This window comes from Ricinus communis, chromosome 6 (genome assembly GCF_019578655.1).
Source record: "Ricinus communis isolate WT05 ecotype wild-type chromosome 6, ASM1957865v1, whole genome shotgun sequence".
NCBI lineage: Eukaryota > Viridiplantae > Streptophyta > Magnoliopsida > Malpighiales > Euphorbiaceae > Ricinus > Ricinus communis.
In genome coordinates this window covers 24,035,140-24,262,237 of record NC_063261.1, presented here as the reverse complement: position 1 = coordinate 24,262,237, position 227,098 = coordinate 24,035,140, and the positions used below count along the sequence as shown (strand labels likewise).

Below are 227,098 nucleotides of genomic sequence, written 5' to 3'. Positions count from 1 at the left end.
TTAGATTAATTTTTTTATTTTATAGAAAGCGAAGGGTAAAATTGAGTCAAATTGAAGTATGGGTATATAAATATTTTATCCCTAATTGGTTTAGAAAGCAATAAAATTTGACCTACAAAATTAGACAATCAAGATTAAAAAAATCTCTTGGCAATATCTCACAAAATAATGAATTAGAGAGTAGCTAAAACTGATAATAATGAAAACATCTCTAAAAACAACAGCTTTGTTGATGCCAATTACTATTTTCTCTTCTTATGCTTCTACCTTCAAAATTCCATCCTTTTTCTCGTGAGTACTTAGAAACAGAAACTATCTTATTTCATCTTTCTATTTACCGATCAAAATTAACTTTTCAATTAAAATTTAGGCTTCTTGTATATTCTAATAGTAGAAGTTGGGTTTTATGCTTGAATGCGGGAAAAAGGAAAGGAGGTAACAGTGTTGATGATGATAGTGATGATTCTTTTTAAAATTTATTTAGTTGTGTAAAGATTTTGAAGAGCAACTTATGAATTTCGATTGATTCTTTCTATAGAAATGATCTTATCCTTTTTTATTTTTTTTTGAAATTCAAAGCAATGATCATTAATAAGAATTCTCAGCAAGAATTACAAACGATAAGTAGGCATGATGGTCATACATCTGCTCTTTAGGTGCTGGCAAAGAATAAATATTTCTAGCAACACTATGAACTGGACAGGAATGATTATTAATAAGAATTTTTAGCAAAAATTACAAATAATAAGTCGGCAAGAGGATCATAGATCCATTCTTTAGGGGCTGGAAAAGAAAACAAGTATCTCTAGCAACACTATGAGGTGCATCATTCACGTACCTATGAATGAAACGATCCTTTTACTTATTTGACTAAGAAAGATAGTAAAACTTTTTATTTTATAGGTAAAATTAACTCAATGCTACCATATTTATACGTTATATTTAATTTTAATTAATATTTTAAATTGATAAAAAATATATTTAATTTTTAAATTGCTATTTTATAAAATTAAGTAGGAGAACTAAAATTAAAAATTTAAATTTTTAAAATTAATATATTTTATGTTTAATTATTATATAATACGAGTTTATCACATTAAAGCGATTCTAGTGATAATCAAACAAAACGACACTTTATTATCAAATAAAAAGGATAAAAAAGATGATAGCTACATATCTCAATTTAATATAAATTTAAATTTAAGTATATTTTATTAAATTTATAAAATGGGACCCATCGTTAATAACACGAGCGTGAAGAGGAATAGAGAATACGTGAATTCCATGCAGGCCGTTCTCATCTGTGTCAATTGTACCATTTTAAATATATTTACATAAAATTCAACTTTATTATTATTTACATTTTTGATATGGGCGCCTCTTGGTTTGGGCACAGAAATCAAGGCAATAGAAAGTGTGGTGGCTTAATCCCATGGCGAGTTAGTCACGTGTTTAGGTCATGCACAAACAAACAAACAACCAACCAAACGTTATAAACAAGGTAGACAAGCAAAACCCTTAGGGTCTAATGTATGTGCATCCTATAGTTTACTTGGTTTCCCACTTAGCACCCTCAACATTTTTTTTAACCATTTAGATGCTTTAACTATAGCTTAATATACTTAGAAATATTCAAAACACTCATTTTTAGTTCTAGGACATTCTCGAATAGATCAATCTTTCAAATTGTTGTTGAATTCATAGGTAGGCAATAGATCAAAATATCCAAACTTAATTTTTGCTTTTGAATAGATGATATAATAATTTCTCGTGAATTATTTTCAATTTAGTAAGAGTGCTTGATACACATATGCGTACATAGCTAAAATATAAATAAGTATAAAATAAATCAGCTAAGTAATTGACCTGTAATTAAATAAAGAACTCATGTTATATTTTTTTTCTTACAATAACTCTTAACTATTGAACTCTGCTAAATCTATTTTGTTTAACCTAATTAATTTTTAAAAATTTATAACTCAACCATGTTACTACCTTTAGTTTTCTTCACCCTTATTTTTTTTCTTTTAGCATAATAGTATTCTAATATGTCATGTTTCTCTCAAAATTAGCATCACTCGCTTATAACAGCAGATTCTCACCCTATCTTAACAATTAAGTGTTAAGTGTATAAGAAAGATTAGATGAAGTGTTTAAATGTCTAAAACAAGAGTTCAGGGCATCAAATGGCAAAAAGTATTAAGTTCAAGGAGATACACATGCATTGGGCAGAAAACCTTAAATTTGGCAAGTATTCACATAAGTAAATCATTTTATTTATGGTGAGTAATGACTAAAATGTCCCTCACTCTTGATTTATGATTAATTGAAGGTTTAATAACAAAATCTCATGTCATGCGTTTCTATTACTATTTTTTTTTAACATTTACTTAAATTTAAAGAGAAAGATAGTTGAAATAATATGTTACTTGACATCTATGGCATTTTAAACAGGGTAAGTTATTGTTTTTGGAAACTAGTCAAACTATAACTTACAATGTGTTGGCATAATTCTTCCCATATTTCTTGATCTTCTATTAATTATTTTCTTCATTGGTTTAGTTTAGTGCCCAAGTGCAGTGTTTTCCTAAATTAATTTATAGAAAATGAATTTATCTTTTCTCTTTAAGGGAATAAATGTATCTATCTTAATGACTACTAAAGTAACCATAAAAGGCAACAAGAATTGATTTAAATACCCTGTCATACATGGTAATTAATATTATAAATTTCATGTAACAATAGTGACAAGAATAAATGTGTATGTATATACTAAGAGTCTGTTTATAAAAAGATTATAATTTAATTAAAATCTTGAATTTGTGTCTTTTATATATATATATATTAAAATAATATTTTATTATTTGTAAAAATTATAAAATCTAATTTAAATTACCTAAACTATTATTATTAAATAAAAATAAATATACATCCATATTTGTTATGTTATTTTACATTTAAGAGGAAAGGAAGTGGGTACATGTATAGTTGTATAAAATGATGATCTATAAAAAATGTATAGTGATATATATATATATGATAATAATAAAAATTTAGGAATAACTTGAAATGTTAAGAAAGTTGATTTGTACATTACTTTAAAGATAATGACCATAACTAAATTAAACTCTTGGAAGTAAAAAATATTTATATATAAAAGGTTTTGATTCTAATAATTTATATTGTAGATATAAAATGACAGATAAATTCATATTTATTCATGTGTGTTTCTTTATTAAGAAATAGTTTTCTTTTTTAAGTTCCTTTCACTACTCATTAACCCAATAAAATTAAAAATATTATCCATTCTAACCGTATTAATGCATAGGTGAGGTAGTTAATCAAAGGTGGTTATTTGTGAGAATTAAAGGTCTTAAAACACGTATTTTTTAATTATTATTATTATTTATTGTTTTATAAAAATATTAAATAAAAGCAATTACTTGATAAAAGTTGTGAGGGGAGTGCTCAATTTATAAACACTAAAGGAACAGTGGCAAAGCAGGTGCATAAATTTTAGTAATAAAAGTAATATATAAATAATGAACCTGGTCTCATTTTTCTCTCTCTACACTCTCTCCCTTTCACATTCTCTTTCCTCCCCTCTTTACCGTAAGACTGACTGAGTTTTTCCGGCATTGACTCGTTTAAGGAAGTTTGAGCTAACTCGGTCACAGATCGGTGAGCTAAGCTGTACGTCAACATATTACTTTACCATTTATATCAATTTATTTATTTTTTTCTTAAGCTTTTGTAGCTTGTTTTAATTTATGGGTATTGACCCAAAAAGTTTCTCTTTTTCTTTGGGCTGAAAAGAAAGGTTGGTTACATTTCTTATCAGCTGCATATCGAAGAAAGATTCGTTTTTGTGAATCAGTAGTGGCTTTAATGGGTACCCATGATCTTGAAAATTCATAACCGAATAAAATTGAGTCAATTCATATAGATTTAGCTTATAATCTTGTTTCATAAAATTCTTGATTCTTTCCTTGTTTTGTAAGTACCAAAGAGAAAATATTGTAGCTGGCTGCTGCTTCTTGATTAGTTGTTGAGAAATATCTGGGAAATAAAGTCCATGCATTTATAACATTAGATGCTTTCTTATTTTTACCTACCTGACATTTCTTTTGGCTTTTAATTTTTTATATTTTTTGCCTTATCTATGTGATTTTGGTAGGTGGAGTTTGTTCTGAGTGAGAAATGTGTTTGGGGTTTTGTTTTTGGGCAGGACAGGTTTAAGCAATGGTAATTGTGGCAATTTCAGCATATGAGTAGAAGAAAAAAGGTTGATTTGAAAGGAAAAATTCTGCAGAATATGGATTCAAGGATCCATTTAGGAGAGGGATTTTCAGTCTCACAACAAGAGACAGAATTGCAGTATGTTGATTCTTGGATGCCAGTAACTCCTAACAAACCAATTGCAATAAGATCCAATCCGGTGCTGATTGATAGGCATGAGAGTCAATTAGGTAGCACAAATTGGCAAGAACTGGTTGGATTTCCCAGTGGATATGTGCAGGAGATGTCGAATTATAGCAGTCTGGCTCAACATTGCACCCAAATTGACCAATTCACCAGAAATGGGAGTTTTGCAGAGAAGAATAGAATGATCAATCATATTGCAGGATCCTACACACGGGCATTACTTAATGAGAATGTGAGTTGGAGTAGTAATTCATTGGCAGATCTTTTGGTGATGAACAATACAGCTCCTACTGCGTATCCAAGCAGAACTCTGCACAGAAACACAAGCATCGCAGAAAGGCCATTGATCCCAAATCTGAATACCCCAGTTAACAGCTTGAGAGAATTTAACTCGGGCGAGTTGTTTTATACCAATCAAGCCCACTGCTCAAGTTCAAACGTGCCGAGTGGCCATAACAGCTTGTTCCAAATGCCCCAGTGTCAGTGATTCTATCTTTGTCTTCTCCTTTCTTTAATGGCAAATTTATGCAAATGCTCTTTTCTCTTCTATGGCAATTTATGCAAATAATTCTGTTTCACACATGTAATCTTCTTACTGTTCATCTGTAACAAATAATCACAATAATCTGCATCCAAAAAGAATGCAGCATTACATTTAGTTCTACTTTACAGCACTGCATTACATTTCAAGGTTTAGTATTGAAATGTAAAAGCAAATTTGCAAAATGCAATCAGTCTTTTTCATTCAATAGTTTTTTGTCGCTGTTTTATTGTTTGTTGCAAGAATATATTTCTGCTAAAACTCATTAATATTATTATTTTGTTGAAAATCTTTTTCAACCAAAAAACATCATTTGAGACTTGAGTGAGGGTATTATCTTCTGCTTCTCATGAGGCAAAATCAAAAAGCAACGAGACTTATCTTAAATGTTGCAAATACCTTGAGAAAAAGAATCTACTTTTTGAATAAGTGCTTTTGCTGCCCCTTCATTGTCAAATCTTATTACTTTCTTGAAGATAATTTGGTCAAATATTATTATTACAAACTCTGAAGAAATACATTTCTCTACAGACGGTTTTCCCATACCTTATAATCCTAATTATGATCTAAATTCACCACCAAGTATAGAAGCTGATGCAGCATCAACTGTTACCAATTCATTTCAATTTGCACCAATAATAGAGCAGGCAAAGAAGTTGGAGAACCAGCTGTCTGCACTTGTAAATTTCCCACAGGGGAAAAGCTCAAGTGAAGAGAGAGACAAGCAAGACAATTATGTTGTATCATTAGGCAATGTCCCAAACCAGCACAATCCTGACAAGCTCTTTCAGAACATTGTGGACTCCGCATCTGCTGTAATTTCTACACCATTTGAGGAACCAAAAGAGTCTTGTCAGGGAAGCGACCAAGTTATTGATCTCAATAAAACACCCCAGCAGAAAACACCAAAACGAAGAAAGCACAGGCCTAAAGTGATTGTTGAAGGAAAACCAAAAAAGACACCAAAGTCTGTAACCCCAAAAACAGTTGATCCCAATGAGAAGGCAATTGAAAAGAGGAAGTATGTGCGCAAGAAGGGCCAGAAAGAATCAACAACAGAACATCCAGATTCAATTGGAGAGACTACCAACTCCACAGAGAAACCAAAGCAAAAGAGGAAGTATGTGCGCAAGAAGAGTTTGAAAGAACCACAAATCCGAAATGCAGATTATGCTGGTGAGACTACATATCCAAGTGCTGGAACTGCAGCATCATGTAGAAAAGCACTGAATTTTGAAATGGAAAACACCTACAGCGAGAGGGAGAAAAATTTAGTTGCTCAGCAGGAGATAATGAACAAGGGAAAAGAGACATACAACTTAAACACAGGTTTCCATGTTTCAGAATCACTCGAAACACACAGAACAAAGTCCGATTTACAGATGCGTCGACACAATGGGTCACTGTTAGAATTCCAGCAATCCAGAGATGTAAATAACCTTACTCCCTTTATGAATCAAATATCCAATAACCACCAGTCAAATTCACACAGAAGAGAAGGCGCGGTGCGACCAACTGCTAGAAAAGATGGGCAAATGGATAACTCAAATGGCAGTGGTAGAGATATAGATGTTGGAATGCTGCAACATATACATGCAGAAGGAACTGGCAGAACTGTCTTACCAGAAAAAACAAATTGCAAAAGCCTCGAGAAGAATGAAGAAATTGTGTATCATAGTACTGAATCAGTTACCAAGATTCCACTGTTAACTGAAGGTAGGGGATACAAGAGAGATTATCATCAAGCAGAGCTGACAATGCAAAATACTGGCAATCCACGGGGCAAATTGATTTTCCAAGAGGGAGTTCTTATAGATGACTGTCACCTAAATAGCCATAATTCCAATGCAGCATGTCCAGAAACTTGCAAGAAACAGAAAAATGATGGAATCCAGAAAAATAAAAATGGCATGCCACCTCCTGTTGCAGCTGTTAACCAATCAGGAGGGGGAAATAGCAAAACTGATTCATCTGCATCCACAGTAGAGAGGAATAGGGAACTCTTGAAATCATACTTAAAATCCAAGAGAGATGTTGTGGAGCACTACAAACACTCGGTGGCTTCTGGACAAGATTTGTCACTGCAGCACAAATGGGCTGGACAGAATTCATGCATAGAAAGAACTGGAGAGAACTGTAACATAGTCCCACCAACACCTCCCAAAATGGCCCCTCAATCTAGAGACCAACTGCAGCCCCAAATATGTCATATTGATGCATCTACAAAGCAGACAATGGCATCGACTCAATCCCTATCAGTTCCATCCAGAAAAGGGAATATGCTGCAAACACAAAAGAACATCTTGAAAGATCAGAAATCAACTGCAAAACGAAAAGGTATATTGCACGCTAGCAAATCTTTATCAAAACTGTACTATCTTAAGCGGCTCCATATATTTTAGAATATTATAACCATATTGGACAAAAAATTCTTGAAATTTGAAGCAGGGCAACCAGCCAAGCAGAAACCCATTACAATTGAAGAAATTATATACCGAATGGAGCATCTCAATCTCAATGAAGTGAAGGGAGAGCAAACTGCAATTGTTCCCTACAAAGGAGATGGCGCACTCATTCCATATGACGGGTTTGAAATTATCAAGAAACGCAAACCAAGGCCTAAAGTAGACCTTGACCCAGAGACAGAAAGGGTATGGAAACTGCTAATGTGGAAAGAAGGAGGTGAAGGCCTTGAAGGAACAGATCAGGAGAAAAAACAATGGTGGGAGGAAGAGAGGAGAGTTTTTGGTGGACGAGCTGACTCATTCATTGCAAGAATGCATCTCGTACAAGGTAAAATGAGTTATCCTAAACTTAAGAGCACTTCATTTCCAGTAAAATTAACTTAGCTAATAGCAAGCCTCTAGTGGAAACTGGATTGTCCATACAATGAGATAAATGAAGCAAAAATATAGTGTCCTCCAACTGGAATTACTGTTTGCAGATTCTAGTGTTGAAATGTGACAAATCCATTTAGGTTTCTAATGCGGAATCTAATTGGAATATATGTTCCAAAGTTTTCAGTTAGATACAGTATCATGTGCCTCAAAATTACCCCACAAAGTAAATGATAATTGGTCAACTTCTACAATGAAGCAAAAATAAAATCAAATAAAAGACTCACCTCCATATTTGAATGCAATGATTCTTTGCAGGAGATAGGCGTTTCTCAAAATGGAAGGGGTCAGTCGTTGACTCAGTGATTGGAGTTTTCCTAACTCAAAATGTTTCAGACCATCTTTCAAGGTAAACGCAAAGGTTTTGCTTAATTTCAACACTTATTGATACATAATTTAACAATCTCTTCAACTACATGCCCATCATGCAGCTCTGCCTTCATGAATCTAGCTGCAAAATTTCCTTTAAAGTCAATGAGAAACAGAACCTGTGAGAGGGATGAACCAAGAAGACTGATTCAAGAACCAGATATCTACATGCTAAACCCAAATCCCACCATCAAATGGCATGAGAAGTTGCTAACTCCTTTCTACAACCAGAGCTCTATGACACCACATGAATCAATAGAACATCGGAGAGACCAGGAGACCTCATGCACAGAAAGAACAAGCATAGTAGAGGCACATAGTTACAGCCCTGAAGAAGAAGTCTTGTCATCACAAGATTCTTTTGATTCCTCAATTGTTCAAAGCAATGGAGTCATCAGATCCTACTCAGGTTCCAACTTAGAAGCAGAAGATCCTGCAAAAGGGTGCAAACACAACGAGAATCACAATACTTCAAATGCTCAGAAATTGGAGTTTGAAGAGTTCTTCAGTCATGTCAGTGGGAGATCATTGTTTCATGAGGGATCTAGGCATAGACATAGGGAACTAGAAGATTTAGAAGATGGGCAGCAATGGACAAGATTGGACAGATTAGATAACAGTCTAAAAGGCTCTTCCACATTTAATCAGCATGACAATTCTAATAATTCACAGTTGCAAACACGAGTAGAAAGCTCACAATTGTATAGAGAAGATAGCATATCTTCTTGGCCTTCAAGCACCTCCAAAGTTGGCAAGGAAAAAGATGCAAGTTGCACAAGCATAAGGGTTTTACAAGGGGCAGAGAATGTAGCTAAACCCACAACACAACAATATGGGTCAGAAAAGTATCCAGAAACCTCAACAGCAGAATCGCATGCTTTCTTAAGCAAGCAATTAATGCATGAACAAAGTAATCCTCAACTGTACCATGGCAGTCAGTCACATGAAATGAACAAGACCTTCCAATTGGGAAGCAAATCAATTGCCGAGCCTGTGAATCTGTCTGATGCACAGGATTACAGGCAGAGCAGTTATGGGCAGCATGTCTCAAACATCCCTCAACTCGCAGCAAAAGTTTTTGATGTTGAAGAGAGAATAACTTTGATGGACAATAAACAAACAGACTCGGAAAATAATTTCATTGGGTCAAACTCAAAGGAAAATACACATTTTACTAATAAAGCAAACTTAAATAGAAATGCATCAAAAGCAAGAAAAGCAAAGGCTGAGAGTGGGCAAAAAGATGCAGTTGACTGGGATAGTTTGAGGAAGCAGGTGCTGGTAAATGGCAGAAAGAAAGAGAGAAGTGAAAGTGCAATGGACTCCTTGGACTATGAAGCAATGAGAAGTGCTCATGTCAACGAGATTTCTGATACTATTAAAGAAAGAGGGATGAACAACATGCTAGCCGAACGAATCAAGGTAAAATAATCTTATTCAATTTCAGACCATAGATATCAAGAGATCATTATCTTAAAATGGCATTATAAGCAAAGAATATCTCTTAAAAGTAAATTCTCCATAGAAGATGATAACTTGCAAAATATTGCAGGATTTCCTAAACCGACTGGTTAGAGAACATGGAAGCATTGACCTGGAATGGTTAAGAGATGTCCCCCCTGACAAAGCAAAGTAAGCCACCTGAATGTTATAGCTCCTTTATTAAAATGGTTAAAGTTACTACATCTATTTTAATAGGACTACAAATAGCATTACTTTGGTTAAAATTATAAGCAAATTTTACATCAGATCTGCCATATTTCATTTTCTGACTCCCAAAATATCATTTTGCTGCAGAGAATATCTCCTAAGTATACGGGGACTGGGATTGAAAAGCGTGGAGTGCGTGCGGCTCTTAACACTTCATCATCTTGCTTTCCCGGTAAGTTACTTGCAGACTGAGAATTAAGAGCAACTTAAAAGAGGCTGCAGAATCTTACAATCCACATGACTTATATACACTTTTATGAAGGTTGACACAAATGTTGGAAGGATAGCAGTTCGACTAGGATGGGTCCCTCTCCAACCACTGCCAGAGTCACTTCAATTACACCTTTTGGAACTGTACGTTTTTATATGCCAACTAATTAACCCTATATTTTTCCATTGACTGAAAAGCTAACGTTAATTTCCCTCCAGGTACCCAATACTCGAGTCAATCCAGAAATACCTCTGGCCAAGATTGTGCAAACTTGATCAACGAACACTGTAACCACATTATGCTTTCTTGAAGTCAGTTTGTTCAGTATTCCTGCACATAAAATGAGTGCGGAAGAAGCTACTTTCTGAGTCATTTATTAATTGTTCTGATATTTTTGTTTAATGGGATTACAGGTATGAATTACATTACCAGATGATTACATTTGGAAAGGTATATTAAAAAGTTTGTGATTTTGACTTCCACATTCCTTTCAACATTATCTGTGGTTTCATCATTTTAGAGAAACATCAATATTTCACATGCTTCAATATTTCTGCAGGTTTTCTGTACAAAGAGTAGGCCAAATTGCAATGCATGTCCAATGAGAGCAGAATGCAGACATTTTGCTAGTGCCTTTGCAAGGTGTGCCTCAATCTATATTTCTATTGCCACTGGTATTGTAGCAAAGAAGCATATATAGGTGATAAAAATAATATTCAAAATTCTGATGCATACATAAATTAAGTTTTAACAAATTTCAAACTCAAAAAATTCCCAAAGTAAAGGAGCAACATTTGGCTGCAAGAAACACATAGATGTAACAAGACTAGAGGAATGTTCTCTGATTATTGCAAGTGAGGACGAAGGAGTGAAAACATAATTGCAACCAGAATTGTTACATACGATTATAGTATGCACACATGTAGGAACTATGAAAATGTCAAATAACAGGACATCTAATTTTCTTTTAACATTGATAGCAAAAAGTTTCTAAGGTAAGATGCACATAAGATTCAGCTCCAGTTCAATTCATATGACAAGGAAAGTTTAGATATTATACAATCAGGCATGTGGTTTGCCTATTGAGAGTAGGGTTTTGCACAAAGTACCACACTATAAAAAGATTACATCATTACTTGCATTCTTAGCAACTCTCATGCACAACGTACAGAAGAGTTCTCAACTTCATATAGAAAAATAAGACTTTTTCCTCATCTCTCAGAGGTTCCAAATATAAACATACAGTATTGTAATCAATAAACTATCATGATTATGAGGAAAAGCAAGGAAGAACCATTGTGACTTCTAATATAATTGTTTGTTGTGATTTGGTCAAGTAATGAAAATATCAATCTTTTATAAAAATAAATATAAGCTGACTGTGACCTCTGTTTGATGCAGTGCAAGACTTGCTCTGCCTGGACCAGAAGATAAGAGTATAGTTACTGCAACTGTTCCCTTGACAACAGAAAGAAGCCCCGGCATAGTTATTGATCCATTGCCATTACCTCCAGCAGAGGACAATTTGCTTACAAGAAGAGGGTCTGATATTGTTAGTTGTGTGCCTATCATTGAAGAGCCAGCCACGCCAGAACAAGAACACACAGAAGTAATAGAAAGTGATATAGAGGATATATTTGATGAGGATCCTGATGAAATACCGACAATAAAACTCAACATGGAAGAGTTGACAGTGAATCTACAGAATTACATGCAAGCAAACATGGAACTCCAAGAATGTGACATGTCAAAGGCTTTAGTTGCTTTGAATCCAGAAGCTGCTTCCATCCCCACACCCAAACTGAAAAATGTCAGTCGGCTACGGACAGAACACCAAGTGTAAGTGAACATCTTGCCATAATAACTGATGACAAAGTGATTCCAAAAGAACCACTGCATACAGCTCAACAGAGTCAAGATTTTATTTTAATAGAATTACCCACCAAAATCATGCATTAACTTCACTTATTATATATCCCACAAATATCATGCTATAGTTATGGTTTGGAATTTCTTATTCGGGAAAAGGACATTGTAGTTGCTAGTTAGAAGGAGAACAATAAACTGTGAAAAAAGGAAAAAGCTTCAAACTAGAACAACATCCTAAGGCAATCAATGTACTCGTTAGAATTTTTTTAAGAATAATTTACAATAATAAAAGAAAAATCCAAAAGAAATCCTCAGTTGTGAGCTCTAACTCCCGTGTCCCTGATATGATGCAGGTATGAACTTCCAGATTCACATCCTCTTCTTAATAGGGTTAGTTTCCAATTTATCATTTAACCATGTCATTCTCTTTCTGTTACTTTTGCTTAATTATGACACAAATTTGCAGATGGACAAAAGACAACCTGATGATCCTAGTCCATACCTTCTAGCAATATGGACACCAGGTGAGCAAGACATAGAATATACTTGCTACAAAATAGAATTAGACAATGCGTATTGAGTCTGAAAAAGAGACTACAAGCTGCCATGTGGTATTTAGTAAATACTTTTCAGATCTATTGTGCAGTTTCTAGGGATTAGCAGCTTATGAACCATTCTAGAATATTAATACATGATCCTACCTTACATGCGAGATGCCCCTTGTTCCTCTTGTAGAATCGCTAAATAAAATCTGATTACTAGGTGAAACGGCAAATTCAATTCAGCCACCAGAGAGACATTGTCAGTTCCAGGGACCAGACAAATTATGCAATGAGCAGACATGCTTTTCCTGTAACAGTATCAGAGAAACTAATTCACAAACAGTCAGAGGAACACTTCTGGTGAGCAAATACAGTTCAATGGACATATAAAATAACAAAAATAACAACAGAAGCCACATTGCCTTCTCTTGTTACTTAATGAATTCACATGGATCACTTGCAGATACCTTGTAGAACAGCAATGCGAGGAAGCTTTCCACTCAATGGGACATACTTTCAAGTGAATGAGGTAAATACCATTTATGTACCATCTCTCTGGTTTTAAGTAGACCACCGCCGCACACTCAAGCACTTTCTGGCGAATGTGGGCTTCACAAATTTAAAGGCCTTCAGTTTATAGCATCACACAAGTATTTGCATTATTGGACCATGAAAGTTCATTACAACTAGAGAGAAGCCATCATTTATGCAAATTTGCTTGCCAACTGTCTTCAAGCTATATTTTGGAGTAAGATGTGGCAAGGGTATCTTATTTAATGATGTGACTGGCTTTCCCATGTTCAGAAGATGTTTAGAGCAATTGGCACCTATTGAACTCCCCCTTACTCTAAAATCCAACACTTTATAACTTCAGAAAGCCTACAGCATTTCACTATTTGGTGTAACAGTTTCACCACTTCTCGATACTGCAGTTTAGATTTCTTTTAACTTGTTTAGGGCATAAGGTGATGCCACTATTTTGAATACTTAAAGGTAAACCACCAAATAGATATTTCTATCACAAGAGTATCAAAACCTGCAATTTCGCATGTAAAAGAAAATTGCTAAAGGAGATTACAGTGCAGCTAACTGACAAGGCTATATCTCCAATATAATTATCTTATGTATGCCAGAATTCGAAGCCATGCATTTTACATATTGGTTGCTGGTTATCAAGCAATTTGCAATATGCAGGTATTTGCAGATCATGAATCTAGCCTCAATCCAATTGATGTTCCAAGAGCATGGATCTGGAATTTGCCAAGACGAATGGTGTACTTTGGAACCTCTGTATCAACAATATTTAAAGGTAAGAAAACCTCGGTTTACTAACTTTTATAATCAATATTCTATTATGTTTAAAAGGAAAAAACTAACTCACATGACAACTATCTTTACTAGGCCTTTCAACAGAAGGTATTCAGTACTGCTTTTGGAAAGGTATGCAATGCTAGTTTTAACTTTCAATGCTATCTCATAAATACAATTAATAAATTGTTCAAAGGTGCATATGCCGTAGAAATGAGAACAAGCATATTAGAATTTCTTTCAACTTACAGACTCAGTTTCTACTCGATTACCCAGAATCTACACTATTACTAAAGAATAGTATGAAGGTGCTTTAGTAAATAGAAAGTCGATGGGCTAATCTCTTCCGCTCCCTAAATGCATTAAATTTCAAGATTTATGAAATGCTATTTTCAAGTGCTGCTATTTGCAGCATGCGTAGCATTACTCATAAGATGAATTGTTGGTTCAATTCAGCTACAGTATCTTGTGCTAACATCCATTCTTGATGATCTTACAATTTTAAATCATCTCTTCCTTGAAACTTTTATTTTTATAATATTTAAAAAAATTCTCGTTTTAGAAAATTAATGTAGATGCTGCTTTTATGTATCAACATATAAATTACAAGATATCAATCCATTTTATTAAAACAAATTTGTAAGTCTCATGATTACATATCTTCTTTTGTCAGAACTGACAAGGTTACCCTCATTGTAGCAACCATCAATCTAGAATTCAATTTGACAGTATCTAATTTCTTTTCTTCAAGAAAAATTAAAGATGGGAGTCTTAACAAATGTAGGTAGAGAAGTTTGCAGTTGAATAAAAATTCAAGAGGCTAGGACAAAAAAGTAGGCCTTCCCAAAAAGTCCTGAACTTTGGACCTTTTTTTCAAATTTTATTTAATTATTTCAAGATTTTCAGTTTTAGCTAGAGACTGACATTTGTTTTATTTTAGTATTCCGGTGGCATCCTAATTTATTACAATAATCAATTTAAAGAAAAAAGATTGTTCAGTCAACCATAGCTTTGTAAATTCAACCAACACCCACTAATCCAACATTACCACACACTAACCCTACACCAACACAAGATTAGTTTCTCAATTCTCTAACATGCCTAAGCCAAGATAATCATCAACTGATATAGAACTGATGTAGTACTATAATCAAAATTAGCATTGCAAGAATTTACTATTTTTACCATAAAAGTAACCAAACTACTGAAGAAATATACGTATACTGGTACTAGTTTCACCCTTTAAGACGTTCGGTTTTGCAACAATATCTTTCTCAAGAAAATTCATATTTCTTGAAGTTTGAAACTGAAACTCAAAAAGATAAAAAAAATTGAAGAAGCAAAAATCAATCCTTCAACAAAATAAAGATTAAAAATAAGATAACAGAGACAGCAGCTCTTTTGTATACTTGAACGGCAGAGACAACACTGTAGTTGTCTGAGGTGATAGTTTGCAGGAGGGGATCAGAGAGAGAGAGTAGCCAATGAGAGGGCTAGGGGATCTTTGTCTCTGTTAGCTTTGGTGTTGTCTAACAGTCAGTGAGACACCTTAAAGCAACAGCTTGCAGTCTCTTTTGAGACCATACCAGAACAAAATTTAAGTTAACTAGCTACTGAAAACCTGAATTATTCAATGAACAAGTCGGATTCAGTTAATGAACCAAAAATATAGGGAATTTAAACTTATTAAGAGTGTTGGTGATCTCAGTTGGGTAGATAAATCAGGCAACTTAGTTACTCCTCCAAGATAGAACATAATTCTTAAGTATGACTAAGGTACTAGAGATCAAGACGGCTACTATGACAATGAATATAGAAAAAGACCTAGATCAAATAGAACTTGTGTGATGCGTGTAGACGATAGTCAGTTGCTTCGGCTGACTAGATTGTTGAGTACAATTTCAAAAATTTAGAATGCTGGTGTATTATCAAATGAAAAAAGACTGGAAGCAAGTGCTGAGTAAGAATTATGAATAAATAAGAATCTAAAGTTTAAAAGTAAATTCAGAGATGATCAGTATTAGACAGCCAAGAAATTTTGGTATTTCATGTCAATTAGCCCTGAAGAAGATACGGTTGAAGTGATTATTGATCATAAAGGTAAATAATATAGAATGAAATAGAAGTCTAAAATTATTACTTAGAAAGATATATAGAAAGAGACTGATTGAATGAGGAAGAATTGTATTAGTTTGCTATATGACAGCTAGATAACTATTAGGCTTTGGAGAAATTCTATTGGATGACAGTGTAGTGAGTAATTCTTTGTGGCAACAACAGAATGCTATGATGAATGTACATTGATAAAATCTAGAGTCAAGGCATTTGAAAAGGTTGAAGAAGCACCAGTGCAGAGAAAAAATTGTGAAAGGGATGTAAGGTGGCATGTTTTGGTTGACATTAACCTATTTGAGGAGAGTGATTAATAAATTGAGGAGTCTGAAACAGTAAGAAATTATCTGAAAATAATTTTGCTCGAGGCAATTTCAAAGTCTTACAACAATTGGTGAAACTGTACATAGGACAACTATAAGCATCAGCTAAATTACTCCATGGGCTGATGCACAATTTACTCAAAATGAAAAGGTATTTTGCAATAATAATAACAGTAACATATTCAGGATGATATTTACAATCTAAATCAACTAATTGTTTAAATTGCACATCCTATGGCTAGGTGATTACGATGGAGAATTTCCAAATCACTAACTAATCTAAAATCGACATGCATGAAAATTTTTATTAAAAACCCTAAACAAACAAAGCACTTAACAGAGAACACATAAACTATATGGGTTTTTTGTATGAAGTTAGACTTACCTCTAAAATTTATGTGTAGCACATAAGTTTATCCTTTCCAAAGAAAAGTCAAACATGCATATGTTGAAATAACCTCCAAGCTGATAGGGACCTAAAATAGTTTCTAGGATCAAAGTTTTTCTTAAAAATATGCAATTTTTGGTACATGACTAGCAGACCTTCACACAAAAGAAGACAAATGCATTACACAGCTAAACTAGCATATTAAAGAAATGGTAAAAATTTTAAAAAGGTAATCGAGTATTACCTGGTTGAACATGCTATCAATCACACATACAAGAGAGGAAATAAAATTGCTTTAAGCTGATCTCAAGCACTGCCTAAATAGGTTGAAAGAATGAATTTCAATGATGATAAGAGCAATAAGAGTTCAAGAAGATCAAAGCAGTTTTTAGCCAAATGATTGAGAGCACAACATTTAAAATTATTATTGTCAGGGTACTAGTTGAAAACTTTACTCATTTGGTGTCACTGCACATATACAAGCACTGGATCTAACACTCCACAAATAAGGGCGATGCTATGCTGGGTAGGCTGAGTCACATGTTCAGATTGACAGGTTATACACAGTTTGCATCCATGATTTTCTTGGTTACTAAAAGAAACTTTTATTTGCAGGATTTGTTTGTGTGAGAGGGTTCGACCAGCAATCAAGAGCACCCAAACCGCTTATGGCCAGATTGCACTTTCCAGCAAGTAAATTAGCAAAGACAAATAATGAAACACAATGATAAGCAGACCAGGATGCGAAGATGATTAACAGCAAAAATTCTAACCAGGATAAGAGACCTAGTGGAGAAGAGAGATAACTAACATATTGTTGTACATTCAATTATTCTTCCTCTAACAAATTTTTAGACCAGCATAAAGAAATTGTCAGGCGAAAGCATAAAGTATACCATGGCCAATGAGATGTAGTTGATAAACGCTTGTACGATGATTCTTTCAATTCATGCTCAAAACTGAGCAATTTGATGCCCAATAGCATTGGCTCAAGGATTTCAGAGTAACACTGTATCTGTGCAATAATAATTAAAGTAAGCAGCCCTAAAGCCCATATATAAATACAGAGAGTCCAACTCTGAATTAAACAAAAACATTACAAAGTCAGTACCTCAAGAAAGACACATCTTTGTTCAAGCATATAGATAACTTGTTGCACCACTTCACTTAAGTCGGACTGACTGCCAGAAACAATCAATCCCGCAAACAAGTAGTTCAAGGGCATTCAGTATAGCAGAATACTAGGATCCTATCACAAATTATAGTTGAATCTTTTTATGCATGTGAAAGAAATAGCATTGACAATGTACTCTGAGGAAAAGTAATTAGATAGGTGGGGTTTTCGATCCTAAAAGTTGTCAACCAGCAGAAACTAAAAAAAAAAAAGAACAGTGCTAAAAAAATTCACATCTAAAGGGCATTCCGCAAGGCTTCCTGCTTTACCTCGAGATATTAAAAAAGAGAGTGGAATTAAGTCGGTGTTTCTAAATGCTATAACTTGTATGAGCACAAATTCCAAAGAATTCTCAAGCACAATCCCAGAAAGTGTGTGAATTCAAAAATATAAAAAATTTAATGGCTGTTAAGCATGAAAGAAAAAATCTAAGCTGAACAATCGTTATTCTTAAACCAGTCTCATTTTTAAACCCTTGCTCAAAAAGAACAATAGACGTTGTTCAGTTCACCTGCCCACCAATTTTGTCTGTAGAACAAATAAGCAAAAATGAATTCATCAACCAGACTCTGCAACATCTACCTGCAAAAAGAGTTTCATTTAGAAAACCAGCAAAAGATCAAGAATCAAAAAAAAAATCAAGATTACTGTATAATCCAACAAAGCCAAGACCACATCATTATTTCAATTAATCTATGGCAACTTACATCAATCAACTGCAATAAATCCAGATTCTAAAAACATATTATGATTAAAAAAAATATTTAAATAAAACAACCATAAACAAAAGAAAAGAAAGGAAATCATTCTCAAACCATAAAGAAAAGACAATCTAGACTTCAGAACTCGCCAAATCCGATAAAACACTATAAAATCAAAAATCCAAAAAAGAAAAACAGAAAATGGAAGTGCACCTGGTTCCATTGATTTGAATGCAGGAACTGAGACATAAATGATTATCCTTTCTATAAATATACATCTGCGTAATTTGATATGACGAAAGAAAGAAAGAGATTTGGGATAGATTTTTGGTCGCCTGTTTTAATAAAACCTCTTCTCCTTTGTTTTAGATGATTAGGTTTACATTTGCCGCCTTTTGCACTTCCCTCTCCCTCTCTTTTTCTTTTCCATTTTCAAACTTTGCTTTTGTAATACATGGGTTCACGGGATTTTCGTGCTGCCTAGTCTTCACACAAGTATGGGATAATTACAAATACCCCCTAAGACTTCCCCTCTTATGTTACGCAACACTAATATTTAATTTTGAAATATTAAATTACATCTATCTATCCACTTATCTATCTCTTTCTCTCCATATATTTCTTTTATTTATATAAATATATATTTAATATTTTATACATAAGATTTTTATTTTTATTTTTAACATTTAAAATTTAAATTTAAGTATAAAATTTATAAATATTTCTATTAATTTATTAATTCATAAACTATATTCCTAATTAAACACTAATTCACTTTAAGAAATAATATATTAATTATATTTAAATATTATATTAACTAATAAATAATTTTCTAATTATATAATAATACTATCTTTATTATAAAAATAGCAAATTATTTATATTTTAATATTATATTAATTAAAAAATTAGTTTTATAATTAGATAATAATTCTAATTTCACAAATTAACATCTTAAATTATATTTTTAATATTAATTTAATAATAAATTAATTTTTAATTATATAATAAATTTTTAATTCTAAAAAATAATAATACCAATTATATTGATAATTTAATTTATATGATATTAAAATTTATTGTAAATAAATTTTTGAAATATTTTTATATTATTGCATTAATAAAAAATTTAAAATATTTAAAAATAGTTAGTTTGCTATTATTTTTAAAAATTTTATAAATTAACATTAAATATTAAAAAAATTATTAAATTGTATTTGTAAATTTAATTTTATAAATAAAATAATAATAAGAATAGTATGTTGCATAGATAAACAACTAATCCCAAAATATTTACCATTCAAAACAAGATATAATCTTTCTAACACACCTTATTTACATGGATTCTTATAGGCAAAAGATTTGGATAAGCTTTTAAACTTTTAGTTAAAATATAATTAAATCCTTAAATTTTGCAATAACTCAACTATAGATTTAAAATTTGAAGAAAAAATAATAATAATTTTAGAGTTAACTCTTTTTTTAACTAGTGATGATCATAGTGTTATTTTTTTAATTAAAGTGAATAATAAATTATTATTGTATATCTAGATAATATTTCTTCACCTAAAAAAAGAAAAGTTAACCGAAAAAAATAAATAAATTTTTTTATCTAAAATTAATTAGGTATCGTGTTATAACACTGCGCAATAGATAGAATTCGTTTAAAATGTATTTTTTTTTATGTTTTTTAAATTTTAAAGATGTAATTAAATTTAGGGCTGCAAATGAGTTGAACTACTTGCAAGCTACTTAAAACTCAGTACAATAAAAACTCGTTGGTCAAGATAAATGAGTCAAACTCGAATTTTATTTTCAATGTTATTTAATACACGATCTGAACTCGAGCTTAGTAATACTAGACTCATTTGAGCTCATGAGCTAGCTCATGAATTGGCTTGTTTATGAGCTCACGACTTAAATTTATTTTTTGACCTAATTATTTAGGTTTTTAAATTTAACTATATATTTTATTTTATATATTTCATTTAAAATTATAAGATTTACAATTGCGTATTTGATAAACTCAAGCTTATTTAACGAGTTTTATTCCAAGCTGCAATCAGAATCTATATACGAGTTGAGCTCGAATTTATTAAATTTGAACTTGAGCTCTAAATAAAAAAAATTACCGAACTTGAACTCGAACTAAGTCTGAATATTGAAAAACTCAGTTCCACTCGGTTTGCTTGCAAGCTATTCTAAAATTTAAGAGCTTAATTCATAGATTTATCATACTTTTTTGCTATTTTCCCCATGTGATATTTATTTTATTTATATTGAAATCACAACTTATATATCTCAACCTATCAATTTTCTTCCTTTAACAAAATCTTCTAATTTCTTTTAAATTATTATTATTTAAGTCATAAAACAGATATAGATCTGCTTCATCTTTATTTCACTTTTCATTTTTTCTTTATTTTTTTTATTGTTTTAGAGCGATAATAAATTTTATGAGAAATTATACAATTGCTAATTTAAAAGGTTCTTGTTAATTACATGCACTAATTTTACTTTGTTCTCTCATCTAACTTATTAATTACCATAGAAACCGTTCCATCTACCTCCGAATGCTGGTTAGATACACAATTGTGTTCAAGAGACAATTAGGGATTAGCCGAGCCTGAAGAAAAAAGTTACCATCCTAATTCAGACCAAAAACTTAATTTTAGGCCAATTTACTCTCCTCAGACAAGTTTATGGGCAAATTGACCATATGAAAACCATAATTTTCCGTCATTTCCAATTTCCCATGATTTTTCTTGCATCAGCACAAAAACAAAAACCCAATAAAACCAAAGCAGATTCCACCATTGCCATGGCACTCGACATGACATCCTTCGAAACCATAATCCCCTCTCGTTTTCTCTCCTTCACTATCCCTCATCCCACTCTCCCCAACCTACTCCTCCGTGTTGCCATCCTCGACTCACCCATTCAATCCACTGAGTCACCCAGAGTCGCGGCTCTTTTTGTCCCTCAAAACCGCGAATCAGACTGGGTTTTCTCCACTGAGTCCGGTCATCTCCAGCTTCTCCTCTCTTCTCCTGGAATCTCACGGCTCATATTGATCGGTAAGAATCCAGTTAATGATGCTCCTGATTCACTGTTGATTTCTTATAAGAAAAATGGAGATAGCCAGTTTGTAAATAGCCTTGTACACAGCTTAAGACCTCTTTTTGTTGGTTTCTCTCCTAAAACTTGTGTTAAAGATAGGATATTTGATGTACCCATTTTGGATTATGAAGATAATTTGATTTGTAGTGTGGTTTTAGAGAGATGCAGTGGGGTATTTGTTGGTGAAATGCTTATTCAAGATGTTGAGATAGAGACTAATAATGAATTGGATGATGATGTTTGCAGAAAACGAGAGTTTAGGAGGAGATTGAGGTTTAAAAGAATGCCAAACTTGATTCAAACAGAGATTAGAATTGTGCCTGTAACAGGTTTTATTTCGGATTCTGTTACAATTGGTGGAGAAGTGAAGTTTAGGCCTGATGTTGGAACTTTAGTGCATCCATACTTCACACCAATGGTAGCTAGTTTGTCTTTGGTTGGTTGCCACATTAATGATAGGATTCAAAATGGGTTAAAGCCTAAAGCTTTGTGTTTAGGAGTTGGGGGTGGGGCTCTCCTCAGTTTTTTGAGAACCCAGTTGGGTTTTGAAGTTTTTGGTGTGGAAATGGATGATGAGGTTTTCAGGGTAGCAAGGCAGTATTTTGGACTCGAAAACAGTGAAATCCAGGTTTTCATTGGAGATGCAATGGAGTATTTAGAGACATTCGCTAGTCGAGGAAGTTCCTCAAATTTGGTTTGCAATAAAATTGAGGAAGATTATGTGAACCATTCAATTAGTTTTGACCCAAAGTTTGATGTTATTATGGTTGATTTGGATTCCAATGATCCCACCACTGGTATTAGTGCTCCACCATTGGAGTTAATTCAGAGGCATGTGCTATCAGCTCTGCATTCTATTATTTGTGATTATGGAATTCTTATTATGAATGTGATTCCTCCAAGTAGACCTTTTTTTGATACATTAGTAAGTAAACTTCAGGAGTTTTTCCACGAGTTATTTGAAATTGATGTTGGAAATGGAGAGAATACTGTTCTTGTTGCAAAAAAGTCACCTGTTTTATCTTCTGCCAGTTGCTGCCAAAATACTTTTCTTAAGAAATTAAAGCAGATGATATTGGGAAAGTACTTAGATTCCATAAAGAAAATTGACCCTAGTGGTGAATAGAGGTTGAGGAATTATATTGTGAAGATCTTCATTCAATGGTATATATGCTTCTATGGACAATATAAGCATTCAATCTGTTTTGAAGTAATTTCTTCTCTAGATCTACTCAAAGCAAGCATTGGAGAAAGTTGTATGCATCTTATGGGGACCAGTTGCCAGGTAATGGAACAGTCCAGAGGTACCTCTCATTACTTCTTTTATTATTTATTGTTCTAAGTCTTGATAAGTCGGATCGAAGTCAATAATTGCCTCTTAGAAAGAACTCATTTGGTTTATCATGTTAACAAATAGTGTTCTGATAAAATTGCTTGGAAATTATACGTAGAGTTTTCATTCTTTATGTGAAACATTGTAAAATTTTCTTTTGAACATGTATGCAGAAGTTACTTTTACTTTCTGTAGCTTTTAGATTAATGAGCAATTGGCACTTCATGCACTTGTAATGAAGCTTATAGACTTCCAATGAATAATCTTCTTCCAAAGCTTCACTAGGTGATAGAGTTTTTCTATATCGTTGTTGAATTCGTTTTATCTGCAGGTTACAATATGCTTATGTGCAGTAAGAGAGTGTTGATTTTAACTTGGGAAAACAGCTGAAATTGCTATGAACTTCAACAGGCATTCCTTATGATCAAAATATTCTATTTCTATTAAAACTTTCATTTTTTAGCTGAATATGACCATATGATTGTCTTGCCTTGTCCCTTTTCTTCTGCCACATTATGGTGTATGACTACTTTCATTGGTAATTTACATGATTAAGCTGTGAACTTTTGTGTTATTGAAGCTAAAGAATGATTTGTTAATTGTCTCAGTTTTCCAGCATAAGCATGTATTACTTTATCTTTAATATTATTGTGTGCTTCTTAATAAGTAGGCTGTTTTGCTTGTATTTTGCGTTAAGCCTCCTTATCTTCCCTTGTAAAGAGTCTGAACCTAATTCAACTGTGCTCTGAACTTAACCAAATTTTAAATACATAAGATTAGTTCCATGGAACACCCTGGCTTAGGCCTAGGATTTCCGTTGGGAAGTGTTAGGCATAAATCCTGTTGGGAATAAAATGGCAGGGTAGGGGAAAAGAGGGGACCTTCCCATTGTTGTGTAGATCATGTGGCATATTCAGAAAAAGAAGAAACTAAGATTAGGACTGAACTTTTAATACTTATTATTATTGCAATTGCTACAAGTATCCCATTTGAAATAAGATGATAATCCAACACATGCTATTCAGCTGCAACTCACTAAATTTGAGTATTTAGGAAACTTTATTGCCTCCCTAAAATGCTATTAGCTGGTCCATAAGTGAGTCAGAACTCAATATTACAACAAGAAAATAGCTGCTTTTCTAGAAGAGGTCAAACAATAGCTAAACATCTGCCGCAAAATTTCAATCTTCATGAACATCAGATTCTTGTATTACCTGAATGAAGAAAATAAGAGAGACAAAAAGAAAACAAAAAGCTTTTTGCAACAATTTTATGTATAAAATTTTGACATTCATTGGGTTTTTTCACTGGTTGTACTCAGGATGAGTTTCTTCTGAGATCATATTTCTTGTTTCTTCACTGGTTATATTCAGAATGGGTATCCCATGGTAATGATATAGTTCTAAGTTCCTGTGCTTCAGCTCACAAGATTTGATCAATTCATTTTATCTCATTGTTTTTTCAGGTTTCCTAATTGATGAATGCGACGGACAAAGACCAGTTGTCTGTATGTGATCTTTGGTACCAGTTAAGATGTAAGAGAAAAGATTTTGAAATGTAAACTATTATTGCCAAAGTGTTTGCTTCTACCTGGTATGATCTGCTCTTTTTCAGTAACCTGGAGGAACCATCTCTTAGGGCATTCACAATAGTGCTCTTTATTTAAAAAAAAAATCATTTTTATAGTAAAGAGTATCTTAAGAAATATTCAAATATAAATATTAAAATTATATTTAAGTCCAATGGACTCCTTATATTTTACTCTTTATTTCTATAAGTATTAATGGTTTTAAGTTTTTTTCCTTTTCTTTTTAATTTTTACAAACTTGCAGTACATTTATTAAATTTAAAATAGAGAGTGAAGTTTGGCTTTCCAAATATAGAGAGCCAAACCAACTCTCTACTTTATATTTAAAGAATAAAGAGTTCATGGTAGTCTTATATTATGAGATAATTCTTTAAAATAGAGAGTTTGACATATATAAAGAGCACTGGAGATGCTCTTTGCCGCTTAGCTTTAAATTACTTTGCTTAACCTGTCATTTTGTTAAGGTTACTGTTGCATACGCTGGAGGCTGGCTGCATTGAAGAGTTTTTCTTGCATATTTCTGTATTTTTTTCCTTTCCTTCTTTCTTGCTGAAATCAAATTAAGCCCAAAACATTTGTTCAAAATAAAAAAGGCTATGAGAAAATGCTTGACACTAGATGTTGCATGCAATTCATGGTGAATCAATTCTTGCAATCTATCTTCGAGACTTTTGTATAATATGGGCTCTGTCTATTTAGACTGCTACTATAGTTTCTGCATGTCTTGTAAATGACATTAGCTGGCATATTTATACTTTATAGTTAAGTTTGTATATTATTCTGTGTTTTACTTTCTGTTTTGAACTCATTTTGGCCATGCTGTTCTTTTGGCAATGGATTATCCTTTGAGATGTCTTTGTCATCTTCAGTGACTACCACAACTGTGTCAAATTTAGTGGAACTTGGTGTTGGCACTAATTTAGCTTGTTCATTCATCTCCTTGCCCTTACCCCAAAGCACCATGTATAGTCCACACACAATTAATCCTGCTCCTAATATGCTGTCATTAGCAAGAAATTGGGATTAAAATATCAAATATGCAGCTTAATATTATTCTCTTGCTTTGAGCTTGAATTGTTTGATAAATCTTAGTAACTGTTAAGGAAAAATAAAAATGAATGAAGGATACCTTCCTATGTGCAGCTTTTCTTCTAGTAGCAAAGACTCCATAATGGCTGTGAGCAGAAGCGATAGAGGATTAAAATTAGCCACAAATACTGGGTCTCTCACATGCACACACCAAGCAATGAGGATCACAACCACTCCAGAAATCATAATCCCCTGGAGAACCAAACCCAGTAATAATTGCAATTTAATGTCAGCAGACTAGTAAAAACTCAGCTTGCTAATCTTTATGCGGCAAAAGAGTGTACCAACAGTTGCAAAAACATCAATCAAACAGGTTTGAAAAAGGATCTTAGTGTGTCTAAGGTGGGGCCAGGAGGGTCTGGTCCCTTAACGCCTTCCTTTTTCTTCTCATCGGAGTTATTTCAAAAAGACTTGCCGCGGTAAGGAAGAAGGGGAGAACAAGCACACTTGGAGAGCGCAGTACAACGAAGAATTGTATGCTGCGTTCGGGAAGGATGAATCGCACCCGAAAAGGAATCTATTGATTCGCTCCCAATCGGTTGAGTGTTGGGAATTTGTATTTAGTGGTAGCAATGTTGTTTGTAAACGAATATATTTTTTGAATATGTTCCCTAAAAACTAATGAACTGCCAATCCATATTGCAGATTGCAGGTACAAGGTTTGAGCACCACATAACTTTATCTTGCAGGTCTGCATCTGGAGTTTTCACCCACATTTCTCCACTTTGTGGCAGATGGAAATTCAACAATGTTCCACGAATTCCTTGGAAATGGCTTCTAATAGATGCTCTTTGGCTTTGTAGGTTACATTCCACAAAAGATTTTGTTTAGTTACAATTATGTAGCTGGAATAAGTTTTGGGGCATTGAGGATAGACAATTACTATATTGGGTGAATGCATATACATTGCTATTATGAGAACTGTGCAGATGATATATTGACAATGGAATTAACAGTTTGATTCTTGACAGCAATTGGGAACATGCTGAAACTGTGTCCATTGATTGTGTCAAGTTAGCAAGTTTATGTAGTTTACAAACAATATAGTAAGGTGCTGTGCCAGTCTTTACTTTCAAGGCGTCTAAATTCAGTTATTGAAAATGGCAGTGGCAGCTGCTTCTTGGATATCAGTATCATTGCTAAAACTAGAATAGTATATGCACAGCAAAGCTCAGTATATCCTGGTGAGGAACAATTGGTTCCAGAAACCTTGACAGGCATTATGGTTTGAGTTGAACAGAGAATATATTCTTAAAATAGAAAAGACATGAATGCCTATCAAATCTGATGCAATGATAATAATACTACTGAGTTGTGTGAATGATGGCACCCTGATAACTTGAAAACAATCCCAACTGAAGAATGTGAGGATGCTAGGCTTCCTCTTCTACTAATAAACTTGGGGAAGTTTATATCTTACAGCACCCATAAGTAGCAGTAAAAGAAAGGGATATCTTATTTTAGAGGAAAATGGTGGCAGGTTATGCTCTCTTTCAATAAGCAGCAGCAGCAAATGGTAAAAATGACAAGTGGAAAACATAAATAATTTTAATGCAACAAAGACTAACTTCTGAAGGAGCATTGAACATTTTCGTTTTTCATTACAAAAATTGTAAAAATCTATTTAAATTTGGAAGGGAGTAGTGAGATTTTTACATACCGAATACACAGCTATGAGAAGCATAAGATTCCATCTCAATTTCCATGCACTCCAATTCCTCTCTGTGCTTAGGGCAAAAATCACACATTGAATTGATGCCATTATGGACATTAGAGCTGCGCTTGAGTAAGGGCAGGGATATCTTTTACTCATCTTTGTCTGCAATTCGAAACAATACAAATTAGGTTTTTATGGACTCATAGGAGGCATAACAGTAGTAGTATTCTATGTATACTTATTATAATGACGAAACAAACTTAGTGTAAAGGTGAAGATTTGAACTCAAGGACTGTACCTCTCAAGAGTAGAGCAAATATATTCTTGTCACCGTACGATTTAGATTGGTTTTACAAAGATCTATTTTAATATAAAATCAAAATTATGTGATTCCATTTCTAAATTTAAATTCTTTCTAAATTCTCTGTAGAAAAACTTCTATTACTCTTTTCATATTTACGAAAATCAAGAGCAAAGGAGTGGACAATTTGAAGCAGACTTGACAAGGGAGCATATGTGTTTAAAGTGATCCAAAGTTTGGATAGTAAGGGGCCATAAGAGTGTCCTTATAAAAGCTACCTGAACTATCAACCACACTGCATAAGAGATGACACTGCCCAATGCCAAGAGGGAGCCAAGAAAATAACTTCCATTGCCATTACTTTGGCCATTTTGCTGCTGATTGTGTTTCATAAGGTTAGTATCTATTGACCAAATGTTGATCTCTAGACCCTTGTAGAAAGTGAGGATCATTGCCCCTCCTATTTCTATTAATGTACCCATCAACTTGGCCTTCCCTATTGTCGTCTTCAGCATCAATTTCTCCAACCTGAACTAGTCAAAACTGGAAATTATGTAACCAACATATGTATATTTTGTAAATGTTTGATTTAAGGAAAGACATACCTAAATGAGACAGCCAATATCAATGTCAGAGCAGGAAGGAGATTGGACATGGCACTGACATATGTTGCAGATGTTAAGGCTATGCTTTCCACATACATATTTTGGGTCACTACTCCTCTACAATTAATCAAAGTGTTATTGCCAGAACAAAAATAAAATAATGGTTAAATGATTCAATACTTTCACAGCCACATCTATATAAACTTTATTTGAAATAGAATGCACTAAATACATTGAATAACTTATGTAAATAAGAAAATCTAACCTATCCCTTAAAAAAAAATTTAATTTCTTAATCTGTATTTTATTTAGACGATAGATTCACACTACCGAATCTAATCTTATCATTTAAAATTTGAAAAAATATAATTCAAAGCCAAAATACATTACAACTTTTAAATAAAAATAATAAAAAACAATTCATATTCTTCCAACAAAATTTGAGAGTTTGGCCAAGTAATCTTACCCAAATAACCCACATAGAAATGCTTGGAAAACTACCATCCATGTAAGTTGTGGCCTCTTCTTCCTTCATGCATGTCACCAAAAATGATCAAAAGAAATGATTACAAGTTAATTGGTCTCTAGATTTGTGGAAAACCAGAAACAAAAAAAAAACAAAAAAAACAAGAAGAAGATAAAGTAAGAAACAAACCTTTCAATGATGAGAGCAAGAGGAACTAAAAAGGCAGTAGCAAAAATCCAGCGGTAGGCAACAAGGATTCTCAAATTCAATTCTTGATTTGCAGCCAATTTATACAAAATATTGACTCCAGTAAGTGCAAAATGAACCACCACCATACCTATTGCTGGCTTAAACACATCCAGAACTTCCCAACTTTTCCTCATCATCTTCTTCTACAAAATTAATTTTGAACCCTTTTTTTATTTCAAGATTTTTATTGAGAAAGACTAGAATCTAAGGTACATGAAAAGAAGAGGCACAAGACAAAGATTACTTTAGGGACTAATTTGAATTTATGCTTAATTTTTAGCAAATGTACTAATTAATTAAGAGATTTAAGCTCATTATCTTAACTAGTGTGAGACTAGTAGCTTCTTAATCCATTTTTTTATGTTTTTTTTTTTTCTGGGGCATGGCATGATCATTAGTTAAGAGTTGACAAAAACTGAAATAAACAATCTTTTATTTATAGATTACACAATCTTTAGCTTGACTTTACCTTTCAGTTGGAAATGTATATTTATGTATATTTTGTGTCATGTAAATAAAATTGGTTATAGGCATGATTCATTGATAGCAATCTTATTAGTAAGAAAATCTATTTCTCAATTTATTTATCAACAAAAATTGTACTATAGATTCTTTTCAAGATTCTGTAATGTATCTTTAATTTAGACTTGTGGAATAAAAACAATTTTTCTCTAAAAAAACAACATTGTCAATTGTGAAACCATTGGTACTATTGTATCTTTAATTTCGAATCCGATTAAAATATATATTTCAAATATGATTAAAATATATGTACGCAGTATATTCTAAATCTGTTTAAAAAATTATCTTTATTATATGAACCGTCCCAAACTTAAATAGAAATATCTGTATAATTCTAAATCTGACTAAAACCCTTTAGATTAAATAATTATTAATATATTTATAGCTATTTAAATGGATAACGAATACTCTAACCGTTTATATAAATGTTGGAGTAATTAAATGCGTATCCATTTATCGAACTCGTTTACAATAATTAAATTCTAAAATATATTTACAAAAATTAATGTAAATAAAATAATACAAAATATAAACTAATCAAATTTAAATATTTAACATTAAATATTTAATATGTTAATACAATTCAAACATAATTTTAATAAAATTTAAAAATAATATTCTAAATAATAAAAATAGAATAAATTTTAATATAATTAGGTTAGAGTCATGAGTACCGTGTGTTCAATACCCGAATCTGATACGAATAGTAAAATTAAATTCTAAATCCGTCATAAACGCATTTATTATTATTTGAATTCGTCGTATTAGAGTTCGGTCGAGTCGAGTACCCGAAAATACTCACTCAACTGCCACCCCTAGACACAACAGATTGTATGACTTTTTAATAATATTTTAGTATCTTAAATATTACATTATTAGCCATTCATGGTCAAATTTATTAACACCGTTGATAGTTTTGATTATAAAATCTTAAATAAAATCTGATAGTTGCAAAATCACTTTTGTTGATAGATGGTGAAGTTTAGAGGTTTATAGTCTTATCATATCATCCAAAACACATCAAAATTGACTAAAATTTTAAAATAGTTAAATTATAAAACTATTTTCTTTCTTTTTGATTTCTGTCTAAATTTTATAAAAATTGACATAGATAATTTTGGATGAAAGCTAATTGGGTAAAAAGTGAAATCACAAGCAATTAACACCAACTAATGAGTAATAACTAATAAATTAACAATATTTGTGAAGTAAATATAAATTATTAACAGTTTAACTCATAAACTACTAAAATGCCATAAGAAAAACTACATAACTTTTTACCTTAAAAATTAGATTAAATAGTCAAATTTTATACTTTTCTCTTTCTTTTTATTATTTTTCTATTAATTAATAATTTTAATCTGAATTACAAAAGAATCCATTCTTTTTTTTATTATTTTACTGTTTATTATTCAATAAAATTAATTTTTTTGTCTAATTTTTATTTTTACTGGAATTTATAGAATTTATTTTCATGAATGTGGCAATATTTCTCCTTATGGTGCATTATGAATTCTCTTTATGATATCAATCATTTTTCTTTTTAGGGAAGCCATTAGTCAGTGTGAGAATTTTGATTTTTGATTTTCTTGCACTCGGAGCCAAAAAGTTGATGAAAATCTGCTTAATTATAATTTTTAATTTTTGCCACTTCAATTAGAAAAAAACTTACCATTCAAACCCTTAATTCTTTTTGTAATTATATTTGGAGATAAGTATAAAAAATACCTTATGATTTTATTGTTTACAATTTTCAGAATGCAAGTGTTTTTTTTTTTTTCAGATAAAAAATGATATACGGTTATAAATTATGTTAAAGAAATATTCTTATTATTTTTCGATTTGGAAGAATTCAGCTATATTTACTCCGATCAATCATTAATATTATCATATTATCTGTGTTTGATAAGATAAATTTAGAGTTTAACAAATCAAAATATTGTTATTTGACCGTCAAATCGATTTCATCAGATCTGTAACTTCTTATCCATGATTTGATGATTAAACAACCAAATTAAAAATTGTTAAACTATAAATACATACTATTATACATGGGACAATTTAATAATTATAGCCGATCGAAGTAAAAATAGTTAATTTTTTTATAAAATAAATTTCTTTAATAGCGAAACATCTTTTTCGGTAATGAATTATTTCTTTTTGTATGAAAAAATAACACATATTAAAAAATAAAAAAATAAAAAAATACTTTTCTTATATTTATTTCTTGCATATAAGTATGATAATGTAATTCTGATAAGTGAAAAGACTCATTCAACCTATAAAAGAGATAATTGATTGAATTTGATTTTTGTTTTTACTATATTATCTTTATTAAATTTTTACTGATAAAAGAACATCTTCTAGAGTATATATTATTTATAACTCATAATAAACAAATATTTTTAGGTTAATGACCAGAAATTCCAAACCTTTCCATTGAACAATGGAGCATCATACTTTAGTGAATTTGACATCATGATGTGAATAACTCCTCTCTCCCTTGATACACCTAAAATTAAAAAAAAATAAAATAAAATGAAATACTAACTAAATGTCTAAATTTGTAAAAAGAAAATCACCTAAAATATAGAAATAAAAAGGTCAAAATTAAATAAGCAGGAATTATAAATTCAATTATCATTAATGTAAGTTAATTACCTGGTTAACTGATAGTTAATATCTTGCTTGTGTCTGCATATCATATGTGAGATCCTAATACTTGATTTCTACTGAATCAATACCTGGAAAATCTTTTTTATATACAAAAATGTTTTATCCTCAGATGAAGAACTAAATTTTACAATAAATAATTATAAGAAAAAAAAAAAGAAATATAAGTTGGAAGAGAGATGCCATGCAAGATTAATGGATTGAAATTATAATTATATTAATGAATCTAACCTGTTGTTCTTCTTCATTCTCTTCTTCAGTTGCATCACAGAAGTGATCTTAACAATTTAAGCTCTCTCTCTCTCTCTATATATATATATATATATATATATGATTTTTGTTTATTGAAAAAAAGAATTGATTTCCATGTTTTTATCTATGGACTGCAGCAATAATTTAGATTATATTTAATTTAATTTCCGGATTTCTCAAGGCAATTTCAAAAGGGAATTCCACTCTAATTGTGTCCGGTTTTGTGCTAATTTCATTGTGATTACGACAAGAAATGAAGTAATTAGTGTTCATACAATGTTGTCCTTTAAGTGCTTCACAAGCTAATTCTATTTTCTATATATGTTTTGCAAGACGGTCACATAAAAAAGGTTTGAAAAAATAAATTTATTTTTCTATTCAGGTAAGAAGTATTGGCTAATTCGAGTATTTACTAATGTAATTTATTTAATTCACTCAAAATGATCAATTGATTTTTACTAAAATAGCATATTTTTAAGTAAGTGAAAGACTTTAAAACAATGAGTTGTGTTAAGTTAATTTTTTAAATTATCGCACTCTGCCCAAGTGGTTTTTCTCGTAAAAAAGGAATTATATTATGATAGTTTTACACTATTCAATCACTTTGTCCTATGCCTCAAAATCAATGATAATGCAGATTCATAATATGAAAAAAGAATTGAAAACTTATGTTAACTTTAATTTTTCTTTTTCAGTCCATTAATTTTAGCAAATTCATAATTGCTAAAGACTTCTAATAAGTATGACTTTAAGAATTTAAATTCATAATTGCTAAAGACTTTTAATAAATATAAGAATTCAAACTCGTGATCTTTAGAACCGTGCCACTGGACAAATATCACATTAGTAAACCAATTTTTCTAAAAGCAATAATACAAAATATTTTTTTATAAAAAATCTTTTTACCGGAAGCCGTAACAGTCAACGGTGAGCAAAATCTGAATTAGGTCTTAAGAAGAGGACTAATCAATCAATTAAATCAAAATATAAGGATGATTCCTTAACCAATTACAAAACTAAAGACATTTACTTTGAAACTTCTCTCCAATTCATTTTGTATGCTTTTCTTATTGAATCTTGAATCTAATTCACCTCTCTGTGAGTTTCCATCACATTCATTGGCAAAACAGTTTTAGCTTTTTGAGTGACAGATGTGGCTGCAGTCCATTAAGCATGAAATAAGTTGCAGCAAATGTCAACACTGCCATAAATTTTTCAGGACCAACAAAACAAACAGTAACACTTTGAATTTTTCCATGATAATCGTGCAAAAAAAGTTGGTACAACATCAGTGGCGCCTTGGCGCTGACCTTATAAAGAAGATTAGTACTTTCCTTTTTTAAGGTAAGAAAAGACTCTAGGATCTGCTTGAACTTGGAACGATATGTCAGTAATGCTTTGGATAGCAAGGCATTGAGAACAAAATGAATGGCAAAACTGAAATGACACTCCTATACTGATTCTAGCTACTGCTCAACAAGAGAAAAAGAGAGAGAGAGAGAGAGAGAGAGAGAGAGTCGAGCTAGATTTATGCTGGCGACTTTAGATGAACTTTGTTGTAATGATCTACAGCTTTGGATAATGACTGTATTGAAACAGGGAACCCTGGTCCCATCTGCATATAAAGGAAAACAATTATTTCAAGATATAAAAATACATACAAATTGAACCGTATGTTTGGCTGCCATTGTTAAAAAGCTGTGAGTCATGAGATGACTAAACCATCAGAAGTTGGCCAGTTTAGAGCAAGTTATTCACCTCAAATAGGAAAGCTCTGTCTCAAGAGAAATATGACTAAACTGAACAGATTATCCTGTATCCTGTCTACATCATTTTATTCAAAAGGCAAGGTTGCAAGACCATTAGCAACTCTTTTCTTATCAACATTCTGCTTTTGTTTACATATGCACGCAGGCACGTACTTCCTAACAACTTTCTCACCCATTGACATAAATACTCCCCCTAAAAGATAAATGAAATAAAATGAACGCTAGGTAAATCTTTCTCTGTTTCCCTTACTCATCCTTCGCAACTCTAAACCACAACAAGAACTAAAAACCTTTCATTTCAAGTTCCGGAAACTTAATCTTTTTGAAATTATATTTTAGTATCTTTTTTCTTCATTTTAAGTGAAATCCACAAAAATGGCTTGTATAAGAAAAAGGACATTGGACATGGCACCTGATGATCCAAAGTAACAATTTAATATTCAAGCCTAGACAGATGTACTAATTTCAGGATAATATCCTCTAAGAAATTGTAGACATAATAAAGAGTCTGATTAAAGAACATAGAAGAATTTCAAGAGCATACCGTGCTGCATATATGGACTGTGTTCACATACCCAGCATATTTGGAAGCTGCAAGATAGAAGGGAAAGCATTTGTTAAAACCTGGGAAAGGTTTTGATGATAGGCAGGCAGAATATGTATTCTTTATTCGAAAAGGGCTTTTTAAACACAGGCATTGCCATTCAGAAAAAAGACCGTTATAATTATATATCGTCACATATGTTTAATTTCAACTGATTTTAATCAATATAGAAGTCAACTTTAACGAATAGAGATTCTGGTTTCGGAAGCTGATGCCACCTCAGGTGAACATCCTTTTATGTACAATAAAAGCTAAACTTAAGTTTGTGACAGGTCATGAATTATTCTTAATATGTTGATTTTGCTATACACCATATAGCTTTGCAAAAATGATGATCGGCCTACTATAATGGGATTTTGGGAGTCTATTTTTGGGCCTACCATTAGGCATGGCATAATCATTATCAACTTGAATGAAGCACATGAAACAATGTTCTACACATTTTGTACCTGTACTTTACTATATAGTTTTGTTACTTCCATGTCTTTGCCATTAAGTTGGTACTGCCATATGTTATACTGTATTCTTTTCTCTTAGTTTCATGCAAATGATTCTAAAGACAAGCAAGATGCATACAACTAATTGCATAGACCTAACAGATTAGATCTTTCCTTTATCCTGGTTTGTTTTCTGTTACCACTGGGCTCAAAGTCACTTGGGCAACGGAGAGATCACTGAAAGGAAGAAACCTCTTTATTTCATTTTTGTGATCATCACAATTATATGACCAGAATAATGATGAAGTACACAAGCGTGGAACTTTGAGATAGGTTTATTTGCCAAAAGAGTATAAATGTTGCAAGCATTTATATAACAGATGACACTTACTCTTCTTTAGGCCAGCAGGCTTTGCTTGTAAAATTGCGTTCATAAATGCACCGACATTCTCACGCAAAGACTCCTCCGAGAAACTGACCTGTGAATAATATTGCAACCTCCATGAAACTCACAAAATCACTTGTGGCAGGCATCCTCTCGAGATGAAACATTATATATATCTCAAGATATCATTACCTTTCCAAGTCCCACATGCACAATTGATGTTTTGTCCATTTTAAACTTAATCTGATTTAATTTTGCTTGTTTCACAGCCCTAGAAACATCTTTGACAACGGTTCCTTGCTACAGAAGATATATACAGGTGAATACAAGCACAAATTATCTGATGATAGGTGTATCAATGAGCTAAAAAATAACACACTTACTTTAGCATCTGGCATCAGTCCATGACGATTAAGAATCCTTGCTAACTGAAATATAGAACATTATTTTAGAGCAGATAGTCATCATTTTGACATAATCTGGAAACTACTATACCCTATCTATATTCAGGACCTTTACTACACGGGGAAATATTTGAGTAGTTGTGAAACACTTGTCAAAGTCAATCTTGCCATCACCTGCATGGATACATCATCTGGTGTCAAATCCAAATCTTAGAAATTATACCTCTCAAGCTGAGTGACTGAGATATTCAAAAAATTATTAAGAAGAGAAAATAAAGGACGGACTAAGGGTGGTGAGAGGTCAAATGGAGGGGAATCCTCTTCTTAGCTTGTTTGGCTAATGAATTTTATTAAGAGGGGAAGACAAAAGAACGGTAACTGCAGTAAAAAAACAAAAGATGCGATCAAGGCAATTAGGTCCTTTTATCACTTAAGGTGCAAAGCACAGAGACTTCACCAGGTGAAGTGAGGTACAGAAGTTAAAAATCTCAGAAAATATTAAATGTATACTTAGTGCGTGCATGTGTTTGTGTTACATGCATAACAGCAAAATATATATCTCTAGCATCAATAAGAAAGTTTTGAAAACATCAAGGAAAATAAATAAGTGAAGACAACTAATTGTGAAGCCAATTAGTTAAGAAACATAATAGAAATATTAGACGTTGCAAAGTAGAGAACAGGGTGTGGTTAAGTTTGCTAAACTATTTAGTAAATCAGATTCGAAATAAAATTTATAAAGAATAAACAACAGTCAGGTTGAATTAATAATTTAATATCATTCAGAGACCATCAATTTGAATCAAGTAACAAACCAACTTGAAATCCAAAATGTGATACATTGGCACAAAAGGTGCCTTGTAATCATAGTTATAAAAGGGACAAAGAGTCCTGGGATGTAAGCAAAGGCTCAGTCGCACATATGACAGAGGTAAGAGGCAAAAAAGAAAAACTTAAAGCTAATCTTCAAAAAATAAGATAACTAAGCTTATATGTAAGACTACTAATACTAGTTACATGGCATGTGCAAAAATTTAGCATCAATGTTTTTCTGAATCCAAATAAAAAAAAATGAAACTATCTATTATACAGACTTAAAAAATGATACTCCTACTCTAGACAGCAATGATGCCTAAAGTACGCAATTATAAAAACGATGACACATCAACAAACTCACTATAATCATCTTCTTCTTCTGCATTATCAATTTTCAAATAATGCAATGCTTACAGTATTCAATCAATGATCAAAGTTTTTCTAATTGCATAACAAAATATAGTTGCATGCTTACCAAATACTACCTCACTACCAAACCAACAATGGAAAAAAAATAGAGAAAAAAGCAAACAACATAAATAAAAAGAAAGAGCGCTGCTCATGTTTGAGGATCATGAGAAGATTAAAAGAAATAAAGAAAGAAAAAAAGAAAAAAAAAGGAAAGAAGAACAAGAGTAGAATACTGAGAAAAGCAAAGAGAAAAAACATAGCTTTTGTTCCAATATATGTGAGGCACACCTTTTCTGTGCCTTGTATGCGCCTTTGTGCCTAGGGGCGCACCTGAGTGAGGTCACCTGCCTCCTAGGTTTTGAGGGGCACAGGCATGCACCTCTTGTCCCTCGCACCTAAGGTGCCCCTTTGATAACTATCTTTGTAATACTAGGATGTTCATTATTGCTCTTATACAAGTACACTATACGATAATAAGAATGGAGCCTTACGTGCAATTTGATCAATAAGATCAGTACCACCAACAACATCAGCTCCTGCGGCTCTAGCTTCATCAGCATCTGCTCCTTCAGCAAAGACAGCTATCCTAAGAACCTGAAAAATGGGTGGCTATCAGATCAACCACATTAACTATGAGTTACCAAAGTCGAACAAGTATGAGTCTTAATACCTTCTTACCACCATGAGGCAGAGACAATGTACCACGCACAATCTGCAACCCACAAAATATCGATTCAGTGAATGAGAAAGAATTATCTTATACTATTAGAGAATCCAGTTAGCTTGGTGAAAAAATCTTGGTGTCTTAACAAATGTCTGGGCTCTATTTCCCCTCCAAATGTAAACCCGGCCATTAGCGCACAAGAAAACATGGGAACATGCAAAGAAAATCATAAAAGTAATGCAGCCACCAAAAAAAATCATGTTGCTTTTCAAAAACTTAAAAAAAAAAAAAAAAAAAAATTGAGAGTAAACTAAACTCACAATTCCATAGACCAAATAAAGGGGAAAAAATTATATACCAGGTCAGAACGAGATTTAGGAATGCCCAATCGAACATGAGCTTCAACAGTTTCATCAAAGGTGGTCCTGGCATTGGCCTGAACAGTAGTTACAGTTATCAGAATCATTATTTAAATGTGAAATAAACGAAATTAGAGTGAGCGAGTAAGTGACCTTGAGTTGCTTAATAGCATCAGCCAAATCAAAAAGAGGCCTTGTTTCTTTCTTGACAGGCTTAATCAATCTAGGAAAAGGCACTGATACTGTCTCCTCTTCTTCAACAACTCTCCTAAATCGAATAGCTTCAATCTTTCTGGTCTCTCCCTCTATTTCTTGATCCTGAGCCTCCTTTTTATACTCGGGTAGGGGAGCAACTCGTGTTGATGGATGTGAGGACACTGCGTCTTTCACATATCGAATATCTTCCCGTGTTAATTCTTGATTTTCATTTTCATTTGCATTTTTATTCTCTTCTTTAGGCTTCACCGGGTATGATACCGGTTGAATTGGGACAAAAGGATTTGAATCAGATGTTGAGAGATACCTACTGTGGAATAATGAAGAGAAGGGTTTTGCTTTTGGTTCGTGTGGGCAGTAGCGGCCAACTTGAGAGAGAATGAGCTTCTTCATAGCTGCTTCTACTATGAGTTTGAAGTGGGACTGCCAATAAGAGACGCAAAATTTGGGTTTTTAGGAAGGGGAAAACGGTACATATATGACCCTAATGTTTACCTCCATAGTCACATTGGACCTTAATGTTTTTTCTTTAACAAATACGACCCTAAGTTCTTTAAAATCACTTTTAAGCATAAATGGTAAATTTGCTGAGCTAAACTAAAAGGTTAAAAGAGTTTTCTTCTTCTTCTTCTAGTCTGCTTTAATGGTTATTTAGGTTGGACCCTAGGTCCCAACTTGGAGCAATTTTGGCTCCTTTTAAATTTAAAGCTAATAACCATACAACCTTCTCTAAATAAAATGATTCTTTTATTAGTAATGATAAATTTGTGACATATGAGTAAATTTTGACTGTATTAGAGAAAATATATATTAATTTTATTATAAAATAAGTTTTTTTTAAAGTTTATTAATTTTGTAATTAAACAATTATATGTAATATTTTGGCTGCATTTTGCGCATGACTGTTAAACACATTCTATTCAGTGACTGTACTGAAACACAAATGAATTTTATTAACGTCTGATGAGTATTTTAAACAAGTTTGATCTTCTAAATATTATACTCAAATTGATCATAACTTCTATGACGGAGGATAAATAAACTCTCATGAATAAAGAAAAACATTCTTGTCAAGAAAGATAAAATAAAAAAAACTTATAATTAAAAAAAAGTAAATTTAACATAAGATTCTAAAATAAACTTTTAACTAAATCAATACATCTTTATTAATGAGAAGCCTTTATTTATATATGAATATTAAAGTTTAAGTAGTCATGATATTTTATTTCATACATTTTTTATTGGTCATATATTTTTTCAAAGTTACTACTAAAAAAATATAAAAATATTATCAAAATCTATAAAACTCATACAAATAAAATAAAAAATATGATATAATTAATTATTTTAATTATAAAAAATTACTAAAGAAAATAAAAAAAAAACTAGCAAATAGTTCAAATTAACTATTATTAACTGTAAAAATAATAATAATAATAATAATAATCCGTGCATATTGTCACGGGCTTGGTCTTTTCTACCAACGAACCGTGCGACACTAGCTACTTTCTCGCGGAAACAAGTAAGCTAGTCAACCTTACTCTTCAAATTCTAGGCAAAATGCTAGCTAGGATGGCAAGAAGAACAAAAGAGAACTAGAGACAACTTGGAGAGCTTTTGTAAAGAGAGCTTTCTCACTCTTTTACTTGATTATGCTTGAATTGCTTGATTTTTACAAATGAATTCTTTAAGCTATATTTAGGCCTCCACCTCCTCAATGGACGGTGAGGATACATTCGATCTAATGGCTAAGATTAAGTATATAGAATGTTCTAGATGCTTCCAGATATTTCCAGATGATTCTAGAATATTCTAGAATCCTCCCTTGCTTTGTAGCGAACTCTGGAGGCTTTTTGGCCTTTGAACCTTCGTGCGAAAAGGAAAAATATGCGGGCTGTGACATTCTCCCCCATTCATTCTGGCGACGCCCTCGTCGCGTCCCCGCTGTATGCCTCGATTATGCCCTTGAAGTTCCTTGGTAAATCTTCGGTTTTGATGGGGAAGGAGATTTTCCATCACTAAGCCTCTCTCCTCAAACTCTGAGTGACTCTTCTTTCCATCCGCCCACTTCTTCATTCTCTTGGCGGCCTTGGTTAGAGGAGCACATGCCTTGTCGGCTTTTTCATGCCATTCCTTGTACTTCGGTAATGGCTTTAACAAACCGGCGAGCTTGTCTTGTTCCACCTTGTCTTGGTCTAACGAAGGAAAGTTAGCATTAGTGGTGGAAGCTAACTTTGCCTTGCTACTTAGCGCATCGGCCACTAAGTTTGCCTTTCCCGGCTTGTACTCCTTCGCAAAATCGGACTCCGTAAGGGATGCTTGCCATCTTACTTGCTTCGGAGTTGGCTTCTTTTGCTCGAGTACCGGTGGTTCACACGGAGCCTTGGATGGCCTAGTGTGGCTAGCATCCAACAACTCTTTTGGTTGCCTCCGCAACTCTTCGAACTCAAGGGGTGCTATGCTATAAGGGACTGCTGTAAGCGGCCTTGTACTTTCTACCAACTCCATTTTCTGATCCACCTCTCTCTTCGGTGGGAGCTCTTTCGGTAATTCCGCAGGCATTACGTTCCCGAATTCATCTAGGACCCCTGTTATCTCCTTTGGCACTTCATCTTGTGGCGAGATTGCCACTTCTTCCTTTAGCGCCGCAAAGAATGACGGCTGAGCCTTCTCTACCCGCTCAGATAGTTGCATGGCCGAGATCTTCATGGCTTTTACCTTGGCTTCTCGTTTCAATGATACCATGCAAGTATTCCCTTGCTCCAAGATACACATGGTATTGGCAAAGGGAAGTGGGAATGCATTCATTTTATCCAAGAATTCTATGCCAAGCACCATTTTATAGTCATCCATCGTAATAATGAAAAAATCCAAGAGGCCAGACCACTCACCGAGACTTACTTTGACATCTCGTGCAAATCCACATGTTGCACTCGGTGCTGAATTGACGGCCTTGAGCCACCCTTGCTCCTTCGCATACTTGATGCCAAGTCTTTCTGCCTTTTTTACCTCGAGGAAGTTGTTGTTAGCCCCGGTATCTATCAATGCTTCTACCGTACGGCTTCCAACCTTTGCTTCCACGAATAACCGGCCCTTCTTTTCGGACTTGGGCATCTCAAATTTGGTTTTGATGGCATTGAGAAGTTGCAGTGACCCCATTTTGGACTCCTCTTGCACTCATTGGTGTTCTTCCCTTTCTTCGACCAACGTAGAGAGCTTGTTCTTCGTAGGGCACTCTCTCGCCTTATGCGGTCTATCACAGAAGAAACACTTGATACGAGGCTTTTCTCCACCTTTGTCATCCTTGTTGCCATGGTTGCCTCCCTCTTTGGGCTTGTCAAACCTGTAGGAGCCTTCCTTTTTGTGGTGGCGGTCTCCCCCATTCTTTTCGTTGCCGTTCCTTTCTTGGTCAGGCTTGTGCTTGTCTTGCCTCCTGATCTCTATCAAGTATTTGGCCACGGCAATGGCGATGTTGAGATCTTGGACACCACGGCGCTCCAACTCCAACCTTGCCCAAATCTGCAATCCATCCGTGAATGCAAACAAGGCTTCTTCATCGGTATAGTTGGGAATCTCAAGGAGTGTGTCAGTGAATTCTTTGACATACTCCTTGATACTTCCCGTATGTGAGAGTCGCCGCAATTTGGCCCTTGCATCTCGAATAGCATTCTCGGGGTAGAATTGCTTCTTCAAATCTTCCTTGAATTCTCCCCACAAGTTAATGGTGCATACGTCCCCTTTTCTATGTCGCCACTCCTCCTTCTCCACCATAACATTGCGGTATCTTCTAGGAAGAGTGTGGTAGCGTCAACCTTCTTGGCTTATTCTACTAAGCTAAGTGCCTTGAAGTATTGCTCCAAACTCCATAGGAAGTTATCAATTTCCTTCGCGTTCCTCGAGCCCTTATAAGCTTTAGGCTTCGGAACATCTAACTTTGATGGAGTAAAGACTATCATAGGCACGCTTCCACTTCCCTGGATAGCTGCCTTCTTGCAGAGGATAAGCTCTTCCTCGGTTGCCACCAACCTAGCAACCATCCCATCAAGCATTTCCCTCAACGTCACAACCTCGGCAGGGAGAGTTTTCTCCACGATCTTGGCTTGTTCTTGACACTTGGATATCCCCTCGTTCAAGGCAGTTTGCATCCCCTCTTGAAGCTCTTCTCTTCCATTCTCGAGCTCCCCGATGCGTTGCTCTAAATCCCAGAACGTATCTTGTCCCTCGGCCACAGTTAGCTCTACCTTGGCTAGCCTGGCATCCATGTCAGACACAACATCCCTCGACCTTCCTCTCTCCTTCCTTGGTGGCTTGGACGCTTCCGGTTGGTCCTTCACAACCTCACTCTAGAGTTGCCTTACCTCTTCCGGAACTCTAGTAGCCTCACTTGCTCCTGATGTCTTTGCCATTTCAATGATTGTCTAACCTTGCTCTGATAGCAACTGTCACGGGCTTGGTCTTTTCTACCAACGAACCGTGTGGCACTGCTACTTTCTCGTGGAAACAAGTAAGCTAGTTAGCCTTACTCTTCAAATGCTAGGCAAAATGCTAGCTAGGATGGCAAGAAGAATAAAAGAGAGCTAGAGACAACTTGGAGAGCTTTTGTAAAAAGAGCTTTCTCACTCTTTTACTTGATTATGCTTGAATTGCTTGATTTTTACAAATGAATTCTCTAAGCTATATATAGGCCTCCACCTCCTCAATGGACAGTGAGAATACATTTGATCTAATGGCTAAGATTAAGTATCTAGAATGTTCTAGATGCTTCCAGATGTTTCCAGATGATTCTATAATGTTCTAGAATCCTCCCTTGCTTTGTAGCGAACTCTAGAGGCTTCTTGGGCCTTTGAACCTTTGTGCGAGAAAGGGAAATATGCGGACTGTGACAATATACATGTTATTTAGTGATTGGTGTAAACAAGTAATTTTATTTATTATCTTTTGATTTTTCAAGTTTGTGTTCTTTGTTTGTTTTTCTAGGCTCTAATGCTTATTGTCCACCCTTAGTTACTCCTCTGTTATTTCTCCCTTTTCCTTTTCTTCTTTTATTTCAACTCTTGAAAGAATAAATTTAACTTTTCTTATTTATGTCCTTTTAAAAGAAACTCTCAAAAAGTATTATATGATCTTATGCTGCTATCTAATTATGTAATTAATTAACAAAGTCTGCATATTGATTTATATTGTAGCGGTTTAATATTTCAATCTGCCCCTTTTTATCTTTTTTCTTTTATTTTTTCAAAATTCAACAACTTATGATGATTGTTTTATATTTTTGTTTTCAGCTGTCCATGAATAATCTCTATTTACACTTCATACATGGGCAAAAAGTACTTATTACAGCCTCAATTGATGTTGTGCAAACTTTGATTGTATATTACTGCATAAAGTTTTTTTTTTTTTTTTTTTTTGTGTGCTGTATTTTAATTTTCTATGTGTAGGCCTCCTAATTGATGTGAAGTACTTGATAGAATGGTTTTATTGTTGTTTTGATTATGAAACAAATGATGTTTATTGTTTGTACTTCAAGTGTTTGAAGAAATGCTTGAGATAAGAGCAAGGAATATAAAGAAGTGAGTTAGAAAGGTTTGAAGAATAATAGATCCCATTTGACTAATAAGATTGCCATTATGAGCTTTCAATTTTTGACTTAATAATTATATATATATATATATATATATATATATATATTTTTTTTTTTTTCTAAATGAGAGAGTTTAAAGGCTCTCTTTCAGAATAGTTTAAGGTGGTTGTGAATATTTCAAAAGCAATATGAAGATCCAATCTTGTTATGGTCATTTTGCAGATTTTACCCCTTAAGAAGTCCATTAGTAACAATTTTAAATAGCTAAAAAGTATAAATAAGTCTTTAATTTTTATCTTAAATATACTGACGAATGTTCAAAGTCTTTCATTCAAATTTTAAATATTTTTAGAATAGTTCGTACTCTAAATATAGCTCATAGATATTTAAGCCTACTAAGAGTCGATTTTTAGTAATTGAAATATAAGTTTAAAATAATTTCAATAGTTTTACTAATTTATAATTTTAGTTAAATAAAAATATTTTATCACTAAAAAAGTTTAATTTAAATTATTTTTATTTTAATTAGCTATCTTTATGTGTGATAGTTTAGATTTAAAAAATTTAATATTTTTATTTAAAATTTACTGAACGAGATCAAATTGATAATAATATTTTAAAAATATATCCTTGTCAATTCTCAAAATATTAAAGATGATCTAAGATTTTTTATCAAAGATCAAATTAATTCTTGAACTATAAAAATAAAATTTAATTACATTTCCAATTTAATCAAGATGGATCATATTTTACATTCAATTTAAGTAGAATAAGATGAAAATTTAGGTTTATCTTATAATTATATATAATTGAATTAGGAAAAATATATATTTTTCATTTTCTTATTCTACAAATTCTTTTTTATTTATTTTATGTAATTCTGCGACATTTATTTTAGGATTTAGGTTGATCAAGATAACAAATTCGGTCCGGCTAACCATCTTACCACTGTTACTCCACTTGTCCGCCACTTGTCCCCTCAAAACTTGGCAACAAGTCCACGACCTACGCGTCATATCGAAGTCAAACACCCTTTCACTACCACACGATCACGACACGTATTCCCGGCACAAAAATCACACAACTCAAAACAATACACCCAACCGCACAGCATCCACCCCAGTCCCCATTCAGTGAATCGAGTAGAATCCTGTTACATTCGCAGTGGACCCCACTAACTGCCAGAATTTCTTTCTTTATTAGAAAAATGGAAAATAAACAAAAAAGAATTCAATTCCCTCCTTTCCTTTTCTTTCTCATTCTCCATACATTGAATACTGTCTCTTCAATTTATTTAATTAATAATATAAATAAATTTGAACATATAGCTTATTCGCTCTTATGATAAGAAAAAAAGAAAAAGAATAATAATAATGTATTAACCATATAAATATAAATGTAAAGAGTGAGAGTCCTGTCCACTTCAATTTCTCCAGTGTCTTATTGTCCAATGGAGTACGGTTACTGGTCCGGTGAAACAACCGGAACTGCACAAACGGCGACGTTTAGTAGGTGGGTGCAGCAAACAGAAGAGAGTTACCAGTTACAGTTAGCTTTAGCTTTGAGGTTATCATCGCAAGCTGCTTTAGCTAATGATTCAAATTTCTTGGATTTCAAATCCAATGATCATGATCATTATCATCAACTTTCTTCTTCCTCTAATTCTGCTGAATCTGTTTCTCATCGATTTTGGGTATTTTTACACAATTCTTTCTTGCTCTCTTTTGCTTTAATTTATTATTGTCTTTTACTAGTTTTGTTTTTATGCAAGCTTTTAGTTGATGGGTTCGTTGCTCTTCATTTTAGCTACATTTGATTTTTCATTCTTATAATTCTCTCTTTATTCATTAAGCCATGTTTGCTATAAAACATAAATGCAAGAACTTTAATGGAATTAGATTCTATTTAGTCAATTCTCATGTTTGAAAAGGTTACAGCTGCTAGAACTCAATTCTTTCAACTTAAGAAAAAAAAAGTCATTTGGAAAGAAATAAAATCGTACCTTATTTCTCAACTTAAAGAAAAAACTAGTCCTTTTAATCATTTCTTTCAAAATGCCTTTACTTTTTTTTCTAGAATTTAAAATAATTGAGTTCTAGCTGCTATAACCCTTTCAAACAGGGAATTGAGTAAATTCAATTCAATTCAATTGCAATTCTTGCACTTTTAGACTTTCCAAAAAAACTGTAGAACTTCTATTGCCACCTCTTTAATATATCGAACTAAAACAGAATTTTAATTTATCCTTACGAGTATTGTCTTTTTCTTTTAAAAAAATTGTAAAAGCAATGGTTTATTGTGAGAGTTATTCCTTTATTACTGCGACAAACTATCATGTGATACCGTGTCTTCAATGTGTTACAGGTGAATGGATGTCTGAGTTACTATGACAGAATCCCAGACGGGTTTTATGTAATTCATGGAGTGGATCCTTATGCTTGGACTATAAGTATAGACCAAAAAGACATTGGCTTGATCCCATCTTTTGAATCTTTAAAAGCTCTTGATCCTCGTGATGATTTGTCAGTAAATGTTGTTTTGATAGACAGATTTAGGGATCCTAGTTTAAAGGAGCTAAGTAATAGAGTTATTAAACTTTCTAGTAACTGGATAACTACAAAAGATGCGATTGATCAGCTTGCTGATCTCGTCTGTAATCGTATGGGGTGAGTGTCTCTTTTAATGACTTGAATTTTCTAATTGTTATTATGAATATTATTCTGACCAAGCTTTTTAATTTTGACAGGGGTGTAACTTCTACTGAACAGAATACTTTTGATATGTGCTGGAAGGAATGCACTGAAATCTTGAGAAACCGTTTAGGATCAGTTGTGCTTCCCATTGGAAACTTACCAGTTGGCCTCTGTGTCCATCGTGCCCTACTGTTCAAAGTAAATTTCGCAACTTATTTAACTTTCAATGGAGTCTGCAACTCTTACATGTTATCTGTGCTAGTGTTGAATGCCTAGCATTCTTTTATATTCAATGGAAAAGTGCACTACTTTTAGCTATCCATTGCTGTCTCCAGCTATTCCAACTGAAATGGCTCTAAATGTTTCTTTTGTATGAGCATCGAATGCACATTTCTTTTTTGTTCCAGGAAATGTCTATTGAGAAGAGTTACAGGATGAAGCTTCCCCTTTTGAAATATTTGTAGGTATTAGCAGACTCGATTAACTTACCATGCAGAATTGCTAAAGGCTGTAAACACTGTAGAAGAGATGTTGCTGCATCTTGTCTTGTACAAGTTGGTAGCGAGAGGTATGTAGAGTTTACTATATTTTATTGGTTTACCAGACCAGAGAGGTCATTACTTGGACATCAAGAGTTATCAAGTATAGGAAATTATTGGAACTGACAAATTGTGAGAACTTCAAATCGGGTGAGGAGAAACTGAATTAGCTTCGACATAAATTGCAAAAGGGATATTGAGCGAACATAAAGGGGTTGGGTGGGGGACACCTAAAAGGTTACAAGTCATGAAATGTAAGAAAAAATGGCTTTGGAGAAGTATGGAAAAAACAAAGATACGGGAGGTTCTAGAATCTTTTTTTTTTCTTATCCTTAATTATTAGAAAATGTGGCTTAGCTTGAACTTCTTGAATTTTTGTAAAATTAAGAAAAAAAATTAAGCTAACAAAATGAAGAAGAGCCACTTGAGCGCTTTCCTATTCCAGCAGAAATAAAATCATATAAAGAATTGAGAACCCTAGTTGGATACAAGAGTTATCAATCTACAACTTGTTCAGGTTCCCTTGGACTTACTGCTAGATTTTAACTAGTTGAATTGTTTTATCAATTGATTATTGATTTGCGCTTGGTCAAGAATTTGTTTTACACTGACTCCTCATTCACTTTTTGTTACATTTCTTGAAGAAAAGAAACCAATGGATTGAAGTCATCTTTTAGCACCCAGTGGATCTTATTATCGGATCTTCTTGCTTTTATCAATGAGGAGTACATTGTTATTAGAATGGTAGACGTCTGACTCTGAATTTATCTATACATATTTCCAGGGAATATTTGGTTGATTTGTTTGGCAAGCCAGGAACATTAAGCCAGCCTGATTCATCACTCAATCGTACTTCTTCAATCTTAGTTTCTTCGCCATTATCCCATCCAAGTTTTAAATCTCTCCAAACAGCTGATGATCTCAGGACATTGGCCAAACACTTCTTCATTGATTCCCAGTTACTTAACTTAGCATTTGATGATACTCCCTCAGGTGATTCCTTGTTACTTCACGCAAATGCTTTCTAGTACTTTTGTATCTACCATTGATTGCTTTGACATCCTGTTTCTAATCACCTCTTGAAATGAGAAGCTCATCTTCCTGTACTATTCTTCTGTGCCTGTTTACCTCATTCCTGGAAGCCTGTCCCATTTTCTTTATTGTTTGAGATGCTGAGTAACGCTCTGTGTCTGCAAATTATATGCTAGTTGTTTGGTTAATGTTTTCGTGACTGTATGTATTGGTAGAACCATCCAGGGTGAACTGCTCTGCTGATCTGGATGACTTACAGTTCGTAGTAATTCAAAAAACAATGAATTCTTAAATTATATCAAACTTAAATTTTCTTATTGGATTATTTGGGCAAGTATATGGAGTTATAAACTGAGATGAAAGGTAGAAGTCAATTGATTGTGTTCTCATGTCAATATGGGATCTTACCTGCACATGTGATGCATCTGATCATGAGTTATGCTGGCACATGTGGACCAAAAAAAGAAATGCTGGCACATGGGAATTCATGATAGCAAGATTAACTGACATACAATTCAATGATTTATTGCTGATATCTGTGGACTTCTGATTTTAATTATACAGGTACTATTGACCAAGATGACAAAAATAGTAAAACAGTCATTAAAGACAACAAGAACCTTATACCTAATTCAAGCAATAGCCATGACGCTTCAACGCCACCTCTGCTTAAAAGAGTTGCTGGGAACATCACCAATGCCAGTGGTCTTCATGCTGTAAATTCATCTAGTAAATCAAATAGCTTGTCCAAAGATCTAATTCTGCCAAATCCGGCTCTTCCAATTATGCATAGGGATCCATATTCAATTTCTGTTACTTCCAATCCAAAACCTGATGCGACAAATAACCAGTTGTTCTTGGATGCAAATCAGTCATTCGTAAGTAGATCAAGTAGCGAACTTCACCTTGAAGAGGAAGATTTGGACATTCCATGGAGTGAACTAGTTATTAAAGAGAAAATTGGAGAAGGTATATTTTCATTTGGATTTTTTAAGCTCTTGAATATTACAGTGACAACTGATAATCACCACTTTCCTTAGTGCATGTAAGCTTTGATTTAGTCTGGATTTTCTAAGAGAAAAAATATGAAGGATGCTGAATAATGCTTTTCAGGTTCCTTCGGAACTGTCCATCGTGCTGACTGGCGTGGTTCAGTAAGGATTTTGTTCTAAATTTTGTTGCTACATCGAATTCATACTTAATTCTCTTGGATTTAGTGCCCTATCATCTTTTAACATTGAATGCATCAATGCTAGGATGTCGCTGTCAAAATTCTCATGGAACAAGATTACCATGCAGAGCATTTCAATGAATTTTTGCGTGAGGTACACAGACAATAGTTTATGCTTTGTGAAAAATTGTCAACAGAAGAATAAGGAGAATATTCAAGCTCTTTCTTGCTAAGAAAACACCGACAAATATCTGGCTTTCCTTGTCCCATTTTTAAATTGATCTTAACTGCCTCAATTTGTTAGGTTACAATCATGAAACGTTTGCGGCATCCAAACATTGTTCTCTTTATGGGTGCTGTTACTCAGCCTCCAAAATTCTCCATAGTTACAGAGTATTTGTCAAGGTATTAAGATTCCATCTCCATGTGATGACTCAGATAATTTTGCCTTTCATCCTCTTATCTTAAGGGAATGCACGACATTGATAAGTGAAAGGGAATTATTTTCTTGGTTCCAGGGGTAGCTTGCATAAACTCTTGCATATGCCTGATGCTCGAATTATACTAGATGAAAAACGTCGCTTGAATATGGCATATGATGTGGTATGCTTCTTTTTCTTACACCTGATATTTCAGTTAGCAAATGGAGTCTCAGTTGAAAAGTTGAAACCATGTCATCGTGAATATTATTAAATTTGAGTTTATACATTTCTTGGGCTTAGGAGTTGTTTACCGCTCTGTACAGGCAAAGGGTATGAACTACCTTCATCAGCTTAGACCTCCCATTGTTCATCGAGATTTGAAGTCTCTTAATCTCTTAGTGGACAGTCAGTATACAGTAAAGGTTAGTGTTAGTGACTCGCTTTCTTGCACATTGGAAATGCCTTCCCCATCTCATAGGATTTGTTGTAACAGCTAAATCCTTCTAGCGTAAAACAATATGTAATCATTTTATAATAAAGCTTGCAAGACAGTGCAGGAAGGGAAGAATGCTACAAATTACTCTCTCTCTCTCTCTCTCTCTCTCTCTCCCCTTGCTCTGATATATTGGGGAGCAGAAAATAAACTGAGAAAGTAAATAACTAAATGACCTGACTGCTCTCTTCTACTCTTTAGGGGTCAGGTGGGGGGTGGTTTTAGGATGCTGGTTGAATTAGAAATTTTTTTTAATTGCAGAACATGTTGAGATCACTGTTAATATATCCACTTCATATTGTTAATCCATTAGCAAGGATGGGACACTTAACAATTATTGGTTCTGGAAATCTGACAAATATGATTATCCAGGTTTGTGATTTTGGTTTATCCCGTTCAAAAGCAAAAACATATCTTTCATCAAAAACTGCAGCTGGGACTGTAAGTTCTACTTTAATTATCAAGTTATATATTTCTCTAATTATTTGTTATCAAAGAAGTAAAAACATCCAATTCTTATTCTTTATTCTTAGCCTGAGTGGATGGCACCGGAAGTTCTTCGTAATGAGCCATCAGATGAGAAATCAGATGTTTATAGCTTTGGTGTAATCTTGTGGGAGCTTATGACCCTTCAACAACCTTGGAGAAGTTTGAATCAAGCACAGGTCGTTTATCTATAACCATGCTGCCTGCTACATGCGAATAATTGAGGAAAATATGTAAAAATAAGTTATGTGGATTAATTCATTTTCACAAAGTTAACATACAATGATGTTAGAAAAGATAATGTAATGTAAAATCGGTTTTCTCAGATGTAACTGATTTTGCTGGTTTGTTCTCTGTTAGCAACAAAGGGAAATGCTATTTTTGCTGCTAATTTTCTTACAAAATTTTGAGACTTCTCACATGTATATTATAGTTGAACCAGCTTTTGTCTGATTCAGTTTTAAGGAGGGGAAATGAAAAGGAAGCAATTAAGAATGAAGCAAAGGGAAGTCTTTTTAGTTTTTAGTGTGTGTGTGTGTGTGTGTATGTGTTTGTACTTTGTCCTAAAATACTGTACTTCACTTATAATCTTAGGTTAAACTTTGAGCAGAGTCTGGGGAGTGCAAAAAAGTTATTACCGGGTTCTTTGCTTCTCGGTTTAAACAAAATTTATCATTGTCAGCTGGAGCATTTATAGTGGACCAACTTAGCAATAGAACCCTCGCTAGTCCTTTTTTATGGTTGCTTAGTGGTACATTATAAAGTTTCATGAAGTTTAATAGTTTCTGCCTGTGATGGTTCTCTGGAAAGTCAGAATCAGATGAATTCTGATTTGCAACTTCCATTGGTTTTCATTTCATCATTTGTTTCTGGCTGAGAGCTTCAGGTATTACTAACAAAGAATAAGTGGATGTCAATTTGGTATTTCTTTGGCTAAGTATTTTAGTTATGAATGTCAAGATGGAATCCTGGACTTTTGTGAAGAATGAATTTTCAGAAAAGAAGGAACAATGGAAACATGAACTAGATGGTGTTTATCCATACATGTATTACTAGGTGCATTTTGATGTTCATAGATGATTTAATTGATGAGAAGAAGCTGAATGGGTACACAATCTATCATGTTGCAGGTTGTAGCAGCTGTTGGTTTTAAGAATCAAAGGCTTGAAATTCCAAACAATATAAATCCTTCAGTGGCTGCCTTAATTGACAGATGCTTGACTTCGTAAGTGGAATTATTAATTCTTTTATGAACTATCAAAGTGTAATGGATTAGTATCTTTTCTTAACAACGAAGTGGGTTGGTTTTCATACAACCCTGCCTAAGACAAGACACAGATTCAAGAATAGTGACTGTTTTAGTTTCTTGCTCCTAGTCTTTTACATTCTAATTTTTAGATTGATTTTTGCTGCAGTGAGCCCTCAAAACGTCCATCATTTTCATATATTATGGAAACCTTGCAGAAAGTGATCAAGAACTCCGTGTCTCAACCAGTTAATTTTCAAATTACATGACAAATTTCTCAGAGTGGAACTCCAGTTGAATATCTTATACAATTTGCCATCCGTTGGATGCCCATCTGGTTTATCTTTCAGGTGCGCTGTCTTTTGTATAAATAGGTTATAGCTAAAATAATCTTTTGTTGGCATATCTATAGTTACATATATCGTGCTATTGGCATTCCAATTGGCGACCCTGTTGTATATGATCTTTCAATACACATCTGTGCTCAAGTCTTAGTCCATGTTTCTGATAATAGATCAATTAGTTTGGTTGTTTTGCATAAGAACCCAGTTACAGGCCCTTGGAACGAACTATTTAATTGATTTTTCTGACACACATGACCAAAAATTGTAAAGTTCATTCTTTTGAAGTGTAAAATCTATCATTGTTGCTGGTGTAGCACATCCAAACAGGTAATATTTTTACTTCTGAGAACATCGTTAATTAGACTCCAGTGACTTCTCAAATCACCAACAAACTGCATATCTTTCAGATTGGTCTATGAATGCTCATTTGTATCGGCTTGATTTTAAAGTCAGTCATGTTATCCTCCATCTTCTTTGGCTTCTCACAGGATATTAATCATCTTTCTCTATAACTTTGAATTTCTGCCAAGTATTTTCTTTGCTCCATGGATATGTTACTGCTGTTGATAGGTGAGAATCCTTAAAATGCTAAAACCCATGCAACATTGATGAAGGTATTGGACATCAAATGACCTTGATATGCGAAATTAAAAGTGGCTACCATCTGTAGTTGGTCCATATTGCTGTTCTTTTGATGTATGATAATGCATGTTCACTGCCCGCTGGCTGCAAACTATTTGTCTCTGTACACTTAAATTTGAGACACTCTTATCAATTTACATAAGAGGTGACTTTAATTATGTCTTTATTTATCATTTGCTATGGTTTTTCTTTGCATTTATAAGTCTTGTGGATAGAAGTTATCATTAATACAACATGATCTCAACATGCTGTGTGTCCTTAATATTACAGCTACATGGCATGCTGCCTATTAATATCTATTTAAAGTTGAATTCAAATTAAACAAGTGAATGATTTTATTAGTGCGATGGGCAGTACAGTTAAACAAAGCTGCTGCTACAAGTTGATTACACCAAGTTGTCATATCTCTGTAGCAACAGTTAGGGAGATATGACCATTTGTTAAGACACCCAGTAGTATATTTTTCTTGGTGGGAATGAGCAAGGACATTGATTATCATCACAAAAACATTTCCATTGTTAAAGACCTTTCTCCATGTCTTAGGCCATCACAAGTAGATTGGAAATGGAAGCTAAATGCAATCTAGTCTATATTTTGCAGTTGTCTCTTCACTTGCCAAAGCCAAGGGTGTCACTTACCCACAAGGGGGTTGTCAGATACTGAATTTCCTAAAGTTTTCCCTTGTCCTCCTCCTCCTTGTTTCAAATTGTGAGTCCATGAAGTTTGTGAATTGAATTTTAGTTTTAAAATTGTTACATTATAAAATGCTTTCTGCTTAGTTTGAGATTTTTAGTAGGGATAGTTCAACAAAATAGACAAGAAATGAGCCTTCAAAAAAAGGAAAGAAAATAAATTTAAAGATTAATAATCTGCCATGTTTGGAAGCTTTAAGAAATAAGAGTGTATCATTCATATTCAATAAATATTTTAATATCCATATAGGGATAACTTGAAGTTAAAAATACAATATAAGAACTGGTGTTTCACCCTAGTATTAAGGTGAAGCCATTTAAAAAGTGAGTGCACAATTTAAACTTATATACATAAACTAAAAAAAGAAAATTGTCTAAAATAAAAAATTAACTTTAATTTTCTTAAATTATATTGGGTATAAATGCATTTTTTTAATTACTTTACAAAAAAAATAAGCTAAAAATATAAGGAAAAATGAAAATAATGGGGTAGGCTAAAAATGTAGCAATAGAGAAAAAGAAATTAGACAAAATAAGACTATTTTTGTAATGTTTGAGAAGTGTTGGTCATAAGAAGATGAAGACGAATAAAACTTTTTTTTTGTTTTTCTTTTTGATTCATAGACTAAAAATGTGTAAATTTAAATGTTACTTCATGAATTAAAATATAAGGACTAGTTTTCCTATTTTATTGAAAAAATACATACTATTAAACATATTGTTAAGCTAATCATTTTAAATGTATTGAATTTAAATCAAAGGTGAGTGAATTTGATTAGGCACCATTTTTCACAACTCTGAGATTAGAATTGAGTAAATAAATCCTAATTCTACTGTCTTTTCATCATTTGATAAAAAAGGACGTGTTTCTTATACTATTTGATTTTAAAAAATAAAACCAATTTGTTTATATTTTTTTTATATATTGAATATAAAAATTAGTCATTTATTCCCGTGTTATATGATTGTTATAATTATTTTATTGTACTATTTTAAAAAAATTTATTTTCTAATGTTATGATAAAATGAATTTAAAATTAATATTATATTAAAATAATATTTTAAATAAATTTTTTTATATATTTATAAAAACTGATTGTTTATTTATTCATTGTACGATCGTCGTAATTATTTTGGTTATAAATAATAATATAAATTGAATTATATATAAAATTAAATATATTTTTAATATTTTATTATTATTTAAAATATTTAAAACTAATAATAAGTTAAATATTTTTAACCTTTTGTTATTTTTTAATATTTTAGAATTTTATTAATATTAATAATATAAAAATTATCAATAAATTAATAAAAAAATATAAAATTATGTATTTGAATTCTAAGTGTTAATAATAAGTACACATGTAAAAATAAAAGTTATATATGTCAGAATATAATAATACATGTCTAAAAAGTTCATTAGGCTGGTTATATATTAATATTTTTTTGTTGATTTACATATATTAAAATGTTCAATTTTTATATGCATAATATGCATTAGATATAATATTGTATAATAATTAATTTTTCTATTTTTAAGTATTCATTATCTATGAACTTAATATTCAATACAATTAATGTTTATATTCATATCGTTTCATGTATTATTAATCAAGGTTAAAATAATATTTATTATCTAGTACTAATGTTCATTGTCTGTATATATAATGCTCATCAATATTTTCAAATAAAATATAGTTTTATTATGAAATTTTTTATTATTTTTATGATGCATAAATTTATGATTAATATAACATTCATAATTTATAAACATAAAATTCATTAGTTTGTCAATAGATATTCGTCATTAATAAAAATTATACCCACTAATTCATTCAGTTGTACATATATAATATAGACATATACCGTAAATCGTCGCTATACAGTTAGTAAGAAAAACTAAAGTTATATTATAAATATATATATATAGTAAATATTTAATAATTAAACAATAAATATTTAATAATTAAACAATAAATATTTACTATATATTTAATAAATAAATAAATAAATAAAATATTTAATATAAATTTAATAAATATAAATTACTCCTTTTTAAAAAAAAATACATCAGCATCGTACGCGCAGATGCAGTATAAAGTTTAAAACACTAAGTCTTTTTCGTAAAAAAAAAAAGAGAAACACTAATTCTTCTACCAATAAAAATGAGTCGGAATGTACTGTGGACCACGAAAGCTAATTTGCGGCCAGCCAACTAACTGGAAGGTAGAAGTCTTCTTCCGATGAATTTTCCCTCTTCTGAGAATTGACTTTCGGTTCCTTCCAATTCCATTGCTTTCCTAAATATAAAACACATAATTACACTTCAAATCCACACACAAAATCCCAACACAAATTTGAATCCCATTTTCCCATTGAAAGAAATGGAAAACTCGACCCAGGAATCCCATCTCAAATCCGAAAACTCCATAACCTATGACTCTCCTTACCCACTTTACGCCATGGCCTTCTCTTCCTCTCCCTCCTCCTCCTCCACCCACCACCACCGCATCGCGGTGGGCAGTTTTATTGAAGACTACAGTAACAGAGTAGACATTCTCTCCTTAAATACAGAAACACTTTCTTTTAAAACCCACCCATCGGTTTCATTTGACCATCCGTACCCACCAACTAAGCTTATGTTCCATCCTGCTTCTTCGCTTCGCAAGTCATCCTCTGACTTGCTGGCTTCCTCTGGCGATTATCTTCGCCTCTGGGAAATCCGTGGTGATGTTGTTGAACCTTTATCTGTATTGAATAATAGTAAAAGTAGTGAATTTTGTGCTCCTTTAACTTCTTTTGATTGGAATGAGATTGAACCTAAGAGAATTGGTACTTGTAGTATTGATACTACTTGTACTATTTGGGATATTGAAAAGGGTTGTGTTGAAACTCAACTTATTGCTCATGATAAGGAGGTTTATGATATGGCTTGGGGTGAAGCTAGGGTCTTTGCTTCTGTTTCTGCTGATGGGTCTGTTAGAATCTTTGATTTGAGAGACAAGGAGCATTCTACTATTCTTTATGAAAGTCCTCGGCCTGATACGCCTTTGCTTAGGTTAGCTTGGAATAAGCAGGATTTGAGGTATATGGCTACTATATTAATGGATAGCAATAAAGTTGTGATCTTGGATATTAGGTCTCCTACTACGCCTGTTGCTGAGTTGGAGAGGCATAGAGCTAGTGTTAATGCTATTGCTTGGGCTCCTCAGAGTTGTAGACATATTTGTTCTGCTGGGGATGATGCTCAGGCTCTTATTTGGGATCTGCCTACTGTTGCCGGCCCTAATGGGATTGATCCCATGTCTATGTACTCTGCTTCTTCTGAGATTAACCAGCTTCAATGGTCTGCTGCTCAGCCTGATTGGATTGCTATTGCATTTTCAAATAAAATGCAGTTTTTGAAAGTTTGATATGACGTAGTAATTCTTTCCTTGTAGTGTGTAGCTTTTCTTTTTTTGTTAATTTTGTAATGTTGAAACTTAAGTATTCTAATTAGTAATGTTGAAACTTGAGTATTCTTCTAATTAGATCGTTTGCTTGCTTTAAAAGGAATTTAGTTACATTCATCTTGGGTCATTGTAATGCTTATTTATGGTACTCGTAACTCATTCAAGTCCTGATGAGTATTGTTTAATATTTACATGGAAATAGTTGTACTGACTCTGGTTGTAGGTAAGAACTATTTTGAGATTATTTTGATATAATTAATGAAGCTGGTTCTGCAACTCTAATAGGAACAAGTAAGTGCTTCTTCCTAGTTACGGTGCCATCACCACTCTGTGTCTTTTATTTGCCTTATGTCTGTCTACATGCTAGCTTGACATTTGTGCAACTTTTCTTTTTGTTTATACTAGTGCTGCATACTATTATTTTGTATGTTCAATAAAGAAGTGCAGTCCTTTTGTATGTTTATATCTTCCCTTCACACTCAAATGGCACTGAATGCTTGTTTTGCATAAGCATTGAATTTTCTTTTTCTCATTCATAGAAGTGGCTGTTAAAAAGCTTCTATTGGTTTATAACTTCTTTAGCTGTTAGCAGACTTAATGAACTTATCATGCAGAACTGCTATAGACTGCAAATACTGTAGGAATAGAGCTGCTATTCATGTCTTATGCAGGTTGATAATGAGAGGTATGCAGTGTTTATCCTTGCATCTTACTTGTTTGCCCTATTAAAGGTGTAAGTTATTTGGAGTAATAAGAGCTATTAGCCATGTGAAATTTTGGGGGAAAAATGAAGAATCTGTAGTTCTTGATGAGTAGCTCGTTCGCCTACCGGAGAAGTTATTTTTGGAGGCGAAACTATGCGTTTTTTGGGATCTGCGTGCTCCTTGGTTAGAACCTCTAAGAGGTCCAAATGGTCTTTTTCAGAAGTTCCTAATTACCACTGAAAGTGAGATACTGTCATTTATGAAGCATCTTCAATTGGACTGCTGCTGATGTGGAAAGTACCAAGCTAGGCACTTTACATAGTAATTAAGGGAGAAATTAAAAAGAAAAGGAAATGACATTCTAAAACCTGTCATATCTTTATATTCTCCAAATATCTCCAGATCTTTTTTGCATTATGAAATCTTCTAAATGTACTATTTCAACCATCTTGTGTTCATTACAGGTGTCTGCTTTGCTTCCAGTACTTTACTAGTTATTTAATGTTCATTATCATTGTCGAGTTTCCTCTTACAGATATATCAATGTACTCTTGATTCATGTCACGGGGATTAAAAATTAAATAACCTACTTGCTTAAATTGTTAAGTGATGACAAAAGAATTGGAAGTACGAGTAAAACCTTGATATGGTGCTTATTTGATTTGGAGGAAAGTATGATGGATATGTAGAGAGACAACGAGATGGATATAGTATACATAGGTATTCTACCAGTAAAGCACAAAATTAGGGGAAAGATGAGTGAATTTTAGTTGCTCTGGAGTTCTAGTTCTTGTTTGACATCAAACCTTTTTCACTTACACTGTAGGCAAATAGTCATATATGTAGTTAGCTAACAAATTGTGAAGTAAGCATACAAAATTAAGGTTTGGTAGCTTGAATGGACTGGAGGAATATTGGTCATGGTCCCTTCTATAGAAGGAGTCTCTACTCTGTAGGATGTGCTGTTTACCAACTTTAAATTGAATAGTCACAATGTTATTGAACATTAAGCACTGTTATTCATGAATAAGGATATCTACTGGAATACTATATGCAGTTATGCAGATTTAATTGTGAAAAAAGATTTGAGAAGCCTATGAAAGATGTAGCAATCTGGAACTTTCTTGGGTTGCCCTTAAACCTATCCTCTGGCATCACCTTACTTTTAGAATTGAAATAGGTGAATTACACAAAATCAGTTATCAATTTGTGCTTGGATGAAATTATGCTCCCTGACCTCCCATTTACTTCTCTGCATATTTATTGAAAAAGATAGCACCAGCTATGCTAATTTTATTCTTCACTCCCAGCAATTTTGGATGTGTACTTTCCTTTTAGCATATCCCTATATTTACTTTCGTTTCTGCATATCTAAAATTGCAAGGGACAATTTTTTTAATTAACAAAATTACGAGCATCATTACATCCTGAGTTGATATTTCTAGAATCCTTGTTAAGTTTTATATCAGTAAGTGATTTCTGAGTTAGACTGGACAATGGCCTGCATATGCTAGTCATAATCTATTGTTTAACCACACACTTGTCTGCTATGTTTTCTCTACTTCATATTTAAATTACTTAAGTTCTGTCAGAAGGTAAACAACAGAGTTATATAAATAATTACTGCTGTAAGGGGCCATGTGACTAATTAAGACTTGTCTTTCTGTTCTTAGTTCTTCAGGAATTAGCCATTCAATGGCTCTATCACTCAGCAGGTGTCAACATTTCAGCCCATTAGAGTGGTAGATGTCTATGTTAATGTACATGCTACCAGGGAGTATTTGGTTAATTTGTTTGGAAAGCTTGGAATGATAGATCAGATTGATTTGTCACTCAATTGTACTTCTTCTATCTCAGTGTCTTTGCCATTAGGGTGTTGGAAAAAAAAATTATGAATTCAGTATGGCGTCAAAAACTCTTAGATTGCCAGTCACAAAAATTTTACGCCTGATGATTTGCTCAGGTGATTCCTTGTTAAACAGCATGTATCGTCTTGTAGTATGTTCAAATGTGCCATTATAGCACTGATGTCCGTTTTTCATTCCCTTGCATCTTCTACTATTTTCTGTTTCATTCCTGGACAGCCTAACCTGTTAAATGCAGAATAGTTGCCCTGTGCTTGCAGATCATACACCTAGTTACTTGGTTGTATGGCTATATTGGTTGAATCATTTGTCTATGCTCAACTGCTTCGGTGCTCTGCATGATTTACATTTTACAGTAAATCAAAAGAAAAATATCTCTTATCATTGTTACTGAACTTTATCTTTTTGTAAGATTATTAGGCAATTATATAGAATTGGAAAGAGAATATAAAGAGAAAAGGACGCTGATGTATGCTCATTTTCAATATATTTTTTCTCCATATCCGATGCATCTGATATCCAATGATGTGTTTAATGATAGCAAAGATTAATTGACTTTCCAATCTACAGTTCACTGATTTATTACCAACATCTATGGAGTTTTTGTTTTTATCATTACAGGCACAGCCGCAGATCAAGATGACAAAATTAGTCAACTGTTCATTAAGACGAGAACTTACAAGCAAAATATATGAAGCCTGTTCCCTAGATAAGGAAGTTTGTGATGTTATTTGTGCTGAAGGAAGGAGGATTTTATATCACTTTCTGCAGATCTGTTAGTGCAAATTTTCAGTTTGGGGTATAAAGAGCAGTCTACGATCATTACAAGAGCCCCCAGCCCAATATGCCCTTCCTCTGGTTAGGGCAAGTGTGAATGCGATTGCTTGGACTTCTATAATGGGGTCCCAACCATGCTTGTGCAGAGTTTTGGAGAGGCATATGACAAGTTTAACTGCCATTGCTCGGACTCCACAGAGCATTAGGCACATTTGCTTGCTTGGTTTGATGCTCAGGCCCTCATTTGGAGCTTTCCTATGATGACTGGTTGTGGAAATCATATCCAGTAATGTTCTGGTGGTGAAATCGAACATCTGGGATGACCGGGCTGCTCAACCTAGTTGAAGGGCATTGCAGCCTCTGAAAGTTTGAGATGATATAATGTTTCTAGCATATTAGCTGGTAGATCCTTGCTTGATCTAGGTGAACTTGCATTCATTCATCTTGGCTAAGTGCAGTACTTATATGTGTTGCTCACTCAAGTCCTTGTGATGCTTGCATGTGGTTATATTATTTACATGCCAAAGTAGCATCCTCTGTATATTTGAAGAGATGATTGTATACAAATTAGTGAAGCCTGCTGTGGAACTCAAGAAAGTGAATACTCAACTGTTCCTTCCAACCAACCATGGGGCAGAATTCTGATGGCAAGACTTCAGTGAAGGTTTGCTTTACAGCTTTGGTAGGTGAAGCACTGCTTTCAGTTAGTTAGTAGCTGCTTTCTCAGCTTCATTTAGCTACTGTTGTAGAGGGGATTTGATCCATGCAGACAAAAAATTCCCTGCATCTTTTGTTTTTCTATTAGGAGATCCTGCTGATACTGCAATTTGATGCAATATCCTCAGGTAGGTTTCATGCATGAAGAATTAAAATCTCTGTTTCAGTTAACAAAAGAAACCATTTCAAAGATTGCCTTCAGGAATTTCAATATATTCTCAATTTTTTTCTCTGTTCGTATATGAATGTACATGTGCGGATAGTGTTCTTCTGATTTTTTTTTTTTCTTTTAGGGACCAATAAAATAAAAGGACTTGTTACTATTACTTTTTATTTTAATTGAGCATGTAATTATTACATGGATACAATTGCCAATTGTACCATTGAACGACCTAAATTATTTTAATGGGTCAAATTCCAATGACATGTGGTTATCTCTTATTAATTTTTTAATATTTAGCTCAAATATATTTGTGTTTAGTTGTTGATTTTAGAATTAGTAGGGAATTTTTATCTTTTTGACGGATATAAATAGATAACTATTTTATTTTATATAATGGATGTTCAATTGAATTTCTCATGAATAAAAAAAATATAATTACAATAATTATTAAAACTAGTTGGTTAGCCGTGCGTTGCACGAATATTATTATTATTTTGATTTTAAAATTAAATTAATAGATATAATTAATAAAAACTTTAGTATTCATTATAAAATTTTAAAAATAATAGCAAATTATTATAATTCTTTAAAATTTTAAAATTTTGTTAATGTAATGATATAAAATTATTTATTAATTAATTTTAATATTATATAATTAATATATCAATATAATTGATATTACTATTTTTAAATTAAAAAATTATTATATAATTAAAAAATTAATTTATTATTGAATATAATATTAAAATATAATTTGAGATGTTATTTTATAGAATTAAAATTATTATGTATTTACAAAACTAATTTATTAGTTAATACAATATTAAAATATAATTATTATGTTATTTTTTAGAATAAAATTAGTATCATTATGTGATTAATAAACTATTTATTAGTTAATATAATATTAAAATATAATTAATATGATATTTTGGATTAGAGTTTGTGCTTATTTAAAAATATAATTTATAAATCAATAAATTAATAGAAATAACTATAAAATTACATATAAGTTTTGAATCACGTGTGTCAAAAGTAAGTACACGTGTCAAAATAAAAATATTATATATAAAAAATTAAGCATACATATCAAAAAAATTTAAATTTCAGAAATTAATATAATATTAGTCATTTTCCTGTGCATTACACGGTCATTATTATTATTTTGATAATAAAATCAAGTTTATAGATACAGTTAAATAATATTTTTAATATTTAATATTGATTTATTATATTTTAAAAATAATAGCAAGCTAACTATTTTTAAATGTCCTTTATTTTTTTAAATCTTTTATTAGTGTAATAATATAAAAATTATTTTTAAGATATTTATTTATTAATTCTAATATTATATAAATTAATACTATTAATATAATTAATTTTACTATTTTTTAAAATAAAATATAATTAAAATTTAATTTATTAGTATATATATTATTTAAAAATATTATTTTCTAATTAGAATTATTATCTAATTAAAAAAACTAATTTATTAGTTAATATAATTAGTATGCTATTTGAGCTATATAGAAAACTAATTTATTATTAATATTGTTATTTCTTAGGATTAGAATGAGTGTATAATTAAGAATGTTAATCAATAAATTAATAGAAAAAATTATAAAATTACACATAAATTTGAATTTCATATGTCAAAAGTAAGCATACATGTCAAGACAATAATTCTATTTGTCAAAAATTAAACACACATATCAAAAAAATTTAGATTTTAGAAATTAATATATATATATATATATATATATATATATATATATATATATATAGAGAGAGAGAGAGAGAGAGAGAGAGAGCTTTTCGAAATAAAAAAAGCTTGTACCACTTGACTTCAACCACATCAAAGATTAAGAAGGAAAAAAATTAAGAGTTTTGAATTATATTAATATTATTATAAAATTAGATTAAGAGTTTTACATTATTGCCCACACAATGTGACCTCGAATTCAACTAACATACCAAATTGTTATTTTTATTCAAATATTAGATTTAAATATTCTAAAGGAAATTTCTAAGAATTTATTATTATATTATTATTATTAAATTACTTTTAGACTAATTTATACTCTAATTATTTTAGAGCATGTAAAAATAAAATAAAATAAAATTGCTAAAACTACTTGAGAACTCTTATTTAAGTGTAGCACTATTTCTTATAAAGAGACAAAACTACAACACCATTTAAAGCGGAAGCTCCATACCTTGGAGAGAGTAATAAACCAAAACGCATCGTTTCATAAACTCAATAACCCTAACAACACAGACAGCAAGCAGGCATCCAAACCCTACATAAAACCTGACCCCTTATTATTGTTATTTTTTCTCTCTTCCTTTTCTTTCGTTTTCTCGGAAGCCAAACACTAAGATTATGGGAGCAAAGGCAAAGAAAGCGTTGATGAAGAATTTGAGGAAGAAGGCAGCTTCTTCAGCTCAATTATCTAATGAAAAATCTACTGCTGATTTCTTGGTGAGTTTTTCTTTTTTAATTGCGTTTTGTTTCTATAATCAAAATTGAGTTAATTTAATTATTGAATTAATTTTTGGTTTCGAAGCCATTAGAAGGTGGAAGTGGGCGCAAGTTAGCTGAACAGAAAGAAGTAAAGAAAAGTAATGCAACTGTTTTATACATTGGTAGGATACCTCATGGTTTCTATGAGAAAGAGATGCAAGGTATGTCTAATATTTTTGGTTTGTTTTCATATGAATATATGTTGTATTTTAAAAGAAAATATTTTGATTGTTTTCAAAAAAAGTATTAACTAAATTTGTATTTTTGGTGTAGCTTACTTTTCCCAATTTGGCACTATTAAGAAATTGAGAATTGCTAGGAATAAAAAGGTTTGTGCTTTCGTTATATGTTATTTCTACATATAGTGTATTTTTGTTTTCAAGAGAATTGTTGATATGAGCTCATGGAATTTATGTGCATTTTAATATTTTCACATCCTTGTTCTGTTAGATTAGTTTTCTTCTTAGGATAAATGATTGTGTTGTGTTATTATCTATTGCTAATCAATCATTAGAACTAAGGGGCCATTTTATTTTATTTTACTTCAAAATCTAGATGTTGCGAATATATATATATTTATATTTTCCTGGACTTGTTGTCAAAATTATGGAGTGCTTGTGAATAGTGGATTCTGGTGTCTTCTTGTTTCAGTTTAGCTTTCTATGTTATCTCGAGAAGAAAAAGGCATCTTGTTCTTTTCTAAAATCTGAAAATCTTGATTTTGACTCCTTCACTATAGCAGTGGTCCAAAAAATGAATCCCTATTATAACCAGCCAAGCCAAGTTGTATGAAATTTGTCCATTTGATAATTCTGTTGATAAAGGCTCATATGTAAACAGAAATCTAAACTAGAGGGAAATGAATTTCTTGCTCACAGATATCATTAAGAGTTATCAAACTCACATGATAAAAATATTATAGTTTACAAATGTTGTGGCCTCATGCCTTTGATGTGATGATGGTATTAAAATTCACATCACAATTGTTCTGTTGTTTCAGACTGGAAAATCAAAGCATTATGGATTCATTGAATTTGAAGATCCTGAGGTATTTAAGTGAAATTTCTAGAATGATGTCAAAGAATTAATAGTATTTTATTTGTTTTGTTTAATATGGAAATGCCTCATTTGATTGCAGGTGGCAGAAGTTGTTGCAGATTGTATGCATAACTATCTGTTGTTTGAGCATCTGTTGCAAGTCTATCTTATCCCTCCAGAACAAGTTCATCCAAAATTGTAATTAATTTAATCTTTTCTGTGGCTTATTAAGTGCTATATATTTACTTTATAAAGGGCGAAGATGGTGTCATATTATTCTTTTGGTAATGTGAATCCTATAATTTAAGTATTCTCTTTGATTGAACTAAGGGCTGAACAGCTAAGAAAGATAACTCGTCTTGTTTGTATTGTGCTCCAGACTTTTTGTAGTGAAGTAAGATGCTGAACATGCCTTTTGTCTCTGTTTTTCTATGGAAGTTTTTGAGCCTTGAAACCAAGAACCATTCAATGGAACCAACTCCATTTAATTAACATTTTTCTTGCATATAATATAGATTGCTGTACCTTCCTATTGAAATGCTGTTTAAAGCATATATTCAAATATGATTGCATAATTTCTTAATGGGAGCATTCATCTTACTTCTTGTTGACATTAGATCAGGGTGATGTCCTTCTTCATTGCTAATGAATTGAGAGGAAATCTTTTGTTCGAAATGCTGAACAAAGGCTCTAGGGTGCTGAAGTAAATGTTTGTAATTTCATAAGTTAGCATACATGTAAGATGCCAATCCTATGTATAAACCTAAAAAACTGTAGCCTGATGATTGTGTACTGAGTATTGAGGTGTTGATGCTGTCTACAGTTTGCTTATCTATTTTTTCCTTTTTCCTTTTTCCTTTTGTATAGGTGGAAGGGTTTTAATTATCGCTACAAACCATTGGATTGGGTTCAAATTGAAAGAAAACTGCAGAACAAGGTATGTAGCCTGGATGAGATGTGATAATTATAGCAAATCATAACTATCATGCCCATAAGAAAGGGAGTTTTCTATATCCTTTTTGTTTAATATGACTCCATAATTCGTGTCTATCAAATGGCTGTGCAGGATAGAACACTTGAAGAGCACAAGAAATTGGTGGAAAAGATTATGAAGCGAGATAAGAAGCGGCAGAAAAGGATAGAGGCTGCTGGTCTTGATTATGAGTGCCCTGCAGTTGTAAGAAGCTGCTATATTATCTTTATGTAATTTTACTTGGTTTAGGAATGTTTTTCCTTTTTCTATCTTTTGAAGTTGGTCATTAAATACAAAAATGTTTAATTTTCTCTTAGGTTGAGATTAAGCTGACATGTCCTAATTTATTATGTCAGTATAAACTATTGGATTAACTTAACATGAGGGCAAAATATAATCAAGTTTAGAGATGTAAACCAATCTTAATTTTACGAGTAGGCCATTCCACTTCCTTAGTTCCTACCATCTGATGACAAAATTAGAATTGTTGCTTGAGAATTTTCTTATCTTTTATGTTTTTTAATTGTTCAGAATTTTCCCAGATTATTAATACCTATCATGTAAACTTAGTTTTAACCACTTTTTATAAGTTAATACTCGTAAAATTTAGCATTCTATTATTGTTTGATGGATCTGTCCCTAAAACGTTTGCCATGAGTTCACTTTCTGGCTAATTTTATTCATTATGTTATGAACAATGTTTTTATCTGCCTTTTATTTTGTTTATGCATTGTGATATCTCAAAATCTGTTGCCTCTTTCCTGTTTCACAGGTGGGCGAAATTCAGCCTGCTGCAAAGAGGATCCGGTTTGATGAAGATTAAAGGTAGGATTTGGAAAAGTCTGTTTAGGAGAATGTTGTTATGATAATTTTATTTACAAGTGCTGTTATACTTTCGGTTTTAGTCTCAATGAGGAGATGCTTACTTTCACTTCATTCCTGCTAGGGTCACCAACAGAAAAGAAATGGAAAGTAAATTCTTAGCAGAAACTCCATTAAGCCTATGTATGCTGGAGCTTTTGAATGTAGGAATCATCCATGTAGCTCGTATGAGCTTAAATCGATAAAATTTGTTTGGCTTTCGACGATGTATTCAGTTGTTAATTGCAAATTGGAAGTAGCATGTATCAACATATATAATCTCTAATTCAGTCCTAATATTATATCTGATAATTTTTTGTTTCTCTATTTCTTTGTTGTTCCCTTTGACCATATCCCACAGTATTAATAGTATTTTTGCTCGATCCTTTCTGAATCTTATTGTTGCATAAAGAGGATGAACAAATGAGAGAACCTATTTACTGATCCTGCAATCTTTGAAGGAACTGGACTGATGAATTCTTATCAATTTCGTTTTCATGGACATGAAATTACAAGAAGAATTACATGCAAATGTTATACTTTATTATTTGTTGATTTTTGCTTTGTTTACATTCAAATGACTAGATCATAAGGCAAAGGATGCATTTTATTCATTAAGAATGAATTAAAAAACATAAAACTAAAAGCAAGTTTAATAAAAATGAAAGTCAAACAATTATAATGTATCATTTTGCTTCACAATTTTGTTGGCAGGGTCTAGCCTTCTTTCTCACTCAAATTTTTTTTATGCAATTGGTGCACTCAATTTTTAGTCTTCTTTCACTCATGATGAGATTGCATTTTGTTATCTAATGATGGTTATTAACAAAGTAAAATTTACTTTGTAAAGAACAAAGTAACCGTAAAACTCTTCAATTATACCCAGTAGGCCACAAAGTGCCCATTTTTCTGCTAAGGAAACAGTAAACAACAAACTCTAATTACCAAGAAAAACAAATGACGGTCGACACAGAAAGGAGAAAAATGTGCCGCCATGGAAGAGCTTAGTCTCCCATGGCGGCATGTTCCATTTTCAGATTCAGGGGAAAGGATTATAAAAGCTAGAAACTTAAAAGAGAGGGAGAGTAAACATGTTCCTTTGACCTGATCAAAGACAACCCAGTTGAAGAAAAAGAAAAAAAAGAAGGCAAAAGGTACAGATAAATCTCTAAACTTTTGGCCGACACAGTTAAATCTTTAAACTTCATAGTAGCTAATTACATCCCTAAAACTTAAAAATATAATAATTACATCCTTAAAGTTAATTTCGACAGTTTCACTGTGTAATGGCATAATATCCTATTAATTTTAGGCGTTTTTAACTCGTGTCTTTTGCATGTGAGAATGTATTAGCTCTGATTTTTAATTGATATAAATTATAAAATTTATTTTTTCTTCATTTTTATATAATTAATACTGTTATCATGAGTTAAAAAAAGAGTTAGCTTTAAGGATATAATAGTTATATTCTTAAAATTTTATGAATAGTATTGACCTACTTTAAGATCTAGAAACTTGATTTCATTTCGACAATTTCAGAAACAATATAATATTTAATTTACATAACATATTTTGTTTGAAAACAATTAATCAAAATTACTAATTACAAATGTGACAAGTGCAATAAAGCTAAGCTAGTCTTTGGAACAACTAATTATCAACAATAAAAATCACATACTTTTCATTTTGCAACCCAATCATATATGTGAATGTTTTATTCATTTCTCCCTACTATTTATATATGACAAAAGAGATTTGAGTGATCAACTTATTCAATAATTTGATACTTTACTCAAATATATTTAATATTAATCTATATAATTTTACAAAGATATGGAATATTGGAGTAAACTAACTATAATAATTATAACAACTATTTGAATTGACAAATAGTTCATCATATCAAGGTGAGAACTTCATTCAGAAACTATATATATATATATATATATATATGCAAAGTTTGTAATCTTATCTCTTCCTTTTCCGAGCTCGGGTTATAGAAGAAGGAGAAGAAGGAATTGAGCTCATGATGTTCATATCTAATCTTTTTTTTTTTTTAATTTTTTTAAAAAATCTTAGAACATTTTCTTAATTTTAGTAAACTAATAATTTTTAAATAGGTAAATTAGATATTATTAAGTATATTTAGTTTTTAATTAGATATTCAATGCTTTAAAATGTATTGGTAAGTAACAAAATTTGTTTATGAGTAACTACTCTATACTTAACAACAATCAATTAGATATTTTAGTTTTTACAATATCTTGATCTTTGAGTTTCCTTGCCACATAATCTTATTCAGCTGTGCAACCTTGCATATATTAAGCTTCCAAGAAGATTAGAATAGGATTGCAGTCCAGAAGAAGCAGTTATACTCTGAAAGTGTTTTCGATGAAGACGGAGAAAGGGACAACTTCGGAATGGACTACCGACCAATTACTAACTCTGGACAGTGTGGATTCCAAAATCAGCATAGGTGCAACCCTGGTATAGATATGAGTAGCAACGGTTTCTCTTACGTAAAACACATTGTGCTAATTCAATTATATAAGTAGATTTATTATGAAAACTGTTAATATTTTACTGAAACAAAAAACTGTACGAAAAATGTTTAGCTTATTAAGCATTGGCTTCCTTGTGCCGCAAATCAGGCCTACGATACGGCAAATGAAGTTTCCTTTCGGGTGATTCTTATGGTTACTTTGTTGTTTTATTCTGCTTAACACTTCTAATCCTTTCTCAGATTCAGGGGAAAAGGATCATAAAATGGTAAAGCTAGAAACTTTAGAGAGGGACACTAGGCAAGTTCCTTTCACCTGCTAACACACTAGCCATGATCAAAGACAAGGAGATTGATAGTCACAATAAGAGAAACTTGAAGTCCAACATTTTCGTCTTGCCATTCATCTAGTAAATTGAAAAGAAAGTAAAACTGAGAAAGAGCTTCTGAAGTTCCTAACTAATTAGCAGTTCTAAAAACAATTTTATATTTAATTTAAATAAATATATTTTGTTTGAAATATTATTCAACAAAATTACTAATTGCAAGTGTTACAAGACATACATCTAGTACTTTTTATTTTACAACTCAAATGTTTAATTCATTTCTCCCAACTAATTATATATGATAAAAAGTAATTTGAGTGACATAAAATATGAGATATTTAAAATCTAATAAATGTTTATTTGAGAGTTTATTAGAAATATAAAACTATTTATTAAAATCTCACCTAATCAAATAAATATTCTAAAACATTAAGTATATGAAGATATACTATATGAATATAATTATAAAACTTACCATATACGTATAAATATATTTTTTTCAGTTTCGAGTAAAATGCCTTAGAATGTACATCACACGTTATGGCAGCTCGAGAAATTCAGCTAAAACAACAAATACAGGTATTTAAGATAAAAAAAAAATTGTACTTTTGAGAGATAAAAAAATATTGAGAATGTATACATGGCTCTGAGAGTTGCTCCGTTAATTGTTACTATCAATTATGAGAATTGAAATTTTAAATTTTAGTCTCACCATTTATTATCTGCTAATATTAGAATTTTATCATTTTATGGTAAAAATAAAGGATAGTTACCTTATATTATATAGCTTATAATCAATGTTAGTCATTCATTTATTATACACGTAATGTAAATTACTATATAATATATATGTTTATATGAAAAATAGATAAAAATTTGAAAGTGAAAAGCCATGAGTAATATAAAAACACTCGACCACAGTGGGAGTCGAACCCACGACCTTTTGATCCGAAGTCAAACGCGCTAATCCACTGCGCTATGCGGTCTGTTGGAGTGATGGTGATGATTGATAATCATCCATATACATCTGTAATGCGCGACTTAATTCTTAGACAGCAAAATTTGGACAAAAAGAATTAATTTCCCCCAAAGATCAGCTGGTTAGTGTGCGTATAAGACACGCTCTAGATTATAAACTAAACATAATAATAATAATAATAATTGTTGTTTCTTTGTTTTTGTTTTTGTTTTTCTTGAGCAGAATTAATTTTTTTCTTAATTTATACAAAAGGTGAATATTAAATATAAAATGTTATTGAGAAATTCTATTATGTGGCCCACTCAAATTCTAATTATTCCCGTTCTATATTTTGCAAAATTCTTAAAAAAATCTAAATCCAAATCTCATTTTCTCTATGTCTTAAGAAAAGCTATTTCAGAATATGCTCTTTCATACATTAAAAATAAAAAGGCAAAGAATTAAGCCATTAGCACAAAGTGAACGGTCAAAAATCAGTATGTACTTTTGATGGCTTTGTCATTTATGCAATTTTCATAGACTTCACTCCTTTTCCTAGTCCTCCATCGTACCCACTGAGCAATGGCATACGGCAGAATATCCGTTCATTGAAAGATATTTAAATCTAAATCTGATTAAGAGATATGTAATCGAACTCGATTCAAATTCATTTAAAAAATTATCTTTATTATCTGAATTTATTTTAAATTTGAATATATATATATATTAGTACTTGATTAAAATTTATTTAAATTAAATATATTTTATAGATATTATAATGAATAGCATGTATCATTCCCGTTAAATATCTGCTTATATAAACATTTGGATAATTAAATGAACAATTGTTTATAGAAACTGTTTATAATAATTATATTCTAAAATATATTAATAAAAATTAATGAAAAAAAATAAATATAAACTAATCAAATCTAAGTATCAAACATTAAATATTTAATGTATTAATACAACCAAGAATAAATTTAATAAAATCTAAAAACCAAATAAGATGTAATAAAATTAACATAATCGGGTTTGCGTAAGGGTGCTAAAATGGGTCATGACATGCGAACCTGATTTGTTAAACACGAAAAAAATACAGGTTAAAGTTGAACTTTAACAAGTCCGAGTCAGTAAATGGATTGATTTGCTTATGTTATGGCTTGAAACAAGTTGTGTAACGGGTTGACTCGCGAACCCGTTATAACCCATTTAATTTTTCGTGTCGTGCTGAGTTGTGTTAACCCGACTCACCCATTTATAACCCGTAAATTTTTTTATTTATTTAAATAAATAAAAATAACTATATATACAAATAAAAATAAAACTACGTAATTTTAAAAAAACTATATAATTTTAATGTATCAAACTAAACAAAACCTATGACAAACTAAACCTTTATTCTATTCTCTTCTTCTCATCTCTAACTCACATCAATCCTCTCAAAGCCTCCACCACCCACCCTTACAAATCATCTTCTTCACATCGTTATTGCTGTCATCCACGCTGCCGCTGATGTCTTCCACACTGCCGTTGTTGTCTTCCATGCCGCCTCACGCTGCCGCTGCTGCTGTTGTTGCCCTTGCTGCTGCTATCGACGCTCTTGCTGCCATCGTCCTTGTTGTTGTTGTCCTTGCCGCCATCGTTGTTAGGTATTGTTGTAGTTTTAATATACTTCTATAGTGTTTTAGCTAAATAACATATTTTATTTTTAAAAAGTTCTTTTATCAACTAAAATTGGAAATGGAACTTTAGTGTTTGTTTGATCTACTTGAATTTTTATAATTTGGTAGAGGCTGAATGTTTTGGAAAAATGGAAGCCTATTGTTTGAATTAAGTTCTGATAATAGCTAACATTTGCTATTTTTTTGGTAAAATGAAAGCCTATAATTTTCTAGAATTTGAGTTTTACAATTTTAGGCTAATTTTTATTTTATTAAGTTCTTATTTGAATATGAAGTATGTAGTTAGTTTTTGGATGATAGCCTGTTGGCTTTTTATTTATTACTCCTTTTGTTTTATTTTATAAATGTAAAATTGGAGTTGAAAGAACTTTCAAAAGAAATCATGAAATTTAGCATAGAGTCATTGGATTTGAAAAAGATGTTGTTACTTCATTTAATTCTAGAATTTAGAATCTTAGATGAACTTTAAATGAGTTTTGCATTATAATTTGGTATTATGTATAATGAACTTTAAGGATACAATATTGATGGCTGATTGGAGTAAAAAGTTGTCAAATATTTATCAATCAATACTTTTTAATTATGAAATACTTTTTTTTGTCATAATTTTTATTTACATACCTCTTTTATCTTAAAAGAACCACATATTAAAAACTTTAGAATATTGAAACCACAATATATTTTTTTACTTATTCCTAAAAAAAAAGGTAAGATATCAAAAATTTAAAATATCACACATTAAATTAAAAGATTTCTAAATTTACTTTTTCAACACCAATAACAATTTCAAATACACCAAATATGTTTCATTCGTAAGGGAAAAATACATGCATGAACGAAGTAATATATACATAAAAGATATTAGTATTTATATAAGGAGAATATTTTAAAAATCAACAAAAATAATGAAAAAAAAAAAAAGAGAAACTAAAGAAAGAAATCTAAAGAATTTATAATTATAGAGTAAACAAATCAGAAGAATTCTAGAGGATAAAAAAAAAAGAAAATCTTCATTGCTTGAATAAGTAAATAAAAATGAATTAATAGAAATTAAATAACATCAAAACAATGACGTAAAATTTGGTCGACCACAGTGGGAGTCGAACCCACGACCTTTTGATCCGAAGTCAAACGCGCTAATCCACTGCGCTATGCGGTCAATTTGTTTCTTCTCTGGAACAAATTGTACAAGTCGTCTAGAATTTATCTAAAATATAAACATATAAACTACTCTCTAAGAAAATACTTACAAATAATTAATAAAATCACATACACCATTGAATTTGAGAGACAAATACATCCATGAAAATAATTATTATAGTACTCTACTTGATCATTTATGAATGAAAACAATAAAACAACTTTACAATTGATTTTTTGAATATATTTATTTTTTTACTTTCAAGTTTTGTTTTCTTGAGGGAAATTTCAACCAAATTTAACTTTCACATAAGCTTATCTCTAAATTTCATTTTAGGTTACATTTTACAAGAATTTCTGAGTTTCATTTCTATAGCTTTTAAACTGTCTTGACTATTTTTCCCCCTTTTTTTGGATATTTTATTAGACTTTCAATTTATTTAAACTTAAATTAAATTTTTTTTAATCTATTTTCAACTATATATATGGTGTCTTCAATTTTAAGTTAATTTTTTAAAGCAATTTGGGGTCAAATTACTGAATTAAATAAAAAAAGATATCTCTAATATACAACCCAAAAAAAATCACATACTAAAAATAATGAATCTTATTTTTTCAGATATTTATAAAAGGATTATTAATATTATTTTCCTTTTGGTGGATAAGGGAGGATGGAATCATGGAACCTTCAATCTTATCATCTTATCTTAGGAATGGTTTTGCAGCCAACCACCACATTTGTCCCCTGAAAAAGACCTTATTCAAGTTTTTTTTTGTTTTCCTCAATTCCAATTAAAAAACAATATGTCCCTTCATTAATGGCAATTGGGACAGGAAAATTATTATTCTATATTTCATGGTTTTCTTACTTTTATGTATAGTAGGAAAAGAAATTCTTCTTTAACTAATTCTAATTACCTACTATATATTATATCAAATTATTGAATAAAATGATGTATATTTAATTTTTTTTAAATAGTAATAATAATTGATCATATAAACCTTCATATTGTGATTTATATTTTGTAAATGCTAAAATTTAGGTTAAAATTAGTAGCTCAAATTTTTAAAGTTTAATCTTTTATGGGTTCAAATTAAAATATGAGTTGAGGCATTACTAAAAATATTTAAAAATATGCGTGACTTGTTTGACTTTTTAAAATTTTAATAGCATCTATTCATTTAATTATAGTTTTGTTCTAACTCGAATAAAAAGTAATTTAGAGATGAAATTCGATAGAAAAAAATATCTTAGAAGTCTAATAAAAATAATAAATTAAAAAGTTCTAAGATTCTAAGAACTATTAAAAATATTTCTAATGCAAAACCAACAAAAAATAATTGATATTATTGGTTTGATTTATAATATTTTATTGATTCTTATTTGAGTTAGGTTTTCCTAGCCTTCTCTCGCAGGGTCAAGAGGACTAAAATTGATGTCAATTGTAGAACCACTGTTTACTGATTTTTCTGACATAAAATTCCCATTGTTAGAATAGTGTAAGCATTTTATTTGACATGTTTATACTTTGAAAATATTTCCCTTGCACCTTATTCTTTTTTTTTTTTTTAAATTCCAGGAAGAAAATGTAATATTGTTTTATGATGTGACATGTTTATACTTTGGAAATATTTCCATTGAATTTGAGATTTTAGTAAGAATTAATGTACACATAATATTATGCATACTCTAGTTTTAAGTATTATCATTACTGAAGTAGTGGAGTATTTGGTCTAATTAATTTTTAGAAAAAATATAAATAAATATATGTTGTGGGCGCTTTTGTACTTAGACTGTGGTTTTTTTCATCACAATATGATTTGTTTTTCTTATGTTTTTACTATCTTATAAATTAATATTTTTAAATTTTTATAATTTAATATTAATATAATATTTATTTTTAATAATAAAATTATTTTATAAGTAATTTACTATCAAATAAACTATTATAATATTTCTAAAAATATTTTAATTTTATTTTAAAAGTTATTTTATTTTATTTCTAGTAAAATTAAAAATATATATTTTAATTTTATTTAACATAAATTCGATGTAATTGGTTATTTACTAAATCACTTAATAAGTGATTTTGTTATTAACAATGAGTATTATACTATTATTAAATTATAGAAATCTAAAGTCATTAGTTTGTAAGATATTAAATATGTAAGAAAATTAAATCACATGATATTTCTTTATCACGAAAAGAAATACAATCTCTTAAATATAAAAATGTCAACTAAATAGTACTATTTACGAAAACTAAATTAATTTATATAATTGATTAAGGATAAAAATTTCCATTTACTTGATTAGGATTTAGGAGATCCTAAACTTAATTGAGTTTGGGCTATGAATGTTTCCCAAAAATAAAACTCAATTTGGACCGTATTGTGAACAAACTCAAAGTTAATCATTGGGCTTAATTAGCTCCCCAACTTTATTTATTTCAGTGGTGCTTCACAAAAACAAAATCAGTAACTCTTTCATTTCTTTAACTAAATTATTTATTTCTCTATTAGGGTCTATTTTTACCCTTTTTCTTCACTTAATTACTAGTTAATTTTAGATGATACCATCATTTTCTTTCGAACTTAACTAAAAAACAATTTACATACTTAATTTCGTTGAATTTCATTTTTGTGAAACAGATTTGAATTTAAAATCGTGATGTTAGATTGGTACCCAATCTTTAAATTCCAATTGAAGAATTTTATATCTTTTCTTTCTAAATTCTGATTTATTTTTCTGTTATATTCTTATCATCTGACAAATATATTAATTTATAGATTTGTTAACTCTAAACTTAAAGTGTTAGCATCAATTAATCAGTTATTGATCAAACTATATTTATGATACAATTAATCAAACATTTTGATTTTTCATCAATTTTTATTTTATATAATAACTTAAAAATGTGCATAAAATATTTATAGTTTTTAACCATATTAAATATAAAATTTTCTCTAGTAGATTTTTCAATATCTTAGAATTCTTTCCTTTTTATTTAGTTAACTAACAGATTAATAATAAAGATATAGTTAATATATCTTCTTTTGTAATTAAAAATAATTTAACTAGAAAACTAATTTTCAGTTAATATTTATTTATATTAAATATATAATAAATATAAAAACTACACATCCACACTATTAATATATACTAATAATTAGACCCCATATATATATATATATTATATATTAGTATTATTTGAATGAAATTAATTTTTTTTAAGTGAAACTAATATCACAAATGCAATTTACTTGTTTTATATATTTAGCTTTTCAGTTTTTAAAAATGATTTTCTTTTTTTCATCTGAGAAAAAATAAATAATTGGAGAAAAAATGTCTCCAGTAATTTTATGTTTTGTCATATATGTGAGAGAGAAATAGAACTGTAGATTATAGGAAAACGTGAGCCGTCCGATGAAATATGACTGAAAACTGAAGGGAGACAAAAGGCAAACTAAGAAGATTATCTAATTATGCCATACAAAAAGGGCCCCTCCTTTTCTTCAAAAAAAAAAAAAGATTTCTTCTCTTCCCTATCAGAATCAGTCATCATCACAGCCCTATCCCATCACACCCGTCCAATATTATTTTAATCAATTCCTTTTTATCTTCTGGGGTCCACAGCTTTCGGTCCCACACCATCAACTAGGTCCGTACGATTCGTTTTGACATGATGTATGCAGTGATTTACAGCTGTTAAAAAATATAATAAGTGGGACCCACATTTCCCTTTTAGGCAAAGACAAAAACGCCTTCCCTTCTTGGGGGTGGGGCCTCAAACCCCCTCTTCTCTCTCTCTCTCTCTCTCTCTCTCTCTTATTTTCTTTTTCCACCCTAAATAAACCCCACTTAATTATTAGTTCGAAATCATTTCCCTTTTATTTTTTTTATTAATTAAAACTTTAATCATTCTCCCTCCTCTTATATAAAGTGGATTTAATATTTAAGATGAGATTTTGTATTTCTATATTGTCAAATATTTCTAAATTAGTTAATATATTTATTAAAATTATATAAGTTAGTATTTCTTTTATCAATATATTTTATGTTTACTCGATTTGAATAAATTTTTAAATTTTAAATTATCTATTTTATAAAAAATCAATCGAATTTAATTTGCTTTAAATATTATCAAAAGTGGAAATCCATCATTATATTACATACTATATGCTACATTATTAAACTATTTTATTTTAACATTGTGCATATTGAATGATTATTACAAATATCGTTTATATATACAAATCAGAAACAAGAAAAGTATTAAATTATACTAATAAATTGACACGTAAAAAGTAATAAACTAATAAATTGAAAAATGATTCGATTAAAATAAAAAATATCAAAATAAGTTTTGAGTGAAATTGGTTTATATTTATCATATTATTATCTAAATCTTATGATTATCTAATATAAACTAATTCAATTTCAAACTATTTTTATCAATAAATATAATATATTTTTTTATAGCTTTTGCGGCAATATTTTATTTTTTAATGAAGCAATTGGCTTTTACAGTAATATTTTATTCTTTAATGGAACATTTGTTTTCTTCTCTTTTTCATTGAATTAATAAAAATTGTTTGTGTTAATTGGTATTCTAACTTGATTGTCGAGTTGTAGTGTTCCTCTTCATCTCTTATGTCATTCTGCTCCTTCATTATCTCCTTGGCTGTTAGCAACAGTGAAAGTTGATGTTGGACACGGTACTCTTGAGAGTGATTATCCTCTCAAGTCTCTGTCATTGGATCATTTCTTTAGCCTATAATACAACCTCCTTTATTTACGTATGTCTGTGCCTTAGCCTATTGGTGACTTTTGGCATGATTTTTAGCCATACACCGTAGCCTATTAGCCCTATCTTTTGGAGCTCTAGGGTTTCCTTTCAAGTGTTTCATGAATTTTAAGATACCATATTTATTTATTTTTAAATAAATACATAAAATTATTAAAAATTATTGTAACTTCGGCACCTTAGTGTTATAGTCATCATGCTACTCATGTACTTCAAGCATGCCAACGTTCATTTTCCCATTATATCTTTTTGTCATTATATTTTTATATTTACAAATTATAAAATCTGCCTAGTGAATGATATTGTTGCTCATTGTGTATTGATTTAACTCTTAATTTCCTATGGCTTTTTTACATAAGAATTGAGAAGTTTATATATAAAACAAATTAACATATCTTCTAAATATTCCGAATACTATTCTACTATTTCTTCAAAATCATGTCCTCTTTATCTGAATATTAAATTACAATTTTCTCAAATAATATATAATTTCCTTTTTTTTTTTAAGAAAATTCACTAGTGAAGTAGTTGTTATTTTGAGTTTCACCCTCTGTATTTTTATCGTTAAGGATCAAAACGTACATGAGATACTTCTTCGAGGACTGAATGAACATGGCCTATACAAGTTACCATCTTCATCAGGAGCTCAAGTCAACAATATGGCACAAAATTTCTCTTGAAGATTGACATGGTAAATTAGGTCAATTTGAGAATAATAAATACGACTAGCAGTCTATTTTGTGACGTTCTAAAGATATTTGTTTACATAGAATTAAATTAGACTAACATTTAGTTTACATCTAGACATTTGCTAAAACTAGCTATATATTTGCGACCTAACTTTGAAGTCAAATTCCGATATAATGTTATGATGAGTCTGTCGCATTAGTTCAATTACTATGAGAATTTGATCATCTCCTAGTTAATTATAAATCCAATTTTCAATGTCAACTCCAATAGTTACCTAGATGTTAGAACCCGTGTGGAAATTTGGCTAGAGAAGGAGTCCGATGAGGACAGTAAATGGGCACTGGGGCAAAGAAAGAATACCTGATTAAGGAGCGGTGGAATGTGGACGCGTGCCTTCTGGTATTGAAAGTGTTTTGCAAAACCACAATGGCCACTTTATTTGTCACGACCCCACCCGTGGGCCCGTGACCGGCACTAGGGAATGGGTAGGCTTAAGGCCACCGAAACCCGTAGTAAGCCTGACACTCACTGATTTAAACAAATCTCATCTCAAATTAATATTATTAAAGCCACAATTTATCTTAATAGTTACACTTTACAAAATTACTTCGGTCTACCAGAAAAACTAGGCGAGACCCGAAGCTCAGAAAATTTACAACTGATACATCTACTATTTACTACTGCGGAGAATCTAAGATTTACCAATTTACATACCAAATCAAATACATCACCCGATGATGAAGGAGTCGGGTTACTGAATAAGAGTCGCAGGAGAACTATGATCACGAATCTGAAAAGCAGTAAAAATGAGGTATGGGTCTAGAGTGAGTTAAAATCAAATAATCTAGGGACTATTGCTTCTTCTCAGAAAACATAGATTATTCAAATCAGTATATCAAACCATACTATAATCATACCCTACTATTTCCTTCACATAAAATATTAATCATTCGAATCAAAATATCAACCATGCACGTAAATACAATCCATATTATAATCATACCATAATAAATAAATAAATGAATAAAAATATATTTTTACTTTTACGGGATGAGTGGCTCGGTAGAACCCTAAACCCCAAAATCTAGTAGCCATTCGGCTCTCTTAATCCAATAAGACTGGCCCACCAGAGCAATGCTCGACCGGGGACCTTACCTCCGGTCACTTAAGTATCCAAATAAGAAATCTAGTAGCCATTCGGCTCTCTTAATCCAATAAGACTGGCCCCCAAGAGCAATGCTCGACCGGGGACCTTACCTCCGGTCAGTCACTTAAGTATCCAAATAAGCCCCGAGAGCAATGCTCGACCGGGGACCTTACCTCCGACGAATTTACACAAATCAGCCCAGAGAGCCATGCTCGACTAGGGCAAACCCATGAAAATCTTATTACATGTCCATGATCATTCTGCGGTATCGGTGGCATGTTCTACAAGCCACATTTCCCAATTCGCAATCATCACATATAATAAATATCATTGTATAATGAAGTCATTCAACCATATCAAATTAATGATTAACAATTAAGAGTAAAACATCGCAACTCGGGTGGAAAACTGATAATATTTGGAATTATTATAACATACTAATAATAATATTTATATTATTTCAAATATTAATAATCAAGTGAAATCATTTATTTTGCGATACTAATAATCATATTAAGCACAAATTCTAAATAGCATATTAAAATCAGACTAGCAATAGCGCAAAGATTAAATGACTTTAACTCACAGGTTTGGCGACCTCCTAGCTCTGCTCCGGTGCCTCGGTAGGAGCGAGCCGAACAAACTGACAATCTAATCACGGAAAATAATTTATCAAAACGCTGAAACAATCGATCATTAATCCTAGGTCTAGACTCGCAGGGTGGCTAAGAATCTCGACTCGGGAGAATTCTCACCGAAAATCCGTGAACCTCCCCTACAACACGAACATTACCCCCCGTGAAAACGGGTCCAGGACTGCTAGAAAAACACTCCAAATATCCAACAATTTAAACAACGGGAGTCGGGTCCCCAAACTTCACTATTTCCGACTCACACAAAGACAAAATACAAGGCAGGCAAACTGACAGACAATTATTTTTGACTCACAAAAATCATCAAATACTCAAAATAATACAATAGACACAATTAAACCAAGAATTTCTAAAATTAACGGGCTAAAGATAATTACCGAGACGCTCGATCGCTCGGTCGACTTCGCCCTCCGTGGCCGGGAGTCCGATCGACGATCCGAACACACCATCGGACTCACAACCTCGCCCGATTTTCCGATCGACACCCGATCGTCCGGGAGAGATTGCGGACGATCTCGACCGTCGATTTGCAAACGAAATCCGATCGCCCACTAAACCGGTGCCATCGCGAAGCTTGAGCTAAGGAGAGTCGGGATATGTCCTTCGATCATCCATCCTCCGAAACTTCATGGGAAAAGCCCAAAAACGCTGCCTCCACTTGAACTCTCTCCTCCGGTCACCAAAGCAAAGGAAGCTCTCTCCAAGGGGAGTTGATCGCCACCGAGATCGGTAGGAAGGCCAGGAAGCACGCTCAAGCCGCCACGTCGCGATTGGCCGCTGCCGATTGCCTCCACCGCCACCATCGGGCTCGCTTGGCCGCTCGGCACAGCCTCCGTCATCCACCATGGACGCCGGCCTCTCTCTCCTCCCTTTCTTCCTCTTCCTCTTCCCGATTTTCTTTCCTTTCAATATCGACATTAGGCCCCCAAACTTTTCCTTGTTACAACTTGGTCCCTCAACTTTCTTAATTACTTACAATTTCATCCTGCAGAATTCCAATTTGACCCCCAAACTTCTTTTTAGCCTTTCAATTAAGCCCCTAGCTATTTAATTTGGGCCAAATCTGAATTATTGAAAATACACAATTACAAAAATACCCCTGACCGACATATTTATTTATGAAAATACCAAACTCACAAATTTCCATTAAAACCCCATAAAAATAACATTATACTTTCAATCCTTATTCCAAAATAAATTTTCAATTTAGTCCTAACACACAATTAAATTAAATAATCAATTTTCCCAAAATTCTTTTATAAACACATCCTTTACAATTCTACCATAATTTTTCAATATATAATTTTACTTATATAAATATGCATTTGGAAAAATTTTGAATAACCAAAATATAATCATTTCTCAAATAATTTACTTGAATAATTTCTTAAAATTTCAAACTAATTGGGTATAGAAAATAACTCATTTATTTGATTAATATTAAATTTTTTATTAAATCATTTCAAATTAAACCCATTAAAAATAAAGCTAAAATTAACTTAAATAAAAAACTCATTATTAAATATATAAAAAAAATTCCGGGTGTTACATTATTTGTTTATTTTCTTCTCCATCTCGAATCAAGGACTCCAAAGTGGAACTTCTAGCTCCAACTATCGGTTTCTATCAGTTCTCTTTTAGAAAGGATCACAAATTTGACTTAGTTATTGCTATGGGTTGGGTCAACGGTAATATTGAAGACAGACTATAGAAGTTCTGGGACATTCTTGGGGGAAATCAAGGATCTCAAAAGCTTATTTCCCTCTATCACAATTACACACATCTATTGGTCTTGCAATCAAACTGTCGATCCTTTAGCCAAAGTTGTTGAAAGATTGTGCCAGTTCATAGCATGGCTATAATTTTTCCCTTTTCATGTATGCTTTTTACTTTGTAATTTCAGCCTTTTTTTCTATAATTTTGTATTATGCAACTCTGTCTGTAATATGAGTTTTGGGGATTCTTTCATATGCAATTGTGGGTTGTAGATTCCTATCTTTAGATAATAATAATAAAAAGAGCATTTTTTGGCAGACTTTTAAGATGACAAATGTCTAGGATATAAGAATGCATGAATGAATTAAATTGCACATTAAAATGAGATAATAAATAGTTGATTCTATATATAAAGAGTTAAAACTCATCACATGAGACATTTTTTAGTTATTTGATGTGCTAAATTTGAAACAATCTTAGAATGTGTGGTTCCTTGAAAGTTTTGTATCTGTTAAAGGAATAGTTATAATTTTGTTAAGCGTGACTGATAGTTAGCTACAACTACAAAGTTTAGCAATTCCCTTGTGTATTTCACAAACTTTTTTTTCGTCTGATTCTTTTGTAACCCCAATAGCTTCTAATGCAAAATCCCGTCAAATTTTCTTTATAAAAAAGACATCAACAGTTTGCTTTTAATTGGACAGAAAAGGGTGGACTTAATACAATAATGGCAAATTATAATTCATAAACACTTTATGAGGAAAGTAAAACACTTATTTATATAGTTTCCAAAATATTTATACAGTAATGTGTGATATTCTCTTTGGTTTATTTATTTACTGAGTAGATGATAAGCAGTTAAGTCACGCAAGAGAGAGAGGTGGAAGAAAGGGTAAGTTGTATTTTGTAAGTGGATAGGGTCAGCAACGTCTGTTGCAAGCAATCAGAACTGACAATAACTGTACTAAATACTAATATATATACATATACTGTTTCAGGAGACTCAATCCGATGCTTTCCTTCTTCAATTTAATTCTTTGCTTTGCATGAGAAAACTTTAGATAGTTAAAAGAAAAAGCATTCGCATCATATCAGTGGCCGAGGAGATTTATCCAAAATATTCCCTTTCCTCAAATCAGTTTGACAAATTAAATCGTCACATTCTACTGTTTGTTTTTGGATGAAGTATTAAGTCATCAGCTGTTCTTGAACATATATAAATACAGGAGCATAAGTTCTCTCCCGTTGTATAAAGAATAGATTTGTATATAATATAAGTGCTTTAGAATATTTTTGATGGTTGCTAATCATTCATATACTTAAATTCCTTTTCATTGGAATTTAAAGTTTAACAACCCTAATGCTCCCATTCAATTTGTTCCCCTTTTTTTGATACCTTCAAACTGTCCGAACCAACCCTTGTAACATCCGATTTGAAATTATTTATTTCTATATATATATAGTTTATTCTTTATATTATTTATAGTTTATTATTGAATTAGCGGTACAATTATAATGACAAACAATTATATAAAAGTAAAATTCAATTTTTATTAACTAAAGATTTTTCACATTTTGCTTGTCCTGTATTACATCAAACTATTATGTTAGGTTCAACATTAAATATAAAACCGATATCAGAAAAATTAAAATAGTTGGAGCAATAGCCATTTTTTGTTCTATCGAGAGGATTTGTATTCCTTCTTTCTTTAGTAATATATATATTACATAAACAAAAAAAATTATATATATAAAAAGTTTATTTTCCTTTTTATTTTCTTGATCTTTAAAATTTAAAAATAAAAGAATCTTTTAGAAAATCTTTTTATAGGTCGCTTTTTGAAGATTATATATATAATTTGATAATAAAATAGAATTATTGATCGCGAACAGTGATTCGATTGATGATAAAGAAAGAGAATTTATAATTCAGTTCTCCACATTAATGATGAAAAAAAAAGGATTATCAAATTCTATTGAGTCTGACTCATAGTAATCATTTGTCAAAAAATGACTTTGGTTATCAAGTGATTGAAGAATGATGAAAAAAAAAGGATTATCAAATTCTATTGAGTCTGACTCATAGTAATCATTTGTCAAAAAATGACTTTGGTTATCAAGTGATTGAAGAGTGGAGAGCAATTTATTTACAATACTTAGTTGACATTCATAAAAATTATCAAATAAATTATGAGTTGAACACACCCTGTTTAGTAGAACGAAGATTTTTTTATGTTTGCGGATCCCTACTTAAAAATCTATGATTTCTCAGTATTATTTCAAAGATTTGTGAATTTGCCCCAACTATTGCTGGATTAAATGGACCAATTGCAATAGCTAAAATGGGATTACGAATTAATTTTATACAATCTGGATTTCTTTCTTTTCTTTTCTTTTTCCTTTAAATTAATGAATACAGGCACTAATCTTTATATGTATGCGAACACTTTAAACTTGTCTGAAGTACTCATATTTTACATTATCATATAAGTTGACTTGTGTAAACTTGGATATAATTCCTTCAAATTTTGTTACAGTCTTTAATTTGGATATGAAGTTCCTTAAGCAAGTCAACTTGATAGGTCAACTAGCAGTGCCATGCGTACATAATTATTTCTTGTGCTCTTAAAGCATATATCTATTTTTCATTTCCTCAAACATACATGAGACCGCTAATTAACGAGACGTGCATGTCTTTAATTCATTACGAAGCAAATGCAACAATAAGGAATTATACTCGGTAAAGACATGTCTCAATTTTTATTCTTAAAAGAAAATTTTATAAATAAATAAAAAAATATTAAATCGGTTACGTCTCCATTCAACATTCACATTTTAAGAAAATACTTAGTTATTCTAAATTGTTAAATTAGTAACATGTATTATGAATGTTTTATACTGATGTAAAAAAGTAGTGTAGATATCTTATACGTGTATGCGGAGTAGCCCATTATATTTTTATACCTAGTCAAATATTTTATTTTCGGATAGAAAAAGAAGACCCAATCCATTTTTAACTAGCTTAAATAAGGGAATCACATATAGCTAATTTAAAGTTAAAATGGTTTTTGGTTGAAATCCATAGAATTTATTTGTAAATTTAAAATTTATATGCTTTGAATGGAGTAAAAAATTAATTTAGTATTATATATAATCAAATTTGTATGGAATTGATTATAGTTAAACTAAATTCTAATAAAATACATAGAATTTCTAAATGAATTCCATATTAGTAAGTCCGTACATTTTATTACACCACGACTTTATCATTTTTATTTTATTTTATTTTTTTTATATATTTCTTTTTAAATAAAATGAATTTTATTATACATTTTAATCAAACAGAACATTAGGTAATTTAATTATATAGTCATGAGCTAGCAAATCAATTCAAGTATTGATCAGCCGTCAAGTATCTAATCCCAACGGAATTACTCTTTGGACAGTGAATGATTATCAATTATCATATTTGTTATGTAATCATCTTTTACATGGAATTAATTCATTTGTCTGTTGGCAGATATAATACAAATAGAATAAGAATTTTTCTAAATTATGAAATTATTAGATATGATTATATTCTGAATCAAACCACAAAGTCAATAGCTCAATTCATTAGGAAAAATGAATTTGGATGGAATAATTAAATTTGACCTAAAGTAATCAGTTGATAACATACCAATAAATTTGACTTTACAAATATATATATATATTCTTAACAATGATGAAAAGAGAGACCCAAAAATATAAATATAACACTTTATTATAATCCTACTATTATAATCTTAATTGGTCACAATAATTACAGTTCTAAATAGCTTTCCATATTTTTCTATGTTAGGTCTAAATTATTCATGATATATACAACACCACAAATAAAATAAAATAAAATAAAAAGAATGATATATCTGAAACTGTAAACGCGTCATCTAATCAGTGCAAAGAGCATAGGATTACGATCTTCGTGTAATGCTTTGACAATTGTCTGGCTGTGATTGGTCCCTACATTACGTAAATGTTCATATTTTCACTTTCTATTATTATTATTATTATTTTTCTTTCACTTTCTAACAAGAGAGAGAATTGAAGAAGTAGTGATGAAAGAGTAATGAAAGTTGCGGTAGACTCGGATCCTGTCTCCTCTCTAAAAAACTTTTAAAGTTCCAAATTTGTCCATTAGATAATCTCTCTTTCTTTCTCTCATTATTTAAAACAAAACCCAAAAGCAAAGAAAAAGAAAAAAGAACAGAAATTGACTCTCTCTGTCTCTCATTTTCTTCGTTTTCAAAACCTAGTAGTACCATACTACGAGTAGCTACACATGAGTGACCATCATCAGTACGGCTTACCGGATCTCCGGCAACTGATGGCCGGAAGAACCCATCTTCAACCCAGCCCACAACCCACAGCAGAGTCAATAACCTTTTTCCAGAGTAGAAACAATAATCTCGCTCCACAAATAGCACATCACCACCATATTTATCACCATGATTATGGTACGGCGGCAGCAGCTAATGAAGTAATGTTCCCTAGTGGTTTGGTCAAGCTCGGTCATGACCGTTATTGCACCAATGTTACTAGTATTAACCCTACTACTGCTGCTACTGCTGCTGCTACTACTTCTGCAGCTGCTAGTAATGCGACTGCTAGCTTTGTTTCTGGTACTGGTGCTACTTTTTTTGGTCTTGATATGGAGAGTGGTTGGATTGGTAATGATGCAGGGAATAATAGTAGATGGCCAAGGCAAGAAACTCTTACTCTTCTTGAGATCAGATCTAGGCTTGATTCCAGGTTTAGAGAAGCTAATCAAAAGGGTCCCCTTTGGGATGAGGTTTCTAGGTACATTTGTTTACCTTTCATCTCAATAACTAAAATTGCATTGAACTCATTTGTGTTTTTTTCCCTTCCTTTCTCTCTTTCTTGTTACTTGTGTCTTGTTTTTTCCTTTCTTTCTTGTTATTGCATTTGTTCATGATGCTTGATTAAGAACCCTAATTGGTTTTGTTTAAATAAACATGGGGTTTCTTCACTACTTGTCTATTTCCATCTCTCTCTCTCTCTATTTTTTTTTCCTTCCATAAAAAGGGTTGATTTTATTAATAAACATATGGAGGGAAAACCACCCATAAGAAAATTTCATATGGGTGATGAAAGCTACAAATCTTTGTATACTTTTCTTCTTTTTTTTTATTATTATTATTACTTATAGTAATTTTCTTGAATCTAGTACTTTATAATGACAAAAGCAAACTGAGTTAACTGAGAGACTCAGGTGTTTTTCTTTTTTTTCTTTCCCCCTTTATTTCGTGTTCATTAATTGCTTTTTGTTGGACATACATGGGTAGATCCCATAAATGAATAGCTTGTAAGCAGAAGCATTATACAGTTTTTGGAAGATGAGATTGATACCATTTCAGTGTTTCTCAATCTATCACCTATTTTATTTCTTTTTTCTTGAAGCATCAAGTAATTGGATCACTGGGTTTAGCTAATAATAAAATAAATAATAGGTTTTATCTTCACAGTTGATGGGATCTTCAATATGAGGAATTAGTGTTTTTGAATATTTTAATCAGTTGCTTTAATTTATTAGATTTATCATTCCAAGAGAAGCAAGTACATCATAATACTAATAATAATAATAGTACTACTACTACTACTTATAGAACACATTAGTTAATGACTGTTAAAGAATGTTTTGGGAATGTTAATTATTAGTTGAGTAATTATTTGTTTGATTATTATATACATGTACTCATCATCTTGTGTTTAGTAACTCCTATATATGCATGTTCTCTTTGATAATTACAGAATCATGGCTGACGAACATGGTTACCAAAGAAGTGGCAAGAAATGTAGGGAAAAATTTGAGAACTTGTACAAATACTACAAGAAAACAAAGGACGGTAAAGCTGGAAGACAAGATGGGAAACATTACAGATTCTTTCGACAACTTGAAGCTCTTTATGGAGAAACAAGCAATCAAATAGCTTCAGCTTCAGAAACCACTCATTTGACAAATACCAACACTACTTTTCTTTATCAACCACCAAGCAACAATATTAATCAAGAAAATCAAGAATCCTTTCAAGAAACCAACAACAAGCATAGTGAGCAAAGCCTAAGCTTCTCCAACACATCTGAATTTGAGACTTCCTCTTCAGAGAACAATGATGAGGACTTATCTGCTATTGCTTATATGATGAAGCGATCCATGGAGAAACAGAAAGGGTTAAGTACTGAGAGCCAAAGTTATACTTGTACAAAGGCTAAAAAGAACTGGAAAGGAAAGGTTAAAAATTTTGTGGACATTCAAATGAAGAAGTTGCTGGAAAGTCAAGAGGCTTGGATGGAGAGAATGATAAAGACGATTGAAGATAGAGAACAAGAAAGAATGTTTAGAGAGGAAGAGTGGACAAAGCAAGAGTCAGCTCGGTTAGATAGGATACATGAATTCTGGGCTAAAGAAAGAGCATGGATGGAAGCAAGAGATGTTGCTTTAATGGAGATTTTAAGGAAATGCACAGGGAAAGGACTAGACCTATCATCATCGATTGAGAAAATTGCTATAGCAACTCAAAATCATTACAATAACCAAGATCGAAATGCTAAAAAGATTGGAATTGATCATGAAGTACTCAAAGCTAGTAGATGGAGTGAGCCAGAGATTTTTAGCTTAATACAGATCAGAACAACAATGGAATCAAGATTTCAAGAAAGTAGTAATAGTGGGTATTCAAAAGAAAATCTATGGGAAGAGATAGCAGGAAAAATGGCTAATTTGGGGTATGATAGAGGTGTGGATGAGTGTAAAGAGAAATGGAAGAACATGAACGTCTTCTTTAACATGGCAACAGAGGGCGAGGGTTTCAAGAAGAGGAAAGAAGATTTGACAACCAGCAATTATTTTCAACAACTTGATCCTTACAATGGCCAGGAAATAGCTAGACTTGAGGGCATGAACTCATCATCATCACCTACTTCAAACTCATATATGGGTAGCGATCAAATGCATGGGAGCTGCTTTCAAGTTCCAGCAAATGGAGGAGGAGAGCAGTTGTGGAACAAGTATGGCTTGAAGCCGAGAAAGGAGAAGAATCAGCAACTTTAGCACAAGTTAAAACACAAGAAAGGGAAGTTTCATCAACAGTTGTCTCTTCCAAATAATTAGATGTGTAGATTTAACTTGTTAAGAAGGTAATAGATTATAATCATTATTATTATTATTTTTTATTGTTATTGCAATGTGTGACCACTGGGGACATAATTAAATGGTTTTTGTTTATTCGTGTAAGTATATATAATCAAGAACTACTACTGACTTGGGGAATGTTCATTATGGAATTTGCATTTCATGGAAATCATAATCAAAATTTGGGTACAATGTGATTAGATCGAGAAATATATTTGCACCCATTGGTTCAAAAATAGCATTGGTTCTGGTGGTCTTGGTTTGTTTTCTTTTCCTTTGATTAATTATTTCTCTTTCAGTTTCTCAGGCTAAGTTAGGTACAAGTACAATTGGTTAATATAATTTTCTTTTTTCATGTTCAGCCTTATTGGGTGAATATATATATATATATATATATATATATATATATATATATTCACAGTGGTACGGTATCACTAACACTTAGTTTAATAATGATCTATTATATTATTTTCTTTACATGTTTTTGCTGTTTTCACTTTTGCCTATTGATAGCGATAGTTCTTTACATTCTTTTTCACTTTGTTTTATTTACTGATTTGAGTTACCCTCTTGCAGAAATCCCTCGTTGTTATCATTTTCAGTCATTTGTATGTTTCATATGAACTCATTTAGTAAATTAGAATTTCTTTTCATATGATAATTTAGAAGGAAAGTGGTTCATCAAATATATATATATGTATATATCCTCCTTAACAAATACTTGGAAGTAATTTTTGCAGGTTTGGTCTTGTAGAGACTGGCATTCACTAGCACTGATTAGCCATCATGTACTTCTTTTATCTGCCAAATCTATTTAACAACATTATTTAAATGTGAAACCCTTATTCTATATATATATACACACACACACATGCTAGAGAAAAGGAAAAGCTCCAGAGGAAGGAAGATAAGCTTGCTAATGAGTTCATATCAACAAGGTACTGAAGTTACCTATGAATTTTGCTTTGAATTCTCTTCTTGATATAATACTAACTGAATTTCTAGTGTTTCTAATTATATAACTAGACTTAAGTTTCTATCCTATATACAAATTACAGAACGTGGTTCCATAACAAGACAAAAGAAATAAAATGCCCTAAACCAGACTGTTATGAACAGTGTCAGTTTTCTATGTTTTGGTGCAAAAACAATAACTGATGCACGTTCAGACATGGTGGTAACTGGTAACTTATTTTTTGTTTTTCATTCAACTTTATTTAGTAAGTGTTCAACTTGGTCTGAACTTAATTATAATCGACATTTTAGGAACACTGATGTTAGAAATGTAAAAGTTTGTTTTTGGGTATCTTCTAATAACTTAAGTTATATTTTTTTTTGTATAAAACGGTTAGATATATAAAATTATCTTTTAACTTCACTTAATAGCTTAAACTTTTAGGTTTAGTAGATTTTTGATATAATATTGGAGATTCTATTATCGGGGAGTCCAGAGTACTAATGTTTTATTCTCTTTATATTATTAACTAAATATTTTAGCATAGAATTTAATTTTATATATAAAAGACATTTCTTTTATTTCTTGTTTCTCTATTTTTGTTGCTGTATTGTCCGATTTGGTATTTATTATAATGTCTTCTGACACATAATCTCTCTCTTAAAAAATTGTAAGCACTCGAGTTAAGACTCAGATGTATTTTATATTTAAAATTTGTAACTATATATTTATTATTTATTCACCATGGAGACTGTAATAACGAAAGATCTATGTAATTTATCAAATTTTAAAATGTCTATCTTAAAATGTTTTATTCTAATACGATATATATATATTCTCATTTACTATGTCATAATGTCCTAAAGGTTATCATATTAATCTCAATGATTGGGAGGCTTAACCAACCATCAATGGTAAGCAACAGATTGACGGTTTACAGAAATTTTATTGCCTTCTACTAATTTTTGTAAATCTGAAAACAAATATATATTTTATAATATTAAAATGTCAATAACAAAGATTTTATTCTCATATGATTACATATTATTGAGGTTGTATTTTGAGTAAAGAGCTACAAATTGAACTCTATCAGGCATGTTTGGACCTTTTGAAGAAGGATTGAATTGTAAAGGTTTCTCATGTATACAGAGAAGTGAATCAGGTTGCAGATTTGCCCTTCAATTTCCTCTGGGAATACATGATTTTTTATTGACCAAGCTTTTTAAGCAGCTGGCAAATAGCTTCCTCAAATGTAATTTTACTGGATTATAAAACTATAGGCTACATATTAAAAATACTTTTTTCTTTTTTTTAATTTTAAAGAAGACATTTCAATGAATTTATGGCTATCAAAGTAATTATTGAATATATTTGAATATAAAACTTACACTTGTTTATGAGGAGATAATTATTAGACCCAATTCTCTAATGTTTAAAACCTTGTAATAACCATCTTTTAAAATTATAACATTGGTACATATAAATCATATACATTATCAAGTCAAAAGGGTAAAAAAAGAAAAACAAAAAAAGAAACTCATCTTTGATAATGCTGGCAAGGCTTAGAATAGAAAGATACTACAGATATAGGACAAAGTGTAACATGTTTTTTAGTGTTTAAATTTCTGAGTTTTGACTTAAAATTTTAATATGCAATATTAAACTATCGCAATTTCCATCTTTTAGTATCACTATGCTCCTTATTAAGCCATGCTTAATGGTATTTTTTATTTTAAAGAGCATTATTTTTATAATAAAAACTTTAAAAAGTATCTAAATATAAAAATTAGAAAATTTATTCAAGTCTAATGCGCTCTTTGTATATTACTTTTTTTTATTAATATAAAAAAATAGTTTTAATTTTTCATCTTTTTTTTTCTATTTTTATTAATAAAAATAAAATTAAGAATAACAAGTAATAAAATATATAAAGATTTGTAGTACATTTATTAATCTTAAAATAGAGAATGAAGTTTGGAGAGCCAAACTAACTCTTTATTTTATATTTAAATAATAAAAGATTCGTTAAAAATTTTATTGCATAAGTTGATTTTTTAAAATAAGAAATTTGATCATTAAAAAATACTCTTATCAATATCCATTAAGATTCTTATTTAAAATTGGTTGTTATAATAATACTACATCGCTTAAAAATGAAAATTAAGTATATTGACACTAAAATAAAAAACATAAAAAAACTAAATATTTTAAAATGTCAAAAATATAAGAAATGTAAAAATTCGTAAATTTATAAGAGATTTTAATCTTTTTTTTTTTCTATTAGTTTATACTAATACAATTGAGTCAGTACTCAATTTAAATGTGGCTTAAAGATTCAAAACAATCATTCTTTTTTTTATTCCAAGTTTAATAATAAAAGGGCAAAGTTTCGTTTGTCTTAGGGTTTTAGCAAGAAAAAGAAAAAAAAAAAAAGTTGCTAAATATTTTGAACTGTGTTCCAGCCCAACCAACCATAGTGATGGCCTCTGTAATGAAAGGCCCAATAGATACCATATGGGCTCCAGCAACACTTTTCCTATTGGCGGTCCAAGCATTAGCTATCATCCAATTAAAAAGTATAGAACAACTTTGATAATACTCTATATAAAAATAATCTTTATATAATTATACAATTTTTTAGTTTAAATTTATGTCAATAATAAATAAGAATATATTTTATATTCTAATAAGTTATAAATCTTTTTAATATTGATTTAAGAAAATATTCTCTTCATATAGTAATATTATATGGTAAACTATATCAAGACTTTATAAAGTGATAGTACTATGTTATATGTTTCTTTTATTTTAATATATTAAGTATAATTAATTATATAAACATTGAAAAAAGAGATAAACATTGATTACAAAAGTCTACTATTACATTTAAATACAGTATTGAAAATATAAAATTTTATAAATATTATTTCACCAATAAAATTTAATATTAAATTAATAAAATTTAATATTAAAATTTACATTAGGGTATAATTATAAATTTTATTTGGTTTCAAATATATTACTATATGGAGGTTTTACTGTATTAGTTTTTTTTATTGGCCAAATACATATTTGTATCTCTAAGTTTTTGTCATTTAGATAATTTAAGACTAACTTTCAACTTAATCTAATAGACACTTTTAAAAAAAAAAAGTAAATATAGTAAGTATGTTAAAGTGTCGCTAACAAACTTTCGAAACATACTCCTCTCTTATAAGAAGTATATGTAAAAATTAAGCTTTCAAGAAACTCCCTAATTTATCATTTTTCCTTAAAATGACTTAATGTCATATTCTCTCTCCTTAATTTTAAGAAAGGAGAAAATAACTCTTAAGTGGCTTTTCAGTATATTACATTATTTCTCTCTCTTACTTTTTCTCTTTTTTTTTTTTAAGAATTACATTCACTCTCCTTATTTATTTCTCTCGTTTTGCTTTATTAATAAAAAATTAACTATGGGATAAAATAGAGAGTATTGTCGGAATACACACACAATTAGGGAATAAAATAGAAAGTATTGTTGAATTATACACACATTTCAAGACAAATTAAAATAGAGAGTTAATTATTTATAATTTAATAGAGAAACATACATAGAGTATTGTTGGGGATACTCTTAGTGCATCTTCAATAGTGTTTTTATTTTAAAGAGCATAATTTCTATTATAAGAAGCATCTTAAGGAATATTTACGTATAAAGAATAAAATATTTTATTTAAATTCAATAAACTCTTTATATTTTATTATATATCTTATTTTATTTTCATAAATATTAATATTTTTAATTTCTCTTTTCTTTTCTTTTAATTTTTACCAATAAAAAAATAAAAATTGTAAATATCAATTAAGTCAAATACATAGAAATTTATAATGCATTTATTAAATGTAAAATAGAGAGTAAGTTTGGTTCTCTATCTCTCTACTTTATATTTAAAGAATAAAGATGACTCTTTAAAATAAAAAGTTTGACGTATATAAAGAATGTACCGGAGATGCTCTTAGTGTGTTAAGTTAGAAGGAATAGGAAGAAAGATATAACTCTTTAAAATAAAAAGTTTGACATACATAAAGAATGTATTAGAGATGCTCTTAGTATGTCTGGTTAGAAAGAAGAGGAAGAATTCTTTCATAAAGTGGAGAATAAACCATCATATTTTAAAGAAGAATAATTTCAAATTTGAGATCTCCACTTCCAACACTAAGTGTCTAGCCACTAGACTAAAGCTTGTGGTTATCTAATAAATACATGAATTTATTTTTTTATGATATTTTAATACCTTATAATATATGCCTTCATTATATACGTCAACATATATTTTACAAAAATATTTAAATATTATTAAAAAATAAAATTCAAGTGTATGTTAAGTTAAATTAAAAGTTAAATGTGTTTAGAAATTAAAAAAAATAAAATTTAAATATAAAAATTAAAATATTAAATTATTAGAAATTATAAATATTAAACGAAATTAGACCTATGTGTTTGGGGTTTTTCATTTTCTTGTGAGAAAGCAACTGCTGCCAAACAAAACTGATGGCCAAGGCATTACTTGACAGAAATTGGAATAAGCCAGAAGACAGCCTTGTGACTACCATTGGACTCTCATAAGCTTGGTTGCTTTGATAATCCCAGTCCATCAGCACACTGGTTGCCTTCCCGAAATACATATGATGAAGCTGAAGTTGGCTATGAACAGCAGGCAGCAGCTGCAATATTGGAAAAACCAACAAATACAGCAGCAGCAATCATGTTATTAGCATCAATGGACGGAACATTTTTGCAATCCAAATTCCAATGATAGCCTGAATGATGCTTTCTAGGATCAAACTGATTCGAGCCAAAGCCAAAAATCTGCCAAACTGACACTCCAAAAATAAGCCGGAAGGAATTCTTCAAGCAGCTGCTATTTCTTCTTTATGATCCATACATTTTATTATTATTATTATTATTATTATTCTTATTATTTTGGTATAAAAACGATGCTTAAAGCCTAAAGACTACAGGCAACCATCCTTGGATTTTTCCTTATTTAATTTGATGTCAACTGTCAAATTGTTTCTTCTTATGGTGATAGAAGTTTTCTTTTCTTTTCTTTTTATTTATTTATGTTAAAATGAAGTTAGAATATCATAAACGTTTCCTTATCTTATAAAGAAGTAGATGTAAGTCAAGATAGAATCAATAAGAAATTCAAGCAATTCAATGTCAGTATGAATCTAATCACTAATGCCCTGAGTTCATATTTTATAAAGAACAGAAACAGCTCATTGCTTTTATGCGAAGTAGAATCTTTCTTCTTCTTATGGGAACTTACTGCTGCTGCTGCTGCCAATTTCTGATGGCAATTTGCGGTGGTCTTTCAGAATTTGCCTGCTGCTTGTGATTTTCAGCTTTACTTTTAGGTGCTATGAAGAAAATCTTGCAGGATTTTCTACTGCTACATTGAGGAAACAGAGGTACTTCATACCACACTGCTTTATTTAAGAATGCTCTTCAAGATCAGCAAGTGCACCCAGGAAGCAAGCTTTGGGAAAGCTCTTCGCCTGGGAATTGACAAAAATCTCATTAGCTTCTCAATGTTATGAAAATTCAAGAATACAGAAGAAAAAAATAGAGTAATAAATACAAACAGGATGATTGATCTATCAGTTCAGTTCATTTGCTTGCAAGAACTAATTATAAAGTTCCAGTTTCCAAATTTGGACATCAAAATCACAGACAATGAGAGGAGAAAGAGAATTCTGATAGCAGTCTATTTCCTCCAAGAAGTGGATAATATCAACCATATAAATTCAACATCAAAATGGTATCATGTATTATGAAGTCTGGCGTACATTCTATATTATCAATGTCTCACCAGATTCTTTTCGCACAGGAGAACAAGCTGAAAGATGGATTGTTTGACGAGATGTTGGCAGCTTCAGGAGCTTGACAAGTATTTGAACATGAAAAGGAACATGCATGATCTCTTCTATATGATATTAATCAACAGGTAATCATCAGGAAAAAGAAAAAGTTAAGCATTTGTAGAGGAGTTTGTTTTACTTGTATTTGTTTGATTAGCATTAGAACCTCAATAGATTGGTCGCAATTGCTAGTTGAATCATCCAAGATTTCACAAGAACTTACTTACATCTTCATCTTCATTTTCTTGAAATTCTTGATTCAGCTCCATTGAAGGGTCTCGAATTCCTGGATATTATACTTAAAAGTACTCATATTAAATATAAGTACCCATTTAAACTTTTAGGAAATTATTAAGATTAACTTAATCAATTAATAAAAAAGTTAAATATCATGTTTACAAATGTTTTCTATGTTTGTGTGCATGAGAGAGACCTACCACAGTTTTTGTACTTAAATTATGTTCCCTCACTTCCATCTCTACGACTGTACTATATGACTTAGTTTGGGTAATTTGAGAGTTACATGTTAAATCAAATTAAAATTTTCGGTTTAAAGAATTATCAAATCAAAACCCAAACCAGTAGAACGTAAAACCGATGGGTTTAGATTGATTTGAATTAATTTTTGTTTATATTTTCACATGCAGTTTACGTCATTAGAACTATTATTAACGGTTGAATTTTTTTTAATTTTGTCCTACTATATATACAGAAATGTCTTTCTAATTCTACCATAGCCATCAACAAGAAAGACACTACTTACATTTGAATTTATTTTTAAAAAATAAAAAAATTATATACATGTAATATTTAGGATTTAGTATCCACTAGTTGTTTACCCATACATTACACTACCGTTATTATTATTTTGATTATAAAATTAAATTGATAGATACCATTTAATAAAAAATTTAATTTTTAATGTTAATTTATAATATTTTAATAGATAATATTAAACTAACTAATTTTAAATATTCTTGATTTTTAATATTTTAAAATTTTATTAGTATATAATAATATAAAAATTATTTTAAAAATATTTATTAATTATCTTTAAGATTGTATAACTTAATACTATAAGTGATATTATTATTTTTTAGGATCAAAATTATATTATGTAAATAAAAAATTAATTTATTATTAAATATAATATTAAAAATATAATTTAAGATGGTATTTTTAGAATTAGAATTATTATCTAATTAAAAATTAATTTATTAGTTAATATAATATTAAAATATAATTAATATGTTATTTTTATAATAGAATTAGTATCATTATTTGATTAGAAAACTATTTATTAGTTAATATAATATTAAAATATAATAAATATGCTATTTTTTAATATTAGAGTTAGTGTTTAATTAGAAATATAACTTATTAATCAATAAATTAATAAAAAACTATAAAATTATACATAAACTTGAAATCTATGTGTCAAAAATAGTACACATCAAAATAAAAATCCTACGTGTCAAAAGTTAAACACATATATCAAAACAATTTAAGATCTCATAAATAAATAAATAAATAAATATATATATATATATATATATATATATATATATATATATATATATATATATATATATTTTTCGGGTTAAGAAGATGCGAAAGCGCCTCTCTCTCTCTATAAGAACGGTGCGTTCCGAGGTGTGAAGTGGGAGAAAGGGGATTTCATAATTGAGGTTTTGAATAAGACGACCTTTTCATTTTTTTTCTCATATTGAAAAAGTAATAAGAATGAGGGGTGTTAAGCTTTTTATCATCCTAGCGTCGAGCTATTTTTTCGCAGGACCTCCCCTATAGTATCTTCACCGCAGTAGAGTTTAACCACCAAGTTCGGGATGGATTAGTGTGGTTCCTCTACGCCTAGGACACCAGAATATCGAACCATGAACGAAGAAAGACATGAGAGAAAAGCATATTAGCTAGTGATTGTGAGGCCCCAATTCTTGACTGGGGGGGACACCAAAGGCCTCCGCCCTTCCATCTCTTGGATCGATAGAGAAGAAGGGCAGAGCTTTTGGCTTTTTCATGTTGTCAAATAGTTGAATAATAAATATATATATATATTGCTTTAAAATCCTTTTGTGGAATTCTATGGTGATCTCATATGCAATTTCTCTTAATCTTGGAGCTCTGAAGGTTGATTATTTATTAGAAATCTTTAGTAAATCTTACTTCTTAATATCCGTTTATTATGTTTTGAAGATAAAAATTTTATAATTCTTAAAGTGCATGAAGATTGAGTCTTTTTTTTAATCTTTGTGTCTTTCTAATTGATAATAATTAAGGATAATTACTATTTTTCTCTTTTATTTTTATAATTTTATACTAAAAATCTCTTTCGTCAAAATTTCTATTAAACAACCATTAATTAGATTTAATTTTATACTATTTTCCCCCTATCTTTAGTGTAATATACAAATTACTCTTTATAGTTTATTTATAAAAATTACTCTTTATAGTTTATTTATTATACTAAAACTCTCTAATCTAATTTTTATATAAAAATCAATTTTAGTATCTGTATAAAAATAATTAACTAGTATTTTTTAATTACTCTAATTTTTAGCATAATTAAATTCTAGTAAAATTTAAATATTTAAAAAATACTTATATTAATTAAAATATTAAAAAAATCATATAATTTAACTTTAAATTATTAAATTATAATAGATATTATTCTTATTATTAATTTTGTTACAGTAAAATTGTAACTTTGATAAGAAGTTTTAAGATCAAATTATTATTTTTTTATCAATTTAGTTCTTTAATTGCATTGATTTTTAAAATGCAAGAAAATTTGAGTGCAATAAATAAAATGTAGGAGGAAATTTGTATATTACACAAAAAATCAGAAGACAAATAGTATAAAATCAAATTTAATTAACAATTTCCTAATGAAAATTTTGATGGAAGGATTTTCTAGTATAAAACTACAAAATAAAAGGATAAAAAAATATATTTTTCAAATATTAGGGAATAACTAGTATAATGTAAAGAAATACAGAGAAAAAATAGTAATTACCCCTAATTATTATAAAAGATATATTTGAAAACGTTAAATATAGTTTCAAATATAAATATCTCTGTTAATAAAAGGGCTAGTATTAATGTTGTAAAATTAAAATTAAAAATAAACAGTTATATAATGTAAGGATAAAATTTAGAAGATAAATACGAAATATAAAATCTACCGTTTCTTTAAATTAAAAAGTTAATTTAGTTAAATATATAATAAATATTCATTATATTAAATTAAGATTTAAAAATATAAATTAGATGATGTCTAAAATTTTTTGAAATCCCGATACACCAACGACTCTACCCTATATTCATAAACCACACATGATGTTGAACAAATGGTAAAAGAATTTGAAGGAATAATATCTATATATTCACTACTGGTAAGTAATACAAGTGAGACTATATATATACAATTGTTACTTGCTCACTACTTCTATACAAGAATAAAGAATATTGCCAGCTCACAATTGTGCCAATAAAAGCAAAAAAATAAAATAACAGAATTTGCAGTAAATTTATAGGGAGGCTGCTGTTGCATAACAAACTTGCCAGAAGAGAGGTGCAAGGTGACAGAGAATAAAACAATAATTTTATTCATTCTCCTCAAGTTGGAGTTTGGTGGACATCAAACAAACCCAACTTAGACACTAGTTTATTGAGTTGAGGAGCAGAAAGTGATTTGGTAAACATATCTGCGATATGCTCTTGAGTGATGATGTGTTGTGGTTGAATGAAACCTTCTTTAAACTGGTTCCTGACAAGATGACAATCTATATCCAAATGTTTAGTGTGTTCATGGAACACTGGATTTTCAGTAATGTGAATGGCAGCCCTGTTGTCACACCATAGAGGAATGGGACATTGAAGCTTAATTTTGAATTCTCTCAAGATATAAGAAATCCATTGTAACTCACAAACAGTTACAGCAAGACTTCGATACTTTTGCCTCTGCTGAAGATCTTGAAACTGTTGTTTGCTTCTTGGTTTTCCAAGAAATGAGGGCTGATCTTAAGAAGATGTAGAAACCGGTAAGAGATTTATGAGATTCAGTGCATATAGCCCAGTCTGCATCACTGACTGCTTGCAATTGAAGATCATTATGATTAGGATATAGCAATCCCTTTGAAGGACAACCCTTAAGGTATCTTAAAAGATGCAATGCAGCTTTCCAATGAGAATCACATGGCAAGTTGACAAATTGACTCAGTTGTTGAACATAATAGCTGATGTCATGTCTGCTTATGTTCAAGTAAATAAGCCTTCCAATTAACCTCATGTACTTTTCTGGTTCAAAAAGAGGAGTTCCTTTGTTAGCTTCTAATTTATGTCCCTTAGGCAATGGTGTTGGGGACAGGTTTAGCTCCAATAAGGCCTGCATTATTAACAATACAAGCAAATATTTCCTTTGATTGATGATAGTGCCTAATGATCCTCTTGCTATCTCAAGCTCGAGGAAATATTTAACATGGCCCAAATCCTTGACTGTAAATTTTCTATCAAGGTACTCCTTAACTTCACCAATATCCTTTTCTGAGATTCCAGAAAGAAGGATATCATCGGCATAAATCAGCAAAGCTGTAAAGGAATTATCATTTTGTCTAATTAAGGGACAATTATAATGAGTGGACTTGTAGAACCCAATGGCTTTAATCTTCTAGCTGAACTCAATATTCCATTGCCTCGATGCTTGTTTCAACCCATATATCGACTTTCATAGTTTGTAAACTTGATTAGTTTTTGCCTTAGTATACCCCTCTGGTGGCAACATGTAAACATCTTCCTCTAAAGAACCATAGAGAAAGGTGTTGTTTACATCCAACTGATGTATGGGCCATGATTTCGAAGTAGCTATGGCAAGAAATATCCTGACTGTCACAATTTTTGCCACAGGAGAAAAACTCTCAAAATAGTCGACCCTTTCTAATTGATGAAAGCCCTTGGCTACTAATCAAGCCTTATGCCTATCAACAGTTCCATCAGGCTTTAGCTTCGACTTATATACCCATTTCAATCCAATAGCTTTCTTTCCCTTTGGCAAGGAAGAAAGCTCCCAAGTCTCATTTTCTTCTAAGACTTTTAATCTCAAGATCCATTGCCTTAACCTAATTACTGCCATTACTGGCTTGCTTGAAGGATAATGACTCTTAAATATTGGACATATTGGCTAAGAACGATATATATGATTCAGTCAGAATTGGTGATTTTATGAAAGGATATGTAGGTGGTGTGTGTAGTGATGAAGAGGGAACCTGCAATTGAATTTTGTTTCTGACTATAGAATCTGCATCAATATTTGTTATATAATCCTTATATGCCATAAAGGTTTTGATTTTACGTTGGTGCTTCGTTTCAAAGTTTGAAAATCTTCATTTAATTTAGGAGACAAAACTTCATATTTTTCATTTTCTAAAACATTCTCAGGTTCATTATGAAAGTCAATTTCTATGTCGTTAATATGATCATCATTATCCTCAGACATCTGAGGTAAAACAATTTTGTCAAAAACTTGATTTTCTTCATCAATGGGCAAAGGCAACACAGCAAAATCCTCCTTTTCAAAAACTTTTCCATAATTTTTGAAAGGAAAAATATTTTTATAAAACTTTATATTTCTTGAAACAAGAATTTTGTGATTTTCCAAATCATAGACCTCCCGAATTGTGGCCAATAAAAACATACTTAAAATCTTGTTCCTCAAAATTATCTTTCTTTAGTAAGGTGTTTGTCACATAGCATAGACATCTTTGTCACATAGCATAAACATCTAAAGGTTCTCAAATCATCGTAATTAAGGGGTTTCAAGAAAAGCTTTTCATAGGGTGATTTCCAGCTCAAAATTTTTGAAGGCAATATGTTTATAATATGTGTGGCCAGTAGAATTAAACAACCCCAGAATTTCTTTGGGAGTTTGGACCGGAACATGAGGGCTCTTGCTATTTGTAACAAGTGCTTGTGTTTTCTTTCCACCACACCATTTTGTTGGGGTGTGTATGGACAACTTCTTTGATGAATGATTCCCTCATTAGCAATGAGTTTCTGAAATTCTTGGTTTGTAAACTCAGTTCCATTATCGCTTCTAATGGCTTTGATTTTTTTTCATGTTGGGTTTGAGTCATTTTGATGAACTGGGTAGGGTGGTAGTTTGAGTTTTTTGTGCCATAAGAAAAGTCCAAGTGGCCCTAGAGTACTCATCTATGATGGTGAGAATATATCTAGCCCCTTTGATAGAAACATGTTTGTAAGGACCCCATATATCTAAGTGAAGTAGTTGGAAAATTTGAGTAGATGTTGTTTGATTAATGGCAAAAGGATGTTTTTAGTGTTTAGACTTGTGACAAACATCATAGTTTATAAAATCTTTAAAACCTTTTTTTTTAACTTTAGCATGCTTCATAACATCAACTGGACAATGTTCCAATCTATTATGCCAGAGTGAAAATTTGAAAGGAGTTGCATTTTCATTGACAGTCGCAATTTGATTACAAGATAAAACTGAATCGTTAGGGATAGAAAGCAAGCTTCCAGTCAAAACACTATTATATTCAAAATTCTTGAAACAAGTAGCATCCAAAATATATAACCTGCCTAAGGATTTTCCTATGGCCAGAACCTTGTCAGTCTGCAGGTCCTGTAAAATGCATTTGTCAGGTGTAAAAGTAAATTTAATTTGAGTAGATTTAGCAAGCTTGTAAACTGAAATCAAGTTAAATTTGAAGTTAGGGACATGCAAGGCATCTTTCAAATGATGTCTTTGAAACAGTTTAATGTCACCAATACTATCAACATATTTAATAGATCCATCAGGTAGGTAAATAGGTGCAGGGGTCTTTGGGTGTTTTAGGTTTTGAAATGAGACCTTTGAACCACACATATGATTCGTGGCCCTTGTTTCCAATATCCAAGTTCCAGAATCCAAAAAATCAATAGCATTCATAACCAAATTCAAAGCAAGTTCAGATAATAAGTATTTACCAGCAAAGTTAGCAGAGATGCTTTTTGGGCCTCCTTTTCCTTTCATGATCCTCATGACCTCTTGTTACACAAGACTAGCTATTTCCACTTGTCCGTCATCAGAATTGAGATCCAATGGTGAATCAGCCATATTAACCATAGCTTTTCCACCAGTTTTCCTTTGTTGTCCCTTCAATTCTTTGTACCAATCTGGATATCCATGCAGCTTGAAACATTCTTCCTTGGTACGCCCTTTCATACTACAATGCTCACAAGTTTGTCTTTCCTTCTCCTTCCTCCTGAAGTTGTTTCTTCCTGCGCCCTCTTTCTTGACAGATTTAAAATTACCCTGAATCTTTGCAAGCAATCCTATTGCATCAGCATTTTTATTGAAATTCACATGAACTTCCTTTAGTTTTTCTACTCTGAGAAGCATAGAGTAGACTCGATTCACACTTAGCAATGGATCCATGACTAGAATCTGGTTTCTGGTATTGTCACGGCAGTCATTCAATCCCATAAGAAACTGCATCAGTTTGTTCATTGAGTAAAAATCGGCCATAATTTGTGTAGCTCCACAAGTGTAGGGTGGTAACGGCATAAGATAAGCAAACTCATCCCAGAGTTTCTTCAGTCGAGTATAATATATTGCAACTGAATCATTTTCTTAGGATATTGAAGAAATGTCTCTTTGGATTTGGTACAACAGAGGTCCATTACTTTCCCCAAATCTTTTAGCTAATTCATCCCACAATTCCTTTGATGTGGTGGTATATAGAAAACCATCCACAATGTCTTTAGAAATAGAATTTAAGATCTAGGATGTTACCATGTAATTAATCCTAGTTCAGAGCTCAAACTCAGCACTGCCTTCTTCTGGCATAGTGATTCTGCCGTCAATAAAATCCAGCTTCAGTTTAGTACCTAAAGCAATCCTCATCGATCTGCTCCAGGTGAGGTAGTTGTTCCCTATTAGTGGTGCAGTCACCAACACCATCCTAGGATGGTTTGAACTTTGAAGGAAGTAAGGATCACCATTGTTATTGTAAGCTATCTCATTTTCTTTGTTTGCTCACAAAGCTGCTGTGGTGGTTGTAGTTTCAGTATCAGCCATTGTGGCTCATAAAATCACAGGCACTAGACCTTGACCTGCTCTGATATCATGAACAAATGGTAAAAGAATTTGAGGGAATAATATATGTACATTCACTACTGGTAAGTAATACAAGTGATACTATATATATACAATTATTACTTGCTCCCTACTCCTATACAAGAATAAGAAATATTGCTAGCACACAATTGTGCCAGTAAAAGCAAAAAAACAAAATAACAGAATTTGCAATACAATTATAGGGAGGCCGCTGTTGCATAACAAACTTGCCAGTAATAAAGAATACAAGAATAATTTTACAGATGCAATAAATGAAACCAAAGAATGTATAACTAAAATTAAGAAAAAAAAGTGATATTTTTCTTACTTTTTCATAACTAAAATTATTCAATCAGATCATTGTAATTAAATTTTGGTATTATTTTTTAATAAATAATATAGTCAAGTCGTTTGATTGTTTTTAAAACATAGTTGATCAGAAGTAGTTTTAATAATTTTTTTAGACTCGCCTAATATAATCAAAAGCTAAAAAGTAAGCTAAAGCACTTAAGAAAATATGAAGCCCCCTTATTTGGGAGGCCCTAGGCAACTGGTTATGCAGGCCACCCTTGGAGCTGGCTCTGGGATTACCAAATCTTTCAACAAAGTACCACCTTGTTTAGCTTCCTTTTCTTTTCAGCATACTTCCTTTTAGTTCGATAGGCCAGATCTATGAACTCGATCATCTTTATTATAAATAAAAGAGAAGAAAAAGGGTCAGAATCTCACGTTGGAATAATGGGAAAATTAAAAGACATAACTGTGAACAGACTACCCTATCACAGGAGATCATCTTTACTTACTCTACTTGCTTTTGCTGCTTTTAAGTTGTGGGCACATATTGCTTTTGATCTTTTTAAGCTGTGTGCAATTGTCTTTTGTTGATGTGTCACTCTTACCTCCTTGCAAAGGAGAAATATCTAAAACCTTATGTTCTTATCACTTAATAAAATATGATTTAATTAATTATATAATATGATATTATTATTATTATTTATACAAAAGTAATTATTATTTACTCTCTGATTTTTACTTTTATATACAAATTTTTTTATGTCAATTTTATTATATTAAATCCCCTTTATATTTCTATAAAACTAATTACTTTAAACTTTTATTAAATGTAAATTTTTTAGTACAATGTAATTCTATAAATTTAAATATTTTTAAAATAATTATATTTAAAGTAACATTATCAAATCAGTATATAATTTAATTTTAGTTATTAAAATAGAATACATATCTATAGTTAGATATTATTATTTTGATAGACATTTAAACTATGCTGAAAATGGAAATTTTATTTAAATTTGATAAAAAAAAAATTAATCTTGATAGATCTTAATATTTGATAAAATTAAATTGTAATTTTATTTTTTTAATTTAGTCCTTTACCTATATTAGCTTTGGATGAGGGGATTAGTAGTTAGTTTTGTGAAAATACAAGGGGGATTTAGTAAATCCGATAATGAGGGAAATTCGTATAATAGAGTAGAAATCAAGAATTATCCCTATATAAAAATAGATTTAAATTTTATTTTCATATTCAACTTATTTTAAAGCGCATGAGATTATGAATTGCTGAAATTAGCATTTATCAGCCATACACTTGGTAGATAAAACAGTTCAAGAACATTAATTAAACCTTACCTGCAAATTCATGCTCTTCCCATTCTTATATCCTCTTTTCTTGACCCACTTTTGCTTCACTGCTCTGTACCCTCTCCAATTTCTCATTCTCTTGTCTCTCTCCCACAAACAAAACAAATAATGCCTACACTTACTATCTCTTCTCTTGCCTCTTACTATCATCTCTTCTTTACTCTTCTTGCCTTGTTCATTTCAGGCCTTATTTTCTTGTTTTCTTTCAGAGCCAAATCTAAACGTTTAAACCTTCCTCCAGGGCCACCGGGTTGGCCTATTGTTGGCAATCTTTTCCAGGTTGCTCGCTCTGGTAAGCCTTTTTTCCAATATATAGAAGATTTAATTCCAAAATATGGTCCAATCTTTACTTTACGTATGGGAACAAGAACGCTTATAATCATTACTGAGGCCAAACTAGTCCATGAAGCACTTATCGAGAGGGGTTCTCTCTTCGCTACCAGGCCTCGTGAAAACCCTACGAGAACTATCTTTAGCTGCAACAAGTTCACTGTCAATGCTGCCCTTTATGGCCCGGTGTGGCGGTCACTAAGGCGAAACATGGTTCAAAATATGCTTAGTTCAAGCAGGATTAAGGAGTTTCACAGTGTAAGGGAATCGGCAATGGATAAACTCATTAACCGGCTTAGAAGTGAAGCTGAGGCTAATGATGGAGTTGTCTGGGTTGTTCGAAATGCAAGATTTGCTGTTTTCTGTATACTGTTAGCTATGTGTTTTGGACTTGAAATGGAAGAAGAAACAATCATCAAAGTGGATCAAGTAATGAAGTCAGTCTTGCTTGTTCTTAATCCAAGAATTGATGATTTTCTCCCAGTTTTAAAACCATTCTTTTCCAAGCAAAGAAAGAGGGTATTTGAAGTTAGAAAACACCAGCTTGATTCCATGATTCCCTTGATAGAAAAGCGACGAAGAGCTCTACAAAACCCAGGTTCCACTTCACAGGCCATGTCATTTTCATATCTAGATACCCTTTTCGACCTGCAAATCGAAGGGCGAAAATCGTCCCCAACCGACCCAGAGCTTGTGACCCTTTGCTCAGAGTTCCTTAATGGTGGCACCGACACGACAGCGACCGCCGTCGAGTGGGGCATTGCACAGCTTATTGATAATCCAGATGTTCAAGAAAAGTTGTACAATGAGATTATCAAGACGGTTGGAAATAGAAAGGTGAATGAAAAGGACGTAGAGAAAATGGAGTATCTACAAGCTGTAGTAAAAGAATTACTACGTAAACATCCACCTACATTTTTTCTATTAACTCATGCAGTGAGTGAGCCAACAACATTGGGGGGATATGACATACCAACTGACACAAACATTGAAATTTTTTCCCAAGCAATAGGACAGGACCCCAAAATTTGGTCTAACCCCAAAAAGTTCGATCCGGATCGATTCATTTCGGGTAACGAGGAAGCCGATATAACTGGAGTAACCGGAATAAAGATGACACCCTTTGGTGCAGGAAGGAGGATATGTCCTGGTTTAGGGTTAGCAACTGTGCATTTGCATCTAATGATTGCAAGAATGGTTCAAGAGTTTCAATGGAGTGCCTATAAATCAGATAGGAAGGTGGATTTTACAGGGAAATTAGAGTTTACTGTGGTGATGAAGAATACTCTTAGAGCTAAGATCAAGCCTAGGGCTTAAGGGTTTGACGTGTGAATAAATTATTTACCTATGCTTCTTGTTAAAATCCATTAAAACTTTTGATTTCATTATTAACATATAAAATATATTATTTTCAGGGATTTAGAAGTCTGATCTTTAGGTTCAAAAATTATTAGAGTTTTTACTTTGAGTAAGAACGGTTCATATAATAATTTATTAAATAATTAGTTTATTTTTCATAACATATCATCATTTAGTCAGTTCTGAATTTAATTTATAAATATTTAATTATTCATTCTAACACCATTCATATAATCAGTCTCTCTATGCTATATATGGTGTAATCATGCCTACCCAATTCTGTATATGTCCTTATTGAAGATATATTTTTTCACAAAACACCAATACAATATGGTTTTCTTATGATTGAAATAGAAAAAAGAAGGTAAAAGAATTCTTTCAACAATATATTCAGAATAAATCTTTGAAGCCCCATTTTATCATAAATATGAGATTATTATATTAACATGATACACTTGATGAAGATTAATTATTATAAATTATTTTAAGATGAAATTGTTATTTTGAAGAGATGTGGTCATCACATGTAACTATATTTTTATCTCAAATTTGAAAAATAATTCATTTAATATTTTGTAGCGACAAAATTCATGATGTTTATTATGAATTGTTTCGTCAAGTCTTTAATCAAGTTTTCGTAGTTTGGTGATGTTTAAATACTAAAGCTAAAATAGTCTCACTTATCTGTTAGTTTTACTGCTAAAAATATTTAATCGTTTTCAAGGATTAATTGAAACATTTAGTTAATTATTAACATTGCAAAGTTTAATAATTTTCACTTATATTCTAATTTTTGCCTTGCAAATTTATTAATTTACCCCTTTAATCTTTCTATATATAAAAAGAAATTCATTAATATTATTCTTATTTTATATTTGTATTTTAATAAGTTTTCCAAGTTTCTTAAATTCACTCCATCTAGATTTAAATTATGCATCCGCCGGTGATTGAGGTGGCTAGGACCAGCCATAGCTGCCATTTAACTGTCACACTTCAATAATTAGTTCGACTAAAGCAATCCTTGAACAATTATTTTCCTTCAAACTGGATTCTAAATTCAGTAATTGGTGAATTAATATATATGTATAAATATGATGATGTGCCATATTAGATAAATTTATATATGTTTGTATAATATTGAAAAAACTTATTTCTACTGAGCTATACCTCATCATTCTTTCCCCATTAATTTGTCATGTTACTATTCTTCTAATATTTGAAACCTTTAGTGGATATTGTTCGAAGGAACAATGATCAGTAATAAAAAGAAAGAAAAAGAAAAAGTTGAAAAGGTAAAAAGGTTAAAAAAGAAAAAAAAAAAAAAAAGAAAGATCCTCCTGTTATTTATATTTTCCCAAAACCGACTGTCCATTCAATAATAACATGAGCATATATACATCACAATAAATAAAAAAATAATATACATATAAATATTTTATATTTATATATTAAACAATTAATATATATTCTATCATTTAAAATTAATAAATATGTATCAATTATATATTAATTTAATATATAAATAAATATATAAAGTGTAATAAATTAAAATAGACTTTGATATTAGTTTGCGAGGTGGTTGATAATATGGACACTTGAGGCTCCTGTTTATTAGCACAAACATAAGAGTACATATACACCAAAGTCGACGTATACCTAACACTAATCATAACCTTTTTCATATTTGAAGGTTTTCCTGATATTTTATAACTATGAAATTAAATGTGAAAGATTGCAGCCGCCCTGTCATAAAAGTTGATGTATCTCATTATTCATCAAGTTTAATGCACTCATTTGACTTTTAAAGCAACAAACAAGTGGACTGAGCTTTGTGATGTTGAAAGAGATTATCAGGTACAGCCACCGAGAGGCTGTACAAAAGCATCGATAATCAGCAAAGAGACATGCATCTTACAAACAAACAATACCTGCACTGTGGGTTTACCTCTCCACCGCCTCCTTGCCTTACAAAATAAGAATCAATTTTGGGAGAGGCTACCTAGGGGAAACCATGTCAGTTAGGTAGAACGAAGAAACACTTACATCTGCTATATATATTATAATGAGGTACATCACAACATTTCAAATTCTTCATTAAATAAGTATAGGTCAAATGATCAAACCCAAATAAGAATGAGATTCGGACAAAAAAATATTTATCTAGCAGTGTGACAACATGTCTACCTCCGCGACAAGCGCACATGGATTGAAACTCAGCTCTACATGTCAAAGCTCTGATAATAGCTTAAGTTGCTGCAGTTGCACAAGAAGATTAAAAGAAGACCATAATCAAGCACCGAACAAAACATCAATTGAGACCATGGAAGAAATTAAACAAAAGCAACAGAAAAAGAACTAAGTACCTTTGGGAGGATGTTCATCTTGAGGCTTCATTGCTGGGAAGAGTAGTACTTCCTGTCCCCAAAAAGCATACAAAATAAGTTAAGCAACTGCTGAAAATCACAACATCCTCAAACTACCGCATAAATGAGAGAGGGCAGGCAAAATGCAAACCTTGATATTCTGTGAATCAGTTAAGATCATAGCTAGGCGGTCGATACCCATTCCCCAGCCACCAGTTGGAGGTAACCCATACTCGAGGGCTGTGCAAAATGTCTCGTCCAAAGCCATAGCTTCATCATCACCAGATTGTCGGTCCTAATATTTGGAGAAAAGATCACCTTTCAGACAAAAGTTCAAGCCAATTTGCTGAAAATGCATTCTTTATAGGGATCCAAGATACCTTGAGTTGATCAGCAAATCGCTCTCGTTGTACCACAGGGTCATTCAATTCAGTGTATGCATTGCAAACCTGAGCAGTTAGATAACATTAACCAGAAGCAGAATCAATTATAGAGACGAGCAAAATTTGAACAAAAGAAAAAAAAAGAAGAGAATAAAAAGAAGTTAATAGAACCAAAAGTTCAGTGACAATACCTCATGCTTGTTCATGAACAATTCAAAACGTTCAGTCAAGCCAGGTCTTGATCTATGCCATTTTGCCAAGGGACTCATGATCTCAGGATGATTGATGATGAAAGTAGGATTCACACAAGTTTCCTCCAGAAAGTGCCCAACCAACTACAAACACCGAAATATGTTAAGAATTGAAACATAAATCTAAATTTGCATCACATATTTTTTCATAGTTAAAAAAGTAAACAGCCAAACGAGAAAGAAAAAAGAAAAAAGTGCATGACCTAACCTCATAATTTGTAACTTCTCTTTCATACAAATAACTATATCCAGGCATTGAACACCATATGTATTATATTAATATTATAATAAGACATGTATTGAACAAAATCAATGCCTTTAATTTGGTGGTCAAACATAAATAGTGGTTACATCATGGGGTAAAATGTAAGAATTTAAACTTTGATATATCCCCTTCCAAAATTTTCTGAAAAAATAATACTAAGTAAAAGAAAACAGCGGAAATCAAGCATTTAAAGCATTGAGAGGGGGGGAGGAGACCCTGCACAAAATGCATTTGCCAGCTGCCTACTTGCGATAAACAATTGCTTAAATAGCCCAGCAAGAGTTACCAATGAATTGAGAAACAAATGAAACATGCAAAGAAATATTAATGAAATATTTCACCCAGCAATTTATTGCTTCCTAGCTTTTCCTTCTTTTTCCTAATTCATCACAACAACGTTGTACTTTTCTACATAGTATTTTGCAAACAAACAATGCTGTAAGAAGAGGAGTTACCTTATCCAACAAACGAGCAGTTGTTTGTGGGGGAGGACACTTGACCTCAAACCTCTCACATGCGGCCACCAGATACTTGTTAGCTTCATCACTGGTAAGGTCCTTTGGTATGTTCAGATTGGCCATCTTCTCCAACTCCTCTATCATGTCAATTCGTCTGCATCAGTGAAACTACAAGTTAGCTCAAATAAAAATAAGAAGTCTTTGATTATATTAACAAACTTGTACCGCATATAAGCATTAAGTATATCCCACAGACCTAAAAGGAGGTGTAAAATCAATCTCAATAGGATCCTTCTCCAGCCCATTTGCATGATACTTAATTTTGTGGCCACCTGTAAGCTCCTTGACCATTCCTAATTCGGACAAAGAAATAGAAAAATGACACCAACAAATTCAGAATGTCTTTTTCTTCGACTTAGATGCACACAACCAATGAAATGAACATGTTTTTGCAGCATAAAAAGGCAGAGACTTACCACTCAACAATCTCTCAGTTAGTTCCATCAAGTCATTGTAATCGGCAAAAGCCATATAAAACTCACAGGTTGTGAACTCAGGATTATGAGTCAAATCAATACCCTCATTCCTAAACTGTTTTCCTATCTCATATACACGATCAAGTCCACCAACAACCAACTCTTTAAGGTAAAGCTCCGGTGCAATTCGCATAAACAGCCTCATGTTTAATTCATTGTGATGAGTCACAAATGGACGAGCAGCAGCTCCACCAGCAATCATGTTCATCATGGGTGTTTCAACCTATTGGTGAAAGTTCACATGCCCAGTAAGAGAAAGAAAAGAATAAATACAGGCAATGGCCCAATATAGCAATATTAAAAAATTTAAAGAAAAACATATAACTAACCTCCAAAAAATCAAGGCTGTCAAGAAAGCTTCTAATATATGTTATGATCCTCGATCTGGTCTTGAATATCTGCCGAACCTCTAGATTCAACATCAAATCAAGATACCGTTGTCGATAACGAGTTTCCTGGCACATAATAGAATACACATTAATTCTAAAATAGATGCAAAGCAAATTGCAAAGATGTAACTGCAAAAAAAGAAAATCTAATTCTTCTTATCACAAAGACTGCACATATAAGTTGGATTTCAAGTCATGCCAAACTTGGCCTGTAAAATTCAGAAAAATATTAAAGTAGTCTGAGAAAAATCTTAACCAATTGGTTGAAGTAAATCCTTACAGCTACAATGATGAATCTACCCAGGCCAAAAAAATAGTAAGAAATCTTTGCATCAATTGAAGGAACAAATAAATAATTATAAGACCAAAAGAAAAAACCAAAGATAAATTGCAAAGTAACCAATCATCTAAAAAATCAAAATTAACTTTTCAATACGGCTGATACCTGATCTTTTAAAATATATGTATCGGGATTCCTGGGACATCCTGGGAGCCAAACATCAGTTCTCTGTAGGATAATAACATAAATCCTGTTACAATACTATTTCAAAAAACGTCAACTAAGTAACAACTTTCTTTGCTCACATTGGCATTAACTGCACCAGGACCAGCTTTTTCTTTCGGCATCATATGAAGACAATGAGATAGAACAGCAAAAGATGATGGAAAAATACTCAGTTCTCCCCTTTTGGTTTTTCCTAGTAGGAAAAGAAAAGGCCAACATATCATGTGATGAAAAGATAAGAATAAATACATTAGAAAAATTAAAGACATTATGGTCTACATCAGGGCAGGAAAATACTCAACATGGCATGCCTAGCAAGATGCCTCCAGAGAACACAGCTCAAACAGACATTAAAAATAAATATTTTAATTTGAATCAGCCCAGAAGGGAGAAAAAGCCCCATGTCTTTCATTTATGAAGCAAGAGAATGACGGACACCAAAAAATGCTACCTAAAGGTAAAATAGGAAGATTCCCACCAATCTGATCAGACGACAAGAATTTATGAGCAACTCAGAAAACTGATGTGTATCCCTTTGATTGCTATAGTATTGAATTCTCTCCCTAAAATAATTTCCATGGTCCGGAGAGATGAGGTATAAAACACTTTACTATTTAACTGTAAGATAATGAGACTGTCGTCTGGGCACATATTCTGCAGATATATTTATAAAAAATAGTTACAATCTTTTGCTCAAATATACTGTTCACCTTTTCTTTCTTTGCAGACTTGTTTACCAGTCTCCCAAATTAGTATCTAGCACTGATTTTCAAAAGAAAATTGGGGATGAGATACCAATTTTCAAGTTTGAGGAAAACCAGATTTAGATGTTTTAGAAGTAATTGAGATGGAATCAACACTGATATTTTAAAGAAAATTGGGAGTGAAAATATGAAGCTTGTTTTATGTAGCTTCCTACTGCAAACCATTTCACTACCATAGTTATTAAAGGCGCACCTAAGGCTCAAGCCGCATCAGGCTCATGCCCTTGCGCCTTAGTCAGCCAAAGGTGCGCGCTTTGGTGCGCCTTGACTTGCAGGTGAAGCGCTTCAAGGCGCGCCTTTGTAACATTTTTAATATACATCTTATTTTTTATTTTTTAAATAAAGGACTTTTATTTAAGTTTTAAAAGAGCTTATAATAGACCTTACGACACCAAATTCTTTCAATTAAAAGAAAAAGATTAAAAGAGAAGGAAAAAGAAAAGGAAAAAAGAAAAGAAGATAAAAAATAGACTTCGGCCGCTCTTCGAAACAAGGAGTTCTACTTCTACCAACTGCTCAAGACAAGTTGATTTCTTCCAATTTCTAAATCCTCAATAGTGAAGATAAAGAAGCCTATCTCTAATTGCTGAAGACAAATAACCGATCTCTTCCAAAATCCAAGGTATGGAGAATATGAAGACAAGGTGATCAACTTGAATTTGATGATGATATGGAAGAAAATATTAATGTCGATAAGAATTAATTGTGCTTTAAGTGTTCTAAGAACTTTTTAGTATAACCAGGATTAGGAAGCTTATGTGTTTTCTATCTAGTAAACTTTTATTGTTAAGTCCTATGTGTGTTTTTGTTATCACTGTGTTTTGGGTACTAATAGTTTTTTTAATTTATTAATATTTTTTTTGCGCCTTATATGTGTCAAGCGTGCACCTGCGCGTAGGCTCCAGGCCCCCTTTGCACCTTTGTGCGCCTCGCGCCTTTAATAACTATGTTCATTACCGCCATATTTAGAAGAAAATTAGTATCACTTTTATAAATGCTACTCTTGCACTCCCTATAAATCCCTGCTAAACATGGTTTGAGTGGAAACTAGTGAAGAACTCCAACAAAAATTGACACTTGCAAGTTTCAAAGGGAAATTTAAACTTACAATATAATGGAAATAAAAAGATACACCTATTCTCTACTAACTATAGAAAATTTATAATTATGGAAAAATTAAAATAACACTTAGTTTATCACAAACCTGGAAAGCCAGTGACACCAACAATATCACCACGCTTCACATTGGAATGGAACTTAGAAAACTCAGCTTCTTCCATGTCTGATTTGCTGAAATTGCAGAGATAAAAAGAAATTTAAAAAATATAAAATAATAAAAGAAACTTTAGCCAGAATGCAAGATAAAGTACAAACTAAGCGTGTACAAGTTTTAAGGAAAGATAGCATGAAAATGATTGAATACCTAAAATCAGCCATCACTTGGACTTTAACACCACCACCATGCAAATCATAAAAGAAGAGCTTTGCAGCGGCAGATCGTTTTTTCATGATTCGCCCTTGCAAAAGAAATAAATAAATAAAATACTGAAAATGACACAAATCATATCCCACATGAAAAGGAGGTGCTAGGTTGTGTATACCAGCCAAAGACACAGTGACATCCTCAAGATGCTCTCCGTCGTTTAAGCCTCCATACTTTTGTTTGTACTCCTCAATGGACATTGTAACACAGAACTTGTGAGGATATGGATTTCTCTCTTCAGCCTTTTGGGAAGCAAGATATTTCAGCCTATTTTCGAAGTATTGCTGCAAAATAAGCAAAAGCAATAAAACATCAAAAGGTGGAGAATGATGTTTCGTATCTAATAAATCGAGTTGAAGTCATGCATAGCATGAGAATAGGCTTATACTGTTGGGTCCATATCCTCCTCATCAGCTGCTGCAGATTTCTGACCTTGGGCCTTGAGAGCAGCCTGAATAACAGATAAACATTCCACAGTTAAATATGACTAGAAACCAAAATCAACAATGCATAACATTAACAAAATAAATACTATCAAACAAATGTGCACAGCAAAAATCTACTGCTACCGTGTAATTTACTAATTCAATTAAAAAATGCATCGACAGAAACCTATACAGCAGCTGAAAAGAGCAATTAATTAATATTATCTAATCGCTAAAACAATATTCCAAATGCAAAGAAAGTGAAACAAAAATAAATACAGATTAGCATTGTAACTTAAAAGTGTTAAATTATAAATTATCAAGAACAGAACCACCAAAGGGGAAGGGTGTTTGTTTTAGAAAGAGGAAATACCTGCTTGGCCGCCTTCTCCTCCTCCTTCCGGCGTCTCTCTTCCTCCTTCTGCTTCATTTTAAGTTCCCTCTTCAAAGCACTGACGAAACGAAAAAGAAAAAAGAATCAACGAACAAATAATCTCATACTCAACACCACCCTGGGAGATCACACACTTGGACCATTCAGCAACAGAAAACACCCACTTACACTTCCAATTTCACAGCACTCACAAGCCCACGAAAATGTCCCATATAAGGAAAATTTTCATTTTTATCAGGGGACGATCGGCTCGTTAAACCCTTATTCAACCCCATAAGATTCTCAAAATCGACATATAACCAATTAAGAATCCACACACGCAAACACAAATGAGAAAAGCAGTGGCTTTATTGATTTAAATTTCAATCACAAAGAGAGATGACTCACTTCTTGCTAAGAGCTTCAGGGCCGCCCTCCATAGCTAAATTGGAAACTGCTTTTGCTGTTTCATCAACAGAGCCTTCCATTTCTCTTCCGTGCAGCCTCTTTGCAGAAATGGAAATACGGAAGAGATTATATTGTCACGGCGCTATACTGGTTTTAGCAGTAGGAGGAGTAGGGTTTTTATTTTTGTCACGTGCTAGGAGCGTGCTGCCAATTTGAAGCTTTTGTTTACTCGGATCATATAAATATTTAAAAAAAAAAAAAGCCTTTTTAATTTCTATTACTTGTCATCCACGCTAAGAAAAAGAAAATAATATAAGTCAACAAATAGTATTTTGACCATATCATCCTATATATTAACATTCTTTAATATAAAAATAGTTATAATTTAATAAAAATTAACACAAGATTATTTTAAATTTAGTTCTTAAAATTAAAATTTTTAAGTAGTATAAATAAAAAAAATAAAACTTCTAATTTTTTTTTTTTTTTAGTGGATGTATTGTGAAAGGTGTTGTTTAAAATTTGCATGGCTCAGTTTGGTTCTGTAAAGGAGGTTGTGTTCTTTAGCTGTTTGATTTCATCTGGGTTTAGAGATATGGAAATGTACTGTGTTTATGTCTTAAGTTTCTGTGTGGAAAGTGTCCTGATTTAGCTATCATGGGTGCATCGGTTTACTTTTTGTCACTTTGATACTTTTTGAATATGATCATTAACAAATAATAAGTAAAATTACATAAACCGTTAGTAAGTAGTCAAAATTTCATAATGGGATTGTACAATTTGACTATATTCACAGATTATAAAAGTAAAAAAAGAAAGAAAAAAAATTAGAGATCCTAAAATAAAAATACAATAAACTATAAAATAATTTAATAAAAGTTTGTCAATATTTTAACTTGAGCAGCGTTTTGAATCAAGTGCAACTGATGATCAACCTATTTGTTGTAAAGATGTTTGAAAAATAATAGCAAAAAAGATAGCAGTTTATGCTCCCATATTATTTGTTTCAGGATCATAGCAGAATTCCTGTAGGATTAAACAACATTGTTCTCTCCTATTTGAATTATGTTAGGTTTCTTTTGTTTTGGTGTTTCAGGGTTTGTTATGGGCATTTCTTTGTCGATCTGCTGTGCCTTCCTGCTAATCAAAATGAAGGCAAAAATGGACTAGGACAATTCTTTCTTTCTGATAGTGAAGCCACTTTAACAAAAATTTTGTAAAAACAAAAGTGACCAGCGATGGCTCAGATGAATTGCAACTATTTATAATAAACCTGAGATTTGCATTGGTTTCGTTTAACTTTTTGCTGTTTTTTTCTGGTTGTATTCTTTTTTTTTTTTTTGTTCTGAAGAAAAAGAACAAAGCAACAAAAAAAACTCTCTGCTCGTTTTTCTTTGTCCATATTATGGGAAGTTTGACAGACAAAAATTGCTTTTCTCAAAAGGGTAATGATTTCCACTTAGATAATTATCAGTAAAAAGCATAACAGGAGACGAGAGAGAGAGAGAAAGAGAGAGAGAAAAAAAAAAAAAAAGATCTCCATTTTTTGCTCCTGCGATGGGCATTGGTAGGATTTCTTTTCTCTCACTTTACCTTTAAGATTGCTTCAAAAATATCTAAGAAAGCCTTACAACTTCTGAGGAACATAAAAGAGCGTTGCCCTTAATGATTCCTAGAGCCTAAAAGAGAATTATCACTCTAATCGCCCCATCTATCAGAGACGGAACACAATCTCAATTATTCAGGCCACTTTTCCTTGCAAGAAAAAGAAGCAAAAATAGAATGTGACATGTTACAGAAAATGGGGACAAAGTATCAAGAATATTGTGTAATATCATAATTATTAGCGCAAATAATTAGTTTGCTTTCAATAGTACTAAAGAGATGATCTGTTGTAGGTGAATGATAATTGACATGTGATACCATGTTAAGCAATACAAGAAGGCCAAAAAGAGATATCATTTCATTCAATCAAATCAGCAGACTAAGCAACAAATGAGCAGAGAGCCTGCTTTTTAAAGAATTTAGGCATACAAAAATACCTAAAACAAAGATAACTTTCCTATACAGCACATCACATTTGCAAAACCCCACCAAAGAGTTGCATCCTTTGGAGAATCTAATAAAAAATGCATTTTACAGGCCAAAAGTGTTGGTCCTATCGTACATACGTCCGGGGGTGTGTGTATGGCAGAGAAGGGCATTATGCATAGAAAAGAGCTCATTCAAGCATTTTGCAACTGATTTTAGTTGTACAACTGAAACTAACAAAACTGCCCAGAAACCAATCAGTAACCAAGGCAAAGACTAACAATCATCAATCACTTGATGTAATATTTACAGTAGGATATAAAGTGAATGCCATAAACTTCAGTGAAATTTGATGCTGACTTTTTGAACCCTGTGAAATTGGAAGTGTCAATGAATAAAGCTTACATTTCAACTTTTGACGATTTAGGGAATCGATGGGCTTTCTACATGCTTGTCTTTTGCATTCTGATTACCTTCAGTTACAGCGGATAAATGTTCCCCCTCTTCTGCTTCATGACTCTCTGATGCACAGTTACTCTCTTGAATGGAGTCCATCATATGATTGTCGTTTGTTCTTGATGAAAGCCCATGCCCAGTCAACAAGCAATTGTAAGAATGGGTGTTGCAGGGCTCTGTGGTGTACGGTGAGCGGATCGCTGAGCTGAACAAGGGCATCATGCGCTTTTTCTCAGGAAGTTCACGCAATGATATTCGACAAACAGGACAAGTGGAGTGCTGTTGCAACCATATGTCTATGCAGGTCACATGGAAGGAGTGCCCGCAGTAGGGGAGTATACGCAAGACATCTTCAGCATGGTATTCTGCAAGACAAACCGTGCATCTGCCACACATAAAAATTTACTGCTTTATTAATAAGAACTGGAGAAACACAAAAATAAAAACCCAAACACAAAGCAATCTGACAAGTATGTTGCTACAAAGAAATATCAAAATATGAATGGCCAGAAGTGGATAACAACACATTTTCTCTTTCCTAAAGTTTTCTTAATAAGGAATTAAATAGGGAAGAAATGAAAAGCATGAAAGAAAATTAAAAGAATATTAAGAATAGAAACTCATATTAAGGCACTTTCTACAATTCTTTTCTCATTTTCTCTAAGGACCAACGAGTGGGCTAGAAATCTAATGCAAAGGAAAAAATTAAAAAGAATAAGATTGACTTAGACACAGAGAGAAAGAACCAAGTTAACTTCCTAAATTATTCACTCGAGTACCCTTTTAACACAGGACTATTGCTCTAACACATTTGGGGCAGTTTGTTTTCTCAAGGAAGCTACCTCTATCATGAGTTTAAAATTGAAGCATTTTCACAAACAATAGCTTTGAAGAATTGGGAGAAAATATGATGCATTAGGCTGTAATATATTACCAGTTACAGCCTGAAATGTACCTATGGACTTATGGAGACAGCATTTCAAGTCAAAACATATTAAAACATGGATATCACTTCCATTGATAAGGCCAACAAAGAAAAGGCAGTTTCACAAGGAAAGTCCACTAGTGTATTAATTCCCTCTTGATAAGCAGATTGAACTTTCAGACAATCATGCTTTCATGGGGGAGGATATAGACTTGTGCATCAAGTTTAGCCAAAAATTCTCAAGTTCCACAGCTCCCCACCCTCTACCAGATCCCCTCTCTGTGTCTTTGAAAATGTAGAAGAATCCATTGAACTTCTTAATTAACATTATCTGAATAATTACCAAAATACAAGAGCAACTATTATCCTAACCCTATACCATCAAAAAGCTATATTGCTCAACCTATTGGTATCTGCTATTCCAACCCTCCATTCACCCCCAGCATACCAAAATCTGGGAACAAGCAAGGCTTGCAAGTATGTATCCTTTAATTCAGGTATGGAAATACTGGAAGTTCCCTTTAAGTTGTAGATATGCGTCCAACCCCAGCACCTAAGTGTAGCAATTTGGAGAGCAGCAACTTAAGATACTTCTGGTTTAAGAAATTCTTACCATCTTTCTTCACTGAAGAAGAAAATAAACCTTTATCAAACAATACCGCCAAATATAATTAAGGAAAAAGCACCAGTCTCATAGTAGACTTGTAAATTTTGAGCATTTTTACAATTATCTCAAGAAAACTATTTCCATTTATTTTTCCTTGTACTGAATTCACTGCATATGTTTCAAAGCAGATATCACAAAAGGAAATAAAGTAGGAGAAAAGGACATACTGAGCATCTTCTGAAGCCAAGAAAAGGTCAGCACTGTACTTCTTTGTAGGAAAGTTGGCTACGATTACAGGCTCAAGGCCATGTAATCCTCGTTCCAGCTATAACACAGATGTTAACAATACTAGTTAAGCTCTAGGCCAACCATACATAACTTCTAATACTATTATAGCACATTTTAGATGGCTTTATATTGTAGTAAACTAAAAATGGAAAAAAAATCTAAATTTAAGCACACTTGGCTTTCTCTAATAATAGAAACGAAAACAATGTCCAGAATCAGACAACACTCTTGTCTCAGCTTTATAAGGGACAAAAAACGTTTTATATTTTTCTTACTTTTGAAAACTTCTATTACATGGAAAATGGGAGTTGTTTTGGAATAACTACTAAGATTACCAGTAAATTGAATCAAATTATCCAAAAATAACATCAAATCAGATTCTTGTAATATGTAACATAACATTTATTTCTCAAGCATTCAAATGTCCTCTTACAACAAATAAAAGATATCAGAAAGATTTTAGCCACAAAAATAAAATAAAATAATAATAATAATAAATAAATAAATAAAATCAAGCAAGTCTAACCCATATTAATTAAGAATCAGCAATCATCAAAACCCAATTTCAGTTGCCATAAAACTGCAAATGGACACTCATAGCAACACCAATACACAAAACCTCAACATCCACCCACCAAGAAGATAACAATTCAAGAAAAAGACAAACTGAATTGATAAATATGAATAGAAAGAAATGCTTACAATGCTAAGATCAGATCTGGAAGCAATAGGAAATGAACGTCTTGATGAGTTCAGTTGAATCCGTGCACAAACCAAACGTGTGCATACAAAAACTATAAACATAGTGCTTACAGCAAATCCTATCACTGTCATCACCAAATTTATACCTGACCCTATCATTTCCCTTCTCTTTGTTTTTCTTCTGTTTCAACTACTGCTACTGCTACTGCTCCTAGTCTACTATTACTATTAACTAGCACTGAAAGCCAAAAATAAAAGAAACCCACTAAATACAAGAACTCAAAAAATCAATATAAAAAATCCCATGTCTTGGATCCAATTTGTAAGTTCCAAGAAGTAGAAAAGAACCCAACTTTCAGTACTACAAACAGCTTAACACAAGCAGGCATATCTCATTCTCAAATGGGAAAAAAATGTAAACTGTATTTGCATGAGCAAAATACTACCAACTGTTTCACCTTGCAAGAAACCCATGTAAACAAAAAAATGGAAAAAGAAAACAAAAGCTTTTGATCTTTGGAGATTAAAGCCAGAAGCTGTTGTGGTGGTTGGAAATGAGAAGAACCAAGAAACTAACAGAAGAGCTCATATCTCTTGTTTTTGAGCAAAAAGTTTTGCCTTTTTTGTACAAAGAGAGAGAGAAAGAAAGAGAAAGAAGAGACAGAAGGAGTGATTACTGATTAGTGATTAGGAATCAAGATTTAAGGAGGTGATTAATGAGATCTAATTAATGCTAGTAAACCGACTAATTTCCAATTTCAATTTTTTAATTAGAAGTCTAATTTCAATTTTCAAGAGAATTCGGGAGTAATTACAAAAACCAAGAGTCATTGAGCATCTTTTTGTTGAGGATAAGATCATAAATCATCATTAGGAAAGGAAAAGCTAAACTATTTTTTAATGTTTACTTCTTCTTTTTTTTCTTTTGAGTAATCCTTTTTTCTGCCTTTCATTGTCTTGCCTTACAAGTGGTCAAATTGGATAGAAGTTCACAAAATGGAGATATATATATTAAGAATAGAAGTAGGGACTTAAAATAAATAGTATTTATTAAATTATTCAATTAAAACAATTTATCATACAAATATTAAATTTATCAATTTTTAGCATATGGGGATTGAGTTTTGTTGTAAACTGAGAAAGAAAAAAAAAATCATCAAAAAGAAAAAGAAAAAAGAATAATCATAACGAAATCAATTAGATTGAAGTAAATTGCAAGAGAACCGGTAATACACCCAATCCTATCTGCCTCTAATAGGACGCAATTAATTATTTGAAAAATAAAAAAATTAAATTAAATAGTTAACCAGCGAATCTCAATAAAATTTAAATTTAGTTTTTAATATTGACGTGGGTGTTCAATAATTTCTGATTGAACAGATTAATATAAATTAATATTAGTAAATATATATATATTAATTTTAGTATTTAAATTTTTTGATATGTATTTCTATTTTGACACATAAAATTTCTTTCGATATATATATATTTATTTTTGACATGTAAAATTTAAATTTATATGTAATTTTATAATTTTTTTTATTAACTTATTGATTAATAATTTATATTTCTAATTACATTCTGATTTTGATTTTAAAAAATAGTATAATAATAATTTTAATTAAATAATAATTATTTCAAAAATAATATATTAATTATATTTTAACATTACATTAATATAAATTAATTATTCAAGTAGATAATGATTTAAATTCTAAAAATTAATATTTTAAATATTATATTTGTTAATAAATTATTTTTAATTAATAGTTCTACATCAATTATATTAATAATATTAATTTATATAGTTTTAGAACTAATTAATAAATAGTTTTAGAACTATTTTTATTAACACAAATAATATCTTAAAGTATTAAAATAGTTAAGAAAAATTAAAAAGAGTTAATATTAAATACTAAATTTTTTATTAAATTTTATTTATAAGTTTAATTTTATAATTATATAATAATAACAATCATGATAAATGACTATTATATATTAATTTATTTGATATATATATTTATTTTTGACACTTGAAATTCAAATTTATATATAGTTTTATAATTTTTTTCTATTAATTTATTGAATAAGTTATATTTCTAATTAAATATTAATTATAATTCTAAAAAATAACATATTAAATATATTTTAATATTATATTAAATAATAAATTAATTTTCTAAATAAATAATAATTCTAATTCTAGAAAATAATAGTTTAAATATTTATTCAATAATAAATAAATTTTTAATTATATAATAAATTTTTAATTTTAAAAAATAGTAATATGAATTATATTGATAGTATTAATTTATATAATACTAAATTTAATTTATAGATATTCTTAAGGTAATTTTTATATTATTGCACTAATTAAAATTTTTTAAAAAAACTAAGGAGGAAATATTTAAAAGATTTTAGTTTGCTATTATTCATTAAAGTATAATAAACTAATATTAAATATTGAAAATTCTATTAAATTGTGTGTATCAAATGATAATGAAGGCTGCACAACGCACGAATAAATGACTAGTATATATTAATTTTTGAAATCTAAATTTTTTTGACATGTATATTTAATTTTTAACATATAAAATTTTTATTTTTGTGTGACACATAAAATTCAAGTGTATGTGTAATTTTATAGTTTTGTCTATTAATTTATTGAATAATAAATTACATTTCTAATTATACATCGATTCTAATCTAAAAAAATAGTATATTAATTATATTTTAATATTGTATTAATTAATAAATACTAATTCTATAATAAGAAATAGTATATCAATTAAATTTTAGTATTATATTAACTAATAAATTAATTTTCTCAACTAAATAATTCTAATTTTAAAAAATGATATTTTGAATTATATTATTAATATTATATTCAATAATAAATTAATTCTTAAAAAGAGTTCTTTCTACATTAAATTTTTAGAATATTATATATAGATTGATCTCTATCTTTAACAGAATTTTAATATAGATTCGGGAATTGGGTTTTAAAAATAAAAACTTTCAGGTTATACCTTTTGGTCTTAGCTCATTTATTGTCAATTGAAAATTTAGTTAGATTCATAGGCTTAATAAGTTTTGTTATCTGAGTTGTATAGTGGTTGATTCTATAGTTGGTTTGTTACCCTTTGCTAACATATATTTAAAATTTTTATTTTTTAAAATATAATGTACATTTAAGAAGAAAAAAAAGTTCTTTATATATTAGATTATTAGATTTCTAGAATATATAGATTGATCTCTATTTTTATCTATTCAACAGTTTTTTAAATATAATATACATTTAAAGAAAGAAAAAAAAAGAGTTATTACTATATTAGATTTTTAAAATATACATAGACCAATCTCTATTTTTATCTATTCAATTTTTTATTTTTTAAATATAATGTACATTTAAGAAAAAAAATTATTTCTATATTAAATTTCTAATATATATATATTCTTTTGCAACTCCTAAATTTTTATTATTCTTATGATATATGTAATAGTCTCAATTCAATATAATTAAAGCATTTGCCAAGCACGATAACATAATGTCATCTCCTATTGACTGCTCTTCGCTCCACATCATAGGTAAATTAGTACTCATAAGTGCACGAACTATTTTTATAGTAGAGCGGTAAATTCACTTTGAGATCGATTTCTGAATAAATTATGAGGTCATTTATTATAAAAACTAATTATTAATACAAAAACTTTAAAAATAAATATAAACACTCTAAACTAATACTTTGAGAAAATATAAAATTAATAAAATAATTACGCAAACATACGATTTCAACTAAATTATATGATAAAAACAGTATTTAGCATTAACCAATTACTTATTGATCATTTGTTTTAATTTTAAATATAAATCTAATGAATGAGATTGTGATATTTATTTTTCTTTAATTACTCAAGCTAATTATATATTAAAGTTTTTATACCAATATAAATTGAAACAAAGGTGGTGTTTCTTATACATTCAATTTAAATATTTTCATAATATTTATTATTACTAAATAATATGATGATTAACTAATAAAAATAATTGAAAGTAATAAAGATATGATAATAAAGAAATCATTTATCAAATAAAAAGATAACAAAATTCATACATAAGTAAATATGCTAAATTAAATAATTAAAGAAAATTAGTCTAACATATTTAATCCAGTGATCATGATAATTAAATAGTTAAATATAAAATAAGACTAAAAATAATATAATATATGAATATTACAATTAACCTATAAATTAAATTTGATCCGCTCTTAAAATATTGTCTACTTTTTTCAGGTAACTATTTCATAATTAATCTATAAATAGTCATTATATTGTCCCCAATTAAAATAATTGGAATTCAATTTGAGCTTATTGCAAACGGGCACGAATTGATGTTAGTCTAACTCTGTTTCTTGCTTTTGTTGCTGGTTTTGTTAGGCAAAAGACTGAGCTTTCAAGATTGCCAATTAACCAAACAATAATGGTCAAAGAAAGCAAACATAGAAATATCAGAACTGACAGTAAAATTGACTGAAAGAGAAAAATGACAGCTTGTTAATGCACCATCATTCTACTCAGAGTCTTCTTGTTTGACTTTGCAGCCAAAATGCACGACCATATTTCATTGAATATTCAGGAATAATATATAAATACCTCACTAAATTTGTATTTAGTTTCAATTTAATTATGAAATAATATTAATTTAATTTTTTTATTAATTAAAAATTGACATATAATATATATTTTTTAATTAAGTGTATTAATTTTTTACTTATAAAATAACTAAATTGAAATAAAACTAAAATTAGACAATTGAAATAAAATATATTAAAAATTTCTAACTAAAACGAAACAAATATAGAGTTAAATAACTATTTATATTATTATTTTGAGATATTCTATTTATTATTTTACTAGTTTACTTTTTTTTAGCTTACAAGTAATTTTATATTAGAGTTTATATTATTATTATTATTATTCTTTTTAGTTTATATTATTATTTTTCTTTTTATTTGACTAACTTCTCTCAAATAATATTTTAATTAAATTAACTGTTATAATTTGCTTAAATTCGAGTATTCATTTTTTTTTGAGATGAGTACAAAAAATTACTTTTTAATTTCACACACAACAAAAATAGGTTTGTGTGACTACTTTATAGTTTAGCAATTGACTATCAAACACACGCTAAAAGACATTTATTGCGAATGATTTCATATTTTATTTTATTAAAATAAAATAAAACTATGAATGAATAATTTTATTAAATTAAATTAGTATATTCTCATTATAAAAAAAGGTAGAGCTAACAGCTTATTATAAACATTAAAATCATACGGACCCAACTCCTCATGAATCACATGCTTACCGAAGCAATCCATGCATCTCCCTCTGTTGTGCTATGTTTGGTTGGCTCGAAAATGTGATTGCTTTGAGAGAAAATATTTTCCCTTTTGTTTGTTAATTCTTTTCAATAAAAAAAAAAAAAGTGAAAAAACAAGCTACTAACTTTTCTTTTCTGTGGTATAATGGTCTAATTACTAATTAAATTTTTAATTTTATATTTTTTTATAATTTCATATAAATATTTTAAAATTTTAAAATAAATACTTATACTTTCAATTTATTGTTATAAATATTTTCAGTAACAATTTTTAAAATATTACGATAAAAAATGAGGTGGCAAGTTAATTCTGCTTACTAACATAAAAATTAGTAAATTAATATAAAATTTATTATATTTACATGTAAAATATGTGAAAGAATGCACGTGCATAAAATTTTTGATGATCATATTATTAAGTCTATAATAAAGTATTTTTTCTGATTCATAATTATTATTTTTTTAATAAGCACAATCAATTTTTTTATAAATGACTAGTATAATTTTAAATTAATATTTTCTTTTAAAGAAAAAAAAATTATATTAGAGATGGGAATCGACTATTTATTTATTAAACAGGACTATATTTAAACAATAATATGAAGCTAATTATACAAGACAAAAGTTCACATATGTCAACTTCTTAAGAGTCAACTTTTTAATTAATAAGTTTTAACATGCTAATACTGTGTGCCATCCAAAACCAATGGCGGAGGAGGAGGGGGAGGATGGCTCTTTTTTCGTATATTTAATTTGGCCCCTAAAAATGTTATGAAAAGTATGTTTTTGAAAAATGAAAAGGATATGAAAATATTAAAAGATCTAAAATTCAAAGAATTTTTCATTACAAAATCATGATTGAATCAAACGAAATAAAACATATAAATAGTTTAACCATTGCCAAAACTAATTTTATTCAAATATAAATATTGATCCAAATCATGATTTAATTTCCATGTATAAGTGAAGATAATTAATCATAATCATGTCATATTATTACACCTTTTTCATTACTTTTGGCACTCATGAGCTTCAACTTGCATTCTGAAAATGGATATTTAAGTTTTCTACAATATGACATCTCATGATATTGACAAGCAACATGAGTGACATATTAAGATATTTTTGTCCTCCCTAATTGTCTATATTGGAATTATTTTTAAGACCGTGAGATTTTGAATTAGATCCGATTAATTTTTATTCTAATATATACTTTAATTATTTTCTAATTATACCTAACATTTAAAGAAAAAAAAAAGTACTTGTGTGAAAACTCTTCAGAGAGTGTTTTATCACCCATAACGATTCTATCCAGTACGCTTTAAATTAACTCTAAATATATTCATACTAAAAAGAAAGAAAAAAAAACATCTAATATGCTAGCTAGTTATTTTGGATTATATTTCAAATCTATAGTTAGGATCCTAACTAGGTGAATATTGGGGTGCATGATAATCTCTAGTAGCCCATTGAGTATTTATTATCATAAGATAACCTAAGCCATTGGATTAAATTTTTTTATTTTATCAGAAAATTATTAGAATTTGTCTCTTAGATATTTTCCTTCCTAGTAGAATGACAACTTGGTGAGGGCACAAAATATCTTCATTTGTCTCTCATGTGGCTAACCAGGCTTATCATGAGATGAGATGGAATCTATAGTAGAAAAAAGTTAGAATGTCTATTTCAGAATGTAAAAAAGGTAATGAAAAAAGTGTATTAATTTGTTACAATTAGGATTATATTATCTTCTTTTATGGACATCATGATTATATCATATGATTATTACTAAATTTAAGTACAAACAAATTATTCTGGGACAATTGATAATGAAAATGCACTTCCATCATCTAAAATATATTGAGAAAGGACACTTCTCTTTTTCTTTAAAAATTAAATTTTTCTCATATCCTAAAAGGTTTGCACTTATAAGAAACATACACTAGAAGTTAAAAGAATATGTAGTTGATAAAAATAGCCAAAAATATGAAATGATATAATATTAAGTGTTCTGAAATTATTATTTTATATTAATTTATCTATAATTATATAAGCTAGCTCATTATATAAATAATTCCGAACTGCACTCATATAAAATAGAATAAAATTCAAAAAATTATGATATGATTTAGCGTTTTTACATGCGAGGGATAAAAGTATCTTTTTTATCAAATAAATAATATGTATTTTATTTTTTTTTAGTATTTTTTAGATACATTTGATATTTTTCTCTTTTTTAGATTATAAATTAATAGACACATAATTGTTTAATAAAATAAATATTTATGAGTAATTTGGCATTGATTATATGTTTTGTAATCATAATAAATTTTTAAATATTTACTTTTTTAATTTTAATCAAATTTAACTTAATATAAATTTTTGATATATTTATGAATCATATGGTAATACCGTTAATTATCACATTACATATAAAGTTATAATTTAGTAATGGTTCATGTTAAACATATGAAAATTATATAAAAAATAATAAAAATAAAAATATGTACCCAAAAATACTAAAAAAATAAAATATATAATACTCATTTGATACTAAATATTATAGGCCACGCAAAAGGTAAAAAGTTATTAAGGAGAGTATTAGGAAAGGAAAAAAAAAAAGAAGAAAATCTATTTTTTTTTTTAATGAAAGACGCAGGAAATTACAGGAATTATTTTTGTTGATTTATTTAAATGTGATCTAATCTTAAATTCTACCTTCTATATTCTTCTCATTTAACAATTTCATACGAAATATTCACTGGAATATGTAATAATGTAATAAAAGAGTACCTCACATTGTATCTAGAATCAGTTTGATCTTATGGTTAGGTATTAATTAGAAAGAAATTGAAATGTAAGAAAGGAAATATTATGGAGATGGAAGCCAAACTGTAATAATAATAATTTTTAAAATTTAGATTTTTTATGTATTCTTTTTTATTATTATTTTAATTAATTAATTAATTTTATTTTATTTATATATAGTATCTTTTTTGCTATATTACAAAAACTTGTTTTAAACCTAATTATTTATTTAATATTTTTATTTTTTATTTATTAATTTGAGTTTACTAATAAATTTTATAATTTTTCTATAGTTTAATTACTTTTATTTTTTAATTTTTTCATGCATATTTTATAAAGTAAATAAAGTTAGAATTTAAGTGTGATTTTTCTTATTTTTTTACATTTTATAGATTTTTATATTATTTATTTTAATTTTTAATATTCAAGTCAATAATTTATAAATTAGATAAATAGAACCAGAATGGTTAAAACATACTAGAATCGGCTTAAAATCAGGAGACGGGTTAAAGATCGGTTTTCCTCAGTTAGAATCAGAATTCGGTTCCAATACTAACTCGTAAAATAAAATAATTTATTTTAATTAATTTTTTAAAAAATTGAGAGCAAAATGGAAAGCATTTAATATGCTAAGAGAGTCTGTACATGAGCATTATGCTAAGTTAAGAGGCTATAAAGCTGCATTGCTAAGGGTGGATAAGGAAGGCAGATTTGATTTCTTCTTGATGAAAACTGCACTTTTAAATGGTTCTTTATAAGCTTTAGTTTCATGAGGAAAGGGTTTTTGAAGTGTTGCAAGCCCATTATTAGATTTTATTGGGTGTTTTTTAAAAATTTCTTTAGGTGAGGCATTATTATGTGCAGTTGCTAAAGATGGGAACAATCAAATGTTCTCCATCTTTTGAATTGTAGTTGAATGCGAAAATGAGTACTTTTTGGACTTGGTTTTTAACCATTATTTTAGAGGAGCTGCAAATTACAGATGGTTTAGGCTGGACCTTTATATTAAACCAACAAAAGGTGATTTTTCTTGACTGTTTTAATTATTTTGTTTTATATTAGTTATTGGTATTTGCTGAATATTTATATTTGGGTTTTATTGCACAAGTCTTATTAATACTATAAAGAACCTAACACCTTTTGCTGAACGTAGAAATTGTGCTAGGCATGTCTATTATAATTGGAAGGAGTTTAAGGGGCAAGTATTAAAAAATATGTTTCGGAGTGCAGTTAGAAGTACTTATGAAGCTGCTTATAAGGAAGCTGTTGATCAGATTAAAGCAGAGAATGAAGCTGCCTATAACAATTTTTTACAGAGGAATCCATTCAAATTCTGTAAAGTCATTTATCTGTGAGCTTCCTAATGATTGATAAAAATGTCAGTGAAATCTTCAAGTTAAAAGTGTGACCATTATAGACATGCTAGAAGAGATTAGATGTGCATTAATAGAGAGAATGCACAGTAAGTTGATGCATGCTAGTGGTTTAACTGACTCCATCACACCTAGAATTAGAACTAAGCTTGAAGAAATCAAGTGCAATAGCAGATTATGTACTTGCAAACCTGCTATTGGTGGCAAGTTCCAAGTGAACATAGGAGATGATCAATTTGTGGTTAATATAAATACGCACATATATACTTGTAGAGTATAGCAGATAACAGGCATTCCTTGTATCCATGCATGTTCTAGCATTCATTGGATGAACCAGGATAATGCAATCTTTATAGACAAGTACTATATTGTAGAAACTTATATTGAAACTTATAAAAATGCTCTTGAGCCACTGAATGACAGAAAAATATGGCCACAAGCTGATGGGCTTGTAATCAAGACACCCAAATTTAAGAAAATGCCTGGCAGACTCAAAAAGAACATGAAAAGAAATATCACTGAAGATTCAAAGAATCCTAATAAGTTATCCAAACAAGGAATTCAAATGACTTGTGCAGTTTGTGGAGGAGTTGGGCATAACAAAAGGAGTTGTAAGATGATAAATGATTCATCTTTCAAGAGGCATTATAAACTGCCAGTTAAGCGTGGCAGGCCATGAAAAGCAACTTCTAGACTTGGATCTACTACAACTTCCCCAACAATTCAGTCTGGTGTCCCTAGCTCAAGTTGACCAAGTCAATTTGCTGGCGCACCTTTAAGTGGACCTCAATCTGGCTTAACAACCAAAAATAGATCTCAAAGCAGGAAAAAAAACTGCATTAGTAAGTTATTTGAACACTTATATTTGGTTTACATTTAAATAGTGGGAAACCCAATTTGTATTTATTATGGTTGTAAGAACAGGTTAACCAAGGTTATGGCGTAAGAATCTTTGAAGATTTTGGCAACATGTATTTGAGGATAATATAATATCTATTTTTTCTTTCTTATTATTTTACGCCTAGTCTAATGGAAAAATTATGTTTGGTTTCTAGATGCCTGAATCAAGGAGAGTGAAATTCATTTCTGGTACAAAAGGCAGCAGCTAAGGCAACAACAAATAAGGGCAAATCAGTTCCCTCTTATGCCAGACCAACAATTGCAACTTCAGCAAACAATAGAGGTGGAAGAGGAGAGGATATAAGTCGTGGCAGAGGAGCTAAAAATGATAGGAGAGGTGCTGCATTTGTTGGAACCCAAGAGAGTCAAGCAATTTGATTGGTTATTGCAATTGTGATTAAATGTAGAGCAGAAAATTTCCTTTTTAGGCAAATATTCTGTCTGTTATCTTGTTTGCAGACTTGTGCCTTTCTTTGTAGCAGTCTTCATACTATTTTTTTGTAGGTAAATATTACCTTTATTTTCACACCTATGAACATAATGTTTTGAAGGCAGAGAATGCCTTTATTTTCATCAGAAAATACTTTTCTTAAACACTTGTATTCTCTATTTATGATTTATACTAGCACCATATATGTGCAAGGCATCCAACTTCAAGTTATATATTATAAGTAAAAATGCTCAATAATCATAAATTAACATTGTCATTTATTCAACATTTTAGTTTAAATTATAATACAAACATTTCAGACAGCATCATCTGCTTTCTCAAACTAGTAGTTAAGTTAAACTCATAGGTATTACAATACTAATAGCCATAGTCATGAGTAGTAGAATACAAAGCCTTCTCAAACCAACTGTTGACTTATGCTATATCATGATACTTTCCTGTAGTCTTTTCTTCTCAAAATTAAGCTCTAAATTTATTGCCCTCATATGATAAATCATCTTTACAAAATTGGAGTTACTTGAATTGAGCTGGCTTAATTGCAAGAGAATACACTCTCATGTAGCCTTTTCTTCTTAGAATCAAACTCTAAATTTATTGCCCTCATATGATAAACCATCTTTATAAAATTGGAGTTACTTGAATTGAGCTGGCTTAATTGCAAGAGAATACACTCTCATGTAGCCTTTTCTTCTTAGAATCAAACTCTAAATTTATTGCCCTCATATGATAAAACTATTTTCATCAAATTGGAGTTACTTGAATTGACTCATCAATAGTTTTCTGCAGTCATCAATAGTTTTCTGCAGTAACTCAAATTATTCCTTCTTTTCTTTACAGCTACATACTTTCTCAACCATCATTTTCTCCATTACCTTCTTCACCTTCATTACCTCTTTTAACGCGTCCCTTTCAGCCTTCAAATGATTCATCATCTCTTTCGTATAAGGAAGCCATTGGTATGTCAGGGTGAAGCCATCGAACTACTTATCGAGCTCGCATATGAAGCATCAAACTACCAAAATAAAGAATGAATTACTTTCAATCAACCTAATACAATACCATTAGCTTCAAACTAGTAGACAAATGTGAGTTTGGGGGCATATTAAGTATGAGAATAAGAACAACTAGAGCTTTTTATTGGAGTACTTTAGTTATGCAGATGAATTTGGAAATTAGGGTTAGAGATTGAAGAAACAAGGAGCTTCGATTTAAGATTCAAAAATGCACTGTTTCTTCTGTCCAAAATGCACCATTTCTGATTTGGTTTTAAAACGCACAATTTCTACGTGTTTAATTTACCAGAGCTCCGGTAGCCACGTGGGATAAACTTCACCGAAAATCTCATTTATATATTGATTTGAAAAAATTGATAAGGTCATGCATGATATTGTTACAATTAAAAAAATGTGATTAAATTGAAAAAATGTCAAATGTCGAATATTCTTTTGCAATTAAGCCTTAACAATATAAAGCTTTTTATTTTATGGTGGTTGTTACTAAGAGATCGAAGAAGAAAAGAAGAAAGCAGAGATTGAAAAAAATAAAAATTATTTAGTATTTCTATGTTAAAGTATTAGTCTCACATAGTAAACCCGTGGACTGAAATCAAAATCTGGGTCAAATATAAAATTTTGAACTTATTAGCTACAAATTGTAATTCAGCCAGATTGACCTAATTACATAAGTTGAGGGGCCAAAATGACACTTTGTCCTTAATTTGGCCTATTGCCATGTCTTTACATGTATAAAAAAAAAGTTTGATTTTTGTCCTTTTTTTTTTAATTTTTTATTATTTCAGTTGGAACTTAGCTAAACACTTGTGAAGTGGACTTGTTGTATATTCCAGATTGGTGGGAGACTTTAAAAGGCATTATTAATGGAAGACTTAAGTGAGAAAATTGAAAAAGAATGCCAACTAGCACCTATATCCTTAAGTGCGCCATAATTACATCTATTCAACTTGAATAAAACAATTCGAACATGGAAAAAGTGAATATAGAGATGCAAAAATATCCTAAGACTTGAGTAAGAAATGAACTCATATACATATATATATATACATATATAAATTTCTAAAATCTAAATTTTTTTTATATATATTTTTTTGACATATAGAATTTTTATATTGATATATATATTTATTTTTGACACAAATAAAATTTGTATAATTTTTATAATTTTATGTGTAATTTTATAATTTTTATTAATTTATTGATTAATAACTTATTCTACTCTTAAGAAATAATATATTGATAATTAGTTTCCTAATTAGATAATAATTAATTTTTTAATTAGATAATAATTAATCGTTTACCTATGCATTGCATGATCGTTATTATTATTTTAATTATAAAATTAAGTTGATAGATATAATTTAATAAAATTTATATCCATCAAAATTTTTAAAATTTAATATTAATTGATAATATTTTTAAAATAATAATAAATTAATTATTTTTAAATATTTTTATTTTTATTAAAATTTCAAAATTTTATTAATATAACAATATAAAAATATTTTAGAAATATTTATTAATTAATGATAGTATTATATGAATTAATACTATCAATATAATTGGTATCACTATTTTTAAATTAAAAATTTATTATATAATTTAAAAAATTATATTAAATATAATATTAAAAAATAATTTTAGATATTATTTCTTAGAATTAGAATTATTATCCAATTAGAAACTACTTTTTAGTTAATATAATATTAAAATATAATTAATATAATATTTCATAGAATAAAATTAGTTTCATTATCCTGATTATAAAACTATTTATTAGTTAATATAATATAAAAATTAATTAATAATTTGTTTTTAAAATTATTATCATTATTTAATTAGAAATTAATTTCTTAATCAATAAATTAATAAAAAAACTATAAAATTACATATAGCCTTAAATCTTATGTATCAAAAATAAGTACACATGTCAAAATAAATATTCTATGTGTCAAAACTTAAGCATACATATAAAAAGTTAAGCATACATGTCAAAAAAATAATATTAACTAGTATATATATATATTATTTTAAAAATATTATATTTTAATATTATATAGTAACACATTAATTTTCTAATTAGATAATGATTATAATTCTAAAAAATAATATTTTAAATAATATATTTACTAATAAGTCAATTTTTGATATAAGATAATTTTTATTCTAAAAGATAGTAATATTAATATTAATTATATTGATAGTATTAATTTATATAATATTATAATTAATTAATAAATATTTTAGAATAATTTTTATATTAATACATTAATAAAAATTAAAAATATAAAAATATTCAAGAAAAAATTTAAAACATATAGTTTACTGCTATTTTTAAAATATACCGAATAAATATTAAATACTAAAAATTATATTAAATTTTATTCATGAACTTAATTTAATAAGCACACGGCTAAACGACTAGTATGTGCTTAATTTTTGTATATATAATTTTTATTTTAATATGTGTATTTAATTTTGACACATGAGATTCAAGTTAATGTATAATTTTATCTTTTTTTATTAATATTGATTAATAAGTTACATTCTTAATTAAATACTAACTCTAATTATAAGAAATAGGATATTAATTATATTTTAATATTATATTAATTAATAAATAATTTTCTAATCACATAATAATACTTATTCTATCATAAGAAATAACATATTAGTTATTTTTTAATATTATATTAATTAATACATTAATTTTCTAATTAAATAATACTTCTAATTCTAAAAAATAATAATTTAAATTATATTATTTCAATAATAAATTATTTTTTAATTATATAATATATTTTCAATTTAAAAATAGTGATATAAATTATATTAATTTAGATAATACTAAAAAATTTAAAATAGATTACAAATATTTTTAAATATTTTTATATTATTGTACTAATAAAATTTTTAAAAAGTAAAATATTTATATATATAGTTAGTTTGCTATTAATTTCTAAAAAATATTATATTAATTTTAAATATCAAAAATTTATTAAATTATATTTATCAACTTAATTTTATAACTAAAATAATAATAATGATCGTATAACTATTATAATTATCTCTTTCACTATTATTATTAAGTAAAAAGTAAAAATACTATAATAATATTTATTTTTTTATTATAGAATTTTTTTTAAATATCAATATTATATATTTGAATTTATTTAAAAAATAATATATTTTTATTCTATTCATTTTCTTTTTAGAGAGAATGTAATTTATTATCTTATTTTTTATAAAAAATAAAACTAATTTAAATTAAATATGTAAAAATTTAAACTGAAATATTCAAAATTTTAAAAAATAATTAAATTGAATCCAAATAATAAAATAACGATTGACTTTATTCTTTAATTTTATGAGTCGTTCACAATTGGTGGCCCCATCCTAAACGTTAGAGCATTCCACGTCTAAAATATAAAAATATTAAAAGGTAATACAATATAAGTAATAAAGGCCAGTTGTTTGGTTATGGTTAGTCTTAAATTTAGAAAAGTTTTTTTTTTTTTTAATTACCAAGGGGTCTATATGCTATTTATTTAGATATCTTATGTTTAAACTCAATTAACTGATTATTAAATTCAATAATTTTTAATAGTACATATATAAATAATGTATTATAATAATGTATTATTTTTATATTTATTATATAAATTGATTTATTAATTAATTAATTATGTTAATGTTTTATTTAATATTATATTAATTAAAACTCAGTTTTTAAATATTTTTCTAATTCTAAAGAAAGACCATTAGCTATATTTTTAATACTAAATATATATAATTAATGAATTAAAATATAAAAATATTTTAAAATATGTTTACATTTATAAATTTATAAATTTTCTAAATTTTTTTATAAATTTTATTAAAAAGATGCTAAAATATTTCAAATTGTTATTACTTTTAATAAATTTATTTTATATTATTATTTATAAACAAGATAAACAAAATAGTTATTTTATATTGTTACTTATAAATAGAATATTTTAAAAAAATTATATTTTAATCTCATACCACGTATTTTTTTTTTTGTAAGGGATCAAAATTCCAATGCTATTGTCATCCTTTTATTTTATTTTTTTGTTTTCTTTTTGAAGAAAAAAGTAGAAAAAAGTGTTAAGTAGGAAGTTAAATGGGTCACTGTCATGCGCTATAGATTGATTGAGGTATCCTCTTTGTTGAAGGACTCTCATCCATCATAAACTAAATGTGAATTAACTCTTATCAATATTCAGAACAAAGCTAGCCAGTATTATTGAAGTTATGGGTGTCAACACTTCTAAATAACAAAGAAAAAGTATTTCCATTTGCATGGCCTTGATTATTTGTGTAACCTAATTTAGTAGATCAAGTTTATTCTGCATTCCATCAGAAAAATTATATAATAAAAGAACCATTAACTTTGTGAATTAGGGTGAATAGAAAGAATTAAAGAATAAAAACCCATTAATATTTTAGCTTATTGGTGCTCTATATATAATTGGATAAATAAAAGTATCATATAGCTATATTATTTTATGATGTTCGGTATGTTGTATCTTTTTTAGATAAAAAAAAGTACGTGTTTACAAATCGTGATAAAAAAAGTATTTTATAGTCAAAAAGTCTCGATTTGTAAGAATTCAGTCATATTTATGTCGATCGGTAATCATTATAATGTTATTTGAGTTTGATAACGTGAGTTTGGAGCTTAACAACTCATAATTCTAATATTTAACTGTTAAATCGCAAGTTAAAAAATTATTGATCCGCTGATATTGATTTAACAGTCAAACAATGATATTTTGAATGGTTAATCTCTAAATTCATTTATCAAATATAAGAAATATGATAATAATGACTAAATCTTTGTAAATTGAAAATACATTTTTTGTCACGATTCGTAACCATATATTTTCTTTTATCTGAAAAATTCATATATTGAAAATTATAAAATGATAAAAAAAATTTGTGCAAAGAATAAAAAACATTGCCTTAGATATTGGTATTTTTTTTTTAATGACGGAAAATCATTATTATAAAAAAATACCTTTAAATTTTAACCACGAGATTTTTTTTAAAGTGAGGGGAAAATTCAAAAAATGTGTATATCATTTTGGTTCTGTGTGGGACATAATTTATACCTTACGGTCCGCATCAAGTGACCATATGTAATATTTATTTGAGAATAAAAAGTCAAAAAATATAATAATTCATTAATGAATAATATTGTATTATATAAAAATATATTAATGATGGCATATGCCTTATAAAAATAATTATTTAATTAGTGAGTTCAATTACTTTAGCTTCTCATAAAAGTAATACTGTATCAGAATGTTAAAGACAGTGACAAAAGAAGAAGGTCTTAAAATCAGTGCATCTCTCATTCCAAAAACATCAATAAATTTAAACCTGCTTGAATATTTTACTAAATAATCTGAACTCATGGATGACAATGAAGACATGTATTATCAAAACACTTATTAATGTTGGTCTGAAAAATTTAATCTCATCATTTCCAAGTCACTTGGCCTAAGTGATTATTAAAAACTTAATTTCTTTCCAAATGATTAATGAGCTCTATATATTATTATCAAATTTAATATTTGTACCACGCCATAAATATTAGAGGCCAAAATGCACCATCCATTAGAGAAAATACAAATAAATTAAATTTTGAGTTTGCTTCAATCATAAATTTCCATATGATTAATGAGCTGATGTGCTTAGTGATTGCATTACAGGTTACATTTGTTTAGTATATATTTGATATTTATTTAGTATCTATTTAATAATATTAATTTAATTGTATATTAAATTATTAGAGAGCTGAATATATATATAATTAATATCTAAAATTATTGTTTAAGAACATAATTTATTTTATATATGTCACATTCTTTTAAAATAATTTAAAAATTATCATAAAGAGAATTTCTTTTTGTACACATACAATAAAATATATATATGTATTAAATATATATTAATTTATTTAATTAAAATATTAATTTAAAAATTATTTTTTAATAGTAATAATATCAGTTTTAATTGATTGATTTAGTTAATATTTATATAATAACTCATCGTGATTATTAGAAATTAAAAAATAGCATTATGATAATTACTTTATTATTCTACATTTCTATGAAATTATTAAATAATATGTACACTTATAACATAGTATAATAAGAAAGGTAGAAGTAAATAAGATTCATTTGATAAAATATGAAATATATGAAATATATATTTAGTATTTAAAAAATTATTTATTTATTTATTTATTTATTTCAAATATAGAAAATTAAAAAGGCAAAATCTAAAAATTGGTATAATATTATATTTATTTTAGTATCTGTTGCTTAAGTTTATAGTATATTTTAAATACTTGTACCTTTAAAAAAAACCAAAAGTAGCAGCAAATAGTATATATGCTCAACAAAATATGATATATATTTTAATTTATATAAATTGCATATTTATAAAAATAAAAAAATGAACTCTTAGGAAATACTAATACATTACACTTATTTTATTATATGTTGGGTGTAAAATATATATGTTAAATAACTTTTAATCAAGATTTCAATTTGTTTAACATATTTTTATTCCGAAATTTAATTTTCTTCAATAGCAAAGATATAATATAAGTGTTTATTCAAAATATTGGAATACATTCAATTTATTTTAATATATATTCCTTATATATAATATACTCACTATGTTTATATCTTTAGAAAAATATATATAAAAAAATTATAATACATGGTGTACATTCTACAGATTTTAGTATATATTTCATATATATATATATAGTATATAAATAACTTTGTCACCATCTAAAAAGTTTCACCAATTTCTTAAAATAAGCATATTATCAAACATCATTAGTGCAAAACATAATCTCATTTAGTTCAACTTATTAGCCAATTCAAATAGTTATTTTGTTGCTTGTCCATACATGAGTAGCAGCACAAGAAAAAAATATGAATTAACTTGAATAAGAACAAGTTTTGAATTAATGCTTCGTATCATCTCCTTTTCTTTGTAAGTCATATAATAATCCACTTATTCTTTCTTTAATCATCCTATCAATTCATTCTCCTCATTTTCCTTCTATCTTATATACTTCTAAACAATAGAAATGAAAAAGAAACAATAATATTTGCGCTACTACATATAAAAATTTATAACATATCAAAGTAACAAAATTACACGCAAATCTCTTTTTTCTTAAACTTATATCAAAAAATTGTATCTATGTATATATTGTGGTATCTTTAGTATATATATTGCTTTGAATATGATAGCAAATCCATCAGCACCACACCTATTAAACCATCACCGAAAGTAAAAATAAAATATATATTGTTAAGGAAATTTATCAAATACCTTATGTGAGTATTCAAATATCATTTGCAATCAGCTATTTCTCAGAAAACCCAACATTCTAAAAACACAATCAATAAACAAATTAAAAGGATTCAATATATTTTTTCTACCATTAATCAATAAATCAAAATCTCACAAATTTCTTTTGAAGTGTGCAAAAGCTCATAATAGCAAGAGAGTTAAATGCTTATTGTATCTTAAATCTAATTACAAAATATATTTATTTTATATACTGTTATCTAATATGAGGACAAGTAGAATAAACATGAGAATTTCTATCACCCTTTAAATGCTTTTGGAAACACTATATTTTTCAATACCACAGTTGAGATGGCTTGGACAAGCACTCATCCCTTCAGCATACATACACTCAAAGATATGAACTTCATTAAGAGGATGTTGTATGTGTAAGAAATGTATTGTGTTTATCTCCACATCCATTTTTCTTATGCTTTTCACACTCGCACACAGAGAGAGAAAGAGAGAGCATATTAAAAAAATAAAAAGAGCGGTGATGCGTAAAAAAGATGATAATAAAAGGGTTAAAGAAAAAAAAATTAAACTTCATCTTATATAATTCTGTAAAAGAAAAAAAAAAAAAACAAATGAAAGTTACCAAGATTCTTTTAAAAAATTTGCTTATGTATATTTGAAACGAAAACATTTTTTTCGTAGAAATGATATTATTTTTTAAAAATAAGTATTTTATGTAATTTCTTGTTTTTTTGGCAGAGATATATAAATTCAAAGCGAAATATTGCAAGACAACATATTCCTGATGCCAACTCATTTGGGCATGGACTTTTCTCTTGGTGAATAGGAAAACATATTAAACCTAGAAATCGGAATCCAAAATAAATAAAGATTCAGGGGACAATTAGACACCCAAGAAAAAGGAAGGCTCCCTATCTCAAAATGCTTAGCTGGCTATCTAGAATTACAGAAATATTAGCAAGAAAAACATAATCTTTCTCTTGCTTGGGGTACAGAATTATCAACCTCCCAAGGCACTTGAGCCTGGAAATCAAACACAGGAGAAACAAGGATCCTGTTTGAGGAGGAATAACAAAATTGTTTAAGCCAATTGAAGAGCCTGATTGAGGGAGGGGCCACAAGCTCAGAGAGTTACCACCATCAACAAGCTTTCTTGATCTGTCCCTCGCCAGAATAATGATGTCGCCATGTCAGAGGAGGAATCCCTAAGCCTGATAGGAGCAGGAATATGATTATTAGTAAGCCAATCAGCATTATACTCATTAGCCAATTTATTTCCTTGCCTGCTCTTCCAAGTAGTCTAGAGCATAGTAACAATTCTAAGGAGGATATCTTGACTATTGATAGCCCATGAATCCGACATATTAGACTACGAGTGTATAATAAAGGAGAGAGAGTAATCATTAGTAATATAAGACATTCTGCAACTACATCAAACTTGCTTGACTTTAGGACACACAAGAATAGCATATTCAGGGTTTTTCTCTTAAAAAGGATAAGCTTACCCCTAACCATTCTCTAAAGAAAGCCTTAAATTTGGGAGGAATTTTGGCATCCCAAAGTTTCTTCCAGTTTGAAAGAAAAGACAACTGAGAATAAGAAGATCCCACCTAAGAAGTGCCATGAAACTGATTCAAAGGAAGTAAGCCGATTTAACAGTGAACTGGCCAAACCTATCAGGATGCCAAGTTCAGTGATCCCTAAATAAGGAGTTTTCTCAATAGCAGCAATTTCCAAATTAGATTAAATTCATGTCAGACTGCTAGTCTTCCTCCCTGAAGATTCTAACTAGTCATTATTCCTTAGCAATTAAATACTTATGTCATAATCATATCAACGATCAGTTTCAATTTCAAACTAGTTTTTTTATATTAGAAATAGAAAATCACTGTAGTGATCAATGGTGCTAAGGCTCCATATCCGTTTTTATGGATAAATATATAACTTATCTAAGGGAAAGAACAATATTGAAAATAACCAGAGAATTACTTCGCGGTGAGTAGTACAAAAGACTATTAAGTTTTCCAGCAAGTGATTGAAAACTAGAGCAATACAAATTATCATGAGACCTTGAAATCTTTCAAGTTGATGAAGCCCTGACCCTACCTAAATACCACAGAATGACTCATGTAGCCAATATTTTAACATATATAAAATCTCTAAAGAAATGAAAACTTGTAGCTATTATCTCACCTTACATATATTGTTTACAAAGAACAAAAGAACAAAGGAAAATTACGAGAGCTTTTTTTTTTTTTTGACCTTCTTTACTTTATTTTATTTGGATTTGGTACCACCAGACTTGGTATCACCTTGGCCCCCGCTGCTGCTGTCACCGCCGCCGCCGCCGGGAACCAGCGTCCGAACCTTGAACCTCTCTAGTCTCAATGGGGGTTCATCTCCATCTATAGAGCGTGGCCGGGGCGAGCCTACACTCAAGCTTCTCTGCAAAGTTTTATCTTCCCTTTTTTCTGATTTTGCAGTAGATAACATTGCACCAATTTTCTTCAACATCTGATCAACAAACTCGTCATCATGTGACTCTGGAAACATTTTCTTGAACATATCCCTTTTCCTAACGTAGAGTTGTCTGAAAAATTCTAGCAACATTAACAACCTTGGATCAACATCTGATGATGATTTCCTTGCCTGGTCTTGATCACTTTTCTGGCCATGATGAGGGAATGGTCCAGTTTCAAGTATTAGTGACATATCATCGTATAATGTGCCGAGAAATGAAGATTTCTTCGAGCTTGATGTCGTATGATCTTTCATTGTGGTAATTCTTGGATACCCTTCTGGCAAATGTTCAACCTCCTTGTGCCGGCAAGTGTCTTTAAGATTAATGTTCTTTGACAGGATTAACTTCTTGATTAAGTCCTGAATCTTGATATCCTTGGTTATTGATTCTTGATTCTCTGAGTGTGTTGGTTGATGAGTTGAGCTGAATAAAAGGAATGCTAAATATGTGTGTTCTTGGATTGGATCGATGTTTTAGGACTTCAAATTATTGGAATTATTTAGGGTTTATATATGTATATGAATATATACTTGTTCAATATCAAGAATCAAAACGTTTGGATTTCCACGCTAGGATTTGGTCGTTTTGATTCAGCTACGTGTCGCTGACTTGCTCATGCATTACTTCTACAAGCAACAACAACTCCCAAAGCCATTAATCTGAAATAAAATAAATATGTAAGACTCAGCACAAATTCTAATCTTAGCAAAACCATTATCTATTTCTTTTAATATTTAAAATTCATAAATAAATAATGTATTCAAATTTGTTAAGAAATGAAAATTTAAAAAATCTTTTGGATCATTCATTAGTTCATTGAAATATTTTTGAAAAATTTATTTCCAAAAGTTTAGAGGTCTGAATATTTTTCTTTTAAGGCTCAATGAGCTTAATACTGTTGTAATTTATTAAAAAATTTATTTTATTTGATAAATAATATGAAAAAAATATAATTAAAAAAATATTTTAAAATTATAAAATATTTTGACTTAATAATATAAAATTCACGTAAAAATCCTATTTATTTTATTAAAATATTTTAGTTATAATTAATTTTACACAAATCTAATTATTTAAAATTCTAAATTAATTTTTATTTCATTTAAAATATGAATAATTGTATTACATGATCTAATTGCGCTGTATGGTGATGTCGTATATCTATTTCTTGATTTAGCCATTCAATGGATGGAGAATTCTTGAATTTGTTCATTGCAATAGGCTTACAATCCACGTTTTTGACCTTTTCTTTTCCATTTCTTTATTAGTCATGAAAACATTATTCAAGCCAAAACAACAACCAATACAAATAATCCTACTTTTAGAGACGGGTAAACACAGGTGATGTAATCCATGAGTAGGTATTCCGTTGTTATAGGAATAATTATTAATTAAATTTTAAATTTTATGTTTTTAATAGTTTTATTTAATATTTTAAAATTTTAAAATAAATATTTATATTTGTACTTTATTTTTAAAAGTACTTTTTGATTATAAATTTTAAAACTTTATGGTAAAAAAGATGATGAGGAAAATCGAATGTACTTAGTAAAAAAAATAATAGTTGCAAATCAGTAAAAGAAGTTTGTTATAGACTTAACAATATTGTCATTAAAAGTCTCACATATGTACATATTTTCACGTCTTACATCTATCTTATGTCTAAATACAGTAGATTTTTTGTAGGACTCATTAATTTTTCTTTTAATAAATATAATTAACTTGCTATGTTATTTTTTCATTTTGAAATTTCTAAAATTGTTGTCGAAAAGTGTATTTGATAATAACTTGAAAGCAATGAATATTTGTTCTAAAATTTTATAATAATTGGATGAAATTGTTAAAAAGTATAAAGTTTAAGATCTAATTAATAATTAGACTAATTAATTTATCTTTTTAAATAATATTTTATTGGATTACTTTTATTTTTAAATCTAATTTTTACTAATTATTTTTTTTTAATTTTAGTAATAATAATTATATAAAAGAAGAAATAAATACAAATAAAAAGTAAAAGAATAGAGAAATGAAAAATAAAATGAAGAAATAAATAATGTGGGGGAAGAGGGGAAAGAAGTATAGGTTTCTTTCCTTAGAGTTTTCCTTTTCACTTTTCCCTCTATTTTGTTTCTCTTCATTCTTGGCCATACTCAATTTCATGCATCTGTTCTCTCACTTGGTAATTTGTTGTATGCATCAATTTTTCCCATGTTCTTTAATTTAACTATTTTTGGGATGTTATGGTCCGATTACAATCAGTTTCTTCTTATTTTTAGAATAATTTTCAGCATGTGTTTTGAAACAAAACCTTAAATTAAAGTAAAAATATGTATTTACAGTATTTTATTTATTTTATTTTTACTGTGTTAAAATATCAAATGTATAATCTTTTATCTCTTTCTTTTAAAATTATGATTTTTTAAATATTTTTTAGCTCTTTTTTTTATAAAACAACTAAAAAATAACCATACTATAAATTTAAAAAAACAAAAAGAATAATTTTAAAAAATAAATTATAATTTTAAAATATTTTTAAACATTTACCGAAAGATCTTTTGCTGCAGCTGAGTTTCTTGATTCAAAAATAATTTTCCATGGATTCAAGCCCGATTTTGTACTTTTCATTGCTATTTCGATAATAGTGATTTATTTATGCAGCCTTATACTTATCGAATGATGATTTGTGTTGGAAAACGACAAGTCATATATACACTAAAGAGAGAAGGATAACTACACATTGAAGCAAATAATTATCAAATTACTAATAAAAAAAATTATATATATTTAATATATATTTTTATTTATACACTAAACTGATAAATAATTGATAGATATTTATTAATTTTAAATAATAAAATATGTGTTTATTGTCTAATATGTCACTTTTTATTTATTTATTTTCATATATTATCGATCCTGAATAAAAAGTTTTAAAAAATTATATAAAATATCCCAATTGAAGTCAAAAACATATTTGTATTGCCATTAAAAGGTAGAATGAAGTATGAAGGATAAAGAAATGAATAAAGCATCATTGGGCCAAATATCGTTATATGGACACAATCAAAAAAACTTGTAGAAATGTATAAAAAAGAATTGATATAATAATTTTTTTTATTGAAATAAGAATATAATAATGTAGCTTTTCATTCTTTTTATTATTGTGGATGCTAATTTAAATTTTTTAAACTATTAAATAACAACATATTAATTATTAATTAGTTTCTGTTTAGTAACTGATTTAATGTCGTAAGTTTATGTTTGATTTCTTTTAGATTTATATTCAGTTTATGTTCGGTTTATATTTTATAATGCAAATTTTGAGAAAAAAATTAAATTATATGTAGACTTAAAAAATTTAAATATAATTATTTTATATAAATTAAAACGAAATAGAAACCTAAAATAAACCAAATATAAATCCAACTTAATAAAGGAAAATAGTAGTAAGGAAAAAAGAAAGTGATAGAGCAAGTACGAAGAAGAATCCGCAAAATGAGAATAACTAAATTTTTTAAAAAAGAAACAGTATAAAAATTTTAAAAAATATAAAGCCAAAAATTAAAAAGAGAAAAAAAATATATTATTGAAATAAAATAAAAAGAATAGCACAAGTAATGTAATTTTCTCTTGACTAGTGAGGGAGAGATGCATACATTTTGTTAGTGCATTCCTTTTTATTTGATTTGGATATGCATAGAGGTAACATTTAAATCTAAGACTTTTATACCTTTTTTATTATCAATTAAACTGATAAAAACTTTTATACCTATAAAATAGTCCGGACTCATTTCCTACGCGGAAGTCATGTCAATAAAATATTTATATGAATTAAAATTAATATATATGTTTGCAGCATTATTAGAAATAAATTATATATATATATAAGTTTCTAATTTGAATATGTATATGATAATGAAATTCTTTTTGAATTAGAAAATTCTATTATTTAAGGATCATAAATTTTTATAATATTATTTTAGAAATATATATTTTTTATTTTTCTCACCTACTTGTACTTTAATTATGCTTGGAAATGGAATTAGAATATTTGAATGAAAAAATGGTCACTAATATAAATAATTTATAACAATAAAATAGCTTAGTGTCCATCCTTTAAACAAGCAATAAAATATTTATGTGAATTAGATATTAACAATGAAGATGTATGTGATTTATTAGTTATAAGTTATTTAGATACTTGTACAAATTTATAAAATTGGACTTTCTTAATAAAATCAAACCAAAAATATGTAGATTCAAAAGAAATAGATTAAGAATCTTAGAATCATTATTATGAAAGAGGGTAAGAAGAAAAATTCAAAATAATTAAATGATTGAGTGAAATTGTTTTTTTCAAGAACTAAATTAAATTTATAATTCAAAGAAATAGATTAAAAATCTAGAATAATTCTTACGATGATAGAGCAATGTAATTAAATGATTGAAAATAAAATTATAAAATTTTTAATAACAGTTTATATACCTCTCTTTTTTAGACTAATTAATATATCTCTTTTAATACTCATACAATCATTATTTTTTAGTAATCTCTTGTCATGTAAATTTTTAAATTCATCACAATTTATAGAAATAACTTAAAAATCCTAGAAAAACTCTAGTGAATCTGAACATCCAAAGTCATTTAATTTGATAGTAACACTTGGTGAATCCACCCAAGTGCAATTGCAATTAAACTTTCAAGTAGTTGCACAAACCTTCTTGACTGCATTTTAACAACTAATACAAAGCCATAAGCTAAGGTGGGTCTGGTTGGTCTAGTGAAATTATGCTTGTAAAAGTTCTAGTTTCTGGAGATTATACTGATATAGCTCTACAGCCAGAACATTTTCAGGAAAACTCTCAACCCTGGTCTAGCTAATGCTGAATCCTCCTCCATAATCTGTCTGATGACTTTTCTTTATCTGGCTAAGTCTAGATAATGAAACTAAAATATATAGGCATGACTAAAGTAAAATTCAAAAATAACTTGTACTTTCTTTTCAAGTATCTTTTGCAAGAAGTGAATCTTGGAACAAATGATCTGTGCATTACCCAATAAAATAGGAAGAAAAATACCACCATGACTGCAAGAGTGTTTATTTATGATTTGCAAGATTGGAACCAAAAGCATGAATTAAATACGGAAACACAAGTAAAACTGCATCTCTCAACAAAGCTCATCTTACAACAGACAATGATACAACATGTGAGTGGTACAAACACAAGCCCTTTCAAGGGTAATGACCTTCACTATTATACTGCAAAATCAACTATATCTGAAACCTGAGAAAAGCTAGCTGCAGAAAACCTGCAGATCTGCAATGGCATGCTACTATCTATACATGTTTGGTCTAAAATTATCATCAATGAATGAGAAGTGATTTGAAATGGGCATACTGACAATTCTACCTGGAACAGGTGCTAAGGATCCTTCTCTACTGGGGATACGTGGCATCAGGTCAGGATAGGAGGTATTAATGGGATAATTGGGATAAGTGTACCTACTTGAAGAAGGTAAACCTGTATCCAAGTATGGATCAAAATAAGGCTTTGGTGTTGGGATTCTTGACCCGCCTCCAACATATTGGCTGGAAAGAAATTGATCCTCGGTGGATGAGCTTGACCTACCCTGTAAGTATGGGCTTGCCACAAATTGATTGCTGGCAGCTGCTGGAACTCCTCTATCAGAATAATGGTTTCCCAAACTTAACTGAGCACTTGAACTTAGTAAGTTTGCTCGAGTATTGCCTTCTACTGAAAAATCAGTCGGTAACCTGAAAAGTCCAACACATCCAACAGGAATCTGTACTTCATCCCTTGAGATTGTGGTGGAAACAGAAGACTCAACAGATTTTCTAACAGTTGTGGCTACTGATGGCAATCTGTTGATTCTCTGTTGGAGTGATTGCCTTGCTTCTTCAAGTGCCTCAAGCACCCCGCCCAACCCACCAGATGCTTTATGTGGCACCAATGCGCAACGTTCATTTTCACTTCCAGAAGTTGCTTTCCCTTTGTTAAAACTACTACCTGTATTTGAAGGGAAGCTGAGTACAGATTGGCTCCCAGAGGAATATTGTGAACCAAATGAAGCTGAATCATGGTGAGCAATAAGTAATGGAGAATGATCGTTGTTTCCAGGGTTCTTTTGATTCTGCTTTGCCTTGGCCATGGGGAACGCAGAATCTTGAGTGGAGAATTCAGGAACAGGAGCAATACTGCTTTTTCTTTCCTCCAAGCATACCGCATCAACATGTGAAGATGGTAGAAAGCCATGGGGCTGAGTATTGGACACACCTTCAACTACTGACAACAACCCTTCAGTTTGGATGGCATTTGTTGTAGCAGGGCCTTTAGCTGGTTCCCTGATCTCATATCTTTCCTCCGTGATATCTGAGCGGTTCCCATGATCACATGAATCCTAATAATTGTGACCAAGAGACAGGAATGTGAGAATTCAACAGAATAAGTGTAGGAACTATTTTATGCAAGAAATCAACCTAGACAGTTGTATGCTTCTAAATAACTACAATCGGTACAAGCAGATTTTAGCATTGAGCATTCATCAATACACAGAAAATAATGAGTCATTCTTATGTAACAAAAAGAAATGATGATTATACCTCATTCATCTTAAGGTAAGAGTTATTTAAACACGAGACCTAAGCCAATAATCATAAGCAAGGCTCATGCACCAGATTTCATTATGCCCAAGTGCCCTTTACTAATGCAACATTATAGGAAACTACAGGCAGGTAATACCTCCTAATGAGTTTCACATGCAACTTAAACCAGATTTTTGGACAAGGCAATTAACTAACGAATAATGAGTTATACTCACAAATTTAAGATGCGAATTCGCTCTTCCTACTGTTATATTTAAAAGCATGAATATATGCATGCAACACAAACAGGTATTCTAAGTGCCACTGAGGCCAAACTATTTCAAGGAAGAGTTATTTCCAATTATCTAGAAATCCATATGGACATGGAACTATCCTCAAATCTTGAATTGTTTTTCCATTGCTTCTTTGCAAACATCTGCATATCCTCAGATTTCAACCTGTGTTTCTTATTTATTTCAAAAAATCCTCAAAGACTTAATTAGGACAACATATCATAACAGAATGCTTCTGCTTTTAAAATGCAGAAAACAAAAGGAAAAGCCTTTTCAATTCTTATACAAACTAAATGAAGTTTAACCCACGTCCCAACCTAAACAAACCTTTAAGTAATGCTGGCAAGTAAAGACTAGAGAATGAACAACAGATAGCTGCCAATATCCAATTTTGGCATTGACTGTTGCTTAAAACAAATTAACATTCACATGCCACTTATTTTGTGACCTTTCTACTATTATGAAATGCTCCCTGCATGAACATAATACACTATTGCCTGTAGCTTCCTCTTGTTTGGTTCCTTATCAGATTTGAATGGTGGCAATTTCATTTCCTTGCACTTGTGCATTCATTGACCGGCTATCAGTCAAACCCCAATGCTTATAAATTCACAACCCTATTCAACAGAGGCACCAAATCCATCAGAAATCATCATTTTTTATGATCCTTATCAGATTATATTCACTTGGTGTCTATTCCTATCAGATTATAAATGGCAGATACCTCATTGTGAATCCTGGAACTTAACTTGGTACCTTTTACATTTACACTGCTCCTACTACACTGAATTTTTTAGATTCCCAAAGGTATACAATTGTTATTAGACTGTTGAATCTGCAAATACTCTCCATAAAATTAATTTAATTAGTTCCGAGTGATTACCGAGCTTTGCTCTTTCTTTCACTTCTGTTTCAGCTCAAACTTTAGGACCTAAAGAAAATCCAGTTTCCAGTTGAAGGACACTGTTAAGAACTAAAAAACATAAGCTTTGCATTGATATCTAATAGTGCACAAACTTTTCTTAGATTGCCTGAAAAAGAGCCTGAAAAGCAATGTGCCTGAACCATGACATTCCTAAGCCCTTAATGGTGCCTAACATACTGGATCACCGGCAAGGGGGCTGCTCTAGTTACCTTTTGGCACTAATCCCTCTTTCCTCTTTTCTTATATTTAAACCCCTCACTGTTCTCAACCACATACCTTACATCTAATCTACAAACTTATATTAGCAGAACTCTTAGTCATTCTGCACACATGTGCACTAAAAACAACAAAAGCGAAATCCAAATCATTATCTTCTTTCCGGGAGACTCTAAATATCCTTACTTTCTGTAGTTTAAAATTCCTGACAGATTATTATCGATGTTTGACTGCTGATCAGCCTATCATTGACATCCATTTCCAGTATTTAATTTAAATTTGAGATCCTAAACATAATACCCTCTAGACCACAAAGGACTTGAAGCTGTTTCAAGAAGCGTAGCCCCAATAATCTCAATGCATTGAAAAAAGAATTCTGGACCATGAGTTGAAAAGAAGTCTGACTTTGAAGTGATCTGAGTGGTTAGACCATATATAATTAACTTAGAAAGATATTCTATAAGAAACTAGAATTAAGGACCCTTGTAAAAATCTGGAATTACTTAAGCATAACAGTGCATCACAAAAAATAGCAGCTTTAGATGGGAGTTCTCCAGTAACCTCCTTCCTAGCTTTTCACATTTGCAGCTCAAGTTTTAGCTTAACTTTTCTTTAATACAAACTAGGCCAGAGACTCTTTGCATTTCCTTAGGACCATGCATGTTATGTCCATTATTAACCCGTCTTCCACAAGCACATAACAGCCTGATGTCCCCATGCTCATGAACACTGTAACATGCAGGAAAAGAATCAAGACTCCCAATATCCCTAAAAGTAAGTCGTTAATTATGAGAAAAGTAATATCTTTTTATAAAAGTATTTCATGATAACAGAAAAATGATTCTCATTGGTTCTTTTGAAGTGTTAGGTCAAATCTATTTTCTTTCTCATCCAACTAATTCATGTAGTATTTCATTTAAAATCAATTGTGTAGTACAACATTACTCTAATTTGAATATTTTTTCCTTCAATTTTTCAAATTAATGGATGTCACAATGATACATAACTCCAGGATTTTAACTCTCAAAATATGAGCCACAACTAAACAACATGGGAAGTGCACCATTAACTATAACTCAGATAGGAAAGGAGTGGGTGTGCTGTTAACCTTTTGTTAATCCAAGATTCATCAAGAGAAGCTAGTTTCCCTTTTGTTCTTTAAGATAGAATTTCTTTTTTAACTTTCCTGGAAAATAAGAACTGGGGTTATTGGAGGGAAGAAGCATGCTACAGAAACTTAAGATTGTTAGTGCCACACATTTAAACAACTGACTTGAGACTTCAGGGAAATGTTGACTTGCACAAGCCATTCAAAAGAAAAATTCCTAAATTGTTAACAAGTGGGACGAATCTCTTTTAAGCCTCGAAATATGACATTGTCAAAATTTCTAGATGTTTCTCAAAAGAAGTCCCAAATAGATGAGCATATGAATTAATGTAATGCAATATGCACATGAGCATCCATGAAAGGCTACCAAGATATGCAAGGAGTAAGATAGTTAAAAGCAACGTCAATCCAGTTATATCAGATAAGTAACATAAAGACATAATATAAACATAAATAAAAAAAAAAATTAAAATCGAAAAATGAAAGCATCTCAAGAGCTTCCTGCAAGTGGCCCTTGTCCACTCTCCACAATATATACGCACACAATTTATTCATGTTAGTTAAAAGTGGATCTTCCTATAATGAGAGTCTCATTAAGTTTTATTCTACAATTGAGATAAAACTAGTTTATCTAAATTAGTATTAGAAAAATCTAATTTTTTTAAACAGCTAAAGTAGCAGTTAAAAACATCATAGTGTTCATAAGCAAAAATTAAAATACTATTTTACCATGTTCAATATACCAGTATGCTTTTAAGCAAACAATTTATAATTTCCAAGTTAAATAGGCATTATCAACTATACCGGTGTGCTGCTGTTATTTTCTCTGAATTTCTCTTCCCATTCTCTTTGAACCTTTTCCATTGCTTCATATTGGCCAATGAGTTGTGCCTGGTGTTCAAGTGCCTTTTCCATGTCTCTATCTCCTCTGTACACATTATAATCAAGGCCATTATCACTTGCATTTCGTTCATTTCCTAAGCAGTCTGAATGCGAGTCCTCCAACAATGGTTTCACTTCTCCCCTTTTAGGCTCAAAATCTGAGCAACTTGGAAAATTTGCTGAAGTGGCAGCAACTTCATCTTCTGGACAATCACGTTTTACAGGGCTGGCTTTATATTCCTCAGCTACAGATCTGGAAAAATAAAAATGTTTTAAGTATCTATTAGACATGAAAAATGTAGTAAAATATGGCCTGAATATGATGAAAAAAATTCTTAGTTTTAGTTTATTGCTCCCAAAAAAAGCAAGGCACTTTGATGGTATATCTATTAGGATTTTCGCTTTTCTACATTTCATCTATGATTTGATTCATATGCTGGTCGACAGGTGCTTAATTTTCTATAGTTATATTAGTCTATTCGGACAGTGTCGAATATAAATGCTATGACTACGTAAGGTTGCATCAAAGAAGCCAGAAGTGACAATTTAAGGCCAGCTCAAGTTGCACAAGTTCCCAGGCTGATAAAAGTACCAAGTTTACTAGAAGGATAAAACTACAGGAGCACCATCATGTTAAATGATTACTTTACTTAGCTTGAGAATACATAGGAAAGCAACACAGAAGAGTATATGTCATTTTATTTGCTGAAGTACATGTACAAAGATGAGGTAAGATGAACAAACCTAGATTCTTTGCGTCTTATTTGGCGGCATGACTTGCCTGGTCGTTGTTTTGGAGAAGAACCAACAGATGAAAAACTACTCCGCCTCCTCATTGATGAATCCTTGGATTTTTCAAGAGAGCGTGGACTATTTTTGCGACCTTTCCAAGACAAGCTTCTACCAGGTACTGAAGAAAAATCAAAGTCAGAACCTGATAGTTCTTCTGAGTCATTGTTTCTCACTTTTGAATTGATGGAGTTTTCTTCTTTGGAGGACCTGTTACCCACTTTGGACTCACAAGGTGTGTCCCGATCAGAACATGAATCAAATGTCTCAGAAATGTCACTAATCCCATTACCCTCCAAAATAGCAAGTATATCTGCTGTTGCCTTCTCAGCCTTCATTCTTTGAAGTGACACAATCCTTAGTTGTTCCTCAAGCTCTGCCACCTAATTCAGATACAAAACCAACCTTATAGCGGTACTAGAGAGGAAGTTTGGCTAACTCCTAATTACAAAAGTCTATAGTACAACATAGAACATACCCTTGTTGCTAGTTCATCAGCTCTCTGTCTCGCAGTTCTTGATACAGACCTTTCAGACAAGAGTCGTGCCCTGAGGAATTCAATAGTCATTGCAGTTGAATCCTCCATGCCAGAGTTAGTCCTGGAAAATGGTCAACCAAACAATTAGAAAACTGCAAATATCAATGTAAAAGAACATCAATCTGCCCTCAATTTGAATTGAACCCATACTCTCCTAAACTTTTTTCTGCTATCTACACCATTCAAATATCAAGCTACATTTATTTCAACAGTAAATGTTTCAAAGGACCCTCCATAATTTTCATTTATCAGATATTATTTCATCTCATCTAACTAAAGGGCATGAAATTCTTCCATAAGATAGTCTTTCAGGAACTGACAGCATAGGCAGCAACCTGAATTAAAACAGGGAGGAGGAGGAGGAGGAGGAGATGATCTTAGCAAGAGCAAACCACCGAATTCAAAAGCTTGAAAGATCCTTTAATTTTATAAAAACAAGTGCAGGATGATCTGCAAGTGATTTGCTATGGATTATATAAATATCCTAACCCTCACTTTAATTGGCAACGGAAGAGAACATACAGAAAGATGTAGTTTTTGGTCATTATAGTCTTAGAAAAAGTATAAACTGTTATTACAATTAAGCCAAGTAGCAGAATAAGGCTCGGCATCTAAACAATCTATTATTCCAAGCTAACTCCCCAGCAGTTCTCTCAGCAGTCAAATCATATGTAGGCATATAAATCTTAGCCTATGTCCTTGTCATTAACTTTATAATAAAATTCCTTATCTTTAACTTCTCCCCAACAATTTTCTGTTCAGAGAAAGGGGTTCAGCAATAGAATCTAATTCCAATCAGTAAAACAATCAACCTTAAAAAAGTTCAAAGGCAAACAAAAGAAAAATCCAATAAGCAAGAGCCAGTTAAAAGAGGAAAAAAGAAAAATCAAACTCCAACCTGAATACATAAAAACGAAACAAGAAACAGAATACCCAGATGGGTCTTACCTCTGATCTTGCTTCTCTTTATCAGAATTATTCATACTTTTGGAAGAAACACCTAAAACCCAAGGACCCCCAAAAAGCTCCAAGTAAAAAAAATTAGCTCCTTTAACCAAAAAAAGAAAAAAAAAAAAAAGACAGAATTAGTATTTCATAAGACCGAAGAAAGAACTACACAAAACCCAGGAGTGTGATTTACATAAAGATAAAGAAAGAAAGAAAGAAAAAGAATAAAAGAAAAGGGTGGCCCTTTTTACCTTTATTGAGAAAGAGAGAGAAATGAAGAGCATTGAATTGAACACAGGAATGAAATGGTGACTTTCATTACTTTCACTAACTTAAAAAAAGGCTTATTTTGGGAATAAGCAGAGGAAGCTTCTTTCCAGAGACCATTTGATTGATTTGGAACAAAACCATAACCATGGGGCCATTGGCGTCCTCTTTCTGCCCTCTGGGACATCCTTGTCTGATGATATTATTTTCTTGATTGATTTAATTACCATTCACTCCATTTTATTGAACCATATTACACAGTCTATCCTTTATATTTATTATCATATAAATTAAATATTTAATTACTTAATATATTTTTAAAAGCTAATTTTATTTTATGTAAAACAATTTTTATTAAAATTTAGTAATAATATTATAATTATTAATCATTGAAATGGATTCAAGCAACGTGAAATGATTTATCAGTGACAATGTAATTTTGATTTATATATTAAAAATAACATTACATGTTATCATTATTTTATTTATTTAAAGAAATTGAAAGAAAAGCTAGAACTTAAGTACTTAAAACAATCTCAATCATCATTCATATAAAGACATTGAATTGATCTTCTGTAGTAATCATATATTTGATTAAAATTTGAGTGTTTTTATGAGACATATAATTTTTATTTAATAAATTTTTAGTTTTAAGCCTATGTATATAGTCTGTTTGAGTAGATTATATTTAATTATATTCTTATTAATTGTGGTTAGTAAAATAAAACTTATATGACATCAATATAACTAATTTTAATAATAAATTAAATTTTATATTGCCAAAATTTTTAACTCCTAAATATTTAAACACTAAACAAATTTACCAATTATAACTATATGCATGTATGAAATAACTGAGGCTATATAACTAACAAGTTTTATAATTAAATCTGAAGTATTTTGTTAAAAAACTTATAAATGGCTAATAATTTTTATTATATAATTTAATTATAATTAAAGCCTTCAATTTATGAAACTGAAGTATAAATTTGAGAAAATAAGAATGATAAAACCATATAATTTAGTAACAATATAATGTAGTTTTTGTGGTTACATGTGTACCTAAGTCCTTCAATTATTTTATATTTATTTTTCTTTTACAGTTACATATGGTTTTTTTTTTATTAATTAATTAGTTGAGAAGTGAAAAATCAATTGGTCTAGTTATATAATGAGGTATTCTTTCAATTTAAACCAAGATTCAATTTGGCTTCTTAATTTATCATTTAAGTTTAATTTAGTCCATTTTAATCATTTCGACCTATTTAATCTGAAATATATAATTTTTAATTTAAATAAACCTCAAAATACATATTAATTATTAATTGGTTCAAATTATGTATAGATATTTAAGGATATTTTAAAGCTTTAATGATATATTTCTATATATAAAATGGTGAAAATATGTGTTTTGCCTCACTTAAGCTTAATTGTCTATTTTCAGGAATATTAGCAAAAAGAGGAAAATATGGAGCTAAAACAAGCTTAATGAGACATATTCGTATCAAGTCCCAAGACAAGCATGGACTGCCAATTATAAGGCCCAAGAGATATTTTAGTCATTTTGTATAATTATTAGGATTTACATTAAGAGTTATTTATGAGATAGTATTTGGTGGAGATTAAGATACTTAAAGTCTTATATATTAGATAAACTTATATTAGTATACTCATCTCTAGAGAGATTTCTTTAGAGGAGGAATCTCCTCTATATAAATTTCTGCAAAACCCTAAAGAGGAAGGGAGAGGAAGAAAAAAAGAAGGAGGGAGAGGAAGAAAAAAAGAAGGAGGGGAGTTTTCTCCTCCCTGCTCTCTACACCTGCCACCATTATTCTCTCCATAATTCTCTACAGTTTTCCATAAACATATAGTTTAGTTTTCATTACTCTTTTTAGGATCTAAGAAGCTTTTCAGGAAGTGGAGACTGAGGACCAATCTTCTTCCTACTTGAAGAAATTCTTGATCTAGAGGGAGTTTTTACTTTTTTATGTCTTTCTATTTAATACCATGATCATTGGGTTAAATATGTTAGGCTAGTTTTCATATGTGTTTAGTTTAGTCTTTTTACTTTTCTATAAACCTTGTTATTTATTTATTTAATGAATGATTTCTTTATCTTCATATCTTTATTAGTTTCAGTTATTATTGTTAGTTAACCATCATATTAATTTAGCAATAATAATTGTTATGAAAATCTTTAGGTTTAAAAGTATTAGAAACACAATCTTTACTTTAATCTATGTTGGTATAAGAAACCTAAGTTGCATCATTAGCTTGAGTAATTTAGGGAAAAGGCACATCACCATCTCATTCATTAGATCTAGGCTTAAAGTAAAATAAGGAGATTACTAAGTAAATGGCTAGATTAAATACTACTTTTAGCATATAGTTTTAGATCATAAGCATTTGCATTTGCATTGCACTGCATATTTATTTATTATTTAGTTACTTTACTTTATGAATATCATTCTCTCAAAATATTGATTTAAAGTGTTTAGATTTACTTGTATTGTTTTGTGTTGATAATTAGTCTTTAAAATAAGTGGCCTCATAGTTTCTTGAGAGATCGACCTCATGGTGAACTTATCCTTACTATAGGAACGGTTCGTGCACTTGCAAGTACTAAAAAAGACATATCAAGTTTTGGCGCCGTTGCCGGGGAACTGTGTCCAAATTTATTATATTGATTGATTATTAAAAGTGTCTTGTATTTGTTAGTTTGTTTTATGTTTTGTGATTTATTTTGTTTATGTGTCTTTGTTTTGTTTGTTTGTTTTGTGTTTTGTTTTGTTTATGTGTTTTTATTTTATTTGTAAATTTTATTTTTAAAATTTTATTTTTAATATGAAATTTTCTTTTATTTTGTATGCTTAGCAGGAAACAACTAAAAGAAGAATAATCAACAGAAGAAGTTCATATCATGGCAAACCCACCAAGAGAAGTAGGAGCTGAAAGGCGAATGGCTATGAAAGATTATGCACTGCCTACAATTGGTAACACTACCTCATGCATAGTTCTAGGTAATACATCTAGAAATTATGAACTTAAGAGCATTCATTTTAATATGCTTCCTTCATTTTATGGTATGCCTAGTGAGGATGCATTAACATTCATTAGAGAATTTTATGTCATAGTTCATACTTTCCCATTATCTGGACTTAATGAGGATCAACTAAGAATGAGGTGTTTCCCTTATTCATTAAAAGAAAGAGCAAAGGCTTGGTTAATGACCTTACCTCCTATTTCTTTGAGAAATTAGAATAAAATTTATCAAAAGTTTATGAGTAGATTTTACTCATAGCAAAAGACCAAAGAATTAAGAGGTGAGATTTCTAATTTTTATCAAGAGAATGCTGAATCTTTTCATGAAGCATGGGATCACTTCAAATCACTTTTATTGCAATGCCCACACTATGGATTCCCACTCCTAATAACTAACCAATCATTTTATGATGGGTTGACACATCAATATCAATGTATAGTTGATAATGTAGTTGGGGGTGCTATGTTAGAAAGGACACTTGATGAGGTTTATAACATTTTTGAGATGTTAGAAGCCAATTCTCAACAAAAGAGTGTGAGGACAAAGAGAGTAGAAGTAAATAATGCAATTGGTTGAATTGACTAAGCAAGTTAAGATGCTTACTTCAACAAAAGACTCACCAAATAATGAGGTATGTGGTATTTGTGGTATTTATGGTCATGGTGCTAATGTTTATTCATCTTTTGATAATTACAGAGAAAATATATATGATCAAACAAATTTGATGGATTCTTACCAACCCATACATCTTATGAATGATCCTTATTCCAACATATATAATACAGGTTGGAGAAACCATCCAAATTTTTCTTGAAAATATAATGACCAAAATCCACCACAATTATTGAGAAATCAAAATCAACCTCATCACCAAGACCAATATTCTCAATTCCAAAGGGACTCCAATCCTTTCTTCAAGATCAAGAACAAACTCTTCGATCTAATGAACAAAGGAAGCCAAGTTTGAAAGAAACACTTCAATCATTTATGATGGCTTCTCATGATAGGATGGAGAGGAATTAGAAAAAGACAGATTCCATTGAGGCTTCACTAAAATATTTAGAAGCTCAAATGGAACAAATTGTTGAAGAGCTCAATAAAGAAGAACTATCAAGTCAACCTGAACAAGCCAATTATCATTACTACTATTAGAAGAGGTGAGGTTGTCGATATTATTGCTATGAAAACTGAAAGGAATTCTTGTTCTTATGCAGGTATACCTAAAAATGATGGATTAGTGCAAATCAATAAGGAGAGCATGCAAAAAGAAGAAAAAGTAGAGCCTAATCTTAGGCTTGAAAAGAAAGAAAATGAAGTATTTTCTAGACCTGAATTTCATAAGGCAGCTCAGCCTTATAGACTACCTATTCCTTTTCTAAACCAACCAAAAGAGAGCGAAAAAGACAAATTTTTTTTTGAAAATATTGAGATGCTCTCTAAAGTTAATACTAACTTACCTTTGTTGGATGTTATCAGGAATAAGCCAGCTTATACAAAAAATTTTGAAGAGTTGAACACGAGCAAAAGGCGATATGCGAACAATAAAAAAGTACAAGTAGCAAGTGTAATGCTTCAACATCAATTGCCCCTTAAGATGAAGGATCCTGGTAGCTTCACCATTAATATTATAATAGGTGACAAAAAGGATACAAAAGTCATGTTAGATTTGGGAGCAAGCATCAACTTGATGCCGTATTCGATGTATGAAGTACTTGACTTGAGAGAGTTGAAGCCTACCACTATGTCTCTACAATTTACAGACAAATCAACAAAATATCCTAAAGGTATAGTGGAAGACTTGCTAGTATAAGTAGGTAAGTTAATAATTCCAGTTGATTTTATAGTACTTGACATGGAAAACACACCAGCAAGGGATAAAAAGCAAACCATACTCCTTGGTAGATCTTTCATGGCAACTACTAGAACTGTGACTGATGTGCATGATGGAAAACTTACCATGACAGTTTTAGGAGAAACTGTGGAATTTAAAGTGTTTGATTTTCTAACTTTATCTCCTAAATCTACTATTGATAAGTGTTCATATAATTACTTAGATTTTCTTGTTTATGAACAATTATACAATGATATTCTATTTTTAATTGACAAGAGTTTTCGTGACACTTTAGATATTCGCATTAAAAGTATAAAGCCATACTTGAAAGGAATGGCTTATGACGAAGAGGTGGAGTGCGCGGATGAATGTCCACCATGAGCATAATCAGGAATATCTAGCTATAGACAATAAACTTAGCAATTGTATTTTTATTTTATGCATTTAAGTTATTATTATTATTGTTATTTTAAATTTTTATTATTTATTATTTTCTTAGTTTTTATTTATTTTATGTTTATCTTGTATGCTTGTATTTGATCCCCAAAAAGGTAATATGTCACCATGAGAAGCAATTAAAGCTCCAACAAAAAAAAATTTAAAAAAATTGAGCAAGCCATGTTGTGGCAACGAATTTTCACACGGGCCCGTAGTAGCTAGCGGCAGAGACGATACGGGCCCGTAGCAGCCAGCGCTAGAGACAACACAGGCCCGCAGCAGCCGTGGGTCGTGGGAGAGGAAGCCGCAGCCTGCCGCCGAGGCATGGAGGCCGCGAGCGAGGTAGTCTGCCCGCGGTGTCGCCATGAGGAGGAAGCAATCCAGCGGCCACATGCCCGCAGACACGTGCAGCAGCAAGACACGAACGCAAAGCGAACAAGCGGGCCCGCAGGTGTAGGCGAGCAGCAATGACGTAATCAAAAAAAAAAATCTTTTTGAGCAAAAATTAAAATAATTAAATCCAAAAAATTAGGATAAATTATGAATTATTTTTAGTTAAAATACTCTCTTTTAAAATTAAACATATATCTATCTCCTCCACATAAATAGTCATATCATTGATCTAGGACTTTATTTTAAATTTTATTCTAGAATTTATATTTATTTATTAGGATCTAACTTTTAATTATCTTAGGATTTAATCTTTCTATTATGTTTAGGATAATTATTATTTTAATTCTTTATTATTTTTTTAAATTTTTATTTCTTTATTTCTTTTATAATTATCAATGATGTATGTTCCAGTGTGCTTCTAAGGTTTGGATGGTGGAGATCGGAATTCAAGTTCATGGTTTACTATGCATTGAAAATTCTAAGGGAGTATTCTATCTTTTTCCTCTCTTTTTGTTCTTTATTTTTTCATATGCAATGACATTGAGAACAATGTCAAATTTAAGTGTGGGGGAGGAAAATAGAATATTTCTTCGATTAAACTTTATACGTCATATACCATGAGAATTAGCAACTTTGGTTAATCTTTTGCAAAATTTTAAATTTTTCCACTCAGCTTTTTCTTATTGTTCTATATAAGAGTCGATGAAAGAATGCTATTATGTTAAAATTCTTGAACTTTTAAGTTAGTTTTTAACATATATAAATATGAACTCATGAGTTATTTGCACTTAAATTATCAAGTGTTCATCTTTTATATATGGATATGATGAATAGTTTAGCAACATTCGACATGGGTATGATTAGAAGTGTATGATTTAGATTATGATTTTCTTATTATTAAATTGGCTTGCCTAAGTTTGTGAGATATGAGATAGGCAAGTTTAAAGCTCTAAGTTTAATACCTCTACTATGCTAATTTTACTTGCTTAGTAACCGGGGATCTTCACGACCAATGTCGATTTTCGCGTAAAAAGGCAATTAAGATTATGAGCGTGCAAAGCATCTTGATGTATGTTTTGTTGAGTAACCAGGTGCATTCATTACCCATATTTGTATTTGCGTAAAAAGGCATAACATCTCAAGAAAGAAAGAAGTACCCAAGTATCAAAAATTAAAATCCAAGAGGTATAAAGAAAAGAAAAAGTATAAGAGCTTCAAAAGCAAGTAATAAATGCCTATTGATCTCTTGTTTTTGAATGAAGGTTTTGCCTTTTTGAATAGGGTTATGATAATTTGGATTATGCATCATAATTGTATCCTTTGAAGATAAGTTAGACTATTTGTTGTGAAACAGGTGTGAAGGATTGGATGCTTGTGTCTTTTGATTAACAACGATTGAGTTTATATTTTTAAAGAAAGTTATTATGACTCAAGTGTTCTTGGGTTGACATGATCTTTGCATTAATGAGATTCTTTTGAATAATATCTTTAAGCTGAGTATGAATGTTCTTCATGGTTGTAACACCCGGAATTTTTATATATTTAATAATAAGTTTTTATTTAAGTTAATTTTAGCTTCATTATTATTGGGTTTAATTTGAAATGATTTAATGAAAAATTTAATATTAATCAAATAAATGAGTTATTTTCTATACGCAATTAATTTGAAATTTTAAGAAATTATACAAGTAAATTATTTGAGAAATGATTATATTTTGGTTATTCAAATTTTCCCAAATGCATATTTATATAAGTAAAATTATATATTGGAAAATTTTGGAAGAAATTATAAAGGATGTTTTTATAAAAGAATTTTGGGAGAATTGGTATTATAATTGATTAGTAGTATTAAATTTTAAGTTGGAAATTGATAATTTAATTTAATTGTGTGTTAGGACTAAATTGGAAATTTATTTTGGAATAAGGATTGAAAGTATAATGTTATTTTTATGGAGTTTTAATGGAAATTTGTGAGTTTGGTATTTTCGTCAATAAATATGTCGGTCAGGGGTATTTTTATAATTGTGTATTTTCAATAATTCGGATTTGGCCCAAATTAAATAGTTAGGGGCTTAATTGAAAGGCTAAAAAGAAGTTTGGGGGTCAAATTGGAATTTTGCGGGATGAAATTGTAAGTAATTAAGAAAGTTGAGGAACCAAATTGTAATAAGGAAAAGTTCAGGGGTCAAATGTCGATATTGAAGGGAAAGAAATAGGGGAAGAAGAGAGGAAGAGAGAAAAAGCGGGGCGTCATGAGAAGAAGGAGGCCGGTGTCTGCGTCGTCGGCGGCCGATCCGGGCGTCGATGCGTGGCGGCGTCGGCGAAGCAAAAGCAGCGTGAGGCGGAATCGCGCGACGTGGCGGCCGGCGTCGTTCGGCCGTTCGGTGGCCTTCCGTACCGATCTCGGTGGTGATCAACTCCCTTGGAGAGCTTCCTTTTGGCCGGTTTTGGTGGTTGGAAGAGAGTTCACGTGGAGGCGGCCGCATTTTGGGCTTTTCCGTGAGCTCCGGAGGATGGATGATCGGAGGATGTATCCCGACTCTCCTCCTCAAGCTTCGCGATGGCAACGGTTTCGTGGCGATCGAGCTTCGTTCGCGAATCGACGGTCGAGATCGTCCGCAAATCTCTTCAGATGATCGGTGTCGATCGAAAATCGGGCAGGATCGTCATCGCGTCGTTGTGAGTCCGATGGTGTGTTCGGATCGTCGATCGGACTCCCGTGGCGAGTCGACCGGCGATCGAGCGTCTCGGTAATTATCTTTGGCCCGTTAATTTTAGAAATTCTTGGTTTAATTGTGTCTATTGGATTATATTGTGTATTTGATGATATTGTGAGTCAAAATAATTATCTGTCGGTTGCACGCCTCGTATTTTGTGTGAGTCGGAAATAGTGAAGTTTGGGGACCCGACTCCGTTGTTTAAATTGTTGGATATTTGAAGTGTTCTTCCGGCAGTCCTGGACCCGTTTTTACGGGGGGGGGGGGGTAATGTTCGTGTTGTAGGGGAGGTTCTGCCGAATTTTCGGTAGAATTCTCCCGAGTCGAGATTCTTAGACAGTCAATCCTAGGAGTCTAGACCTAGGATTAATGATGGATTGTCTCAGCGTATTGATAAATTGTTTTCCGTGATTAGATTGTCGGTTCGTTCGGCCTCCCACCGAGGCAACGAGCTAGGAGGTCACCAATTCTGTGAGTTAAAGTCATTTAATCTTTGCACTATTGCTAGTCTGATTTTAATATGCTATTTAGAATTTGTGCTTAATATGATTATTAGTATCGCAAAATAAATGATTTCACTTGATTATTAATATTTGAAATAATATAAATATTATTATTATTATGTTATAATAAGATAAACGTTATTATTTTTCCCCTCACAAATTGCACGTTGTTTTACCTTAAATCTTTAATCTTCATTTCGATATGTGTTGGTTGAGTTCATCAGATAATGATATTTATTATATGTGATGATTGCGAATTGGGAAATGTGGCTTGTAGAACATGCCGCCTGGTGGGTTACATCAGGACCGCGTGCGCACCGGTAATGATTATGGACATAAGGTTATTATGGATTTGTTTGCCCTGATCGAGCATTGCTCTCTGGGCTGAGTTCAGTTGATTGCCGGAGTTAAGGTCCCTGATCGAGCGATGCTCTCTGGGCGCCGGCTTATTTGGAATTCAAGTGTTCAGGCTGGAGGTAAGGACCCTGATCGAGCTTGCTCTCTGGGCGCCAGTCTTATTGGATTAAGAGAGCCAAAATGGCTGTTAGATTTTGGGGTTTAGGGTTCTACCGAGCCACTCGTCCCGTAAAAGTAAAAATATATTTTTATTATTCATTTATTTATTTATTATGGTATGATTATAATATGGATTGTATTTACGTGCATGGTTGATATTTTGATTCGAATGATTAATATTTTTATGTGAAGGAAATAGTAGGGTATAATTATAGTATGGTTTAATATACTGATTTGAATAATCTATGTTTTCTGAGAAGAAGCAATAGTCTCTAGATTATTTGATTTTAACTCACTCTAGACCGAGTCTCCATTTATGTTTTTTCGGATTCGTGATCGCTAGTTCTCCATGACTCTTATTCAAACTCCTTCATCATCGGGTGATGTATTTGATTTGGTATGTAAATTGGTAAATCTTAGATTCTCCGCAGTAGTAATAGTAGATGTATCAGTTGTAAATTTTCTGAGTTTCAGGTCTCGCCTAGTTTTTCTGGCAGACCGAAGTATTTATGTAAAATGTAGCTATTAAGATAATTTGTGGTTTTAATAATATTAATTTGAGATGAGATTTGTTTAAATAAGTGAGTGTCAGGCTTACTACGGGTTTCGGTGGCCTTAAGCCTACCCATTCCCTAGTGCCGGTCACGGGCCCACGGGTGGGGTCGTGACAATGGTTTTTTGCAAAAGTTAATTCTTAGTTGCTATTTACTTGAGGACAAGTAAAGGTTTAAGTGTGGGGGTATTTGATCGGTCCAAATTATGTATAGATATTTAAGGGTATTTTAAAGCTTTAATGATATATCTCTATATATAAAATGGTGAAAATATGTGCTTTTGCCTCACTTAAGCTTAATTGTCTATTTTCAGGAATATTAGAAAAAAGAGGAAAATATGGAGCTAAAAGAAGCTTAATGGGACATATTCATATAAGTCCCAAGACTAAGATGCATGGATGGATTGCTAATTATAAGGCCCAAGAGATATTTTAGTCATTTTATATAATTATTAGGATTTACATTAAGAGTTATTTATGAGATAGTATTTGGTGGAGATTAATATACTTAAAGTCTTATCTATTAGATAAACTTATATTAGTATACTCATCTCTAGAGAGATTTATTTAGAGGAGGACTCTCCTCTATATACATCTCTGCAAAACCCTAAAGAGGAAGGGAGAGGAAGGAAGAAAGAAGGAGGGGAATTTTCTCCTCCCTGCTCTCTACACCTGCCACCATTATTCTCTCCATAATTCTCTACAATTTTCCATAAACATATAGTTTAGTTTTCATTACTCTTTTTTAGGATCTAAGGAGTTTTTCAAGAAGTAAAGACTGAGGACCAATCTTCTTCCTACTTGAAGAAATTCTTGATCTAAAGGGAATTTTTTACTTTTTTATGTCTTTCTATTTAATACCATGATCATTGGGTTAAATATGTTAGGCTAGTTTTCATAAGTGTTTAGTTTAGTCTTTTTACTTTTCTATGAACCTTGTTATTTATTTATTTAATGAATAATTTCTTTACCTTCATATCTTTATTAGTTTCAGTTATTATTATTAGTTAACCATCATATTAATTTAGCAATAATAATTGTTATGAAAATCTTTAGGTTTAAAAGTATTAGAAACATCATCTTTACTTTAATCTATCTTGGTATAAGAAACCTAAGTTGCATCATTAGTTTGAGTGATTTAGAAAAAAGGCACATCACCATCTCATTCATTAGATCTTGGCTTAAAGTAAAACAAGGAGATTACTAAGTAAATGGCTAGATTAAATACTAATTTAGCATATGGTTTTAGATCATAAGTATTTGCATTTGCATTGCACTGCATATTTATTTATTGTTTAGTTACTTTAATTTATGAATATCATTCTCTCAAAATATTGATTTAGAGTGTTTAGATTTACTTTTATTATTTTGTGTTGATAATTAGTCTTCAAAATAAGTGGCCTCATAGTTCCTTAAGAGATCAATCTCGTGGTGAACTACCCTTAATATAGGGACGGTTCATACACTTGCGAGTATTAAAAAAGACACATCAATTACACTCCAATTTTAGAAAATTAAATTTCTCTCCTATGTTAAGAGATAAAAAATGCATGCCTCTTTCCTTTTTTTTATTTTTCAATTCTCTTTTATTTTTGTTTTCTAACCAAACCAATACCTTTCTATTAATTTGTTTTAGCATAAATTATAACCAACAATATGTTCAATTGTATCAGATAATGAGTCAAAGTAATTAATAATAAAGATTAGATCTAAGTAAACTCAAGAATAGCTTCTTAAGTAGAAGATCTAAAATCTAGAAATAACCAAAAGATTTTATTAGAAACATAATGGTGTATAATTTCTTTTTGCCATTAAAAGTTGAGGTAATTAAGCTGTGTATTAATTACTTTGCATTATAGTTCTAATCATGTAGTTTTTCATCCTTTCTTTCTTATGAATTCCTTTATTGGTTTATTTTTGTTACAATCAAGTTAGCTTTAGTAATTGATATTTCTAAATAGAATATTACATGAGAAAAAGATATTCTAATATATTTTTAAAATAATTGGTTTTCTATAAAATGGTTTGCTTCATATAAAAATGAGATTTAATTGTAAAATAATTATATTTATCTTTTGTTTAATAGGTTGATTCGTTATGATATTATAAACATATAAATAAAGAAAGAAAAAAAAAGGTATTTTTCCTTCAGAAATAGTAAAAGAAAACAAAACAAATCTGTCATATTATTCTGCTATTAGTTATAGTGTATACACTAAGTTTAGATAATAATCTCTCAGAAATTAATCTACTATTAGTTGTGGTGTATATACTAAATTTATATGAATATCCGTGAATTCGGTTTATGCTACAGATACCACAATAATACTATTATTGTGGATGTTTTACTTTCTTTTTTTTTTTCTTAATCTCTTCGTAGTGGGCTAGTGTTGATATCTAGAAGGAAATTATGGAATCAAAATTAAGATGGTACGTGCAAAATGAATTCAAATTAACAAATCAGATTGAATAGGTTACTGGTTTCAATTTTCTTGGCTTTTTTGTTTTTTCAAATGGTTAATACATATAAAAGAAATTAAAGAGAATTAAAAAAAATAAGGGTAAAGAATTCATTTTTTGAATTAAACCCTTTTATTATTATTATTATTATTATTATTATTATTATTATTATTATTATATTGTTCTTTTATATATTTTTAGATAGATTTAGATAGGCGGGGCTCATACTAAGTTCACGAATATTGAATATCCATAAATATATTACATTCTAAAATTGAGTTGCTTTAAATTTTAACATCTCATTTAAAATTAAATTTTAATCATTATCTACATTAAGAAGTTAAGTAAATTAAATCATGATTTTTAACTTTCATTAAACATATAGCTATTAGAACAAATATTATGAAAAACATATAATGAACAATTTAAAAGGTGCAATAAATTTAAATATCTTTTATAAGTATAATTGTTAAATTAGATTTTATTTTCTTAATTTAAGTTGAAATCGAATCCGGAACTAAACTATGATTGAAATTTAAAATTCTAAACCAACTCAAAACTATTCTATCATTAAGCATAAACTAGATATTTTTATGATAGAACCGTTGATAGTTTAACTTCTAAGTCAACCACAAGATTACACGGAAATAAAAATAAAAAACACGACACGATAGATATGATATATAAATACAAAATTTTCTAAAAGATTAATAAAAGATATATATATATATATATATATGGCTATTCTAGATTCTCTATTACGTAATTATTTTTATTATCATAAAAAAATAAAAATTAGATAAAATTAATAAAATTAATATAATTGATCATGATGACAATTATATAAATACTATAGACCAAGAGAAAAATAATGTATAAATATATATATATATATATATATATATATATATATATATGTATATACAGATTTTTAAATATAAAACAACTAAAGATTAAGAATATTAATATAAAATAAAAAGTTAAAAATTATCTATAATAAAAATAAAATAAATAAAAAATTAAAAATCCTTTTAAAATAGGAAATCTAATTAAATGGAAATATTTTTTTATAAAAAAATTTTAAAATTTTTAAAAATAAATAAGAATTTAAAAAGATAATAAAAAATATTATTTAAAATTTCTAAAACGAGTTCGAAGAGTTTTGGTATTCGAAACATATTCGATCCAGAAACATATATCTATTTTAGAATTTTCATACAATCTAAACCATAAACTAGTGGAGAGCGCCAGTTTTAGCCTTTGCCCAAGTTCTACCAACGGATATTCCAAGTAAATTATATATGATGCCCTTCCAAACACAAAGTTATTGTATCTTTTTCCCCTCAATTTCTTGTTCCTTTGTATTATGTTCCTAAGATTTATTTTTAGAACTACCATTGTGTAATATTCTATTGTGTTGTGCTCTTTTCTTGAGGTGTAACAAGAAGTATAGCACTTTGCTTACGTAAGCCATAAAAGAAAACCCCCCTAAAAAGAAAGAGAAAATTGCATCCCCACATAGTTGGACAAAGCCAAATTTTCCACAGAACTAACAGAGTTGATCTTATACCCGATCATGATCATGCATGTTAGTGTAACTTAATACTCCATTCAAATTCACCCGCTAACCATTGTAGGATATCAAACAATAGTTTGTTTGTTTTTTTCAAACCATTAAAATAGATTGTTGGATTAAGGGGCTAAAGGCCCAAAGAAAATACAAAAAGAGTATGGGTATAAGAGGTGAGACTACCACATCCTTAGAACCAAGGGCCAAAGGCCCAAGCTACACCAATAAGGAGTTTTTAATCATTTTAAGAGAAAAACTCCAAATTCGTGGCCAATCCCAATCACGTTAGGATTTATATTCTTATTTATTAGTAAAATTTTAAATTGAGTCGGATTCTACGATTAGAATTTTCTTAAAATACGATTTTTTAGAATCTCATTTATGTAGGAGGTAATTTCTTATCAATTTCACCTTTCTCGATTGTGACAGATTGGCTTGATAGTACTCAATTATCAATAATAATAATAATATATTATTATATATTTAATCTGTATTTACTCGCTAACAATGATTGTTTTTTCACGAGTTTATAAATAAATGCATGAAATTATTAGTACAATAATGTGATATGATAGGACAAGTTACATATGTTGGATATTTATTGGTGGAATATAAATTTGATTTTTATTATTTAATTATTTTAATATTTTAACTTTAATTTTACTTAACAAATATACTTTTAAATAATTTTAATTTTAATTTAGTTTAAAAATATATATATATATATTATTTTTTTAATTATATTTAAATATTTATATGAAGTATTTCTAGATATGTTAAATAAAGTCATATATTAATAAAAATTTAAATATTATAAAAAAATAAATTAAAATGTCCAATTAAGAGATAGTAAAATAGTCATATATTCAACTTTACATTTAATTTTATTTTGATCAAATTTTTTTTATTTGTTTCATTTAGAACATTTAACTATATTTATATTCAAATTAATCACCTCACAAGTATAAGATCGATGGATATTAGAAAAACCAATAAAAATTATAATTAAAAAAATATAATATATTAATTTTTTATTGGCATGATGATTGTAATCAAAATTAAAATTAAAAAAATAAAAATAAATTAAAATATTTATGACTAAAATAAAATTAAATATAAAATTTAATAAATATTTATATTATTATCTATTATATTATATTAAAAGTTAAAATATTAAAGTTACTGGGATTAGGCGAATTTTATCTGAACGGGGAACCATGATATGTATTATATTTTCATAGATTCATGCATGCATATGTAGTAGCTATAAGGACCACATGTATATACAGGGAAAGCCATGCAAAACTAACAAAAGATGGAGACAGACATATCAGTTTTCTTGTAATCATTGTGATGTTTGGATCAGGATCTTTAGAGGGTTTCTTGTAATCATTGTGATGTTTGGTCATCAGGATCTCTAGAGGGTTCCAAAACCATTTTCTGAATCATTTGAGTTGTTTCTTCGTCGGACATCCTGTCATCTTTGCTTTTGGATTGAGCATACACCTCAAAGAATTCCTTGTTCTCTTTCTCTAATTCGTTCCACACTGCATATGCACACATTTAAACCATAATATTATCATCTCATGTACATAATAACATATATACATATATGTATCCTAATAGATATAAAATATAAATATTCTGCTTCCATTTATTAGAGATATAAAATTATTTTTATAGTTTTATCTATTCGCTCTTATGATCTAAAAAGTTTAACATATGAACTTTAGCTGTCCAATATTATTAATTAGATGTTGGATATGTAACAACATGAAACCAAAAAACTTTAACCTACCCTAGATATTGATCAGCGTGCATGCAGAAAGAAACTCTTTAGTCAATAATCAGCTTGTTAGAAAGGATTAAGAGTTTGGTGTCAAGAAAATCAGAATTAGAATTTCCAAGTAGAAAGGGAAGCAAACCAGTAGAAGTTATGACAGGGGTGATGTTTGCATGTTTGGAGAGAGCTTCCATGCACTCCTCTTTAGTCATGCGAAAGATCAGACATCTTTCAATAAGGTGCTGCACCTGGAAAAAAGGTTAGACCCATCGACAGCAAATAAATTAACAAATAATACAATCTCCAAATGATTAAAGCAACATAATATGATTGAAAGTATCAAAGACTAATGATGAATCAAGAAAGTCTAATACCATCCGTATATATGAAGCAGAAGAATCACCCATTATTCAGTGTAAGAAAAAAAAAGAAAAAAAAAACTTGTAATTATATGCAACTCATTAACAAGAAGCAGAAGGAAACATATAATCAAATTAATTGAGTTGGTGCAGTATTAAGCATACAAGTGGAGTGTGATGAAAAGGGCATATATAACATATAAGGGGAGGGGGAAGGGATGGTGGTGCGTGGATCAGATGGGGTACAGGATTCCCACCTGGGAGATAGAAGATAACTGGCTGGGAGGGATTAGTGGGTATTTGTCATTTGTTTGTCTCGCAGGATTAGCAATTGCGCAGCCGCCCTCCACGTGATTAATGGGTCCTTTACATCTAAACCGACAAATCCACTGCCTGTATACCCAGATAGCATCCTCCAACAGAAGCCTAATGATCCTCCTGTTAAAATTCACTACAGAGTGGAAGCACCATGAAATAAATAGAAAGTTGTTACTGGCCAGAGCTAATGACTTGTATACAAGTTATCTGACAAAAAAAGGAAGTTGGTGTGTAATGAAATGAATAATATAAATGCCTATAAAAGAAGTTTAGGTGATTTAAGTGATAGCAAAACTCTATACAAGTACTTGAACTTGAAGATTATTTGGTCGAGAGATTTGATATAATTGATAGTTATTTCTTACCGAACAACTATATTAAAGCATTTGGTGAAGACTTAAAGAAATAATAGTTGATAACTCATTTAATCTTAATCAGTTATTGATTGTATCAGTTTTGTTTTAAAATTTTTTCTTATCAGTTGATATCTAATTTGAATTATTTATTTATTTATTTGGACACTTATCCTTATTAAAATTTATTAATAATAATTTACTTTAAATTAATCTCATATAATTAAGTTTTTATATTTTAAAATAAATAATTATTATTCTGAAATTACTTTTAGTAGTTAAATAATTATAATATTTAAAATTAGAAATTTTTATTAGTAGCATTTAAATTTTTATTTTTAAAATAACTTTTAAAAATATTTTTAATATTATTGTGCTAAAAAATTAACTATAATATTTTTAATTATTATAAGTTATTTTTATTAATTTATATCATTAAATATAATGTAATATAACATAATATATTTAATGATAAATTATACCTCTAATAAAATTTTACTAAACTGTTTAATTTATTAGCCATCAGCTACCAGCTATCAGCCCCCAGCTATCAACTATTAGCCACAAGCTACCAACTGTATTGATCAGCTGAACCAAACGGGCCATTAATTAATTATTTGATTATTTATTCAATTATGTTGAAAGTCATTGTCTCTCTTTCTTAATCCTTTTAAAATTTTATTTACATCACTTTACTTGCATAAATTAACAATAAAGAACTTTTATACACTAAATCGAATTCCTTTTAAAATTTATTTGGTTCAGCCGATAGCTGGTAGCTGATGACCGATAAATTAAATCGTTTGACAAAATTTTATTAACGATTGTTGTTATTATGTTAAAAGACCATTGAGAGTATAATTTATTGTTAAATTTATTGTATTTTATTATAATATATTTTATGATATAAATTAATAAAAATAATTTATAATAATTAAAAGTATTATAGTTAATTTTTTTAGCTCAATTATATTATTATTAAAAATATTTATAAAAATTATTTTAAAAATATATTTAAATTTAATTTCTATAAATAAAATTTTCTAATTTTAAATATCATAATTATAAATAATATAATTATTTTGAAAACCGGAGTTAGAATTTCCAAGTAGAAAAGGAAGCAAACTAGTAGAAGTTATGATAGGGGTGATGTTTGCATGTTTGGAGAGAGCTTCCATGCACTGCTCTTTAGTCATGCGAAAGATCAGGCACCTTTCAATCAGGTGCTGCACCTGAGAAAGGTCATACCCATCGACAGCAAACTAATTAACAAACAAAATTAACCAAAAGCTAATTAAAGCAACACAAAAAGATTGAAAATATCAAAAAAGTAAAGACCAAATCAAGAAGAGAGTCCAGTATACCATGTGTATACATAAACCAGAAGAGTCACCTGTTAACTAAAGTTGTCACGACCCGATCTGTGGGCCCGTGACCGGCACTAGAGAATGAGCAAGCGTAAGACTACCGAATCCCGTAGTAAGTCTGCTACTCACTAACTTAATTAAATTTCATCTAATATTATTGATGTTACAATTTATCTTAATTATTAAATTCTACATATTTAATTCGGTCTGGCAGTTAAATTAGGCAAGACTTGAAACTATATAAAATTACAACTAATAAGTCTATTATTTTTACTGCAGAGAATCTAAAATTTTACAAGTTAAACATACGAAATCAATTACATCACCCGATGATGAATGAGTCGGGTTGCTAGATAAGAGCTGCGGGAAGACTAACAATCACAGATCTGAAAAACAGTAAAATTGAGACCGTCAGTCTCGAGAGTGAGTTAAAATCATATGTCTAAAATAATTACAAACACTTCAATAATACATTTATTTAATTTGAAATAAATATTAAGTCATGTAAAAATAAACGTGTCGTGTCATGCTTAAATAAAAATAACTTCCACATACTACGGGACGGAGTACCTCAGCAGAACCCTAATCTCAACAGTAACATCTCGACTATCTCATTCTAACAGAAATGGCGCCCAGAGAGCGAAGCTCGACCAGAGTCCTTAAATCCAGTTCAGCCATTTAATTATCACTAACATTCTTAGCCTTTCGGCTCTCTTACTCCAATAAGACTGGTGTCTAGAGAGCGAAGCTCGACTAGGAACCTTAAATCCAGTCCGGTCACTTATGTTTCGAAATAAGCAGGCGCCCAGAGAGCAATGCTTGACCAAAAACCTTTACTCCAGCAAATACACTCTACTAAGGCCAGAGAGCAATGTTCGACCAGGGCAAGTCCTAAATTTACCTTTTCAAATTTTTCTTTTTACCCTTTTGCTATCAGTCTCGGATTTATACTGGTGCACTCATCAAATAGCATATGCTTTACAGCCGTCCCGTCTTGAGTCAACACGACAACATAAAAACACAATGCAGTAAATGAAACATATATGAATAGTGATTAAATAACTAATTAAAATATTAAATTAGTTAATTAAAACTATCACATAAAATCTTAGCATGATAGGTGAATAAATATATGACTTTAACTTACAGATCCGACGACCTTGTAGTTCTGCTCCGATGCCTCAGGTGGAGCGAACCGAACTGACGGATTATCTAATCACGGAAAACAATTAATCAACAACGTTGAAACATTTGACAATTAACCCTAGATCTAGATTTCTAGGACTGACTGTCTAAAAAAATCTCGACTCTGGTAAATTCTACCGAAAATTTGGCAGAACTTCCTCTAAAATACGGACATTTACCTCCGATAAAAAGGATCCAGAACCTGCGAGAAAACACTTCAAATATACAACAATTTATTTTAACGGGAGTCGGGTTCCCAAGACTTTACTATTTTTTCCGACTCCGCCACACATCACAAATCACGACTAAAGGCAGACTGTCCGACAAACAATTACTTTAACTCACAATATTTTCTAATGCTCAACATAATTCAAACTAATTGGATATAAAAAATAACTCTCTTATTTATCTATCATTAAAATTCTATTTAAATCATTCTAATTTAAATCAAATAAAAATAAAATAAAATTAATTTAATTAAAAACTCATTTATTAATTATCATTAATATTATCATATTATTAAATAAAAATTCCGGATATTACAAAACCAAAACAACAAAAACTAGTAATTATATGCAACTTAAGTATTAAAACAAGAAGCAGAATGAAAGATATAATTGGGAAAATTGAGTTGGTGCAGCATGTATGATTGTTTTAGCAGACAATACAAGTGGAGTGTGAGGCATGACATACACAGGCAAATAAAAGGGCAAAAGGAGGGGGTGGTGGTGGTGGATGGATGGATCCAGGAGTCCCACGTGGGAGATTAAAGATATTTGGTCGGGAGTGGATTAGAGGAGATTTGGGAATGACTCTTTGTCTGTTTTGTAGGATTAGCAATCAGGCAGCCCCCCTCGACGTGATCAATGGGTCCTTTTTACATCTGCAGAGTTCAGATTTTATGAACAGACACAAATCCCACACCTAGTACATACACTCAGATACCATCATCCTCCACCACGACCCTAATGATCCTCCTCATAAGTATCACAACGACCAAACTGAAAACGCCAACAATGTTATATTAGCCAGAGGTAATGGCTACTGATTCAGACGTAGCTGGATTGGCAAAGGCTTTTCTTTAGAGTTAGAGGTCTCTGGTTTGAGATTTTTTTTCACTTTTCGTAGGATTAATTCTCCAAAAAGTAAAACTTGACACTTATATGAAACCATAGCAGTCCATCTGAAATAAATCCCCTATTCCACTCACTGAAAACTAATTTATATTAATCGTATCAAGAGGGAAGATGAATTAATATTTTCTGCATGACAATTTGAACTCTGACCCACCATAGGTAGAGGGATATGATCTTCATGTTCTTAACTTCTTAATCACTACGATTTTGTGCGGACATGTTTTAATTATGTCAAGCTAGCTTTATTGGTAGCAGCCTTGTACAGTGATATCAATGAGAATAGGAGAAATATTGGAGTCATAATTATCAGAGCTACTTTAAGCACAAGAGATTGTTTCAAAGCAGTATGAAAACATCAATGGAACAAGTTCTCAGAATATTAGTTTCTTGGTTTTAATGCATCAACAATCCACTTATTTGTCCTGTTGCAAGAGTTCCTGAAAGGCTTCTTCTTTTTTTTTCTTTCTTTTAGGATGCAAGGTGTAATTATGCCAACAGTGTTACAATGACTACTTTAATATTCATAAAATAAAATAAAAAATAATTAAAAAAAAACTGAAGCGATGACATATGGCCTACAAAAACTTGAAGAGTTTGAATATGTGAAACGCATTCGACATCCGTGCAAATCTACGCTCATCAAACAGACTACTGAAAGACAAGAGAGTCCATTATTATTGATATCGGTGTGGTTCACATGAGGAAACAATTAGCAGAGTTGGCTCGCAAATGCAAATATGTCTGCTGTCAACCATAGTCACCTCAATCAACTTTGTACATTGTAACATTCACGTTTAAGTCACTACACCACAGCAGGGGTAAAGAAAAAGAACTGTTTAAATATTTATAAATAAATTAAAAAAAAAACTGAAAATCGTAACAGGAAGAATTGAATTTTAAAAATAATTAACTGATAAGATGATTTTAATTTTAATTTTTCTTTTAATTATTCGGTTTTAATTTTTGGATAACCGCTGTAAATTATGTTTTCTTACAAAATATTAAATATGTACACACTTATTGTTATAGTTTTTCTGATTTTTTATTATTATTTATGCTTAATTGAGAAAAAAAAAATAATTGTTGGATTCTGATTTACAAATTAAATAAACAATTCAGTAATTTGCGTAAAGGTTCGGTTAATCGAACCGTGATCACTACTAGACCAGGATATACATAAGCATTCATAAAATGATATAGGTGAACGAACAAACTCTGTTTGGATTAATTAGCATGCTTGGAGGCATATTATAATTGTCTAAAATGATTAGAACATGTCTCACTGCAGGAAAAGAACAATGCAATGAAAAGGTTACCTTGGTTATAGATTTATAATTTGTTTTTGAAATCAAACATGGATCACCTTGGAGGAATCTAAGGAGAATCTAATATCAAGTTACTGATATCATTGAGTAGCATAAGAAGCTGGGGGAGAGTGCCAACAAATAAACATGCACTAAACTGACATTTCAGAGAAAGTGCTCACCCATGATTCTTTGTTTTTGTTATCTTTTTGAGTGGTGAAGAACAATTAAATCAGTCTGCTCGTCACTGAATGAATCTGGAAAACACTTATTTACACAGGGGGATTAACATATTATGTTACAGTTTTTCTATGACATAATTAACATTTTCAAAGATATCCTGACGAATGTATGAACATGTTTTGTCAATGATATCATTTGTAGATTGAGCTTGATGATAAACCCCACAACATAGTCCGTTTGGACCCACTAGTCTTTGTGCTCTGGTCAACATCAACTGTGCAGAAAATCACACAAGGCCAATAGCAGAGAGCACAGAGGGGAAATATATTATCACAGGGTGCCATCAGCATCAAGTAGCATGAGAACAGGAACAAAGATATCCATGCCCAAAATGCGAACCCTTCTAGTCAAGCAACCTCTTCTTTTAAGTACTGATAAATATGACCAGAAAGAAATAGCAGTCTTCACCAAAACCAATCCTTGATATTGTTCAAGAGAGGTTGTGCATTAGGCCGCAGTATAATACAAAAGACAACACAGAAATAAATAATGTCATGCAAGTTGCATTCATGATCCGCATTTAGCGATGTGCTTATCATCCAGAAACCTGTAGCAAAATTTTTGAGTTCCACAGCACAACCAAGCCCAATCAATCTTTAACACTTTTCACTATTTTTAGCAGACTGGGGAGAAAGCTGATTGAGCTTGTGTAATTGATGAAGAACGAAAGGATTAAGAATAATAGGGAAAGCTAATCAAAGTCATTGGAATAATTATTAGGTAGAATTAGAAGGACCACTCTCTGAAAAAAAGGGTTTTATACTGTAAGAAAAATTATTTTTTAAGCCTGGTGCATGTTCTCATATATACATCAAAATCGATAAATAATTAAAATAATAGAATATATATGTCAATCTCTAATTAGTTGTGATGTATAGAATAAATCTAGGCAAAAATTAATTATTTAGTAGCAGCTGTGCCTTAGGATTCTCTAAAGTAATTATATGTGATATTCAATTGATTTGGTGTCATATAACACAAGTATCATGTATATTCTGAATCATTAAATTTATTAAATTTAAAAATAAATGTTTAATAAATTTTTTGATAATGATATAATAAGTTGTTCTCTTTATCGGTTACGTATAATATAAGTAAAATTTTAGTAATACGGGTATTTTATTCTACCGGTTACAAACTCTTAAAAGAAAAAGAAATTTTATTTTTCATTGAAAGTAATAAATTTATGATATTAATGTCATGTCACACCAAATAATAAAACAGCAATATGTCATGTGTATGTAATAGAGCTTTGCACAATGCTCAAATAAATAATAATAATAAGTTGTAGGTCATGTCACTTGCAACTTCTACTTATCTCTCTCTAGAAAGAAGAAAAATGGGTTAATTGAATACCATAATCCAAACAGAGTAGACAACTTATACTAGTGCGCTAGATTTGCCCTGAGATATGTTTGGTGCATCTTTTTCTTGATTTCAAGTTCTAAAACCACAACCCCACTCCCCATAAAGCTTTCACTTTCAAGATACTGCTGCATTGCATGTTTAATGTAATTCTCGACTGTTGCCTTGTGTATTCTACCTACTAAATAGGCGCTAGGTAGCAAGTGCGGAGCGGATAACTGTTGAAAGCATTTAAGTAGTAAACCCACCCCAATATGAGTCTCTCTTATTCCGACTTTTCCATAACCTTTGGTAGCACAACCAGACAGTGACGGATTTTCTACCCCTGCGGGGATGGAGTGACAGAAATTTTAAGAATTCAAGAAAAGCTCATGGCCAGACGAGCCGTTTATCATTATGATAGGTGTCAAGTGGAAGTGCAATGATATATGCAGCTGAGGCATCCTCCTCCCCCTCTATGCCTTGCGGTAATGATTCCTTTAGTGTTACGGCCTTTACCACAACGATATTGTCTATAAATCAAATTATATATATCAAATTTAATAAAAATTTAATAACTGATAAAGCATTAAATTAAAATCTTATTTAGTTTATAATATAATATTTTAATTTTGATGAGACATGCGAATCATATGTTAGTTATAAAATATAGATATCAAAAGTCTTATTGATATAATAAATAGTTTTATATTGATAAATAAAGATATTAACTACAGTATCATTCATTATTTTAATTTTATAAAGAAAAGAATAAGAAAATATTTTATCTCAATTGTTTAATTAAATTAGTTTCATATATATAAAAAATAAATTAAATTATTTTTTTTTGTTAAAAAAAATTTAAATTGAGTATTCTATTCATTTAAAGAATTCAAGTTGTTGGTAAAAAACTCCTAATTAAAACTGTTGTGAATTGAGTTATCAGTTGCTATTGAAAAAAACTAATTGAGTATTTTAATTTAAAAAAAAAAACTCTAAACTAGAGTTGTTATAAACTGAGCTATCAATTACTGTAAAAAATAAAAAAAAAATAAAAAATAAAAAACTAATTAAATACTTTAATATAATTGTTGAAAACTGAAACCTACCGGCCGGTCTAGTCTTTTTTAAACTGAAAGGAGCGGTTTACTTATAATGATGGATGTGGATAATCATATGGGGGCCACATGGGTCCATGTTCATGTTGCCTTTTTGTGGAGCTTATTTTAGATGTTGTATCTGGCCATATCCCATGGAAGGACAATCAATTACTGTGCAGATGTTTGCTACTCTCTCGTTTTCCTTTCTTTGAGAATATAGCATGTTCATGTTCCCTTTTCCAGTACAGACCAAGCATGATTTGATTTCACAAAAACTCAAATGGTGATTCCACTGCCCGCTTGTAAATTGCTACTGGAATTTATGCCCTGCTTAAAATCCTTTTCCCTCAACGTTTTGCTGCACATTTTGCTCCCAGATCTCGAAAAGAACCAATGCAGGCGGATGTAAGCAGCTATCATCTATTCCTCTTGAAAAACCAGTTTCCTCAAAAGCCAAAATGAAGATGTCAGCATTTAATCCTTAGGATCTAGCAGGAAAATGGTTAAACGTTCATCAGAATAGTTACCAACTTGGCTCAAGCTGAAAATAACCAGGCTTCTGGAAACTCATATATTACATTCAATACAATACCAGAACAGGGAGAGAAGGAACAGGGCAAACTTAAGAGTAAAGAGTAATAATTGACTAATTTCCATTAAAGATAGAATACCTCAAAATGATACATTAATTGTAGTCTGCAACAATCAAGCCTTGCTAGAAAAATGTTTAAATGCCTAATTACAGTAAAATGTGACAACAATGAGCCCTACTTACAATATAACAATCAAATCTTACCAGCTGGAAAAAAAAAAAAATCAAATGCTATATGTTGCTTATGAATTGCCTTTGATAAAATTGGGCGTCGAATGTTTGCTTCAAAAAAATCAAGTGAATTTCAAGGCTTCCGAGATAACAATGGCTCCAAATGGGGATCAGTATTTTTTGAAATTGACATGTTCCTGTCACCTGACTCCAAGTCAGAAACAGATGAATCATCCTCTTTTTGTTTCAATAACCTTCTGAAGAAGCTTGATTTATCATCAAGTGACGGATCTGGGCGCTTCGGTGGCTGGTTTAAGCTCTGAACGTGCTGAAGGCAAACTTGAACAGCATCATGGACTCGCACGAAGTACCACTCCTTACCAATAAGGTCCATAAGACCAGCTTTCATTAAGGACAGCAGGACCTCTCGATTGGGGTTTGATATAGCAATCTGCAGAAGAACTCACGAGAAGATCATACTTCTAGTCCAGAAAAGGAAGCTCAAGCAAGGGTAAAATGTGATTTCACCAGAATGAACTCTGTACCTGGATATCTCGTGATTTGTACTCGTGATGCAAGTCTTTCAAAGCTTGAACAGCACTTGAGTCTATATATGTAATAGCTGCAGAATTATACAAAATTTAGGTAACTGGTTCACTATCAAAACTTAGTTTTATCATCTCCAAGAGCAAACTCACTGCTAATACAATGGAAAAATAGATTTGAGAAATTATGGCATCGATGATAAACCTTTTGCACTAAAATCATTGAGCTCAAAGACTATAAGAAAGATATAATGATAATACAATCAGCAAGCAAACATCAGTAAGAAACTATTGATCATAAAGAAAATTCTAAGATGATGATGATAGGTATCATAATATCGAATGATATATTACAAGCACGGATTGGATTATCTAAACTGAGATGTTGGATCAGACCAAAGCACATATGTCAACTTATTTTTGCAGTGGGAAAAAATTGCTGAATATATGATTACAGTAGTGAAACCTCAGTTGAAAGTATAAACTATATAGTTAAGTTATTAACAGCTCGTTTCAACTTCTACAATTTTCTAGAGCAAGGATCCTTATCTTTTCAAAACTCTTAGAGTCACGGCAAATTTTGGTGAATTGTAAATAAAAGCTTGAAAGTGAAGGAACCACCAACAGTGCATGATATGGTGGAGCTTTTCTGGGTTGAGATTGCTAAAATAAATTACAGAGAGGATTAACAGTCGAGACATTCTCTTCCTCTTAGGCTCGGGGGTGGTGGGGTGTGGTGTGGGGGCGGGGGCCTAAAGGAATGTCAGGTTTTTAGACAGAAGGTTTAACATTTAATGAAATGCATATGAATATTTCATGCTTTGTGAGTAACATGTAATCATGGTTATCCAATTTTAAAGCACTGGGTGAAAAGCGATAAGAAGCATTTTATGCCAACATAACTATTGAAATCTTCATATGCAGAACATATACTGATTTTTGCTTGATTTCTAAATGCTAATCAAGCACAGTGCTTCTAAGGAAACATAAGACTCGCGTATTTCCTTGAGCTAGTAAATAAATTGAACAATCAAGACTTACGTGCCATCTCTAAAATCACAAAATAAATTCTTTCAACTTCTGGTCCGCGGCTGGCAGATTTGTCTACATCAACTTCATATTCCCTTAATCTGCAAAAGCAAATCTTGATAACATAAAACTCAAAGAAACTCAGCTGAATTATAGAAAAAGAAGTTGATGGTAAACTTGATTCCTTGATAAGAATAGGGAAGCATATATTTGCACCTGTCTTTTATATAACTTATATTGGCAAAATAAATAGGTGCATCAATCCGAACAATCACAATTCCATTGTAAGTATATGCTTCTGGATACTGTTGTACGTTTCTGTAAACAGTGGTGCCAGGAAGACGCCCCAAAACAGCTGCCGTGTGCAGAGCAAAAAGAAGAAAATAAGTAACTTTAATTTAATTAGTAAAAAAGATGAAGATAGTAGCCACTTCCATGATCAAGATGATCACAACAATAGTCAAGAAAATAGAAACCCTCTAGGATACAGAAAACAACAATTAGGCCTATTTTAACAGATAAAGAAGTACACCCTATTAACACACATAAACACTGTGATGCAAGAAATCCCACTTACCAATGTGTGGATTTGCTGATTCATGAATTACAAAAGCAAGCGATACACCAACCTACAAATCCAAAATAAATTTGAAGTTAAAGGGACAGTTTGTTCATCCTTCTCAGGAAGTTAAAAGGACAGTTCATTCATCCTTCTCAGGACATTATGGATCCTACATATTTGATGGAGTGGTGTCAAGCTCTGTCTAAAAGTTGAGTACATCTTTGCTGTACTCAAAGTTGAATCCTAAAATGCCATTTATGAAAATGTTTTGGACTTTAACATGAAGTGGAAGCATTCAGCAAGAATTAACAGCTGATAGGCATTTTAGCTCATGAGTTCAAGGGTTCCAGTAAAGCAAATGCATAAAACTCTAAACTCATTGTATATGCAATTTACTGAGTCCCATTATATTTAATTCCATAAATACTTACTCCAACAAGGACACCAATCTCAATGCCTAGGAACAACGTTGTAGTGCTAGTAATGGTCCAAAGAAGAAAATCTTTCTTATCTACATGCCATAAAAAGATAGCCTCATCATAATCCACCTGATATTACAAACATCCATCAAAAAGAAAATAAACATAAAATTGAACTCTGAAATATGAAAAAGAAATTATTGATTGTTAGATGAAGATGCGCATAAATATGCATGGGCACCAACTACCAAAACACAAAATATAAAGATTTCTGTTCTCCCTTCATTGATTTGTTTAAACATCAAATTATTTCACCATAGATGTTGGGAACAAACATAATTAGTCTTCTACATCATACTTTGATCTCAACTACAGTCTTTTGTCACTTCACATTGATATCATGAATGTACTGTACCACTTAAAGTTGCTTTGAATAAACAAAGGTATCTGCTTCAGAGTTTCAGAACCAAATACTTCTAAAAATATGCAACTATAGCAAAAGGCTTTTGCCATAATTATTTTGAAAAAAGCATCTTAACTTCCGAAAAGAATATTTCCATAAACTATTAATATGAGACTATAAACAGTACCCAGAATTCAATTTCACTTGTGAAAATCTAACTATTTTACATAGTAAAGAAGCCATACTTGGATAATATTAAATCGTAGACTCCAATAGGAAGGTAAATAAATGTAAAATTGTGATGAAAGTATCACTTAAGAAGCTAGGCAGCATTGTTAAGATACTACAATTTTAACTTACTCACCAGGCCCATCACAGCAGAGATTACTATTGCAGCCAGAGAACACTGTAAAGAAAAAAAAAACAAACGTGGTCCAACATGAGCATTAAATAGAGAGAAGAGTTGCATACATTGAAAGGAATAAAATACTATGTTTGACAAGAATTTTATTGGATTCCAGGAATCATAGAACTTGGTACCATATGCGCTTTTTCTTTTAAATCAATTTCAATTCAAAATAGATGCAACTATGGAAACTAACCAGGGGAATATATTTAAATAATGGAGTCAAGAATAAAAGAGCACAGCATATGATGATGCCAGTAATAATTCCAGATAAGCCAGTCTTTGCCCCACTTTCATTACTTACAGCTGACCTAGAAAAGGAACCTGCATGACAAGTTTTGGAAAAAGAACCTTCCACTTTATTGCATATTTATGTGGAAAAAAAAATTCTCACAATCAACAGAATTGTGAAGAACAAAGTAGACTTCTCATGCTGACATCCATAGTTAATTTTGCAGCTTATTGGAACCCAACCAGAAATCTCACCTGTTGCGGGGTATGCTGAAAAGAATGAGCCACAGATATTTGCTAAACCAAGACCAAACAACTGTTGAAAGAAAACCAAAAAAGTTAGAACTTGTTTTATGTCTCTATAACAATATCCAAATTAACCATATGAAATATACAGCTTCAATGGTGCCAATGTCCCTCTTGAAGTTTCACAATAACCAATTCTATTTCCATTCAAATTAAAATTGCAGTGCCTTTCAACCATAGAGCCTAACTACTTTTGGACCAAGAAAATGTTGCATCTTTTCTCCTAAACCTCAGTTCTTGCTGCTTGTGTAAGAAAAGTTAAAGCTAATCCATAAGTTGAGAGCAGGAAAGATTCTCTAATTTAGTTCTGATAGCAGAGGCTACTAACACACCACAGTCATCATATGGTAGTGACAAAATGCATTCCAAAAACGTACCTCCTGACTTGAATCCAGCTCGTACCCATTCTTTGCTGCCAAAGCTTTTGCAATCCCCACAGATTCCTACAGTTCAAAGTTTGATGTCATTGGATTGAGAAAAGCACCTCAAATTTATGAATCAATGCATCAGAAACAGATTGATCATCATAACTTCTCTTACCAATATGGCTACACCAGTAATAAGAATTGCTGTTGGGATCAAGGACTTTACATACCCAAATTCTTTGGGAATAGAGAAGCTTGGAAGACCCTGAGGTATCTCTCCTACCTAAAACAACAACGAATTTCTCAATTGGCTCTAATTTACTTTATCTAAATCTGAAAGAAACTATAGAGATAAAAAAAGAAAAAAGAAATTAAAATCAGTAAGTAAAAAATACATAACATACATATATATAAACTCAGACAGTTCAAAGAGAATGTTTGGCAATAACAGGTTCTCTATACTGATTACTTTGTTAATTAGATTTTACAGAGTATTGTTCCAAAGACAATAGGAAGAAAAGCAACATAAACCTCCACCAATTAGTGCATATTGGAACAAAGAAACAAAAAGGACACCCTTAAATACAGAAATATGAAGAGTGAAGTTTTGGGATAGACTGATCAATCTATTCTCTCGCAGTCAGCTATAGAAGTATACAATGGAAGAGAAACTCAAAAGGACCTTATTGACCATGAAAACCTACAGGTGATTCATTAGCTTGGGGAACAAGGAGGGGTCCATCCTACATATCCCAACTGAAATAAATGCTCAGATGATCAGTTTGAATTTATATTCCCTGTCTATGGAAATGACAAGCTTCAAAAGAGGAAACTCATTCTGATTATAGGCACAAGTTGCCGTAATTTTTAGATGATCTAAATGTCTCTGTTAGTACCAAGTTAACATATTTTGGTTGGAAGTATGTAGCATTTTGAAAATTAACAAAGAGCGTAGACTTTTCTTTTTGTAAAACTAACACTCTCACTAATAAACTTTCAAGTAAGAAAGAGAATAGGTTACAATGAGTTTTAGCAGTTACGTCATTCGTACCAAAGAAATGGAGGACGGGTGAAATATTTTCACAAAAGTTGTACCCAAAACGACAGCTGTGATGGGTCCCGCTGCTCGAAGAAACTTGAATTGCTTCCTTGATTTTCCCTTTTACATGGAACATCAGAATCATAACCAACGACGGAAGTAAACGGATTTCACAACCAAAAAACAAAACAAATTGATTTCATACCAAATGCTTCATGACCAGAATGATAGCAAGAATGATAGATCCCATCACAAAAGGAGGCCATGAGAACTACAAAAGGAAAATACCACCTGTGGTTAAAAAAGGAATTAATGAGTGATAGCACCAAGCCTGGCACATTAGAAAAGCAATTAGTAGATGGTCACGTCTAAGGTATGATTCTAATATCACAAGAAAAAAATGGGGCAATTTGAGTGAAACAGAATTTTAACTCCATTAAATCAGATTGCATACTAAACACTTGTACATATTGTAGGTGCTAACTGTCATACAATCATATCAGCTAGCATTAAATCGAAAATAGGCGGTTGCCTTTAAAGCACCAGACATGGCACGTTTCTAGATTCAATTAACATGCCAAAATCCTTTTACAACTTTACCACTTCTTTATGATCTTCAGAATTGCTGCCCATACTTTCCTTTCAAACAAAGAGACATAGTTTTGGATGGATTGTAAAAGAATGTCAGAGTAAAATTTAAATCAGTTCTTCGCATATCATAAATATGTTCTTCTCACAACCACAAGGAAGGAGTATTACTTTAACAAGTGACACTTAACTGATATAACAGATTTGTTTCTCCAATTTGTTCTTCCCATATCATAGATATGTTCTTCACACAACCACAAATATTAGAAAGGAGTATTACTTCAACAAGTGACACTTAACTGAAATAACAGATTTGTTTCTCCAATTTGTTTGTTATCTGGATTTTCTCTCAAATGAAGGACAGACTTGGTACATCTTGAGATAGGACATTTCTGGAGTTTATGAAAGTATTCTTTCAAAAAAGAAAAGCATGATAATGTCACCTTATTTACATTATTTATCCAGCTTTTCAAAACTGCAAATAGAACAATGGAATGCTATGGAACGGGGGCCACAAATTAAACACAATTAAACTGATAAGCAGATGAGAAATTGATGGCCAAGATTAACTTCAACAGAGCATAAAATAGTGATCAATCAATTATTTCATACCAAGCCGACCTAGGAAGAAGGATTCCTCATCAGAGACTAAATTCAACTATTTTAGAGGCTTAATCAAACAGACATCTAAAGAGCATCTACCACTTGAATAATCATACCTTGTCTGCTCCAGATATTATGCTCTTAATCAATGGCACAATCTTGCTACTCCGTACTATATCATATCCCAAAAAATACTTTGCTTGAGATAATGCAATCACAATGGCTGACGCAGTTGTGAAGCCAGAAATCACAGAATGGCTGATGAAGCGTATAAGCCACCCAAGCCTATAAAGGAAAAGCAGAAATGCACCAGTTTCCTATTTAGTGTGTATTTATGAGTAAAGTCAAAGAATAACTTAGCAGTGGAGGCATGCACGAAGCAAAACAAACTCTTGATATTGGTAAAACTTCTATGTATAGCAGAATATTTGATACTTCTGTCCAGATGATGTCCAAAAGGAACACATGGACATACAACAAATTCTTAGGTAGACTAAGTCTATCACGTCATATGTAGGCAAATTGAATTAAATGTTGATATATGGTATCATTTATTAAGTGTTGCATTTGCATTGATTGGTTTATTTGTCACCATTAACCACCAATGATTAAAAACCAACCAATACAAATGCAACAATTAATAAATAATACCACATTATCATTATGTAATTGGTTTTGACTATGAATGACATGGTAGATTTCTCCTGGACATACATACATACACACATAAAAGCAACTAGAATGCAGGAACACTCTTTGTGACTATGAGTGCAATGACAAAGTTGAGCAGCAATACCTCAAAAGCCCCATGATACATTCCAGAACTCCAACCATAAGTGCCAATAGTATTGCAAGTTCCGTGTATAGAGCATCGGATGGATCAGCAATTCCAGTTAAAACATTAGAGACTAGCAGAGAGACCAATGCCACAGGACCAGTTGCCAGTTGCCTAGATGACCCAAATATGGCATACACAAATACTGGCACGAAACCAGTGTCTACCTTGCAAAACCAAGTCATTAAAATCAGATTTAAATAACATACCAATGACTCCAAGTAACTCTATTGAAAAGAAAAATAGAGCAATTTAAACAATTACAGTAACTCTATTAAATGTGTAACAGTTTCCGGTGCTAAACTTACAAAGTCCATAAATTGGTTGAAGTCCAGCTAACTTTGCATAAGACATTGCCTGTTCAGTTACAAACAAACAGTCAATTAATCCATAACTCATTTAAATTTTTCACTACAAATTTAGAGTTTTTTTTTTAACGATACAAAGTTAGATTATGAATTAAACAGTTTATATAAGGTACATTACCAGACAAATTTTTTTTTTTTTTTCAAAGCAAATTAGTAAATTTGAGTGACAAAAACGAGTAATTAAAAATGAGCATAAACAAAAATGGGCAAAGATCTATTGGCTTAAACTTTAACTAACCTCACTAAAGATGTCAAAATATCAATAGTAAAAACACGTCTAAAACGCCTGCATTGACAAAATGCAGAGAAACTCTGTTTGGTCACCAAGAAAATTCGGAGAGACGAAAGAATATTCCAAAACAGTTTTCTCAAGGAACATATATAAGATAAAGTTCCGCGAAAACGAAGCCTAAAAAGAGAAAAAGAAAATCATTTTGCGTATGCATGCCTTTCAGTTGACTTGGTTCATTTACAGTTACCAGAAAGAGAAAGAAGTAACACTTCTTTTTACAATTTTCCTTGGAGCCAAACAGTGTACTAAGAAGTTAGTTAATAAGACGGAATAATCACCTGCGGCACGAGCATAATACCGATGGTAATACCAGCCATAAGATCAACTTGAAAATAGTCTTTCCATTTATAAGTTCTAATCCAACGGCAGCAAGGGAACAACGTTTCGACCCATCCAGTAAAGGACATGCGTTTAATTTTCATTGTCCATCGGGAGAACCAAGCAGAGGCAGCAGTAGTAGTGGTGGAAGATAAAGACGACGTCGTACTAGGATGTTGCAGTGGTATAATCTTAATGGGTCGGGTTGTGGATGTCGGCATGGAGGATCCGGAAGATGACGGATAGGTGGTGGTTGTGGTGGTGGTGAGGTCGCGTGAGCTTGATGACGCGTACGATATCTCCATGCGCATCCGGTATGCACCGGAGAGAAATAGCAGAGGAGAGGGGTCACAATAGGCAGATTTGTGGTGGAGCGAGAAAGTAAAATAAAATAAAATAAATATAAAAAATTGGAGAATATTAGGAAATTGTGGTCCAATTCTTTTTTTCTCTTTTGGTGGTGGCTATAGGGATTATTTAGTTATTTAAGCAGGTAAATTTTGGCGGGCTGTTTTTTATTATTATTATATGTATAAGGAAAAATTACATTTACGTACATGAGGTTTGCCTTAAATTAATACTTTGGTCCCTCAATTTTTAAAAATGCTATCTACAGTTCGTGGTATTTAATACTATCACACGTATTAGTCTTTCTATTTGTGTGTGCAAAAACATTCTAAAAATGACCCGAGTTTTAGTTCCTAAAATGATGAACACTTTAATTATATATTCATAAAATGATAAGCTATTCACTTTACTTTTGATTGAGCTTTGCAATCAACCATGTTAGAGAGATTGTAGTTTTAAACCCTCTAACACGATTATAATTATACAAAAATAATTAAATTTTATTTAATGTGTAATTATAACTACTGAAGTAAAATTAGTAGCTCAAATTTTTTATCGCATTAGTTGTGAGCTAGCATTTTAGTTTTACATTTTCTATTACTAAATATATTAACAAAATTAATTGATCATCTCAGAAAGTAAATGTATCAAGTGAGAAAGGATCATTTATGTAAAGAACATGTATGAATAAAAGTAGAGTATGAAAACGAAAACAACTGAATATGAGATTTGGACTAATAGTAAACGTACTAAAGTGTTTGTCCTTTTATAAATATATAGTGATTAAAGTGTTTATTCTTTTATAAACGTAAACATTATAATTTTTTTATTTTTAAAATACTAAAATGACACAAAAATAAAAAATTATTTGATAATATTAACTAATAGGATTGTGAACAACGTTTTTGAAAAGACAAAATCTAAAGTGATTTTTAGATAAACTTTAAAAAATAATGTAAATTTAACTATATGCAATTACATTGATATAAATTTTTAGTTAAAAAATAAATTGTGAATAGTTAACCTCATAAACACCATTTCATCATAAAACATATTAACATTATCATAGTCTTTAGTCCTTATACAAGAACTGGAGGTTAGTAGGATCCATAGGGCAAGATCATAAAACTAATATAACCAATAATCCTTAAAACAAGAAAAATCGATCATTATTTTGGGCTTAGTTGGCTCTTTGGGAGCTGAATCAATTGGCTCGAGGTTAAGATAAAAAGAATATTTATAAAATAAAAGTATTAATTTTATCATTCTATAACTTAGACATTGAATATTTTCTTTAATGGATAGGTTGTAATTCGATTTCAGAAAAAGAGAAATGCAAAGAAAGTGTATAAGAGATATCATATGGTAAAAAATACTTTTTTTAAATAATCGAAGGGTAACAATATAACATAATCAAAATAGAAGGATGAGTCAGGGTGTTTTTCAAAAATGAAGTCCTTACTAGTAAAATAGAACAAATCTAGGGGGGGTGTTGGATAATTCCTAATTGCCCCTTTATTTTTATTTTTATTTTTTCCTTTGTTTGGGAAGTTTCTCACTTGGCAAAGAGCACCTTCCCTTTAAACACTCCAAATCAAAGAATTGCATCTTCCTGTTGAATGATAACAAAATTACTTGGAAATTTCTCAGCTTCGATTTTGATACAACTACATAAATAAGTTCCATTGGGCAATAATTGGCCATGTGCGGTCCAAATAAATGGTGGCTGTTGCCAAATAAAAGAATTACTAAAAATAAAATGAGTTTGGAATTTAGACTAGAAAGAGCTAAAGATGCATTAAAATGAACATGGACGTCATTCTGGACGAGGTTCGTTCGAGACGGCAAAAATCAAAGTGAATCAGAGTACACGTGTACGTATCAGAATAAATAAATAAAAAAGACCTTCAATGTTATAACATCTATTAGGTATCTAGAGCCTTATCTCGTGGCCACGGTAGATTTTCTAGTTTAAGAAATGATAAATAAAAGGCTTATTTATTTTTCTAAAAATTCTATTTTAATAATTTTAGCTATTTTTTTATCTTTGAATTTATAAAATCATATACTAAATTAATTTTTTTTAAGTCCTCATCCATCGGTTATTTTCGATTAAAATGTTGGTCTGACACTAAAAGTTAATAAGATTTTAAATTTTAAATGACTCATTTCGATTTTTCAAAACATTGAATACAATGAGATCTCTTTCTCTTCAAGGAGTGATTTGAACATATTTTTCTAGCAAATAAACAAATTCTACCAAAATAATAAACAAATCATATTTTTATTTATATTTTTTTTCTAATTATCATTTAAAGTTGTTCGTTTAATTCTTTTTATTGTTCTTGTCGGTTTGATTTTTCTATTGTCGTAATTATTTATTCTTTTTTAATTTTATATTTGGAGATTGAGAAAGTAAAGAAAATAAGAAAAAAGAGTAGCAAAGAAAAAGAATTGGAGAGAAAGGGAGTCTTTTTTGTTTAAATGGTATCCGAATGCTACAAATGCATACCACAATTCATTCAAGACGTATGTATCAATAATCATGCATCAAATGCAAGTGCATAGGACATCACTTAGAATGTCTAATCCTTTGAAGAAAACAAAAAAAAGTGTTAGATTTGTATTCATTGATCTTCTTTGGAGAGCATTTGCGATGCCAATTCAGATTTAGCTAGATTTGTAATACTTTTTGTCTTTAGAGATAGAAATCTCGGATTTGAGATCTTCTTCGACTTCCTGAAACTTAATGGAATAAAACTTAGATAAACAGTGTAAGATCTATAATGGCTGATCTAAAGAATTATTCATCTCCTTAACACTAATAACTAATATATACTAATTATATATCTAGTAAAAAATAAATTTAATATGCTACGAGACAACATATTAATAATACAACTGTTATCTTATGGATATGAATCTATGATTCTTTATGTACTAAACGCGTAAGATATTTATGTTTATGATAATTTTTTTTATATTAAATATTAAAGGTTGTATCACACTAGACAAATAATATTTTTTTAATCGCTATGTCTCATTTTTTTTTATTTTCTATTGCATTATTTTAATAATTTATTATTTTACTTTTGATTTTAATTTTATATTTTTAGTATATTTTATATTTCTTCTTTATTACGACAGTGAATTTATTTTGAATATGATATTAGTATTTTTATAATGAGAATATCATATATTAAAGTTAAATTATATATATATATATAAAAAGCTTTGTTAACGATTCAAATTCTTATGAGGATATAAATTTGATCACACTTTAATAAATATTTATATTTTTAATTATGTTACATGTTATTTTATAAAATTAAATTTAAATTATTTTTTATCATCACTTAATAATATTCTAATTTTTAAACATTTAATAATAATAATTATTATTATTATTATAATTATAACTTCATAATAATAAATTACAAAACACAATCATATGTTATGAATACAAGTTTATAAGTAAAAATTATAAACATCAATCATCAAACTACATATTTATAGGGTAACAATAACAAGTTCATAAATTATAAATTATATGTTTATGACACATACCTTCATATATCATAATTTAGAAATTCATAAAAAATACTCGTCTATAAATTATATACTATAGGTTCATCGTATGTATACCTGAAATTTATAAATTATAGTTTAGAAATTCATAAATTAAAAAAAAATTCATGTCAATCGATAAAATTACAGTTTACAAGTTATGAATTTAAACTTTATATTTAATGAATCTATAATTAATACTTAAACGATGAATGTTACTTATAACTATATTTAACAGTAAATTCTCGATAAACCTACACTATGCTATTTATAAATTTACAATTTATATTTAATGAATCTATAAGTTATTACATATGAACATGCGTGACATTAAAAGTTCAACGTCATATAAAAGATAAAATACAATATTTTATAAAAATATAAAGTTATCATCAAAAGCAATTTAAAAAAATTACCATAAAAATGTTAACATTCATTACATTGAATAATTTTATGAAAAATTAAAATTTAGTTCTTTAATTTTTCCTTTGATATTCACCATATAAAAATTATTATTAGAAGAATTAAATAAATATAAGAATTAAACCATTAATATTATTTTCTTAGAGAAATTAAAAGAGTTTTAATTAAAAATTAAATAAATAAAAAATTCAATCATTAATATAATTTCTTAAAAAAAATAATATAATTTAATTATCTCATAATTATTAAAAAATAAAATAAAATAAATATCATCTTAATTGTGAACATTACAAATAAATAAGAAAAGATAAGGAAAAATATTACTTTTTAATTGAAGCCAGCGCGACTCCTTTTTTCCAAAGTCAAATTTCTTGTTAAGATTCTGATACACAAGTGTGATTGCCCACCAAACTCATATATTTTGCATTATGTTTTCAGGTCCAAGATATAATTTAGCTTGATAATAGGGATCTATCATGACATTGCCAACAAAGGGAAATACATATTAAAGATTGGACATCGCAAAGGTGTGTGTGCAATGGCATTATCTTCTTTTTCAGTTTTCTTAAGTAACCTGTTGACATCTAGAGAGCCTCTAGAGTAAGGGGAAGGAGACCTAGAAAGAATGGCTACCCACATTGTCAAGAATCTAAAATAATCTCGCCTTGTACTCTGCGGACACATTTTCTGAAATTTACCAGAAATTAATTGGAATAATGAAAAAAAAAAAAACTGTTACAATCTTAAGTTGTACAGAAAAGGGTGAGATAAATAGATAGCCATCAATCTGTATTCCTTTATCAATACTTTCACAACAAAGCATACATACTGTTAGAGATCAGCACAGCATCAGAAGAAAAACACCCAAGAAGCTGTACTAATTACTAATGGACTCCTTGAGACAGTGGCAGATTTAATCTACTATGTTTTTTTCTTAAATCATCTTTCCTACTACAAGTATGCCACCAATCCAAATGTGAAACTTGCCCATTACCAGAATTTACAATAAATAATCATCTAGACATGATATTTGCAAGCAAGCACTTACCCTCTGTCCGCCCTAAGCTTTGCCGACGCGATACAAGGCAGATTTTGATGGAAGAAAACCAAATGGACATAGTAGAGAACTGCTCCTTGCTATGGGTGTGACTGTGCATGCTCAGGCTTGTGCGTGTACTCGTAATCAAGATGAACAAAGGCGCGCTCAATCTCTGGCAGCAGCTCTAGCTTCTCCTGTAAGGATTCGCCAATATCATGAGCCTCTTGCAAGGGCATGCTAGCAGGCAGGACAATGTCCACTTCAACAAAGTAGTGAGACCCAAAGGTGTAAGCACGGACTGTATCAATGTGTCTAACAGCCTTGTGATGGTTCCAGCAAAGGTATGTGAGTTTCTTCAAATAATCTGGAGTAGCTGATTTCCCAACAAGGGAGTTCACATTTTCCAATACCGTCATTGACCAGGTGCGAATGGTGTACAAGGCCAGCTGCAGGAATATTAAACCTCATGTTTTATGTGAAATGTTTTGTGAACAGAAGCACTTATAATGCTAACTTAATTCATCAATTCAGGCCTCTTAAATGTTAAGAATAAATTTAATGCTCTGCACAACTCTATATCTTGATGAGGTTCAACTTCATATTGTGAAAAACAAAATGATAATCAAATAATAGACCCCAAATCTTGAGAGGTCCCAAGACATTAGCTAAGCTCAGGAAGTTGCACGCATTCATATTCTTCTACTTTTCTGAGGAGTCTATCATCTCTGAGTCCAACATGTATCTAAGGTGAAGTGGTAAGATGAAGTTTGCTAAATTTTCACTACAACAGGTCTCCTAAATGTTATCAAACCTCAATTTCATGTGAAATGTATTTTGAACAGAAGCTGTTATAATGCTAATTTAATTCATTAAAACAGGCCTCCTAGATTTTAAGAATGGACTCACTGCTCTGCAAAACTGCATATCTTGATATTGTGAAAAATAAAATGATAACCAATTAATAGACTTAAATCTTAGAAGGTCCCGAGAAAGTAGCTAGGCTCTGGAAGTTACACTCATTTATATGTCATAATTTTTTATGGCGTCTAAGACCTCTGAGTCTAACATGTACCTAAGTTGAAGTGGTAAGATGCATTTGAAATTAATACCCAGTTTCCAATGATTATGTTTATAATACTAAATGCTTATTCTATCTCTATCTATAAGTGAACATATCATGAATAGCACAAAAGATAAAGAGGAAAAGAGGAACAATTACTTACAATTATTGCCCCAACTGGATCCATCCAATCCTCCATATAGTTAGCAAGAAGTGCGGCAATAAGCCCAATTATATTCGTAATAACATCGAAGAAATGATCCTGGGCATAAGCTTTAACAATCTCATTAGTAAAAGAGCGGCAGTAAACCATTAAAAGAAGTTTAACCAAAGTCACCGAAAGCATAATGCCCACAACCCAACGCTCTTGCTCTTTGGTCAACTCAAATTCACTCTCCTGGAAAGAGAGTTAAAAGAAATGTGAGAAAAATATATCCTTTCAATACATCCAGAAGTTTCTGTCCTATGATAAACACATGTGACTTTATTGATGGAAAAAGGACTCTCATGGATTAGAAATTTGATCAAGTTCCACTTACATCAGATAATAATGCACGTAATGATTCCAGGATTATCTGCAGTCCCAGAGTGGCCATAACTGAGGCAAAAACAAGAATTCCCTGCGCATGATTTCACAGGTTATGGATTTGAACAAACATAGCATTTAAGGAATGTCTGTGATTTCAACTGAGAAAATTTCCATGTCCCATCTAGAAGATATACATGGCCACTATTATTCATGGATATCAATTTTACATGCAGGCATATGTAAACCCAGCATCTGATGGAGGCATAAATTTACAAGAGTTTCGTGCATTTCAAAAAAACAACATCGTCAGATCCAGTCCCATATCTTAGTGCAAATACGTGATATGGTTAACATCTTGGGACAAAATATTGTAAACAGATATAAAATTAAGCACACCAAAAAGCAATTAGAAATAGATAGCAACACAGTAAGTACAGAAAAGTGATAAGGACTCTAGAATTGCAATCCAGGAAATGTTAATCTGAACTAAATGCAATTTTACCGTGAAAAATAACCACATGATGAGACTAACCTGCATTGACTTGCCCTTTCTTGGTTATTAAGGATAGACTGATGCATGTTTTACATTTTATTTTGCTGTTTTTTACTTACCATATGCTAGAATCTAATGTCATATTGATAATGAAAGGAATTCTTTTTGTATCATGTCACTTCTCGGATAAAATATGTTGATAAACGTGTCATGATAATAAGCTGTACATTGATAAGTTCTTTAAATTGATTCATGATGTAAAAACAAATATGCCAAAGCTAAACAAATAAAATGACTAACATTTAGGCGATAATTGATAGAGGACTTACCAATGGCTGCATGCGCTTCTTTCCAATAGGATACTGATAAGGATTGGGTGTTTGCATAGTGAACGCAGTAAACCAAAGGATAAAGCCAGATAAAAGATCAAGCAAAGAGTCTAATGTGGATGCTATAATGGCCAATGAACCACTTCTAACAGACGCGTACACCTTAGCAGCAAAGAGAACCATATTGGCAATATTCGATATTCGAATAGCAAAAGTCTCGCTTCTGGCCAAATTTTCCTGCTCTTCCTGCAAGCACAACAACAGAAGTTTCAGTTCAAGGAATTAGAGCGTACATCAATTGCATTTCAGAGGAAACAAATGGAAAGAAGACAAACATATAAACCTTTGACATTCCAGGAATAAAGCCTCGTTCTGCTAATGCATCCATTTCATTAAACCCTTCAAGCATCTCCACCTGCTGCTGATAGTATTCAGCTACATCATCTTCCGGACCTGAAACAAACAGCATGAATGTAAATCATGCCATCTCCTCGATTTTTCCTTTTCTTTTTCTTTTGGTCAGTCAACCAAATGAGTATTTAAATTGATCAAACACAATAAAAAACAGTCAAGAACAAAATTAAGTCAAACATTTTATATACAACAAATATATATATAAATTACATTTTGCTTCACAAGACTAATCCCGAAAACAAATCAGACTGCTGAATAGACTGCCCATTATGTCAGCTTCCCCATGACAGTAGTACTCCTTATTATCATAAACCTCTTTTGAATAAAACCTGAACTCCTATCAATTTAAAAAATAAATAAATAACTTTACACATTAAAATTTCATTTAAAATGGCTAATCTACCCAAAGTACTATAAGAAGCCACCATTACCCAATTCACATAAACCAACAAATACTTAGTTACAGATAGATGATAAAACAACAAGAAAATTAATGAACATCCAAACAAGCAAAAGCATATAAATCTACCAAACCAAAAGCTGAGGCAGAATATTTCCTTAAACAACCAAAATAAATGGAGACTTTATAACCAAAAAAAAGAAAAAAGAAAAAAGAAAACAAAACCAAAATCCAATACTAAAGAATACCATATCAACTATCATTGACAGAAAAAATAAGCAGTGGAATTACGTAAAACCCCAAGACAGTCATGGAGGCTACTAGGCTGCTTTTTCTCTTTATGCTCTGTCGATAACTGATACCCATCAAAGTTTAACCTCCATGACTGGTCACCATTGTTGTTAATAGACAACAATGAAAGCTCTTCATCGTTCTGGAAAGCCACGGGATGCACCATTACGGGTTCACTTTCGTTTACTACCCCCAAGATTTGAGGAACTAAAAGGAGTTGAAGTTTTTGTGTATACAGAAAAGTGTGTTCTTTTAATGTTACAAGCAAAGGGTAAAAGTATGGAAATTTGATGGCATGTGAAGGGCATTTGGGGAATGTCAAAACATGGAGGCTAAGGTGATTTTTTGAGAAAGTGAGTGGGGGAAGGAAATTGTTCAGGGACATAAAATAGAGGAAGTTATTTGGTGCATATGTGGAAGTGTGTGATTGGCTGGATTGTGCGCCTGTAGCATGATGCGTGGAGGAGTTGGGATTTCGTGTGAAGGTGACACGTGTAGGGATGTTTGATGGAGTGGGAGTGAATCACATGGGTTGATATTCACAGCTATGATGGTTGATTCTGCAAGTTTTTGCCTTTTAGGTAATATTGGTGGGACCCTATTATGCCAATTTGGTGTTTAAAGATCAATTTGATGGGAAATAAATGCTCAACAACAATATGATAATAATTTGCAATTATTTTTGGTTAGGAAATAATATGAAGAGTTAATATTACATTGTTTATAGTAGGGATGATCCTGCTTCTATTAGACCATTTTTAAAAACTCCATAACATATCCATTTACTAATTTATTAATTTTAAATTAAGTAATTAATTAATTGTCAGTTAATCAGTACTTATGATATAATTAACTGATTTTTAATTTTTAATTATATTATATTTTAAAAATTGTTTTAACAGAAATTTTTAACATTTTAGAACTCTTTTATATATTCTTCAATTATTCATTAGTTAATTAATTAATAATAATATAATTACTATATTTTTATATTAAATATATTTATATAAATTAGTATTAAATATATACTGAATATTAACATTCCAGATAATTAGAAATTATAATAAATATAATAATTATATATTATTACTGCATATGTTAAAAATTATATATATATATATATATAAATATATAAATAAGTATATTTAGACAGTTAATTGAACCATCGGTTTTTTAATACATAAAATTAAAATTTAAAATTTAATTTATATATTTTATTAGTTTTATTTCAATATCAAACAGAATTTTCAATTTTTTTTAATTTTCAATCACTCCTAATTTTTACATAACCATATTTGAAAAGTATGCACTTTCCTCCTCAACATAACTCAAGGAACAGATTGGAGAGACATAGTTTGCTCATAGTTACAAGAATAGTTATAAGAGGATTTTGAAATCAGAAAAGATCGCTACTTTCGCTTGGATTTATAGACTCTAATATATCTTATAATATTATTATAATTTTAAAAATTATTTTAATTTCAGCAAAAAGAATATGAAATCAAGAGAAAAATTTCTATCTTAAGAAAAGAAGGTTGATTTAATGGGAGGCTAGCTCGAAGAGAGTCTTACGACTTACCAGAGATCCACACAAAAAAAGGTCAAAATTTGAAGGTGGCAAATTAAGATTGAAGGTCAAGTTTGTTTATTCATTGGTTTATCATTGCTTGGATTCTTTAGAGAAGAATTTCTATTTTTTTTTTGTCTTTGTTATATATTCAATTATTATGAAGATATATAAGCTTGATTCTTTGATTTCTTTATTTTGAATAAAGATTTGAGTCTTGAGATTATTTGAATACTAAATTTAATATTAAATATTTATTGTCTTATGAATATTGCGACCGAGTATTCATTTGTTTAAAATTTTAGAGTTGAAGTATAATTTTAATTCATAAATTACTAAATATGATGAGTCGTTATTTTTTACCTATGACCATCCGAGAGTCGGTATGCAACTATAGAATCAACTCTAGCATAATGGAAAAGTATGTTTTTGAAAGAGTATGTCAGATATTTAAGGATACTTCATTTTCAAGATAATCATTAGGCTAAATGCATACTTATACATCATAATTTATATCAACTAGTAAATTTAATACTTTAACTATCAATTTAACGTAACAGATATATGGATTTTATTCTTTTAATAATATTTAAACATCTCTATACAATACATTTTGACTTGTTGAACGAGACACAAAAAATTTTAAAATATTATAAAAAATTAAAATTAAATATATATTAAATTACAATAAAAATTAGAATATCAAACTGAATAAATAACTAAATTTTAAAAACATAAATATGCATTTGTCCTAATCATTAATCAAAGCTTTAATTTTTATTAGTTAATAATAAACATGATTTATTACTTTTTTAGATAATAACTAATATGTAAGTATATTTTAGTATTTAAATTCTTATTTTTATTATTAATGCGGATGCTAATGAGTCACAAATTATATAATAAAATAAATATTTTCTTTATATTCATTATAAAGGTAAAAACATATTTAATACAAATGATTCAAATTTGAGGCTTTTTAAACGTACTCCTCTCTTGAATTAAGGGGGAAGTGAATGTTTGAGTATTATTATTTATGCCTATACAATGGATTAGATGAATTTATCCCATTTATCATGATAACAAACTATTATAATCACTCACATCAATAAGGCTAGTGGGAATCTTCATCATCGCTCTCCACTTCTACAAGTGGAAAAATTCCTATAATAATATCGGATTTCTAGGCAAGGAACTTTCATCTATGAGTTTAAGTTACCCTTAATTGGATTGGATAGAATTATCTTACTCAATTTAACATGGCAAAATTTAGTTTTATTTTAAAACTTTATATTCAAAATTTGAGTTTAACTCGTTTTAAAATTACTGAGTTCATAAATGGTTTCAATTTGATTCATAAATAATTCACTTATTATATTAAATAAACTAAATCTGAATTTAGTTTGTTAAATAATTCTATAATAATAAAAAATTCTAACTAAGCTCGTTAAGTATTTTTTATTATTTACTATTATTATATAATAGATATATATATATATATATATATATATATATAGTATTAAATTTAAAAATAGAATTAATTAAAATTTAAACATAAATTAATAAACGAGTCTATAAACAAATTCATAACCAGTCCACTCATGACTCGAATTACGAGCTTCATAGATCATTGAGATACTTTATTGCATTGCATTTAGTTGTTTCATTAGAACCTCAAAGTCTAAAATAAAATTAGATCGAGCTTGAGTCGAGTTCAATTTTGAGCTTTTTATACTATAATTCAATCGAGCTCAAACATATTAATATTTCAATTCGATTAAGCTCATTTTAGACCTAGATGCATTTTTTATCTTGAAAATAGATAGTAAATGTAGGTATTAAATAGTCCAAATGCATGAGGCTATGGACTTAAAAAATCCATTGATTCTATATATACTAGAAGAAAGAAAGAAAGAAATAGATGATGTTAAAGAGCAATAAGATTTCATATTCCCATGACCACACAAAGAAGTGATGTTAAAAGCATGATGAAAACTTAGAAAGGTGACAAAACACACATGAGGGCTGCTTTTAGTAGATGACACATATTATTATTATGCATAAATACTTATTCTGATGACAGAAAAAAGAAAGAAGAGATGTGGTATTGGAATGGTATATAAGCAACTTGGATTCCTGGGCCCATCATGGGCCTTATTTTATTAATTCTGGATAAACATCAATCAATTCTTTTTAATTAATTTGTACAAGAGTAGCAGTCAAACTTAGGCTGCCTTCCAAATTCTAAATTCTAATTCTGTAAAGCAATTTAAAACAAATCCCTTTCTAGTAGGGTCACTTTTGTTCCTTTTGGACAATGTATATAAATATAACTATTACATATCATAATAATGTACTACTACACAATTTTTTATTTTCTTTTTCTCTACTTAATTGAATTCTTGGATAGTATCTCATAAACAATGACATTCTATCCACACAAAGCATTGTACTCTGTTGTCCAATCTTTTTCATATTCATCAATTAATGTTCAATGTCCAAGCATAAGCTATCCAAACAAAAAAATAAACATAGCATATAGTTTGAATTAATTGATGCTGATAATCTTATTTTACCAAGGTAGTTACTTTGATGGTCTCTTTTGCATTCTTTTAAGAAATTTAAAAGGGTAATACCCACTTCTTTTTCTTTTTCTTTTTTCTTTCTTAACCATTAAAATGGTCATTGGACTTATTAAACAAGTAGAAAAGAGCTATAATTACTGTGATGAATGTGTAAGGACAGTAGATGGCATTCACAGAAGAGATCAATATATGGAATTTGTTTCATTTGATTGAAGAATGGGTAAAGAAAGATAGAGGGAAAGTGGGCTAGGGTTTACAAAGACAATAAGAAGAAGAAACAGAAAAGCATGATTTAATTTATTTACTAATTAATAATTTTAGCTTTTTCTTTTTAAAAAGAAAAGTAAAAGAGAAATTAGGTGTCTGTATACATTACTAGTTTATATTTTTCTTAAGTGTCTGCCCCACTAATGAATAAACTAATGGTATTAGTTCTTCAGATTTGATTGAATCTTTTTGCAAACATTTGAAATCTAAGTAAGAAACTTTAAATGTTAAGAATTCAATTATACTAATTCTATAGCTTATTTGTATCTTTTACTTGTTTAGTTTAGTTTACTTCAACTTAAAATTAGTCCTTAATAATAAACAATTTAGTGCATCGACTTTACCTCAGGGTATTGATAATTCTGAATTGAGAAGATCGACAAAAAAACTCCGAGAATCAAGTCGGTGAAAAAGTAAGTTAAGAAAAAAAAAACAATTTAGAGATCGCTTGGATTGAAGGATTTGAGATAAAATATTTTATAAACTTCATAAATTTAGCTTAAATTCATCGTTTGGTAAGTAAAGAAAGTAGTATAAATCTATAAATTTTAAAATAAATATCATCCTCTAAAATTTTTCATTTTTTAAAGTTTTAGTTTCCCACCTAGAAGGTGGAAAAGTCCAAAATCCATAATTTTAAATAAATAGATTATTATAAAACTTTTTATTTTAATATTTTCTCTAATAAATTTTTATCTTATTCCAAAATTATTCATAACTTTAAATAAAAATCTATTATTTTTATGGTTAATCCAAACAATAGAATTTTTAAATTCATATATTTTAAATTCATAGATTTTGAATAAATTCGTAAATTTTAAATTTTTTTAATTCAAACGATAGTTTAGAGGATTTTAAGGTCTTTTAATTTTTTTCTATCTTTATATCTTTTTTAGAGGGTAGAGTTTTAAAGAAGAAAAATGGTCAATTTAATATTTTTATTTTTTGATATAATCTAATAGGTATTTTTATTTTTTTATAATATTTTAATATTTTTTAAAATGTATCTTTATTTAATATATCCATGTATGTTGTGCGAATATATTTAAATACTATTAGAATATAAAATTCATATGTATATTAGGTTAAATGAAAAAATTAAGGTATTTAAATTTAAAAAACTAAATATTTATTATATTAAATAAAAAGTTAAAATATTAAATTCAGGAACAAAATTCTTACCTCATTTGTCCATCTATTTCCTTAAGTCTCATTGGTGCATTTATCTTCTTAACCCTCATAGGCTATATATTTTGTTGTATTAAAGTCTTATGGTTGATAAGCCTGGTGTTCTCTATTATTGCCATCTGTTCTGATTTTATTTTTTTGTTTGCTACTGAGTTAAGGAGGTGAGTGACTCACTGAATCTCCTGAATTGAATGTCTATCCAACAAATATTTTGAGTTATAGGTGGTCACATATATTATGGCAGGACGAGTTGGTCCTTATTCTAATGGTCGGGTCTGTATTAGAGACTGGACTTGTCTCTAAGGAAATCTGTCAATCTATTTTGGAATGACCTGTCATTAGGTGTTCTTTTAAATTCATTAATTATAATGATGATGTAACTTTGGACTTGTTTGAATAATTTCAGACAAGAGTCTCTCAGCCATGATGATTATTTGTATTCTTGAAATTCTAGGCTAATTAAAAAGGTGGGTTTCATAATACAGAATAAGTGGTATTTGGTCGATTATGGTCAGAGTTAATGTCCGGCTAAAATGCCAATTTGGCTCTTGTACTTGAAATTAGTAGGTAATTAGTTTATAACTTTGATTTTTTTTTTTAATTTATAATTCAATAAAAATTGTCAATTCAACCTAATTAAAAAATTTACTCAATATGAAAAGTCTAATTTAATCCTTAAATTTTATATTAAATATCGAATTATACAAAAATAGATTTTATTGAGTTAAAATAAAATTATATAATTTTAATGTAATTTATTTATATTTTTTAACAAAAATAATTAGATAATACTTTTAACTAAAATATTTACATTAAATAATATTATCAAATTCATCTAAATTACACTTTTATAATAAGAAATATATTATATTTTAGCAACATTTAATCTTAATTTCTAATAAAATTGTAAAACTTGTATCTAAGGAAGCATAATAATAATAATAATAATAATAATAATAATAATAATAATAATAATAATCTCAAAACTAGAAATTTTAATATTTGATGCATGCGAATAAAGTAAAGAATTATGTTTTTTAGTTAGATGAATTATAAGGGATAATTTAATGAGATCATATTTTAAATGTGGGTTTTTAGTGATATAAGATTTAAAAGAGTTTATAAACTATATTTGATTAGTTTATTAAATAGCATATTAGATAAGTGATTTATATAAGGGTAAATTATTTCTCTGTAAATGTCACCCAAGTTTTCTTCAATATGAATATATATATTTTAAATATTACAATTAGAGGCTATTAAAATATTTTCTTGAAGAATTTATTTGGAGAAAGCTAAATTCTAATTAGCAAGATGGTATTGGATTTAATTGAAAATAGTTACTAAATAGAGTTAATATAGTGTTAGAATTAAATTGAAATTTATATTTGAGATAAGGGCTAAAAGTATAATTGAATTAGTAATAGGGTTAAAATGGAAATTATCATGATTTGTTTTTTTTGTAAATAAGCGTGTTGGTGGGGTATTTTAGTAATTTTTCATTAAAGGCAAGAGCAAATAAGTAACGAAATATCTTTAGTAATTTTAATTTGAGGGACACAATGTTATTATGGAAAAAAAAAAAGGATGAAAAAGTTCAAAGGATCATTCATTTGTAAAGTATAGCAAACTAATTGCCATATGTATTTTGTGATCTAAAAAAAGTTACTAAATCTCATATACCAGCTGAAAATGCTACAGCTAGAATTGATGTCCCAATAAGACAACATGTTAATATTATAGCAAATGAGTCTATGACATGCCAGAGGCGTAGTAGGCCGCCTAGTTTCAAAGATAAAAATTCAAGAAAGAAAATTGAATAAAATAAACCAAATGACAATTCCAAAATTGATGTTCCTGAAGAGTCTATAACAAAAAATATAGAAGAACAAATAAACCCAGAAGAGATTCAAGTGCCTAAAGATAATGAAAATAATGAAATATCAGACAACTATGTTACTTCAGGTAAGAGATGGAACTGAAGTGAAACTATTGTTGACAATGTATTTACATATACAATGGCAATTGATATTGCAAAAGAAAGTGAGGACATTGAACATAAGTCCGTCATTGAATGCCGACAAAGAGATGATTGGTCTAAATAGAAAGATGCAATCTAGACAGAATTAAACTCATTAGAAGAACGCCAATTCTTTGGATCCATTATTTTAACACTTGATGATATTAAGCTAGTAGGCTTTAAATAGGTTTTTATGCGTAAACGCAATGAGAAAAATGAGATTGTGAGATACAAAGCACCACTTGTAACATAAGAATTCTCGTAAAAGACCTAGCATTAATGAAGAAATTTATTTCCCAGTAATGGATGCAATTACATTTAAATTTTTAATTAACTTGGCAAGTTTAGAACGATTTCATATGCATCTTATGGATGTCGTTACAGCTTATTTATATGAATAACTTGATAATAATATTTATATGAAAGTTTCTGAAGGACTAAAAATGTTTGATACATATAGCTCAAAACCATGAGAAAAGTATTTAATTAAGCTACAAAAGTCTTTATATTGATTGAAACAATCTGGACGAATGTGATATAGTCGCCTAAGTGAATATTTTTTGAAAGAATGATATACTAGCAATTCAATTTGCCAATATGTTTTCATTAACAAATAAATTATGCTTTTGCTATAATTACAGTTTATGTTGATAATTTAAATATTATTGGGACTCCTGAAGAGTTGATAGAAACAATAAATTATTTTAAAAAATGAATTTGAAATAAAAGATTTGGGATAAATAAAATTTTGTCTCGGCTTGCAGATTGAATATTTATTTGGAGAAATTTTTATTCATCAGTCAACTTATATTGAAAAGATATTGAAACGTTTGAATATGGATAAATCTCATCCAATGAGTTCTCCTATGATTGTTAGACACTTGAGTGTAAAAAATGACCATTTTCATCCTCGGAAAGATGGTGAAGAAATACTTGGTCCATAAGTACTATATCTTAGTACTATTAAAGCACTAATATATTTTGCTAATTGTACAAGACCTGATATAGCATTTTCTATGAATCTGCTAGCAAGATATAATTCCTTATAAACTCGAAGAGATTGGAATAGTTTGAAACAAGTTTTTTATTATTTACGTACTACATTATATTTTATCCATAAGACTCGAAGTTCAGAATTAATTGGATATGCAGATGCTAAATATTATCTGATCCACATAAACCTCGATCACAAACGGATTACTTGTTACATATGGTAGCATTACATATGGTGGCATTACTATATCTTGGCATTCTACTAAGCAAACTATAATTGCCATATCATTTAATCATGCTAAAATATTAGCAATGCGCGAGGCTAGTAGAGAATGCATATGGTTGAGATTTATGATCCAACATATCAAGAAAATATGTGATATTTCATTTGATAAAGGAAGCCCAACAATGTTATATGAAGATAATGTTGTTTATATTGCTCAACTCAAAGGAGGATATATTAAAAGAGATAAAACCAAACATATTTCACCAAAGTTCTTTTTCACACATGAACTTCAAAAATAAGGAGTTTTAGATGTTCATCAAATTTGATCCATTGATACTTTGACAACTTTGTTTAGAAAAGCACTCCCTACAACAACATTTAAAAAGTTAGTGAACAAAATTGACATGCGCAGACTAAGAGATCTTTATCAGAAATCATATTTTCATGAGGAGAAGATTTTGATAAACTGTACTCTTTTTTCCTTAGTTTAGGTTTTATCCCATTGAATTTTTTTAGCAAGGTTTTTAACGAGGCAAAGCTTCTACATGAATAATATACTTTTTTTCCCTTGCTAAGATTTTTTTCCCACAGGATTTTCTTAGTAAGATTTTAACGAGGCATATTCATTGTAAGAGACATTCAAGGGGAATTGTTATAATAATATTTGGATTATGTTGGATGTTTATCATTATGTCTATGGATAAATTTCTTTGTATAAATAGAACTCTATCTCTGTAATCCTTTTACACTTATAAATAGGTGTTACAATCAATGAAATGAAACACATAAACATATAAACACGTATTCATATACAAAAATATTACTCTCTCTTCTTTTTTTATTTACTTTGTTCTTAATATTTATTTTATAATGCTCTTTATTTATTTTTTTTTTTATTTTACAACACTGATGTTATTGTCAAATTATTAGTATACACAATTTATAATTTCTTAACCTTAACATAATTAGTAATTTAAAAAATTTGATTAGTTAATTTTTTAAGGGAAAGCAAAGATTGGTTTAAGTACTACGAGTAATTATTGATATAGTGCGCCTTCTCAAAAAGGCATCAAAACAAATAATTTTTATCAAGTATAACCACAAGTTATAAATTCATATTATGGCAGGTAACAAAATTAATTTGTAAATTTAAAGTTGATATATTTAATAAAAATATTAATTCATTTAAATTTTTTCAATTTTATTTATATAATTATTCAACTTAAATCAAACTTTAATAAAATAAATAAAATTTTAAATGAATCTACTTTATTAATTCAATGTGTTTTTATAAGATTAAAACACAATTTTTAATTTTATCATTTTCTTTTTATATCTTCTTCTTTCCGTGGATTTTTTTACATATTGAACATAAAAATTTCTTACAAATTAAATGAATTTTCTAATAAATTTTAAACGTAGCATGAATATCGATTAATTAAAATATAGAGATTTTTTGTTTAGATCTTCCAACTTCAAACATATAAATATATATACATAACAAATTGCTCGAATTAGTTAATCATACTTCTTGCTTCCTAGTTGAAAAATTAGAAATTGAATAAATACTATAAGCTAAAAAATAGTTGAAAAATTATTAAAGTTAAATAGATAAAATTTAGGAGTAAAACTAAAAATGTATTTTTCTTTCTTAGGCCATGGTAGAATGTGGAAATGGAAGGTAGTTTGCTTCATCTAATGAATTTGGTTTAGATCTAGGGCCCATCAACACTTTTACAAGTATTGTTTCTCGGGTTAAATATAATGTTTTATTTATTTATGAAAAAAATAATAAAAATACTAATATCTTTTATTTTTTATTAAAAATATGGTGTAAATTTCTTTATTATATGAAAATATCAAAAATACAGTTTTTTTATTTTAAAAAAATATGATATTGGTTGTTTTTGATTTTTTGATTGTTTTTTAATAAAATAATAAAAAACTAAAAATAACTACACCGTGTATTTAAGAAAAATAAGAAAATAATATTTTTTTGAAAAGAGTTTAAACAATAAACTGAAATTTTTTCATTAATTTTAAGATATTTCTATTTTTCATTTATTTATTGATGCTAAGTAATTTTTTAACAATTTTAATAATACATCATAAATGTATTGGAATTGACCATAATTATCTATCATAACAATTGAAAACGAAAGAGAAAAACAACTTTTTTGAATTAATTTGTGGATGCATTTTAAGTTTTGTGTATAATTTACTAATTAGGTGCTAATATTTATTTTGCTAAGACAAAGGTGCTAAAATTTATTAATTGAATTTTGGGCGAGAGATTTAGTAAAGTTACTTATCCAGAATTAAGTTTTGAAGCAATAATAAAGTGGAAAATAAATTATTACCTAAGGATAATAATTTAAATTAAAAAAGTAAGAATGAGTCAGGAAAAAAAGTGATCCGATTTAATATTTTTATTTAATTTTATATAATAATTATATATTAATAGATAATTTTTTATCTGATTTAAGTATATATATTTTTATTGTACTTATATTTAATACATGACATTCAAATTTATGTGTGATTTTATTATTTTATTAATTAATAAGTTACAAAAATGATTAAAAAGCAACTCTCATTTTAACTTTAATTAAATTTTTAATATTATATAGACAAATAAATTAATTTTTAATTAATAATTATTTTAATTTTTAGAAAAATATATTTTATATTATTATTTTTATGAAAAATAAATTGATTTTTAATTGTATAATAATTTTTAATTTTTAAAAATAGTAATATCAGTTATATTTATAGTATTAATTCATATAATACTAAAATTAATTAACAATATTTATATATTTAGACTAATAAATATTTTGAAATTAATAAAATTTTAAAATATTAAAAATTTTACAAAAGATATAAAATATTTAGTTTATTATTACTTTTTAAAATATTATAAATAATTAATAATTTTATTATAATTTATTTATAAACTCAATTTACAATACTATTTATAACTCAAATAATTATAACGACTATGCAACTGCATGAGATAAATAATTAGTTTTTTTAGTTTTAAATATCTTTCGATTATTATTTATTTATTTATATTAAGCAAAATCCCACCACACCAAAAAATTTGTAAAAGTCGAGAGTATTTTTGGGGTCCAGTGAAATTTTGCTTAATTTATAAGATTGACAATTCCAAATTTAGTTTTTAATACAATTAAAAATTATCCAAATATTTTTCAGTCTAGTAAAATTATTATACATTATAAACGAGATCGAATAATTAAAAATTAAGCAAAATCCCATTGGATTGAAAATATTTAGATAGTTTTCACCCAAAATCTAGGTATTAAAGATTAAATATATAATTCTTTTTAGAAGAGCTAAATGTATAAAGTTGAAAGTGAAATTAGGGTTACAAATCTAATCTAATTCAAGCCAAAAATTATGATTTCAACCTGTTATGAATTACTTTTGATTTTTAAATCTTACAAAAATGAAAATTTTAATTTGATTATTTAAACATAAAAAACTATAAAAAATCAAATTGGATCGGATATTAAAAATATTGAATTTTCTAATTGTTTTTATTATAGTATATAGAATTAACATAAAAATGTTACTTTTAATACATTATTGAAAAGTTTAAACTCATAATATAAAATAAATCCTAACTTTTATAACATATTTTATTTTATTTTATATTTATATATTTATATATATTTTTAGTTTATTATAATATTTTTATAAAATAAAAATAATTTTTAATCCAATAAATCAAAATTAGATATTTTTTATATATTATTCTAAATTTTTATGAGATAAATTTATTTATATATAATTATATATAATTCTAATTTTTTGAAAAATTAATATTATATTAAATTTATTAAGTGATGTAAACCAAACGAACTAGTTATCCAAACTAAAATTAAACATATATGATTTGAATAAATTTTATAATTACTCAGTTAAAATATAATTTATTTCATTTATAAAGTGACCAAATTAATTTAGTTAAAGTATTTTTTATTAACCCACTAAAGCGAACGGGGGCGCTCCCAAGTGAACCTTTGCATTTCTAATTGTCTTCTCGTTACACACCATTTTACGCAGCAAATAAGGAAGCATCCATCCAACGGTAAAAAACAGAATCATTTCATTGTTTTGTGCATATAATTCAGTCACTACCTACTCCAGCATCAGCTCCTCTCTCTCTCTCTCTCTACAATGTCTCCAAACTCACTAAAATCTCTAACGAAGTTCACAGTCTTAACAATCCTACTGCTACACATAAATCTCTCATTTCAACTCAATGATAATGATGATGATGAATCTCTCACTTACATCTGGCCACTTCCTTCACACTTTACTTCTGGGGATCACACCCTCTCCGTTGACCCTTCTCTTTCATTGATTTTCACTGGCCCTGGAAGCAATTCAACGATTGTTAAAGATGCTTTTGAGAGATATAAAAAGATTATCTTTAAGCATACTACTGCGACTTTTTCTGTTTTTGATATGTTTAGATTTAGAAGACCCGATTTTGATGTTTCTAAACTGAAAATTGTGGTTCTTTCTGATGGTGAAGAAGTGAGTTACTATAAATTCTTTTTCCTGTTTCTTTTTGAATTGGTTTTTTGGTTTTGAAGTGTTAATTTTGTCACTTGCAGCTTCGGCTTGGAGTTGACGAGAGTTATAATTTGTTTGTGGATAAGCATGATGGGCAGTCCATTACTGGGGAAGCAACAATTGAGGTAAAAAGTTTTGAACTTTTGAGCTCTTTATGTGAGTGGTATTTTTGTTGTTGATTTGGTTATTTTATTTGATTGATGCTACATTTTGTAATGGGGAGGCCAATTGAGGTAGAATTTTCAATTTGAGCTTTTACGTGGTTGTTCTAGCAAGACCCAATTGTAGTTTTATTGTTGTTGATTTGATCATTTAGCGATACTATATTTTGTAATTGAGGAGGACAAAATTGAGGTCAAAGTGTTTTTGAGATTTTATGTGGTTATTTTTCATGATTAGATTCATACCGACTGGTTGTGCTGCTGTTGATTTAATTGATGCTACATCTTGTTTCCATATGCACATATTTCAAATCTTCAAATTTCTTGTAGGATGCATTTAGTTGTTTCTTAAATACTAGGTTATGGGTTTCATTTTATTGTGATTATTGAAAAGGAATCTTTCCTAATGAACAAAGTCTAGCATGGGATTAATTTTTTTTTTTTTAAAGTCCAGTTGTTAATCTATGGATGTCAAGTGTAATCATACCTTTTATTCTAGTTGGTTATGCTATCTTTCATAAAATATTGTTATTGCCTTTTATTTGTTGCACGCAAGTAAAGTTCATCTTCCCTCTTTTGCAGGCAAATACTGTTTATGGTGCATTGCGAGGGTTGGAGGTATTTATGATTACCCTGAATTGGATAATTAAGCAGTAACATGCATAATTACTTACATGTATCTTTCTTACTTAGTTCTTTTTGAAAGTTGCTTTGTCCTTTCCAACAGATTAGAGATAGAGAGAATAGATATAAGGAAGGAGGAGATAAACATCAGCTATTTCATTTTTACTAAATTTTTTCTGTATTGGATGAAAAGTGTAAACTATTATGCATGGGTGGGCTGATAAGGGTTGAAGAATTCTCTAAATAAACCACAGATTGGAGGTCTGATATCTTGTTTCCTAGGGTGGTGTCAACCTGATTCCCTATAGCAATGAAAGGTTGGTTGGTTTTAAATGGGCACATTGCTACTAGTGAAGCCTGAATTAGATGACATGGGAACCACAAAATGGTTATTTGAGAAGTTAGCTTTGTTATTATTATAATTTTTTTACAAATTACCACAATTTTTGTGAATGTATTACAGATTGTGTGAAGACCTAGTGTAGTCGAAATCTAGTGAACAGCATAGACTTAATTATTGGTCTTGTTGGTCCTGATCAGAAGGGGGATGATAGTGTTTGATCATCAGATTAGGTGCTGTTGCATATAAAACTTGTCATGTATACAAATTTTCATTCTGTTTTCTTCATATTGCTTTTGATTTCTGTTGCATTTCTTCATTCCATCTGTGAAATTTACGAGATCAGCACAGGTACCTATGAATATTAATATCATGATCTGTTGTACTGTCTGGGCAATGAAAGGCCATGAAGAAGTTCCAGATATTGAGCTAGTGCACTGATGCCAAAACCTAACTATTCTTCATTAGTCCATTTCTATTAAGTACCATCTATGTTAGTTCTATAATTGATGACTCTATGAGCTTCTTAACTTGTGTTCTTGTAGTATAGAAACTAACTAAACGTCTTTCTTTTTGGGTATTACGTTTTGAGAACATGAAATCATTTTTTTTATATTGTTTTTTATAGGATTGATGACTCTATTTGCTTCCTGTGTGCTTGTTATTGCTTAGAGTTCAAAGGCTAATTCTGAAGTCTAGACATGCAGCTAACTGCTATATAATTGCTATAAAACATTCATGAGTGTGTTAGTGGCTTCAGCTACGTAAATAATCTTTCTTCAGTTAATCTTCTTTTATGTCATCTTCCAGACATTCAGCCAATTATGTACGTTTGATTATGAAACCAAATCTGTACAAATCTACAAGGCGCCATGGTACATTCAAGACAAACCAAGATTTACTTATCGAGGGCTTCTACTTGGTGAGCCTCATTTCTTTCAGTAAAAGAAAGTAAAGTTGTAAAATGTTTCCCCAGTATTTCTGGAATGTTATTTTATTTCTTTCCTAAACATAATTTTGCAGATACGTCAAGGCATTATTTACCAGTTGATGTCATTAAGCAGATAATTGAATCAATGGCATATGCTAAACTTGTAAGATATGTTACTCATTTGTTACATTTGTATTTTTCACCACTGGAATTAAGTCAAGCTTGCACTTATTTGTTACACTGTTCTTTTCATTATATTACTATTTGGCGTCCAATTCTGATATTGGAAATTACATTCAGTAGAATGTCCTTCATTGGCACATTATAGATGAGCAAGCATTTCCTTTAGAAGTACCAACATATCCAAAATTATGGCAAGGTTCATATACAAAATGGGAGCGGTACACAGTGGAGGATGCCTATGATATTGTAAAGTAAGATTCATACTGATTTTTCTTTTTATTAGCAAACATCAAATTGATTCTTAAGGGGAAAGAAAAAGGAAATAAAAATCTTAATGGTAATGAGCTTAGCAAACTAAAGAGAAAGATTTATGTGAACAATATGTTTCAAAATTTACTATAATGGAAAATAATTGACATTTGTTAACCTCCTCCTCCATCCTCAGTCAGTCCCTCTTGCCCCCTGTTCTATGCCAATTTTATGGCTTTATCTTGCTCATGTTCATTGCATTTCATGCTTTCTTACTCTTTATAGGCTAATATATACATTTTCTTTTTTTATGTTTCCATGTACCAATATGAAGCTTTGCCAAAATAAGAGGTGAGTCTCTTTTATGGTTCTTTGAAACTTCATCAGAACAACTTTTAGACAAACTTATTTTTCATTATTAGTTGATTATGGTTACTAGACATGTAAAAATTGCGGAATTTGATGTCAAATATAAATTCCAGTGATATCATTAATAGGTCAAGAAAAGCTTTTGAGCTGTAGAGTGATTTATTTGGAGTCAAAAAGTTCTAGTTGGAATTTATGTTTTTTGTATGCACTTTCTTAATTTTCTTAGATTTATGGCAGGCATTAATGTCATGGCGGAAGTAGATGTCCCTGGTCATGCAGAATCATGGTAAGGAATTACTTATATTCTATTTCTGTTATGATATTATGCACCTAGAAAATTGTAACTTCCAGGAGTATATTTTGACATTTTCTACCGAGTGAATTTTTTGATTAAGCTAGGATTTCGCACATATGTTTTTGGTTAAGCTAGGATTTTGCACATACATCTTAAACACAAAGCCATTAGGAGACACTGAAAATGAAGAAGATACTTCATTTTTAATTTCTTTTGGAAATTTTATCTTTTGTGCAAACTTGGTCTGTAGAACGGGGTTTGAAGTGCCTCCTCTTAACTCTTTTATTTCTCTAGGGATTACTGTTGCCTAGAAGTTAAGGGACGTAAGCAATTTATAGGAGTAAATGATAACTGAATTGAGGCATGAACTTTTAATATTTTAAATCATAAAGACTAATTGTATATAGTACATCCAATGGTGGTACAAACAATTTTGCATTACATGAAATTCTTTAAATTTGTGATTTTCTTTTTGTGCAGGGGCACTGGGTATCCTGACCTGTGGCCTTCCTCTTCCTGTAGAGAGCCACTTGATGTTTCAAAAAATTTTACTTTTGATGTGATATCTGGCATTCTGACAGGTTAATATCTGTTTAGTTCTTTTCTTTTTTCTAGTAATTGAGATTATTTTGATGCATATTTGCAAACCTCCTTTTGGTATCATTTTCAAAATTTTATTAATGCAGAACATGGGAAATGATACATATGCTGAAGATTCTGCATGTAGAATATTAGCTGAATTTTTCCTGAGTTGATAAGTATGTGGGAGTTGGCTATTATATTTCTGATAACCCAGGTTGTGGAGTTTGTGATCTTTGATGGAGTCCTAGGCCTTCATCTTGGTTGATTAACTGTACTTTATTTACTGAAGTTAGACTTACTCATCATTTTGTCATTTGAACCTCTTCTTCTCTTTCAATTTTTTGCTTCTAAATTTTCTTTTGCAGACATGAGAAAAATCTTCCCTTTTGAGCTCTTCCACCTAGGTGGCGATGAGGTTAATACAGGTCAGCTTTTGTTGCTTTTCTTGTGGAAAGCTGATTTTTTGCTATTGATTAATCAACTAAAACAGCAGCGTAGTTATAGAAAAAATAATCATGTGATGTGTTGAATGAGAAGGCAAATGTTCTGTTTGATAGATTCCACTGTAATTCATACTAGTGACACTACACTTAAAGCCAAAACACTCATCAGCAGTTATATGATTCAATGTTGAAGAATTTGGTCCTGTATTTAGAGCTAGAATACTTGGCTTTCTAAAACATGATCTGCTGGTGGATCAACAGCACAGAACTGCCTGGACTTCCATGGCTTTCTGTCTGATGTGCTTGTTCTTTCCCTAATACCAATGAGATTATCATACCATACCATATACCTCATTGATAATCTCAAGATGAACTTTTGACACCAGAAAGTTCATCTTGAGTTAAATCAATTTAATAATAGAAATAAAAGATATTTGTCCATTTTGGCTAAAAGTCTCATTTTCCTATCTTGGCATTAGGTAGTTGTAGTTGAGAAAGAAGAAACTCTTGACTTGAATAAAGAGAACTTGAGACAGCCATGCACAACGCCAAGGCTGCTAGAGTGTTTGGGTTCATGATCAACTTTTTGTTTGTACATAATTAAGAATCTCTTTCTTGCTGCTACTCTGTTTGTATATTGTGAACTCTAATTTTATGCTTGGATGGCTTTTTGGCATTTGGTGATACAAATTGGTTCACTACTTGACAGATTGCTGGAACTCTACTCCACATGTGAAGCAATGGTACGTACCTGAACTGATCTGGTATTGTCATTTTTCACTGGTTATTCAGTGACTTACAATCCTAAGGCAGTTGTTCTGGTGGGCATTTGCCTCGCCATAGTCCAGCTTTAACGATAACATGACATTGCAGAAAATGTCTCACATTATCCTTTTTGGACACATTGTCACTTGTGATACAGAAGTTATTATAATAAAATTCTATTTTGAAGATTAAGTAATAATCCTCAGACCATATAAATGGAACAGTGCATTTTCTTTCATCTTTTATGAGATCATTTCTTATGCCGTACATCATTGCCGAGAAATATTAGAGAATGCCCAAGACTCGCAGCTCTTGCATCTCTTTCTTGTCTTGAAACTTATGGATCTCATCTGTCCAATAATAGCATGGGTGCTGGACAGTTGATTTTTGATGTGGAATGTCATGTACAACGTGCTTTGAGTCTTTATCTCTCGTAATACATTTAAGCTTTTGCACTTTGCTGTTATGATCCTAGTTGGTAATGTATGATAATTGAATCTCACATTAAAATGAGGGATTAATAAAGTCTTAGGCTCTCTCACCTCAATGGCTAACTTTTGAAGTGTGGTTCTCTTAAGTTTTATAACAATTGGTATTAGAGCTGCCAACTAGTGTCTCCCACTAGCAAAAGAGCAGTATGATGGTGGTGTCAGTATCGAAATAGGGGCTAGGATGGTGACTCTGGCATTGTAGTTTTCCCCCCAGGGCTAGATTTAACTAGCGCAAATCAATCCAATGCGGATACTGGGACTAGATCATAGTGGGCTGTTATTATCCTAGATGGCAAGTTATGGGAGACTTGGATTGCACAATGAAAGTATGGGATTTCAATGAGGTATAACTCTCCCACCTCAATGACTAATTTTTGAGGTGTGGTTCTCCTAAGATTCAAAGCATTTGCTTTCTTATCCATCTATTGCATTTAGCATTAAATGGCCTTAAGGAATTATAGTTACTTCCATAGAAGATCACTTGAGGAATTGTAGTTACTTTTATAGAAGCATCAAGCATATCATGGCATTCTATGTTTACTTATTTTCTGATTGGATGTTTCGTTTCCACATTTAGAGTGGAGTTATATTGTTATTATATAATGTTAGTTAATATTCGTTGGTCTAAATGTAGGCTTCGGGATCACAACTTGACTACTAAGGATGCATATAAATATTTTGTACTCAGAGCTCAAGAAATAGCAATTTCAAAAGGCTGGACACCTGTCAATTGGTATGCCCAGATCTACATCAATAAATTGTTCTTTGCATCTTGAAAAGTTTTCTATTTGCATTCTCCTTGGTAAAGTTGTCTTATTAAATTTGGAATATGAAATTTCACTGTTGCTTATACATGAATAAATATATAATACTCATCCCCCATCAATTGGACTTTTGTTAATGAACAAATCATCTATTACAAATGGCTAAAAGACTTGTAATTGCCTGGTCAGTTGGACGCTGAAGCCCGGAAGCCAAGGGCTTGTTTAGTCTATCTTCAAAATAAATTTATTTCAGAACCAGCTTCACCCTTTCAAAATGGCCGAATAGCCGGCGAACTGGTTGGCTGGTCGTGGTTCCACGGGTTGATGTGCTCACTCTATTATCTCTAAAAATCATATGTCATGCTTTTTCGAGAAAATAACCCTTTAAATGCAAGAAAGGAGGAACTTCTATGCAACAAACAATCTAAAGATCATTTTCTAATGCAGGATTGCACTTGAAAAGACCTTTACATCTATCAAGATACTCTTTAGCTCTCTTTCCTTTATTCCATACAACCTACATTTCGCAATTATCTTCAAACTTCTCCTTTGTTAAGATATCATCAATTCTTTTTATCATTAATAAATTATATGCCTTAGAAATCTAAGGATTAATATTTAATTATATCTACATTGTTATCTAGTTTTTTCATTTCCCAAAATGTTAAATAGACATTTAGTTATCCCTGACCCTCCCTGTTATCCAGGTTGATGACCAGCTTGGTTCTGAAAACATTGCCAAATGCCAATATCTGCCACTAATAATGTTTTCATTATGATGCGTTCTTAAAATATTAAACCTATAGCTCAATGGACTTGTGACATTCAAAATTTTTCATCTCAGGGAGGAGACGTTCAATACGTTTGCATCAAGTCTTCATCCAAGGACTATAGTGCACAACTGGTGAGTTTGTACCAATAGTTCATGCATTACGATTGATCTAAAGGTGTTACTCTTTTAGTTTCTCAAGCATGAACTATTTTTGTGATGCCACAGGTTGGGTGGTGGAGTTTGTGCAAAGGCTGTTGCAAAAGGTTTCAGATGCATCTTCAGCAATCAAGGTTTTTGGTATCTTGATCATCTAGATGTCCCTTGGTATGAGGTTTACAATGCCGAGCCACTAGAAGGAATAGATAATGCTTCTGAGCAAGAACTTGTGCTCGGAGGAGAAGTTTGCATGTGGGGTGAGACAGCTGATACCTCAGATGTTCAACAAACAATATGGCCCCGAGCAGCAGCAGCTGCAGGTATGACTGTATTATCATTAAAGAATCTTTTCCGGTTGTAATCATTTTTACATCTGCCGAAAGTTAAAAAGAATAAAAGACTTTCTTTTAGGATGGAAGAGACAAGCATGTAGAAGAGAAAAATAAGACATCTCCAAAAAGAAACAAAAAGAACAAGTGAAACATTAAAAAAATAGGAATGCTGTACGATCAACTACTGCATCAATAAAGAAACTCATATATCTGAAAGCAAAAACACCATAAAAATGTCCATGACAATGAACATACATAACCAGGCCCACGAAAGTTCAAATCTGTGAGAGTAGTGCTTAGCAGCTGTCAGTCCGTTTATTTGCAGTTATGTTGTTATTTTCATTCATCAGTGATAAAAAGTCCTGTTGTAAAATATCAAATTACATTGGAGATGCATGTTCGTATATTTCTTTTTGTCTCTTAAGCATGGCATTTTTGCATTTTCATTTCCATGTAGAGCGCCTGTGGAGCAGGAGAGAGTCCATATCCTTAAGAAATATCAATGAAACAGCTTTACCCCGATTGCAATACTTTAGATGCCTATTAAACAGGCGCGGAGTTCCAGCTGCTCCTGTCACAAATTTCTACGCGCGTCGACCTCCAACTGGTCCCGGGTCATGCTATGAGCAATAATTCTTCGCATGCCAACTTCAGTAATTTCATGTACCTGAAGCTGTATCTCTGTATTTTGTACATAATAAATGCAAGCACTCAAAGGAAGTCCCATGTCTTTCCAGTTTCATCTGTGCCTCTAGAAAAACTTGATTGATGAGTCTGGTGAACTCCATCAATGGTTCTGGTTTGCAGGATGAGAGGAATCTCACTATCTGGTCCCCCCACTTTGACCATGTTATGTTCTTGTGCTATGTTGATGAATTTTATTAATGGAATGATTATCATAAAATTCCTGAGCAATTATATGGCCTTGTAACTCCATAATATGTGAATTACGCAATCTTATTCTGGACTGAGAAATTTTAGAAAGAAAATTCAACAATAATAAATTTTGAGTTTCTACAAGTTAGATTTAGCATTATCAACTTAATAACTAATCAAAAGTTCAGGAAGTCAGATATAATTAGAGTATCCCTGTATTAACTTCATATTTTGTGGAATTTTCTGTATGAAAGGAAAAAGAAACTTGACTTTTTTTCTCTATTTTTGTCTCAGGAACAGTATTAATACCATGTTAGATACGAGAATTATCAGCAAGCTACAAATAGGATTTATTCTGATTGTCAAAAGTACTAAAGGAAACTTGGAAAAACTTGGCTAAAAATGATGACAGCATAGACTGAATAGTGAATTGAATTCTGAAAGTAATCTCTGAAAGAACTCCTAAAAAAAATGTTACCAAAAGTGACTAAAGTCTATTATTCAATCTGTTGCTAATTCTTGGCTTGAATTCCACATATTGCCATTGAATTCTTGCTTAAAATTTTCTGACCAAGACTCAAAAGTGTTAAGCTTTTCCAATCTCTTAAGTAATGCCAAGTCTTTAGGTCTACTACTTGATATAGAAATCAAGTCCAACTGTGCTGTTGCTTGAGGATTCTAACTAAAAACCAAAGTTATGAATAGGATTATTACTATTTTTCTCATTTATTGCCTAAAGCTGATCTACACATCTCTAACTTTTGATTCTTTTTCTATGTGCAACTGTTGTATTACTTGCTGCAAAAGAGTAATGAACAGGACTTTCAAAGTTGCTTTTGCATGATCTTGTAAAAAGAATTATGGGTTGGGTCCTACCATTTATTTTATGATGATTTCAGGAGAAACCTCATGAGTGGAAATTCCAATAATTAGACTCTGACCCATAACTCAAATTTTTCACACGTTACCTTATGGAGTTTTCATATAAAAGTTAACAAATTTAATAAGATTTGCTTAAAACCATCAAGACTTTATTCATATATTCAGTTTGGGAACTCAATTTTTATTTTGAATGAATTTTTGAATTTTAAAAATTATTTTTTAAAAAAAGCAGGTGAATAAACATATTTAAAAAAAAACAGATTTAGAAAAGCAGTTTATAAATAAATTAAAAAAATAATATATTAAATTAAAAAATTTTCAAATTGGCTTTTTGAACGGCCGATCGTAATTCCAAACACATAGTAATTTTTGTTTGTCAATACCGTCACGTTTTAAACTTAAAATTTTCTATTTTTTTTTATAATAGAATAAGAATTTATCGTTTTTAGGGTGAGATATATATATTCTATTTTTTTTTTATAATAGAATAAGAATTTATCGTTTTTAGGGTGAGATATATATAAGAGAATAGCTATCTAAAATATCAAATAAGTTTTTCTTTTGGAAGTATGAAAGTGATCTTAGTTGCCAATTTCTCATCTTAATTCTTTGGTTTTTGGTCATATTCCACTAAGATACAATGATATCACTACGTTTGAATACAATTTTACATCTTCAAAGTCATTGCTATAGCAAAAAGAAATACAAGGAAATAAGTGAACATCTTGAATTATTTTGCTACTGACTTGGTTCATGGAGAATAATTAGATTATACTTTAATTTTTTTGATTAAAAAAAAAAAAAAAATCTAAATTTTTATTTATTTTTTTCGGCTACACATGCAATGCTGAGAAGGTAGTAAGGAAATTACCAAATGACTTTCTGAAGATCGATAAAAGCATAGAAATATTCTCTTAAAGAACAGCCATTTTCTAGTTATTAAGTAAATTATATATATATATATATATAAATTAAATTAATCTTCCAGTTATTATTTTGATTTTAACTAATGCTAACTTGATTTGAACTTCTTTTTTAGAGAAAAGTAATAATATAAGATTATTCTTCATGTCTTTTAACAATACTAATTTTTTTAAAATATTTTATAAAATATTATTTATTTTATTTATAAAATAAAAAATAATATATAATATCAAATTTATGTCTTATATTTATTAATAAATAAATAAATTGTATATTCTTTATTATCGTATATATGTAACTAAAATATATAGCTTGTTAATCAATAATATAAGGTTACATATTATTATAAATAAAGTTCTAATTGATGTCTATATTAATAACTAAATATATTATGAACCGCAATTAATAATAATTTATCAAGTAATCACTATTAATATCCGATATCAATTACCAGCAACAATAACAGTAAACAAGCACTCAATATCAATATCGACTACCCATTAGGAGTAGTAGTAACAACAGTAAGCAGACATTAATTATAGGCAACAACTTAATTAAAATAGGCCTAAACATCACAAAAGCATTTACTTATCTATGTTGCCTAATCCATATATGACCATCACTCATTCAAACCATAAGGCCAAACTAAGAACTTTGAAGACCACTATTTAATATTCTTGTAAGAGAAAGTTGGATATGGTAATAATCTACTTCTTCAATAGTGACAGGAAACAAATAGGGCTGGGGGGGTACCTAACCCTTACTAGTTCACATCTTACATAATTTATGGACCTACTTTAAGAATTGGTTAAGAAATATGTAGATTTGGCTAGCCTATTTTATGAACATAATTTAGTAAAAGATCTCATATCTTTATGAAATTATGTATTTTTATTATAGTTTTTTTTTAATAGTTTTCACCTCACTCAACAATATTAGAATATGAGAACCTTCAAGGAAAAAACTATATATTTTTTGAATTAGTAATGTTTTATGAAATTATGAGCTTTGTCCATAAATAAATAAATAAATAAATAAATAAGGAGAAAGAAAGAGAACTTGCTACTAATTCAAATAGTGAGAAACATATGAAGATATTAGGTAAACTTAGAATGACTTGGGATAAAGTAGAAAATTAGGATATATCAGTTTTAATATTTTAATTTTATATTTTACATATAATTCAAATAGTAAGAATGTTTATTTTTAAAAATTAAAAATCTCGTATTTAAATTTTTACTTTTGTACTGGATGAATGTTTACTTTTACATAAAAGGCGACTCTTATTGTATAGAAAAGAATCAATTAAATCTTTTATGGATGAAAAAAAAAACCTTCTAACTTTAGGTTGAATGAAAGAAAATAATATATATTTGATTCCAGCTATATATTTTTCTTTTTTTGAGCAAAATTCCAACTATAGATTGAAATTGAAATTTAATTTATTTTGACCGGATCCCTTTCAACATCTTGTTTTATTATATTTTGATTTAGTTTATAGTAAACATTTTTCATTGAATATGGTGTGTGCATTATGGATTCAATTTTATTGCATGGAAAATGTAGAATAAAAAAATAAAAAAATATATCTTTTTAAAAAATGTTATTAAAAATTTTAACTGTTTAAATTGATTTAACTCGGCATAACCTAACGATATATCCAATACATAATATGACTATTAAATTTATTATAAAGATAATAAAATTTGTATCAATATTCATAGATAAAACGGTGCAAGAAACTCAAACTCAAAACTTATTAAATTTTATGGCCATACTAATCTCCAATAGTAATATCTTTTTACTAGCATAATAATTTAATACTTTGTATCATTTAAACAAGCTTCTAAAGCTTTTTTTAAATTACTCTTTATATTATATATGTTAAATATTTTTATTTTTTAAAAAGCTATTTTTATGAAATAAAATCTTCATAAGATCTTTATAATATAAAATAAAGAATTAGTTTGACACTTTTTATATGGGGCGCATTCAATATTTATTTTAAATTTAATAAATATATTAAAAATTTTATACAATTAATTAATTAATAATTATAATTTTACTTTTTAGAAAAAATTATTATTATTATTAGTGATAGAGAATAAAGTAATTTAAAACAAAATATAGAGAGTCATTTTTTACTTTCTTAAAAGCTAACTTTTGAAAGGCACTCTAAAATCTATTTCTTTCAAAAGATATTTTTGAACTTGTTAAAAAATTTAATAATTTTTTTTAAAAGCTATAATTTTTGTACCAAGCTGTGCTGAACTAGATTAAAGGTATCCGAATTTTAGGTCAAAATATTATCTGTTTCATTGTAAGAAATTTTCTTTAGAAGAAATATTAAGCATCAAGAATATATATAAAGAAATTTATTTTTAATAATTATTAAACATGCTGATGGAGTAGTAAATTACAATTCTGCGGGCACAATGCTCCACTCTATGACGCTAAACCATATATCAATTTTATAGATAATCTTTTAACAAGCTCAACTGTTTTTATACCAAATTAAATCTTTTTTTTTTTCTATTCACCAGCTCTCATAGAGAAAGAACTTAATAATTTTATAATGGAAAATCATACAACTTTTATAGAAAAAGAACTCAGCACTCCCGTAATGAAAAATCATAATACTTTTCAAATGATACTAATATTTATTTATTAAAACCAACTAATGATAAAAAAAAATGACCACAACTGATCTAAAAATGATTAATGAAGAGTTAAAAAATAAATTTTTAATAAAAAATAAAAAAATAGAGAAAAAGAAAAGAAGCTGCTATAATTCTTTTAATAGCTGTTGTAGTTTATTGTGAAAACTTAATTCTGAGTTTTATGATATTGCCATTAACATTAGCTTTGGGGAAAAAGGCTACCAAAAAGAAAGTTTTGACTAATACCTTTAAAGTTTATATATATATAATATTCTATAATTCTATAATTATATAATTATAGAATATATTTTTAATATAGAATTAAAATGAATATTTTCTAACTATATGAAATAGAATATAATCAAAATATACTCTATTACTATTACTCTATTTTATATTTTATATAGTAAAAATTTATATACTAAAAATCAATTATAAAAAATTATTATAATATTCATTTAATAGAATTTTAATAGAGTATTGATATGGTATAACTTATTATAATGTATAATGTTAATTTTCAAAAATTTCTAATTTCCATTTTAGAATTAATTTAAATTCTAGAGTTTCTTACTTTTTTTATGACAAATATCAACAATATTTCTATTCCCTCTTCAAATAGACATATTATCAAGTAGGAATATTATCGCAGGTTTTTTTTATTTCTTTTTATTAAAATTAAAAAGAAAAAAAGGCCAAAGCCCCTGAGTTATTTGGTCTGAATGCTACATGAAGAACATAAGCCAAATGAAAGAACGAGAAGGCCTAAGATGTAGAAGAACATAACATAAGCGATTCAGCAGATTTTGATTTCTATATATCCACTTGTGTAGTACTTTTTTTCATTTTTTATAAAAAAAAATAGAATTTATGCGCTAATTATGCATTTTTTCTTTTTAATATCTGTAAAATATTTTTTGATGATTTTAATTTTAATATTTTAGCATTATAACTTATTTTGTTAGGACTAATATTTAACTCCAAGGTTATAATTTTTTTTCCTTTTCTTTTGAAATTTTTTCTATTTGATTTAAGATTATCTTTTGTCTAGCAGAAATATCTTTCATTTTTTTTTGTTAGTGAAAAATTTGTCCAAACCATAGATCGCGTTGAGGTGGACATTTTCTGACTTTTATCTCAATTTAAATTTAAATTAGGTTTTAAATTTTACATTTCATTTTCTTTCGGTTTTAATACACACAAATTGCATGAACACATAAATTGTATCATGCTTTTTTATTTTTCTTTCAGAATTTATTTTTTATTTGTTAAGAATTTCATGAATTAATCATTTACTATATTTTGAAATATTTGTAGAATCTATTATGATAATATTTAACTTTTTTAATTTCAATTAAAAATATAGAATTCATTCATATTTGAAATGAGTGACGATGACATTATTTTAATATATAATATTCAACATTTTACTTTACATTGTAAAACCGATAATATTATTTGATTATAATATAAAATGAGATTACAAATACATTTTTAATAATATCTTTTATACTTTAAAATAATAAAGTATTTTTTAATATTATGTGCTATTTTTGAGAAATTTTAAAATTCAAATTAAATGCAATAAAAATAAACAGTATCTTAAAGTATTTATTAATAAAATATACAATTAATACTATAAATATTATTGATATACCATTTTTCAGAATTATAATTTTTATTAGTTAATTTAATATAAATAATATGATAAAATATTATTGTTGTATTAATTATTTAATAAATATGAATTTTATATATTAATATAATAATTATACGTATAGACTAAGTACTTATATCAAAAATACTTTATATCTTGATTTTTTAATTATATATATAATAGTTATATTACGTTTAGGATGAAAATTTATTACACAATTAGACAACTAGTTTACTAATCGATATAAAATAAATAACTTCAACTCATTTTTATATAAAGTCTATATATTATTATAGTAACAACGAAAGTTTGCATCTCAATATATATATATATATATATATATATATATATATATATATATATATATATATATATATATATATATATATATATATATATATTTTATTATTATGCTAAAAATATTAAAATAAATTAAATATTTTTTAAATAATCTTTAAAAATATCTATCGTTTTAGAATTTCAATACCACTTTAATTTTATTGTTCGTTCTATTCTTATTAAAAATAAGAAATAATTAATGCAAAAATAAGAGATAATTAATGCTCCTAGCTTGAATATTTTTATTTGAAAATTGGTTTAGTAATCTTTTAAATTATAATCTATT

At 30.1% G+C, this 227,098-nt stretch overlaps 20 protein-coding genes and 3 non-coding genes across 48 annotated transcripts; 9 read left to right on the top strand and 14 right to left on the bottom strand.

The window, feature by feature from the left end:
- Positions 1-3,488: 3,488 nt before the first annotated feature.
- Positions 3,489-17,674, top strand: LOC8267803 (transcriptional activator DEMETER). Of its 7 annotated transcripts, none has more exons than XM_015726427.3 (20): positions 3,489-3,693; positions 4,229-4,904; positions 5,498-7,303; positions 7,412-7,759; positions 8,122-8,212; positions 8,295-9,654; positions 9,785-9,864; positions 10,030-10,114; positions 10,205-10,296; positions 10,372-10,440; positions 10,567-10,603; positions 10,713-10,795; positions 11,555-11,992; positions 12,376-12,412; positions 12,489-12,546; positions 12,785-12,924; positions 13,028-13,093; positions 13,759-13,873; positions 13,966-14,004; positions 17,311-17,674. In XM_015726427.3, the coding sequence occupies exons 2-20, from the start codon at positions 4,268-4,270 to the stop codon at positions 17,421-17,423; spliced, it is 5,694 nt and encodes a 1,897-aa protein (XP_015581913.2). In that variant the 5' UTR covers positions 3,489-3,693; positions 4,229-4,267; the 3' UTR covers positions 17,424-17,674. The 7 variants fall into 7 exon arrangements, with proteins under 7 accessions (XP_015581913.2, XP_015581915.2, XP_015581916.2 ...); XM_015726429.3 differs by having other exon boundaries at positions 3,537-3,681; positions 4,234-4,904; XM_015726430.3 differs by having other exon boundaries at positions 3,539-3,693; positions 4,234-4,904; positions 7,415-7,759.
- Positions 17,675-21,139: 3,465 nt separating this feature from the next.
- On the top strand, positions 21,140-26,674 carry LOC8267802 (eEF1A lysine and N-terminal methyltransferase). Of its 11 annotated transcripts, none has more exons than XM_048375693.1 (3): positions 21,140-22,975; positions 24,489-24,558; positions 26,346-26,674. In XM_048375693.1, exon 1 carries the CDS (start codon positions 21,290-21,292, stop codon positions 22,814-22,816), a length of 1,527 nt encoding a protein of 508 aa, XP_048231650.1. In that variant the 5' UTR covers positions 21,140-21,289; the 3' UTR covers positions 22,817-22,975; positions 24,489-24,558; positions 26,346-26,674. The 11 variants fall into 11 exon arrangements, with proteins under 11 accessions (XP_048231650.1, XP_002530888.2, XP_048231649.1 ...); XM_002530842.4 differs by having other exon boundaries at positions 25,755-26,674; XM_048375692.1 differs by having other exon boundaries at positions 21,140-22,994.
- On the bottom strand, positions 25,374-25,886 carry LOC125370411 (WAT1-related protein At1g68170-like). Its single transcript, XM_048375696.1, has 2 exons — positions 25,741-25,886; positions 25,374-25,611 (listed from the first exon to the last, which is right to left on the bottom strand). The coding sequence occupies exons 1-2, from the start codon at positions 25,884-25,886 to the stop codon at positions 25,374-25,376; spliced, it is 384 nt and encodes a 127-aa protein (XP_048231653.1).
- Positions 26,675-27,264: 590 nt separating the features above from the next.
- LOC8267801 (WAT1-related protein At1g25270) lies at positions 27,265-29,675 on the bottom strand. Its single transcript, XM_002530841.4, has 5 exons — positions 28,919-29,675; positions 28,730-28,792; positions 28,264-28,380; positions 27,937-28,186; positions 27,265-27,519 (listed from the first exon to the last, which is right to left on the bottom strand). The coding sequence occupies exons 1-5, from the start codon at positions 29,113-29,115 to the stop codon at positions 27,325-27,327; spliced, it is 822 nt and encodes a 273-aa protein (XP_002530887.2). The 5' UTR covers positions 29,116-29,675; the 3' UTR covers positions 27,265-27,324.
- Positions 29,676-33,657: 3,982 nt separating this feature from the next.
- LOC8267800 (50S ribosomal protein L1) lies at positions 33,658-38,931 on the bottom strand. 2 transcript variants are annotated; one of them, XM_002530840.4, is made up of 10 exons: positions 38,428-38,930; positions 38,274-38,351; positions 37,922-37,963; positions 37,743-37,845; positions 36,134-36,198; positions 36,004-36,048; positions 35,813-35,920; positions 35,627-35,714; positions 34,739-34,785; positions 33,658-34,040 (listed from the first exon to the last, which is right to left on the bottom strand). In XM_002530840.4, the coding sequence occupies exons 1-10, from the start codon at positions 38,881-38,883 to the stop codon at positions 33,954-33,956; spliced, it is 1,119 nt and encodes a 372-aa protein (XP_002530886.2). In that variant the 5' UTR covers positions 38,884-38,930; the 3' UTR covers positions 33,658-33,953. The 2 variants fall into 2 exon arrangements, with proteins under 2 accessions (XP_002530886.2, XP_048231622.1); XM_048375665.1 differs by lacking the exon at positions 35,813-35,920 and having other exon boundaries at positions 38,428-38,931.
- Positions 38,932-45,397: 6,466 nt separating this feature from the next.
- On the top strand, positions 45,398-61,586 carry LOC8267799 (serine/threonine-protein kinase CTR1). 5 transcript variants are annotated; one of them, XR_007216338.1, is made up of 17 exons: positions 45,398-45,764; positions 46,436-46,737; positions 46,818-46,962; positions 47,229-47,332; positions 48,088-48,296; positions 48,900-49,304; positions 49,449-49,489; positions 49,592-49,660; positions 49,811-49,911; positions 50,025-50,109; positions 50,252-50,350; positions 50,794-50,862; positions 50,955-51,086; positions 52,038-52,132; positions 52,323-52,503; positions 59,664-59,953; positions 60,477-61,586. XR_007216338.1 is itself a non-coding variant. In XM_002530839.4 (15 exons), the coding sequence occupies exons 1-15, from the start codon at positions 45,522-45,524 to the stop codon at positions 52,420-52,422; spliced, it is 2,199 nt and encodes a 732-aa protein (XP_002530885.3). In that variant the 5' UTR covers positions 45,398-45,521; the 3' UTR covers positions 52,423-53,312. The 5 variants fall into 5 exon arrangements, 1 of the variants encoding a protein (XP_002530885.3); XR_007216337.1 differs by lacking the exon at positions 59,664-59,953; XR_007216336.1 differs by having other exon boundaries at positions 59,664-61,586.
- LOC8267798 (protein TRANSPARENT TESTA GLABRA 1) lies at positions 55,862-57,595 on the top strand. The gene has a single exon (XM_048375666.1). It carries the CDS (start codon positions 56,219-56,221, stop codon positions 57,245-57,247), a length of 1,029 nt encoding a protein of 342 aa, XP_048231623.1. The 5' UTR covers positions 55,862-56,218; the 3' UTR covers positions 57,248-57,595.
- A 2,146-nt stretch (positions 61,587-63,732) lies between the features above and the next one.
- LOC8267813 (uncharacterized RNA-binding protein C1827.05c) lies at positions 63,733-67,235 on the top strand. Of its 2 annotated transcripts, none has more exons than XM_015726417.3 (9): positions 63,733-63,994; positions 64,080-64,197; positions 64,310-64,365; positions 65,037-65,084; positions 65,175-65,272; positions 65,942-66,011; positions 66,141-66,251; positions 66,820-66,872; positions 67,006-67,235. In XM_015726417.3, the coding sequence occupies exons 1-8, from the start codon at positions 63,896-63,898 to the stop codon at positions 66,868-66,870; spliced, it is 651 nt and encodes a 216-aa protein (XP_015581903.1). In that variant the 5' UTR covers positions 63,733-63,895; the 3' UTR covers positions 66,871-66,872; positions 67,006-67,235. The 2 variants fall into 2 exon arrangements, with proteins under 2 accessions (XP_015581903.1, XP_002530883.1); XM_002530837.4 differs by having other exon boundaries at positions 63,734-63,994; positions 66,994-67,235.
- A 3,411-nt stretch (positions 67,236-70,646) lies between these two features.
- Positions 70,647-70,720, bottom strand: TRNAR-UCG. Its single transcript has one exon. It is a non-coding gene; the product is annotated as a tRNA-Arg (tRNA).
- A 2,742-nt stretch (positions 70,721-73,462) lies between these two features.
- TRNAR-UCG lies at positions 73,463-73,536 on the bottom strand. Its single transcript has one exon. It is a non-coding gene; the product is annotated as a tRNA-Arg (tRNA).
- A 13,148-nt stretch (positions 73,537-86,684) lies between these two features.
- On the top strand, positions 86,685-89,912 carry LOC8267796 (trihelix transcription factor PTL). The gene is made up of 2 exons (XM_015726419.3): positions 86,685-87,370; positions 88,343-89,912. Exons 1-2 carry the CDS (start codon positions 86,853-86,855, stop codon positions 89,640-89,642), a joined length of 1,818 nt encoding a protein of 605 aa, XP_015581905.1. The 5' UTR covers positions 86,685-86,852; the 3' UTR covers positions 89,643-89,912.
- Positions 89,913-103,597: 13,685 nt separating this feature from the next.
- On the bottom strand, positions 103,598-105,599 carry LOC125370458. The gene is made up of 2 exons (XM_048376027.1): positions 105,526-105,599; positions 103,598-105,408 (listed from the first exon to the last, which is right to left on the bottom strand). Exon 2 carries the CDS (start codon positions 104,168-104,170, stop codon positions 103,655-103,657), a length of 516 nt encoding a protein of 171 aa, XP_048231984.1. The 5' UTR covers positions 104,171-105,408; positions 105,526-105,599; the 3' UTR covers positions 103,598-103,654.
- Positions 105,600-106,416: 817 nt separating this feature from the next.
- LOC8267795 (cytochrome P450 77A3) lies at positions 106,417-108,143 on the top strand. Its single transcript, XM_025159418.2, has one exon. The coding sequence runs from the start codon at positions 106,493-106,495 to the stop codon at positions 108,029-108,031; it is 1,539 nt and encodes a 512-aa protein (XP_025015186.2). The 5' UTR covers positions 106,417-106,492; the 3' UTR covers positions 108,032-108,143.
- Positions 108,144-110,096: 1,953 nt separating this feature from the next.
- Positions 110,097-116,865, bottom strand: LOC8267814 (lysine--tRNA ligase, cytoplasmic). Its single transcript, XM_002530834.4, has 17 exons — positions 116,677-116,865; positions 116,269-116,347; positions 115,859-115,921; positions 115,589-115,754; positions 115,411-115,504; positions 115,192-115,277; positions 113,304-113,416; positions 113,164-113,226; positions 112,659-112,784; positions 112,270-112,552; positions 112,050-112,146; positions 111,791-111,947; positions 111,011-111,154; positions 110,817-110,885; positions 110,588-110,731; positions 110,437-110,488; positions 110,097-110,326 (listed from the first exon to the last, which is right to left on the bottom strand). Exons 1-17 carry the CDS (start codon positions 116,754-116,756, stop codon positions 110,319-110,321), a joined length of 1,824 nt encoding a protein of 607 aa, XP_002530880.1. The 5' UTR covers positions 116,757-116,865; the 3' UTR covers positions 110,097-110,318.
- A 1,752-nt stretch (positions 116,866-118,617) lies between these two features.
- LOC125370392 (RING-H2 finger protein ATL38-like) lies at positions 118,618-122,478 on the bottom strand. The gene is made up of 3 exons (XM_048375557.1): positions 121,686-122,478; positions 120,923-121,020; positions 118,618-119,548 (listed from the first exon to the last, which is right to left on the bottom strand). The coding sequence occupies exons 1-3, from the start codon at positions 121,842-121,844 to the stop codon at positions 119,131-119,133; spliced, it is 675 nt and encodes a 224-aa protein (XP_048231514.1). The 5' UTR covers positions 121,845-122,478; the 3' UTR covers positions 118,618-119,130.
- An 18,867-nt stretch (positions 122,479-141,345) lies between these two features.
- Positions 141,346-143,994, bottom strand: LOC8277621. The gene is made up of 2 exons (XM_002533614.3): positions 143,256-143,994; positions 141,346-142,204 (listed from the first exon to the last, which is right to left on the bottom strand). The coding sequence occupies exon 1, from the start codon at positions 143,766-143,768 to the stop codon at positions 143,271-143,273; it is 498 nt and encodes a 165-aa protein (XP_002533660.1). The 5' UTR covers positions 143,769-143,994; the 3' UTR covers positions 141,346-142,204; positions 143,256-143,270.
- Positions 143,995-148,651: 4,657 nt separating this feature from the next.
- Positions 148,652-156,265, bottom strand: LOC8277620. The gene is made up of 6 exons (XM_015728054.3): positions 156,070-156,265; positions 155,819-155,918; positions 154,811-154,931; positions 154,288-154,715; positions 153,466-153,796; positions 148,652-149,935 (listed from the first exon to the last, which is right to left on the bottom strand). The coding sequence occupies exons 2-6, from the start codon at positions 155,851-155,853 to the stop codon at positions 148,850-148,852; spliced, it is 2,001 nt and encodes a 666-aa protein (XP_015583540.1). The 5' UTR covers positions 155,854-155,918; positions 156,070-156,265; the 3' UTR covers positions 148,652-148,849.
- A 2,740-nt stretch (positions 156,266-159,005) lies between these two features.
- Positions 159,006-161,340, top strand: LOC125370324. The gene is made up of 4 exons (XM_048375358.1): positions 159,006-159,105; positions 159,568-159,699; positions 160,343-160,912; positions 160,973-161,340. Exons 1-4 carry the CDS (start codon positions 159,006-159,008, stop codon positions 161,338-161,340), a joined length of 1,170 nt encoding a protein of 389 aa, XP_048231315.1.
- LOC112536926 lies at positions 159,398-159,505 on the bottom strand. The gene has a single exon (XR_003080839.1). It is a non-coding gene; the product is annotated as a small nucleolar RNA R71 (small nucleolar RNA).
- Positions 161,341-171,227: 9,887 nt separating the features above from the next.
- LOC8277617 lies at positions 171,228-172,748 on the bottom strand. Its single transcript, XM_002533616.3, has 3 exons — positions 172,267-172,748; positions 172,035-172,140; positions 171,228-171,656 (listed from the first exon to the last, which is right to left on the bottom strand). The coding sequence occupies exons 1-3, from the start codon at positions 172,297-172,299 to the stop codon at positions 171,499-171,501; spliced, it is 297 nt and encodes a 98-aa protein (XP_002533662.1). The 5' UTR covers positions 172,300-172,748; the 3' UTR covers positions 171,228-171,498.
- An 8,482-nt stretch (positions 172,749-181,230) lies between these two features.
- On the bottom strand, positions 181,231-190,128 carry LOC8277618 (sulfate transporter 4.1, chloroplastic-like). 3 transcript variants are annotated; one of them, XM_048375882.1, is made up of 17 exons: positions 189,634-190,127; positions 189,004-189,052; positions 188,657-188,858; positions 187,977-188,145; positions 186,875-186,940; positions 186,682-186,789; positions 185,806-185,913; positions 185,643-185,708; positions 185,215-185,275; positions 184,925-185,052; positions 184,687-184,728; positions 183,932-184,048; positions 183,516-183,567; positions 183,155-183,293; positions 182,951-183,039; positions 181,910-181,986; positions 181,231-181,815 (listed from the first exon to the last, which is right to left on the bottom strand). In XM_048375882.1, exons 1-17 carry the CDS (start codon positions 189,982-189,984, stop codon positions 181,498-181,500), a joined length of 2,142 nt encoding a protein of 713 aa, XP_048231839.1. In that variant the 5' UTR covers positions 189,985-190,127; the 3' UTR covers positions 181,231-181,497. The 3 variants fall into 3 exon arrangements, with proteins under 3 accessions (XP_048231839.1, XP_048231841.1, XP_048231840.1); XM_048375884.1 differs by having other exon boundaries at positions 188,657-188,862; positions 189,634-189,733; XM_048375883.1 differs by lacking the exon at positions 184,925-185,052 and having other exon boundaries at positions 183,932-184,011; positions 189,634-190,128.
- Positions 190,129-194,774: 4,646 nt separating this feature from the next.
- LOC8277619 (metal tolerance protein 11) lies at positions 194,775-198,938 on the bottom strand. 2 transcript variants are annotated; one of them, XM_002533618.4, is made up of 6 exons: positions 198,567-198,938; positions 197,805-197,914; positions 197,462-197,707; positions 196,650-196,730; positions 196,274-196,507; positions 194,775-195,496 (listed from the first exon to the last, which is right to left on the bottom strand). In XM_002533618.4, exons 1-6 carry the CDS (start codon positions 198,730-198,732, stop codon positions 195,149-195,151), a joined length of 1,185 nt encoding a protein of 394 aa, XP_002533664.1. In that variant the 5' UTR covers positions 198,733-198,938; the 3' UTR covers positions 194,775-195,148. The 2 variants fall into 2 exon arrangements, with proteins under 2 accessions (XP_002533664.1, XP_048231998.1); XM_048376041.1 differs by lacking the exon at positions 198,567-198,938 and adding an exon at positions 198,524-198,542.
- A 12,568-nt stretch (positions 198,939-211,506) lies between these two features.
- On the top strand, positions 211,507-220,389 carry LOC8272227 (beta-hexosaminidase 1). The gene is made up of 15 exons (XM_048375965.1): positions 211,507-211,978; positions 212,059-212,142; positions 212,761-212,796; positions 213,953-214,064; positions 214,166-214,236; positions 214,377-214,507; positions 214,840-214,856; positions 215,112-215,160; positions 215,650-215,750; positions 216,117-216,176; positions 216,904-216,937; positions 218,085-218,183; positions 219,059-219,118; positions 219,212-219,462; positions 219,932-220,389. Exons 1-15 carry the CDS (start codon positions 211,616-211,618, stop codon positions 220,105-220,107), a joined length of 1,644 nt encoding a protein of 547 aa, XP_048231922.1. The 5' UTR covers positions 211,507-211,615; the 3' UTR covers positions 220,108-220,389.
- Positions 220,390-227,098: the final 6,709 nt, after the last annotated feature.

What these genes read in the sequence shown, in the direction of transcription:
- LOC8267803 (XM_015726427.3), top strand. Translation starts at nt 4,268, where the DNA reads ATGAGTAGAAGAAAAAAGGTTGATTTGAAAGGAAAAATTCTGCAGAAT. An exon ending in CAATTACACCTTTTGGAACT is followed by an intron (nt 10,297 to 10,371) that starts GTACGTTTTTAT and finishes ATTTCCCTCCAG; the next exon opens with GTACCCAATACTCGAGTCAA. An exon ending in CACATCCTCTTCTTAATAGG is followed by an intron (nt 12,413 to 12,488) that starts GTTAGTTTCCAA and finishes ACAAATTTGCAG; the next exon opens with ATGGACAAAAGACAACCTGA.
- LOC8267802 (XM_048375693.1), top strand. Translation starts at nt 21,290, where the DNA reads ATGAAAACCATAATTTTCCGTCATTTCCAATTTCCCATGATTTTTCTT.
- LOC125370411 (XM_048375696.1), bottom strand. Translation starts at nt 25,886, where the DNA reads ATGATTTCTGGAGTGGTTGTGATCCTCATTGCTTGGTGTGTGCATGTG. An exon ending in GAAAAGCTGCACATAGGAAG is followed by an intron (nt 25,612 to 25,740) that starts GTATCCTTCATT and finishes TGCTAATGACAG; the next exon opens with CATATTAGGAGCAGGATTAA.
- LOC8267801 (XM_002530841.4), bottom strand. Translation starts at nt 29,115, where the DNA reads ATGATGAGGAAAAGTTGGGAAGTTCTGGATGTGTTTAAGCCAGCAATA. An exon ending in CTTGCTCTCATCATTGAAAG is followed by an intron (nt 28,793 to 28,918) that starts GTTTGTTTCTTA and finishes ACATGCATGAAG; the next exon opens with GAAGAAGAGGCCACAACTTA. An exon ending in CAGTGTGGTTGATAGTTCAG is followed by an intron (nt 27,520 to 27,936) that starts GTAGCTTTTATA and finishes TTCGAATTGCAG; the next exon opens with ACAAAGATGAGTAAAAGATA.
- LOC8267800 (XM_002530840.4), bottom strand. Translation starts at nt 38,883, where the DNA reads ATGAAGAAGCTCATTCTCTCTCAAGTTGGCCGCTACTGCCCACACGAA. An exon ending in ATGCTATTAAGCAACTCAAG is followed by an intron (nt 38,352 to 38,427) that starts GTCACTTACTCG and finishes ACTACTGTTCAG; the next exon opens with GCCAATGCCAGGACCACCTT. An exon ending in CAGTCCATATATGCAGCACG is followed by an intron (nt 34,041 to 34,738) that starts GTATGCTCTTGA and finishes CTTTATATGCAG; the next exon opens with ATGGGACCAGGGTTCCCTGT.
- LOC8267799 (XM_002530839.4), top strand. Translation starts at nt 45,522, where the DNA reads ATGGAGTACGGTTACTGGTCCGGTGAAACAACCGGAACTGCACAAACG. An exon ending in CTCGTCTGTAATCGTATGGG is followed by an intron (nt 46,738 to 46,817) that starts GTGAGTGTCTCT and finishes TAATTTTGACAG; the next exon opens with GGGTGTAACTTCTACTGAAC. An exon ending in ATTGACAGATGCTTGACTTC is followed by an intron (nt 52,133 to 52,322) that starts GTAAGTGGAATT and finishes TTTTTGCTGCAG; the next exon opens with TGAGCCCTCAAAACGTCCAT.
- LOC8267798 (XM_048375666.1), top strand. Translation starts at nt 56,219, where the DNA reads ATGGAAAACTCGACCCAGGAATCCCATCTCAAATCCGAAAACTCCATA.
- LOC8267813 (XM_015726417.3), top strand. Translation starts at nt 63,896, where the DNA reads ATGGGAGCAAAGGCAAAGAAAGCGTTGATGAAGAATTTGAGGAAGAAG. An exon ending in GAATTGCTAGGAATAAAAAG is followed by an intron (nt 64,366 to 65,036) that starts GTTTGTGCTTTC and finishes CTGTTGTTTCAG; the next exon opens with ACTGGAAAATCAAAGCATTA. An exon ending in ATTATGAGTGCCCTGCAGTT is followed by an intron (nt 66,252 to 66,819) that starts GTAAGAAGCTGC and finishes CCTGTTTCACAG; the next exon opens with GTGGGCGAAATTCAGCCTGC.
- LOC8267796 (XM_015726419.3), top strand. Translation starts at nt 86,853, where the DNA reads ATGAGTGACCATCATCAGTACGGCTTACCGGATCTCCGGCAACTGATG. An exon ending in CTTTGGGATGAGGTTTCTAG is followed by an intron (nt 87,371 to 88,342) that starts GTACATTTGTTT and finishes TGATAATTACAG; the next exon opens with AATCATGGCTGACGAACATG.
- LOC125370458 (XM_048376027.1), bottom strand. Translation starts at nt 104,170, where the DNA reads ATGCCGTTACCACCCTACACTTGTGGAGCTACACAAATTATGGCCGAT.
- LOC8267795 (XM_025159418.2), top strand. Translation starts at nt 106,493, where the DNA reads ATGCCTACACTTACTATCTCTTCTCTTGCCTCTTACTATCATCTCTTC.
- LOC8267814 (XM_002530834.4), bottom strand. Translation starts at nt 116,756, where the DNA reads ATGGAAGGCTCTGTTGATGAAACAGCAAAAGCAGTTTCCAATTTAGCT. An exon ending in CATATATTTTAAAAGATCAG is followed by an intron (nt 112,785 to 113,163) that starts GTATCAGCCGTA and finishes ATTATGTGCCAG; the next exon opens with GAAACTCGTTATCGACAACG. An exon ending in CTGCTCGTTTGTTGGATAAG is followed by an intron (nt 111,155 to 111,790) that starts GTAACTCCTCTT and finishes CGGTGTTTGTAG; the next exon opens with TTGGTTGGGCACTTTCTGGA.
- LOC125370392 (XM_048375557.1), bottom strand. Translation starts at nt 121,844, where the DNA reads ATGATAGGGTCAGGTATAAATTTGGTGATGACAGTGATAGGATTTGCT. An exon ending in CCAGATCTGATCTTAGCATT is followed by an intron (nt 121,021 to 121,685) that starts GTAAGCATTTCT and finishes TCTGTGTTATAG; the next exon opens with CTGGAACGAGGATTACATGG. An exon ending in TTGGCTTCAGAAGATGCTCA is followed by an intron (nt 119,549 to 120,922) that starts GTATGTCCTTTT and finishes TATGTGTGGCAG; the next exon opens with ATGCACGGTTTGTCTTGCAG.
- LOC8277621 (XM_002533614.3), bottom strand. Translation starts at nt 143,768, where the DNA reads ATGAAAGATCATACGACATCAAGCTCGAAGAAATCTTCATTTCTCGGC.
- LOC8277620 (XM_015728054.3), bottom strand. Translation starts at nt 155,853, where the DNA reads ATGAATAATTCTGATAAAGAGAAGCAAGATCAGAG. An exon ending in ATAAGACGCAAAGAATCTAG is followed by an intron (nt 153,797 to 154,287) that starts GTTTGTTCATCT and finishes TTATTTTTCCAG; the next exon opens with ATCTGTAGCTGAGGAATATA. An exon ending in AAAATAACAGCAGCACACCG is followed by an intron (nt 149,936 to 153,465) that starts GTATAGTTGATA and finishes CACAATTATTAG; the next exon opens with GATTCATGTGATCATGGGAA.
- LOC125370324 (XM_048375358.1), top strand. Translation starts at nt 159,006, where the DNA reads ATGGCAAACCCACCAAGAGAAGTAGGAGCTGAAAGGCGAATGGCTATG. An exon ending in AGAAGTAAATAATGCAATTG is followed by an intron (nt 159,700 to 160,342) that starts GTTGAATTGACT and finishes GTTCTTATGCAG; the next exon opens with GTATACCTAAAAATGATGGA. An exon ending in ATCAACAAAATATCCTAAAG is followed by an intron (nt 160,913 to 160,972) that starts GTATAGTGGAAG and finishes TTGATTTTATAG; the next exon opens with TACTTGACATGGAAAACACA.
- LOC8277617 (XM_002533616.3), bottom strand. Translation starts at nt 172,299, where the DNA reads ATGGGTGATTCTTCTGCTTCATATATACGGATG. An exon ending in CTGCTTCATATATACGGATG is followed by an intron (nt 172,141 to 172,266) that starts GTATTAGACTTT and finishes CCTTTTTTCCAG; the next exon opens with GTGCAGCACCTTATTGAAAG. An exon ending in CCCTGTCATAACTTCTACTG is followed by an intron (nt 171,657 to 172,034) that starts GTTTGCTTCCCT and finishes GTGCATATGCAG; the next exon opens with TGTGGAACGAATTAGAGAAA.
- LOC8277618 (XM_048375882.1), bottom strand. Translation starts at nt 189,984, where the DNA reads ATGCGCATGGAGATATCGTACGCGTCATCAAGCTCACGCGACCTCACC. An exon ending in TAATATCTGGAGCAGACAAG is followed by an intron (nt 186,941 to 187,976) that starts GTATGATTATTC and finishes TTCCTTTTGTAG; the next exon opens with TTCTCATGGCCTCCTTTTGT. An exon ending in ATAAGTTATATAAAAGACAG is followed by an intron (nt 183,040 to 183,154) that starts GTGCAAATATAT and finishes TTGCTTTTGCAG; the next exon opens with ATTAAGGGAATATGAAGTTG.
- LOC8277619 (XM_002533618.4), bottom strand. Translation starts at nt 198,732, where the DNA reads ATGGTGCATCCCGTGGCTTTCCAGAACGATGAAGAGCTTTCATTGTTG. An exon ending in TGACTGTCTTGGGGTTTTAC is followed by an intron (nt 197,915 to 198,566) that starts GTAATTCCACTG and finishes TGTTTGTTTCAG; the next exon opens with GTCCGGAAGATGATGTAGCT. An exon ending in ATCCAGTTGGGGCAATAATT is followed by an intron (nt 195,497 to 196,273) that starts GTAAGTAATTGT and finishes ATATTCCTGCAG; the next exon opens with CTGGCCTTGTACACCATTCG.
- LOC8272227 (XM_048375965.1), top strand. Translation starts at nt 211,616, where the DNA reads ATGTCTCCAAACTCACTAAAATCTCTAACGAAGTTCACAGTCTTAACA. An exon ending in CTGGGGAAGCAACAATTGAG is followed by an intron (nt 212,143 to 212,760) that starts GTAAAAAGTTTT and finishes CCTCTTTTGCAG; the next exon opens with GCAAATACTGTTTATGGTGC. An exon ending in GATATCTGGCATTCTGACAG is followed by an intron (nt 215,751 to 216,116) that starts GTTAATATCTGT and finishes TTTCTTTTGCAG; the next exon opens with ACATGAGAAAAATCTTCCCT.